The sequence below is a fragment of the Equus caballus genome, chromosome 6, assembly GCF_041296265.1.
Source record: "Equus caballus isolate H_3958 breed thoroughbred chromosome 6, TB-T2T, whole genome shotgun sequence".
NCBI lineage: Eukaryota > Metazoa > Chordata > Mammalia > Perissodactyla > Equidae > Equus > Equus caballus.
The window spans coordinates 18,559,349-18,846,380 of record NC_091689.1 but is presented as its reverse complement, the minus strand read 5'-3'; the positions used below and the strand labels follow the sequence as shown (position 1 = coordinate 18,846,380).

Sequence of the window (287,032 nt, the reverse complement as noted above, 5' to 3'; positions counted from 1 at the left end):
AGGCCCCTGCACCAGCACCAGGATGGGGGACCATGGGGCAGGAGGCCAGCTGCCCGGCAATGGGCAGCGGGGAGGGCTATGTGTGGCCCTCGCCCTTCATTCTGGGCCTGGGCATCCCAAGTGAATGGTAGGGGTGACACAGCAGAGGGAGTGACAGTCAGGGTGACAGAATGGCAGTGATATGGAGGAGGCCTCGGGTGTAGTGGGGTGTGTGACCCGCTGGAGGTGCCGGTGAGCAGACGACTGTGTCCAGGTTTCCCCGAGCCAACCTTGGAAGGCTTCTGCCCAACTGGGTCTGACCCTAAGGATGGTCTGAAGAAAGGGCTGGGCCAGAGACAAGTCACCTGAATTAAACAAGGAACTGCCTTTTAAAATGAAAAAAAGGTGTATCTCCATATACAATTATTGTAAGGAGAAACAAACGTTGACTGTTGAAAAAATTTTTTTAACTGAAAACAAAAAGAATTACATCCCCTCTTTCCCACTTGGTCTACCTCCCAGAGGTAACCACTGTGATCTTCAGATGCAGCTGCCCCTCCAGCAGGGCTGCTGGGACCGAGCCCGCCGAGCTTCACTCCCCAGCCTGGGGCTGCGCGTTGACCACGGGCTGGCCGCTGGACAACTCCAACCCGTTCTCTTCTCATCAGCTCCATGAGGTGGATATGTGTCCCCATTCTACAGACGAGGAAGCCAAGATCGGAGGAGAGAAGGGACTTCCCAAGGTCGCAGGGCCTGTCCAGGCCCGAGTCCTTCCTCTTGCTCCAGCTGCCCTCCCTCGCCACACAGGAGGCCGTGCCCCCTTCCTGCTCAGAAGTGACCTCTGCTCAGGGAAAGAGCCAGGCCTGGAGCAGGGTGGGAGGGCCGGGGTCCTCTTGGGTCCTTTGGGGCCCTGCGAGATTGGGATCCCGTCCTGCGGCAGGGGTTTGCCCTACCCAGAGCAGTCCTGCCCTAATAAAGGCCTGCTCAGAGCAGCCACTCAGCCTGTCCTTGTTTACGGTCTCTCCACACAAACACACTTGAGAGCTTTCTGGAACATGAGCGGCCAGAAGGCCGGATCCTAGCGGGACCATCCGAGGGAAAACAAGACCTGCCCGGCGCCGAAATATGGATGGGCGCTGGCATCTTCGCTCTTCAGTTTCTCACTCCACACCCGCCTCCTCCCAGGGCATAGAGAGAGAAACCTCTAGGCTATTTTCTCTTGCTGCCTTGAAGAAAAACGTTAACAATCACTATCCTTATGTTCCAAAAATGCACCAAGCTTCTGACACATGCACCTATTCTTGCTTATTAGAAAAATAGTTATCAAGGGCCGGCTGAGTGCTTTCTGGATTGTCTGCATCCCTTATTTCATGTAACCCTCAGAATAACCTTGTGAAATAGGTACTGTTGTCATCCTATTTTACAGATGAGGAAACTGAGGCATAAAATGTGTGAGCGACATGCACCCCAACAGCCAAAGGACGAGGATAATAAAACTTACGTCCTTGGAGTCTCATCTCACAGCCACTCTGAGCCACAACCGCACCAAGCTTTAACTAGGGAACCCTTGAATTTTTACCAAAAGTTCCAGAGCAAACTGGGTACCAGCACTGCTTCCTGGGGAAAGGCACTGGTGGGCTTGGCTTGTCCCCACAGAGTGGCTGCCCTTGGGCCAGAGGGTGCCAAGTGAGCCCATGGAAGGTGCCGCGCATGAGCAGTTCAGGGCCGTCAGGAAGAGCAGCCAGGCAGAGCAGAGAACTCAGGGCCCAGTGAGGGAAAGGCAACATGGGCTTTGGGAGAGCCAGGCCAGACATGTTTACAAAAATCCAGTCTCTAAGGGAGTAAATATGCATGTGGACTTTTTTTTTTAAGCCTAGACTCTCAATATTTGACCCTCTTTGGAAATGGAGAACCAGGGTCAGTTCTGTAGGGTAAAAGGGGGAAAGACAAACTTCGTTTCCAATCCCAGCTCCAGCAGATAGCAGCCGTGGGACCTGGGGCAAGTTACTTACCATCATGAGCTTGCCGCCTGCCTGTGTGTAAAGCCACTTTGTCCTAATCTCTGTCTCAAGGTGGCTGGGAGGAGTAACTGACATTCTCTACTTGAGAACAGGCTGCTTATAAGCACTCTTTTTTGAGTCCAAATGGACCAAGAAGGGTTTAAACATCCAGTTCCTGGAGGTGGTTCCCCTAACTGGAGTGTGAGTTGGGCCTTCCGAGTTTTAAAATCTGGAATCTCTCATCTTCCTCAAGGGTACGTGCTCTCTTAGGCATCTTTTCCAAAAAGGTTTTGTCAATCTTTCGAGCCTATTGGGACAAGGCACCGCTCCACCCGCCCTGCCGTGCTCTGCTGTGCCCACCTGAGCTGCCAGCCCCTCTCCTGGATGCTGATGCATTTGATGAGGCCCGGTAGGGACACGTGTGCTTTGTTCTGGCTGCTTGGCCGTCTGCCAGGGGCTGCAGATGACCCACATTCTCCACTCCAGAAGGCCTGAAGCGAGAGTGCCAGGGCAGGACCCAGCAGCCCGTGCCTCACTCACCCGAGGTAGGTGGCCCAGGCAAGTGCCTCGAAGAAGTCGGGGTGCGGTCCCAGGCTGGGGCCCCTGTCCAGGGGACACAGGGCCACACCACCAGCTCTTCTGATTGCAAGCATGGGCGGTCAGTGCAGCCACACAGCCTCTCCGGTCCTCCAGCTATCGGACGTTCTTCAGGAAATCCAGCCTTAATTAACCAAAGCCAGTCTTGATATTCGCAAACCAAGATCCTCAGCTGGCACGGGAGCCCACCATCGCTTACGACAAGAATTTCAGCGGTAGCGTCTCCTGGCACTCTGCCTTCAAGTCTCAGACTCCAGCCTTCTCTTACCCGGGCGCACACTGATGCCTGACCCTCCCTCACGAGCTCTCGGGCCCCCGTGTTCCATCCCTTTCCCCATGGCTGATGGTTGCTGGTTGATACGCCCAGCACTTTTTACTCACCTCGTGATCCAGTCCACATGCATGCACACTATTGTTTTCCTCCACTTTCAGATTGTGTAATTTTTCTCCAATTTCTTGTTATTTCCTTTGTAATCCTCAGCCTCTCTTTGCTGGCACTTTGAATGTTAACTGCTTTTGTATCTATTGGCTGTGGAAGCAGTCCGCCTTGGAATGGCAATAATTGGAAGAATTGTAAAACAGTAGTCAGACCAACTCAAAGTGACCTGCTTTCTATTATCACTATGTGCTGTGATTCTAAACAATGTCAGTGACAGGATGTTACTCCTGCCAGGCTCATGGCTCCCTCTGCATCCAGCCCTAGGTGTACCACTGCCTACTGGGAAGGTGGAATGGATACTCATGGAACACTTTGAAGCTAAGCCAGAACTGAAGTCTCTAGTATCAGAAGGTCATTATGTCTGCAACTGACTCACAAACAGTCCAGAAAAATTGCGCGCACGCACACACACACACAGAAAAGGATTCAACAAATGTAGTAGAATTTAAACATCTGGGGAATCAGGGCGAAGGGTGTATAGGAATTCTTTGTTCCATTCTTACAACTTTTCTGAGAGTCTGAAACTGTGCCAATATAAAGAGCTAAGACAAAAACGCTAAGGAGACCTGGCACACAGCCGTGGACTAAGTTCCAGAGTCCTCTGACAGCGGTTGCTGGCGGGACATCAGGGGCACGAGGTTTGCTTCTGAGCTAACCACGAGTATTCACAAGGGGGCAAGTCCCCAGAGGAACCTCTGATGCATCTGAGTGTGGTGTTAGCTGGGAAGGCGGTGTAGACAGGAGGGTGGCCTCTGTTGTCCTGGACAAGCAGGTGCCAGGAGCACCCTGTGGGCACTCAGTGGCAGCTGGCCCCACCCTGGGGCAGCATGAGGGACACACAGGCCCAGGACAAGAGAGACCCAGGCTTTTTCAGGCCCTCTCATTGTGTGACCCGAGCATGTCCTTCTTTTGGCCACAAGTGGAGGTCGGCGCCTGGAGCACCGGCAGGCCCCTGGGGAAGGAGGTGGCTGACTCTCTGTGTCCCAGGCCCTGCCTGAGAGTCTGGGATAGCTCAGACCTGGGGACAGAGAGTTAGTCCCAGGTGGTCCTCTCCATGGGCAGGAGAGGCAGGAGCGGGATCACTGGAGGTCTCCTCAGCTGCTGGTCCCCGACGCCCCACTGCCGGGCCAGGGCCTGTCTGACTGCGGCCAGGCTCTCCCCCAGTTTTCCTTCCTCCCACTGGGGCTCAGACCTGCCCTGGGTTGCTAGGGACCCGGCTCTTCCAAACCAGGCTGAGCAAATCTCTTCTGTCCTCCAGCTCCCACCCCAGCCCTGACATCTGCATCTTCCGGAGAATTCCAAGCAGAGTTATGGCCCCCATTTCTTGGTGTGTCAACCCTGAGCTAAGTATTTTAACTCACGGTATTTCGCTTAATCCCCACAGCATCCTGAGAGACAGGTGCTGTTCCTGCTGTCTCACAGACCAGGAAGCCGGGGTCTGGAGTGCAGTCACTTGCCTAAGGCCACACAGCCAGCTCGCTGGCAGTACGAGCAAGGATGCTCATCCACGCCTCGCTGTCTCCGAAGCCCATAACTGCCACGTCCCCTGTGTCCCCTGCCTTCTTTACCACCTCTCTTCCCGGGAGTGGGTCTGCTTCTGTGAGCAGAGCCAGGCCTGGGGGCTCGGGGAGCGCGGTTAGCCACACGCCTTACCAAGGTGTGATCCCAGCCTCCGCACTGGTGACCCACCACCCTGAGGGGCTCAGAGCTCTCCTCTCTTTCCTGGCCGTGGCCTGGCCCAGGCCCTGCCGAGCAGTGCCAGGTGGAGAAGTCTGCGACTTGGGGAAGTGCCCACGTAAGCAGGTGACTCTCCCCCTCTGGATGTTGCTGTTCTCAGTTCTTTGTGTGAAACTGATTACTGGTAGGTCCTGGGCTGTCCCCATTGCTCTGGCTGCAGAACAGCTCCTCCTTCCCATCCAATGCCTCGGTGTCCCCAAGGTCATCTCATCCTCCTTGTCTTGGCTCTGAAGGCAGTAGAGCAGGATGGGGGTGGGGGTTTCTGGGTGAATGGTGGTTGTACCAGGAGCTGCTGAGGAGGTTCTGGTGTAGACCTGCTTGGGGAGCTGCCCGTCTGTGGCTCTCAGGAGTTGGCCGGCTGAGGAGGGGTTATGGGGCCGGTCACACACCTCAGGCTGTGAGCCCTGCACAACCTCCAGAACCTGGGAGGCAACCCAACTGGCCCCCAGAGGTCCTGGAGGTCCTCCCTTGGCAGATTTGCTGTCCATCAGAGTTGGGCCCTGAGCGCCATGATCTGGGTGGAGGCCCACCAGCCAAGCTCAGGAGATTGAGGTATCCACCCAGAAATCCTGGGATGGACGTGGCCCTGGGGAAACCATCTCAGGACAGAGTAGGGGGGCAGCAGGACGCCATCAGGCCAGGATGTGCAGCCATGGTGGTCTCGAGCTCAGGCCCAGGGGCCAGGCCACCCAGGGCCTTCTGGACAGTGCTACAGCCATGATGACCATCAGGCCTCTCCTTTTGGGGGGCTACCCTTTCAGCCTGTTAATGCTGTGAAGGATGCAGCCCACCGTAGGAATTCCTGACTGGTGGTGGGAGCTGTTCTGCCCTGTAAGGCAGGGGTGGTCTTTCTCTATCTTTTCCCGTGCTCTGAGCATCTCCCAAAGGTCCACAGTTGGTTTCAGGCCGCTTAGAGTGTGTGCAAAGTAGTCAGAGTTGTGTGTGTGAGTGTGTGAGCATGTCCAGTGATGGTAACAGGGGTCCACAATGCTCATCACACGCTAAGTGCTATTTCCCAGCCATCCTGCCTGCCCTTCATTGCTCATCTGATACGATAGCAGCCTCGATCCTGAAGGCTCCACGGGGTCTTGCATCTGGGGCTGAGTGGTTAACTCTCTGGGACACCTGAGAATCCTTTCCCCCAAGGACTTAGGGACCTCTGCGCCTGTACTGCCTACAATCTCCCTGTGCCCAGGACTGTGTTTATGTGGGCAGCTCCTGGGGAGGTGGCCTGGTGGAGGCGGGGACCATCTGCCCCAGGCTACCTGCAACTTCCCTGTGCCTGGGGCTGTGTTTACGTGTGCAGTTCCTGGGAAGGTCGGACTGGTGGAGGCTCCCAGAGGGTCTGACTTCCAGTCCTCAAGGCCAGACTGTGACTCCTGGGGAGGGGTGGGGGCTGGGAAAGTCTGGGGGAAGAGGGTTGCGTCTCCAGTTGTCATTAAATGGAGACAGTCCCACCCGACTTTCTTGCTGCTGGCCTTGTGCCTCATGGCCCTCTTACAACAGCGGCAACAACGGTTAGCACATTCTACAGGAAGGGGAACCAAGGCACAGAGGGGCTGAGTCTCCCCACACAGCTCCACAGCAGGCTTCCTGGGTCCTGGGGCTCTTTGGAGGGCGTTTGTCAAAAACGAGGATTTCTGGACCTGGCTGAGACTAACTGAATCGACCCTGGGAGGAGGCCCAGGAGCCAGCAGTTTAGCCTGTGAGATCCCTGTTTCCAGGCTCCGTAGCAAGTTCCTGATGAAATAACTTCCCGAAGGAGCTGGGTGGAGGGGCGGGGTGGAGCAGGGCAGGCCTCCCTGCTGGGGTCTACGTGAGGACAGTTTGGGGAGCAGGAGGAGGCTGGGATCCCAGCATCCGGGGCTCTTTCCTCCCTCCCCGTGGACACCCTACAGGAGGGTGAGAGGGGCAGGGGGGCCATCTGAATGGGTGTGGGGGGGGGTATTTGGAAGTGAGAGAATACAGTGAGAGGGCACTAGGAAAGCAAGTGGTAGGTAGGGATGTCCACCCCGACACTAGACTTTGGGGTGTTCTTTTTCAGAAGGAAGCGGGGGTAGGGGGTGGGCCTTCAGAAGGTTTTCCAGCAGAGGAGCCATGGTGTTGGGGGCTCAGGAGATGACTGGGCTGTGGGAGGACGGACTGGAGGCTCCTGGGCAGTCCTGGGAGGGGAGGAGGACCTGGACTCAGGGGCTGGAGGATGGAAGCGGGGACAGATTTACTGCTGTCCTGGGGCTTGGGAGGAGGAAGGGGAAGTGTCCCCTTGTGAAGCCTAGGAGGGGCGATGAGACCCTTTGGGGCACGTTGACTCAGAGGGGCTGGCCGGCTGGCCTTTGGAGGTGTGTCTGAAATGTGGGGCAGGAGATGGGGGCTGGAGGGACACCGTGATAAGGAGTTATGCCAAAAGTCAGCACGCTGGAGGGCAGCATGTGAGACCCAGGACACTCAGACTCTCTCTGAAGCTCAGTTTGCTCATCTGTAAAATGGGTTGTTGGGAGGGTTCTGGGGGGTAAAGGCGCTCCTGGAAGCGCCCCGTGAAACGCGTGGAAACACAACCGCTCTGCTTTGGGTGGGTGAGGGGGCGCAGATGAGCGTGTCTGGGTCCCGCGGCCGCGCGGGCTGCGGGGGCGGCCCTGCCCCCTGGTGGCAGTCCGGGCCAGGGCGCCGGGGCCCCCGACAGGCGGGGCGACGGGGCTGCTCGGGCCGGACGTCCTCGGTCCGCCAGTCCGCTCGCTCCTGGCGCGCGTCTGTCAATCGGTCGGTCCAAGGACGCCTGCCCCGTGCTCGGCGCGTGGGCTGCCGGCTTCGGGGTGTCGCGGGCGGCGGACGGCATGGTAGGTGAGCCGAACGCCGGCCGGACGCGGCGCGGCAAGGCGGGAGGAGCGCGTGGCCAGGGGTTCCCCGGGGCGGCGGAGATCGGAGGGCCCCGCCGGGACGCCCCCTCCCCGGGGGGCTCGCAGCCTCCAGGGTTATTTGTCTTATTGTGGGCCACGCGCGCCACGGGGCTGGAGGCTCCGGGGCGGCGACCCTTCCTGGGGGCGTCCGGCGCCTCCCGAGCGGGCGCCCGCGCGGTCCCAGCTCATCCCCGCGGTTCCCCGCTGCGCCCCCGCCTTGGCGGGGTGGGGAGTGCGGGTGCGGCGGGGACCGGAGGGAAGTTTGAAGGGATGAAAGAGCGCCTGGATCCCAAGATGCGGGCATGAGGTGCGAGAGAGGCAGGGAGGCTGGGGGAGGCTTCTGCCAGAGGCGGAAGGTGAGGAGGAAGATGCTCGGGACTAAGAATACTTGGGGTCTGGGAGAGCGAAGGACCTGGAAGAGAAAGTTGAATGATACGTGGGCGACGCGAGGGCCCAAGCTCCGATCTGAGGAGAGGAAATGAAGCTGAAGGAACAGGGAGAGGGTCCAGGACCCGAGCCTGAAAATGCGCGGTCGCTCCGAGAGGAGGGTTGGTGGTGGGCTGGGGAACAAGCTCAGGAGGGCATCAGGGCTGCTGGCTTAGGGCAGCTCCTGGCCTGTCACGCCGACCCACATGCCCAGCCGAATCCCTTTCAGCCTCTGCCCCATCTCTCCTGGACTCGCCTCCCTTTCCCTGTGGGAAGTAGGATCGTGTCACCGTGCATTGAAATGGAGCACCTAAAATGAACCAGACACACTCCTGAGAACTTTATATGTATTTCCTCCTTTAATCCTCACAGAAACCACGAGGTTAGGCTCTATCGACATCCCCATTTGGGATCCTTCATCCTCCCAGATGAGGAGACTGTGGCACAGTGAGGGGAGGTCACAGAAGAGGGCGGCAGAGCTGGCATTTGACCCCAGGCTAGTCTGTTTAGCTCCATGGCCTGGTTTCTTGACCAATATGTTTGGTGGACTGACAAAGAGATGGGGAGCCCGAGAGAGGACAGGGAACCCCAGAACTGGCGGTGTCAAGGGTGTCAAATATTTCAGCTTTGACCAGTTCTAGTGATAGAAAGCAGAAACAAGAACCAACTTTTGCATCAGCATTATAGTTTTTGGCCATTTCATACGCTCACTGGATCCCCACCGTGACCCAGTCCTCACAGTGGGGTGACAGATAATCAGGCCCTTCTGTGTGTCAGGCAGGCCCTGTGTTAATACCTTTCGCGGATTAAATTCCTTCGATCCTTGTTATATGGAAATAGCCACAGAAAGGTTACCATGCAAATGGTCACACAGCCTGGAATCCAGGAGGCTGGATTTGAATCCAGGCAGTTGCTTCCAGAGCTCTTGCTCCTAAAGACCATGTGACACTGTGCATTGTGCCCATTTATGGATGCTCAAACTGAGCGCTTCTCCCAAAGTCCATGGCTTGAAAGGGAGAGACACAAGGGGAGACTACTGATGGCAAAACCCATGCTTGAGAGGGGTCCTCATTTATTCGAAGCCTTCAATAGCCCGTGAAATTTAAAACTGAAGTTCCACTTTTTATCATTTTTAAGATGTACATTTTTACATCTCTGAAGTTGTAACGCATCTTACAATGGATGACCGAGTTTTTTCTTTCTCAGAGGTACATAAAATAACGGTCCTCCTAATGTCAATGGCACTTTTGGTTTGATGAATGACAACGGAGCCAGGGTTCCCCGAGTGACTTTTCTGGGTGTCTCTCTCTCTCTGTTCCACAGGCTCCCCTCTGCCTCAATTGCTCCATCCTCCCTGGAGACATGTCCCCGGGGCGTTCAAGGATCCCCATGCTCTGCAACAGCAGTAGGGCCGGGAGGCTCTTTGACCCCAAAGATTTGAACCTGACTGATGAGGAGCTGAAACTCAAATACCTGGGACCCCAGCAGACGGAGCTGTTCACGCCCATCTGTGTCACGTACCTGCTGATCTTTGTGGTGGGCGCTGTGGGCAACGGGCTGACCTGCTTGGTCATCCTGCGCCACAAGGCCATGCACACGCCCACCAACTACTACCTCTTCAGCCTAGCCGTGTCGGACCTGCTGGTGCTGCTGCTGGGCTTGCCGCTGGAGCTCTATGAGATGTGGTCTAACTACCCCTTCCTGCTGGGCGCCAGCGGCTGCTACTTCCGCACGCTGCTCTTCGAGACAGTCTGCCTGGCCTCTGTGCTCAATGTCACGGCCCTGAGTGTGGAGCGCTATGTAGCTGTGGTGCACCCGCTGCGGGCCAGGTCCGTGGTGACTCGGACCCGTGCGCGCCGTGTGCTCGGGGTCATCTGGGGCCTCGCCGTGCTCTGCTCTCTGCCCAACACCAGCCTGCATGGCATCCAGCAGCTGGACGTGCCCTGCCGGGGCATAGTACCCGGCTCGGCCATGTGCACCCTGGTCCGCCCACGGGCCCTCTACAACCTGGTGGTGCAGACCACGACTCTGTTCTTCTTCTGCCTGCCCATGACCACCATCAGTGTGCTCTACCTGCTCATCGGGCTGCGGCTGCGGCGTGAGAGGCTGCTACTGCTCAGGCAGGAGGCCAGGGGCAGGGCCAGGGCCAGTGACACCTGCAGGCTCCAGCGACTGCAGGATAGGGGTCGGACGCAGGTGACGAAGATGCTGTGTAAGTGTTGCTGCTGGGAAGAGGGGCTGAGCCGGGCACTAGATATGAGACTGGGGTTTCCAGGACCTGCGGGAAGGGGCTGAGTGTCTGGGTTTACGATGGAGGCTGAGGGTGAGGTTTGGAGCAACCCTCTGCCCCTGTGTGTGTGTATATGTGTATATGTGTGTGCGTGCATGCGGGCAGACTTTTTTTAGATGACCCTGAGAGAAACTCACGCCAAAGATAAATGTTAACAGCTCGTGGCAGGATCTGCTACCCAATTTTTTTTTTAAAGATTTTATTTTTTTCTCCCCAAAGCCCCCCAGTACATAGTTGTATATTCTTCGTTGTGGGTCCTTCTAGTTGTGGCATGTGGGACGCTGCCTCAGCACGGTTTGAAGAGCAGTGCCATGTCCGCGCCCAGGATTTGAGCCAACGAAACACTGGGCTGCTTGCAGCGGAGCGCGCGAACTTAACCACTTGGCCATGGGGCCAGCCCCTCTGCTACCCAATTTGCGGAGCCCAGTACAAAAGGAAAATTCGGGGTCTCTTGTTCAAAAATTGCTAAGAATGTTGAGACATCAATAGTCGAGCTTTAAACCAAGCCCAGAGCCCTTCTAAGCTTGGGCCCCTGTGCAAACGCACAGGTGGCACACCCATGAGGCCAGCCCTGGTTCACGGAACCAAACCACAGATTGGTCAGGGGCATGTGGCTGGGCTCCAGGGTGACAGAGCTGTTCGTGGAAACTGGACCCTCCGGGTCTTCCATCTTTTCTCCTAAACCTGTCTTGGCTCTGTCCTTCCCTACAGCAGCCTGGAGGCATGGCCACAGAATTCCCTTCCTTTAGTGGCTACTGAGAAGTCTCAGGGCAGGATTTTGACTAATGGGTTTAGGGTATGGCCCGCCCCCGGGCCGGAGGGGCAGGAACCACATGGTGGAATCTGGGGAGAGCAAGGCTCCCGAAAGAAGAGGAAGCGGTGTTGGAGAGGCAAGATGGTGAATTTCTTCCATCCATGTCTGTGGTTCCCTGGGGACCACAGGAGTGACCGTGGTCTAAAGGAGGCTCAGCAGGAGGCGTGCTTGTGAGGGTCAGTGCGCAGAGCCCAGGAGAATCAGGGCAGGGGTGCAGACTGGGGCCACCCAGGGCATGCCCAGCTGGGTTGAGGCTCTGGATCCTACTGTGGCCTAGGCCTGGCTCTTTTCCAAAAACAGTGGCCCTGGGGAAGCAAAACAAACTGATACGAAGCCAGTCATTGACCTCCTCCCCATCCTGCCCCACCTCAGCAGGGCCTGAATCAGGCAGGTGGAGTGAGCCAGGGCAGGAAGCGCTGGGGCCTTGGTCAAAGCCATGGGCTTATAGCCGGCTATCTGGGCACTGGCCCATTCCCAGAGAGAAACGCACTTCTCTTGCCCCCCAGGAACAGTGCCCCAGAGTGTGGGGTGATTTGTGCAGCCCCCTAAGATGGGGCTGACCCCAGAGGTCTGGGCTTTCCTCCCAGCTCTGCACTGTGAAGCCTGCTCTACAGACCAAATGGCCATCCCCGCCCTGCCCCTGCCTCCTACTCCCCTGCCCCACAGGGCTGGGTCTGCTCAGCTGGGGCGGCTCTGCCCCGGGAAGGTGGGTGTTTCCTAAGCCTGCCTTGCTTGCTGGCCTGGGGCTCTGGCTTTCTTCTCTCCCTCCCACCGGCCCCATCTTCACCTTCTGAGGGCCGACTGTGCACCAGGCTCTGTGGTGGGGACATTGCAAGTGACATCCTGATTGAAATCCAGGATTATGAGGAAAACCACCCTGGGGTGTGACGAGGAAGACACTGCAGGGGAAAGATCATAAGTCAGAGAAGCAAACACGAGAAACAAGACACAAAGATCCAGGCAGGCCTGGTGGCCGAGACCCAAGAAGGGCGTGGCTGGGGGAAGCTCTGGGGAAAGAGTGAGGGCTTGGCCAGCCTGGCCTGCCTTTGGCTGAGGGGTGCAGGGGCTCAAGTAAAGCATCAGCGGGCATGAGCCCCGAGTGGGCTCCCAGAGCGGGCCTTAGCCCCACAGTCTGTCAGGCTGGGGCTCAGCATCCACAGCTCAGTCATCCAGTCCCAAGTTCCATGATGAGAGAACCGGACTGGGCCAGCTTGGCTCAGGCGTCTGCACCTGGTGCAGTCGGCTGTGGCTGGAGCAGGGCACACGCCCACTGCCGTGTCCATGACAGTGGTGAGAGCAGCCTCGGCAAACAGGCGCAGCCAGGGCAGACAAACTTCCAGAAACTTCCACATGGACAATGGGCATGGGTGGTCTGTGGGACAGGAGAGGAGGTGACAGTGAAGCCCCGGGAAGGCGGTTGAGAGGGCCCCGGTGGGAACCCAAGTCTCCCTCTCTGTCCCCGCAGTTGTGCTGGTCGTGGTGTTTGGGATCTGCTGGGCGCCGTTCCACATCGACCGCCTCATGTGGAGCTTCGTGTCCCACTGGACCGAGAGCCTGCACCTGGCCTTCCAGTACGTGCACGTCATCTCCGGCGTCTTCTTCTACCTTAGCTCCGCCGCCAACCCCGTGCTCTATAGCCTCATGTCCAGCCGCTTCCGGGACACCTTCCAGGAAGCCCTGTGCTTGGGGACTGGGTGCCACGGCCACAGATCCCACTGCAGCTCCCACAGCCTCAGCAGGGTGACCACGGGCAGCACCCTGTGTGACATGGGCTCCCTGGGCGGCAGGACCTACCCTCTGGCTGAGAACGGTGACCCAGAGGGACAGCAGGAGACTGGCCCCTCCTGAGTGGAGCCTCAAAGCAGTGTCCCCCAGGGGGGACCAGAGGGCCACTCGCAGCTTTGAGAGCCACACTCGTCCTCCTCTGCGGGGGTGTCTTCATGACCTGTCCCCCTTTGTGCCCCGTCCCACTTCAGCCTAGAAACTCTGACCAGCCCCTCAGTGACCCCTGCCCCCACCCACGCATTGGAAGGGATATAAAGTTGCTGTCTGCCCTCCAGAGCCCCAGGCCCTGGCTCCAGTCCTTCCCCGGCAGGAATAGCGCGGTTGGTTAATGGGCACAGCCGGCCTCCATCTGGGACTCCCCGACCCCACCCCCACTTTCTGAAACGTTTCCATGGGCCTCTACTCTTCCCTCCCATTTCTTGTTGAGCTTCTGCAGGGTCTGGCCCATTCTGTCCCTCTCTAGCTCTTGGCCTGCACCTGGGACCCTCCTCCCACCTGACCCCTCCCTGCCCCCCAGTCGGCTCATTCTGCTCTGGGGTCTCCTCCGTCTGGTGGCACTGCTGGGCGGCGGGGGTGCCAGGGATCCAGGGGACCTGGTTCCAGTCTCAGCCCGGCTGCCACCACCTTGCTGCGTGGCATCAAGCAAATGGCCTCACTTTGCAGGCCTTGGTCCCCTGTTTGCAAAATGAAAGGGACCCTCACCTTCTAAGCGTCACGCTTTGGCACTTTGGCTGTGGTTTGCTGTGCGTGCATAAGTCACTGCTTGTAACGAACACAGCTGATCCCCTCAGATTAACAAGGCGGAAATTACTCTCTACTTCCTCGTCACCCCCACCCCTACCTCTCCCCTGACCTCCACGTGCACCCCCAGCCCCAGCCACTCAGGACATGTGCTTTGCTCCTCCTAGAACAGCTGTGAGCAGGACCCCTGCCTGCCTCTGTCCCACGGCAAGGAGAGTCCCTGTGAGGACAGTTCTGCTTGGGGCTCAGGGAGGTGACAAGAGGGACAGGACAAGTAAGTCCAGAAGCGAAGTCCCATCCCGAATCTGCATGGGCCAACTTGGTGTTCATCGGGAGGCAGTCAGTGGCTGGAACTTGTCCCTGCACGCTGTCCTCCTGAGAGGAGACTGCAGTGGCAGGAACCCTGGCCTACCCGACGAGGAGCTGCAGTGCCCGGGCCGAAGCAGGCAGCATGCTACGGGGGCCACTGGTCCCACTTCTCCCTGAGACCCGCTACCCCAGACCCCAGCTTCCCTGCCTGGAAGGTGGAGGAGATTGTACAGGCTTGCACGTAGCGTCCTGGAGTTTTTGAAGTTCAGTTATAAAAATAACAAATGCTCATTGTAGATAATTTGGAAAGTGCAAATAGGCAAAAATGAAAACAATTTTAAGTAATGAAAAACCACCCTTGTCAGGGACCTGGGGGGAGGGGGAAATGGAGAGTTGTTTAACGGGGACAGAGTTTCAGTTTTGCAACATGAAAAAGTTTGGAGATTGGTTGCACAGCAGTGTGAATGTGGTTAAACAATATTGAACTGTACACTTAAATGGTTAAGATGGTGAAGTTTAAGTTATGTGTATTTTACCACAATATTTTTTAAAGAAAGGACTAAGTCTAAAGGAAAAGAAAAAAAAAGCCACGGGTAACTTTCTTCTCCAGAAGTAAGCATTATATATAAGATAGGAGGGGGGAATGGGATTCTTCGGAGAAAGGAACTTGCGAGAAAAGACTGTGCAGAGCTGTGATGCCCAATGTCGCCTCTGAAATGAGCTCCCAGGGGGCCTTGGGGTGGCGTGTGGGGAGCAGCCAGACCCCAAAGTTCAGGCTGGAGCCTGCAGTTGTTCCCAAAGACTAACTGTGGACTCCCAGGGGCCTCTCTTAAGTGACAGTCAGAGATGACTTATGCTTCTAAGGAACTTTGGTCAGCGTGTATTTATAAAGGGCCTACTATGTGCGCTGGGCAGACGGGGGAAGGTGGGGCTGTTCTGGGCTGCCCCTTGAGAAAAAGGGATGGAGGTGGAAAGGCCAGCCAGCAGGATCCCACCCTCTCTAGGAAGCAGCATCCCCTGCAGCTTGCTCTTCCACAGTGGTCGGGGTGGGGACAGAATTCTCCTGAGTGCCCAGTGCCACTCCCAGGCCAGGAGTCCTCAACTCATTTTAAGTGTCTGGCTCATCTGGGACACAAGTCACCCACATCCCTCCTCCTCCTGTGTTCAAGGGTGGGACCCTCTCCACTTCCCGTCTGCTCCACTCCTGCTGTTATCCCGGGCGACGTCAAAGTCCACGTGGATGGCCCACTGCTGCCCTGGTATCAGCTCCTGATCTTTCCTGCAGCTCTGAGACCTCTCCTCCATGCTGGCCTCTTGGCCCCTTGGTCACACCCTCACTCCCAGGACCTCCAGGAGTTTTTCCATCTCTGGGAGTGTGAACTCTTGATCATGACCGCCTCCTTCTTGCTCTCTTACTCTGTTGTCCCCATGATAGATTGAGTCTTCAACCTCATCCAGCCTTCCTGCTTCTCCACTGCTCTGCTTTCTCCCAGTCCATCAGCTTCCTCTGACCTTCACCTCCTTTCTGATGGGTCCTGGACCCCACGGTCACCACACACGACCCGCTCTGCCAGTATTTCCGAGGGCCAAGGTGAACGCACTGGCATCACCCTCTCCTTCTCAGAAAAAAGTTTATTTTCTTTTGGAATTCAAAGTCCAGGATTAGTCTCCTAACAAACAAAGCTGCATTTGCCCACCCTTCCATCTGCTCGGGCACTGTAGAGTACGCAGCTCTTCACAGCGGTTCTTACATAGTCAGATGGTATTTCCAAATCGATTCTGACTTCCGGGAGCCCATTTCATTTTGTACACTTTTCAGAGTCTCCTCCCTTCCCCATTCTTGTCTTCTAATGGATCCACCAAGTTTTCTTTGTCCCAAGTTTTCCTTGTAGAGGGGAGTTGCCTTTTGGGGGGCTCCCTAGCATTTGAACTCCTCTCCATTGGGTGTGTGTGAATCTTGGTGGGAGACCAAGCTGGGGCTCCCACTAAATAAGCTGAAAGTGCTCCCGACCCTCTCCACCACTGATGACACAGTGACAAGTGGCAAGTCACTGATGACATGACTTGCACTCAGCCAGCGGGATGACCTGACTTGGGACTCCTATAAGGAGCAAGTGATACTGAGACCCACGACAGCGGGGGCAGCCGTGTCCAGGGCAGCGGTGCTAACAGCAGCATCTTGTGCAGGCTGCTCTGGGGTTCCTGCTGCCCAGCCTCCCTTGGTTTCTTCCCATTTTCTCTGCCAGTTTTTCTAGCTTTCCTGTTAATGTTCTGAGCTACAGAGAGCCTTTCAATAAATTCCTTTTCTGCTTGAGTTGGTTTGCTGTTGTCTGCACCCAAGAACCTTAACAGATCTATCCATCGCTGGTTTGAAGGTTACACATTCTATTTGTTCTACTTGTGGTTATCTTTACACGTTTCTAACATAAGCAGATAGTATCACTGATGTTTTTAAAACCTAAACTACAGTCTGTAATACTTAATCATCACTCTCAGTCTCTCTCACTCTTTTTTTTTTTCTGTTTGAGGAAGATTAGCCCTGAGCTAACTGCTGCCAGTCCTCCTCTTTTTGCTGAGGAAGCCTGGCCCTGAGCTAACATCCGTGCCCATCCTCCTCTACTTTTTTAATATGTGGGACGCCTACCACAGCATGGTATGCCAAGCGGTGCCATGTCTGCACCCGGGATTCGAACTGGCGAACCACGGGCCGCCGAGAAGCGGAACGTGCGAACTTAACCGCTGCTCCACCAGGCTGGCCCCTCACTCTGTCTTTAAAACTATCTTTTTCTTTTTTAAGAGGTGAGACAAGGACAGATTTAAGGAATTTGAGTCTAGAAACATATTTACATTTTTCTAACAGTCTAAACCTCTTCAGCAAAAGAAAAGAACTTTAGTATGCTTCTACTGACAAAGCTGTCTCTGGAATCAGGCTGCCCTGGTTTGAATCCTGGCTCAGCTAGTAATTACCCTTAAAAGTCAGAATGGACTTAGGCCAAAGTCAGACTGGACTGAAAGGTATTGACATTTCTAAAGAAAGAATGCGCAACCTGCTTGCACACAAATAAGAGTCAGAGGCCAACGCTGACAGCAGCATCCATCTAAACAGTGTCTAGGTTCCTAAATCTACAAGGTTTGCTCTGAGGATAGTAGTTACTTTCCAAGGTAAACGTCCCTTTGTGTGGCCTCTATAAATGCAACACCCCAACCCCACCCTCTTTCAAGCTTCTGCACAGGGCAGGACAATTGAGAGTTTGTTTAGGAACAGAAGCCAAGTCCCAGGTGAGGGACAGGGGGATTCAGGGAAGGCTGTACCTGGCTGGGTAAGAGTGCCCTGGCTCAGAAGAGATGGCCACAGGCTGGGGCTAGACTGGAGGGCCTGGAAGCTGCTACCGCACGCTTTGGAACATCTACACGAGTACCTGGGATCTTTTAATCTAATATTCAAGTACCTTCATGAGCTCTAAGCAATGTGGGCATCATTCCCTCGGCTAAGAACTACTGAGCAGCACGTGCCAGGCACTGCACAAGGCTGGGAAGAGGGGCATACAAACATATTGGCATATAAGTGCTCTGACAGCTGGAACTCTGAGACACAGATGAGAGGCACCTGCCTCGGTGGAGGGAAGGCTTCCAGGAGGAGGTGATGCTGCTCAAGACTCAAAGTCCTGGGAGAAGGGCTCCAGTTGGCCTCTGAGCTTTGGGTGGGGGAGGGTGGAGCATCTTTAACAACAGTTCCACCAAAACTGAATCCAGGGGAGGAGGGGGGAGACCCTAAGGGAACACGGGCTGTCAGGAGGAGGAATGGACACTGGACAGGCCAAGTGCATTGCTCTCATTCCTCGGACTTCCCCGGGCTGCCCTTCCTGGAACTTGGATTTGGAACTGTCTCCCTGTCTGTCCGCCTCCATCAGACATGCATAGGCAGGATTTCTTTTATTTCTATATTAGTAAATCCAAAAAAAATGAAGTACACACAAGGAAAATAATTACTTCTATTCCCAACACCTACATTAACCACTGTTAACATTTTAGCAATTTGATTCCTATCATTTTCCCACACATACCCCCTCCCCCCATTAGTAAATAATAGATTGTTTTCAATCGTTTGCTTTATAAAACAACTGCCTGGAACCTCTGGTAGAAGGTCGATGGTTATAATGGATGGATGAAGCTGACAACACTCAAACTATCTGATCAATTTTAACATCGCTGAAAGTGGGACAACTAGACGTTAAGCGCCTCCTAGAGGAATTCAACAGAAGTACATGGCACCAACCATGAACCCTTTCTGCAAAAAAACGGGGCCTGAATCTCAGGGAGCCTCCAGACCAACTACCAGTTTACCCGCTGGCTGGTGGCACAGCAGTTAAGTGCGCACCTTCCACTTTGGTGGCCTGGGGTTCCTCGCCTGGATCCGAGGTGCGGACATACGTACTGCTTGTCAAGCCATGCTGTGGCAGGCGTCCCACATATAAAGTAGAGGAAGATGGGCATGGATGTTAGCGTAGCGCCAGTCTTCCTCAGTGAAAAAGAGGAGGATTGGCAGTGGATGTTAGCTTGGGGCCAGTCTTCCTCAGCAAAAAGAGGATTGGTGGCAGACGTTAGCTCAGGGCTAATCTTCCTCAAACAACAACAACAACAAAACCCAATTACCAGTTTATAAGAACCCCGAGGATGGAGGAATATGTTCAAGATACCCCAAAGGTATCAGCCAAATCCAGAATAAGGACAAATGACTTGGCTTTTTCAACAATAGTATTTAGGAGAGGTTCTCTATTATATCTTTAAAAAGATTTAAGACATGTCAACCAAATGTAATGTGGAAATTTTTGAATTCAAACAAACCAACAGTAGAAAGATATTTCTGAGACAGAAAACTGACCGCAGACTAGCTATGAGATGCTAATCAAGGCTCATATCCTATAGAGGTACATAACGAAGTGTTTACAGGTGCACTGATGGGGTGCCTAAGATTCACATTAAAATACTCAAGCAAAAAAAAAAAAAAAGGAAGAAAAAAAAGGAAGGGAAAAAGGGAAAAAAGTGGGGCAGGGAATAGTTGAAAAGAAAATGGCAAAAATATTGAAGTTTGAAAGCTGGGTGATGGGTAAAAGGGGATTCATTTTTTATTCTATTTGATGTATGTTTGAAAATGTCCACAATAAATTTATTTTTTAAGTATACAATAAAGATTCACATATTTATCTCTCCATCACTGTGACTGCTTCTCTAGGTTGGATACTTGTAAGTGGAATTCCTAAATGTAAGGAATGAGAATTTTAACTTTGGCAATTGCCAAATTTCTCTCCAGGTGTTTGTAATCAGCGAGTTCAGGACACACTACCCCAAAATATGGCATCTCGGCATACTGAATATTTTAAGCTAAAGGAATCTGAAAAACAGCAGGTGCAAGGACTTTCTGACCTTCAGAGACCCCCTCATGTGAGTGGTGCCCTTCCTACACCCGGCAGAAAGAAACATCCTTCTCTCTGAAGACAGGGACCCCGAGAGGGAATTTGAACGAACAGGCCTTGCTGTTTCCCCCAATTTACTACACTCAGCTCATACTCCTTTTCATCCTATCACATTTTTCCACAACTCTATACCATTCATCAAACCTAAGATAAAAACGCTCAGGTTTAACCACGTCTTTGGATCTTCATTTCCTTATGAAGGCTTCCATATCACATAAAATTTATATTAAATAAATTTGTACACTATTCTCATTTCTCCTTTGTTACAAGGCCCCCAACCCAGAACTTAAAGGGTAGAGGGAAGATACATACCCTCCCCCACAGTAACAATTTGCTTTTTCACCAATTTCCCCATAATCCCCAAACACTTGATTGATATTTTAATTTGTTAATGTGATGGAGAGAAAATGGTATCTTCTTGTTTTAAATTGTATTTCTCTGATGGTTGTATAGTCAAACATTTCTTCCTATCTTCATGTGCTACCTAAATGTCTTCTGAAAACTGCTTTTCACCTCCTTTGCCCATTTTTCTGTTTGTCTTTTTCTGATTTGTTATTCTCTCATATTCCGGTACTACATTTTTGTTATGTTACAAATATTTCTTCCCAATTTCTTCCTTATATGTAAAATTTGTTTACAGAGACTCTTGCATCCAGAAGTTTTTGTTTGTTTTTTTAAGATTTTATTTTTCCTTCTTCTCCCCAAAGCGCCCCCAGTACATAGCTATATATTTTTAGTTGTGGGTCCTTCTAGTTGGTGCATGTGGGACGCCGCCTCAGTTGGTGCCATGTCCGCGCCCAGGACCGGAACCAGCAAAACCCTGGGCCGCCGAAGCAGAGTGCACGAACTTAACCACTCGGCCACGGGGCCAGCCCCGCATTGAGAAGTTTTAAATTGTAATGTGGTCAATTCTATCTAAATTCCATTTATGAATTTTTCTCTTTGTGTCTCAAGAAGGACATTCATATCCCAAGTTCTTATCACTGATTTTAATAAGAATGCTTAATTTTTGTCGTCAAATGTTTACATTTTCACAGGTAAGTTTTATCTAAAACAGTTATGTTTTTCTTCCTTTAGTCTGTTAATTTGACCTGTTTCCTTATCTGGAAACATCTTTGCATTCCAAGAGATAAATTCTACTTGGTATTCTTTTACTATACTGCTTGATTCAATTCACTCAACTTGCTAACATTTTATTTGAACTTCGCATCTTTGTTCTTAAGTGAAATGGGCTTTCGTTTTCTTTTGAGTTGTCCTTGATTAGTTTTCTTAAAAACCTGTAGTCTTGCAAAGTAAGTTAGGTAAAAGTATTTAGTGATGGGCTGGCCTGGTCGCACAGCGGTTAAGTGAGCATGTTCCGCTTCGGCAGCCCGGGGTTCGCCGGTTCGGATCCCGGGTGCCGGGACATGGCACCGCTTGGCAAGCCATGCTGTGGCAGGCGTCCCACATATAAAGTAGAGGAAGATGGGCACGGATGTTAGCTCATGGCCAGTCTTCCTCAGCAAAAAGAGGAGGATTGGCAGCAGTTAGCTCAGGGCTAATCTTCCTCAAAAAAAAACAAAAAAAAAGTATCTGGTGAGGATGTACCAAATCTAAAACACGTAGGCAAATCGTCCTTCCTAATTCTCCTTCGTTCCTGGTTTGTGACTTTATTCTGAAGCTGGAATCAGTGCAGGACCCCTTACAACCCTTCTCTGCCCCCCAAACACACAAGTATTCCAAAGTGCCCTTTTTCAATTCTCAATGTGGGGATAATTCCCAGGATTTTGATCCTACCACAAGGCCTACAAGTGCTGACGGTCATTGAAAGAGCATGTTAGAGATGGTTTAACTCAAAGAAATTAGGAGACAGTTGTTGACACAAATAATCCATAACCAACCTATAAATCAAAATTGGGGTGAGTTTATTCTGAGCCAGAGTAAGGATTACAGCCCAGGAAGGCCTGAGAAGGTGTTCCAGAGAAGGGTGGGTTTCAGTACAATCTTCTATCTTTTTAGAACAAAGAGCATACATTAAACACACCCAGGGTACATTTTCAAAGAGGTATTCAGTTGCAAATTAGCAGGTCAACATGACCATGACCATCACCATGATGCCAGGAAAGGGACTAATCCTGGCGTTAGCAGTAGGGCACAAGAGGGGACGAACGCATTCTTTGTATCTTAAGAGAGTGCATTCCTTACTTTAATGGATAAGCAGATGTATAATGTATGTCTGACAGGCCATAAGTTAGGCTTTCTAGTCTAAGCCGAACCAGTTTTGAACTCAAATAGTTACCCCATATACCTCAATATGTAAAAATCTCCTGTCACCGTATTAGGGCTGCAAATCAATGGCCGGGGACCACTTCCCTAACCTCTGTGAGCCTCGATTTCCTTAAATCTAAGACGAAACTATTAATAACGTGGAAGTCACCAAGTTTGCTTTTAGAAGTCCATGATAAAAGGTACGAAAAACCACCCAGGACGACGCCTGGCACAAAGCAGGCATCCCCACGCCTCAGCTGTGACCATCACTACTGTCACTAGCTGCTCCCACGGCAGCTTCAGACGCGGTGGGCAGCGAGGGACGGCCCGGGGACAAGCGGCGGACCCCGGAGTCCCACCGCCGGCTTCCGGCCTCCGCCCGCCTCGCGTGGAAACGCCTGTGCCTTTCGGTGAAACGGCGAGAGGGCTGAGAGAGACCCCATCGATCGGGTGACGTTAACGGTTAACGGATGTGAGCGCCTGGGACCCACCGGGACTCGGGAGCCCTCAATGATGGCTGTTCTTACGAACGCTGTTGGCTTTTTACGGTCACCCCCACCCGCAGGGAAGCATCAGCCGTGTGACCACCCGCCAGTCCCCCGATATTTCAGGGTCCTGCGCCTCCTGCTCGGCCAACCTGGGGCGAACGCCGGGCTCCCCGCGCTGACCGGGTCAAGCAGACACACGTAGCACACTCCCGCACCAGCCGAGAACAAAATGTCCGCCGTGCGCGCAGGCGCAGTACACGGGGGCCAGGCTCGAGACCCCGCCTCCAGGCTCTCGCACCGCCTACCCCCTCCCAGGGTTCGCGGCTCGGGATTGGCCCAGAGGCGGCGCGGGCTCTGATTGGTCGAGGCGGGGTCACGAGGGCGTTGTCGCCTTCTGGGGTTTGTTCCGCCGGGGTCTCAGGTCTTGGGCTGTACCCGGGAGGGCGCTCCCTGCCTGTGGGCGCCCAGGGGCCGCTGCGGGCTCCTCTGGGGCGTCCAGCCGGGGCCTGCCGCGCGCGGTGGTCCGCAGGCTCTGGGTGGGCGGGGCCCCGCGCTCACCCCAGCCTTAAAGGAGAACCTATCAGAGACGAGACTGCGGGTTAACCTGGGATGTGGTGTCCTAGGTTCCGGCTTGAGACTCCTTATTTGTGTTGTAAATGCTGATGGAGATGGAAGCTGCTCCACTTAAGCGCTGAGTTCTCAGTCTGGATAGGTCAAGACACTTGAGTTGTAGCTCCTGATTTGGTTCCCGTGTGGGGGATTTATTTTGTCCCTGTGCTTCCATTTGAGCAGTCAGTAGTGGAGCTGATTTTTTAAAACATCACAGTTATTTGAAAACGCGTGGTGAAGGGAGCAGAATGAGAGGAAAAGGGAGGAATTCCTGGACGCTTGCCTTTTTTACCTTAAGGAATTTCCATTTCTAGATCGTGGCTAAAGAGAAGGTATGGGAGCCCTGACCTACCAGCACACGCTAAAAATTATCTTCTTTTTCTATCTATTTTGATATTCGCTGGTGTGAGCAAAAGACTCCAGGTGAAAATAAAAACACGAGTTTTTTACAGATGGAAACTTACTACTGCAAATCCTGGAGGCAAAGTGTGCACGACATGGAATGTCGAAGGCCCTGTGATGTGCCTATTGATCTTGTACATTTTAAGCGGGAAAACAAATCAAGGTGCACTGAAGAAAATGAGTCTTTCCTCAAAGGAGATAGAAGATGGGGAAGATGAGATGTCAGAAGATAAGGACAATGGCAGTAGAGATGAGGTAATTATATGTACAGCGTGGAGCAGAATAATTTATTAATGTCAACCATGAAAACCCAGCGTAAAGCAGTTAAACTGCATTGCTTAATCTCAAAAGTGGTATTGTGAACATTTTCCAAGTGGACTAGTTTCACAAGCCTGCCCTAAACTTGATACTAAAATCTGACAAGGTCCTTTTGAGAAAAGGAGATTACAGACCACTCTCGTGAGCATTGATGCGAAAATTCCAAACAAAATATCACCAAATTGAATATCAGTGTTCTGTAAAAAGAATAATACATCGTGGCTAAGTGAGGTTTATTTTTGGCAAGGCAAAGATGTTTTATGTTTGAAAAGTGATACTGGTTGTCTGGAAATACTGGTTTGAAAAGAAATCTCTTGATTCTTAAAATTGCTTCCTTAAAACCCATTAGTTTGTGTGCCTGCCAAACATAGGTTTCCATGTTTATTCTTTCAACAAATATTTAGGTCCCTCCTATGTTCTGCTTTTGGCTGGGAGCCTCTGCATTGGTGTTTGAATATAGATAGGTTTAAGTTGAGTCTTAAAAAGAATTGAGGTGAATAAGTGGGTACACAGCTGATGAATACTGAATGTTTCCTGTGTGTAGCCACTGTGCCTAGTAGGGTTTTATGCATTATCTCATTGGATCCTCACAGCCACCATGTCGCTAGGCACCACTTTGTAGACAGGAAAACAGATTTGACCATTAACTAACATGCTCATGGTTTCACAGTTAATAAGTGACGCCTGGAATTATACGTGGTTCTGCCGAATCTGAAGCTCTGACTTTTCCCCAGTTCGTTTCTCGATCTTCCCTCCAGGAACTCGTTTTGGGAGGCAGACAGCCTGTATTTGCCTACTTTGAGCAGCTAGTTGTATAGTAGAAACTTTCCTCAACCCTGTTCAATCTAGTCATTGTATCAATGGAAAGTAAAAGTGGGGAATCCTAAAAATATGCATACATAGCTTTTGATTTTAATTTAAAACGTGTTGAATATGTATTTATTTGCCATTCTTTTGATGTGGGACTAAGGCTTTGTCTTTGGGTTCATTGTTCGAGTAGCTTATGTTCTCTATATAAAGTGCCCCCATGGTGCATCTTCTGCTTTTTACAGTTTGTTTCTTTAAAGCAAAACAAAACTTCAAAAAACCGAGTAAAGCAATTTGAATACAGACTCCTACATTTTTAGAATGTTTTCCATTCTTTCGTGGTTGCTCACCCACACCTAATTTGACTGACGTTTTTTAAGCTTTATTAAGTATGTCCAAAGCATTCAACTTTGTTTGCATAGATTCAGTAACTTACTTTTTGCATGAATTTGATTGGTTTATGTGATGTTTATTATGTAATTGAAACTGCAAATACAAGGGTCATATACAGGTTTGCGAACAAACACTACTAGTGATTATTAAGGATACAGTTGAACTCATGGAACAGAAACGCCCAGGTGCCCTAGGAGTGCCACACAGCAGCCCACTAGCCACATATGATTGACGTTTCGTGGGCATCAAGTTAGTAAGTCCTATTTGAAATTGAGCCTGTCATTTAATCCAGCCACAGACATAGTTTAGTACAACATGGTTAAGTAGGCATAGTTAAGAGAACATCTACTGAGCTATGATAGTCACAATACACTGCATAAGCTGTCTATACTCGTCAGAGCCAGAACATTCTTGGTGAGTGCAGCTTTTGATTTGGAACCCAGACTGCGTTAGCTTGGAGGAAAATACGAATAGTCACATTATATTTTCCTTAGGCTGATAGGCATGTGATATGATTCTAGACTGTTCGCGCTGGTAACTCTCAGCCATTCCTCTTTAAAGATTTTATTTTTCCTTTTTCTCCCCAAAGCTCCCCGGTACATAGTTGTGTATATATATATATTTTTTAGTTGTGGGTCCTTCTAGTTGTGGCATGTTGGGCACTGCCTCAGCATGGCTTGATGAGCGGTGCCATGTCCACACCCTGGATCCAAACCAGCGAAACCCTGGGCCGCCAAAGCGGAGTGCGTGAACTTAACCACTCAGCCACGGGGCTGGCCCCAGCCATTCCTCTTTAAAATGTGGTTCCTACGATGGTTTATTCTGGTATATAGTGGTATTATCACAGTTAGATTAACTTTTAGGGTAACCACACCCTAATGTTGGCTTACTGAAATGATTTAATTCAAACTCTAGTCTCTCACATGCCTTGTTGCTCCCATGTCATTCCCATGCTAGATGAACTGGTCCCTCGTCCGTTTGCCTATAAATTTTGTTCACAATCAGTAACACTAATCACATCATATTATCGTTACTTATGTCTTCCTGTGATGTGAGTTGAGATATATATATATACACCAGTTGTGTTTATTTGCTAGGGTTGGCATAATAAAATATCACTCTGAGTGGCTGAAACAACAGAAATTTATTTTCTCCTAATTCTGGAGGCTAGAAGACAAAGATCAAATTGTTGGCAGGTCTGGATTCTTCTGAGGCCTTTCTCCCTGGCTTGATGATGTCTGCCTTCCTGCTGTGTCTTCCCACGGTCATTCATCATTTCTTCATTTTGTCCTTTTGTATGTGGTGAGACTTCATTCAATGTTCTGCTAAAATTGTCATCTTCAGTCGTTTAGTTTTATAATACCATGCCCAGTTATTAGTAGCTATAGGATGGTTCTAATTAGGAAGCATGTGGTCCAACCATTGGGCTTGGCTCTCATTCCTGTGTCTGCCCCAGTTGCCTGTCTCCTTTGGTGTGTTACTTGTATGCTGAGAGTTGGGACACTAAAGGCATGCAGAGCCACCTAAATAGTAGTTGACTTGGTGTATTTTCCTAGGGCGGTGGCTTTTATACTTTTATTTTTATTTATTTATTTATTTATTTTTCTGCTTTATCTTCCCAAACCCCCCGTACATAGTTGTATATCTTAGTTGCTGGTCCTTCTAGTTGTGGGATGTGGGATGCCACCTCAACGTGGCCTGATGAGGGGTGCCATGTCCACACCCAGGATCCGAACCCTGGGCCGCCACAGTGGAGCACGTGAACTTAACCACTCGGCCACGGAGCCAGCCCCCTATTTTTTTATTTATTTATTTTTTGTGAGGAAGATTGTTGCTGAGCTGACATCTATGCCCATCTTCCTCTATTTTATGTGGGATGCTGCCACAACATGGCTTGATGAGTGGTGCTAGGTCCTCGTTTGGGATCTGAACCTGCGAACCCCGGGCAGCTGAAGTGGAGCGTATGAACTTAACCACTATGCCACCGGGCCGGCCCCTTCCCTGTAAAGTTTGTGATTTGATAATTCCAGTGAAATCCAAGAATTTTATTTTTTTTCTTTAGACAAGCATGCCAGATAATTCTGGCGCTGGGACCTCTTTTACTCTAAAGTGAGGAATTTGTTCTAGAGAACTCAACATAGATGTTGACATATGTACCTGACCAAATCTTGCACTTGCTGACTGTACAATGTGATTGTAACCTCATGGGCGTAGGGGAGACGTCATTTCATTGTTGCCCTTTCTCCTCCAGGTTGTCATCCCTCAGAAGAACGGTAGGAAGGTTACCACTGCTCCAGGAAATAAAGTAGGGGGAAAAAGTCACTGGGTCCCATGTTTACTGAGGAATTAATATCACACTGCAGGAAGGGAGCCACATGGACCAAGCTGCCAAAAGATAGGAGGAGTGCCAAGCTAGACAACCGTGAAAAGAGAACTGAGAACTCTGAGGAGGATGAAGGTAAGACCAGTGGGTTGGACCAGTGAAGGTAAAGAATCCTCTCCTGGGGGTGTTCCTGGCTAGCGGCTGTAAGATCTCAAAGGCCAGCGCTGCATGCCATTCCACATGGCTCTTGGAGGGGTTTTAGAAAAGTGCCGCCCTTCTGAAAGTTGCCTTGGCAATCCCTGGCTGATTCTTCGGGCCTGGCTCCACTGGGTGAAGAGGCTCAGTGGACATTGGACCTTTGCTGTGCACATGGTGAGAATCAGAGTTTTCTCCTTGAATGTTACACATTGTTTCTATCTTTGTGCTTATGAGCCAAGCAGGTTCATTTCTCTCAAACTTTCATTCTCAGTGATTTTTTTTTTGTCTTGGTGGAATCTGTATAACATTTTAAATGATATTGCTTCCAAAGCAGTAATTCTTACTATTTTTATTAAAATACAATAGCAGTACATTTTAAATCATTTCAAAATAAAGTTAAAATAGCAGTGAAATTTTTTCTTAGATTTGTGTACATAGTCAGGTTTGTGAGCAGTTTATCTGAAAGAACGATTTGTCGTTCTTATTCTTAACAAGTCTGTGTGGCAGGACTTGATTAAGTGGCTTTTCATTTAGATTCTGAAAAAGAAGCCTTGTATTCTACGTGGGCCAAAGGGAGAAGAGCCCTTCCTGTAGGGGTGGAGGAAGATGAGCAGGACGATGACGATGACGATGACGAGGACAAAGGCTGTGAGGAAGAGGAGGAGGAAGGTCAGAACGACCTAAATCAGGTCGGGCAAGAGGTGGCCAGTGTCCAGGAGTGTGAGTTTTTCGGGAAGCCCTTGGGCAAGGACTGTTGCATTTCTTTGATGAACTTGAAGAACTTTCTAATTAATTTATAAATGCCTTTAAAAGTTCTCTGACCAGACCTCACCCATGTATCTCACGCAGAAGAGGCATAGTGTAGGTATGATATTTGTGGATAGAGTAGAAGCTTCCAGTTTACCCATTAGTGCTACAGACAGATCATTAAAAATAGAGTATTCTGGGGGCTGGCCCCATGGCCGAGTGGTTAAGTTCGCGCACTCCGCTGCAGGCGGCCCAGTGTTTCGTCAGTTCTAATCCTGGGCGCGGACATGGCACTGCTCATTGAACCACACTGAGGCAGCATCCCACGTGCCACAACTAGAAGGACCCACAACGGAGAATATACAACTATGTACTGGGGGGCTTTGGGGAGAAAAAGGAAAAAATAAAATCTTTAAAAAAAAAAATAGAGGATTCTGGCTTTTTCCCACAGAACCTATGAAAAAAAAACACCTGATAAATGGAAGATGGAAATGGCCAAGCAGAAGGCTCCCCCTGACACCACAAAACAGAAATTAGAAGGTAACTTCTTTGCTATGTTTTAAGGCGTAAGAGACACGCGGAGAATTTCAGATTGGCAGAAATTAAATCTCTCTTCACCCAAATGATGAACAAGGGGATATTTATTGCAGCTTGGGGTTATGGTATTCCAGAGTCTTTCATGGAATTTTCTTTTAGCATCATTCTTTCTGAACTATTTACATATATATATTTTTTTCTTTTTTTTTTTTACCTTTTTGTATGGCAGCTAAACCACCTGTAACTTTCAGACTGTTTGTGGGAAACCTGAATTTCAACAAAATGGCTACTGAGCTAAAAACTGGTCTCAGTGAATTTTTTGCTAAAAATGATCTCGCAGTTGTTGGTGTCAGAGTTGGCTTCTCCAGGTAAATGCCGATAAATTAAGAATGTTATTATGAGTTTATCAGCCCAGTGGTTGTTAGTCCTGGAGGATGTAGGAGTTCCGGTGGCTTCCTGTTTGATTGTGGGGTACTAGCCTGCTGTCTCGTCAGATCCTTTGGTACCTGCTCTTCACCTTTTGGTGGGATTTTAACTGTCTCATGCAGTTCAGAATCAGTATTTAAAATCCTTCAGTGGCTCAGGTTTAGTAAATCCATTATATTAAACTTTGCTACCCCATTTTTCCAACCAAATTAAAATAATCCCAAGATCTTCTAAGTCTTTACAGAAACCAATTTTCATGATTTTCCAACTGTGAGCAACATTATTTGCCTAGAATCATTTTAAACTAAGTCACAGATTTAATCACAAAACCCCTAGCTTTGGAGGCAAATATAGTTCTGTGTGAGTTCTGCTTTTTTGCTGATTTGAATTTCATCCTTTCTTTCTTCTTTCACATCAGAAGCATATGTCTTGGGTGTGAGCACGTCTATTTTTATAGTACTCAGAATTTCTTATGTAAAAACAAAAAGATAATCGTAAACATTCATTGATCACTCACCGTTCCAGGCATTGTTCTTAGTTCCATGTTTATATTAACTCATTGAATCCATAAGACAATCTTCGGTGGTAACTATTGTCATCATCCTCATTTTACAAAGGAGGAAACTGAGGCACAGAGAAGTTAAGTAGCATGCCCAGTATCACACAGTTAGAAAGTGAAAAAAAAGAAAGGAAATGGCAGACCCAGGATTTGGGCCCAGCACTCTGGCTCCAGAGCCTATGCCACAACTTTTGTTACCTTCCTCTTCTTAAAGTTTTTGTTAACTATATTTTGAAATATTGTTGCCTTTGCAGTAAATAAGGATTCCTTTTGCATTAAAAAGAATTCTTACAGTAATAGCCCTTGGGTTTGCTAACACATTCCGTAGTCTATACATTTTGTTCCAATTCACAAATGCAGATGGCTGTTTCTCTCTCTCTTTTTTTTTTTGAGGAAGATTAACCCTGAGCTAACTGCTGCCAATCCTCCTCTTTTTGCTGAGGAAGACTGGCCCTGAGTTAACATCCGTGCCCATCTTCCTCCATTTTATATGTGGGACGCCTACCACAGCATGGCTTGCCAAGCTATGCCATGTCCACACCCGGGATCCGAACCGGCGAACCCCGGGCCGCCAAAGTGGAACGTGAGCACTTAACCACTGTGCCACCGGGCTGGCCCCAGATGGCTGTTTCTTAAAACAAAAATTCAGAAACTTGTAGCTTCGTTTTCTGTAGCTTTTGGTTAAATTTTGTCAGTTGTTAAGCAGAAAAAAATGAAGACTTCAACAGGTGAATTTGCACTGATTCTCAGTCCTTGCTCTAGAACAGAGTTTCTTCACTTCAGCACTATTGACATTTTGGGCTGGATAATTCTTTGTTGTGGGGAGCTATACAGTTCATTGTAGGCCGTTTAGCACTCTCCCTGGGTTCTACCCACTGGATACTCCCCACGCACTGGACACTCCCCAGGTGTGACAGCCAAAAATGTCTCCAGACATCAAACTCCCCCCCAGGCCTGGACCCCTGCTCTCTGTTACTTCCTGGCACTGGTATTGGCGGTTGGTGGAGCCTTGATTTTGATGTAAATTTGGCAGGTGCCTTTGACTCATTGCTAATTTCCACTTACATCCAGTCTGATTAGCCAGCCAGCAGGCATGTGCCTCTTGATCGTACCAGTCCTTTTTCTCCTTTCTTCTACATCTGTAGATTTGGTTATGTGAATTTTAAATCTGCTGACGACCAGGAAAAAGCCTTGGAACTTAGAGATACAAAGGTCCTTGGGTATGAAATGAAATTGAAGAAACCAAAGGGAAAGGAAAGAAAGAAAGGTATGCAAACAAGGTAATTTGTTCGTAGATACCTCTGTATCTAGAAGGCTGTGGGTCAGGCGGGAATTCGTATCATATTGTTTTTTATCCAAAAGGGCAGATACTCCTCACTGACCAACAGGTCACCTGCTTCTACAGCACAGACTTTATCTGCCTGTCCTTCTCCGTCCCAGGGTTCTCTCCAGGACTCATTCCCTGGCTACTTGTGTCCCATCCATGGAGTCTCAGCTTACAGGTCACTTCCTCGGATCAGGAGAATCTTCCTTTACCCCCAGACTGGGGTAAGTCTTCTCTACGACGTGTTCTCATTTCCCCTTTTACTTTTCCTTCCTGGCATTTCCGCAGTTTGTAATTAGGTGACTGTTTACTCTCCTTTTCCCCCAACAACACCACCTTCCTGAGAGCAGGGGCCAGGTCTCTGTTTTCACAGCCAGCGTGTAGCACAGGCCCTCGCCCAGAGTATGTGTTCAAATATATGCTAAATGAAGGAATACGTATTGCTGTTTCAGTCTCCAGCTCTTTGAGAAGTATTTTTTCTCCCTTAGAAAACTTTGGATCCTTATGAGATCTAAACTCAGACTAACAATATTCTTTTGTGTTTATGCAGATCGAGATGCCAGAACGCTTCTGATCAAGAACCTGCCTGACAAAGTCACTCAGCATGAATTAAAAGAAGCGTTTGAGGATGCTTTTCAAATCAGATTGGTGAGCAAGGATGGCATGAGGGAAAGGTATGTTTTGTACCTTGTACTGAAAAAAAATACACGTCTACTGGATTTAAACATAACAGAATTCCATTACATTCTCCCAAATTACTTACACCTGGTTTTAGAGAAGGAAAGAGTGGTTAGTCAACCTTTCTACTAACAGGCATAAGAGCTGAAGGTGGCATCATAAATGGACAGCCAAAAGCTTCTAGAAAACCTGGTGTCATAGAGAAATGAAGATTTGTTCTGCAACTATAAGATTGAAGGTTGGAAGAATTCGGTCATAGGTTATCTTCATTCCTCTCAAGGGCTGACTGCCTCCAGTAAAATAACACACTTGGCAGCTTGCCCGGACAGGTACCAAAACAGGACATTGAATTCGTCTGTTAGAATTATGTTGTGACCAACTAATGACCATCACTGTGTCTCTGGGCTCTGGTAGCATAAAAGGATGAATATGGTGACATTAGGGTGGACTGGAATGTATTTTGAAGGGATTCTCACTGAGGTAAAAATTGAATATCGGGTAACAGATATATTTGAGCTAAATTTGTTGGTGTTGGTAAACTCTAAAATAATCCATACCAGTATATTCTTTTTTTTTTTTTTTTTTTTTTTTTTAGCTTAAGTATTTTATTTGTTTGCAACTAAGCTTGTTAACACTATATAATGAAAATGTACAAAGAATAATGTTGCAGTTTTTGGTTAGATTTAAGTCAAAGACATTCATTAATAAGGAATCTTCGAATGTGAATATTCCAGAAATTTCTCTAAGCCATCTGATCAGAACAACTGTCTCTGAATATTACCTTACTTTGGAAGGTATTGGCATACATTTGAATTAAACTCAGAATTTTCAAAATAAGCCCTAATTTAAAAAAACTATTCTATACTCAAACTAAAACAATTTTAATAGAACTTTCCTTTCCAGAAACAATAATAAAGGAAACAAGGCATTTTGTAAAATGTGGTCCTGAACAAGTCACAGTAAAAAATAAATGTATACTCAACTTCCACCTCCTCAAAACAGAGGCTACTTTCTGTTCCTCAGCCTTGGAAACAAGGTAAAGAACAGTCTGTAAGCAACTTCGGGCAGGGGGCTGCCAAAACAAAGCTCGAGCAGTTGCACATGGACACCTCTTAGAATTCGGGGGAACCTGACCAAAGGATCCAAATTCTCTTTTGAATAACTGATGCGAGAGTGAAGTGGCTCCTCCCAAACAGCAGTGCCGCCGGGGCCTGGCCCAGCCCGGTGCTCACCTGTGTAACGCTCCCAAGCAAACCTTGATCCTCCTGCTCCGGCGGAGACTTTTTCTTTTTAGAGGTCAGTGTCCAGGGAGCTCTTTGTGTGAATGAGGTGAGCACAGACTCCATGTGGGTATTTTAAGGCTTGGAGTCAAAGTATTTTTTAACACGGCTAGGCAGAGTCCATGTGTCAAATGGCCTGTCTCCAGTTTGTTCTAATTTGTCACCACACATTTGTTGACCTAGGACCACAGACCTTTGCTATGTTATCATAATCACATCTAATGTCCATCCTAACTTATGATTCATATTCTGTGCCTGGAAACAGTCCCTGTATTTAACAATAATACCTACACATAAAACAATCCACTGTTACAACTTATATGGTCACAAAACATTAATGATCTTCTTTAGACCAAGCAAATGTTTTTAACCATAATTGTCGTGCATCAAATTCACAGCCAGAATCCCCAAGATCAAAAAAATTTGCACAATACAAATAATAACTTAACATACACATACACACATATACACACACTCTCACACACACTTCTTACAGAACTGTGCTTGGGGAAACTCCATTTGTTGAGTGCCACTGAGGGCATATTTTGCTAAACTTCTGCTCCAGGTATTTTTGTTTGGAAAATCTATCACAGTAGGGCACAGCTGTTTATTGGATGAGCAGAAAAGAAAGATATGCTTGTGGCAACGAGAAAGTTTTAAGGTCTTTCAAGTTGTATAAAATGGACCTGCAGAAACGTTTAAGTGTTCTCAGGATGCAAAGTTGGAGCTGAAATGTGATATCAAACCAGTTGCAAAAAGTGTACAGCAGCCATCTCTTGAGGTCAAACCTGGTACCCAGATATGCAAGAAAGCTTCAGGACACGTAGCTTGTTGGCCTTGTCCCATATCGTCGCATAATCTGATCATGTGTGAATTTCACAAAAGATTCATATTGTTCTGCTAGTTTGGTATTGAGGATTTGCTCATACTCCTCCCGAATTTTATCTTCATAGTCTTTTAAGAGACGCTCACATATTATTCCAACTTGTCGGAGGGTAAAGGTGGGCTGGTCCTTCTTCATCCAGGAGGAACCTGGCGAACTAGGTGCTGCGAGTGCTGCGGAGTGAGGCTGACTTTCCGAAGTACAAGCTTCACTCTGATTAAGAACAACTTCTAAATGTCTCCACCTCTGATAACGACTATATTCTTGTTTTATGTTCTGAAAAATTTGCTCCGGAGTTGGAAGGCGCCGCTCGCTGCCGGGCGGGGCGGGCTGCTGCAGGGCCGGCGGCGGGGTCTGCGTCTGGAGCAGCGGCGGCGGCGGCTCGGCGTCGGGGGGCCTGAGGCCCGGAGTGGGGCCGGGCAGGGGGGCGCAGCGCCGCCGCTTCGGGGACCCGGGGTTCAGCAGCGCCGCCTCGAACTCCATGGGCCGCTTCAACGTCGCCCCGCACGCCATGCCGCCGAGGGGCCAGGGACCAGGAGCGGACGCGGCTGGAACGGCGGCCCGACCTCCGGCTCCTCAGCCGAGCTCCCGAGCCAAGCCCATACCAGTATATTCTGATGAATATAATCTCTAGAAAAGAGTCCTGCAGATTTAGAAAACAAGTCTGAGAGGATAAATCCCAAATCGTTAGCAGTGTTTACTGTGGGGAGAGATGGGGGAGCTCCGCCATGCTTGCAGTCAGCAACACTGGAAAACGACAAAACAAAAATTCCTGCCAAAGCTATATGATTTCTCAAACTTCACTCACTTGTTTTAATTAGACACACTTAACTCTTTAGAATCATCCCTTTAATGAAGAATTATTGCCAAGGGGAAATAGGAGAAGCCAAAGAATCCATGACCATATGAAATGGAGCATAGTACCTATGTCAGAAATGCACGCAGTACATTATCTTCGAGAATATTCTTACTCAGCTTCTTACTCCGTGTCATTCACCAAAGTTAATTACAGGTTCATGAATGATTACATGGAAACTATGAAACCATGAAGTACTAGGGGAAGACATGGAGAATGTTTTTGTTTGTTTTTAATAATCTGCAAGAGGGGAGGGCCTTTCTAAGTGTGACACGAACCCCAAAGGAAAAAGTAGATAAATTTGACTGCATAAATATACAATATTTCTACATGGGAAAAAAATATCTCCATTGGGCTGGCCGGTGGCCAAGTGGTTAAGTTTGCACGCTCTGCTTCGGTGGCCCAGGTTTCACTGGTTCGGATCCTGGGCGCAGACATGGCGCCACTCATCAGGCCATGCTGAGGTGGCATCCCACATGCCACAGCTAGAAGGACCCACAACTAAAATATACAACTATGTACTGGGGGGGTTGGGGGAGAAAAGGCAGGAAAAAAAGAAACATTGGCAACGGTAGTTCAGGTGCCAGTCTTAAAAAAAAAATCCCCATAAACAAAGTCAAAAGACAAGTGGCAAACCAGGAAAAAGTATTTGTAATTCGTATCAAGACCAAGGGCTAATTTTGCTGATGTATGAAGTGTGCCTGACAATCAGTAAGAAAAAGACCAATAACCCAGTAAAAATATAGGCAGATTACAGATAGGTCTCAGAAAAGAAATTTTCTTTTAAAGAAAGGAGAGGATGGTCACCCTCACTTATAATAAAAGAGTTATAAATTAAAACTACACCGAGATGTAACTTTTTACCTCTCAGATGTTCACAGATCAAGAAATTTATTGCCATGGTATTGGAGAGGGTGTGGAGAAACTGGCATGCTTGTATTTTGTTGGTAGAGGTGAAACTGGTGAAGTCAATATGAAGATTAGTTACCTAGTAGTATCTGTGAGAGTTCTAATTGTATATACCATTTTATCCTGCAGTTCCATTCCTAAGACTTTATCCTGCAGACAGGTGTGAAATAATGTATTACCAAGTTGTTTGATGCAGAATTAAAATTGACCTGAATATCTATCAATAGGAAACTGGTTAAAATCTTCCAGTAGATCCATAAGATATTATACTATGCAGTTGTAAAAAGAAATGAAACAGCATTTTGTGTACTGATGGGAAATAATCTGTAGTATACATTATTAAGGGAAAAAGGCAAAGTATAGAACAGTGTATATAGTATTCTACTTTTTATGTAAAAATATAATGGAGGACACACCATATAAAAAAAATGAACTCAAAATGAATCAAAGACCCAAACATAAGGGCTAAAACATAAAACTTAGAAGAAAACATAGGAGTAAATCTTTGTGATCTTGGGTTAGGGTGTTGCACAGCGATGAAAGAGAAGATGGAGAAGTTGGACTTCATCAAAATTAAAGATGTTTCTACCCTAAAGGACACTATCAAAAAAGTTAACGGAAACTACAGACTGGGAGAAAATATTGCAAATCATATATTTGATAAGGGACTTGTATTAAAAATACATGAAGAACTCTTAACAACTCAATAATAAAAAGTCAACACAATTAAAAAACGGGTAAAGGGGGCTGGCCCTGTAGCTGAGTGGTTAAGTTTGCGCGCTCCGCTGCAGGCGGCCCAGTGTTTTACTTGTTCGAATCCTGGGCGTGGACATGGCACTGCTCATCAAACCACGCTGAGTCAGCGTCCCACATGCCACAACTAGAAGGACCCACAACGAAGAATATACAACTATGTACTGGGGGGCTTTGGGGAGAAAAAGGAAAAAAAAAATCTTTAAAAAACGGGTAAAGGATTTTAATGGACCATTTTCCAAACAAGGTATACTAATGGTCAATAAACACATGAAAAGATTCTCAACATTAGTCATTAGGGAAATGCAAATCAAAAGCATGATGTGAAGGGTAGAAATTGGGCAAAAGGAAGACTTCACTATATCCTTTTCTACCTTTTGCATTTTGAATCATGTATGTGTATTACTAATTCAAAAGACAGATAAATAAAAGTACTAAGTGTCGACTGTTTTCCTTCTCTCCCCCACCCTCTCCCCACAATTGCAGGATCGCCTATATTGATTTCTACTCACAAGTGGGCTGCAGAGAGAGCCTTGGCAAAGAAGCAAGGAAGAGAGATCGGTGGGCTTGCCATAGTTCTGGACCGTGCTGGAGAGAAAAGCCAAGGCCAAGAAGATAGACAGTACAGCCCCTGGAGAGGTGAGGGATGCTAGCATCCTGTGGATGGAGACTCGCCAGGGTTGGCAGTGGCATTCCCTGGGGACGGGCTAGGATGAGGTTGGGGGCAGTTGGCACTTTTAAATACAACTTCTACCTGGATCAAAAATGTGTTATCTGCATACTTATATCAGACTAATGAGTATTGTCCTAGTTAACTGTAACCTTGATGTCTGTAAAAGAAATGGCACTTTGAGATACATCGGTTTAGTTCCCCGTTTTGGGTACCCTCTAGGATTCTGTTTGAACAACCTCTTAAACCTGTGGTTTCAGGATTAGATATCTAATTTGTTATCGAGTAGAGTTTTTGTCGGGTTTAAACCAGAGACCTCAAACCAGTGTCCCTAATCTGATGGGTAGATGTGGTGGCTTGTATAGTATTTACAGAAAAAAACTATAGCGGCCGGCCCAGTGGCGCAGCAGTTAAGGTCACATGTTCTACTTCAGTGGCCCCGGGTTCACTGGTTCGGATCCCGGGTGCAGGCCTGTGCACCGTTTGTCAAGCCATGCTGTGGCAGGCGTCCCACATATTAAAAAAGACAGGGGGGCCAACCTGGTGGCGCAGCAGTTAAGTTCACACTTTCCACTTGGGCAGCCCGAGGTTCGCCAGGTTGGATCCTGGGTGCGGACCTGCGCACTGCCTGTCAAGCCATGCTGTGGCAGGTGTCCCACATATAAAGTAGAGGAAGATGGGCATGGATGTTAGCTCAGGGCCAGTCTTCCTCAGCAGAAAGAGGAGGATTGGCAGCAGATGTTAGTTCAGGGCTGATCTTCCTCAAAAAAAAAAAAAAGAAAAATGAAAAAAAGATATATATATATAAATTAAAAAGTAGAGGAAGATCAGCATGGATGTTAACTCAGGGCCAGTCTTCCTCAGCAAAAAAAGAGGAGGATTGGCAGCAGATGTTAGCTCAGGGCTAATCTTCCTCCCCCCGCCCCAAAAAAAAATCACCTGGAAAGAAACTATAGAATTTCGTATGAATATTTTTAAAAATCAAGAAATTTCACATAAAAATGTGGATCTCCAGCCTTTTTGGCTACATCAGAGAATCTGGTGGCCCTGGGGCTGCTTTCCTACATGTCTGTAGTCCCCTGGAGAGGTGACTAAGCTAAGGGCTGCTTCCCCTTAGCTGTGGCATTTGCTCTGTTTCCTACAACCTCTGCCATTCCTGAAATTCTCCCCAGCTCTGAAGGAGTGAACATCACATCTACCCATTGAAAAAAATAGAATTAATAATATGTTTTACTTACGAAGTAGTCCTTTTTTTCTGTTAGTAAAGATAACATTTTAATATTTCTTATGCATTTGTCTCTTTCAAAAGTGGGGAAACGAAAGCTAGAACAGGAAAGCCACACGTTTCAAGAAAAATGGGAGCGAGCTTATTTCTTTGTGGAGGTAAAGAATGTTCCTACATGTGCAAACAAAGTCTGTCTGTGTCGAAAGAATATAACCTAAGAGGCCATTACGAAACAAACCATAGTAGCAACCATGATGTCTGTACACAAAAGATGCGTGATAAAAAGCTTAACGAACTGAAAAAAAGACTGAAATTTCAACATGATTTGCTTTTGAATGTGAATAAAGTAAGTGATGCTGCCATGAAATGTAGTTATGTATTAAGTGAGAAAATTGCCCGGGCATCCAAACCTTTGACAGATGGTGAGTTTATAAAGGAGTGTCTGTTGAGTGCAGCAGAAATTATGTACCCCGAACAGAGACCAGCATTTGCCAACATAAGACTAAGTGGGAACATTGTTGGGCAGCACGTTGACAATGTGACTGAGAATTTACAGGACAAGTTGCAAGAGAAAGCGAAATCATTGGTGGCTTTCTCTCTCGCAGCTCACGAAAGCGCCGATATAAATCATGCCCCTCAGTTAGCTGTATTTATTCGTGGTGTTGATGAAACTTTCGATGTGACTGAAGAACTTTTGGACGTGGTACCCATGACAAGCACAACATCAGGAAATGAGTTATTTTTATGTGTTGAGAAAAGTCTTAAAAAATTTAATGTAGACTGGTCAAAATTAGTAAGTCTTAGCACAGATGGTAACTCTGCGATGGTTGGTGTTAAACAACGTGTTACAAGACTTCAATCGAAAGTGTCAGGGCTTTGCAAAGACGCAGAACTGAAGTCTGTGCACGGCCTCGTTCCCCAGGAATCATTTTGTGCTAACAAGTTAAAAATGGATCATGTCTTGGGCATAGTCATTTCCACCATAACCTGGATATGTTCCCATGGCTCGAACCCCAGAAAGTTCAGTGCTTTGTTTAATGAGTTGGATGCACAATACGGAAGCCTGCTCTGCTCCATGGAAGCTAAGTGGCTGAGTTGTGGTGTGGTGCTCAGGCAGGTTTTTGAACTGTTGGAAGAAATTGACTTTTTCATGTCTTCCAAAGGAAAATCCGTGCCTCAGCTTACTAGCAAAGATTGGTCAAAGACTTGGCCTTTTTGGTTGACATTATGACTTATCTAAACACATTGGATATTTCTCTGCAAGGGCGTTCACAAGTAGTTACACAAACATATGATTCCATTTGCTCATTCCTAGCGGAATTGTGTCTTTGGGAAACTCATCTGGCAAGGAACAATCTGGCCCACTTCCCTACTCTGAAATTAGTTTCTGAAAATGAAAGTGATGGCCTGAACTATATTCCACAAATTAAAGAGTTGAAGACTGAATTCCAGAAAACCTTCTCTGATTTCAAGCTTTTGAAAATGAACTAATATTGTTCAGTTCACCTTTCTCAATTAACATTAATAATGTGAACGAAGGGGCTGGCCCCGTGGCCGAGTGGTTAAGTTCGCGCGCTCCACTGCAGGCAGCCCAGTGTTTTGTTGGTTCGAATCCTGGGCACAGACATGGCACTGCTCATCAAACCATGCTGAGGCAGCGTCTCACATGCCACAACTAGAGGGACCCACAACGAAGAATATACAACTATGTACCAGGGGGCTTTGGGGAGAAAGAGGAAAAAAATAAAATCTTTAAAAAAAAAAAAATAATGTGAATGAAGAGCAACAAATGGAAGTCATCGAATTGCAGTACAACACCATACTCAAAACTAAATATGATGATGTTGGAATCCCAGAATTCTACAAATATCTTGGGAACGGTTACCCAAAATATAAAAACTATTGTGCGAAGATTCTGTCCATGTTTGGAAGTACCTATATTTGTGAGCAGCTCTTTTTTGTTATGAAACTAAATAAAACTAAATATTGCTCCCAGTTAAAGGATTCAAAGATGAATTCTCTGCTGCATGTTGTCACACGGGATTCACGACCTGGTGTTGACTGACACCTTGGGGCGTGAGAAAGGATTGTCAGATTTCAAATCTGAGGAGTAATAAATTAGGAAACTTTGAATGTTTCTATTTCCAAATTATATTTTTTCAATGTCAAATTTAAAGTACAATCTCTGACATCATATGTTTGTACCTTAGAACATAAAAAATAAAGGTTGTTATCCCCTGGCAGTTTATTTTTCCCATGCTTTGCCTTGCTGGCCCTTAGAGTTATTCAAGTTTATAAACCTCTACCCTAAAAGCAGCCACGTTTTTCCTAAAGGCACTTGTGAACCAGGGATGGGAACCAGAGAGTCAGCTGGATGAATGGAATGTCCGGATGTTTAGTACAGCCCTGTCCCCAAGGATGACAGACCTGCCACAATGGTGGTGGGGCTCAGGCCAGAGTAGCCCCCTTGCCTGGTCCCCTGGACAGAGCTGGGGCGGCACAGCCAATACTGGCCTCTGGGCTGCTCTTTCGCTGCTTCCATTTCGGATTTACACATTTCTTTTGACATTTCAACATTGTTGGTCAGCTTATAGTTAGTCGTGGCTGGCCCCAGAGCCATTCTGCCTCTTACAGGCAAGGATGGGCATTCCCTTGGCATCTGGGCCAAGCCAAGGGGATGCAGAATGGGGTGTCGACGTGTGTAAGAGCTTATGAGCATTTTTCCAGGGAGAAGGCCCATGGCCGCCATCAGAATCTTAAAGAAGTCTGTGACCCGAAGGGGGTTTTTTTTTTTTTAAAGATTTTATTTTTTCCTTTTTCTCCCCAAAGCCCCCCGGTACATAGTTGTGTATTCTTCGTTGTGGGTTCTTCTAGTTGTGGCATGTGGGACGCTGCCTCAGCGTGGTCTGATGAGCAGTGCCATGTCCGCGCCCAGGATTCGAACTAACGAAACGCTGGGCCGCCTGCAGCGCAGCGCGCGAACTTAACCACTCGGCCACGGGGCCAGCCCCCCGAAGGGTGTTTTTGCTCTGTGACATTGGGACCTGACTGCTCACTGTCACAGAAACTGTAGTCTAAAAAATTAGTCTAATTATAAAAGTGATAGATACTTATTGTGGAACATTTGGAAACTATAAAGAAATAGAGGGAACAGCCTATAATGTCAACAACCAGAGATAACCCCCATAAATATGTAGGCATGTTTTCTTTCTGTCAGTTTTCTGTGCTCCTTGTATACTATTGAGTGCATTTTGTATGGACCATTTTGTATTCTGCTCCCCTCTCCCTCACTCCCCCATGTAACAGTAAATCCTAAACGTCTGTCAGTCTTCCCAGCTCAAGGTGGAGGCCATTTGGTACCGTCAGGTGTGCACTGATGGGCCTCTGCATCACATGAGCCAGAGGGTTGATCCCAGATGTGGGATGCCTCTTGTGTTCTTCCAGGCTCTGCGAAGGCCAGAGAAACACCCTGCTGCCCAGGGAGGGAGAGGCACATGGTATCTGTTGATCCTCAGCACAGCCTCCCAGCAGGGGGCCTGAGACCACCAGTGAGTGTGAAGACACTCAGCCTTGGAACAGCCTCTGCAGGGCACGGAGGGAGATGGGGCGAGCCTTAGGGCGGGGTCTGATTCTAAATTCATGGCTGCAGTCCTGAAAGGCTTCCATTCTCTTGTCCCCTTGTCCATGCGGTCTCCTCCCCACGAGTCAAATCAAATCTACCACTTAGTCTCACTCGGTACCATCACCTCCTAAATAAAAGCCATTTGAGAAGAACCTCTGCCCCACCTTCCTGCTGGCATTTACACACATGCCTGGGTCTGCACATCTCCAGCATCCTCCCTCCCTGTCCTCAGGGACCTTCTTCGTGCCCATGGCAGGTCCCACCCCCGTGCTCCAGTCTCCATCTCCTGCCTCTCCAGGGCTTTCCTCCATTCTCTATCTGTCTGTACCTTTGGGATTTTTATTTGTACTGGCCCCTTCACGAATATTTAAACATCCCCACATCTCTGACATACTCCTTTAATTTTGTAATTAGAACAAAAATTTTAAATCAGGACACATATTGACATGGTTCGAAATTCAACAGGTACAAATTGAAGGGTTTCCCACCCGTCCCCTAGCCACCCAGCTCCTTGTAGCCAATATTATTGGTTTCTTGCGTCCTTCCACTATTGTGCACAGACAAAGAATTATGTTTACATTCTTTTTCCCACCTAAATTTTACACAAAAAACTACCAGGTTATACACATTCTCCTGTACCTCTTTTTCCATTTAAAGTATCTTGGAGATCATTCCACATCAATAACAAAGAGATGCTTCGTTTGCTTTTGCAGCTGTAGTGTCGTATGGATGTACAAGGATTTATTTAACTGGTGTATTAGGTTAACTCTAGCTCCTGTAACGGGTGGACCCCAAATTCTTAGTAGCTCAATAGAGTAAACGTTTATTTCTCATTCGTGCCACAGTTCAGAGTGGGTGTTGTAGGTCAGATAGCCTTTCACGCCATCATTTAGGGACCCAGGCTCCCTCCATTTTGTGCCTCTATCCTGTTCTGGGTCATTGGAAAGCTCTTCATTTAGCAAACGGACAGAAAAGAACAAGGAGGATCCAATCTGGGGACTTTTCACCACTGCTTTTGGCTAGAACTTGGTCAAATGACCACACCTCTAGCCCCGGGGGGTGCTGGGAAACGGACTGCAGCTGTGCGTCCAGGAAGAGGGAGTGGGATGGATGAGCCTCTAGCCAGTCTCTGCTGCTGCTGGCCTTCTGTTGATGCTGCCATCTTGTCCAAAGAAGCCAAAACAGTCTCAGCCCACGTCTGCCTTCTCTCCTGCTCTCCTTCCTTTCACAGCCAAGTGTATCTTGGAATAGTCTCCCAGTTTCACATCTGCAGTTCACCTGCAATTCCTCTGCGCACCTGTGATGGAGGTGCCCCACCCCCACTGTCCTGCTGAAACTCTTCATGAGGACACCAAGGACCTCTGTGACAAAGGCTCCTAGACGCTTTTTAGATCTCATCTTAATCTCTGCAACATTTGACACCACTGACCTCATTCTTCTCTGTCCTCTCTGAGTGCTGCTTTTCAGCCTTTCCCACCCCTCTGTCCCTTAAATGTTGGTGTTCCTCCAATGACTTCTTCCCTCCATAACTTATCAGTGGCTTTTGATCTTTTTGAGGGAAGGGGAAAGGGGAGGGCAGTCAAAGATCTCTTGGAGCATCAGTAAGAGTTTTCATCCCTCTCCTAAGAATTGCATGTGTGCCCACGTGTGGATTATTATTACACTTTCAGGAGGTGCCCAGATCCCAGAAGCCCACCTTGATCTCCAGGTTAAGATCCTCTGTTCTGTATGTGTTCGCTGGGTGATTCCGTCTAGTCTCCTGGCTTCAGATATGTGCAGAGGCTTCCAGAGTGGAATCTCCAGCCCAGGACTTCCTTCTAAATGCCAGCCTGTAAGCTGCGGGACCCCCCATTAGGATATCCCACAGACCCTTTCCATGTATGGTGTTGATGGGATTCATCATTTCTCTCCCCAACACCTAAACCAATTCTCCCCTGGTTTTCTTTATTTTAGTGAATGGTACCACCATCCACCCGGCTTCTGGCTCAAGCAGAAACTTGGGCGTCATCTTGGACTCCTTCCACGTACTCATTTCCCATTTCTATCGAGTTGCTAAATCCTGTTGATTATACTACTTAGCTAAGCTTTTGAATCTTTCCACTTCTCTGCTCCTCCGTTAGCAGTGAACACTATACTGTGGTTGGGACCATCATCATCTCTTGCTTGAACTTCTGTGAAAGCTCCCTAACTGGTCTCCCTGTGTCCAGTCTCTCCGTGGATAATCCCTCTGCTGTCAAAACATTCTCCACCCAACAGTCAGAGTGACCAAAAAATAAACCCAACTCAGGTCAAATTACTCCCCCGCTTAACATTCCCCAGTGATTTCCTACATCATTTACAATAACACCCAGACTTCTCTAACTCGACAACAAATACCAAACAGCCAAATTAAAAAATAGGCAAAGGACTTGAATAGAGATTTCTCCAAAGAAGATGTACAAGTGACCAATAAGCACATGAAAAGATGCTCAACATCACTGATCATTAGGGAAATGCAAATCAAAACCACCACGAGATACCAGCTCACACTCATGAGGATGGCTGCTATAACAAAAACAACAGCAAAAAACAGAAAACAGCAAGTGTTGGAGAGGATGCGGAGAAATTAGAATCCTTGTGCACTGTGGTGGGAGTGTAAAATAGTACCACTGCTGTGGAAAGGAGTATGGTGATTCCGCAAAAAATTAAAAATAGAATTACCGTATGATCCAGCGATTCCACTTCTGGGTCTGTACCCAAAAGAATTGAAAGCAGGGTCTCAAAGAGATATTTGTGCACCCATATTCACAGTAGCTAAAACTGTGGAAGCAACCCAAAAGTGTATCAACGGATGAATGGATAAGCAAAATGTGGTATATAAATAAAATAGAATGTTATTCAGCCTTAAGAGGGAAGGAAATTCTGATGAATGCTACACCATGAATGAACCTTGAGCACATTATGCTAAGTGAAATAAGCCAGCAACAAAAAAACAAATACAGTATGATTCCACTTATATGAGATACTGAGAGTAATCAAAATCATAGAAACAGAAAGTAGAATGATGGTTGCCGGGTCTGCCGGGAGGGGGAATGGGGAGTTAGTTAATGGGTGTAGAGTTTCAGCTTTACGAGATGAAGAGAGTTCTGGAGACAGATGATGGTGATAGTTCACAATATTATGAATATTTCATACCATTGAACTGTACACTTAAAAATAATTAAGATGGGGGGCCGGCCTGCTGGCATAGTGGTTAAGTTTGCGTGTTCTGCTTTGGCAGCCCAGGGTTCGTGGGTTTGGATCCCGGGCATGGACCTACCACAGCTCATCAAGCCACACTGTGGCAGCATCCCACATGAAATAGGGGAAGATTGGCACAGATGTTAGCTCAGCGACAATCTTCCTCACAAAAAAAAAGCACTTTAAGATGGTAAATTCCATTATATGTATGCTACTACAATAAAAAAAATTGGGGAAAAAAATCCCCCCAAATCCTCAGCTACCATGACTACAAAGCTCTCTTAAGAGGGACTCTCCTGTCTTCCTTCTCTTTGCTCTTTCCACTTTGCTCCTCATTGCATGCCTGATCCTTGCCTTCTTTCTGTGCCTTGAGTTCTTTGACACAGCTGTGCCCGTTTCTGGAATGATCCTCTCCAGATCTTCCGACCACTCAGGTCAGAGCTTAAATGTTGCCACCTCACAGAACCTCTCCTGACCCGTCTTAGAGTGACCACCTATCCTACAGTCAACCTCTCTCACTCCTTGTTTTGTTTCCATTTGTGTGATATTCTTACCTCCAAAATGTTGTATCCTTCTCAGTGCATCGTATCAGGAGGCACGTGATGTCCGTTTGCCCCATTCCTGGGGATGTTAACTTTGATCATTTGGTTGAGATGATTTCTATCAGGTTTCTTCATTATAAAATCACTCGTATTTGTAATTATCTTATGGGGAGATATTTGAGACTCTCTAAATATCCTGTTTCTTATCCTACTTTTTCCCTACATTTTTTTTAGCATCTATTGCTGATTCTTGCCTGAAACAGTTATTACTGGCGTATTTACCAAATGGTGGTTCTCAATTTTCCTCATTCTTTTTTTTTTTTGGTGAAGAAGATTGCCCTTGAGCTAACATCTGTTGCCAATCCTCCTCTTTTTGCTTGAGGAAGATTGTTGCTGAGCTAACATCTATGCCAATCTTCCTCTATTTTGTATGTGGGGTGCCACCACAGCACGGCTTGATGAGTGGTGTGTAGGTCCATGCCCCAGATCTGAACCCACGAACCCTGAGCTGCTGAAGCAGAGCATGCAAACTTAACCACTATGCCACTGGGCTGGCCCCCTCCTCATTCTACGTTTATTCGGTTGAAATTCTGCCATGAGGAAGGCCCTTCCCTTCACCCTCATTTATTTATTTATTCATTCCTCCAAGTATTTATTATCAGTATGCACTCACAGATTCTTCTTTGATTCTACAGGTTCTTATTCTGTGGGTTCTAATCCATTACTGTCACTATTTGTTTTGGCTGTCCCATTGTCCCAGATTTGGCATGGGAGCCCATTCAAGTTGCCTCCTGTGTCCATTGACATGTCCTCGTATGTCCCCATTGTTATTTGAGCCCTTCCTTACCTTCTACCACAAGATGTTGGAGGATCATCTAGTACTTTCCTTGCTGTAGCCCTGGAAATAGCCATTTCTCCAAGGAATCTTGGTGCCTTTTATTGAAGAATGACATTAGACACCAAGACCCAGGCGCTGGGTGAGTTCATTGGTGTGGAGGTTACGACCTTCCGCCCTCTCAGTGGACAGAGTTAGGAAATGTACGTACCCACCCACACATATCTAAAGCTGTGTCTCTATCTGTATGAATTTTGAAGACCACGAGTTCACACGTGCCTCCCATTCCAGTCCAACACCAGTGTTTGTTCTAGCCTACCCCCTTTCCTTATTTTTAACTCATTTTTCTGACAGCGAGAAATCGGGCTCTCATTAGTCACAATATATTTACTTATTTGCTCGGTGCTAGAATACACATCAGCAGTTTCTGAATTTCTGACTCTCACCTCTGTGAGAAACAAACCTGCTCTTCAGGGTACAATACTGTGCAGCTTTTCCTCCAATCTTGGCGTCAGATACTCTGTTCTCAAGTTGCTTGGGTGAGGGCTCCCTGCGTCCTCAGGGGTGCCATGTTATTCGTTTCTAGTACAGTCAGCTTCACTTGTTCCTGTTGATAGTCCACTTCCGGTTGTCGCCAGCGTGATCAGGAGCCCTGGGAAGGCTGAGCAAAGGCCCAGCAAAGGGAAGGGTCCAGGATGCTTCCGGGAGATAGCAGTGTCCGGGGTCCTGAGGCAGTATGAGTCCTGCCACCCAGCACCACCATTCGGGGGCCTAGTGCGAAATGAAAATGCAGGGCTCCTGTGCAGCAATGATTAAGGTTTCAAGATGGCAACAGCAGAGCATTAAACCAATCCCAGGACCCTTCTACGAGTGGGTTGCATGCCCATGAAGCCGGCCTGCTGCCACCTGAGAGGCAGAGTTCCGGAGAAAGCGCAGACCCTGTAGGACCTGGCTGGAGAGGCCCAGCTGCCCTCACCCAGCTGGACCTCAGACTCCCGGGCTGTGCCTGAACCAGGATGCGCCTCGGCGCTGCCACCTGCTGGCCACCCCAGGCCCCTGCGCCTCCCTTCAGAGACCAGGACCTCGGGTAGAGGGGAAAAGGGGCTTGGTGATCGCCAGGTGACCTGGCCCTTCCTTTCACTGAAGAGGAAACAGCTCCAGGGGGGACATTCTGCCTGAGGTCACACCGGCCACGGCACCCCAGTGATGATGGCAGCACTTTACTGTCGTGCTTGAACCTCTCCATTCTTTACAACCCCACAAAGTAGAGAGGATACCCCGCATAGATGAGGAAATGAAATTAGCAATTGGCGCTTTCTGGCTCCTGTGGTTGCCTCCCCTGACCCTTCTCTGTTGTCTCGGCACTCCCCTGATCATTCTTGGGTACCCACTGGCCCAGGTGCTGACCCACTGGGCCTGGGGTAGGGCAGGTGGCCAGGCCCACACTGATCAGCATAATCCCACAAGGTGGGCCTATAATCCAACGACAGTGGAGGGGACTTCTTTTGGGCCGGGGCTGCTGGGAAAGATGTTTTCTAGCTCCCTCTGGACTCTAAGATGCGTAGACGTGAGGTTCATTCCTTGAACCACAGCAAAAGGCATTTTGCCACCATGATGAAAACTGGTCTGAGCATGAGGCTGACATGGAAAAGCAGGGAAAGAAAGACAAAAAAGCAAGTATAGGGTGACGTCTTTGAGCTGCTGGATCAAGCCAGCCCTGAAGAGCTGAGAGTCGGGGTGGCCAGCACTTTGCAGTGCTGAGAGCCAGTGAGGCGCCTTGAGTGTGTAAACAGTTTGAGCAGCTGCTTGCAATGAAAGGTGTCTAAAGCACAAGCCCCTCAAACCCCGAGCTGCCTCTCTAGCACCATCTGCTATGGCTGCTCCTCCTCTCCCCTTGATCACGAGTGTTCAAGCTCCTCAGTCTCCCTTGAGTCCTTGAAGGCACCAGCCCTCTCTCTCCAGGGCCTTTGCACATGCTGTTGTGCCTGCCCAGGGCACTCTCCCCTCCCCCATCTAGCTGACAGTTCCCATGGGTCCTTCTGGCCTCACCGTAAATGGGGTTTCCCCAACAAGGCTCTCCCTAACTCCGGGTCACTCTGGAAACATATGCTGAGCTCCTGCTCTGCCAGGACCACGCTAGGCACAGCACCCACAGGGAGCTCCGGAGATGCTGGTGACCTCAGAGGAGGCAGCGTGAATCAAATGGTCACACTCATGTCCTCAGATAAAGAGAAACAAGACCTGGACCCAGAAGTTAGAGTGTGGCTGTGTGAATCTGGGGACTTCAAAGAAAGCCAGTGAGGCTGGAGAGCAGAGTCCGGAGTTGGGACTGGATCTTTCTGTCGTGGGCGTGTGAGGTGGTGAGGAGAGTTAGATATATAGAGAGTGGATATATCGTGAAGTAGTCAACTGGCCTTCCGTGTTCTCCAAGCTACCTTCTGGTCAGCTTCCAGTGTAGGCCTGCAAATAATACAGTCCTGGTCCAGTGAGAGCTGTATTTCTCCTTGAAGGTTAATATATTTTATATGGAATTTGTTATTGTGATATGATTCATATATCATAATATTCATCCTTTTAAAATGTACAATTCAGTTTTCTTGGTATATTCACAGAGTTGTGTGACCATCACAACTATTTAATTCTAGGACATTTTCATGACCTCAAAAAGAGACTCCATACCCACTGGCAGTCACTCCCCATTCCCCGCTTCCCCTAGTCCCTGGAAACCACTAATCTCCTCTCTCTATAAAAGTTTGCTAATTTTGGATATTTCATATAAATGGCATCATAAACTATGTGGTATTTTGCATCTAGCTTTTGTCTCTTACCATAATGTTTTCAAAGTTCATCTGTGTTGTAGCATAGATAAGTACTTTGTTTCTTTTTATTGCTGAATAATATTCCATTGTATGAATATACCACGTTTTGTTTATTCATTCATTAGTTGATAGACATTTAGGTTGTTACACTTTTTGCCTATTATGAACAATGCTACTATGAACATTCACATACAAGTTTTTATATGGACATATGTTTTCATTTCTCTTCGCTATATACCTAGGAGTAAATTTGCTGGATTATGTAGTAACTCTATGTTTAATCATTTGAGGAACTGCCAGACTATTTTCCAAAGTAGCTGCACCTTTGTACATTCCCACCAGTAGTGTATGAGGGTTCCAATTTCCCTACATCCTCACCAACACTTGTTATTATCTGACTTTTTCATTATAGCCATCCCAGTGGGTGTGAAGATGTATCTCATTGTGGTTTTGATTTGCATTTCGCTGATGGCTAATGATGTTGAGCATCTGCTATTTGTAATCTTCTTTGGAGAAATGTCTATTCAAATCCTTTGCCCATTTTTTAACTGAGTATTTTGTTATTGTTGAGTTGTAGGAACTCTTTATATATTCTGGATATTAACCCTTACCGGATATATGATTAGCAAATATTTTCTCCCATTGTGTGGGTTATCTTTTCACTTTCTTTTTTTTATTAAGGTATAATTGATATATAACATTATATTAGTTTCAGGTGTACAACATAATGATTCAATATTTGTATACACTGGGAAATGATCAGCACAATAAGTCTAGTCATCGTACAAAGTTACAAAATTTTTTTTCTTATGTTGAGAACTTTTAAGATGTACTCCTTTGGCACCTTTCTTTCTTTTTTTGTGAAGAAGACGGGCCCTGAGCTAACATCTGTTGCCAGTCTTCCTCTTTTTGCTTGAGGAAGATTGTTGCTGAGCTAACATCCATGCCAATCTTCCTCTGTTTTATGTGGGATGCTGCCACAGCATGCCTTGACAAGCGGTACAAGATCCATGACCAGGATTCGAACCTGTGAACCTTGGGCTGCCGAAGCAGAGCACACAAATGTAACTGGGCCAGCCCCCAGCACTTTTCAAATATGCAATACAATATCATTGACTATAGTCACTATGCTTTACACTACATCCCTGTTTTACTTTCTTGATAGTGTTCTTTGCAACACAAAAGTTGTTTATTTTGCTGAAGTCTGATTATTTTTTCTTTTTTGCTTATGCTTTTGATGTGATGTCTAGGAAACCATTGCCTACCCCAAAATCAGGAAGATTTACACCTATGTTTTCTTCTAAGAGTTTTATAGTTTTAACTCTTACATTTAGGTCATTGATCCACTTTGAGTTAGTTTTTGTATATGATATGAGATAGGGGTCCATTTTCATTCTTTTGTTTGTGGTTTTCCAGTTGTCCCAGCACCATCTGTTGAAGTGACTGTTTCCCCATTGAATTCTCTTGGCACCTTTGTCAAAAACAGTTGACCATAAATGTATGGGTTTATTTTTGGACTTTCAAATCTATTCCATTGATCTTTCTGTCTATCCTTATGCCAGACCACACAGTCTTAATTACCATAGCTTTGCAGGAAGTTTTGAAATCAGAAAGTCCTACAACTTTGCTCTTTTCCAAGATTGTTTTGGCTCTTCTGGGTCTCTTGCATTTTTAATATGAATTTTAAGATCAGCTAGTCAATTTCTGCAGAAATAAGCAGCTGGGATTTGGATAGGGATTGTGTTGAATCTGTAGGTCAATTTGGGGATTATTGCCATATTAACACAATTAGGTCTTCCAATCCATGAACACAGGATTTCTTTCAATAATGTAGTTTTCAGTGTACAAGTCTTGCACTTCTTTTGTTAAACTTATTCCAAGTGTTTTATCCTTTTTGATGCTACTGTAAACAGAATTGTTTCCTTAATTCCATTTTTGATTGTTCATTGCTATTGTATAGAAATATAATTGGTTTTTGCACATTGATCTTATATCCTGCAAACTTGCTAAACTTTTCCTTGGCTCTAATAGTTTTTGGTGCACCCTGTGGGATACTCTGTATGAAAGATCGTGTCATCTGCAAGCAGAGACAGTTCTACTTCTTGCTTTGCAAACTGGATGCCTTCTGCTCAGTTACCCTGGATAGAGCCTCCAGTACGATGGTGACTAGAAGTGGGGAGAGCAGACATCTGTCTTGTTTCTGATCTTAAGGGGAGAAGCTTTCAGTCTTTGAGTGTGATGTTAGCTGTGGATGTTTTGTAGATGCCCTTTATCAGATTAAGGAATTTCCCTTCTATTTCTCTGTTGAGTGCTTTTATCATGAAAGGATGTTGGGTTTTCTGAAATGCTTTTTCTGCATCTATTGAAATGAGTATAAGGTTTTTGTCCTATTTATGGTTGACATATTTTTAAAAAGTTACCTGTGCAGGGTGGAGGAATAGGAACCAGGAAAATGGGAGACAGGAGTGCATGAGAGACTTTTTAATGTCTATCCTTGTATACTTTTTGGTTTCTTGAATGTATCTCTTACTCAAAAAAAATTATCTTTTTAAAAATTGTGGTAACATAAGCATAATGTAGAATTTACCATCTTGAACATTTTTAAATGTACGGTTCAGTAGCGCTAAGTACATTCACATTGTTGTGCAATCTCCAGAGCTTTTGCATCTTGCAAAACTGAAACTCTATACCCATTAAACAACAACTCCCCATTCCCCCTCCCCCGAGCCCCCTGCAACCACCTATTCTACTTTCTGTTTCTATGAGTTTGGCTACTCTAGAGACCTCACATAAGTGGGATCATAGAGTATTTGTCTTTTTGTGACTCGCTTATTTCGCTTAGCATAATGTCTCAAGGCTCATCCATGTTATAGCATGTGTTAGAATTTCCTCTCTTTTTTTAAGGCTGAATAATATGCATTGTATATATATACACACATTGTGTTTATCCGTTCACTCACTGATGGATATTTGGGACCTTTTGGCTATTGTAAATAACAGCCAGACATGGTTATTGAACATGGGTGTGCACCTGTCTTTGAGACCCTGCTTTCAATTCTTTTGGATACATACCCAGAAGTGGAATTGCAGGATCATGTGGTACTTCTATTTTTAATTTTGAGGAACCTCCATGCTGTTTTCCATAGCGGCTACACCATTTTACATTCCCACTAACAGTACACAAGGATTCCAATTTCTCCACATCCTCACCAACACTTGCTTTCTGGTTTTTTGATAGGAGTTGCCCTAAAAGGTGTGAGGTATAAATTATCTTTTAAAAGTTCAGGTTTCTGGATCTACAGAGCTGAAGTCCAGACCCTCAACTACTTTCAACCTCACCTTCTTTCAATCCTCTGCTCCCGGCAGGGCCCTAGACCCAGGAGGACAACTGGAGGACTGGACATGAACAGAGGCTGAGGCCCAGGTCAGGGACAGTGGGGATTCAGAAAAGACCGTACCTGGCTGGGCAGGCTGCCCTGGCTCAGGCAAGGTAGCTGTGGGCTGGGTTTAGGACCTGGAAGCAGCTGTCTTGTTCTCTGGAGTCTCTGGGATCTCCACAGTCCCTGGAATACCCATCGGGGTTCCTGGGATCTCCATGGCTAATCTTGAAGTTCCTTCAATAGCTCTAAGCCATGTGGGCATCATTCATGGAATCAGCATTTATTGAGAACCACCTGTTTGCTGACACTGGGCAGAGCCTAGGGTTAAAAAGATGAATTCCACATGACCCCAAGAAGCTCATTGCTGAGTGGGGAGGCGGACATGTAAGCAGACTCACCCATAAGCATTGTGACAGTTGGTGCTTTAGAAGGATAGAGGAGGACCCAACCCAGTCTGAGGATAACAGAGGACTCCAGGAAGAGGGAGGTGGCTGAGTCCTGAAGGTCGACCAGGAGGCCAGAGATGCGAGGAGGTCACCGCAGAAAGGGGAAGGAGCACAGGAAAAGATTCAGGTGGGAGAGAGCACAGAGAGCCCCCTGGGGTAAGGCCAGTAGTCCAGGTGGCTGAATCCTGGAGGTCACAGCAGGGCACAGGCCTAGGACTGTGGTGAGGCAAGGGAGGTGGTTGCCTTGGGTATAAAATTTAAGGCCCAAAACTCAGTAATCAGTATAATATTTTAATATGAGATTTAAAATTCAAATCAATGCAAGAAAATCCATGATGAACAAAATATCAAATTTTAAATAAAGACAGGATCAGTACCAGTGCCATTCCAGCCATAGTGAGCCTAAGGCAAAATAAATATCAGTAATACTGATGCTGGATTTTTTTTTTTAATTTTGATTTTGTGTTCTTCATGTATTTTCTGCATCAATGAAAAAATATTGTACTGAAATATTATTCATCCTGATCACTGAGTTCTTGGTGTCCCCTAAGTTTGTGCCTGAGACAGACATCTCCCTCGCCTCACTTTAGGCCCCCTCTGCAGGAGGAAGTGGGTTTTCGGTGGTGGGCTAAGGCGCTTGGATTTTATCCTGCCGGCTGTGAGAAGTCATTGACATCTTTTAATTAGAAGAATGTGTTTGTATCTGTTGCTTAAAAAAACTGATGTGGCCACAGTGGTAGATTACAATATGGGGGCAAGACTGGTTGAGGGAGGCCCATTCAGAATGGCTCTGTTCAGAACTGCAGGCAGGAAATGAAGGCTTGAAGGAAGAGAGAAGCAGCGGGAGGAGTAGTGGAAAGAGTCCAGACACCTGAAGGCCCGGCCTTCGGAAGCAAGCGCCTGCTGCGGGAGCTGGGGGACAGGGTGGGAATCAAAGGCAATGTCTGGCTCTTGGCTGGGGGCTGGTCACTGTGTCTCAGTTACTGAACTATGAAAGATGGCAGTTTGGGGAGAGGAGGAAGCTGAGTTCAGTTTGCAATGCTCTGAATTTGAAGATTTATAGCACACCAAAAGGGGATGTCTGCACACTGCTCGGTTAATCAGTCTGAAGGTTAGGAGGAAAGTTGCTCCTGGAGAGACCCTGCTGTGGGTGCCATCAGGGGGCAGGTGTCCACTGGGAGGTGGAGCACAGAGGACGAGCTGCAGCCGCCACCGGAGAAGGTGCCCCACACAGAGGAGCAGGAGGTGGGTATATTCAGAAAGGAGTTGAGGCCACAGGGCCAAGGAGGTTATCCAGGGAGAGAATGTTGAAGGAGGAGAAGGAGGGAAGGTAAGCGAAGAGGGAGGAGACAGGGAAGTCCCGAGGAAGATGAGGTCAAGACAAGGAAGTCACAGAGAGGTCAGAAAGATAAAGTCTAAAAGTGTCCTCTGGGCTAGCAAGAAGAGGCTGTTGGGGGTCCTGAGAGGGACTGGCAGCAACTTTTCTCCACTCCTCCCAGAAGCTTGCTGCTGTGAAGGACAACGGAAGGAAGGAGGGCGTTGAAATGAAAGGTGTGGCTGGGGAGATCACTGGAGTGGGCCCCCAGGAGGGGGCGGTGAAAGGGTGTTGTTTTAGAGGAAGATTCCAGCTTCCCTTGGGCCTTGAGGGGGAAGCTAAGGACTAGGGCTGTATGTAAATCAGAAGCTGGGAATGCCCCGGGGAGGTCTGTTTTTCTCTGTGAAGTAGAAGATAGGGTAACTGTTGAGAAGGAGGAAGGGAGGGGCCCCTGGGGAGAAGAGGCTTGGAATAGATGCTGGGGAGCTGGAAATGAGAGCTGATGATCCAACCGGGGGCTCCTGGAAGACCTTCTAGGCAGCGGCTGAGAGCCGGATGTTGGAGACCCCGATCTACGTCATCACAGGATTCCTCCCCAGGAGAGCCCGACCTCCGGAGTGTTAGAGAAGGGGGAGCTGAGCCTGGACTAGGAGGAGCAGCAGGGGAACAGGGACGGCGATGCTCTGGGGCCTCCCACCAGCCCTCCTCCAGCAGGCGCAGGGCCCCTGGGCACTGGTGCGGCTGGGGAGCGGGGAGCTGACGCCGGAGTCTCTGTGTTGGTGGAGGAAGCGTCTCAGGTTGCCCAGGGGAGACAAAGGCCAGGTCATTTGAGTCTGGCCCCTGAGCCCTGGAGGCACAGGTTGCCTTGGGCGTGGAAACACGGCCTCAAGGCCAAGCAGGGTGTGGCAAGGGAGGAAAAGCTTAGGATCCCCCTTCAGCTGGCCGAAGGTTCAGGACAGCATTTGCAGGCCCCACGGAACCAAAAAAGACAGAAGCAGGGTTTGGGTTGGTAGAGGAAACCGGGCTCGGTCCAGCCTCACAGCAGACACCCCAGGCCTCTGAGCTCGGGCGGGCTTGGAGTGCTGGGTTCAGGCTGTGAATTGCCCTCAAGGCCAAGTGGGGTGCCCACTGTTGCCACCTTGTATCCGTCCTCTCCCTCCCCCAACTTGTGCACCGACCCTCTGCTTTGGGCAGCTTCCCTAAGCAGCCCTGGTCCCTCTACTGTGGCTCCACCTTCAGTGGATGAACCTTCCAGGGGACCCCAGTCTGAGGGTGGCAGCAGCTTCCTGCCTGTGCCTTACGTCCCATTTGGCTTCTCGGCAATTCTCTCAGCCTTGTAACCAGTTCCCTGCATTGAACTCCTGTTGTAAGTACCTGATGTGATTTTTCTTTGCTTGCTGGAGCCTAACTGAGTGAGGCGTTTGGTTCCTGGAGGCCTGGATCTGGGAATGGCCGTTAACCCTGAAGATCTGCAGACTGCCTCCAGTGGGCTGGCCGAGCCCGCACTGACGTGAGGCCCACGGTGGCCACCCGGGTCTCAGGGTCCAGAAGTGCCCTCGGATGCCCAGAGTGGGCACCTTGGTGCAGACAGGTGCAGTGGGTAGTGGGAGCTGGCCAGGCCATGGCAATAGGGCTGTACCAGGCCGCAGTAGAAGAGGTGACCAGTGGCCGCTTAAGGCAGTCTCCCTGAGGCTCTGGGCTAGTGTCAGAAGTGTGCAAATTCGGAGAAAAGAATTAGAGCACCTCTTGTGGATGTGGTGGCTTCACACCTCTCCCCGACCAGGGCCCGCCTCCGCCAAAATGTACAGTGCTGTCTGTCAGCCTTGGAGCTCTGGGGGCTGCAGGTAACCCAGCTGGCCGGGGCAGGTGGGATAACCCTCGGCTGGAAGTGCCACCAAAAACCCCAACCAAAGGCAGCCCTGGGGAGAGCATCTCTCAAAATGTAAAAGGTCATGCCCTTTGACCCAGCTGGTCTACATGTAAGTATTCTCTAGATATAATTCTGTACATGTGCAAAATAAAGTATGTAGGAAGGTTATTTACCAGGGCAGCCTGTAAGAGCAAATCATAGGAGACACCCTAACTGTGCAGTCATGGGATCCTTCCATGTGAGGAACACTGCAGCTGTTAAAAAGGAGGCGACCAGGGGCGGCCCTGTGGCCGAGTGGTTAAGCTCGCGCGCTCGCTTTGGTGGCCCAGAGTTTCTCTGGTTCGGATCCTGGGCGCGGACATGGCACCGCTCATCAGGCCACGCTGAGGCAGCACGCCACATGCCACAACTAGAAGGACCCACAACTAAAAAATATATACAACTATATACTGGGGGACTTCGGGGAGAAAAAGGAAAAATAAAATCTTGAAAAAAAAAAAAAAGAGAGAGGCCACTCCACACTCGCTGATGCGGAATGAGTTAGGAGGTAAAGCTAGTTAATAAAGAGGGGAGTGTGCAGAGCAGTGCCTATGGTGTGACTGCATCTGTATTAAACATCATAAATCCACCTGTCTATTTGTAACTACATCCACTGACTCCATCCTGAGACCGGTGGCCAGAAGACAGGGAGGGAGAAAGCACTTTACAGTGTGTCTTTCTGAACTTTGTCCATGTGTGTGCTTTACAATTCAACAAATAATTTATTTTTAGAAAACTAAAAAAAAGAGGCAGCATGTGGAAACCAAGCTCCTATGCCCCTGCCAGTCTCCTCTGCATAGGTCCTGTGGTCCTGCTTACAGGTTGCAGACGGGGGAGAGCATTCGGACCTCAGAGGCAAGAGAATAAAGCTGGAGGTAGCCTTACTTAAGTTTCTGGGCATTTCAATAGCCCACCCATGGTTTCCTTTCCAGAATCTCAGATTTAGAACCCTTGAGGATGTGGACCTATCCATCTTTGCCTTATTCTTAGTACTTAGGGAAACCCCTGGAAAAGGGAACAGGAGTTCCCGCCTTCATTTAGTAGATGAGAAACACAGAAGGCCAAGGCCACACAGTGAAGAGGCAGTATTTCATGTTTGCCCACCCGTTACATGCCAGGGTGGGTTCAGATGTCACCAGTTCCATCATCCGAGGTCCAGTGCATTTGAACTTGCTAGGGAGGGCTACGCTGAAGGGCATCATCTCATTCAGAGAGTAACCTGTTCTCCCCTGTTCTGGCTGTAGGCGATTTACTTCGTTTGGTGTTTGTTTATCTTTCATTATTTTAGTTATTTTTAGATGCTCTGTTTTTCTTCCCCCAGTTTTGAGGTATAACTGACATATAAAATTATAAGATATTTAGGGCCTGGCCCAGTGGCACAGTGGTTAAGTGCACACATTCTGCTGCTTCGGCGGCCCAGGGTCTGCCGGTTTGGATCCCGGGCGTGGACATGGCACCACTTGGCACGCCATGCTGTGGTAGGCGTCCCACATATAAAGTAGAGGAAGTTGGGCATGGATGTAAGCTCAGGGCCAGTCTTCCTCAGCAAAAAGAGGAGGATTGGCGGCAGATGTTAGCTGAGGGCTAATCTTCCTCAAAAAAAGGCTAATATTGAGTGCTTATTATATGCCCTCAAAAAATACATGCAACATCTCACTTAGCATTCATAACAACCCAAGAGGCCGGTGCTGTTATTGTCCCCATTTTATAAATAAACTGAGATGATAGAGTGGGGTCTCAATTTAAATCCTAGCTCCTCCAATTCTTAGCTCTGTGACGCTGGACAAGTTAATTTACCTGTCCATGCCCCAGTTTCTGTAAAACAGTGATAACTTTTTTGTAAGAGTAAATGAATTAATATGTAAAGAACTGGCATAGCGCTCGGAACTTAGTAAGCATTATATAAGGATGAGGCGTTACTGTGGCTCTAGCCCAGACTGACTGCAAAGCAAGGCACGGGGACGTAAGCCAGGCTGGTTCTCCCCACTGCTGCTTCTACCTAAATACTTCATTCGTTCATTTAACAAATAATTGTCATCACTACTTGTGTCAGGCACAGCAGAGAACAAAGTCTGTGTTCTCCTGGCTGGGGAGGGAACAGACGGACAAGAAACAGCCCAGAAAAATGCCAGGTAGTCATAAGCACCTGCAGAGGACTCAGTTAGGGTCACGTGACAGGGCGTCTCGTTGGTACTTCTCCTTGGCGACTTGGGGCAGGCTTCTTAAGAGGTGATGCAAACTGAGATCTGAATGACAAGGAGCCAGCCATGCCATTATTTCTAGAATTCACCCCTGTCGTTTGACCGCACCCACTGCTCCTCTCTCCAGCCTCTCCCCATGAGTGCCCCAAGCTTGTTCTCTGACGAACTACTAGGAAGCACAGGGTTCTCATGCCACCATGCCTTGGCCCGCGCTGTTCTTTCTGTACCCCATGGCCCAGCAAGAGTCCCCTTGGCCCCCATCCTGGACTTCAAAATGTGAACCTCCTCAGGGGACTCTCCACAGATGGTGAGAAAGCAGGGGGCAGCCCACAGAACCGGCCCCAGCCTCCTCCCTGATGAGAGAGCCCCAGCGGGTACCTGTGGGTTTCCTATACACTCAGTCCCAGGAGTGTCCCAGTAAAAACTGCAAAATAACTTGATTGCTCACAAGAATCCCCATGGGCCCTTGTTAAAATACAAAATCCCGGGCCCCACCCAGACCTCTTCAATTAGAGTCTCCAGAGGTGATTCTGAACATCAGTTCAGTTGGGGAAATAGCGTCATAGCTGAAGGTACCCTGGTTTTGTAGGCACGATTAGGTACCAGATGCGCAGGACCATCCTGGGCAGGCTCGAAGCTCGAGGAAGTGCTCTGGGTTAAGGCTTGAACACCAACTAAGTTTTGCCCTCAGTGACCCATCTGAATAACTGGCAAAAGCACAATGCAAAGACAATCTTCTGTGCCTCCGCCAACGAGCAACCTTTCCTTTGACTATGTGACCGGCTCCTGGACCATCTGGCGACACCGACTTCGCAGCCACCACATTTTAATGGGTGCTTGAGTCCCAAATAAAGAGGGAACTTCTGCTTGGCCAAGGGCCTGGCTCTGTGGTCAGCCTGACCAAGTTCCTCTCTCACCCCACAGTTATACCACCCTGTGACCGACAGAAAGATCTCTCTCGGAGGCTCTTCCCTATCTGGAGAAAGACCTAGCGCGTGAGGTCAAACGGGATGTTTGTGCACTGCTCACAGCCACTCTCACAAATGTACGCAATTGTCTTTATTAACGGCTCTCAGGAGGCAGCTTTAGGCACGTGGCCCGGGAGGGAATCACCTGCCGACAGCAGGATCTTCTGGCCCTTTGTGTTGGCGGGCGCGGCTGAGGAGGGCCCCCAACATGAACCTTGTGGTCCCTCAATTTCCGGAGGTCTCAGGCTCATCAGCAAGGAAACGGGGGCGAACTCCTCTCTCCACGGCCGCCGGGAGGCTCAGCGTGGACTGCGGGCCGGGGCCGCGCGCGGGGCCTCCGAGCAACTTCAAGGCCGCCCGAGTCGACACGACCCGAACCGAACACATTCGGGAACGAGAGACCGCGCGTATTGCCCGCCCCCGGGATCGGGCACAAGCGGCGCCAAAAACGTTCGTCCCAGGGCGCAGGCGCCGCGAGCGCGGCCCGCCGAGGCACTGCGAGCACCGCGCACGCACGGACCAATGAGCGCCGGCCTTGCACAAAGCGAGTCCCGCCCCCAAGGCGCCGCCACCGAATCCCCTCCCCCTCCCTGCCTCCTCGGCCCGCCCATTCCCGCCGGCGCCCCGCCCCGCGCCGTTCTCGGGTAGAGGCTCGCGATTGGCTCAGGGGACGGGCGCGAACTCTGATTGGCTAAAACGGAGTCACGAGGGCGCCGTCGTCGCCTTTCCAGAGGCGATTACTGGGCAAACTCAGTCTTTTGCCCCAGTCTCGAGCTCTAGCTGGCAGCCAAACGTACGCGCTCCGGGATCTTCAGTACCTGCGGCCGCCATCGACGTCGCTTAGGTGCTTCTGGGCTCATCTGCGCCACACGCTACGCCGTCCTAAGCCGCCATCATGGTGAAGCTCGCAAAGGTAAGAAGCCTTGCCCGCGCAAGCACGGACGTTAGGCCTGCTTTCTGAGGAGCGCGCGCGCGCGGCGCCGCGAGGAGGAGGGCCTGTGCGCCGTCTGAGGCGCGTTCGATGGCGCCATGCTCCGGGAAGTCTCGCGCGATTAGCGGGGAGGTCTCGCGGCTTTTGGCTCCTCGGTGGCGAGGTGAAGGGCTTCGGCAGGTGCCCGGGATGGTGGACGCGGCCGGGAAGGATTCGGGGACTGAGCGCGGGGAGGGGGCGCTGGGCCTCGGGCGGAGGGATGAGGCCAAACTCCTGCGACGGGCGCGAGCGGGGCCCCGCCTCCTGACGCACGTGCCCCGGCGCGCAGCCCGCCACGTGGGCCGCGCCGCGTGGGTCCTGCCGGCTGTGCAGGGGACCGGGCTGTGGGGCGAGGAGCGGCGGGATGGCTGTGGTCGGAGGCCCGGTGTCCTCCGGCATCGTTGCGCCGGCCGGGCGGACCCGAGTGGGTTTTAGGGGAGGCCCCGCCGCGTGCTTCTGCGCGGGGCTGTGCGCACATGGTGGCTCGCGCGGTACCCCACGTGGCCCCGCCGGGCCTGGAAGGGGCGGGGTTGTTTCCCTGGGAAAGGAAACCTTCGGAACGCCGAAGGTCGTTGGGATAAGGCGCGATTTTAAAGATCCTCACCAGAATTTAATTCGGATGAGAGTGGTGGAAGGAGGTTCCAGAATTTAGCATTTTAAGGTTGATTTTCCCGCCGGGTGAAGGGCTCTTGATTATTGGCCGTTAGAATGGTTCAGTTGTAAGCTGCTAAGTATTAAATTGTGCATGTTGTAATGGTTGATTTTGGAAGTGTAGTTTTAAATATGTGTGTGCTTTATGAAGACAACGGGAAGAGGGAGGTAATTTCTTTGAAGCTGGCTTTTCCTCTTAGGGTTGATTTTTGTAAAACCCGACGGGAAAATGTGTGGGAGGTTGAGAATTCCCGTCCTAACGTGGATATCAGTCGTTTTAATGTTGATTTCGTTATTTAGCAGTATGAAAAGTGGATTCTAAGGGAGATGACCGCTTGTTAGTTTGAAGAATGACGACAAAATATTAGTGGCCTGCAGTGTTGGAGATGTGAAGTGCTAATAATTCCGTCTGTCTTAGGCTGGTAAAAATCAGGGTGACCCCAAGAAAATGGCTCCTCCCCCAAAGGAGGTAGAAGAAGAGAGTGAAGATGAGGAAATGTCAGAAGATGAAGATGATGAGAGCAGTGGAGAAGAGGTAATTATTTACAACTAAATGCAGAATTATGTTAGACTACAAAATGGGGAGTTAAACAGGTGGTATTGGATTTCTGAAAATACTGGCAAAAATAAGATGATATTCATTCATATGAGGCTTGTTGTAATGCTTCGGTGTTTCCCAGCCTCTTCGTTGACATGTGGAGATACCACAAGGGTAAGTATTTGAATGAGTTTGAGAGAAAACATCTGGAGTCTACTTTTTATTTTTATGTGCCCTCTGCGGGGCTTGATGTGTGATATGGTGTGTCAAATCATTACATTGTTTAGCCCTATATCCTAGATAAGGAAGCAGCGTGGGCAGTTTAAGTGGCAGCCCTGGGCGTTGTATTCAGGTCTGAAGTTAGCCTTACAGATTACTTTCCTTGCCTCGAAGCAGGAGTAGTTGGTCAGTACTCCTCTGCGTATGAACTTCGTAGCACTAGTCACTGTATTGTAGTTATTTCTTGGTGTGGATTGAGGGTTGCCACTTTCTCGTGTGTTAACATTGACGCTATCTAGCACTCCTGACTGTTTGCTTACTGTAAAGACAACTAATCACTGTATTTGGGCTTAGATTTTTTGTTTAGAATTTATTTAAGAAGGTTTTATTCAAGCACAATACCTGATAAAACTAGTAATAAAAAGTGGCTTTGAATGCGACTTAAGTGTAGCCAAATGTTTGCTTTTATGAAGCTAACATGCTCGCTCCTTGTATTAATTTTGCAGAGATTGCCTGTCCATCATATTTGATACTCATTTTATCTCTGGTCCTAAGAATGAGCTTTCAACGAGCTTTATACCACTGCTAGCTGGAGGAGTTATAAATGATTTAATAACACTTAACACAGAGCTTTCTACGTGCAAGGCTTGGCTTAAAGTTAGGTTTTAAAACTTTGCTTAAGGCCACACAGCAGCAGGTGGGATCCAGACAGTCTGTTTTCATAGTCCTTGTTAGGATATGCTGCTTTAAAGCTGATGCGATTGTATGAAGTATGGAGTGCAGGAATTCAGAGGTAGTTAAATGTTAAGGGTTCTTTATGCTCAATGTGTTTAACATAAAGGTCAAGACTGACTGCATAGGCGTAAAGAAGGGCGTGTGAGGGACCCCACAGTGTAATACGTTAGCACATCTGATGCATGCAGTTTTGAACCAGTGCCAGAATTTAGTGCTCATTCATGGGACCAAGGCTCTCTTTTGGGTTTGGAAACAGACTTTTGTTTGCTTTTATTCTTGAGGTTGTCATCCCTCAGAAAAAGGGCAAGAAGGCTACTACAACTCCAGCAAAGAAGGTGATGGTTTCCCCAACAAAAAAGGTTGCAGTTGCCACACCGGCCAAGAAAGCAGTTGTCACTCCTGGCAAAAAGGCAGCAGCTCCGCCGGCCAAGAAGACAGTTACACCAGCCAAAGCAGTAGCAACCCCTGGCAAGAAGGGAGCCACACCAGGCAAAGCATTGGTGGCAACCCCTGGTAAGAAAGGAGCAGCCACCCCAGCCAAGGGAGCAAAGAATGGCAAGAATGCCAAGAAAGAAGACAGTGATGAGGAAGATGACGACGACAGTGAAGAGGATGAGGAGGACGATGAAGATGAAGATGAGGATGAATTTGAGCCAGCAGTGATGAAAGCAGCAGCTGCTGCTGCCCCTGCCTCAGATGACGAGGATGATGAGGAGGAGGACGATGACGACGATGAAGACGATGAGGAGGAAGAGGAGGAGGAGGAGGAGGATGAAGATGGTAAGGAATTCTCTTGGTGGTTTACATTCCTTTTCCTTAAGATTTTCTTAGAACTATAGTGTTGGTTTTGGGAGAATTCTCTTGAGTTGACTAGGTGGCTTCTCTTTCAGACTCTGAAGAAGAAGCTATGGAGACCACACCAGCTAAAGGAAAGAAAACTGCGAAGGCTGTTCCTGTGAAGGCCAAGAGCACAGCTGAGGATGAAGACGACGACGAGGATGAAGACGACGAGGAGGATGAGGAGGAAGATGATGAGGATGAGGAAGATGACGAAGAGGAGGATGAGGACGACGAGGAGGAGGAAGAGGAAGGTAATCGGGCTAGGTTCTGAAGTACATTGGCAGTTGTGTTAAAAAAAGGAGGCACTTGAATATTTGTGGCTACTCATGGATGACACAGATTGTTTGAACTCTTGTTCAGAGCCTGTCAAAGAAGCACCTGGAAAACGAAAGAAGGAAATGGCCAAACAGAAAGCAGCTCCCGAAGCCAAGAAGCAGAAAGTGGAAGGTACCTTGCAGAATGGGGGGTGGGTGTGACGCCTCATAGCACAAGTGATGAACAGCAGAGGGACTTAATGCTGAAACGTGATGTCTCACTAGGACATGCTGATGTGCTGGGTGGAGGAATGTTCATGTTTGTGCCACTCTTTACAGATAGACTGGATTTGAATTCATTTTTTTGTACAGCCACAGAACCAACTACATCTTTCAATCTCTTTGTTGGAAACCTGAACTTCAGCAAATCTGCTCCTGAATTAAAAACGGGTATCAGTGACCTTTTTGCTAAAAATGATCTTGCTGTTGTGGACGTCAGAATTGGTGTGTCTAGGTAAGTGAGGGGAGTCATGCTGTAGGTATTCTGCACGTTGTTCCTGGGTCTGCTGATGCTTTTTCTCTCTTCTTAGAACCTTAGATTGCTGTGTTTAAACAGGAATATGTAAAAGTACTTTAAGATTAGACATTAACAGATTATCGTTAGGTTATCTAATTGGAAAGCCTCAAATTGGAATTTCCATAATCTCACTTACTTTTTGATAAAGCACAAAGTAACTTTTAGTAAGTTATGAGATTTGATGCTTATTCTTAGGAGTCTCTAAAACTGTTAGACTTAGGGAGCCATAGTAGTGAGTGCTTTCAGCCAGACAGGATTCTCTTAGTGCCTAAACGGGTTCTTCTGTCAGCTCCGACTGTCAATTGTTAATGAGCCATGCAGCTCATAGAGACCTCAGGGTGAACTTGAATCAGGTCTTGGTGCTTAGGCCTCGCTCTGTAGCCGCAGCTTATAGAGCCTTTCCGTTGGTGCTGAAGGTGCTCTTTTGCTTAGTCTTTGTTTGTACTATCACGTTAGTGTTGCCAGTTGCCCAGAATACCTGTTATGTGGCTCTCGGGGTTTTTCTCCACCTATAATTTTGCCTTTTTCACCTGGTCGCCTAAAGGAAGTTTGGCTATGTGGATTTCGAATCTGCTGAAGACCTGGAAAAAGCCTTGGAACTCACCGGTTTAAAAGTCTTTGGCAATGAAATTAAACTAGAAAAACCAAAGGGAAAAGACAGTAAGAAAGGTATGTAAGGCTTTAGGTAATTGTGATATTGATAGGTAACTTGTTAATGGATATGTATCTAGTCTAATGTATACTCAGGAGCTAGTTGGCCGGGGTAAATAGTTTAACGTTATCCCTTTTGTTTCCTCATAATGTTGTGAGGATTACGTGAATTAGAATGTTAAATGTGTACAGCGGTACCTGGTATTGCTTGCTGGTCTTAAAAGTTCCAGTGTCAGGTAAGCAAGAGTAGAACTGGTTAGAAGTACCTCAATTAACGGAGAGGTCTTTCCTCTCTTTGATCCCTAATTATTCTTTTTGTATCCTTTACCTTTTCTCTTATACTTCTCATGTTGTAGAGTATGTGATTTTTTTTTTTTTTAATTTAAAAATACTGAGGGCCAGCCTGGTGGCGCAACAGTTAAGCGTACGTGTTCCGCTTTGGAGGCCCGGGGTTGGCCGGTTCGGATCCCGGGTGCGGACATGGCACCGCTTGGCAAGCCATGCTGTGACAAGGATCCCACATAGAAAGTAGAGGAAGATGAGCCTGGATGTTAGCTCAGGGCTAATCTTCCTCAAAAAAAAAATTGAGCACCTACTGTAGGTTGAGCTCTTCCAAGTATGCAGCACATAGTTTTCTGTCATTGGGACATTAACTTGTGTTTTGCCACGGCTTTATCTCCATACTAGCAGAGTGCCTTATACATTATAGGATTTCAAATTATTTCTTGAATGGAACTTTTCCCTTGGTCAGTTTTTGTTGGTCTTTGGGAGAGGGATCTTTTAAACCATCCAGTTCATTTTGTGTGTTTTTTATGTAGATCGGGATGCCAGGACACTTTTGGCTAAAAATCTGCCTTACAAAGTTACTCAGGATGAATTAAAAGAAGTGTTTGAAGATGCTCTGGAGATCAGATTAGTCAGCAAGGATGGAAAGAGTAAAGGGTACGTTAATATGTCTACTGGAATATTAAGAGTTGCATTAAAATCAGTGCACTTTGATTTATAAAAGAAATGTTGATCCAGTTTTCCTAGGTATGTGGTTTTGGGCAAAGTAACCTTTAACCTATGCCTTAAATTTCCAAATCTGTCATGTGGGAATAGTGTATTTAATTCATGGAGTGGTTTTTAAAGTGAGCTGACAGAATCTGCCTAGCTTATGTAAATGCCTTATGAGTGATAGCTGTTACGCAGTGAGATGGGATTACCAGGAGCGGATTTCCTAGGTATTTGGCAGACTTTGTTTACAACAAAGTTTTAATTGAAAAGTGGAAGATGGCAGAAACTTAATCTTTCAGTTAGTATACACCAAAGGGTGTTTTTCTTATACTTAGACCTGAAACAAGGTCATGTTGAGAGTAAAACCTTGATGTTAAAGAATTAATATGGTTTTAAAAATCGTGTGAGTTCTTAACGTTTTTTTCTATTGCAGGATTGCTTATATTGAATTTAAAACAGAAGCTGATGCAGAGAAAACCTTGGAAGAAAAGCAGGGAACAGAGATAGATGGACGATCTATTTCCCTGTACTATACTGGAGAGAAAGGTCAAAGTCAAGACTACAGAGGTGGAAAGAATAGCACTTGGAGTGGTGAGAATTTACAGGCTCCCTTCAGGATTCTAGGATTGATAGAGAAAAATCCGTTGCATCTTTGTACTTCATAAGTTGATTAATTTGCTGTAGATCAAGCAGATTATACTTCTGTTTGTGATAGTAATTCAGTATCCTGAATAAGAGCTATATGAAATCCTTTAGCATTGGAACATAGGTAAATCTAGCTTCCTTTGTATGTACGTTTTATACTTTGAATGGCTTTAGATCATGTATGTTGCTAAATTAGAATATTGTTCTAGGAAGACATGGCTTGGTAGTCGGTTTACACATCTGAACAACAGGAAGGAAAGGAAGCTGGACATAATACATAAGTGCTCAATATGTTGAGTGACAGGTGCGATTTCACCTGCCTCAACATTGGCATATTAACTCTCCCAAGCACAGTAGTTCTTAGAAACAAGATACTGCTGTAACTGAGGTTGCAGTCAGTGTTTCACTGATCTCTTTATTTGCAGGTGAATCAAAAACTCTGGTTTTAAGCAACCTCTCCTATAATGCAACTGAAGAAACTCTTCAGGAAGTATTTGAGAAGGCAACTTTTATCAAAGTGCCCCAGAACCAAAACGGCAAATCTAAAGGGTAAAGATAGTTAGTCTCTATGTTGTCAGTCATGGGCTGTGAATGTCTTGCGTAGATCTAAAAAAAGGTAAAATTGTGTGTTCCTGGTTGTTAGAATCTGCATCATTTTAGCTACACCATTCAGTATAAATAAAGAGCATCATTTAAGTCTCTGCTTGAGGAAAAAAGTCTTGGTGGCAATCAAGTATGACAGGAGACCTGTGGTTGGTAACTTATTCTAAGAATTAACTCTTCATCCTCAGGTATGCATTTATAGAATTTGCTTCATTTGAAGATGCTAAAGAAGCTTTAAATTCCTGTAATAAAAGGGAAATTGAGGGCAGAGCAATCAGGCTGGAGTTGCAAGGACCGAGGGGATCACCTAATGCAAGAAGCCGTAAGTCACTGTTCACAGGGTGCTGTGTTTGGGGGTGAGCACTGAGTGCTGGGCTTAAACTTTTTATGTCGAACCTAGAGATGAACATTTGGTATTTGTTGCTGCTGAGTGAATGATACTGGACATGATGACTATGATTATCTGAGAAATTATTGATGAAATCTCAAGAAAATTCCTCTAGATAGTCAAGTTCTGATCCAGCTGTGTCGGCTCGAAGCAGCAAATTAGCCTGATATCACTGCCCTGTATGGTGGTCTTGGCTGCCTGCTTTAGTACTGTCCCGCTTGTTTCGGTTGCTGCTTTTGTTTTCCGTGAAGGATTTGAGACAGGATTTTAACTTCTCTGGCAATCAGTGCAAACTTGAGAGGGCAGTGCTCTAAGCCCTTTGCCTTAATTAAGCACTAGTTGGCTAAGTTGCTTTTACCTACTTTTTCCCACATAGGCATTTAAAGTGAAAGGCTAGCTTCTGCTAAGATGAGTATTCTTGACCAGTACTCATCCTGGATAGTAAAGAAATGCAGCATCTGGTCATTATGAATTGTGACTTTAAAGGTACAATTTTTATTTATCTTCTCCAGAGCCATCCAAAACTCTGTTTGTCAAAGGGCTGTCTGAGGATACCACAGAAGAGACATTGAAGGAGTCGTTTGACGGCTCTATTCGTGCAAGAATAGTCACTGACCGGGAGACCGGATCCTCCAAAGGGTAAGATGCAGGAAGTGTACAGTGCCCGCTCTGTGGCACCTCCCACCTAACTTGTCTTCTCATTGAGCTCCTTTCTGTCAATTGGTGGCAGTTTATGGATTCGCACGAGAAGAAGAGACAATTCACAGAACTAGCATTATTTTGCCTTCTGTCTTCGCGGAGGTATATTCTGCTGTTTTGTGAGACATTCTGGGATTCAAGCTGTCAGTAAAACCAGTTTCAGCTTTCCATGGGGGACTGCTCACTACTGGGGAATTTCTCAGTTAAGCAAGGCTACTTTCCGTGGGATCACTACCCAGCATTTGAGGTTAACTGTGGCACTTGTTCCGTGTGTGTGTGTGCTGTATGATGGGCCCTTTCATTTGGTGTTGTAGGTTTGGTTTTGTAGACTTCAACAGTGAAGAAGACGCCAAAGCCGCCAAGGAGGCTATGGAAGATGGTGAAATTGATGGAAACAAAGTTACTTTGGACTGGGCCAAGCCTAAGGGCGAAGGTGGATTTGGGGGCCGTGGTGGAGGCAGAGGCGGCTTTGGAGGCCGAGGTGGTGGCAGAGGAGGCCGAGGTGGATTCGGCGGCAGAGGCCGGGGAGGCTTTGGAGGTAAGGACAACGAGGGGGAAACCTCAGTGTCTGCGCTGGACACTGCATGGCACATGCACTTCATCCTGTGCAGGGCCAGGGTTCCCTGCATCAGTCCCCAAGTTGTCATTGATCACTGGGGAGGGGAGGAGGACTGGCAGCCTTGCACCCATTCTTTTTCATGAGGATTGGCCCTGAGCTAACATCTGTGCCCATCTTCCTCTATTTTGTATGTGGGACGCCTGCCACAGCATGGCTTGATGAGTGTTGTGTAGGTCCGTGCCTGGGATGTGAACTCACAAACTCTGGGCTGCCAAAGTGGAGCACACAAACTTAACCACTACACCACTGGGCTAATTCCCTTGCACCTCTCTTAATTGTTGCTTTTTGCAGGGCGAGGAGGCTTCCGAGGAGGCAGAGGAGGAGGAGGAGACCACAAGCCACAAGGAAAGAAGACGAAGTTTGAATAGTTTCTTCTGTCCCTATGTCTTTCCCTCTTCATTTGAAAGAAAGGACTCTGGGGTTTTTACTCTGTTACCTGATCACTGACAGAGCCTTCTGAGGACATTCCAAGACAGTATACAGTCCTGTGGTCTACTTGGAAAGCCGTATAGATAACATTTCAAGGGAGATACCCTGTTGGTTTTGACTGGATATTCGTATAAACTTTTTAAAGAGATGAGTGATAGAGCTAACCCTTATCTATAAGTTTTGAATTTATATTGTTTCTTCCCTTGTACAAAACCATTTTTTTCCTACGAATAGTTTTGTTTGTTTTTTTGCGTTGGGGGGGGGTTGTAAAGGAAAGCAGAATGTTTTATCATGATTTTTGCTTCAGCAACTTTGGGACAAATTAAAAGTCCTAAACTCTGGTGCCAGCCTTGTACTTCCTAGAGTGTTTCTCCTGGAATATCACTGAAGGTGGAGCATGGCAAAGCCAGCCCTGCCACTCCAGGTCCACCCCACCCCTGATGGAAATGCTTGATGCCTTGGTTTCAAATATCCCAGCCACAAGTTTTGGCGAAATGGCCAATGAGGCGACGAGCTGAATTTCTGCAGCCCTGTGTGTGTTGCAACACTTGAAAGCCTTGTTGGAAGTCTGCTGTGGCTTCTGCTTGGAAAGGGCCTGAAAAAGTGCTATGCAAAGAGGGGCAGGAGCACATTGATCAGACGTCCTTAGTCGTGCAGCCAAGAGCATGGACTCTGGAATTGGCAATGACTAACGAATAAAGTTCACGCTGGATGAATGGACACATGGGGGCTGGGGAGGAAATGACCAATACTATGGACAGAGTTGCTATTTTTTTTTTTTTTGTAAATCCTCCAGCAGCCTTGGGTTCAACTGACAGGCCTTTGATTTGCACTGTGGATGGTGCTCAGGCACTGTATCTGGTTTCTTAGACAATCCCTGCTTCCCCACCTCTTATAATAAAAGTTAAAGGCCACATGAGAGGTCTAGGTCAAGGGATTTTTAACATTGTGCTAGGGTTAGTTGAAAAACTGCCCCAGATGGTGCAGAGCTGAGGTTTTTGTACATTGGCAGTGAAGTCCACAAGCTTGTGGACTGTTAACTGCCTGTTCTAATTAAACTAGTCAAAGTACCAAATCAAAATAAAGTGCTGGTAGAATTCTGTAAACTGAGAAGGCGTGTGAAGGATGCAGTGGGTTGTGTAGTTTCTTTCTGGTTGTGAGTTTGACTAGTGGGGCGAGGATATTTAAGCTTTGTGCATATCACCCACCACTTCATCAGGCCCATTCCAAATACTGAGGATGGTCCGTGGGACAGTTTCTCTGCTTTGAGGGGAAGATGGCCAATGAATGGTGCCACTCTGAAGAAAAACCAAGCCAGCAGAGAGGTGGCCTCTGACCAGGCAAACCTAAAAAGTGAGCCCTTGACAGCCTGTTTTTCTAGATTTAAAAGTTTGAACTAGTTGGAGCCCGTCAAGGATATGAGTTGAGTCTGTTAGCTCTTAAATTATAGCAAGGCTAAGAAGAGTTAATGACGTATGCACATCAAAGTTTATCCTTGGTGACTTCAGTGTGTCCCAAACGGCTTTGAAGAAGGCCTATGAGCTTGGTCTTGGGCTCTCCTGAGACCTGTTGAAGGCTGACTCCAGGGCATTCTCCGCCACCCCACTGCCACCTCCCAAGCGGTACCCTGCCCCGGCTGGCTGTTTTGCTCAACTTTTGGCAGACGTGGGTTAAGTAATTGTGGACTGCTGGGAATCTGCAGTGTCATAAGCCACTTGGCCGTCTAGGAACATGAATTAGGATTGCTACTAGCTCAGGCCCAGCGCAGCGTGTTCTTATTCAATACTTGATGGCTTGAAAGCCTGTGGGAGCGGGGTTTTGCTGGGTTCCCTTGCTGGAGTGGGGGAAGGCTTGAACTGACCCTGCCAGCAGCCTGGTTTCAGGAGGGCTCTTCCTGGGGTAGGGCCTGCATCACGAGACTGGATACAAGTCAGGACCTGCCATGCTCTTACACATTCACTGAGACAGCTGTGCTGCTGATATGCCCACAGTGTGCCAGGCGTTCCCCTTGGTCCCGCTGTGAACTTGCTGTGCAGCAAGAGGAGGGCACGACTCTTCCTCCTTCCGGTTAAGGGAAAGTAACAACAGTCCAGCTGTTAGTACTGGTTCCAACTAGAGGTACTGTGCCGATTACCTGTGGAATGAAGATGAGGGTGGCGGTGGATACCCTGCAGGGCCAGAGAGGACCCACTAGGGCTTGCGTTTTCGGGACTGGCCTGCTGCAAAAGTGATCTTAACCCTAGGCGTGCCAGGTGCCTGTCTCTAGTGGTTTCTTTGGTGGGTCAGGTGAGAATTTTGCAGCCATTTTAGAAAAGCAAGCAGTTCCCTTCAGCAAATGGTTGTCGGTACTTACATCGTTCTTCCAGCAGGTGGCAGCACGTCCACAAGGATGTGGAAACCTGATACGGAGATAACAAGGGGGAGACCTGAAGATTACTTCAGGCCAATGGGTTTTATCTCCAAACTCACTCTCACCTTAAGGGATAGGGCCTGGGAGTCTCCAGGAAGTCCGCTCAGCAGACTTTGAGAGATGCTGCAGAATCGCCAGAGAAGCGGGACTGGAACAATTGGGTCCTATAACTGGAGTTTGTTGAGTGCTCATCTTGCGTCCACCCTGCGTTGTCTCGTTTATCCATGCTTGGCGCGCTAGTTATCTCCTTGTATCTCAGTCTCCTCTCAGCCTGAAAAAGTGCTTAGGCTTTTCTCCTCCAAAAAGATACTGTCCCCTGACGGTACCTCCCACCCAGCTGTTCCCTCTTACCTTCATTGCCAACTTTGAGAAGGACCACACCTCTGCCCCCCCCACTGCTTTACTCCTAGCACTGTGGCTTTGTCCCCTCACTGTTATCATGCTCCCTAAGGGTGCCCACGACCAAGGGCTGCAAACCCAGCGGTCATTTGCCAGAATGGTGCCTGACACAGGTGCTCAGTGTGACGCGTGAAGGAGCCCTGGAGAAGCTCCTTCCCCCAGCCGCAGGAGACCTGTGGTGGCGGGAGGGACTCTTCAGGCCAGGGGTTCTTCAGGACGTTTTTAAAGTTCTTAATGTTTTATGTTGCAGGTTCTTTTGGAAGTCTGGTAAAGCTTTTGAACTCTTGGGATGTTTTCAAAATCATGTTTTTAAAAAGATTACAAGGGAAACCAATTACATTGAAATGAAGGTGTTAAGATACTTAAGCACAACTTTAGCGGTAGAATTATGTATGCGTTCATTAGTGTATTAGATGTATTTACACTTAAAATACAATTCGGTTAGGGAGTTTGGTTTGGGTAATAATGGAGTGGCTTATAACAGAATAACCCTCCTGTTGATACCAATTATAAACTGGACAAAATGTAAAAATCAACTTTGGAAGGGGTCGGAGAACAGACAGACAATCCCCAATAGAGACGGGAGCAGCTACCGTCGCTGAGGAACGTAAGGCCATTGGGTGAGAGCCACGTTTAACTAGTTTTACCTGTAGAGACCCCAGTTCCTATGATTTCTCGGGCGTACAGGTTAAGCAGAAAGTGGGTCTTAGTGTACTGAGGAGTCAGGTTGGAGTCTGAGTCTGGAAATTTCCCTGAAAATGAGGGAGGCACAGAGGAGAAAGCCATAAAATTTGCATACTAAAGGCCTTCAAATTCTTGGCTGGGTCCTAAATGGTGTGCCTCTAATGGCCCAGGGGGGAGCAGCCGTGGAAGAGGGAGCTGGTTGCAGGTTCCAGCAGCTGCCTGGTGCTGGAGAGAGTTTGGAGTTCAAGTTCGGCCCAGTTAGAGGGGTTTGATGAACACTTCAAGCATTTCTCTGATGCTCTAGCAGCCACATTCCAGGCCTAAGGACTAAGCACCAGGGCTAAGAGCAACAGGCAAGAACCAAGAGACTCAACCAACATAGCGAAAGCCTGAAACGGCCCCCACATAAAGCAATCTGTCAGGAATTTGATCGCCTATGAGAACAAAATTCACCAGTGTTCAGAAGAGGACAACAGAATCCAGACTCTGCAGTGTAATATACAATGTCCAGTAAGCAACAAATGAAGTCTGAAAATGTCTACAAACAAAAAAACAACTTGAAATTTCTAGGCAAGGACTTTAATCATAAATATGTTAAAGAATCTGCAGGAAGAGATGAACATATTGAATGAAGAAATGGAGAATTTCTAGAAAGGTATGGAAACTCTAAGAAAAGAACCAAATGGAAATCCCTGTCACTGAAAAACAGCAACTAGGAGGGCTTAACAGCAGGAGAAAGGATCGGTAAACTAGATCAATAGAAACTATTGACAGAGTTCAGGACACGCTGCCCCCAAATATGACATCGTGGTCTATTGACTATTTCAAGCTGAAGGACTTCGAGCAATGGCAGGTGCAGGAAAAACTTTCCGAGCTTCCCCCGAAGCAAGTCAGAGACCCTGCGTGTGAGAGGTGCCCTCCCTGCACGCGGAGGAAAGGGACAGCCTCTCCGAAGACAGGGACCCCAAGAGGGCGTGTGAAGGAACATACCTTGCTGTTTTCCCTAGTTTACTACTCAGCTCATACCCTTTTTTGGATCCAGCACATTTTTCCACAACTCTCCACTAACATAAAGACACTCAGATTTAACTGAGTTCAGGTCTACATTTCCTTAGGAAGACTTCCCGTGTTACGTAAAACTTACATTAAATACATTTGTTTTTCTCTTGCTAGTCTGTCTTTTGTTACAGGGGCTCCAGCCAAGAACTTACAAGGGTGGAGGAAAAAGATTTTTTTCCTCCTTTATGTTATCCAAACTGAAGGTCAAAGAGAAAAACGTTTGGGGTAAAAATGACCAGATCCTCAGTGACAATAGCAAATTGTCTGATGTGTGTGTAATCGAGTCCAAGAGGGAGAAGAGAGAAGGCGTGGGGCAGAAAAAGCCTTTGAAAGATAATGGCTGAAAAATTTCTAAATTTGACATAAAATGACCCGCAGACCCAAGAAGAAAGCCACTCCTCAGCACGTCATAACTGAATTGTTGAAAAGATAAAAACGTTGAAACAGCCACACAAAAAAGACCCATTACATGCAAAGGAACGTCTATAAGAATGATGACTAAATTCTCATTAGGAAAAATAAGACAATGGATGACACCTTTAAAGTGCTAAAAGAAAAACATCAGTCTAGACTTCTATTTACAAAGTAGTCTTTAAAAATGAAGGAGAGGAGCCGGCCCCGTGGCACACTGGTTAAGTTCACGTGCTCTGCTTTGCGGCCCAGCGATTGCTGGTTCGGATCCCGGGTGTGGACCTACGCACTGCTTATCAAGCCATGCTGTGGCAGGCGTCCCACATATAAAGTAGAGGAAGATGGGCATGGATGTTAGCTCAGGGCCAGTCTTCCTCAAAAAAAAAAAAAAGATTAGTACAATAGATAACAAGACTGATAAGAAAAAAGTGAAAACACAAATAGCCAATATCAGGAATGAAAGAGGAAACATCACTACAGAATCTACATGTATTAAATGTAATGAGGGAATATTGTGAACAGCTCTATACCAGTAAGCTTAACAACTTAGACAAAATGAGCAGATTCTTTGAAAACACGACTTTCCAAAACTAAAACAAGAAGAAATGGAAAATCTGAATAACTAGCTTTATATCTACTGCAGATATCAAACTTATCATTTAAAACCTTCCCACAGAAAACTCCAGACCCAAATGGCTTTATGAGTGAATATTATCACGTATTTAAGGAAGAAATAACACCAATCTAACACAAACTATTTCAGAAAATAGAGGAAGAGGAAACACTTTCCAATCCATTTTATGTGTGCTGATACCAAAATAGGACAAGCACCTTATAAGGGAAAAAAAGACCAATAGTCTTCATGAACATAAGCATAAAAATTGTTTTAAAATATTAGCAAATGAAATATAGAAATATATAGAAATGACGATACATCATGACCAAGTGGGGTGTATTCTCAATTCAAAGTTGATTAAGCTTTGAAAATCAATGTAATTCACGTAATAGAATTAAGGAGAAAACACAACAGTCCAAACAGAAGCAGAAAAAGCATTTGTCACGATTCAGCAATCAACATTCCTAGTAAACAAAACTCAACAAACTTTTGCAAACTGATGGAGAATGTCTACAAAAAACCGACAGCTGACATCATCCTTCACGATGAAATGTCGTTTCCCCCTAAGACGATGAACAAGGCAAGGATGTCTGCTCTCACTATGTCTACTTAACATTGTGTTGCAAGTCCAGAGCAATAAGGCAAAGAAAACAAAGAAAAAAGCACAAAGGTTGGGAAGGAAAAACTAAAACTCTTTATTCGTGTATGATATTATTGTCTATGTAGCAAAGTCATAAGGAATTTACCAAAATAACCATCACTAATAAGCAAAATTATAAAGGTTAGAAGGATATGAGATCAATATATAAAAATCAATTGTCTTTATATACAGAGCAGCAAGTAATTGGAAAGTAAAGTTTTTTAAAATTAGTATTTATAATTGCATTAAAAAACCCAAAAATACTTAGAAATAAAATTTTTTTTTTTGAGGAAGATTAGCCCTGAGCTAACTACTGCCAATCCTCCTCTTTTTGCTGAGGAAGACTGGCCCTGAGCTAACATCCGTGCCCATCTTCCTCCACTTTATATGTGGGATGCCCACTACAGCATGGTGTTTGCCAAGTGGTGCCATGTCCACACCCGGGATCTGAACTGGCAAACCTGGGGCTGCTTAGAAGCGGAACATGTGAACTTAACCACTGAGCCACCAGGCTGGCCCCTAAAAGTAAATTTAATAGAAGATGAGCAAGACACTGTGGAAAAAAATTACCTGAATAACTGGAGAGAGACACCACATTTGTAGATTGGAAAACAATATTATTAAGATGTCAATTCTCTCCAAATTTATTTGTAGATTCAACCCAATCAATTTTAGCAAACTTTTTAATAGAAATTGACAAGATGATCTTAAAATTTATATGGAAATGCAGAGGACTACAATAGCCAAAACAATCTTGAAAAAGAAATAAAGCTAGAGAACTTATACTAAATGATTTCAAGATTTATCATAGAGCTACAGTAATCAAGGCAGTGTGTTATTATCGTAAGGATAAATATATAGATCGATGAAACAGACTAGAGAGTCCAGAAATATTTCATCATATATACAGTTAATTGATTTTTTTTTTAAGATTTTATTTTTCCTTTTTCGCCTAAAGTCCCCCGGTACATAGTTGTGTATTTTTAGTTGTGGGTGTTTCTAGTCATGGCATGTGGGACGCCACCTCAGCATGGCTTGACGAGCAGTGCCATGTCCACACTCAGGATCCAAACCGGCAAAATCCTGGGCTGCCAAAGCAGAGCATTTTTGATAAAGGTACCAAGGCATGCAATGGGGGAAAAGATAGTCTTCTCAACAAGTAGTGCTTAGAAAACTAGATATTCATATGAAAAAACAATGAACTTCAACTTTTTTTGTATGTGTGAGGAAGATTGGCCCTGAGCTAACATCTGTTGCCAATCTTCCTCTTTTTGCTTGAGGAAGATTGCCACTGAGTTAACATCTGTGTCAAGCTTCCTCCATTTTGTATGTGGGATGCAGCCACAGCATGGCTCGATGAGCACTGTGTAGGTCTGCGCCTGAGATCTGAACCCGAGAACCCTGGGCTGCCAGAGTGGAGCATGTGAACTCAACCACTACACCACCAGGCCAGCCCTGGAACCTCGATTTTTAATTCCCATTATGTACAAAAATTAATTCGAGATGGACCACAGACCTAAATACAGAACCTAAAACTATAAAGCTTCTGGAAGAAAAGAAAGGAGACTGGCTCCATGACTTAAGGTTAAGGGCAGGGAAAGATTTCTTAGGACATAAAAGGCGTTAACTATAAATGGAAAAAAATGATAAACTGGACTTCACCAAAATTAAAACGTCTGCTCATCAGAAGACATTGTTAAGAAGAAGACAAGGCAAGCCAAGGGTTGGGAAAAAATATTTACAATATGTAACATTTAAATATTTAAATCCTTTCTGATAAAAGGTTTGTGCCTATAATATATAAAGGATTACAATCCATAATAAAAAGACAACCCGATAAAAAGACTAAAATCTCGAACAGACGCTTTATAAAAGAAGGTATCTGGACAGGGAAAAGATGCTCAACATCACTGGTCGTCAGAGAAATACAATTTAAAACTACACTGAGGGGCCGGCCCTGTGGCCGAGTGGTTAAGTTCGTGCTCCGCTTCAGCAGCCCGGGGTTTCACTGGTTCAAATCCTGGGCGTGGACATAGCACTGCTCGTCAAGCCATGCTGAGGCGGCATCCCACATGCCACAGCTAGAAGGACCCACAACTTAGAATATACAACTATGTACCAGGGGGCTTTGGGAGAAAAAGGAAAAATAAAATCTTTAAAAAAACAAAAACAAAACTACACTGAGATACTACTATATACCCACAAGCATGGCTGAAATTAAAACCACTGACAACGCCAACGGCTGTCAAGGATATAGAGCAGCTGGAACTCATGTATTGCTGGTAGAATGTAAGAGTGATAGCAGCCATTTAAATCAGTGTTTGACCGTTTGTTATAAAGTTAAACATACATCTACTCTGACAGTTTATAATAGCGTAAAGGTAAACATGGACCTACCCTCTAACTTGTCAATTCCGCTCCTAAGTGTTTACTCAAGAGAAATTAAAACATAATATGTCCACAAAAAGATGTATATAAAAATGTTTATGGCAGCTTTTTTCGTAGTTGCCAAAACCTGGAAACAACTCCAATGTCCATGCAGAGGAGAACGGATGAAGAGGCTGTGGCCTATTAACGCGATGAAGCTACTCAGCAATAAGAAGGAACAAACCGCCTGTTTACGCAACAGCATGGACGACTGCAAAGTATTACATAGACTGACAGAAGGCAGAATTAGCAAGCAGCACTAATCCCTCATCACAGAAATCACAACAGGGGCTGACCTGGTGGGGCAGTGGTTAAGTTCGCACGTTCCGCTTCGGCGGCCCAGGGTTCGCTGGTTCGGATCCTGGGTGTGGACATGGCACCGCTTGGCACGCCATGCTGTGGCAGGCATCCCACATATAAAGTAGAGGAAGATGGGCACAGATGTTAGCTCAGGGCCAGTCTTCCTGAGCAAAAAGAGGAGGATTTGCGGCAGATGTTAGCTCAGGGCTAATCTTCCTCCAAAAAAAAAAGAAAAAAAAAGAAAATCACTTCAGTGGTTGCCTCTTGAGGGTGGAGTGGAACAGAATGGAAAGGTGCTCAAGGAAATTTCTGGGGGGATGGAAATAGTCTATATCTTAATTGGGGTGGTGATTACAGATGTATGCAATTGTCAAAACTCATAAAACTGTACATATGATTTGTGTTTTATTGAATGTAAATTGTACATTAATTTAAAAAATATGTAAGTCATTAACTTTATCAGAAGCAGGTCTCTCAATCATTGCATTTGAAAGTCACTGTTGTGACTTTTAGAAATGCTGACAAAACGTCTTTCAGAGATTTTGGAGAAATCCTTATTCCCCGTGCACATCTGTGTAAAAAGCATCGAGTGATGACGACATGGGAAGCTTTCTTTATCCCTAAGGTTGCAAAGTCAGCTTTGCAGGAGGTCCATCTGGGCAGAGAATGAAGCTTTTCTTTCCAGGCAAACTTTTATTTGGCAAAAAAACTTTTTACCACTTCCAAAATGTCGTAACACCCTTTGTAGTTTACAAAGGCGACTCACAAAGTAGGAATCCTTCTACAGCGCCGGCATGCCCATGGGTGCCTACGTGGAGAGGGGTCCACGCTCGAGGAGAATGCAAGGCTGCTGTTTCTTCAACCACCTGTTTCAAAATGTTAAAAGAAATGTCTTCTGTTCTAGAACACATCACCCCATTTGACAAAGGAACTGCTCCCAATGTTTTCTTCTGATCCAATCTGACAAGTAGCTCGGTAATTTCTGTGCACAGGCCTTGCGCTCTCTCCCGTCTCCCTGACAGCGTGAGAGGTTTTTCTTCGGCTCTCTGGTAAGCGGTTTTAGAGGATGCTTCCATAAAAGCTTATTGTGAAAAAGCAAAGCCAAAGGTTGGACGTGTTCCAGCCTTTTTGAGTTGAGCTTTCCTTACACAAACCCCTGCATCTTTAGTTGCATTTTCAGCAGGGACAGACGTGCCATGTCCTTTTAGTTTTGCTGGTTTCATTCTTCCATTCCCAAGAATTTTTCAGCACAAAAAACACTGCGGCTTTTGTGTCTGTCGTGTTCATTATTCAAAGTGAAACTGGATAACAGTCTTTATCATCCTTTCCTTCAATATTACAACTGTAACGGGATTTCTTTCGGTGACTGTGAAGGTCTTTTGATGTGTCAACGTGGTGAGGTGACAGGTGCTTCGGTAAAACACTGACCTACGTGTGGCTGAGAAGGTGTTTTGCAGATGTCGTGAAAGTCCATAGGGAGTTGATTTTAAGTAAAGGAGATTGTCCTAGACAATCTGGGTGGGTCTGATTCAAACAGTTGAAGGATATAAGAGCAGAGCAGAGGATTCCAGAAAGAAGAAGCTTTGCCTGTGTATTTCAGCTCCTGTCAGAGAGTTCCAGCCTGCGCTTCCTGGCTGTCTGCCCCACGCATTTTGGACTTGCCAGCCCCACAATCACGAAAGCCAACTTTTTACAATAAACCTCTTGATATATACAGCCGATCCTCATTATTCGTGGATTTTTGTATTTGCAAATTCAACTACTTGCTAAAATGTTTTTGTAACCCCCAAATCAGTCGTCGTGGTCATGGCTTTCATGGTCATTCAGGACACGGGCAGAGTGGCAAAGAATTTGAGTCATCCAACGTGTACATTCCTAGCTGGGGTCACACAAGGTGACACTCCGCTTCCTTGCTTCAGCTCACACTGTAAACAAGTAACCTTCTTTTGCAGTCTATTTAGTGCAATGGTCTTAGCATTTTTGTCCTCTTTGTTGGTGATTTCACTGTTCAAAATGGCCCCCAAGCATAATGCTGAAGTGCTGTCTAGTGCGCCCAAGTGCAAGGAGGCTGTGATGTGCCTTCCGGAGAAAATGCGTGAGTTAGGTAAGCTTCGTTCAGGCCTGAGTCACAGTGCTGTTAGGGAGAGTTCAGTGTTAATGAGTCAATATATATATTAAATCAGGAGTCTTTAAACAGAAACACACATAACACAAGCTTACATATATTGATTGGTGGATGAAATTGTGGCCAGAGTCTTGTGAGAACCCAGCCCTGTATTTCTCTGAGGAGCAATGCTTCGTAGGCACGATCCAGTGTTGGCGGCAATTTGAGGGACCATAATGACCTCAGATAAGGAGAATTGACTGTATCTCCTGCTGGTTGTGTTTCTCTGGCCAAAACTCTGGCTGACAGTGTGTCAAAGTCACAGAACGGCTAATATCACTGTGGTTTGTTGCCTACATTTACAGTCAGAGGAAACTTAAGGGTTGGTGAAAATGAAGATGTAGGTTTTATCCTACGACCCCCTGAATTCGTGGACCCCAGGTTAAGGCCGCATCTGAAGACTGGCAGAGGATCATGATGAAACACCGCTGCCACTGTGGCCGTCAGGCGGCGGCTGGAAGCAGCAAGGCTCCCACAGACTGAAAGAAGCCAGTGAGGCCCCAGTGCGGGAGGAGGCTGGAGCGGGGCTGTGTGCTCTGCTGCCAGCCGAGGGCACTAACGAGGGTGGTGGCCTGATACGTCCCCGAGGCTGCTCCATCCGGAAGAACAACGGTTGCTTACAGGTGTTGAGGAGGAGTGGCCGTCTGCAAGGAGAGGAGTTTGGCCCCCGTAGCTCCGAGGTCCCTCCTTGTGCTGAGCCCCAGAAGACACGGCTGGTGTCACCAAGGGTCAGACTCTCCTTCAGTTCTCCCCATCTATTGTTCTACCCGTGGTTTTAAACCTCCTCCTGTCTGGACAAACTCGCCTTTTGTCTTTTTGTTAAATTAACCAATGAGCCCTGGTTTACTGGATCTGGGAGGATCCTCTGGCTGTCCATTCACACACACAGACCCACTACACCATTCCAGAAAATGAGATTGGTCTGCCCGGCCAGGTTCATTACAAAGCTGGGCTGATAATCCCAATGACAGAATCACACCGTCCTGTCCCAGCCACCGTGCCAACTGCCCTTCAGCTTCAGGTCCTGGGGACATGAGGACTTGCTCCTGTCATCATCCTCAGGCCACGGGGCTGGGCCTTGGTCCTTCTTGACTGGGCTCACGTTTTACCTCCAGTCGTTGGCACTTCCTTAAGCACTGACGCCACAGTATCGCCCTCTGCTGGAGGTCTTATTGTTTCCATTTGGTCCATGAGAACTGAGCTCTGCAGGGTAACTTGACCAGCACAGTGTTTCTCCCAGGCTGACCTGACCCCATCTTACCTTACCCACTCTCACATTCCAGCTTGGCCAGACCCTTTGCCTCAACATCTCCACTGCGCTGGGTGAGGAGGTGGCCCTGCTTCTGGCCCCGGCTTTGTGGTGTTCCATCCCTGAGTGATCTGGCCCCAATCCCTGGGGTGAGGTGGGGGATTTGCACATTTTTTCCAGAACCCCTGATTCCCACCTCAGGCTCACGGCTGGGGAAATTCTGGGGACCAACCCGTCCTTCCCCACTGCATCAGAGCACATTTTCACACTCCCTTTCCAACACCACAAGGACGCATGTCCCATGACACGTGGCTTGGGAATTATTAGATGGAAACCTTTAGATATGACTCCCCCGTCCTGAAGTGGACCTATTTGTCTTCAGGGACCTCCTCCATGATCTGATCTCCTTTTTGGAGCCTTTTGGTGCCTTGTCAACATCTTGGCGTCTGCCGGTGAGTCTGGGGAAATCTCAGAAGGATCTGGGTGCGCTTCATGTCTTGGCAGCTACAGTGTTGCTTTGAGAGTGTGAGGACAACCAAGGACTCTCTCTAGAAAAATCCACAAATCCATATACATGGAACCTTGCAGGCAACTTCAAGGGGCTCATGGGCCTCCTAGCCTTTCTCTCAGTCGCGTCCTCTGTGTCAAGCATCACTGGGTGAGGCAAAGTAAAGACCAGACAGGGAGGATTCCAGCCCTCTTTTTAAGTGCTCCAAGGCCACGGCGCTTGTGAGTCTAGGGGCAGAGTCCTGGCCATGGAGAAGGTCATGGAGCATGTCGGGTCATAGCAGACCCCACCAGGGAATATACGAACAGAACTGGGGACGGGTTCTGTGCCTGCCTGGGAATCAGCCAAACTGTGAAGGTAGGGGGACGGCCCTCAGACTGCCAAGGTTCCCCAGACCCCTGACACCAGCTGCGGCGAATTTAGCCACCTGTACAGTTTGACGGACCGGTGCTCACAGGACTACCCTCGCTTCAGGCACCGGCTGCAAGTTCAGGGGTCCCCAGGACCCCCTTTACTTTAGACCAGCCGGTCACAAATTGGGGGGCCCTCGCGACCACCCTCAGGTTTGATGATTTGCTGGAGTGACTCACAGAACCCCCTGAAAACTATTCTACTCGCAGTCACATTGATTACAGGGAAAGGATGCAAATTCGAACCAGCCAAAGGAAGAGAGGCATCGTGTGGAGTCCGGGGTGTCCAAACGCGGAGCACTGCTCACCCTCTCCGCGTGCAGCCGTGGGTGGCGTTACCTCCTCCTGGCCACGATGTGCGACAGTGGCACAGAGTACTGACAACCAGGGAAGTTCACCGAGCTTTGGAGTCCGACTGGGTGTTGGGGTTTCATTGTGCGGCATGGCTGATTAATCATTGCCCGTGGGGTTGAACTCGGACTCCAGCCCACCCGCCTCCCTGGAGGTCAAGCCAGTATCTCATGGCCCGAGTGGCCCACCGTGAGTCACTCTGTTAGGACAAACTATCAGGAGTGGTCCAGGGCCCACCATGGATAACAAAGACACTCCTGTCACTCGGGAAATTCTAAGAGCTTGCAAGCTACCTCCCAGGAGCCAGGACAAAGGGACCAAGGCCAGATCTCTCACAGGGGGAGGCCAAATTCCTTAGTGCACAGCTCCTGACCTCAGCCCTGTGGCCCTCAGGCTGGGTGCTCACCCTGATTCTGACTGCACATTCCTCTTTGTAAGTGACCCCGCAAGCCTCCCCCAGCCTGGGAACAGGCAACAGGGGAAATGCTGAGGCTTTTTCTGGGCCCAGGGCCGGGGTCGTGGTTGGGAAGTCACATAGGCTGCTCTCCCATCAACCACCAAGCACCCCCTCTGCAGACCCCGCTGGTTCTCAGGCGCGTGGAGCAGACAGTGGCTTTCTCCAGCATCTACAGGTAGACCAGACTCCTGACTCATCACTCGCAGGAGGAGGAGGGGGGGCCACCTTCACAGCCTCCTGCCCTTTGGCTCCCCCTGCTGGCAACGGTGTGAAGCTCCTGAGCCCCATCCTGCCCAGCCTGCTCCGTGTTGACTGAGCCTGTGTGGTTCAGAATTGGAAGAGCAGACCAGAGGACCAAGAATGGCCCATTGCACTGAAGTGGGCATCTGGTGGGGGACCCCAGAAACCAAGGAAAGACGCCAGCAATGATTTTCCCTGCCTGCCCATTAGCTGCTGCTGGAGAGCAATGACTCCTACATCCTTCAGCCTTCTAAATCGGGGGAGGCTGTCTCTCAAGGGCAGAATTCAGCCTAGAACATATGAGAAAGGGATTCTGGAAATTCAGGGGAGACATAAAAGGGGGCGGGGGTGATGTTCCATCAACAACGATTGATGTGGCACGTCCATCAGCGGGGGCTGGTTGTGTACAACAGAGTTCGTGCCTGGAATAGAACATCGAGCAGCTTCAAATGGAATGTGGCAACTCCACACAGACCGACGTGGAACGATTTCTCAGGTTCACTTTTAAGTGAAAAAGCAACATGCGGCAAGCCTAGCGTGCTTCAATTTGTGTGAAAGATAAAAAGAGAGCGATAGCTCCACTTGTGCCTGCATACTCATAGATTATCTCAGAAAGCATCCGTGGGGACAGGTGGCAGTGGTGGCCTCCGCAGATGGGAACGTGGTGGCTGGTAGCAGGGGAGGAAGAGGGACTTTTCTTTACCATATTCTCTTTTGTAATTGTGTGCAACGTGCATGTACGTATTCAAAAAGTAAGTTAAACAGTTAAAAAGTAAATGACCAAAAAGAGAAACAAAACTTCCCACGGAGGCAGAGGAGGAGCCGGAGAGCTCCCAGGCCCAGCCGGAGCCCGGGGATTCACAGGCCACCCCTCTGCAGGGTGCTGTGGCCTTTCCTGCCCAGTGACTGTCAGCACCATTGATGGCCCAAGGGGAGGCCCGTGGAATCTGAGGAGGCCCAGAAGGGTCGTGAGGACAGAGCCTGGGCTCACGGACAAAGCAGACCCTGTCTGCCTGGGTGTCAGCGCTTGCCAGCCCAGCCCCTAGATGGGGGAGCAAGGCCAACAGACAGGAGATTCCAACACCACCAGGCACTCTGCAAGCTCCGTCTGAAGCACGCACAAGAGCCAGGCATGGGGCCTGGGGTCTCTGCAGGCCGCTGGTTTTCCTGCAGCTCCGGCGAGCTGCGCCTGGCCCTCTGCTGGCCGAGGAATGTGGGGAAGACAGGTGCTCTGTGCAAAAGCTGAGGCCCAGCCCTGTGCCCACCCCAGGACTTCAAACCAAATGTCCCTATATGAGTTCACACTCTTTGCTTGCTTCTTCTTGTTTTTTAATTTTAAAAAACATTCCTGGAAATGGTTTTGATGTCTTGACTTTAGACATACGTATATTGTTCTATCTAGCACACCTTATCATTCTGAGTTTTTTCTTTTAAGTTGGCTTTTCTTTTGCCAGCTATTCAATTACTTTATTCATTATTTCACTTTTTTTTTTTTTGGTGAGGAAAATTGGCCCTGTGCTAACATCTGTTGCTAGTCTTCCTCTTTTTGCTTGATGAAGATTATTGCTGAGCTAACATCTGTGCCCATCTTCCTCTATTTTGTATGTGGGATGCAGCCACAGCATGGCTTGATGAGCAGTGTGTAGGTCCGCTCCTGGGATCCGAACCCACGAATCTGGGCCACCAAAGTGGAGTGTGCAAACTTAACCACCACACCACCGGGCCAGCCCCTCATTTTTTCACTTTTACATGTTCCTCTTTCACTGAATCCTAGATGTCCTTTAATATTTTCAACTCTTGGGTATTTTAGCTGAGTTATAATCTATCCCTTTAATTTTTGAGTGTCTGATTTTCTCTGTGCTGAATTGCTTGCCTTGGCCAAGGATCATGGCGCTGCAGGGACAGGTGGCCCCTCCCTGACTCAGCTGGATGGGCTCGGGGTCTCCACCCTGACCTCACAGGCCTGGGGCGGGAGGGGGCACAGGCAGTTGCCCTGTCCACTCCACTCTTGACCTCTCTCACCTTGGATTCCTCAGATTTTCTGCCCCCTCCTCAGATGTCCCTGAGGCCACATGACTTCTCTGTCCAGCGCGCACAGGTGTTTGAAGCACAAAAAGTTGAAATGGGAATATGTTTACATCCAGTGCCTTTTTCTTTGTGACTTCCTCCATTGCTTTATGCAGAGAACCATGACATGTTCATCTACAGTTCCCACTGTTTTTGTGACATCATTATTATTTTTTACATTATGTCCTTCAGTTTTTCTGGATTTTATTATGTTATATGTTATTTTCCAAATAGTTATGTGTCCTAGAGCCATTTATTGAATGAACAGTGCCCTGCCCCCTAATTTGCAATTCTTGCTTTGTTGTATATGACAATCCTGTTTATCCCAGGGTCAATTTCGGAGCTATTAAGTATCATTAACCTGACCATGGGGGCCGGCCCTGTGCCCTAATGGTTAACTTTGGCACACTCCACTTCAGTGGCCCAAGTTCAGTTACTGGAGGTGGACCTACACCACGCGGCAGTGATGCCATGTTGGCGTCCCACGTAGAAAATAGAGGAATATTGGCACAGATATTAACAGATATTAGCTCAGGGCTAACCTTCCTCAGCAAAAAAAATCTGACCATGTGTGATTGTACCAGGCAATATTAATTTAACTACTGTAGTAGTTAATTTGTAATGGGTTTTTAATCTGGTAAAGCTAGTTTCTTTCCTTTTCAAGTGTTCTTAACCAGCCTTGATTGTTTATTCTGTCAGATGGCTTTTAAAAGAGCTTTGTTGGGGGGCCATCCCAGCGATGAGGTGGTTAAGTCTGCTCGCTCCGCTTTGGCGACCTGGGTTTGCCGGTTTGGATCCCAGGTGCAGACCCACATCACTCATCAAGCCATGCTGTGCTGGTGTCCCACATCCAAAAAAAGAAAGCAGAGGAAGATGGGCACAGATGTTAGCTCAGGGCCACTCCTCCTCAAGCAAAAAGAGGAAAATTGGCAACAGGTTTTAGCTCAGGCCCAATGTTCCTCACCAAAAAAAAAAAAGAAAGAGAAGGAGGCTTGTCAAATTCTCAGAAAAAGTGAAAAAGAATTTTGGATAGAATTGTGTTAAAAGTTAGACATTAATATTCAGACTTCCATCCTAAAACATATGCTGTTCAAATGTCTTATATCACCAAGAAAAGGTTTTTATTGCTATTGAGCAAGGACTTGCCTCCCAGTGCACACAAAGGCTGACATGGTGGCACACAGACTTTTGAGGGAAGAAAGGCTTTCTAGTGAGACCCATCTGCAAGGAGACAGGGCCATATGCTCTCACATCTGTCTCCCCAATCCAGGGCTTGGGGCACAATTTATGGGATGAAGAGCAGGTGGCCTGAAGGGTGGAGATAGATGATGGAAGGTGAGGAGAGGTGAGGCCATTGATGTTCTGCACAAGAGTAGTCAAGCTTCATGCCTCTTCTAGGACACATGATCACAAAATGGTGGCGTTACCCTGACAGAGGGGGTAGTTTTCAGCCCCTTGACATCGAAAGGGTCACTTATGGGACATTTGCGCAGGCCCAGTTGATGGGTTGGTGGTCTCAACCGGCCTGAACTGGACAAGGGGTCTCAGTTCCTGAGGAGCCACTCTGAATTGCTCTGTTGATACGATGGGGTCAGTTGAACTAGTCCTGGGGGGGGGCCGCAGTTACATTATGTTTCTTCATACATGTCTCATGTTTCTTAAGGTATTCCTAATAATTTTTATGGTCATATTTCCACATACTACCAACAAACAATCAAAAATCGAAACTTTAAAAGCTATACCCCCAAAACCCAAAAAACCAAAACCCACCCAATAACATTTACAACAGCATCAAAAAAATTTTAAATACTCAAGGATTAATTTGACGAAAGATTTGCAAGACCTGAACACTGAAAACTCAAAACATTGCTGAGAGGAATTAAAAGGATACGCACACACATATATGTATATCTTTATAGAGTATTTGTCAAGCTTAAAAATAAAACAGCCAGTTATTTTACCAGCACAATGGGTTTATTTGGGAATGGCAGAGGAATCGCGATGCTGGCACCCGAGCTGTGGTGAAACGGGCAAGTCCCAAGAGACAAAGAGACGGATCGGGTTTTATTAGGTTTTAGGAGGAAATTGGGGAGGGTTGTTTGATCTTCCTTCTTTGATGCGTGTTGGTTTGATAATTTCAAATCCACTTGTTTATGACTGAAGTCAAGTTGTTTTAACCCACTTGGTTATGACAAAGACAAGAACGTTGTGTTGATGGAGGAACAAAGTAAGTTGGGTCATCATCATTCCAGCTCATTGATAAGAGCTCAGTAGCTCAGCTGATGATGACACTGCTGCAGGCTGATCAGTCAGAACATGTGAGAAACAGCCCTGGGGGCTCTAAATGCCCAGAGTTGGTGAGGAATGTTCCAGAGCTACGGTCTGGGCAAGGTGACTCTTTGGTGACCTAAATAAACTCTCTGAAGACCTTGGGGGCTTTGGCTCCTACTCTGGAAGGGCGATTCTCTTATTGGTAGTGATGACAAACCGTGCAGTGGCCCATGAAGGAGCTCAGCCTGCCCGCCGACACTGGCACTGTGCTTCCCCAGCAACGAGAGACCTTATTCTGAGCTGGCAGCCAGAAGTCAACTCTTGGTTGGTTTAGTCATCTCCCCCAACTACCTACTCAAAGAAAAAGGTACACCTCGATTAAATTGGGACTGTGTTCCTTTTTTTATTGTTCAGGTAACATTGATTTAGAACGTTATATAAATTTCAGGTGTACATCATTATATTTTGATTTCTGTGTAGACTACATCATGTTCACCACCCCAAGACCAATGACCATCCGTCACCATACACACGTGTCTAATCGCGCCTTTCACCCTCCCCCTCCCTCTGGACTTTATTCGTTTTATCTCCCCTTGCCTGGAATGGTGTGATTAATCTATGGTTGGTCTGGATAATGCTATGTTATTTCTTTATTGGCTTATTAAGAGATATTATCCTGTATGCTATCGGCTTACGAAGCTATTATAAATCCCACAGTGAACCTGTGTTAAATGACCTTTTGGCATAGACAGTTTCAGTCTCCAAGCATAATTTCGCCCCCTAAAATAAAACATTCTTAAAAGCAGGAGATGAGGGCCCGGGCTGGTGGCGCAGCGCTTAAGTTCACACACTCCGCTTTGGCAGCCTGGGGGTTGCCGGTTCGGATCCCTGGTGCGGACACGGCACCGCTTGGCAAGCCATGCTGTGGCAGGCGTCCCACATATAAAGTAGAGGAACATGGGCACAGATGTGAGCTCAGGGCCAGTCTTCCTCACAAAAAGAGGAGGATTGGTGGCAGATGTTAGCTCAGGGCTGATCTTCCTGAAAAAAAGAAAAAGCAGGAGATGAAATTCCCATGTGGTGAATGTCCTCCTTTGTCAAAATAATTCTTATCTTCCTTCTACCTGCTGGTATGGCTGCGACAAGTGGTACATATGGGAGTTTCCCCTTCGAGGCTTCCTGACTCTATTATAAATGAGGTTTCTTTGATTTAGTTTCCCATATCTGTGGACGGACCAAATGACTCAGTATTATTAACATGTTAATTCTCCTCCAGATTAATCCATAGATGCAGTGTGATCCCACCCAAAATGCCAGTAGGCTTTTTTGTAGAAATTGACGAGCTGATTCTCATGTTTACGTGGAAATGCAAAAAACTTAGGACAACCAAAGCAATTCTGAAAAAAAGAATGAAGTTCAAAGACTTACATTACCTGACATTATAAAGCCACAGAAATCAAGACAATGTGTATTGGCATAAAGATACACAAATACATCCATGGAAAGGAATAAAGTCCCAAAATAGATTCACGCATATATGGTCAATTGATTTTCAACAAAGACGCAAAGGCCATTTGGTGGAGAAAGCATGCTCTTTCAACAAACGTACTGGGACAATTGATATCCACATGCAAACAACAAAAACCAAAAAACTGAAAGTTCAGTCTCGGTCAGTGGAGGTGGCATTGCTGATGGGGCAAAAATTGGCTCCAAGAGGGGGATGAAAAAGCTTATGTGTTGCAAGGATTTGTGACACTCTGTGGCTCCATCCTACTTGACAAAACCTTACTCCTTGGTATTTAATTTCTCTCATTAGGAGGAAATTATGTTCAAATTTAAATTAAACATTAAAATTTAAGTTAATTAAATTTTTTTTGGAGAGGCTATAATAATAATAATAATGGTAATGGTAATAATAATAATAATAAATTGAGAAACTGATTTCGATTTATACTTCAGATCATTAAACAAAAAAAAGAACTCAAAGTGGATCATAGACCTCAACTAAAACCTAGAACTGGGGGCCGGCCTGGTGGCGTGGCGGTTGGGTTTGCACGCTCCGTTTTGGCGGCCCAGGGTTCACCAGTTCAGATCCCAGGTGTGGACGTGTGTACCACTTGTCAAGCCATGCTGTGGTAGGCGTCCCACATATAAAATGGAGGAAGATGGGCCCAAATGTTAGCTCAGGGCCAATCTTCTTCAGCCAAAAAAACACAAAAAACACCTAGAACTAAAGCTTATAGAAGAAAACAGAAGACAGTTTTTGTGGCCTTGTGTTAGGCAAAGATTTCTTAAATATGATGAAGACACAATCCATAAGAGAAAAAATTTCTTGATAACTTAGATTCTGTCAACATTACAAACTTCTGCTCTTCAAAAGACTGGGAGAAATTTTACAACGCATATACCTCATAAAGGACCTGTATCCAGAATATATCAAGAACTCTCACAACTCAGTAATAAGAAAAAAAGTAACTGAACTTATAACGCAGGAAAACAATTTTAATAGAGGCTTCACCAAAGAAGACATGAACGTAGCTAATATCACATGAGAAGATGCCCAACATCAGTAGTCATTAACAAAATGAAATTAAAACCACAGTGAGATACCACTACATACCTATTAGAATGGCTGAAATTTAAACAATGACCATACTAAGTGTTGATGGGCATCTGGAGAAAGTGGAATCCTCCTATATTGTTGGTGGAATGTAAAATGACACAACTACTTTGGAAAAAAGTTTGCGAGTTTCTTAAAAAGTTGAACATACACCTACCATATGATCTATGCATTTGACTCCTTGGTATTTACCCAAGAGAGAAAGAAAATATAAGTCCAGGTGAAGACTTGTACATCTGTGTTCATAGCAACCTTACTTCGTTTTTGTTTTTTTTTTTGAGGAAGATTGGCCCTGAGCTAACTTCTGCCGCCAATACTCCTCTTTTTGTTGAGGAAGACTGGCCCTGAGCTAACATCTGTGCCCATCTTTCTCTACTTTCTTTGTGGGATGCCTGCCACAGCGTGGCCTGATGAGCAGTGCCATGTCCGCACCCAGGATCCGAACTGGTGAACCCTGGGCCGCCGAAGTGTGCATTTAACCGCTGTGCCACTGGGCTGGCCCCAAACCTTACTTCTAATATGCCCCGAGTAGAAACAATCAAATATCTATCAACAGACGAATGGGTGAAATAAACTGTGGTATATCCATACGATGAAACACCACTCAGCAGTGAAGAGGAACTACTGAGACCCACAACATGAATAACTCTCAAAATGATCATGCAGGGTGAACGCAGCCAGATGAAAACCAGTGTATACCATATGATTCCATTTATACAAAATTACAGAGGAAAGCAAACTGACTCACAATAACAGGAAGCAGATCAGTGGTTGCCTGAGGACCAGGACCAGGGGAGAGAGAGAACAAAAGAAGGGAGAGATTATATCGGGTCATTAGTTAGCCTCAATTGATGGTTACTGATATATAAGAAAGCATTTCTGTTCTTCCTATATGCGTTTCTATCTTGCATTTAGCCTCTTGGCTACACTGTCGTAAATTTGGAATATTTCAATTGATTTGGGGTGTTTTTGTAGGAACCAACCATATCGTCTGCAAATCGTATAACTTCCTTTTCGCTAATCATACTTCTTAGTCCGTTTTATTGTGTCATGTCTTCTTGCATGGTGACTTTCTAGACCTAGTTAGCTCATGATTGTGGGGTGACCTTGATGAGAACCACTCTAGTGCTTTACTATTCCATAGGATGTCAACTTTTGGGTTGAAATTGATGTTTTTAAAAGATCTTTTATTAGGGACATTGTCAAGCAAATATTAAAGTAGAAAGCCTAGGATAATGAACCCCCCAGCCCCCAGCCCCCAGTGTTGTCCAGTCTGTTTCACCCTCCCTCATGTTCTCCCCTCCCCACTCTGGACAATTTTGAAACATATTCCCAATATTATATTATTTTGTTCACAAATATTTCAACATGTATCTTTAAAAGTTAACAATCCTTTAAAAGAATAACTGTAATGCCATTATCACATCTTAAAAATTAAACATTGATGCCTTAATATCATCAAATATTCAGTCAACGTTCAGATTTCCTTGATCATCTCATCATTTTTTTTTACTTGGTTTATTCAAATCTGCATTCAGGCAAGAGCCACACATGGCCCTGAGGGCTCTTTCAAACTATGGGTGAAGGTGATCAAAAGGAACAAACTTCCAGTGATGAAATAGATGAGTCCTGGGGATGTAACGTACAGCCCGGTGACTATAGTTAACAGTACTGTATTGTATATTTGAAAGTTGCTAAGAGGGTAGATCTTAAAAGGTCTCATCACAAGAAAAAAATTTTTTAACTATACGAGGGGATGGATATTAACTACACTTATTGTGGTGATTATTTCACAATATATACATACATCAAATCATTCTGTTGTACACCTGAAACTAATATAATGTTATATGTCAATTATGTCTCAGAAAAAACCCTATTAGCTCTCTCTCCCTCTTTTAGTATTTTTCTTGCTATTTGTTCATTGAAGACACCAGATACTAACATCTTTTCACGTGCTTATTGGCTATTTGTTTATCTTCTTTGGAGAAATATCTATTCAAATCCTTTGCCCATTGAGCTACATTTCTAATGTGCTACTAAGTTGGATTCTCTAACATTTCCTTTAGTATTTTTGCATCTAGTGGGCCCACCTAATTTGTTCCCAAATTCCTGAGACATTTATTATTTTTTAAACTGTTAAGTTTCGGTATAATTTGTTACTCAGCGATAGATAACTAACACAGGTTTGGTTCTGGAAAGCAGGCCCCGGACTTGTGCAAAGAAAATGGAAATTCATCCTCCCTTTCTTCTGCCCTGGCTTCCTCCCTCCTTCACTCCAAACCTGGGGTTTGAGCCTCAACTCCAGATTCGCACAGACCGGAAAGCTCTGTGGGAAGCGATGTGACCTGTTTAAGGTGGGGTCACCACAAATGAACAAGCCCGATAGACTTCGGTGGACAGAGAACGGAAGCCAGACTGCAAGAAGGATGGAGGACACCCAGGAGAAAACCATCTTGTGAGGAGGGGTTTGATGGAGGGCACAAGCTCATCTGGGGGCTCAAGCGTGGGAGCATCAGCTTGTGTGCAGATCCACTTTAACCTATCCCAGCCCGGGGTTCTGGAGGCTAAGTCTGTAATTATGTCTCCTCATAACCCCTTCCTTTGGGGAATCCATCCTTCCTTCACTGACCTCTTCCACTGTAATCCTGCTCAGGCCACGTGGATCAAGTAGGACTAACCCTGCCCCTGGCCTCAACGATGTTCTGGTCGGAGGGCTCCCTTCTCCTTGCTTTGGACACTGGTTCCGGCTTGGACATTTGTTACAAGCCAGACTAATTAGTCTTCCTTTGAGTTTTTGCCAGAAATATCAGAAAAGACACTCGTTTTTTTGTCTTTCGGGAGTATAAGCTGCAAAGACCAGTTAAGGCTGAAGCCGCCTGGGACCGTCTTTCCCCGCATCTGGAGGAAGTCTGCTGGAGAATCAAGTCGACTCAGGGAAGTGAAGAGCTAACAAATGAAGAACTATCATTTAAGCACCAGGACACAGCCATGCCTGAAGCCCTAGAGATTTGTTACATCCACTTTTTTTCTTGAGCTAGTTCGGAGTTGGGTGTCTGTCAGTTACTAGTGACTGCGAGCTGAATAGGAGGAAGTTTTGTGGCAAAACTGAAAGAACCGTATTCTCTAAGGGACCCAAACAACGCTGCTGTGGGATCCACTCCCCCAGTAAGAGAACAAGATATGAGAAGGGGAGACGCGTCTCAGTTAGGGCAGATACAGAGGTGCTGGTGGGAAAGGGGGCGGGGAGCAGCTACAATCTCCAAGGATGCACTCTACCTCACCCACTCTCAGTCCCCAAGGCCTAGCAGAGTCAGCCTTAACATCCAAAGTGTCCCCAAAGGGGTCTTTTGGGCCACAGCTGGTCAGCAATGCCCATGGGCCACGCGGTGGTCCTAGAGGGTCAGAGGCACTCAGCAGTAGTGTGGACACGGGCTGGTGGGTGAGCAGGTTATCCACGTGGAAAGTCAACGACAGTGAGGAGGAAGACAGAGAGCAAAGCCCAGCTGTGCGGAGAATTTTCCAGAAGACAATCTCCTGGGGGTCCCAGAGATAATTCTGGAAAGAAAAGGCTGGCTTGCCCTTGACAAGGGGGACTACCAATCAATAGAATTTAGGGACAAACGGCAGCTGGGCTCTCTCTGCTGAGTTTGGGAGTGGGGTTACACGAACTTCATAAAATGAGTTGAGAGCTTGTCATTCTTTTCCACGTCAGAAATGGGTTACATAGGCTGGAATGAGTTTTTTCTTGGGAATCTGGAAGAATTTACTGCCCCAATGGTCTCCAAAGACTCTAGGAAGGTGATTCTTTGATTATGCTTTCAAATTGTTCCTCGCTCACGGGAGCACATGGGTGTTCTTTTCTTTTTGAGTCTATTCCTTTTGTTTATTAATTTGAATCCTACCTTTCAATAAGATTTTTAAAATCTATTTATATGAAATTATAATTATTATAATTTTACATTTTAATCTGCGTTAATGACATCAACTTGCTAATTATATTTGATTTTTCTCTCCTTTTATTAAATTTGGCATAGGTCTAGGTATTTCAACCTTTTTTTTTTTTAAGAATCAACTTTTCGATTTATTTATCAATTCTACTGCTTTCGAATTCATGAAATTCAACTTTCATCTTTTTTTGGTGAGGAAGATTGGCCCCAGGTAACATCTGTTGCTAATCTTCCCCTTTTTGCTTGAGGAAGATTGGCCCTGAGCTAACATCTGTGCCAATCTTCCTCTATTTTGTATGTGGGATGCTGCCACAGCATGGCTTGATGAGTGGTGTGTAGGTCCACACACGGGATCTGAACCTGCGCACCCAGGGCCCCCGAAGCCGAGCACACAAACTTAGCCACCAGACCACCAGGCCAGCCCCCTCATCTTTATTATGTCATCATGATTTCTTTTTTCAGTCCTTGCTTTAGTCTGTTTTAAACTTCTTTCCCTGGAATTTTGAGTTGAAATATTAGTTTAGTTATTTGTGTTATTTTTTTCCTTAAAATAATGAATGCATTTAAGGTTGTTAAGTTTCACAATGTTCCACAGCCACTGCTTTAGGGCCAAGGCCTAACGCATCACACCCTTGAAGTCAGAATGACGTAAATTGGCATTATCCCCATAAATATAATTATGTGGTATTCCTGATTGCAAAACAACCCGCCATTATAGTTTTTATTTTCTCTTCGACCCAACAGTTATTCAAGAAAGAGGTGAGGATTGTTGCCATTGTTCTTACTGTTTGGTTTACTTTTGTGGGAAATTTCTGGCTCACTGTCTCACAGAGATAGAGTTGGGCCCGTGCAATTTCCGCTTTGGGGAATACTTGACATTTTCTTTCTTCCCAACACACATGTGTAGCAAAAAGAAGGTACAAGCCGAGTGTAGCACAGACACGGATTTTTGATTCACTCTTCTTCAGGGTAGTGTGTCGGTTCTTTGACATTTTTAGTTTTTTGTCAGTTGTATCTATTCTAGCTTGATTAAATAGCGTGTTAAAGACTCACCACTTTTGTGGGTTTGGCAACATCTTGTATTTTTGTTTTTAAAGATTGGCACCTGAGCTAACATCTGTTGCCAATCTTCTTCCTTTTTTTTTTCTTCTTCTTCTCCCCAAAGCTCCCCCAGCACATAGTTGTATATTCTAGTTGCAGGTCCTTCTAGTTGTGGCATGTGCGACGCCGACTCAGAGTGGCCTGATGAGCGGTGCCATGTCCGCGTCCAGGATCCCAACTGGTGAAACCCTGGGCTGCCGAAGTGGAGCGCCCGGACTTAACCACTCGGCCAAAGGGTCAGCCCCAACATCTTGTATTCTTAACATTTTTTGCTGAGCGTTTAGGTTTTTTTAAACAATGTCCACGTATTACGCCACAGTTCCGTAGGTGAGAAGACCAGCACGTGTGGTGCAATCAAGGTGCTGGCCGGCTGTATTCTCATCTGGAACTCAGGCTCCTCTTCCAAGCTCACTTCTGTTACTGGCAGACTTCAGTTCCCTGTAGGTGTAGGACTGAGGTTCCCATGTCCTTGCTGAATGCCAGCCAGGGGCTGCTCTCAGCTTCCAGAAGCAACCCTTATTCCTGATCACTTGGTCCCTTCCATCTTTAAGTCAGCGAAGACATGTGGAATCCTTCTTCTTCTTTTTTTTTAAAGACGGGCCATGAGCTGACATCTGCTGCCAATCTTTTTTTTTTCCCTTCTTCTCCCCAAAGCCCCCTAGTACATAGTTGCATATTCTAGTTGTAGGTCCTTCCGGTTCTGCTGTGTGGGATGCCGCCTCAGCGTGGCTTGATGAGTGCTGCTAGGTCTCCACCCAGGATCTGAACCAGTGAAACCCTGGGCCACCGAAGCGGAGCGGGAACTTACCACTCAGCCATGGGGGCTGGCCCCTGGAATCCTTCTTCTGCTATGAGTCTTTCTGACTCCTTCTGCCGGTAGCCAGAGAAAGCTCTCTGTTTTTAAGGGCTCACAGGACTAGGGCAGGCCCACCTGGATAACTTCCCTATTTTAAGGTCAACTGTGCCATAAAATGCAACCGAATTATAGGAGTAATATCATATGCACAGGTTCTGGGGAGCAAGTGGGACATCTTGGAGGGATACTGGGTGTACTGGGATGCACGAGGGCTCATAAGTCTTCATTATAAAAGATACATTTTTCAGTAACTACTTTTTTAAAGTGCCAAACAGCATAGCTTCAAATTACATAAAACAAATCTAGCAATAAATGTTTAACTAGGTCCGGATGAGCTGGGCTACCTGACTTGAGCCTGGCCTTTCAACAGGCAACTGGTTTTAGCTAACTGCAGGAGCTATGGTGGATGGCCAGCTCTTTCCAGACCTGCCTCCGAGTCTTCCAGACCATATGCACATGTCCAGTGTGGTGGTCGATGTGCAGCTTTTGCAGCCCTGCTGCCTGAGCGCAGACCTCCACCCATCATTTTACAGCCAGCTGTCTTCGGCAAGTGGGACTGCCCTAGGTCTCTATCCTGGACGAGCAGCTGAATCACGCCAGCCCTGAAGGTGGCTGCCTTTGGCCTTTCTCTCATGTGAGCCAGCAAATCCTCTTCAAGATTTCAACCCGTCTGATCTGAAATTTATCACTTGCAGCCAAACATATCCTAACCAGTGTTGGCTATATACATCGCATATTAGCTTTTATAAAAAGTGGATTATTGTATTATTTGTCTATGAGAGCTCAGGTACTAAACAATTACAACACAGCAAACTATTTCCTGATGCCTAAGGCCCCCCATTCTGACCCCAGGAGGTTGGCGAGGGTGGGCTGGCCACGGTGATTTCTGTCAACCTTAAGGGGCTGCTCTTATCTCCTTGGTGGGTAAAACGAGAATCATTCCTCCCTGCCCTGAAAGAGTCCCCCTAAGGTGGCGCCGAGGGCCTCAAAATGTCTCCCTCCCTCCAAGGCCACCCTGTCTGTCCAGATCTTGGCACACTTCTATCCCCTAAACTTGACCCCTCAACTCAGTGATGCAGGCTGGTGATAGAAAGTCTTCCTTATACAGACACGCAGAAAGAAAAGGATAAAAACACCAGGAATCCCACTACCAGGAAACATTTCTTGTTCAACAGTTTGGTGCGGAGCTCTCCAGCATTTTTGAGGCACACATGCCCTCAGGTACCGGATCACTTCAGGCGCAAGTAATGCAAGTTACACATTTCACATAAGCAGCTCAAATCGTCCCTCCACTCCTACTGTCACGATGTCCTACGTGGTCGGCTGGGGGCGCTCCCTGCCCTTTCCTGGCACTGCACCGCACCGGGGGAACTCCTCCTCCTGCGCGCGGCGGCTCAGGAGCCAGCCCCGCGGGGTCTGCGCGTCCCCCGCGCTCCCCACGGCCGAGTGGCCCGTGCCCGCAGGTAGGGGCGGCTGGGCGATGCCGCGCTGGGGGAGCGGACCCTGCGGCGCCGCCATCCCCACCTCCTGCCCAGAACCCGAGTATCCAGCAGATTCCATCGCCACCCATCGCCGCCCCAGTCACCCCCAACGGCAAAGCACGATGGTCCCCACTAAAGTCCAAGGCGGTTCAGCGATGGCCTTTGGGGTCGCGGGCTGGGCCGATCGCCCTCGGACGCCCGTGCCCTTCAGCAACTCCTTTCCGCCGCGATTGCCAGCCCCCGGGGGCGCTGCCTAGCCTGCGAGTGGGGGCAAGAATTCCGGGCATTCCTGTTGGATTCGGCCACACCAGAGAAAAACAGGCGAGGAGATTCCTAAGAGGTCATCTGCTGGCCTCCAGGGTCCGGGCCACCTGGCACCTGGACTCGCGCGCACCCTGGAAGTTCGGATGCAACTCGCCTTGGTTGGGGCCTGGACGCAAGCATTTTTTCAACACTCATGGGTGCAGGGGGTGTTCAGACGCGGGGAACTTGAGCCCTTGGGGAAGGACTGAGCTCCATGCTTAGGCTCATCTGGAAGGTGTAAGATTTATTCCACGATGCAAGTTTTGCATTAGAAATACATGCAAAAATTGCATTCGACTCCCTAATGTGTGTTGGTTTTAACATAAAAGCAATTATTAAAAGGTAATTTTCAGAAAAAGTTAAATTCATAATTTGTACAGGTATAAAAATGAGTGCGAGGTGAAGATTTATTTTACTCATATGAGGGCAAGCAGACGTCAAAAACCACGGATTTATATGGCGTGAAGGAATTGAACTGCGAATGGACGCAAAACTGGTTTTTCCAGGGGCTGGCCCCGTGGCCGAGTGGTTAAGTTCGCGCGCTCCGCTGCAGGCGGCCCAGTGTTTCGTCGGTTCGAATCCTGGGCGCGGACATGGCACTGCTCGTCAGACCACGCTGAGGCAGTGTCCCACGTGCCACAACTAGAAGAACCCACAACGAAGAATACACAACTATGTACCGGGGGACTTTGGGGAGAAAAAGGAAAAAATAAAATCTTTAAAAAAAAAAAAACAAAAAACACTGGTTTTTCCACAGGGGGGAGAGAAGTCAATGGAAGCTCTGCCGTTGGGTAGCCATCAGTGCCTGCAATTTAAAAAGAGGTGCAAAATAGCTCAAAGACAAGGAACAGGGCCAGAATCGGTCAGCTGCGGGCCGCCCTTTAACCCATGCACAGAGTTTCATTGAGACAGTAAAGTTTTTCTTCACAATATTTTAAATAACTATCTGAAAAAATTTTTTTTCTTACTCTGTTCATACCGGCAGGGCTCCCCCAAACACTAAAATACCAAATTTCCGATCACTCATTGGACATTACATTTTTCTATTCTCTGGGTTTTCCAGCAAAAAACCACAAATACCTGTGGAAGTTACCACTAAGGAAAAAGAGAGAAGGTGAAGTCCTTGGGAGAGGGGAGCGTGAGGGGTTAGGAGCACAGACGACAGGTCAAGTTGTGTCCTGTCACACAATAGCTGTGGGACCCTTCTCTTGGGAGCCTCCGTTTCTTCTCTTGACTGTGGTGTATAATGGGGTTCCAGAAGCGTCCCTCCCTGCCTCTCACCTTAGGTGGGCAGACTTGCCCAGTCACCTTGGAGCAGGCTTTCCCAGTTAAGGGGAGGGCTCTTTGAGTGCTCTCCTTTAGTTATGCAAATAAGGCCCAGGGGGCACCGGGCACCGATCACCTGGCAGGAGAGCAAAATGGGACCTTCCGCTCCTGACAAGGCTACCCCTTCTCAAGGCCCCTGGGATCGCAGAGCTGGTGGCAGGGGAGGAGCGGAAGTATTTTGATCCAAAGCTCAGTGCCTTGGGGAGGAATGGGCTTGAGCCCCAACCCCCCTCAACCTGCTCCCCAATTTCAGGTTGAGGATTGACTAAAATTTACCATCACGAAAGGCATGGAAAGTTGTGTCACAGGGACAGAGAGAGCCTGAAGGAGTTTATGGGGTTCCCCAGACTGGGCAGCTGACTGGGAGCCACAGGACCCAGCACCCCTCGCTTGCTACTGCTCTTGGGGGAGGATGACTGTGCTCATGAAGGTGATTAAAAGACGGATGTGTGCTCCGCAGCATCCGGTGCAAGAGGATGGTGCCTAAGCATCCCAGGGCTGTGCCGGGGGCTGCGTTCCACAGCGCCACCGTGTGGACCGAGAGGCAAGGGCCAAAGAGGCCAGCTCAGACTTTCCGGAGAACACACTCTTGGGACCAAGGAAGCGCTGAGGTTCTGGACAGTTTGTGAGTGAGTGGGCTCCAAGAGGGAGAGGTAGGATTCTGTCGGGAGGAAAAATAATTTTCCCTCTGCTCTTCTGGGTTTTTATCTGAGACCTCCCCCTCTCCCCAGTAATAAAAAATTAACAAGAGAAAAACAAGTTGAATAACACGTATGTATACCTCCTGTATACATGGGAGTTAACCGGAAAAACTGAGTAAAACTCTCCGAAATGGCCCAAGCCACCACCTTAAATACCATCTTCAGTAAAAGACAAAAGAAAGATGTTGGGAGGGCAGGGGGAGGAGGCGGCTTGTGGGAGGTTACTACGAAAGCACAGTAAATAAGTTCCACAGGTTGTTATGCAAATGTAAGTCACTGCCTTCTCCGTTGGTGAGTTTCTTATGATTTAGAGCCAGCCTCCTCTTCCTGGTACAGAGAGGGAGAAACTTACAACTGGAGATTTCCTTTACATATGTAAATATCCCTTGCAAGAAGGTAACTGCTACTTGGGTTCCACAGCTGCTCTGTGTTTGCTGTTTCTTAAAAGTAACCAGCTCAAGATAATCCTTATGCCAAAGAGACATATTTTGGGGTGTCATATTCTGCTCCCCTTCAATTTTCTGCCAAAAAGGGTACATGAGGGACTCAGGACTTGCGCAATCAAGAGAAAAATGAAAATGTAACCATACTGGTATCCTGAGTTCATGGCATACCGATTATACATGTTAAGTGCTTATCATAGTGTTGGGCATATCAGATATGCTCTATAAAATGGCAAGTTGTTATCATTATTACCAGGAAGCAAGATGGTAAATACCTGAAGCTTCTGGAAACTTCCAGAATGGCCTTTGCATCTGTTTCCCAAAATGATCAGCAATAAACCTTGGAAAGGTCAGGCCTGTCTTTGGAGGCAGCCAGGTCACACTCTGAGGCAGACTGAGGAAACCAGGGTCAGCTGAGTGGAGGGACCAGAGCCAGGCCAGGAGCTGGCTGAGGGCTGCAGTCAGCTGGGGCGGTGTTGGGGCTGGGGCATTCTTCTGGACAGGCTGGCTCAGGAATTCTAGTCACTAGCCTCTCTCTCCTAGAGCCCCATTCCTCCTAAGGGGACAGAGGAGCTGGGGGACAGTGGTGGGGAGGCCTTGGGACCGGGTTCCATGTTCCCAGCCTGATGCTCCTGGGACCTGGGACTGGCTGCCTCCCCATGCCCCAGATGGAGGACTGGAGAGGAGGACATGTTTCTAGAGTCCCCATCTGAACTTGTTTCTTCCTAGCTTTGGAAGCTGCAATGGCTCCTCAATGCCTGCGGAAAGCACCCTAGGTCTTAGCAAGGCGTGCCTTTCTCACCAGCACACCCTCACGCCAGCTCTCCTGTTTCCGTCACTGTCCACACAAGGCAGCTGGCTGCTTCTCTGGAGGCCCGGCTTTTTTGCACTTCTGGGCTGTTGTGTGTGTCCCCAGCCTGGACAGTCCCTCCCACCTCTTTCCACCACGGGCAAATACCCACTCCTCCTTCAGGATGCAGGTGCACTGTCAGGCCCAGGCTGATGCCCTCTCCCCACCCTGTGCTGGGGGTCCTGTTACACTGGCCCCCCTCAGGTGGGCTCCCTCTCCCTTCTTCCCTTCTTTCTGCTGTGCTAATGCTGGTACCCCACTCCTCTCCCAGCCCACTTGGCCAGCCCAGACCTGGGCACCTGTGGTCTGAAAGGAGGTTGGGAGCAAAGAGGAAGCTCCACATAGAGCTCCCGGTCCACGGGGCCCAGCTGGAGACGGCCAGAGCCCAGAGGTAGGGGTGCACATCCAAGGCCCCTGTGCCTTGCTGCTTGCGCCTCTGCTCTCAGGATCATGTCTGAACATCCTCCTGTAACCCAGAAGGCTGCCTGCCTCCCAGCCCAGCCCAGCCCAGCCCCAGCCTCTCTGCTTCAGCATGCACCCACCTCCCCACCCTCCGGCCCTTTGCACAAGCCCTTCCCTTGGCCTGCCCGTTCATCCTTCAGGTGGCTGCTCAACACAGCGCTGCCCCTGGATCCTCTGGACCCCCACCTGGGCCTGGGCCTTCCATCTCCCAGTCTCCTCAGTGTCCCTCCACTGCTCTTGCCCTTGCTGGACTGAGCTCTGAGTGGACAGAGGCTGTAATGCCCTACTCTGCTTTCTGCAGCCCCTGGCTTCTGAGGGTGAGTGACAAACAGGGCTGGCTGTTGGCCTGCACAGTCACGAGGCCCTGCCTCAGAAGGGCCCTGTGCTTGGTTTAACTGCTGTGGCAATCTTGAAATTCTCTTTTTTATTATTTTTTAATTAATTAATTAATTAATTTTTAATTAATTAATTTTAATCAATTAATTAATTTTTTGAGGAAGATTAGCCCTGAGCTAACTACTGCCAGTCCTCCTCTTTTTGCTGAGGAAGACTGGCCCTGAGCTCACATCCATGCCCATCTTCCTCTACTTTATATGTGGGACGCCTACCACAGCATGGCTTTTTGCCAAGCGGTGCCATGTCAGCACCGAGGATCTGAACCAGCAAACCCCGGGCCGCTGAGAAGCAGAATGTGTGAACTTAACCACTGCGCCCCGAGGCCGGCCCCTTGAAATTCTTTTTTTTTTTTTTTTTTTTTTATTAGTGTTATGATAGATTACAACCTTGTGAGATTTCAGTTGTACATTTTTGTTAGTCATGTTGTGGGTACACCACGGCCCCTTGAAATTCTTAATTAATTTTTTAAGTGTCCCCTTTTTCCCCTCTCTGAGGGCTTGGATGTCCATTTCTTCTTGTGCCTCCCTTCTATGCTCTTAAGATGCTACGTTAGATTCAGACCCAGCCATTGCTATCTCACACCTGCAGGAGGGGCCGAGTGCAGACATTAATAAGTGAATGACTCTCTGGGGGCAGCTGATCTACTATGCGATGCCCCGAGCTGGACTTAGGCAGGGAGCTGCTGGCTTGCTCACTGTGGCCCCGTATCCTTCTCCTGGGGGTAGCTGCCCCCCATTCTCCACTCCCTGGAGGTAAGCAGCTCAGTTCAAGGTTCTGGGCACATTGTGGTCCCCTCGACCCCCAACCCTGGACCCCCCTGAGCCACTATCTTAATGCTTCTTGTCAACTTTATCAAGGCTTCCAGGTTGACTGGCCCAGCGAACCCCACCCACCAGAACCTCAGCCTTGGCATCAACTCTGGCCTTGCTCTCTACAGGAATGCATTGGCCCACACTTGGGGGGGGGGCCTGTTAGCTCCGAGGTCTCTCTCACACCCCCACGTCACTGCCCCCTCCAGGAGCATCTTTCTTGACTCTGGCCCCTGTACACCCACTAGCCGAGAGCAAGGAACAAGCTGTGTCTTCAGAAATCTCTGGCAACCCTGGTTCCAGACCGACCCTCTGATGGAAATGGCAACAGGAAGTTTCACACCAGAAAAACACCAGTCCCCTTTTATTGAGAAAATAGAAGTGATTCCTCAGTCTTTACCCAGGTGACTCCACCCTGAGATACCAGGTGGCATCCTTCTGCACCCACCCCCGAGGACCCCGGAACCTGGGTGGGGTGGCCCTCGAGGGTCACTCCATCCCTTCGCAGGAGCAAAGGCTAGTCTGCTCAGGCCTGGAGAAGGAGGCGTGCAGGGGGGCGGGGCTGTGACGGGCATGGGGGGCCCGGGGTGGGGGTGGGGGGTTGTGGTAAAAGGGGCCGAGGGAGGCGGTGTCTCACTGGGATGAGGGAAGGGAAGGGAAGAACACCACCATCTCCTGAGGCCTGGCGCCTTCCACCTCCAAATTATTCATAAATAAAACTTCACAGTAAGAGAGGAATGTCCACTTCCAGGGCCAAACCGGCTGGTTTCCGGCCAGGGAGCCAGGCCTTGGTGGGGCTGCAAGAGGGCCCTGGGCTTGGGCTGGTCGGGCAGCACCGGGACTGCGGGGGCTGGAGCGCTGCTCTCTGCCCTGCGTCGGGGGTGGGCTGGGGCTGCAGCCCATCCAGAGGTTGAGGATGGCTGAGGTAGTCAGAGAGGCCGGTCCTGCTTCCAGACAGGGGCCTGGAGGGAGCATTCTAGGACGCGGCCAGGAGCGAGGGCACCTGGCAGCAGACGGAGCAGCCGACTCCAGGCAGGTCTGGGGGTATGCTGAGGGCCTTCTGCGGCTCCATCCCCAGGAGACCCAGGGGTGTGGACTGTGGGGGAATGTGGACCATGGGGGACCTGTGAGCCTGCACAGGCTTCAGCTTCTTTCGAAAGGGCCACGCTTGGGCCTGTGGGGAGACTGAGGCAATTCACGGGAGAAGAATCTTCAAGAGGGCAGCCACAGACCCATCCAGGGCCAGGCCGAGCCCAGGTACCTGAGCACAGGGTTCCTTCGGAGGCCACCAGGACCTCCCACCAGGTCAGAGGGAGCCAGGCAACGGACCCAGGTTAGGAGGGCTGCCAGGGGCCAGCAGCCTCGCTCCCCAGATGACCTTCTCCAGTCCGGGCAGTTCCAAACATTCCTGGGCCTCAGCTCCACTTTCTGGAAAGCGTGCGCAGAGGGAGGGCCCCCTCCAGCTACCTGCACCCCACCACACCCAGAAGCACATAAGGCCCAAACCCTCCACCTCCCTGCAGGGGACCAGAGGCCAGGGTCAGAGCACCTGGAGCTTGCGGGAGCAGGTGAGGTTGCCGTGCACCAGCCTCCACATGGCCAGCAGCTCGGGGGGCAGCAGCTTGTGCACAACGAGCATGGAGCGGAAGAAGCAGGGCTCCTTGTTCATGCGGCTATTGCGGTTCCGCGAGATGCCGAAAGTCTTAAAGCCCTCGTGGGCGGTGGGCTGCACGCCCAGCACCTCCAGGCACATGCCCAGGAAGACGTCGTCGATGGGGTAGAGCTCCAGGGTGTCACAGGCGTGGTGCAGGCGGTGGGCCAGGCTGCCGGCCATGAGGAAGCCACCTCCGCCTGCATAGGGCGGGTAGCTGGGCTTGCTGTACAGGACGCCCGGGATGTAGTATTTGTTATCTTTCCTGCGGATGGGCCGAGCGTGCTGCAGGACGTCGCCCACAAAGAGGTCTTCCTGTGGCCGCCAGTAAGCCAGAAATTCGAGCAGATTCGTGGGGTTGACGAAGACGTCATCGTCACCTTTGAAGATGAAGCGGACGTTGGGGCAGTAAATGTCAAACCACTTGAGGAAGTGGATCTCCTTGAGGGTCAAGTTGAAGAAGCTGTCCAGAAAGTCCCACTGCAGGATGTCCCCGTAGAGACGGTCCTCGTAGGCCAGCAGCTGTTGGTAATGGACCCGCTCCTCCTGCTTGGCCGCTGTGCCCAGAAGGAAGAGCGTGCGCACGGCGCCGCGGCCCCTGCCCGCCGACTCCTGCTCCCGGCCCCAGGTCTGGCGGATGGCCTCGCGACGGTCGTGCTGCGTGATGACCGACTTCACCACCACCAGCAAGTAGACGTCGCCGCTGCACTTCTCCGGATGGTTCAGCAACATGGGGAAGTACCGGCAGTGCCGATAGAGCAGAAACTGCCGGAAGTGTGGCTCCAGGCTCTGGAACCAGGGCTGGTGGGTCAGGTTGACGTTGGCTGAGCAGTTAGTGGTGGTCACGTCCCAGGCCTGGGGCCCCCGGGAGACGGTGGGCATGGGGGTGACCACATCCTTCAGGTTCTTCCAGAAGCTGTTGGGGTTCACCAGGTGTCCGCTTGGTTTCTGGGCCTTTTGTGGCTCGAAGGTGGGTGGCGGGGACTCTTGCAGAAACTGGCTGGGGGTCAGACTGCGCTGGAATACTGTTATGGCCACAAGCAAGGCCAGGGAAAGGCACACAGTCTTGTAGACGGTTCTCTTCCTGGGGGGTGAGGAGAGGACAGTACAGACAAAGGATGAGTGCCCTGTGACTCTCCCAGCAGCCCCTATCCTGCAATCCCAGATGGGCAAGTGGACCCTGGGCACGGACTCAAGTCCTGGGCCCCCTGAGCCATCAGAGGAAGGTCCCCCTTTCTCTCCCACCCTGATGGCCCTCCTCCAGCACCAGGGAAGCCATGCAGCACAGAACTGAAGCACAGGCACTGTGGAGTCTGGCTGCCGGGGTTCAAATCCTGGCCCTGCCACTGACGAGCTGAGTGACTGTGAGTGGGTCTCCTTTAACCTCTCCAAACCGTGATTTCTTCTTCCCCGAAATGAGGGTAACAACATGGCACTGGAGCGCTATCTAAAGTGCCTGGCGGGCCGGGGGTATGCGGTCAGGATGCCGGGATTCCTTCGCTCAGGGGAGGCAGTGACCTCTGGCAGAGACCTCTGCCCTGTGCCTCGCCCCTGCAAGGCACCCCACTTGCCTTCACGTGCCTGTGCAAACCCAGTGAACCACTGGGAGGGGTAGAGACGGCGTGTGCTCTGCAGCCTGGGGGCGCAATGATGTGTGGGGGACATGGGGGCACAGGCTCTAACTTGGGACCTCCAAATGCCTTTCCTTCCCCCCTCCACCTCGTCCATCTGACCTGAAAAAAAGAACAGCCTTCACAGCTGACAGAGGCCTGAAAATGGAGTGGGCATCTCCTGGCATGTCCGCTGGCCCCTAACCTCCTACTCTGGGCCCCACTCCCTTAACGTCCCCTAGGAGAGATGAAGTTCTCCAGCTCTGCTGCCCTGGGAGGGGGACATATTCAGACCTCCACTCTCCAGGTAACCCCCACCGCACCCCTATCTGAAGGTGAACCAGGCCACCTGCCCTGGCCTCTCCTGAGGACACATAGGGGCTGAGGGCTCCAGAGAAAGGGCAGGTCAGAAAAGTGTGGCCTTACGGAGCCAGGCCAACAGGGAAATGACCCTAACCACCAATGGGCAGGTGCAGGGGGATGGGAGAGACCGGGACGCCGTCGAGCAGCCTGGGGTGGCTTCAGGACTGGCTGGTTGAAGGTCCAGGCACCTAGGGCCATCAAAGGCTGAGCCCGATTCAGCGACATTCTTCCATGGGGTTCCACAGCTTCCTGTGTACGGGGTTGGGAGACTGGGACTCCTCAGGTGCCGGAGTGGGGGGTGTGACCCAAGACCCGAGCCTAGCGGGGAGAGCAGAGTGCTCGGTCAGCTTCTCCTGCCCTGGGTGTTTCAGTGAAGCTCGCACACCCCAGTTTGGGAGGCCCCACTGGCGTTAGCCCGGGGAGCGTCACCCCAGCAGAGGGGGATGTGGCGAGGCCCCTGCGCCCCAGACCCTGTTCACCTGCACAGCCCCACTCCATTTGTAGGAAGAATGCTCCGCAGGGGAGCAGAGGAAGGGAGGAGAGGGGAGAGGCAGGCGGGCCGAGGCCGAGCTCCCGGGGAAGCGGGAGAGCCGGTCGGGGGATGGGGGTAGACGGAGGTCGCCTCGGACGCGGGAGGCCCTCGGAATGGGGGACGGGACCCAGCTGCCGGAGAGACCTTGAGTCCCTAACTCCCGGAGTCCAGGAGTGGGATCTGGGTGCCTCGGGGCCCGCGCGGAGGGCTGAGCGCACCGGCCCCGCGGTCCCCGGCCGCCGACCGGCCGGTCCAGGCGCCGCGCAGCGCTGGGCATCTCCGGCCCCGCCGCGCGAGCCCGTCTGTCCGCGGGAAACTGAGGCCAGCCCCCGGGCACCCAGCGCAGCACCTCTGATCCCCGAGAGCCGCCCGGCGTCCCGCTGTGCGCCCCCCGGCCTCCGAGGGAGGGGGAGCCCGAGGTCCCCGCGCCCCTAGCCCAGGGCCCCCAGCGCGACGGCCCAGCCGGCCCCCACTCACCACGGAGACATGGCGGCCCGGGCCGGTGGCGGCGGAGCGGAGCGCGCGGGTCGCAGCTCTGAGCGCCGCGGCTCCGGACGGCGGCAGGCAGGCGGGGACCAGGGCGGGGACCCGGGCGGGGGGCGGGCGGGGGAGGAGGTCGGGCCGCGCCCCCGCCGTGACTTTCCTTTTCCCGGAGACCGGAGGAGGGGCCTGGAGGGGCGGCGGCGGCCCAGGTGCGTTAACCCCTTCGGCGCCCCCGGCCCTCCATCCCCTCGGCCGCGCGCCCGGCCCTGCGCACCGCGGCCGGGAGGGAGTTGCCCATTGCTCGGAGGCGAAACCCGAGGTCCCCGAGCGCGTGCAGCCGCCCAAGGTCACCTGGCCCGAGCCGGAGTGGCCGAGCCGGGACTTCGGAGCCCACGAGGGTCACCCCCACCCCCGGGGACGCAGTTTTCCCCGCGGAGGTTCCCTTGGAGTCGCCCGTCCTTTCTGGATGGCTCCCGGACACCACCCACCTCCATCCTCCCCGGATGCCCCGAGGCCCCGCCATTTCCCTCGGACCCCGATGAGACTTTTCCTCGGTGGGGGAAGCAGAGGCAGACGGGTTCCCTTTCCCCCTCCACTTCCTTCTGCCCTCCCCCCTTTGCCCCTCCCCAGGCAGGCCCCCCCCCCCCCCATCTAGCTGTTGGGGTCCCTCGGGTCAGCTTCCTAGAGCCGGGTCTGCGGGGAAGAGGGACTGGGCTGGGAGAGCCAAACCCACAGCCGAGGAGGCCGGGAGGAGACTGGGCAGCCTATGTCGGGCCCCAGCTCTGGAAGTTTTCTCTGTGCCTCCCCCGCCTGGGCCCCGCCCCCCCCCATCTCTGGGGTCCCTCCTGCCCCTGAGAGCTCCCACCAAGGGAAGGCCTGTCTGCCCAGCCTAACTTCCTTTCTTTTCATCCATCAATAAGTATTTCACTCAAAACCTTTTTTGTCGCCAAACCTTTATTAATATGCTTGTGTGTGCCAGACCCAGCTACTCTTAGGGATGAGTGTAGACTTCAAACACAGAGGGGCATTCTTGGCCCAGTGGGGTCTGGGGTGATGGGTGTTCCCACCCAGATGACTTCCAGAATCCTCTAACAGGTAAACACCTCTGCTGGCGCTGCTGTCGCCCAGATGTCTGTTCTGGTTTTGTTCCCTGTTGAGGTCCCACCGCTGAGCATGCAGTAGGACCTCAGAATGCCCCTAGAATTGAAATGGAAACATTTCACGGTCCAATAAATAACAGGTAACATTCATCAATTGGTTACAAATATGCCAAGCACGATTCTAGGCCCTGTGCTCGAATGACTCACTTCATCCCAGAGGCACATACTATTATTCCCATGTCACAAAGGAGGAAATGGAGGTGCGGAGAGGAGAAAGCCCAGTGGGCCAGGTCCTGTAGTTAATAAGCAAACCCAGGAGGCCTGCCTGGCTCCGGAGGTGGGCTCTGAGCCCTTCTCCCAGAGACAGCAAGGAGAGGGAGCTGCTTTCCTGCCAGGAGGCCCCCAGGCGCTGTCCAAGACAGGTGGTAGGAGGACTAAGGAGGCTGTTCTTGCCAAGCTGGGCCCCAGGCCCCTGAGGCTGGGGTGAGGAGTCCTTTCAGCCCTTTCCTTAAGGCTCAACAGCCCCTTGAGGGGGAGGAAAGACCCAGGGTGCAAATATGTTGCAAGCTCCAATCAAGGAATGTGGAGGGCCTTCAGGCAAGAGTTCCAGAGGAGAACCCTGGGGCCAGTGCTCTGTGTGATGGCCCTTCCCAAGGACCAGAGCAGGAGGAAGGTCTGACCTACAGCCCTAAAGGCCCCTTGGCCTGGCTGCCTGCCACCGAGGGCCACCCACAGCTCCACTGGCCACCCGTCCCCCAGCACACCAGGCTCTTCACTCCATTGCGCAGGCTTCTGGGTTCTTCTGCTTTTGCCCTGCAAATGTGGCCCTGGGGGAGGGCCAGCATCTGCCTGGCTGAGAACAGGCCGCTCGGCCTCAGCACTGACCTCTCACCCGGAATCTGTGCGCCTCTTCAGGTGCCTGGTGAGGGAGTACACAGCTTCTCCCTGGGAAGGGGTTTTGAGCCCAGGTTTGGGGACTATAGGGATGGGGTTGAGTAAGGGCCCTGCACTTCCTGGCTGTTACTAGGGGCAGGTGGATTATCCCCCTGAGAACTCAATTTCCTGCCAGCATGGGGTTATGGGCCATGAGGCATGAGAAACATGCAGATCAGTGTCTCCTACGTGGTGGCATTGTGATAGGCTGGCTGCTGTTACAGTATCATTATTATTAATATTTGACCCAACCCACAAGGCTTTAGAGAGAGCTCAGTGAGGTGGTAATGGGGGAGCCGCCCAAGGCCAACAGAGTGTTTGTGGTAGAATCTGGTCCACCGAGAGCAACAGTTTGTCATCAAGGATTCATTTGCTCTGTGCCCAGGTAGAACTCAGACTGGGGACATGGATGACAGATACTCAGTCCCTGACAGTGGGGTGGGGTGGGGTGGGGGGGTGTGGGAGCTGGGCCAGGCCCGGGTCAGCTTTCACTATCAGCCTCACAGGCTCCCTTGGCCCGTCCCTGTCAGGAAGCACTCGGGCTCACCCAGGCTGGCCCGCTCCACCTCTCTAGGCCCCTGCGGGCAGAGCCCCGGCAGATTCCTGAGGCTTGTCTCAAGCCACAGATGGGGTGGTTGAGCGCGGGCCCAGAGGAGAGGCAGGTCCGCCTGCAGGTGGAATCTGCCCCCTGCCCGGAAAGCAGATGGAAGCTGCAGACCCCAAGACCCTGTGGGGGGTGGAGGTGTCTGTCCGCAGCCCTGGAGGGAGGCTGGGGAATGGGAGGAGCTGGTTGAGTAGAGGCTGGAGTCCCAAGCAGTGGTGGAGGGGGTCAGGTGTCCCTGTCACAGGGTCAGTCTCTGCTCCCCTCAGGTTGACGCTCTGCCCTGGAAGAGGGGGTTTTCAGTGAGCCCGGACTGGGAGAACCCCAGGAAGCTCCCCTCCTCCCCTCTCCCTTTCCCCATATCTCTCCTCTCTCCCCTTCCCCTTAACACTGTGAACGTCCTCCCCTTCTCTCCCTCTCCCTGCCTCCTCCCCGTCTCCATTCCCACTTGGCATTTACATCAGCCCCCATCAACCCTCCAGAATCAGTTGGCATCCAGACCCTGCTGAAGTCTATGCTCCAGGAGCAGCCATGGCCAGCACTTCAAGTGTGGCCGTCTATACCTGCACCAGACGGTCTGTTAATTAGCGCTGGAGGGTCAGAAGTCATTGCTCTTTAGTGAAAAGAGTGTCGCTGAAGATATGTGCTTGGCAAGAAATACCACACAGGTGTCTCTGCCGGTGCCTAAAGGAGGCCCGCACCCCAGCAGAGCGGAGCCCTGGGTCCATACCTGCCTCTAATCGGCCCTGGGCGTCCCCACGCAATGATCTGACTGGAAGGTTGGCCAGTCCTTGGTCAACATGCCCTTGAATTGACCCAGAGAGAGCTTTCCTGCGAAGGATGGAGAATGGGGCACCCCGGGGCACCTGGGCAGTGGTGGGAGGTCTTTTTTTGTGCTTCTTTGGAAGAGATGCTGTAAGTGGGGTAGCATTGATTTCAATGGTAACATGCCAGCTGGCGAGGAGGTATGGGGTGAGCCTACTGTCCTCACCTACCTCTGGGCCTCGGAGGCCACCATATCCACGGCAGAGAACCTGACCTGCCCTGTCGGGCACCCTGGGAGGGGCTGCCCAGTCAAGGGAGCAGCTGTGCAAACTGGCAGTGGAGGAGCCCCTACAGGCAGACTCTGCCCCCCCAGTTCCAGGGGAAGACATTTCCTGGGGGTGGGCCCTCCCTTTAATAGGTGAGAGGAAAAGAAGGAGGCCAAGAAGGAGAGAGCAGAGAGGCGGCGGGAACGGGGAAGGGAGGGGAAGTTCAGGAGGGCAGAGGGTACAGGGTTTCCGAAGCGTGGGTGGTCTGGTTTGGAGTCTGGGGTGTTCCCTTGCCCAGGTTAAGACTGGACCAGGGAGAAGCCCTGATTGCAAGGGGTTTGGAGAAGACGGGAGGAAGTTAAAAGGGGCTCCTTGCAGGGTCCCCATACGAGCAACATAATGGACAACATCCTGTTTCTGGGACCTGAGATCCCCTTCTCTGGCTAAATCCTAACTGAGCCAAGACCAACCCAACAACCAAGAAAGTATCATTGCCATAACCAGTGAAGATGTTTTACAATCATAATTCCAGATCCTGCCTGCAGAGAAGCTGAAGGAACCTGGGAGATTGTATTTTTCCAGTTTCTCAGATGATTCTGATGTCCAGGCAGGTTTGGGACCCACTGGCGTTGGCCCTCCATTTCCAGCTCTCTTGGTCAGCTTGAGCAAGGGCCAGCAGAGGGACACTTCCTCCTGTGAGCCGAGGAGAGGGAAGACAGAAGGGAGAGGCAGGTATGGGGGAAACTTGGGCAGAGAGGGGGAGAGTAGAGGAATTCACTTTTCCTAGCTAACAGGTGGCAGTTGAGGAAGCAGAGGTGGGTTTAGGAGCTTGAGAAGAGGGAGAAAGTGTGGCCACAGCCTCTGCGTGGGATCTGAGAAAGCCTGGGGGGCAGGAGGGACAGCCAGGAGTCTTAAGGGCCAGGCAAAGGTGTTCCTGTGCACCCTGGAGACCTAAGCCTGTGGCTGAGGCAAGGACTGTCTATGGCTCCTCTGGCTGCAAGTGACAGAAACCCACCTCAGAGTAGCTCAAGCAAAAGGAATTTATTTGCTCGTATGACAGGAAACCCCTCTCTCTTGTTCTCTTCCTACGAGCCACCCCCCACACAGTCGCCCATCTCTTGACTCTCTCCTCATCCGTCCCCAGGTTTCTACTATGAAGAGCAGGAGGCTGGCCTGAGCACCTCCTATCTGGAGGACCCCAGAGGAAAGAGGGTTTTTTCCCTCCCAACCTCCATATATAAAATTCCAGGGAAGGACTCTCATTGGTCTCCCTTTAGTCAGGGGCCCAAACCTGGGCCAGTGATCATGTTTAAGGGGACTGGGGTGCCAGCCTGCGTTGTGTGTCCCCTGCCGTGGTTGAAGCAGGGCCCTGGGGTTAGCAGTTCCACAGGAACGACCCGGAGGGGCAGATGCCTCAAAGGAAGCTGCTCTTATCCAGAAAGCAGGGGAAGAGATGCCCAGGCCAGTCCTCCTGCCCTGGCCCTGGACTCCCAAATCACCCTCCACAACAAACCCCTAAGATGGAGATCCCAGGAGGAAGGAGAAAGGGGCGGGGGCCGTGTGGGAAACGGCTCCACATGTTTTCCTGACAAGTCCTTCTCTCCTGGGTGGGAGGAGCCCCGGGCTGGCCAGTGGAGGGTGGACACAGCTCCTTTGGAGGCTGGCCGCTCCCTGGCCCCTTTCCTGCGCCTGGGGCTCCGCTGGCTGGTCTGGGGGCAGCCAAGGCCACCTATGGCTTTGTGGGTGTGGGAGCCAGTCAGGTGGGCGTTGAGCTGGGCGGCTGGAGAGAGAGGTCAGAGTTCAAAGAGGCCCAGGAACCAGGGTCTGGGGGCCCTGTGGAGAAGCTGGGCGGGGAGGGCTGGCAGGAATGGAAGGAGCGCTCCCCAGATGCTGCCCTGGATGCAGGCCAGCTGGGCCGCACCCCAGGCTCCTGTCACAGGGCGTGGTGGGCACACTCACAAAGACACACACTGTCTCTCAGACACACGCAGAGAGAAACAAATACACATTCACACCAGATACACACATAGCCACACAGGCCTACGAGGAACACAGACCCAGACACGTAGACACACGCCCAGGGACACACATACACACACAGACATAGGCACCTTCAGAGACACACATACACACACAGACATAGGCACCTTCAGAGACACATACAACACGCATAGACACATAGGTCAGACACACACACAGACACATTCACACAGAAGCATGCACGTTTGGAGAGAGACACGTAACACTCATTCATACACACTCATACACACATGAGATACATGCACACCCTGTAAGAAATACACGCAGACACACACATACACACATACACTCACAGAGGTACATATTGTCAGAGAGAGATGGACATACACACACCTAGATATACTCACAGACACACATACCCAAATACTCATCACACACAAAGACACACCTAGAGAGACATACACACACGCACACAAGCTCATGGCCTTTCCCAGGTGGGAGGGGCCTCCCTCAACCAGCTCATCTGCTACCCATGAAACCCCACTCGGCAGGCCCTTGGGAACGGGCTCAGGACCAGGCAGGTCCCTGTTTCCTCCATGCACGGCCTCTTTGGATCTGTCCCCAGGTCCTCAAGTCTGTGCCCACCCCTACCTCCAGGAGCCTCCAGGCACTGCCCACAGGCTCTTAACCCCACTGGAGTCTAGCCCCAGCTCCTGCTCCAGCTTCCCTGGCCTTCTTCCCCCATTCACCAAGACCCCGGCTTCCTGCTGCTCAGATGTGCTCCCCACTTCTGCATCCAGCTCCTGCTCATCTTTCAAATGTCCCCTCAAATGTCGCCTCCCTTGGAGAAGGTGCTCCCTCCCTCGGCTGGCATCACGTCTGTCTGTCCCTTATCCACCTGTCCCACCATACTGGGCCCCGCGGAGAGCAGGGACAGGCCTTTCTGTTTCCCTGGCAGCCCAGGGGCGGGGAGGCACCGACACCATTGGCTAAACAGTCCAGGGAATGAATTGCCAGGCTTGGCCGCCCAGAGGAGACCCTGGCAGGGAGCAGGGCAGACTCGCCTTGGCCGTGTGCAGAGGACGGCTGGGTGTGTCCATCCCAGGGAGCCCAGGGCGGCCCAGACACATTTGCAGAGCCCCAGCCCCACCCCCGGCACACCCGTCCAAACTCACAGTGACATGCATTCACACACGGGTGGGCATTGTGCCCCCTCACCCTGGACAGCTGGGCTGCCCCCTCCCCCCAGGCCACCAGTGACTCACATCCCCGCCCGCCAGGCGGCCGGCTTGGGCACACACAGCCTCCTTTCAGCCCCTCGGCCTCAAACACTAGCTTAGTCTTCCTGCCCGGCGCCTCCCCCTCCCCGGTGAGCCGGCCTGTCCCCCTGCCTGGCAGCTCAGCCCCACCGGGAGGCCACGCGGAGGCCTCCTTCCTCTCCAGAGCACAGGGCTCCCTGTCTCTCGTCACCCGGCTCCTGTCCAAGCTGGCCCTGAATGGCTGCCTTTTCATGGCCCAGAGCCTGGCCAGGTGCATGCTGGGCAGGCCTGCTCCCACCAGTGTCTGCCGGAGAGCTGTCGGCCCCTGGCGCTGCCACAGAGGGACTAGAGCCACAGAAGTCCCTCCAGGTCTGGTCAAAGGCCCCTCACGTCTACAAGGACTCTTCTTCACACACACCCTCCGGTCTGCTTCCCCAGCAACCCTCAATAGCCCGGCCAGGCACGGATTATTATTCTATTCCCATTTTACCGAGGGAACAACTGAGGCCCAGTGAGAGGTCAGCCCACTGGTGAGTGGTGGAGTGAGGACTGGGTCTCGGTAAAGAGGGATTAATAACGCGCTAGGCCTCTCAGGATTGCAGTGAGCTCGACCAGGTGGCCGAGAGGGGTGACCACATATGATGATGGTCACCAAGTCATTCTGGATGCCCAGCACCCCTCCCTTCTTTGCTAACAGGCCTCTCCCCTCTAGTCTCAGAGTGGGCTCTGGGATAGGCTGGACCGACATTCCTTATCCCCGACCCCCACCCAACCCCCCAGCGTGCCCGGTCCAAGATCCGTGGGATGGACCTGTGACCTGCACTGGACCAGTCAGGACTCTGCCCTGGGGAGTTTAAAAGTGGAACTGGGAGAGGACACCCCCACCCCTGTCCTCTCTGATCACAGGGCTTTTGAGGGTGTGACTCAGAACATATTGGGGAGATGTCATGCCCTCCTCATTCTGCAGTGGAAGAGAACAAAACAACACACAGAACAAAACGGGAGAAATAGGAGTCTGAACAGGGCCAGAATCCTAGTTCTGGAGGCCCTGTGGTCAGCAAAATAGTGCCCCTCCCTCAAAAATGTCCATCCCTGTGGGGCCGGCCTGGTGGAGTTGTGGTTGAATTCTGCAAGGATTTGGATCCTGGGTGTGGACCTACACACTGCTCATCAAGCCATGCTGTGGCAGCATCCCACATACCAAGTGGAGGAAGACTGGCAACAGATGTTTGCTCAGGGCCAGTCTTCCTCACTGAAAAAAAAAAAGATGTCTACACCCTAATGCCCAGAATCTATAACTATGTTAGGTCACCTGCAAAAGAGATGCAGATGTAATGAAGGTTATAGACCTTCAAACAGGGTGGTTAGCCTGGATTGTCTGGTGGGCCCAATCTAAACACAGAGCCCTAAGAAGTAGAGGGCCTTCTCTGGCTGGAAACAGAAGAGATGCAGCAGAAGAAAAAGTCAGAGAGATTTCAGGCATGAGAGGATTTGACATGCCTTTACTGGTTCTGAAATATAGGGACCCATTTGCAGCTCAGAGACCACAGAGAGGCCTCTGGGAGCTAAGGGGGGCCCCAGCTGACAGCTAGTAAGGACATGGGGACCTCAGTCCTACAGCTCGAACGAACGGCATTCTGCCCACAGTCTGAATGGGCTTAGATTCTTTCAGAGCCTCCCAAGAGGGATGCAGCTGGCTGGCACCTTGATTTTGCCCTTGAAAGTTCTGAGCAGAGCCAACCTGGACTCCTGACCTACCCAAGTGGGAGAGAGCAAATCTGAGTTGTTTCAAGCCGTTAACTTCATGGTAATTTGTGACAGCAGCATTAGGAAGATGATATGGCCCCAAGAACTAGAGCCGCCCTGCCACCCCTGATTTGTTTACAGGAGCCAATAATTTTTCATTTTTGTCAGTCACTGCCAAAGACTCCTGACTGAGGCTGTTACTGTCACCTGTTTCCCAAACCGCCCACCCTCACAGGCGGGTAGGAGATGCGTCACCCAGAATTGGGGCAGCCACCACCACACAGGCTTGGGGACAGCAAAGGGTTAGGGAGGGACAGGCCCTCTTGGAGCTCAGAGCCTTTGAAGATTTGAGGCAGTTCTTCCAGAAGGTTCAGGTGGTCCAGCTCTGCCCCTTCCTCAATAAACTGGGTCCCTCCCTTCCACCCAGTAGGGCCGAGGTCACCAGAGAGAGAGAGCCATCTCCCGAGAGCCAGGGAGAAGTGACTTGTCTGAGAACGTTCTAGGCTGGCATGGTCAAAGCTTGTAAGAGTTGCCAGGGTCAAAAGACATGGGAGTTTCAGTCCAAGATGGCGGCATAGGAGGCTCCTGAACTCACCTCCTCTGATGGACACACCAAATCTACAGCTACACATGGAGCAGTTCCCTCTGAAAGAAGTCTAGAAACTAGATGAGCAACAAGTACACATGAGGAGAACAAGAAAACACCCAAACTGAAAAGAGTAGGAGAGACTGAGGCACTCTTGCCATATACCTACCAGCACAGCGACATGTGGTCAGGAGGGGACTCCCAACTCCCAGCTTCTCCCTGAGGAGCTAAGGGTTTGGACCCAACATCTAGCACCCTAACTTTTAAGACTTCCACCCAAGAGATGGGCCCCCAAAACACCTAGCTCTGAAAGCCTGCAGGGCTTGAGTCCATGAGACCCATCAGACTACAGCAAACAAACAAACAGTTCTTAACTGGAGAACTCCCCAGCGTTCACTAGCAAAATCCTAATGGCATTTTTCACAGAAATAGACAAAACAACCCTAAAATTTGTATGGAACCACAAAAGACCCCAAAAAGCCAAAGCAATCTTGAGAAAGATGAACAAAGCTGGAGGTATTACACTTCCTGATTTCAAACCATATTTCAAAGTTATAGTAATCAGAACAATATGGTATTGGCATAAAATAGACATATAGATCAATGGAACAGACTAGAGAGCCCAGAATATACCATTATATATAAGGTTAACTAATTTATGACAAAGGAACCAAGAACATACAATGGGGAACGGATAATTTCTTCAATTAATGGTGTCGGGAAAACTGGACAGTCACATGCACAAGAATGAAACTGGACCCCTATCTTACACCATAGCCCACGTCAACTCAAAATGGATTAAAGACAAAATGGATTAAAGACTTAATGGATTGCGACCTGACCATAAGATTTCCAGAGGAAAACATAGGAGGCAAGTTCCTCGACATTAGTCTTGGCAACTTTTTGGATTTGACACCAAAGGAAAGGCAACAGAAGCAAAAATAAACCAATGGGACTACATCAAACTAAAAAGTTTCTGCACAGCAAAAGAAATCATCAACAAAATGAAAAGGCAAACTATGGAATGGGAGAAAATATTTGCAAATCATACATCTGATAAGGGGTTAGTATCCAAAATATATAAAGAACACATACAACTCAATAGCAAAAAAACAAACAATCCAATTAAAAAATGGGCAGAGGAACTGAATAGACATTTTCCCAAAGAAGACATCCAAATGGCTAATGGGTACATGAAAAGGTACTCAACACCACTAATCATCAGGGAAATGCAAATCAGATCCACAAGGAGATGTCACCTCACACCTGTTAGAATGACTATCATCCAAAAGACAAGAAATAAGCGTTGGTGAGGATGTGCAGAAAAGCAAGCCTTTGCACACACTGAGTGGGAATGTAAATGGTGCAGGTGCTATGGAAAACAGTATGGATGTTCCATAAAACACTAAAAATAGAACTACCATAGGATCCAGCAATCCCATTTCTGGGTTTATATCCAAAGGAAATGAAGACAGGATCTCAAAGAGACATCTGTACTCCCATCTTCATCACAACATTATTCACAACAGCCAAGATATGGAAATGACCTAAGTGTCCGTCAACGGATGAGTGGATAAAAAAGATGTGGTTTATATACACAGTGAAATATAATTCAACCAGGAGAAAGAAGGAAGTCCTGCCATTTGCAACAACATGGATGGACCTGGAGGGCATTATGCGAACTGAGATAAACCAGAGCGAGAAAGACAAACGCTGCAGGCCATCACTCACATGTGGATCTTACAAAGAAAAAAGTTAAACCGATAGAAACAAAGAGTAGAAAAGTGGTTGCCAGGAGTTGAAGGTGGGGAAACAGGAAGTGTTTGGTAAAAGATACAACTTTCAGCTTTAAGATGAACAAGGTCTGAACATCTAATATAAAACATGGTGATTACAATTGACAATACTGTATTGTATAATTGAAATTTGCTAAGAGAGTAGAACTTCAATGTTCTTACCAAAAAAAAAAAAAAAAGATAAATATGTGAGGTGATGGATGTGTTAATGAACTAGACTGGGGGATCCTTTCACAATGTATACGTATTTCACATCACCACGAGGTACTCTTTAAATATCGTACAATTTTACATTGTCAATTATACCTCAATAAAACTGAGGGGAAAAAAGACAGAAAATCATGAATCAGAGGAAGATTTGCAGCCACAGGATAGAAAAGGCTGATGTTTCACTACACATAGAGATCACCTAGATAGCAAAAACAGGAAGACCTCAGGAAAGAAATGGAGCGAAGGACATGAGCAAACAGGTCACAAGGGAGGTGTCAGGCTGGCTCATAAAGGAGGAGAAAGGAATAAGGAGGAGGTAGAAGGAGGGAAGCAAGGAGAAGTGAGAAGGAGGGAGGAAGGGAGGGAGGAAGGAAGGAGAGAAATGCCACTTTTCACCAATGGTAGGAGACAATAGGCATCTGAACCCCAAATTTGCCCCCCTCCCCACCCCAGGATGCCCTCCTGCAGCTGCAGTCTGCTCCCCTTTTCTTCCTTCTGGGAAACCTCAAGGCATTATCAGCTTCGCCACCCCCGCCCCGTGACTCCGTCAGCAGCTCTCTGGAGCCATGTAAGCTTTGTTTTATTTTTAAATTTTATTTTTTTACTTTTTAAACTTTTTTGTTAAAAACAAAGACACACACATGCATTAGCCCAGGCCTACGCAGGCTCAGGATCATCAGTATCACTGTCTTCCACTCCACATCTCGTCCCACTGGAAGGTCTTCAGGAGCAATGACACGCATGGAGCTGTCGCCTCCTATGATGACAAGGCCTTCTTCTGGAACACCTCCTGAAGGACCTGCCTGAGGCTATTCATGAGGAAGTGTCACTCTTTTCAGAAATATGTCCATGGTGGTTTGCTTGGTTGTTTCTTTTTTTCATCACAGAGTTGCTTATAAGCAGATAATGCACCATGAACATTCCTCTCTATTAGCGAAAACCTTTTGGGGTTGGGGTCCATGTTTTCAAGCTTTGTAAGGAGCTCAGTGAGGTCTGCAGAAGCTTCTGCTAAACGCTTCACTGTGAATGTCCTTGGAGGTTCTTTTTCTTCTCTGGTCGTTTCTTTTTCTCTTGCCTCTTCTTCAGCTGTGCGTTCCTCTTTCAGTTCCAGCAAGTCCTCGTCAGTCAGTGCCTCAGGAACCCCCCTAGGAGTTCCTCGACGTTGTCCACTTTCACATCTAGGTAAAAGTTGTTTCCCATCTCAGCCTCAGCCTTGTTGATTTTTTCAACCTCCTCACCCTTGGCAGATCCTTGGAAGTCATGGACTTCTTCCAGATGCCATCCATACACTCTTTGGTGACATCACCCCAAGCCCAAGCAAAATTCTTGATGCAGTCACAGATTTTGTAATCCTCCAAGAATTGCATCAGTGTCTTCCTTATTTGTGGCAATAGTCTGGGCAAAGGTCCTCCTCGGGTGGTAGTAGTCCTTAAAAGTTTTTATAACACCTCGATCCATTGGTTGGATCAAAGAAGTGGTGTTTAGAGGGAGAAACACTACTTTGATATTGGGATGAAGATCATCAATAAAAGCAAGACGTCTGGGAGAGTTATCAACAATAAGCAAAATCTTGGAAAGTATGTTATTCTCCAAATAGTACTTCTCCATTTTGCTGGCATAGCAATTCAGGAGGGCATCTTGGAAGAGGAGCTGAGTCATCCATGACTTCTTATTGCCCCTTTAATACACTGGCATTGTGTGCTTCTTGCTATGCTTGAAGGCCCTGGGGTTCTCACTGTGCCAGATCACAAAGGGTGTCAATTTGTCGCCTGCAACATTACCCCCAAGCGAGACAGTTATCCTGTCCTCAAAAGCCTTGAAACCCACATTGACTTGGCCTCCTGATGGATGAAAGTCCTTTCAGGCATCCATTTTCAGAATAGGGAGGTTCCATCCATATTGAATATTTGCTCTGACAGTAATTTTCCTCCACCATCAGCTTATCTAGAGTTTCCAACAATTCTTCAGCTGCCTCCACATCAGCGCTCACAGACTCACCCCTCACTTTCACATGATGTGATGAATAGTGACTCTGGAGTCACATAAACCACCCAGAGCTGGCGGTAAACTCAACATCGTAGGCGGGGGCAGCCTTTTCTTTCAACATCACAAATCAACTTTTTGCTGTGGCCGTGATCCTCATGGTGCTGAGAGGGACACGCTTCTGTGTCTGGTCTTCAGTCTCGGTCATTAGAAGTTTCTCCACATCTGCCACAGGCCCTTTTCCACTTTTTGCTAGTCTTGTTGCCTTCAATGAAGCAGACCCTTTAACAGCTTCCATCCTTTTGTTCTTGTTCTTCAAGATCGTAGCTAGGGTGGAATGGGGCACGCCTGACTGGCGAGCAACAACCACCACTGCTTTTCCACCTTCACCGTTCTCAATCACATTTTTTTTTCCTAAAGATTTTATTTTATTCCTTTTTCTCCCCAAAGCCCCCGGTACCTAGTTGTATATTCTTAGTTGTGGGTCCTTCTAGTTGTGGCATGTGGGACGCCACCCCAGCATGGCCTGACGAGCAGTGCCATGTCCGTGCCCAGGATCTGAACCAGTGAAACCCTGGGCCGCCGCAGCGGAGCACATGAACTCAACCCCTTGGCCATGGGGCCAGCCCCCTCAATCACTTTTAATTTCATTTCCGGGTCAGTCACTCAATGTGGCCTCTTAGTGGCAAGGTGGATTTTGTAAACTTAGGCGCCATGATGAAAAAAAAACAACACGAGATTAAATCAAGCACAAGAGAAAACGATGCAATCAAGAGACGCGGTAAACATGAGATGTGGGAGGCTGCTGCCGGCGTTGCATGGCATCCTGTTTTACAGTAAACTTTTTTTATAAGTACAAAGAGTACACTCTAAAATAATGATAAAAAGTATAGTATGGCAAATTCATAAACCAGTAACATAGTCATTATCATCATTATCAAGCATTATGTACTGTGCATAATTGTGTGTGCTGGACTTTTATACAACCGGAAGAGCAGGTTTGTTTACACCAGCATCACCACAAACACATGAGTAATGGGTTGCGCTGTGACATCATGACAGGTATGATGTCATAGTCAACGGGAATTTTTCGGCTCTGCTATAATCTTATGGAACCACCATCGTACACGCAGTCCTCCATTGACTGTGCAGGCTGTGCATGTGACAGTTTTCCACTTCCAGATGATATTGTCAAAATTAATCTGTAAGGAGCTCTATTTAATTGGCTCAAAGACAAACAAGTGCTATATAAAGTAAGTATACTCTCAGAAATATAAAAACTAACCCAAATGTTTTTCAGGTTCACGTGATCCAGGATAATTTTCAGTAAACAGAAGTTAGTTTAAGTTTGTTGGTTTAATTAATACAGGGATGTCTTTAGAGTTATCAGCATTAAGTAGAATACTTTTATTTTACCTAGGCTTACTAAAAGTCAAATAAACTCAGTTTTCTCTGTTACAAAATTTGTCAGCAAGAAAAATAGCTTAAAATGGTGACTAGCTGCTTTAACATCTCATGAAATTTTCATGAGTAACCTAAGTATGATTGTTAAGAAAAAGTGAATTAAATACATGTACGTGTGATAAAAAAATTTTTAAGTGAACTTTTCAACAATAATTATATTTTATAATATGTCTCCTTAAATAGTTCCCCAAATCTCTTTGGTAACTTATGCCCTTAGAGTTTTGAGAAGTTAAATTAAATTATGGAAATTCACTGAATATCTAGGTCATTTCTAAATAAGATAAAATATAGAAACATTAATTATTGAACTGAGGTTTATGCACTAGGCTTCTTACTACAGAGAAACTAAAGATATTTGGGTCTTTTAGCAAACATGTCTTGTGCCACATTGAAAACTTGTACCGTAAGGAAGCATATGCTTCTGGAGGTTATGAAATGTATTCATAAATTTTTAAATCTCAAGAATTCTGGCGTAACAGTTCAAAATTGCTTACTTAGTTTTCACTAGAAATTAAGGTTTCTAAGGGTCAGGAATTCTAACTCATATATTTAATTAAAGCTACTAGAAATAATAAGGGAAACAACTCTGTATATGAAGAAAGTAGGATGCGTTTTTGGCTAAGAAGAGGCACGAGGTATGGTGATGCGTTTTTGTGAAAGAAAAAGAAAGCAAATTCTGTCCTAAAGTAAAACTGGTTGTTTCCGAATGAGAAAAAGGGAATGAAAAACAAACTAAATGAAAACAGAAAGTTGGAAAGGAAGAGAGAAAGACAGAGAATTTTACCTTGTATAATCAAATTGGCTAAAATTGCGCTGTAATACAGGGGTCTTAAAAATAAGCTTTAATATCAATAGTGTACAACTAAAGTTTACAATAGTGTAAAACTAAAACTTAATTTTCTTTCATCTGATAGAAGGACAAAGTTTTCTTGGGCTATTGGTCTGCTTTTGATAATAAGAGATTATGAAAGGTTTTTCTTTACAAGTAATCCGCTTAGAAAGCAAAGATTTTCTGTCTTACCAAAATAATTTCCTGTTCTTCATGTTGTCTTAATCAGTCTTTGATTACTTAAGAAAACTGAGTCTTTTCCATATTAAAAGAGCTAAGTTTTGCTCACAATTATGTAACCTCCTATATTTGCCTTTAAAATCTTTTATTGTCACTTTGATTAAATAGATAAATATTAAGTTTCATAAGGATCTGTCATCCTATTTAGTCGTGTCCAAAACTTTTTGATATTTTTGGACAAGTTTCCCAAAATCAACTTCTAAATGAGGTCTTTTTGACCTCAAACTAAGCTTGAGATTTTCCAGAGGGCCCCTGGAACCTCCCAAAAGATTTGTTCTCTCTTTTTATAAGAAGGGAGATGTTAAACTAATTAACAGGTATATTTGATATGTTAAATCACATGGGAAGGATTGTCAAATAAGAAGTAATACTGTGGGCAGGCCCAGTGGTGTAGTGGTTAAGTTTGGCATGCTCCACATTGGTAGCCCAAGTTTGTGGGTTCGGATCCCAGGTATGGACCTACACCACTTGTCAAGCCACGCTGTGGTGGCGACCTATATACAAAATAGGGGAAGATTGGCACAGATGTTAGCTCAGGGCCAATCTTCCTCAAGCAAAAAGAAGAAGACTGGCAATATATGTTAGCTCAGGGCCAATCTTCCTCACCAAAAAAAAAGAAGTAATACTAAGCCAAATTCCTAAAATTTGGATATTTCCTCATATAATGTTATCACTTGTGATTTTAGTTATCTTAAAATGTGTCACAGAAACAACCAAATTTTCTTGTCAATAACACTGTAATGAGCTCTCATCAAATTTTTTTTTTTAAGATTTTATTTTTCCTTTTTTTCCCCAAAGCCCCTGGTACGTAGTTGTGTATTTTCAGTTGTGGCTCCTTCTAGTTGTGGCATGTGGGATGCCATCTCAGCATGGCTTGATGAGCGGTGCCATGTCCACGCCCAGTGAAGCCCTGGGCCGCCAAAGCAGAGTGTGCGAACTTAACCACTCGGCCACCGGCCGGCCCCTCATCAAATCTTTAATCATGGGCATTTTTAAGTCTTTTGTCATTTACAGAAGCTATTGTTTTACTCTGATGCTTTTGCAAAAGTGTTTCATCGTCAGAGAGATTCACGGAAAGGTTTCTGAAAAGTACTCTAGAATACAGTTTTCTGATAGTTTTCAGATCATCCCACCGAACTGGGTAAGAATTTACAGAACTCTAAGAACTGGATTCATAAAACTCCTTGATCAAAGATCAAGATCAACAAGAATTAATTACATTAAACTGAATGAACTGATGAGGACGATTATAATTTTTATGATTCTTTTGTTTGAAACCTTGCTGGTTCTTCAATGTTTTGCTCTTTTAGATTTAAGAAAAGCTTTCCCTTTTTTCTTAAGCTAACTGTGACTTACAGCAATTTGGTAAATTATACCTTTGTAAGCAGAACTGAAACATTTATCTTTTTCTCCCTACCTGATCCTTCCAGTATTCAGAAACTCTTAGTGAGTACTCTTATTTTATGGCAATATAGTTATTTGCATAAGTTCACTAAGAATCTATTTTTGTAACAGGACACAGATGGAAACATTGGTTTGGGGGCAGGCCTGGTGGCACAGTGGTTAAGATGTGTGTTCTGCTTTGGGTGTGGACCTACACACCACTCATCAAGCCATGCTGTGGCAGATGTCCCACATATAAAGTAGAGGAAGATGGGCATGGATGTTAGCTCAGGGCCAGTCTTCCTCAGCAAAAAGAGGAGGATTGGTGGCAGATGTTAGCTCAGGGCTAATCTTCCTCAAAAAAGGAGAAACATTGGTTTTATTACCAAGGCTTTGACTGGAATGCCAAATTTGAGAGTGATATGCACAGACTCAGATACGACCAAATAGCTTCAAGGAAATAAGGTTGAGTTTATGGAGCCAATAAAGCACCTTGGAAAAGGGGCTGGGTACCTTGATTACAGGGTTTCATACAGCCTGGCCAGGTGAGTAAGGAAGGTCACTTCCTGGCAGGCTCAGGAAGCTCAAAATATTTTTGGGATCTGGCAAAGAAAGGAATTAATGCAAATTTAGAGGTATTGCAGGTGAACTCTGATGGCAAATATGATGGCAAGTCCTTGCCTTGGCTTCTTGGCCTCAAGAGGCTTTTAAGAGTTCAATTTGAGGGTCCAGCCCAGTGGTGCAGTGGTTGAGCTCGCATACTCTGCTTTGGCGGCCCAGGGTTCACCAATTTGGATCCCAGGTGTGGACCTACACACTGCTTGTCAAGCCATGTGGTGGCAGGTGTCCCACATATAAAAAGCAGAGGAAGATGGGCATGGATATTAGCTCAGGACCAGTCTTCCTCAGCAAAAAGATGAGAATTGGCAGCAGATATTAGCTCAGGGCTAATCTTTCTCAAAAAAAAAAAATAAATAAAATAAGAGTTCAATCTGAGATTCCTTAGGAAAAGTCCCAGCATTCTTGCTGCACTTATGTAAATAACTGGGCCAACTTTATTGAGATGATTTACTTTGCAAACAAATTTGTCTTACTTTCATTATCTCTGATGAAAATATGAGTAACTGTAGACAGAAAAAATATGTTTCAACAAAAATCTATAATACATCCTTATGGATATCAGATTCTAGTCCTGTTCATTGTCTTTTAGGTTTTATTTTCTACCTGTAAACCAGACTGGATTCTAATTTCTTCTAGTTTCCTCCAACATGTGGCTACAACTCTCCAAACTAATGTTTTCCATTTGTCTTCCACCATTCTGACTAGGACCACTGAGGACCAAGACTGCCCTTTTCCTAAAGGCACACAAGCCAAAGCCGGACAACTTGATATAAACTTCAGAGAAATCACAACAACAGCTCCTATGTGGATAATCTTTATGCCTGTTGCTGTCTGACCACTCCGAAAGATCACCAGACACACTCAAATTGCAAGCCAGGAAAATTAGTCTATCATTGCCTGCTCTCGCTCCATCTGAAGATGCTTTGAGCCCGCCATCTAGAAATCTTCTTGACTGGCTGCCTTCAGAACTCAGAGACTGAGCTTATAGTCTGCTCCGATCATTAACTATTGTTTTTCTTCTGTTTCCATAGCAATGTCTCTTATTACGTACATGATGCAGACACTCGCACATATAGGCTTATCTTTGGGAGCCCACCTGCAGCCCCACCGCCTGAAATGAGACACAGCTGTTTAACTAAACTGACCTACTTTCAAGACAGAGAGACTAATTCAATGAAATAATGAAGCAATCTACCAGCTCAGCGTCTGGATTATGAAACGGCTTGAAGTTTCAAAGGCGGGACTGCAGGGGAGCAGAATAGGCCACCCCAAAATATGCCACTTTGGCATATTGATTATGTGGAATTAAAGTTATTTAAGCAACAGCCGATGCAAGAAGGACACTCTGTCTTCCCTTTGTCCCCATGAAAGCAGGAAATAAATCTCCCTGTGAGAGCTGCTGTCCCTGTACTAGGAGGACAGAAGGATCCTTGTCACCAGAGATAGTGAATTCAGCCCTGAGAACGTCGTATAAACAAAATTTGCTACTTCCTCATTAATTTACTATCGCAAGCCCAAACTTCTTTATTGTTTCTTTGCCTAAGAGGTATAAAAACTGCCTGCTTTGATCGCTTCTTTAAGTTTCATATTTTATGGGCTCCTGTATGTATGAAAGTAAATTTGTTTTGCTCCTGTTAAGGTTTGATGTCAATTTAATTATTAGACCAGGCAAAGGATCTAGAAGGGAGGAAGGGAAACATTTTCCTTTCCTACACAGGGAACCCCCGATTCTGGAGAGTAGGACCCAGGATCTTTCCTTAACACAGGAGGGTCATTGCAGGTGTGCGGCAGCCATGGACTGTAGATGTTGGAGAAGCAACAAAGAAAAGAAAACCCAAGAAAAGGATTTGATACTGTGACAGCAGAAGCAGACCAACCAGGGTGTAAGTGAGGGTGGGAGAGCTGGCCCGGTGCCCAGTGCTGAGGGGCCTGCTCCAGGGCACAGAGGAGACAAGCCCAGAGGCATTCCAGGTGGGGCACAAATGGCAGTCAAGGCATTTCAGGGCCTCCCTCTCCCCACCCTAGGCAGCAGTCTGCGAGCCTTACATTCCAGCAGTAAACTTTTTATTAACCGCACCCCAGGGAAGGAAAAAGATAGTGGTATATTTCATCTCCAGGCTAGACTGAGTTTCTGAAAAGTTGTATCTCACCACAACTATGACCTTGAACTTTTTGATCCTGTTTGTTTGGCCTGCTGCTCCTCCTGCCTGGTAGCGACCTTAGGATCCTTGCAGGAGCACTGACCCCCACGACCGAGGCTGTGGAGGGAGTCCAGGCCCCTAGCAGACCTTGAGCTCAGCACTGCAGCACCTCTGTCAGTCCCACCTTTACCCTCTTTGCTGACTCCTCAGCCTCCCGGCCTCTTGGTCACCTCTGTTGTTACTTCCTAGTCTTGCATTTACAAAGGTCACAGAAGGGACCCTCGGCATTGTGAAATAACAATGAAGGTGGAAAGTTGTTCTCATAAGAATGAAGAACGTTGTCGTCTGGGACTTCTTGAGAGAGGTGTTGGCTGCTAAAGGATCAGAAGGGACCCAGCTAAATAACAGTTCCCTGTAAGGACCAGAGGCCGACGGGCAGAGCCGCTGGTGTTGTGCAGATGGGCACACTTCCAGCTGGTCAGGGTAAGGAGGATGTGTGTGGGTGGGTGGGGTGATTGCATGCTGAAAAATGTCAGAACTGGGGTTACAGACACTTTTCCCAGCCACTAATGTAAGGTGGGTTTTGAAGGAGGTTGTGGCACCTAACACCCAGAGAGCAACACCAAGTCTAAGTGATGACGGCGACTGCTGCAGTTTCAAATCTTTAGGTTTTTAGTAAGAGACACCCAACTTGAAGAATCATTTAAAAAAGAAAAAGAGAAAGGCAGGGGTTTGCTGGACAGGATCAGCAGAAAAGGTCAGGGTGTTCCTGGGGACAACTGCAACCAGGGACTCTGTCCCACGATCCTTTGCCTCATTCTCTCCTCCTGCAGGTGGGGAAGTGGCAGCTAGCATTTCAGCTTCGCCATCGAGAGGGAAGGGGCTCCCAGCTCTGATGGGCGTGGCTTAAGTCCACCTCTCACCCTGCAGGACAGGGTCAAAGGAGAGAGGGGGAGCTCCTGTTTGGACCACATGGTGAGACGGAGGGAGGGGAGAGGGGAGAAATGCCTCCCACTTGGAGGGAGGTCAACTCAGGGATCCCATGGCAGCACCCCAATTTCTGATTGCCATGGAGTCCCAGGCACAGTCAGACGGCCCCACAGATGGGGCTGGCGGAGTGCCGTGATGCCCTAGAGCCCATCTCCAGGCGTTGTGGGATGCCGCCTCCATCCTTGCCTCTGCGTCAGCCTCTGGGTCGCAGCCCTCCCTGCCCAGCAGCCGCTCTGCACTTTTCTTCATAGTTGATTCTCCTTGAAGTCATTGTGTTGAAAATGCCACTCCTGCCTTACTTCCCCCTCTTCACAGCCACCAGAACAACAAGCTTCCAGTTGCCTGGGCCGCAGTCTCACTCGGCTGCTCAGAGGAGGTCGGGCCCAGCCTGCCTGGCCTCCTTTCCTGTGATGGGGGAGTTGGTCTCCTTGGGGTTCTCAGGTGCTCCAGTGAGAGCCAGGTCCCCACCTCACTCGCTATTACCATGAGTTCCTCTGGGGGTTCCCACAAGAGTTCAGAAATCCTTCTCTCCTCTTTCGCCTGATTTGTGTGTTTGCCCACTTGCCCACTGCTCCATGCCCTTGGCACAGGGAGGGTCCTGGTCACAGCTGGGGGTCTCTGAGATGATGCTGATTCCCTGCACAGTGTCTGCTCCCCACTATCCCCTGAGCCTGAACCCACTCCCCCAGCCTCTGGCCCCTCTGCCCTGAGCCACCTGTGCCCTGTGTGTGGTGCTCTGGGCACAGAAACCAGCTCCCCCCGCAGATGGCCCAGTAGGAGGTTCCCAAAGCTGCCGGCTCTGGCTGGGATCCCCCCAACAGCCTAGTAACCAAACCACAAGCCCCAGGGCTAGGGGGACTCCCTCAAGGCCCTGCAAGCCCTTTTAATCACATTGCTTCCCAGGTGGGGCCCTTGAAGACTGGCCTGTGGCCTGTGAATGGTGTTAGTGTCTCTACTTCATGCCCCAGCTACTTCTGTCCTCACCCTTCTTGCCTTTGGCCAAGGCACATTATCCGGGCTCTAGGCCCCGCCTGCCACCAGTAAACCCAGGGCCCTCAGGAAACCCAGGCCCTGGCCCTCTGCTCCTGCAAGACACTGGAACCCTCCGCCTGGCTTCTCCCTCCAAGATGCTGCTGCCCGAGTTCAAGCCTGGCCAGGGCGCTGCCCTGGGACCTGCTAGTGTGAGGAGGGCATCCCACACTAAGATCCCTTTCAGGCACGAGTCCTAGGAGGATAGTGAGCGAACTCTCCTCGCTCCCGGGAGCAGTGACCCGCCACAGGTGACTGGCAGAAAGGAGCCGCGCCATGCCCTTAAGCATGTGGGATGGGTGTGTTTCTGGGCGGCACAGACAGAAAGTGGAATTGTGAACAACAGCAGTGTGCCAAGTGGCAAAGTGTCAAAGGGACACCCAGGTAACCAGACGTAATCCTCAGTTATCACATAACCCAGGGAGAAAGGCTTCAGGCTGGCTCCTGTGAGGAGGAGGCCTGGAGTGAAACGATGCTGGCACATGGGGCCAACCCCAGAGACGTGAGCGTATGTAGAAACAGATGTGGGCAGAGGCTTCCGGAGTAGCCACCACCTGTCCACCGCACATGGCGCCTTTTGGGCTTGCCATTCTAGGGGTTACACATGGCTCTGCTCCTCCCAGCTTGTCCCCCACGGTCCACGTAACATTCTGCTTCAGGCTGCACCTCCTTGCACACTCCTTCTGCCAGTGGTGTGCTGGCAAATGTTCAACAATCAGCTCTCTGGGTGCGCACAAGCCCTGGTTTGTAGAGTGTGCCAGTTTCTGTGGTGCAAATATTCCCACCACGGCCAATTTCAGGCTACCAAAATGAAGTCACTGAACACAGAGTCAGGAGGAGATGCATGTAGCCATCATCATATCATGTTTACCCCGTGCAGAAGTATCAGATGTAAATAACCTCCGGGACAGAGACAACAGTAAATGTAGTAAAAATATTAGGAAGGAAGCGGTTTGAGTATTTACTACCTTTGTTTTTAATAAAATTTATTTAATTGTAAGTTTATATAATTTAAGTTTTGGCAATGGCTGCGTTTAGCACCAGCTCATAGAATTCCTGAAAATTTAGCGAGGAGGCACAAGCTGGCCCCAGCACCCCACTGCTTTACTTCCCCAGATGCGAGAGGAGGGCCTGTGGCCCCCTGCTCCCTGGCGCTTCTCAGGATCCCTCTGCGTGGCCTGCGCTCCAGCCTCCCCTCTTAGAGCTCACAGCCCCCGCCCTCCCCACCCTTCCTTCTCCAGGACATCCCCCACTGACCTCAAAGCCTTCAACACCCAGCTCCTCACCTCCACTTTTCCCCACGCCAGGCTGACCCCTGGCCCAAACTCCGGGGCACTGCACTCTGGAAGGTGCCTCGGGCAGCCATCTCTCCTCTGTCTCCTCCAGCTCTGACAGTGGCGACCGCCCTCCGTGCATGTCTTCCCTCCCCACCTTCTGAGCTGCGTCCCCTGGGCCTCCTCCTCCCTGGAGGGCGTCTCCTGTCCCAGTCCTTCTTCTGTCTCTCATCTCCAGTTCTGCCCTCGGTTTCTTATTTCTCTCGGCTTCCAGTGACACCTTCAAGAGACAAGTCTGTGTGGGTCTCTCTAGGCCCAGCTTTCTCCCAATTCCACGGCCTCTTCTCGGAAATCTGCCCATCACTGCCGTCTGGCGCAGGTGCCCTGTCCTAAACAGCGGCCATCTGCAAAGCCGGGACTTCTCCCTAGGAGACCTGTAGCAACTCAAGTGCTAGCGGAACTGCGTCTCCCGTTGAGAGTTTCCTAAACCCTCCACAGTGTGGCTGCCGTGTATTCATCTTGTGTGGCTAAGCGGCCTGCAGGGCCTTGACGGGACGCTTAGTCGCAGAGTCAGAGGTAAGCTCCTGAGAGGATGTCCTCGAGACTCCTGGTGGCAGTCTTTCCTGCCTCCCAGCTCCTGCCCCTCGTGCACCCCTTAGGTAAGACCCCTGCGGAGCTTATCAAAACCCCCCTTTTTGGTTTGAATTGACCAATCTGGCCTTAGCCTGGAAACCCCAGAACCACTCCACCTGTGGATCCTAAGGAAGGTAGACTCCCCTGGTCCTGCTGCTCGCGCTGGGCTGGCACCCCGCCTTGACTGCCCCGCGTGGTCCTCGAGGTGAGCTGTGTCTGTCGTCCAGGCCCTGTGAGTAATAAACTTCTCTACTTCACTTCCCCGCGGTCTTTCACCCGGGGCTCCCCTCATCAAATGTGAATTTAACAAAATCACAACCCCCCACATGCCAACACAGAGCAGCTGCACAGGTTATGTTTGCTGAACTGAATTAAAATCGGGTGGTTATGCCATAGTGGGAAAAACCCTGAACCGCATCTACGTGGCAGATTGTTGTGGTCATGTCCCCAGTTTGGTCAGTGTTCCTGTATCCTTGTCCCTTCATAGAGACTTTCGCCTTGGCCATGTGACCTGCTTTGGCCAATGGGAAAACGGTAAGCACGATGCAAATAGACACTTGAATAGCACTTACTGCCCCCAAACCCTGCGGCCACCATGGGAATGAGCCAAGTTAGCTGCTGGAGGATGAGGGGTCTCATGGAGGAGCACCAAGGATCTGGCCAACAGCCAACTGCCGACACGAGGGAGGCCATTCACTGCCCTCTGACTGTAGGTGCACACCTGGTCCAGCCAAGCCCAACAGAACTCTCGGAACCCCTCTGAGCCCAGCCCCTATTGCCGATCCACACAATTCTAAAGCTAGAAAATGGTCGTTTTTGGCCACTAAGTTTTGAGGGTAGCTTGTTATGTGCAAAAGCAGACGGATTCCCTTCTTATCACAACTCACCAGTGTCTGGAGAAATGAAGATGCTCAGGCAGGCAGGCCCAGCCATCCAGCCACGAGGCTGAGCTGGGAATGCCAGGAGGATCCCCCAGTTCCTGGGCGGGGACAAGGGTGAGGTGAGTGAGGCATCTCCTCGCACAGAAAGTGTAAGGGGTGCCCCGAAACTTGGTAATCAAGATAAATAATGTTTTAATGCCATTAAAAAAAAATTCAAACCAGCAAACTATGGCCCGTGGGCTGGCCGCTCATTTTTGTAAATCAAGTTTCATTGGAATCGGGTCTCCGATTAGGGTTTGGCAAGCAAGTTACCATCATAATGGGTCAGATCTTGTTTTATTAAAAAGTTTGATATTTTGTTTTGTCATGGATTTTCTTGCATTAATCTTATTTATTTGTGCGTTTGCTTGTTAGTTACTTAGCTCTTTCAATTTGGGCAAATCCTTCTGAATCTACTCAGTGACCCCTGGTATCTGACTGGATCTCGAACTCCCACCAAGGGTCATAATTTAAGCTGTTGCCAGACATTTACACCTTGCTGTGAAGGAAGCAAATGAGATCAAGTCCTACTCAGGAGAAATTAGGGGGCCAGGTAACCAGAGAGCTGGGGTCAGCTTCCAGGGGCAGAAGGAATCTTCCTGAAGGCCCACCATTTCTCAAAAGTCCCACAGGCTCCTCTTCATGGCTCCCCTGCGTAGGTTTCATGGGCAAATCCTAGATTAGGTTTCCAGGTGACCCGTGAAATGTTTCGGTTTATTCATGAATTTGATTCTCTCTCCCTCAGATCATGTTCATATCCAACCACAGTGGGGCCGGCAGATAGCTGGCATATTTATGCCTAGGTTGTTGGCATTTTACAGTCTCTTGCCAGCCATCAGCCTTGGGATGTAGCCGCGTGCCCGCGAGAGGACTCTCCCAGGGTGTGGTGCGGAGGCTGGTGGTATTTACTTTCTCCGGACCACACCTAGTGACCTCAGTGCAGTTTGACCCTGAGTTGGAGTCTCCCCTCATCTCTAAAAAAGACTGTCTTGTCTTTTCCCGAGATGGCCAGACATTCACAAATCAGACGGTAGCTCATCCGGAGGCTCGAGGCGGGGACAGCTGTTGTCTTCCCACCAGGGAGACCCAGGGTGGAAATGGACGATGCTCCACCCACTCTAGACCTCCGCATGGGGCTGCTCCTACGCCAAGGCCGGGGGAAGCCGTGCCCGTCAGCGGCATCTGAGGAATCTGGAGGGAGTGGACGTACTGGGGAGAACAGGAGAGATTTTTCCATCATGCTCTTCCGCTGTTCATCTGCAACCTCTCCACGCCTTTGACAGTTTCATCATGAGGGGTTTCATCTCGGGGACTCGGGCTCTGCTCGTCGCGTCTGTCCATGTCAACAGTCCTGGACACAGGTGTTTGCACTTTCTCTTTACACCTCCTTGGGTGAAGTCAGGCGTCCAGAGCGCCAGGAGGTTGACATTCCCGAGAAGGTAGGGCCGTGTTCTCCACAGCCTTCTTCTCCAGGAACACAGCGGGGCTCCCACGCTGCCAGAGACTCGAGATGTGGCCTCCGGGCCAGCTGCACAAGCACAGAGTTCTAACAGTGCCCAGCCTTGCGTCACTGCCAAGAGCTCACAAGAGTCACCCAGGAGCCAAGTTTCTGGTCATCTCCTGGGTGACCTGGCCTCGTGCCCGCCCCGTTTCTCCTCTGCCCGCTCTCCTGAGGATCAGAAGATCACTGAAAAGTGCACTGCTTGTCCTTTATTTACACCCAGTGGGACCACAATAGTTCTCCAGTGACGGGCATGGCCAGGGCAGACGGAGCGCCGAGGAATAACACGTGACTGTGCACACGCACAGACATGAACACACACACACAAGTACCCTCTAAATACTGATTAATTTTATTTCAACATTTCTATCTTAGGAGAGGTCAGACTTTGCTACCAGCTTTGGTAACACTGATGGCTCTGCGGGCGAAGTTCCTTCCTCTGTCCTAAGACGTGGCCCTGACGTCACCCTCGAGGAGCGAGTCGGGCTCCCCCAGCAGGGACCAGTCTTTTTGCCAGGGGAATCGTTTGCATGTATGGCCTTAATGGAGGGAGGGAAGTAGCATTGACTGGTCAACCCTGTGAGCCTGTGAGACACACAGTGGCTCTGGAACGGCCACAGTCCAAGTCATTGATGGGAACAGACCATATTCTCACCAGATCTGAAAAGAGGAGGAAAACACCAAACCTGCTGCTCGGGCATATGGCTTGAGAACGGGTTTCCTGTATTCTGTCTCCTCTGAGGGAGGAGAGCCGGTTTCCAGTGAGGCCGAGGCCCCATCTCTGGCTGAGCTCCCCGGCCCCTGGCTCCCCCTGCATGAGCTCCCCAGATGGCCCGGCTGGTGGGTTCAGTGGCACAGTCCCCCGAGCTGGGTGTTGTGAGGACCCCTCTCCTCCTGTGTGTGAAGGGCGACCAGGAAGGGCAGTAACGGGACCTGGGTGGTGGGCGCTGCGATGGGCCTGCTCCTGGACGGCCTGGAGAGCCGTCCTTTCCACAGCTCCCCACGCCACCCGGCGGCTGGCAGACAACCGTCTCTTCACATCTGTCACCTGCAGCTGCTGGCTGGCCAAGAACGGGAAGCTGACTGGTCCTCAGGCAACAGGACAGTGACACCGGGGAAGAAACCATCCTCACTTCCTGTAAGATTGGCTGCCTGGGGAAGAAAAGCCAGAGCAAGCTGCCAGCACCAAGACGGCCTGCACAGAGCCCCTCTGTCCGGCACAATCCCTTCTTTCAACGGGCTCTGTGCAAACAGAAGAAGAGACCCTTCCCTCCGCGGGTCACCTGCTCTGCGGCCAGGCCGTGACTCGTGTGGCTCTGCTCTTTCCTCACAGGAAGCAGGCTGCTGGGTGTGGGGTGCTCAGTGAGTTTTGCTGGCAACAGCCCATGTGTTTGTTGAGGCCACAGGCCAGAAACCCGTGCGCGCCAAGCCTTCCATGCCGCCCAGGGCCGCGCTGTGTCATGGGCTGTGGGGCCGGCCAGTCCATCAGTGCTGGTGTGATGACCACGATTATTCTTAGCTCGGGTCCCAGCCTGGTGCGGCCTGGAGGCCCGGCAGGGTTCGAGGGCCCGTCTGCCTCTCTCCTGGCCAAGCTCTCCCTGCACTGCGGGTGCTTCTTCTGGGCCTCGGTGAGGAAGCACCTTGACCTGCTCTGCTGGGGGGAGATGCGGCCGGGCCTGCGCGGTGTGTTTCCCAGCAGATAGGAGCTGGGAGGAGGGGACAGCCCATCACGCTTCCCAGCCGTGGCCCAGGAGCCACACTCCCAGCCCTCAGGGCCCCAGCTGGCCGGAGCGCCCAGGGCCTGTCCGGAAGGGAGCGGGACAGCAGCCACAGAAATGCGTACATCCTGAGTGTGACTGAGGCTGCGCTGCTTGACACTCTTTTGTTCTGTTTCTCTTTTGTTTTCCCTTATTTTTAGTAAAGCCCTTTAGAAAGGGCCAGGCTCAGTTGGGCAGTGGAGGGAGGTGGTCAACTGGCCGAGGCTGGGAGAGGACAGAGAGAGAGGAAGAGGTGGTCTTTACAGGGACCACCAAAGGGTGGGAGGGAGACCTCAGGGACACAGCAGGGACCCCTTGAGCCCGCCCCATCCTCGGCCCCTCTGGCGGGCCTGCAAGGTGGCAGGTGCTTCTGTTTGAGTCTGAGGCCGCCCGAGCAGCTGCGGGCTACCTCCCACCAGAAGGCAGGTTTCAGGGCCGACCACACAAGCCCCACAGAGGGGGTCTTATCTGCAAGTGGGACTGCCCGGAGGGTCTCACTCTGCCAGCTTGTGTGTGGGCCGCTGAGGCCAAGGGCAATTTCATAAACAGAAAGATTCATGACGAACTGGTCCCCAGGGCAAAGGAAGCAGCCGGCTAGGGCCCTGGTCCTGCAGGAGGGGAAGCAGCCTTTCCCAACAGCCAGCTGGGCACAGAGGGAGCAGGGCTCCGGGTGGGAAACACACTGCCCTTCCCCCACAGAGAGACTTACTCTGCAGGCCCCTCGTGGAGGATGCTGTGGAGCCAGGGCGGCTAGCCTGCTGGGGGCCACACGAGGAGAACTGAGGGGCCAGAGCCGACGCCTTGGCCTTGGGTGGGGTCAGGTCCAGGATCTCTGGGGTGCAGGGCGTCCGGGGCTTGCAGGTGACGGCTGATGTAAATTCCCTGGAACAAAATGTGCAATCCGGAGTCACAGCAGCTACTGCATGGTTAGGAGTCACAGGAGGAAGGAAGACTCCTTCTCCAAGCACTGATGGATGCCGGGCAGGCACCGTCCTGGGCACGGGCTGGGCGTGGGGTGGAGCATAAACCCCTGCCCCCATGGAGCTCACATTCGAGGGGAGGAAGGAGATAATAAAAAAGAAACAAACGCCAAGGAGGAGATGAAGCAGGGAAAGGAAGGGGAGATGGGAGAGTCTTGACACGTTAGACTGGACGCCAGGGAAGGTGCAGCTGGCAGAGTAACAGTCCCCAGTTACGTCCACTTCCCACTCCTTGGAACCTCATGTGACAAAGGGGAATTAAGGCTGCTGATGGAAGTGGGGTTGCGAACCTGCTGACTTTCAGATTGGGAGACTATCCTAGATGACCAGGGTGCGCCACGGTAATCACGAAGGTCCTTACTGGTGGGAGAGAGAGGCAGAAGAAGAGACTCAGAGAAATCGGTGTGACTGTGGGGGAAAGGCACAGAGATGCAAGGCTTCCAAGGTGGAGGAAGGGGCCACGAGCTAAAGAGGGCAGGTGGCCGCTAGAAGCCAGACAAGACAGAAAGGAGACTCCCCCTAGAACTCCAGAAAGCAACATGTCTGTGGACATCTTGATTCCAGCGCAGTGAAGTCTGCGTTGGCTTCTAACCTACAGAACTGTAAGATGATAGATTTGTGTTCCGGTCACTCAATTTGTGGCACTTTCTTACAGCAAGAATAGGAAACAAATTTTCAATGGGGTGGCCAGGGAAGGCCTTGCTGAGAGGGTGACATTAAACTCCCAAACAATCCTTTGAGAGACAGGCATTACTACCCCATTTTTCAGATGTAGAAACTGAGGCTCCGAGTCCATGACCTTTCCCAAGGTCATACACACAACAAGCAGTAGCGAGGCCAAGATTTGAGCCCAGTGGCATCTTACAGCCAACCCTCTCCCAGACATGCTCAGGATCCCAGCCCTATGGACCAGCATGACAGAGACGTGCTGGCCATGTCTTGGGGCCAGCTCCCTCCTTTCCTCCAGGGCCTGCAGCCACTGCAGCTTCATGCTGTTAGACAAGAAGTCTTGGGAGTGGGATCCTGACTCTGTGACCTCCCATGCTGCGCGGCTGCGGTTGGGGATGTCATTCCCCCGCTCAGCCCTTTCTCTCTGGCTGTCAGTGAGCTGCTGGCAGGCACAACTCTGGCTCCCACCTCGACTTCTGGGACCCTTGCTATCTATGTGCCCATTTTCCTGACTACAACTCTGAAGACCGGAGTCCCAGGCAGTAGCCCTTACTGTCAGCAGTGAATGACCTAATGGAAGCATCAGCCCAGCTCCCAGCGTGCAGCGGATGCTCTGCAAACGGCAGGTCTGGCTTCCCTTCCCTAAGTGGGCGCCTCAGTCTGTGGGCTTCACACAGTCAGCCCACAGCAAGCAGACAGACATCGTGCTAGGCAAGTGAGGGTCCCCCGGCCAGGCCACGGAGCTACTGACAGGCTGCAAGGCTTCCCAGTGCACAGGTATGAGTGAGTGAGTGTGTGTGTGTGTGTGTGTGTGTGGCACAGGATCCAGTGAGGAGGGCGGTGGGGGAGGTGGGGTGCGCCCAGGGGCTGCATTCTTTGGTAGGGCCCAGACCCTCAGTCTTGCTCTGCTGCTCTCTAGCTGGTGACAGAATGCGGGAAAGTCTGCTGACATTTTGGGAGCCTCAGTTTCCCTACCTGTAAAACATCTATAGGACAGCTCTGAAGATTCAGTGAGGTCGTGCCTGGGGCCCAGCCGTGGTAAGCGCCCTACAAATAGGGGTTTCAGCTCTGGGGAGTGCGACTTGGGAAGAAACTGTGGCATTTATTTGATTCATTTCTCTATTTCCATATGCCTCCCTGCCTTTTTTACACTGAGAATATATTATCTGAATAATTAGAAAAATAAAACTTAAACATGTAAAACGTTTCCAAATTCAGATTCGGGAAAAGACTGGCATAAACACTGCCCATCTTAGGCAGGAAAGTCCTTCACACCAGGAGAGCCTTAGGCCTAGGGCATTTTTTTTTTAACTTTAAAATAATTTTCTCTCTAAAAAGAAATTTTATTTTTTTACATCACTCACAAATATTTTCCCCCTGAACGTTTTCCATGTCACGCCTTGTGCACGCATGCACGTTTTGATGTGGCTGCAGTCATACATTCTCTTCTGTGTTGCCCTGTCTTTATGAGCCTTCTCTGTTCTCTCTCCACGTGTCTGAGTGGCCTCCGTCATTACTGTTTATATTGCTTGGGGACAATTCTAGCTGACTGATATACGGTCATCTCTTACATCTTTCCCTAATGTTTTGTTTTTCCATCATTCAGTGATAACGCACACGTGGGCTAAGAACTATGCCAGGAACCAGGGGTCAGAGGTCAACTAGACCAAATTCCTGTGCTTGCGGAGCTCACAGATAAGGGGCCTGTCAGACCAGGGGACCGAGATCGTCAAAGAATGAGATGAATCTCATTGCGATGCTTTTCTTACAGATATAAAGGAGCTTTCTATCGGGTCTAGGGAGCGGGTTTTCTTTTAACTCCATTTAGGTCAAACGACTTCTTTTTCCTATCTTGCTATTCTTATTTTCATATTTTTATCGTTATAGAAGTTCATTATTTTTAAGTGGCGGTAAAATGCACACAACATAAAAGTTACCATCTTGACCGTTTTTAAACGTAGCCCTACTACATTTTAAGAAGGAGCAACTGAGAGAAACTAGTGAAAACAACTCAGGCGAACACTGGCAGCTCTTCCTGGCAGGGGCAATGGCAGAGGGCAGGCCTTGGGTCCCCTGGGGGTGTCCCATCACACAGCCGTGGGAAGGGGGGCCTGATTTGGAGGGGCTAGTTGTGCAGGTCCAGGACGGTCAGCTGGTTTCACCATACGGGGCCTCAAAGCCAACAGGCAGCAAGGTCAAGCTGCAGGGTCAGGGGGCAGCTGAGGCGAGTCGGCAAGAAGCGAAGAGAGAGAAAGTTCTGGACAGCAGGGCTAGGAATCCATAATATCCAACCCCAGGGCAACCAGAAAAGGGCCCCACTCTTGGGAGAGCAATTTGACAATGTGTATGAAAACCCTTACGGGTGGGTTAATTTTATGTGTCAACTTTGCTGGGCCATGGTGCCCAGGTATTTGGTCAAACATTGTTCTGGATATTTCTGTGCAGGTGTTTTCTGGATGAGATTTACACTTAAATAGTTGGACTCTGAGTAAAGCAGATTGCCCTCCATAATGTGGGTGGGCCTCATCCAATCAGTTGAAGGCCCGAATAGTAAAGACTGACCTTCTCCTGAGCCGGAAGGAATTGTGCCCACAGAATACCTTTGGATTCGAATGGCAACTCTTCCCTGAGTCTCCAGCCTGCTGGGCCACCTGCAGATTTTGGACTTGCCAAGCCTCTACAATTATGTGAGTTAATTCCTTAAAATAAATCTCTCTCTATATATACACATCCTGTTGCTTCTGTTTCTCTGGAGAACCCTGACTAATACACCTTAAGAGCCAGCCTCCTTTCTGCCCCAGGACATGCCCTTTGTTTGGCCAGGGTAGTGTTGTGGCGGAAGACCATTCTCAGACGGGCCCGCTCTGGCTGGCTCCTCCCTCTGGCATTGGAGAAAGTGGCCCTTGGCAGAGCACCAGGGAGCCACCCCTTGGCTTGGCAGAGCCTACCCCCAGGAAGTTCTCCAAACTGCCTTGGGGGCTGCTGCAGGAGGCGGCTGTGTTGACTGAGGATGCTGGTCACCGTCCTTGAACTCCACAGGGATGACGACATCAGGACCTTCTGGGAAGGACAACATGGGAGGCAGGCTGGACGGCTGTCAGTAAGGGTCAGCTTGGCCCCTGAGTGGCCTCAGGGCCGCCATTTCCCCAGAATGGCGAGCTCAGCAGCATGGGCAGCCAGGAACCAGAGCTGGGAAATGGGGATGCTCTGGCAGGAGAAGAGGCAAGACTGGGGCAGAGGAGTAAAAGACACCGACGGGAAGTTCAGGATGGCGGTCACCTTTGACTCAGAAAAAAGTATTGCTGCAGGAACACATGGTGACGGTCCAGGCAGATAGCAAACTTCAGCATATGCGTAAACTGCAGGAGGGGCCCTGCGAGATAGGCCATTTTTGATCTGAGAGGCCCGGCCTGCTTATATTATCTCCGCTCATCAATAGGAACATTGTGTGGGAAGCGAACAGCAATAAAAGGCTTTTGGAGATATTTAATCTCGACTTGCGTTTGGAATGCTGCTGAGTCATAATCCCGCAGTGGAGCCTTCTCCACCTTCTCCTGTGTCCTCTCAGGTCCTGGGAGCCATCGTGAGCATTACCGTGCAAGTGAAAGTGCTCAGGGGTCCCCTAAGTGGACTCTGCTCGTCACATTCCCAACTGGCTCTCGGTCATTGCTGCGGACAGTGTGTCTGGGCTACAACAAAACCCAGACAGGCTGGGACCGGGGAGACCACACACCAGATGAAGGCAGGCATGGAGACCTCATCAACAGTTCACACATGTGTGTGTTCGTGCGCACACGCGGGTGTAACCACACAGCTATGCCGTCCTAATTTCCCCAGCTTCCTTGCTGTTAGTTTGTCGTTTCTTTTAGCTGATGCGCCGTATCTGTCGTCGTGAGCTGCCACGTGGTGTCTTTTTGGGACAAATGTGAAGGGGAGAAAGCGCATGTGCAGACATCTGTAAAATCTCTTTCTTCCTTATTGTTTGAAAGTCACAATACTCGCAAAAGAGTCATTTCCTGTCTGTGGCAGGACAGGAACTTTGACAATGTTTGCTTCTAATCCCAGCCCGGGACCAGGTCGGCGTCTGTGCCAGAGTGACAGCTCCAACCCCAGGAGCCCATTTCCTCGCCTGTCCCTGGGGCCACACGGAGGGAACGTGAGCAAGCTCCCTCCCGGTCCACCTGGACTCATCTCCGCGTGGACCACGCGCCAGTGCCCACAGACGGCAGGCAGGCAAGGCCACGTGACAGTCTGGGCAGTGAGACCCACCACCCTCCGGGAGGTGACAGCTGGAAACCAAGGCCTGCACGTTCCGGGGTGCAAGTCAGCCCTCGCGGTCCGGACCGACGGATTCACGGCAGAACACCCCGGCTCTTCCCGGGATAAATACTTTTTTCTTTTTTTTTAAACAAATGGCATTTTTAAAGCCTGGTTACTAGCGTTGTTTCTCTGCTATTTAGTGCTAAGGAGTCTAAGAAGCAGATAGAAAAAAGCAAAGCTTGGCCCTGGGGGGTGGGGGGTGGGGGGGGTCACAGGCGCTGAACCTGTTGCTCCTTGGCTTCTGGGGAGGCAATTTCACAGCACGACCAGTGGCTGGAAGCACCGGCGTGAGCCAGAGCTGCAATGAGCTTTCAACCCCCTCCAAGTTGGGGCTAAGAAGGAACGCTATCGTTCAAGCTACCGTTTGTGTCAACTCTCAGCTCCAGGGGCCTTCCACGGGCTGTGAGCGGTCAAGCAGCACCCACCTGGCCGACTGTCTGTCTTCACCCTAAAGACTGAGAGAGGAGCTGGGGGAAGCTGAGGGACAAACGGCCCGCATGCAGGCCATGCCTTTCCCTTTCTCCTCCTCATAAACATCTGGAGAGGCTGCTCTGGGCCAGGTGTGGGAACGCAGGGACAAACACCCTTCACATGGCCCCTGTCTTTGAGGACAGCGGGAGAGTCCCGGACCTCATGACCACACAGTGGGCTCTGGGCCCCCGTGCGTGGGGACGCGGCTGTGTGACTGGACTTTGGGCTCAGGCGGGAGGAAGGGGTACTTAGCTGAGACCGGGAGCAGCCTGGTTAAGAGAAGGCTAAGGTGGGAAAAGAATATTCCAGGCAGGGGTCAGCCAGCCAGTGGGGTAAGAAGGGGAATGGGGCCACCGCACGCTCCCCCTTCCCATCCTCCTCTTCCTCACACAGAGCCCCGGACTTAAAATAAGAGTTGAGTTCAAGTGATCGACATTAGGGCGAGAGCACCCATGGGTTTAACCCCGAGGGGGCATTTGTGCCCAACAGAAGTTTGGAGGCCAAGTGGGTAACCCCATTTGGGGTAACAAATGGAAATGTTTCTAAGAAGAGAGCTTTTGGGGTGCCCTGCCTACTCTGAAAACAGTTATTTCTGGGGAGAGAGGACCATCCCCAGGGTGAGCCTCAGAAATGAATTGGGCATTGACAGGAAGGAAAAAGAAGTGGCTCGAGCACCAGAAGGGCAGGTGTGGCCTGGCTGCGCCAAAGGACTAGATCCTGGTCCTGTCCTGGGAGCGATGAGGCCAGGGCAGCAGGGCCCAGCCTAGGCTCTGGCCCACCCACTCGTTTTGAGCCCCCACTTCAGGAGGGTGCCGAGAGCTGGAGAACCCCTGAGCCGGCTGACTGCCTGTGGGCCTCGGGCATTTCCACTGCCAGAGCTCACCTTCAGCCACTCTGAGGGCGGAGGAGGCCCAGGCAGGGGAGGCCCGTCCCCAGGTCCACAGCTGGTCGGGGGTTGGGCTGAAGGAGACCAGATTCTGGGCCCCCGGGCTCCCCACCCCAGCCCGCCCCAGCCTCTGGCTCACCCAGCCATCTTTTATACCCTCTGCCGGGTAGAGATTTGCCAGGTCCCAGGCCAGGTCCCAAAGTGCTGCTGGCTCAACCGCACACAGCGCTGCGGCCCCAGGTAGCTCTGACCCCGCCCTTGACCCCATGCCCAGCTCCAGGCTCTGCCAACAGCAGTGGTGGCAAAGGAAGATGCAGGGGTGCTGCCCGCTGCTAAGGGGAATGGGCTTCAGCACTCTTCCCCCTCCTGTCTCCCCTCCCCCTTATCTCCGACTTTCTCCCTCCAGGGGGGGCCGGGTCTGCCAGGCCTTCTGCCTGTTCTCAGTGGCTGTGGCAGCTCCAGGTGTTCCTGTGTCCTCTAGACTCGGCAGGAATTCCTGTTTCTGTGGGGTTTCCATCAGGGGGAGCCTGCAGGAAGGGCAGTAGGGCAGCGCCATCGGGCTGGTTTCTCCGACCCCTAGATCCTGTGAGGGGGAAACATCTGCTGGGGGTGGGGGGGCTTCAGGCCTCGGGGGCCTGGAACGCGGCCCTCCCACCGTCTTACTCAGCCGCCTAAGGCCCTGCGGCTGAAGGACAGCGGTCAGTGGGCCTGCTCGCTGCAGATGCGTTAACGGAACTACTTCCCTGTTCTACAGAAAAGTGGCGCACAGGAGGCCTGACCAGTCACCATGGCAAAACTCCTCCAATCCAGAGACGGCAGGGGTGCAGGCTGGTCAAAATGGCTCCGCCCAACGCCTCAGTGCAGGAGGAAGTGGGGGCGCAGCTGGGGTGCCTGGCGGCCAGGAGACAGCTGGAGACCAGGGCCAGGCCCTCTCCCTGAGCAGCTTTCCCCAGATCTGAAAGAAGGGGCCTGTGAGATCATCGGAAGGCCCTTTCTAGGTTCTAAAGAACCCTGAGTGACCCATCAAGGGCCAGTCGCTCTCATTTGGTGCAGAGGAAGAGAAAACACCTTTTCTTCTCCTTGGGGGTCCCGTTTCTGTTTTAGAAAGCTGGAATCTGAACCAGAACGTTTTACTAAACTTGTTCTCCATCTTTCTCCCCTCCATCCCACCTTCTCCGCAAGCAAATTGCTAAGATAGGACACTGACCTCAAGTTACCCCGAATCACACATCCCCCTCAAACATGTCCACCTAGCAGCTCTTAAAACTAGTCCCTTGGGCATATTTATGAGTTTCCTCTTCTTCCAGTGTGACAACTGGTAATTCCCAAGTAGCAGGTCCCTCCCCTCGGGCTCTGTGGTCATCAGCAGCGGTGGCCACCCTCTCCTGGGTATCTTGGCATCGTGCTTCAGACCCCAACAAAATGCGCCTTTGCCTCCATCATCAGAGGCTGGGCCTCAGAGCAGCATTCCCAGGACACCTCCCGTTCCTACCTGGTGGTCTCTCCACTGCCCAGGGCCCGGGGCACCTCCCTTGGCTGGCTGGGGGCCCCCGAGGCGGGCAGGCGAGGCTCTCCGTGACGTCCTGCTGGCAACCACGCTCCTGGCTTGGCGTCCACAGCGGCTGGGGAGGAGGAGAGAGAGCTCAGTCAACTTCTGCTCTGGAACCTCGTTGAAGATGCTCTTACTGGGCTGGGCCGCAAAGCCAAGAAAAGCACGCACCCCCGGCCAGTCCCTGACAGCTCCCCAGAGCCCACGGAGGAGGACTTGTTTCCCTGTGCAGCCTGAGAACTTTCCCGGCAGCCACTAGATGGATTTACAACCGGGGGGCGCAGTGGGCACGCTCTGGCTGGAAAACACACAGCACAGGGAGGTGCAGACCATCGGCCCTGTTGACTCCCTTGGCCCCCCTCTGCCTCTCAGGGAAAAGCCAACAAAGCTTGGAACTGTCTCTCTAGACCGCCGCTTGGCACCTCTGCAGAGGATCACAGAGGCACATGGAAAAATTATTTGTTGTTTATCTGAAATTCAAATTCAAACTGGGCGTCTTGTATTTTTATTTGCCAAATCCAGCAAACCAGACGTGGGGCTCTCTTCACCCTGGGCTGCTCCTTCAGGCCTGAATCCCTCAGTCCACCCAGGGGGTAGGATCTGCCCTAATCCCCAGCTAGCAGCGCTGCAGCTGATGGCACGGCCGAGGACCGGGCCGCCTGGGTCATCCCGCAGACCTCCACAGGGAAGCGACGGGAGGCACTGCCGAGGAGCTCTCCCGAGGGCCTGGGAACGGGCCTGTTCTGTATTTCAAGCGACACGGACCCCTTCTACTCCAGCCCCACTCCGTTTCTCTTCTCCTTCTACAGCCAAAGGGGCGCATGTCACTGTCGGAGCAATACTGTGACCGAGTCTCGACTCGCTGCTTCCTTAATCCAAGCTCCTTTCTGCCCTTTCATTCAAAAAATCTCTCCAGTGCCTTTGCAACGTGGCCTCTGCTTTATCTTAAACATGAAGCATCTTCCCTGTGGGATTCCTCAAACCTACAGCAAGGGGCACAGCTTTGACTTGCAGATAACTCTCCTTGGACCCAAATGAGGAACCTGTCTCTGGTATGGAACCCGATGGGTAGCTTTATTTACAGCCCACGCTGGACAGTCTCTTCTCAGAACTGGAAGGGGAAGTAGGATTTTGGCCTTCTCTGATCCTTTCTTCAATGGACAACTGGCCAGCTTGCCTGTGTTCTCTGCTCAGTGGGCTTATGAGGTGGCTCAGGAGACCAAACTTAGGTGTGTGAAATAACAACTGAGTGGAACCGCACCCAAGTGCCAGGCTACACACAGAGGAAATCCTGTTACAGTTAACGGGGCTACAGAGATGGCGCCCAGCGGGAGGCAGGCAGTCCTCCAGGACCAGGAGCTTCCCTGGGCAGGTGGGGGTGGGGTGATGGGGGCGGAAAGCCCCCTGGCAGGAGGCAGGAGGAACCAAGCTGAGCTCTCCTGAGACCCTGTGAGGTCATCTCGGTTTGGTCTCCATAGAACAGATATGCCTCCCCCCTCTCCCTCCCCCTCCACACCGCAGGCGTTCAGAGGTCCCCCCACAGAAAAACAGACTCCCTGGAAGAGCTGGGGCTGGGGGCAGAAGGGCAGCTTTGCGGATGCACCTGAGGCTGCTTGGGACAAAGCAGTTTTCCCCCCGGTTAATCCATTTCAGACAGGGCTGGGCATTTTAACTCTAGAATCTACGACAAGGCATGTAATTTTGATATCCAAGATAGTCTTGGTTGATGGGGAAATGAGAATAACTTTCCTCAGGCCAATGTCTTGCAAAATTCTAGGTCACATTCCTGGCTTTTTCCCTTGGGAGCTATTTCCTCTTGGTTCTGCGGGGCTGAGTCCTTCGCCTAAAAAGAATGCACTTTGTGGCCCTGCGTTCAACCGATCAAGCAGTTTGAGGATCGCACAGGTTCCTCATCATGAGTTCTACCTTCAGTGTTAACTGAATGCATGGGTGTGAAGGAGCTTGCGTTTTTTTTTTGAGGAAGATTAGCCCTGAGCTAACATCTGCCACCAATGCTCCTCTTTTTTGCCGAGGAAGACTGGCCCTGAGGTAACATCCGTGCCTATCTTCCTCTACTTTCTATGTGGGACGCCTGCCACAGCATGGCTTGATAAGTGATGCATAGGTCCATGCCCGGGATCCGAACCGGCGAACCCTGGGCTGCTGAAGCAGAACGTGTGAACTTAACTGCTGTGCCACCGGGCCAGGCCCCGTGAAGGAGGTTTCTGAACGAAGCTAATGTGTAGGCTGTGCTGGGGGGTTCCCACTGGGTCTCGAGGTGGGGCATTAATTCCCAGCATAAGTGAAGGCCAGGAGGCCAGACTCAGCAGCAAGTCATGTGTGAGGGGACCTGTGGGGAGTAGCTAGGCGAGGCCACATGGGGATGGGGGAAGAGCACAGAAGTGGGAGAAAGAGCTGGAGAAATAGGGCTGTATGATGGGGGTTCTCGACAGGGAAGGAATGAAACAGAAGACAATGAGGATGGCCGCCTCTCCTTGCTCATTGACCGTGGCTGAGCCCAGTTGCAGCCTCAGAACCAGTCTCCACACAGCATTCCAAGGACGTAAGCTGAAGCCCGTTTGCCACCCATCCTCACGTGGAGGCTGGGTGAGAGGAAGAAGAGATGGCGGCGGCGAGACCAGCTGGGGGAGCTGACATTGGTCCAGGGACATTGGTCCTGGGGTGGCTGCAGCATGGCTAGCCTGAAAGAGGGTAGAAGGAAGAACAGAATCCAGACCAGAAATGGAATCCACGCTCACCAGATGACCTCGGGAAAGCCGTGAACCCGGAGACTTGGCTTCTCCAAGGGGAGAATTTCTGTCCAGTGAAAGGATTTTAAAGGAGAACCAAAGGTGCTGACCTGAGGCTCAGAGCATGCCTGGCAGGGCAGGGAGGAGAGGTGAATATGCCTGGTCGCTGGTGGGCGGGGGGGGGGTGAAGACCGGTGGCTAATGGAATCTTCGGTGGCGGGAGGGGAGTGGATGGGCAGGGTGGGAGGCCTGGGTCCCAGCTAGGCCTGAGCAAGCAGGAGCAAGCAGGAGGGTGGGACACGCAGAATGTGGTCTCAGTGTTCAGAGCAGGCCAACGGGGCCAGGAGGATGCTACTGCCCCCCAGGAGAGGCCCTGGGAGCTGCTGGTGACCGCCGGGGCTGAGTCTCCTGGGGGGCGCCCGCTGTTTTCACGCAAGGATCCAGAATTTGCCAGCACCTGACTTTGTCAGGGATCAACTGTCCTCGAAAACAGCAATAACGTCAACATCTTCAGCAACACCAGCAGCTGCCACTCAGCCACCTCTACACACGACCACCTCAAATGTCACCACCCCACAGATAAAAGCACGATAAATCCTTCCAAGAGACAGGACCATATTTGCAACCAGTGCAGGAGAGAGGGCCACCCTGGTGGCCATTTTGGTAAATAAGGATGTTCCTGATAAATAAGCCACGAAATCCAACTGTGGGGCCTCTATGGAAGTTCAGGCCGACAGAACCCCAAATCCTTTTTAACTCGATGGCATTAGGTCAAATCGGTAAAAATTGTTAGTCCGCCTAAAATCTCCTTTCTGGCAACAGAAATCTCTGGATAAATTATGGAGGTAATCACCTTTTAGGAAAGGCATAGAAAAGTTTACAGCTCTAATGAAACACATGTAAAAGAACAGATGATCAAAGCTGGCAAAACCTCTAAACCTGCACATCGAGAGACCCTCCCCCAGAGTCCCAAACGACCCGGTTTTCTCTGTAACTGGCTACCGCTCCCAACGGGGGGGCCTGGGAGCGTCTGAACCCAATTGTGAGCAGATTGTGAAACGTTCTCAGATGTTTCTCATACTGGAATCTGACCTGTTCCTCTGTTGTTTTTCCTATTTGAATGGAGATTCCAGTTTTATCTGGCCTGCTCATATCCTTTTAATTTCCTCTTGAAAATTAAAAAAAAAAAAAAAAACTTTGTACATTTCTGATTCAAAGCATATATATTTTTTCTGGCAGATAAAAAATAGTTTTATCCCCTATCAGCCTCTGGCGAACTCAACTAGATGCTTCCAAACGAGTTTGGATCCCAGGGTGGTTTTTGCTCCCAGTGGCACATTTCTGATTCCACCCAGCCTTCTAACGTGTGGCTGGATCGCCTCGGCACAAGAGTTTGAGGTAAGAAAAGTCTTGGTCACAGACCTACATCGTTCTGAGATTCCTACTCTGAAATTTCACATTAACTATGGCTTTCCCCAATTCAGAAATCTTGCCCAAACAGCTTGCAGACATGAGCAGTGGACCCAGTGTGCTGAGAAGGAAAAGCCCATGGTCAGGTCTGGCTGTGTGACCTCAGGCCCGGGGGCCTCTCTGTCGCGGGGCTGTGGCTGAGATGGGGACTTCCCAGGAACAAGTATGAGGCCCAGGCCATCCTGGATCTGTAACTGCTGCTGCTTCATTAGATTCTAGACACCCCAGTCCCAGAGCTGACCCCACATGCCACCAGTGTCCTCAGGTGAAGAGAAAGCACGAGGCTCAGATGCGCCAGGCTCACCCCCCTCGTCGACTGGGAGGTAGGCGTCCAGCAGGGATGGAAGGCAGCCGTTTCTGGTGTGCCGGGCCATCTGGGGAGAAATGGGATGGTCTTCCAGGCTGGAGGAAAAATTAAAAAACAGCAATAAATACAGATAGCCAGGAGGTATTTCACTGCTGTGTAGCATCCCAAACAAATACAGGAAGTACCTGAAATTCTTTTTTAAACCAATATTAGCAGATATTAAGGGTATGATATTAAGGGTAATACCCTTTTTTAAGGATATTCGCAGAAACCACGAAGCACCCTCACCTCGCTCCTGTCAGGTCTTGTAAATTTACGGGGATACATGGCTCACTTCTATCTTTTGGTATTGGGTGACATGGGAGCATATCTCAACCAAACAATTTAAGGCACTCATCTTCTGGTTTTTCCTCCAAGGGTGAAGCAGATTAGAGAAGGGATGAAGCCACTCAGAGAAGACATGGCATGTCATGCCAGCTCTGCCAACAAGAGTTAGGCGGGAAGAGGACTGGGAAAGAGCGCGGGCTCTGTGACTCTGCCAAAATGGTGCATGCCCTGCCTCACGTCGGCGCCCGGCTCAGCGGAGACGGCCAGCAGAGGCCTTGGCCCAGTTGTGAGAGACAGGGGCTGGGCGAGCACATCAGGGAGAGACAGATGGATGCGGGAAGGCTCCTCAGTCAGTTTCTAGGACAGATCCTGAGGAAAGCTCTCCAGTTGTGTGCACGGCAGCACAGCAGTCATGCCCCTTCAACAAGGGGACACTAGCCACCTGCTCCAGCGAGGGCTTGGTGGGGGACACACCATGGCAAGCATGTGTCTGCCCTTCCTAGGGTTGGGATCTACAAAATGCTTGTTCTTGAATGTCAGTTCCAGCAGCAAAGACAAGCAGACACTTACCCCCCTTGAGGGGGCAGGAAAGGCTGTTTGTGTGTGGCACTCAGTCAGTCCAGAACTCTGAGCTGAGGCTTGCCTGGGGCCAAAAGAGGGAAAGTGTTCCCGCAGAGGTAACATCATGAGCAAGTGAAGAGGCAAAAAATGTCGATACTTATGTTGCGTTGTTACAGAAAGATTTAAGGCACAACACAAAGTGCAGGCTGGCGGGCACAGGGTGTCCTGGAAGCTTCAAGGGCTGAAGTTGGAGGGTGAGTGTCAACTGAGACGGACCCTGTCTCCCAGGGTTTGCTTTGATCCCTAAGGGAACAGGTGTCACAGAAATGACATTCTATGAAGATGTGCTAGAAAGCTCCTTCTGTCTGCGGTCCTGGAGGGTGGACGGGGGCAGGCAGAACTGGCAGGAGGCTCTCCTGGGGCTGGGGGAGAAAGACGGCTTAGGAAGGCAGAGAGGAGGGCCCGAGCTAGGAGGGCAGGTGGGAGAGAGAGGGCTGGCGGCCCACGGGATGGGATTCTGGCTCGGGGGGTGGGGGTATTAACCATTCCCTGAAGCAAGGGCTCAGAAGACGGTGGCGCTGAATTGGGGGTGCTGTGGGGACACGTGCAGCGCTTGGGGTCAAATCTGGGCTGGAGTTAGAGATTTGGCTGTCAGCAGTGTGTGATGGAAACCAGAGAACAAGCAGGATGGCTCAGGGACCTTAAAGGGGACCTGCAGAGCATGGCATTTTAGGAAGAGTCGGGGTGAGCGCTGGGGGACCAGCCCATAGTGGCGGCAGGACGTGGAGGTGGGAGAGCTACCAGGGGGAGGATGCTCGGTAGCGGCAACCGTGGGAGATGTTGAGTGTCCTCCAGGGTGGGAAGCTGGGAGGTCACCTGTGGCAGTGGTAGCAAGAACTTGCTGAAGTCGCCACCAGGCCACTTGGGCTGTGGAGGGAGAGGAGGATGGGGCAGGGAAGCAGCCAGAGAGGGCCGGAGGGTGAGGGAGGCCGGGAGACATGGGAGCCTGTTCAAAGGCTCCAGGAAACAAGGCAGTAGGGGGGAAGGTTGAAGGTGGAGGAAAAGAGGCCTTAAATGATGGAGCAAAGTTTGGATGGGAGGAGCGGATCTAGAACCACAGCAGGGTGAGGCTGGGGTAGAGGGGAGCTGGGAGAGGAGGCAGGGGTCTGATGCTGGGGTGAGGGAGGGTCCTGCATTGCACAGGGGGCACTGCATTAGCTTTTGTTTTCAATCTTTCTTCATTTTTTGGTGAGGAAGATTGCCCCTGAGCTAACATCTGTTGCCAATCTTCCTCTTTTTGCTTGAGGAAGATTATTGCTGAGCTAATATCTGTGCCAGTCTTCCTCCATTTTATGTGTCACCGCCACAGCGTGACTTGACCAGCGGTGCCAGGTCTGCACCTGGGATCTGAACCTGTGAACCCCGGGCCGCAGAAGCAGAGCACATGAACTTTAACTACCATGCCACCGGGCTGGCCCCATTAATCTTTCTTCTCATTACAAAACCGGTAAGTGTTTATCATGAAAAATTAGGAAAATATATAGAATATATAGGATGTTCTGCCCTTCCAGTACCTAGGCACACCCACTGTTAACAGTTGATATTGTTTCACTCTTTTTTTAAATGCAAATATGTACTTTAAAAAACCTCCACACTGGGGATCACTGTAAGAGGTCAGTGGGTGAGATCCACACAATTTTATAATTTGCTCTTTCACTTACAATATATTGTGAAGCTCTTCCTATGCGTGAAATATTCTTCTAAAACATCATTTTCAATATTGTTTTGTGTGGATATATAATTTATGTAACCAGTCTCCTACTTTGGGCATTTAGATTGTTTCTCATTTTATAAATAATACTGCAATAAATACCCCTGTATATATATCTGCGAATATCTGATTACTTCTCAGTATAAAATCCTAGAAGTGGGATTACTGACTCTAAAAGAACTGCTGTCTCGAATGTGTGTAATACATATTGTCCGAGTCCCCAAGATCACTGGGACCCTTGATTTATCTATACTCCCGGCAACCCTTGGTTACCAGAGGGGCAGGTTGTGCATGGAGAGTCATATAAACTTTGCAAAGATCCTGACCGTTAACCTTCCGCCGCCCAGGTGGAGTACCGCTGTCCTCCGCCACCACCCACAGTGCCACAGCACATCGACTGCCTCTCTCCTCTACTAGGTGGCTTGCTCTGTAGCTTCTGGGGGCAGGAATCACATCTCATTTATTTTTGCATCCCTTGCACTTAGCACACCGTCTGGTACACAGAAGTGATATAAACGTTTGTTGAATTGGCTCAACGGAGGGAGCTGGTGGTGGCGCCACTGCTTTATTACAGTGGGAGGGCCGGCAGTTTCAGGAAAATGGGGTGCTCTCGTTCTCTGCAGTGACCACTTCCACAAATCAGGGGACAGCACATGTGCTCCCCAGGCTTGGAAAAATGTCCTCTTCCTTCTAGAACATCTGACTCAAGAATTAACTGTGCCCATAGGTTAGATCTTGTATTTATTAGATTCCTTTTATCTATTTTTCTGATTAAAATATCCTTATGTCATTGTTGCCTCTCTCTGAAGCCAGGGTTTTAATAACTTTAAAAGATAATTTTAAAATAATTTTTTAAAATGATGATTCGGTGTCTTCTTTCCCATGTCAAGCAAGATGAATTTTATTAGTTACTATTTCCATTCACAAAGGTATTACATAAACTGAATTTACTAGTAGTTGACACTTGGCTATATTCTGGATCAAAAAACAAACACAAAACCCCTCAGATATAAAAGACATTTCAGAGATAATCAGGGGACAGTGATATACTATATAATATTATTAAATCACTGCTAACTTTCTTAGGTGTAATAACGTGGTTAAGTACAGGATGCTCTTAGCCTTAGATGTGTGCTAGAAGTCTGCAACCTTCTTTCAAAGCAAAAAAACATCTATGTGTTATAAATGATACGCATACAGAAGAGAGAGAGCGAGGGCATGAAGGTGGCAAAACGTTAACAGAAGCCCTACATTGTAACATTCTTCCAACTCTTCCGTAGGAAGAAAATACTGGTTGTAGGTTGTAGAGAAAAAGGCATGATATTAGTTTGTATACCAGTAATTAAAAACCTAGAAACATGAAGCATGTGATGACTAATCTCGAAATAAAATCAAACAGCTCTCAGAGCACTGATCCGTGGCATGGGCCTTGAAATATCACAGGTCAAGTCTCAGACGGGCAACAGACCTCGGCCAGATCCGGGCGTGGGGCTTCGGCGTCCCTACCTCGGCGCACAGAGCTCCAGGAGGGCAGGCATTGCTGGGTTTTGTTTGTTGCTGCATCTCTGGCGCCTGGTTGTTCATTACAAACTACTATTGAGTAAAACTGGAAACCGCCACACTGCCCAGCGATAGAGGGTAACTCAGTAAAATATGGCATGTTCATCTGAACTATGCTATGGTCAATATTTGTTGAATGAATAAATATAGGTTTTTTGCCCGTTCTCTATAACCCCTTGTTCATACCTGTTTCTCTCCAGCATTCTCTAGACAGGAAAAGTGAGGCCACTCAGGCCACAGAAGCAGCTTCTCTGCTGCCCAGGCTGGGCCGCCCGGCCTGGGGCTCCCCCAGAGCCCATAGGGGTCAGGCCCCCAGATCCTCAGGGAGACCAGAGGCTCTGGGTACGAGACTAAAGTTTTGTTTATGTAAATGAGGCAGGAGCAAGGCTATGAAGAATGAATAAGACTTGGCAGCTAAAAATGCATATTGTTGCTTTAAAAAGTCATCTAAAAATAAGTTGATCTGGTGTCTTACACTGTGACACGCCAGTCCCCACAAAGGGCCTGCAGCTTCGCTGAGAGGCTGCAGAAAGAAACAACAGGAGTCCTTTCTGGGCAGACCCACTATTCCTTCTGGTCCTTTCCTTTCAAAGGACATTGGCCAACACTTGGCTTCTCCTGGACAAAGGCCGGAAGTGGCCCTGAAGATCCTGTGATCCAACCACTTCACCACGTGGAGGAAGAACCCTGGGGGAAGAGGGAGACTCGAGCTCTCTCCCTCTAAAAATCGCCACAAGATCAACAGTGAAGAGAGAAATGCTTTTCGATGTGAACGTTTTATTTTGAACTTTTACATACACACATCTTACACTGCAGTTAATCAAAAGGAAGCTTACGAAAGTCACTCCCTGCCTCCTCAGCCCGGACTTACACTGGGTACCCGTTCCTGTGGCCGCCAGGGGTGACGGGCCGGCGCAGGGGCTCATCCCCGCTCCACTGCACGCCGGTCAGCCCCTTCCGCCTCGTCCTCCCCGTGTTGGTCATGATCTGGTGGAAGGAAAGAGCAAACAGGCCTGGAGAAATCATCTACTTGAGAGCTGACCTGGAGGCAGAACTGACTATATGCAATAGATTAATGTACAGTAACAAGAAGCTTTGCAAATAAACGAGGAAGGACGATGACAGATTATTCAGAGAAACAGAAACTTGGGGGGAAAATCTCTTTAGGTTTGCATATTATCCATGTAGCAGTATAAATTAAAAAATAACAAAAAACAAATCCGGGGAAAAAAGGAGAAGAAAACAGGTGAATACAGTAACATCACATTTTTGGAGAGGACAGACTTTTGAAAGTGAGAAGGTGGAAAAGATGGGCAGATTTGGTTTCATAAAAAACTAACATTTCCATATATACAGTATATTAAAGATAAGACAGATTAACAGGTAAACAGCAGACTGGGAAGAAACATGGCAGCAAATTTAACAGGTTAAAGGTTACAATTTTCATTAGATAAAGAGCTATCACAAATCAATAAAACACTAAATAGATAATGGGACAAAGAATTCAAACAGCCAAGTCACAAAATAGCAAGTATCACCAGTAAATAAAAGGTGATCAATTTTACAAGTCATTAGAAACTACAACTTTACAAAAAAGGTGTCATTTCAATTATTATTCAAAGGCATCATTCAATTAGCAAATGAGTAACAATTAAGAAATGAGCCCATCCACAGCTGGCACCAGTGTATGATGTTAGGGCGTGGACAGGTGAGAGCGCTCTTTTGGAAAGTAACCTGGCATTTTTATCAAGAGTCGTAAAAAAGTTCATATCCTTGGAAAGAAGCCAAAATATGGAAAATGTTAAATAAACAAAGTTGTTCGTCATAAAATTATTATAGAGTAAGACTGGAACAATCTAATTGCCCAGTAATAGTGGAATCATTAAGTGAAATATGGCATTTTCATTTGAAATATTATATGGCCATTTATGAGGATAAAGATGAAGTTAGGAAAAAAGATTTTATTCAAAACATTAAATAAAAGTCAGGTTATATAACTGTACATAAATGATGCTTTCACTTATGCTAAAGATATACAAAAAGACTGGAAGGAAATTAAAATTAAAATGATTACAGCGGCTATATAGGATAGTAGAATTAAGAATAATTTTTCTCCTCTCTGTTTGCCAAGTTTTCTGTAATGTAGTTATATTAATAATTAAGAAAATTGCTTAAAAAAGAAATCACTGTAAAACTGGTGAAATCAGAATAAAGTCTGTGGATTGTATCAAGACCAGTTTTCTGGTTTGATACTGTGCTACTTAAGACGTAAGTTGCATGAGACGGTACCGCTGGGCAAACTGGGTGAAGGGTGCCTGGGACCTCTCAGTACTGTTTTTTCAACTTCCTGTGAATCTATAATTATTTCCAAATAAAAGGTTAAAAAAATTTTTTTAATTGGAATTACATCTTTGATTTCTTGATTTTTGCTGAAAAGTTATTTGGGTTTATCTAGTCTAGTATTTGAGGTAGGAAGAAGATAAAAAGGACGAATATGTCTCCTGTGAAATTTTCAAAAAAAGCCTATTTTAACTGCAATCAACACTGCTGTCTGCTTCTACTCCCACTTCCCTTCTGTCACACTGTCCCCATCTAGTATCTAGGGTCAAATTTACTTGCCTGCCCTCAACACCGGAGCAGGCCCCTTAAGTCCAATTTTCAGCGGTCCTTAGAACGTGGGTCTTTACACAGATGGCTAAGAAGGCTAAGTCTTAAGCTACTGGAAAAGGGGAGACAGTGAATACACGGGTTTCCCCGAGTCTGTTGCTAGCCCTCTGCCTCCTTCTCCTCCACTCCACTGTCCTTCTCAGCTCATCCCTCCCAATTCCTTCCTAGAGGAGAGAGAACACATCACTTATATTTGCAAGTGTTTCAGCCTTTGGAAAACCCACACCAACTCCTTAAAGCTTCTAGGCCTAAGAAATGATTTAAGGTGGGAGGTATTTGTCCTCTCTGATGCATGAGGAAACTGAAGCTGGCCTGTCTGGTCTGTTGTCAGAGTGGCGGAGGAAAGGTCCTGGATGAAGAGGGTTCAGTGCCAGGCCCAGCACTGCACTTGGCACGCCCAGTGCCTCAGAGCAGCTGCTCTCCAGAGGGCCTGTTCCCTTTATGGCCTGCTGTGCCTGCAGGGTGAGCCATGGAGCGGCCCAAGGCCTCCAGGCCCCTCCGTGGGCCCTCAGTTGCAAAGGAGCCTCTGAGGCTGGAAAAGGGTATCCAGTCCAACAACCTGCTGCCCATGCTGAGTTCTGCAGCAATGCTTCTGGGCTTGTTGGCAGAGGGAACGGAAGGGGTCCAGGCAACCACCTGACTCACCCAGAGCGACTCAGCTTCCATCTGCGTGACAGATGGAGACTTTGCTTGAAAGAAGGTTCTACTACTAAAAAAGAGCAACATGTTTAACCACAGTAAAAAGAAAGGCAGCATATGATTGAGCTGAATGTAATTTATTCAGTAGTAAAAAATGGTCAACACATCAATTTAGGTAAAAAATATATTTCTCATTTACTAGGTTTTGAGTATTGGTGAATCACCTAAAGATATTATGACACATTATAAAGCAGTGTGAATTTTTATAAGAAAATACAGGTAGATTATCTATCTATCTGTCTACCCAACTATCTATCTATACACATAGAAAATAACCTGGAAGCTAAAGCAGACACTGTTAGCTGTCTACTCAATATCCATTCTCTCTTTCTTGACTAACAGCACCCTGACTTTGTTGGCACAGACATGTGTCTACTTAGAAATACCCAACTTCCCAGACTCCCTTGCAGCTAGGGGCCATGCGACCCAGTTCTGATCAGTAAGAAGTAAGTGGACGTTGCCAGATGGAGCACTGGGAAAAGCACTGTAGAGGGGGTGGATCTGGCTGGTCTGCATGTTTGGCCTTCTTCCTGACTTTACCACAGATTTGTGCCAGGTGCTGCATCCGTCATCTTAGGACCAGCAGGCAACAAGTATGTGAACGAAGGGCTGACACACCAAGCTCAGAACTGCCATGGAGCTGATGAAACTGAAGCTTCAAGGCTCTGGAAGAGGCCCCGGCAATGTGCTCACATGGTCATGTGTTCTTGTAAAATTTGCAAAAGTAGGATATTTTGAATGCAATCACTTAATACTGCTACTTCTACTCTTACTTCCCTTCTGCTGTTTTCTCTACTCCGACTTCCCTCATCCCACTTTCCTCATGTTGGTGGCACGGAGCTGGAATGGCCAAAGGCAATCTGGGATTTAGCTAAGGGGATGCTGAGTCCAGGTGACATTTAATTTGGGTTTAGTGGGATATATTTACATGATTCCTAGTCACTTCTCTGCATAGCCAAACAATCGCTGGCTGTCCTGGTGCAGGAATGGCTTCTGGGAATTCCCCGTGTACGCAAGAAAATGTGAAATGTCCCCGAATCTCAGTTTCCTTATAGAAGAAACTTGAGGAAGATTTCCTCAAATTTAACGACAATCCTAAAAATTTACACAGCATTACCAAAAACTGAATGTGAGGCTGAAAGAAAATTTTCTAGTTTATCAATAATAAGGAACAAAATTCAATCAAATATGTCACAGGAAGGACCAATGAATTTTCTTTTCTCTCTCTCTGTAGAAAACCTTACAGACTCGTTGTATATGTAACATGTAGAGGCAATCAAAGGACATAAAACAAAAAATATATGAAAAAAATCCCTGAGGTGTGCCAAGCAGCTAGTTAATAAAAACATTATTTTTCTGTCTGTGGTATCTGTCAGTTCTTAAAATTTGAATTTGACTGTGATTTATTTTCTCATTCTCACTCTTGATTAAGTATTCACCTTTATACCTCACTTTGTATTCCTTTATTTTAAAGAAGGCCTCCCAAACCCTGTAAGCTGGAGGTCCCACGAAAGCTGGATCTTCCCTTCTTCCCCACAGGCAGGTGAGGGAAGGCACGAGAGAGCCTGGGGTCCGATGCCCCAGTGCTGTCAGCGGGGCTGATAAGCCAGGATTCTCTGCTATTTGCAGCTGGGCCCAGGCCCAGCTGATCCAGGAGAGATAGGGACAGAGATAAAGGAGGCCAAGAGGGGGCAGTGTCCCCTCTGGGGGGGGTAGGACTATGATAGTTGTTGCTTATGCTCTGCTTACTTTTGACCTTTCAGTAATAAGCATATATTTCTTTTGTAATTAGAAAAAAGAGGGTGAGAAATAAACTGAAAAAGAAAAGGATTTGGGATTTTTCCTCTGCTTATTTGGTGGTGTTTTCACGCACAAAAATATGGACTTTTCTTCAGTTCTAACTAACCCCCTAATATGTAGGGGCACTGACTCTTCAACCATTAGAGTCAGTCAGAGCAGGAATGACTGAAAAGTGACTAGAAAAAGCCCCAAAGTGGAGACAAATTTAAAAAATTTCCAAAAACATCTAAAAGCAAAAATTAGAAACTGAGGCCCTTCCTTCTCTGATTTCGGCTTTTGCTGCGAACAAAACGGGGCCAGCTGCAAGCAGCTCATGCTCCTGCCCGACACGGGCACCAGGACAGCAGGGCCCCTGGGCCCTCCCCCATCTCCGAGGGGCTCAGCCTGTGCCCGGTCAGCTGCGCCCACTCCTCCTGCAGAGGCCCCCTTAGCCCCGAGTTCTGCCCAAGTGGCAACGTTTCCGTGACCCAGACTCTGGCTTCAGCACCCCTGAGGGGGCCTAATAAGGACGCAGATTCCTGGGCATCGCCACACTCAGATCCTCTGGGGGCGGCCAGGACCCTGCACTTCAATCAGCCCTTTGGGCGACCTCTAGAAGCCTAAGTGCATTTGGGTCTTCATTTGACAGAAGGGTAAAGCAAGGGTGGAAAGGGAGCGATCGGCATTTCCATTAGCCATTCCCCCGCAACTGAGTCTGTGTAAAAATTATGAATATTTCACAGCATTGGAGTTCTCTAAACTTTCAAATACAGAATTCAATTCCCTGGAAAATCGACAGCTCTTCCAGAAGGTGGCATAGCTCAGTGGTAAAGGGCAAGCCGACTCGAGTAACACTCCATTACTCAACCCTTCTCAGCCTCAGCTTGCTCATCTATAAAATGAGACGCGAGCAGAATCTACCCCAGAGTGAGCTGGGAGGATTAAACGAAAGGGACTCAGATGTGAGGAGCAGCCAGCATGTGCTGAACTAATTCAAGACACGCCTATTATTGTTGTTGAAGGTAGCGAACAGTAAGTTTAAACTTCAAACTAGAAACAAAACACTGAAATTCTATCATAAATATCTACACCCCTTTAAGCACGGCGACGAAGATACTGAAATCAGGGCTTTATTTTCAGGGAGAATTAAATGATAATTCAGCATAGTATGGATGATACTAAGAAAATTCGGAAATAATGAAGCAAGAAGAAGCTGGCAGACCATCGGTTTTGACCTGCTGATGATCACAGCCTGAAGGAGAGGCAGGGCATGCTGCTTTCCACCAGAATGATGAGCAGGCAACGCATTTGACGTGATCACCCCCACTCTCATGCCAGCGTAGGAACAGTCACTTGTTCTCCTGTCGCAAGCTTTCTGAGCTCTCCGGGGTCTTTAGCATTTCGGTGGCCTGGGCTCTGTAGTGCACAGGAACTGTGTGCTTGCACGTGGGAGGGCGAGGACTGTGTTGCCTTACGGGGACAGAGGTGGCTGCAAATGCCCTGCAGGGGATCAACTGCTGATTCCAGGAATCCTGGGAATGGCTTCTTCCCATCCCTGAGCACCTGGTGGGCCCGCCCCCCCGTTGCACCTCCACCCTCACCGAAGCTAGTAGTTTTTAAATCATTGGTGTGAACAATAAGCAATTCCTGAGATCATGGTAAGGAGGTCTGGCGTGGGGCCTAGACTGTTTTTGACTCACATTCGGTGGTCTGGGACTTTGAGAAACCCTGAGCTAGCTCTGACATTGCAGGACCATACTTGCTAACCCACTGACCACTCCCGCTGCTATCTCCATCCCTCATCAGCAGTACAGTTTTATCTGTTCCGTGTCTGCTTTTGTAAACTTCTTGAAGGTAATAGCTATGTCTCAAACTGTCTCAGCATTCTGCTGTGAGTTAGGCAAATAGTACAGGTTCAACAAAAACTTTTTGGATACAATTTACTGACACGATGTTTTAAAAAGTCAACATCTTCTGACTGATCTTGAAAAATCTACAATCTCCCATCAGAATGGGAGGCATGAATCATGATTTTGGGGCATGTATTCCCCAGTGAAATGCCTTCCATCTTTTGCAGGTTCCCTTGTTTGGCACAAGCAGTTATGAAGACATGAGCTTACAGCCCTGGCATGCGCCACTAGAACGAAAGGTATGGCAAGTAAGGCCCTTCTTTTGAAATCACTGGCCCAGCACACAGAGATGGCAGCCTGTTGATTTCAAATCAAAACTGGGTGAGGGGCCAGCCCCGTGGCTGAGTGGTTAAGTTCGGGTGCTCTGCTTCGGTGGCCCAGGGTTTCCCCAGTTCCGATCTTGGGCACGGACATGGCACTGCTCATCAAGCCATGGTGAAGTGGCGTCCCACATAGCACAACCAGAAGGACCTGCAACTCGAATATACAACTATGTACTGGGGGTCTTTGGGGAGAAGAAGAAGAAAAAAGACTGGCAACAGATGTTAGCTGAGGTGCCAATCTTTAAAAAAAAAGACTGGGTGACAGAGAGCAGTTTAGGATAACTAATAAACAAAGACAGCAAAACTGGGGGTGTACCTATAAACTCAGTGATTACTGCTTGACATAAGTTTTCTAATAAAATTTAAAAACATTTCTACTATGAGATCCTGTGTATAGTGGGTTGTTGTGGGCCCCCAAACAGAAATGTCCATGTGCTAACCCCTAGAACCTAGGACTGTGACCTTATTAGGAAAAAGTCTTTGCAGACGTAATTAAGTTAAGGATCTTGAGATGAAGAGATTATCCTAGAGAATCCTAAATCCAATGACAAGTGTCCTTATAAGAGACAAAAGAGAACAGAGAGAAAAGAGAAGGCCATGTGGAGATGGAGGCGGAGTTTGGAGTGGCGCAGCCTCAAGTCAAGGAGCCCCTGGAGTCACGAGAAGCTGGAAGAGCAAGAAAGATGCCCCCCTAGAGCCTCTGGAGGGAGCGTGGCCGTGCTGACAGCTTGGTTTTGGACGTCCCGCCTTCAGAACTAGGAGAGAATAAGTTTCTGTTGTTTCAAGCCATCCAGTTTATGGCTCTGTGTTACTGCAGCCCTAGGACACCAACACACTTGGTCTTCACATGTATACAGTGAATTCTTTCTGTACTTCATTCTCACTACTCATAACTCCACCAAAAAGGAGCTGACACCAACGAGAAAAGCAAGCGTGCACGGAGCTTTTCTGCTGGACTCAAAACGTTTCCTCTGGTGAAAGGACAAGACATACACCTTAAGGAGATTTAGAGCTGCACGCTGTGGTAAATGACACCATTTCCAGACACCATTAAACCGGGTTATTGATTGACTGATTTGAAAGCTCTGTCCCTCTGAGCCTCACTGGTCTGCGTGATCAGACTGGTCGTCTCAGCATGGTCTGCATCTTGGCTTCTTGTTATTGTGGTTACAAATCTTCACCATATCAACATAAGGCCTCAGCCCCAGCATTTCACTGTGTAGACATGCTCTAAGTTATTTGGCTGAGGGGCTGTATTCAGGTTTCTCTTGGACAAAGCTACATGAACATCCTTGCTGACGCTCACGGGCTTGTGTGGCTGTGTCTGTGGGAAAGTCCCAACGGCGCAGGGCCGTGTTCTCGACAGCTATCACCACCACCCTCCAAAGAAGCCCCACCAATTGGCTTCCTCTGTTCTCCTCAAAACCTGCCCACAAAAGCAGGAGAGTCTTGCTTTTACAAATGCTCTGTCCTCCAAATGGAGCTCAGTCCTTCCTGACAAACCAGTGTTCTTCCCAAGAGAGACAACGGCCTAGTCAGGGCTCAAGACGTCCATCAACAACTTGGAACTTGGATTGCCTCACTTCCAACCTTTCTCGAGCACTCCCCACTTGACCCAGCATAAACAGAGCCTCCGGCATCAATCAGATTCCTCAGATCCCTGGAGACATTCTGAAAACAGTGAGGGCTGCAGCCCAGCAGACCCTGCCCCACCCCCAGCCTCCTCCCGTCATCTTCCCCTTTCACTCTTGCCCCTCCAGTCTGTCCTCCAGAAAGCAGCCAGAGAGAAACTAGAAGTTGACACATTAAAACATAAGGCACACTGAGTCACCCCTCTGCTCTCCGCCCTCCAACAATTTCCTAGCTCCTGGAGAGTAAAATCCACCACCGTTGCCTACAGAGCCCCCATGACCAGGCCTCTGGATGTCCTCCAACCTCAAGTTCCATCAGCATGGACTGCACTCCAGCCTGGGGCTCCCAGAAATTCCTCAAACGATGGAAGACCAGGGCCAGGCGACAGGGAGACCAGCACCCAGGGTAGGTGATGAGGGCCTGGCCTGGGGGCAGCACTGGGGGACAGGCGCTTTCAGCTTCTACCTGCTCCTATAAAGCCTCACACCACCTTCACCCCCCATCTTTTTCCTTCCCGAGTCACTGTCTTTGCCAGCCAATTGTTGAGAGACTGCCTCCAAGCCTTCTGCTCTAACACCAACCTGCCTAATTCGAGGAGATTTCAAGGTCCATGTCACTGACCCAGTCAATCACCAGCTTTAAAACCACCAGTGGCCTTCACCCCTAGGCGCTCAGCCATTTGTCACAGGGCTTCAGTGGACTGGCCCTCATCCCTTGCAATTGCTCTTCCCTGCAGAAACCTTACACTCCAGCATCTCACCTGCTCACCCTATGTGCTCTCTGATCAAGGTCTCATGAGGCACCTGCAGGACCCTGACACTGTCATCCTCTTCTGGCCCAATGGCAACTCCTCCTGACTCACATCCTTCCCTATTTAGCTGGTGGGTGGTAACCAGTGGCTCCTGGAGCTGGCTGAGCATGAGAGTCATTGGGGAGTTCTCAGAGTTTAGAGGATGGCCCCGTCACAGCCATGTGACTCCGCAGGCCTCTTGGATGCCTGGATTGATCACTCAGTCCATCCTGCAATATCCCTTCCTTCTGTTTCTGGGGCACCGCATTCTCCTGGTTCTTCTCAAGCCTCTCTGACTGCTCACCTTCTGTCCTTCTTGGGGGCCCCTCTTTTTCTCTCACTCCTGACACGCTGGTATGTCACTCTGTCCTCAGCCCCTCACTCTCTGCCTCTCCACCCTCCACTTCAGTGGGCAACCTCACCTGCCCTGAGGGTTTCAGCCACCGCCTGTGTGCTGATGGCCTCCAACAGGCTACAGTCTTCCCTTCTAATAGATAAGGCGCCCGAAAATTAAGACGCTGGAAGAGTAGACGATTACTCCTAAGGATGGGCATACCTTCAGATATTACAAAGGCTCCTGGCGTGTGCCTTTTAGTGATATTCTAATCCCTCTTCTGTTTACCAGCAGGTCTATCTGTGACAGGTAGAAAGGGCCACATTGGACTTCAGGGCCACTGCAAGCAAACTGGCGAATGCGGAACTTCTTACAAACACAGTATGGTAACAGACCAAACCAAACCCTTACATGTTATTGCAAATGCTAAGTCCATCAATGGTCCATCTCTCCTTCCTACTTCAGGACCACCGCCCCCTTCACATGGTACTTACTCCCAAGTACTCCGTGGTCAGAAGCTTCTCGCCTGAGAGTTCTCCAAGCTGGGGCTGGATCAGCTCGTCTTTGTCCAGATCAGCTTCCATAGTGTCATGGTCCTCCTGTTTCAAAGGAAACATGGGGTGAATGCTCTGGACCCCCTGCTGCAAGTTCCCAGAGGGGTGGCTCCCCCAGGGGGGCACCTGCCATGAATTGAGAAGCCCTTAGCCCAACCACAGCAACTCATGGGTTTGCATTTCAAGGGTCTCAGGGGCAGTCTGCTCTCTGCTCATAACCTCTCCATGAAGATGAAAGGGAAAATGCCAACCCACCTCTTTAGGAAGCTGGGTGCCTGATGGACGCTTCCACAGCCATAGGTGTGAAGAGGTTCAATGAGACACCTACCAGTCTCTCCTAGTCACAGTTCTCAGAACTTTTCCCTCTGTGAGGTTAAGGTACCATGTGAACAGCCAAATCAGTCAGTCTATAGACAACTATTAAGCACATTCATACACACAGGCCTTACAGGGGATACAAAACTGCACATTCTAGGCTTGCTCCTCCCAAGTAGTTTACATCAATAAGTAAGAAGACTCAGCAAAAAGAGAAGAGTTGTTTGCTTTTGGGAAGATGGAGTGGACATACTTTTCCCTATTCCTCGCACTAAGTACAACCAAAAACACTGGACATTACATACAAAATAAACATAAGAGACCCGGAAAGATGGGGAGACGGAGGCAGACTGGCTAGGTGCCTTGGGACACAAGGAATGAAAGGTGGTGAGTTCCTGGGGCTTTTTCTTTTGCCTGATAGATTCCAGATTTGGAGCTGAAGAAACATCAGCCCAGAAATACCAATGGTGAAGACAAAAAGTTCCCCAAAAGCTTGCTTCCTCTAGCCAAAGGACCAGGAAAGGGGGAGCCCAGCATGACAGAACTTTTAGAAAAGAACCAAACACCAGAGAAAACACTGTGGCCCCACCCCAACCATACCAGCAAGGGCCTGAGGGAGTCTAGACTTCTACCATCAGCAGGCTGTAATGAGGTACCCCAGCACCCTCAGCTGGGGGACAGCAGAGAAGACCAAGAAGGGAGGGAGAATTCCACCCTGGCTGGGTAGCAATGAGGCCCCCCACGCTGAGGTGAGAGTGGAGACCATGTGGAGAGCCTGGATTTCCACCCTCACTTGGCAGTAATGAGATGTCTCTCCTCTCTTCATGCTGGGATGGTGTCAGAGGAGGCCTGGTGGAGACTCGGGACTTTTAGCACTGCCCACCGTGTTCCCATGGTGTGAGGGGAGGCCATCTGGGGAGCAGGAAAGAGACATTTCTACCCCTTCTAGTCAGGGAGGTATCAGTGGAGGCCTGGTAGGGATCCAGAACTGCCTCCCTGCCCTGTAGTAATGAGGAAACTTCTCTTACCCCCACCACCAATGGGTGTCAACAGAGGCCAAGGGTAGAACCTGGACTTCTATCCACACCCGGCAGTAATGAGGAGAAGCCCCTGCTTTCCCTGCCAGAGCAGTAACAGAAGAAGCCAGCTAAAACAGAAAGTTTAAATGAGGTCAAAAGTCTCATAACACCCAAAATATCTGGGTTTAAATAAAACATCACTCATCATACTAGGATCCAGGCAGCTCTCAAACTGAACAAAGAGAGACAATCAATAGATGCCAACATCAAGATAACAGAGAGCCTAGAATGATCTGGCACAGATTTTAAAGCAGCCATCACAAAAATGCTTCAACAAGCAATTACAAACATTCTTGAAACAAATAAAAAACAGCAAGTCTCAAGAACATAGAAAAAGAACAAAATAAACCCAAAGCAAGCAAAAGGAAAGAAATAATGACAAGAGCAGAAATCAATGAAAAGGAAAACAGAAGAACAATAGAGAAAACTGGTAAGACAAAAAGCTGGTTCTCTGAAAAGATTAATAAAATTGTCAAGCCTCTAGCAAGACTGACAAAGAAAAAAGACACAAGACATAAATCACCAACACCAGGAATGAAATAGGAGCTGCCCCTACAGACCCTGTAGACATCAGAAGGCCAAGAAGGGATTACTGCAAACAACTCCACACACACAAGTTTGACAACTTAGATGAAAAACATAAATGATCACAAGCCTCTCAATATGAGATAGATAACTAGAATAGTCCTACAACTATTAAGGAAACTGAATTCATAGTTTAAAAATTCCCCCCAAAAAAGAAATCTCCAGGCCCACATGGTTTCACTAGAGAATTCCACCAAACTTTTAAAGAAGTAACACCAATTCTATACAATGTCTTCCAGAACACAGAAGAGGAAGGGATATTTCCTAATATTACCCCAGTACCAAAACCAAAGACAGTACCATAAAAAGAAAAATACAGACAAATATCCTTCATGAATAAAGACACAAAAATCCTTAATTATCAAGTTAGAGGAAAAGGAAAAAAACATCCTTAACAAAATGTTAGCAAATAAAACAGAGCAACAGATCAATATGTTAAAAGAATTATATACCATGACCAAGTGGGGCTTGTTCCCGTGATGCAAATCTGGTTCAATACTTAAAATTGATTAGGTGTAATCCATAAGATTGACAGGCTTATGAAGAAAAAAAGTCACATGATCATACTAATGGATGAAGAAAAAGCATGACAAAATTCATCACCCATTCATGACAAAAACTCTCAGAAAAATAGGAATAGAAGATATTTGATAAAGAACACCTAAAAAAACCTTATAGCTAACACTAAACTTAACTTTCTTCCTAAGATTGGGAACAAGGCAAGGATTTCTAGTTTTGCCATTCTTATACAACATAACGCTAGAAGTGCTAGCCAGAGCAAGAAAGCAAAAAAAAGGAAATAAAAAAGAGGAAATAAAAAGCATACAGATCAGAAAGGAAGAAACAGAACTGTCTTTATGTGTAGATGACATGATTGTCTATATAGAAAATCCCAAGGAATTGACCCAAAAAACTCCCAGAACTAGTAAGTGGGTTCAGCAAGGTCAAAGGATACACGATAAACTTAACAAAAATCAATTTCTATATACTGGCAATGAACTTAAATTAAGACACTGAGATTAAAAAAATAATACTATTGGGGCTGGCCCCATGGCTGAGTGGTTAAGTTCACGTGCTCTGCTCTGAAGGCCCAGGGTTTCGCCAGTTTGAATCCTGGGTGTGGACATGGCACCACTTATCAAGCCACGCTGAGGCAGCATCCCACATGCCACAACTAGAAGGACCCACAACTAAAAACAGACAACTATCTACCAGGGGGCTTTGGGAGAAAAAGGAAAAATAAAATCTTTAAAAAAAAAAAAGCTAGCTGTGATGAGGAAGTTTAAAAAAAATAATACTATACTATTTATTGCTTACAAAAAAATTAATAAAAGAAATACTTAGGTGTAAATCTAACACAACATGTATAGAACTTGTAGGCCGAGAACTACAAAATACTAAGAAATCAAAGACGATCTAAATAAATGGAAAGACATACTGTGTTCATAAATCGGAAGACAACACAGTTAAGATGACGATTCTCCCCAAACTGATACAGGAGTTTAATGTAATTTCTATCAAAATCTCAGCAAGATTTTTCTGAGAGATACACAAGATAATCTAAAACGTGTACGGAAAGGGCGAAGGAACCAGAACAGCTGAGACAATTTCGAAAGAGAATAAGGTGGGAGGAGTCAGTCTACCTCATGTCAAGACTCTACGTAGCTACAGGAATCAAGACTGCGTCGTCCTGGCAGAGGGACAGACATGTAGGTCAATGGAACAGAAGAGAGGACCTCGAAGCAGACCTACACAAGTGTGCCCCACCAACTTCTGACAAAGGCGCAAATGCCATTCAGTGGAGGAAGGATTGCCTTTTCAACAAACGGCTTGAGCAACGGGACACGCATAGGAAAAAAAAAGAAACCTCAATCTAATTGTCATGCCTTATACAAATATTAACTGGAAATGGATCACAGACTTACATGTAAAAGTATCACATTGTTAGAAAAAACAGGAGAAAGTCTTCAAGATCCATGGCTAGGCAACAAGCTCTTACACTTGACGTCAAAAGTACAATTTATAAAAGTAAAAACTTGATAAATTAGGTCTTGCCAACATTTTAAAAACTTTTACCTGTGAAAGACCCTGTTAAGAAGATAAAGAGAAAACTACAGACCGGGAAAAAATATTTGGAAACCACATTTCTGACAAAGTATCTAAATATATAAAACATATAGAGAACTCTCAAAACTCAACAGTAAAAACCTCAAACAATCCAATTAGAAAATGGGAAAAAGACATAAAGAGAATTTCACCAAAGAGGAAATACAGATGGCAAAGAAGCAAATGAAAATGGTCAACATTATTAGCCATTTGGGAAATGCAAATTAAAGCCACACTGAGATATCACTACACAGCTCTCAGAATGGCCAAACGCCAAAACCTGGGGAGGATGCGGAGAAACTGGATCGCTCACACAATGCTGGGGGCACGCAATACAGGTATAGCCGCTCTGGGAAATGGTTTGGCAGTTTCTGAAAAAGCTAAGCATGCAACTACATACCACTAATTACACTCATGGGCATTTATCCCAGAGAAATGAAACTTATTATCACACAAAAATCTGTACATGAATGTTTACAGCAGCTGTGTTCGTAATAACCCCAAACTGGAAACAAATGTCCTTCCACAGGAGACTGGTTAAAACTGTGGGACATCCATGCCGTGAACTCCGGACACACACAAACCTGGAGGAATCTCCAGTGAGCTATGCTGTGTGATAAAAGCCAATCCCCAAGGTTACATACTGTATGACTCCACTTACATAACATTCTTGAAGTGACAAAATTATGGAAATGGAGAACAGATCGGCGCCTGCCAGGAGTGAAGGAGGAAATGGGGGTGGGAGGGAAGTGAGTATGGCTATAAAAGGGATCCTGTGTAGCAGAAATCTTCTGGATTTTGAACATAATATTAATATCCAGTTGTGATAATCTATCGTAGTTTTGCAAGATATTATCACTGGATAGAACTGGGTAAAGGGTATATAGGATTTTTCTGTATTATTTCTAATGACTGCATGTGAATCTACAATTACCTCAAAACAAAAGGTTTTCAAATATAAAAAATGGGAGAAGAGTTAAAGGTAAAGCAACAGCAAACATGAGACATCACGAGCCTGTGTCTGACCAGATGCCAGCTGAGCAGCACGCGTGAGAACGGGGACGCTGCGGCCTGCGTCCCCACCTCGGCCAGGCCTGTGGAGAGCAACCGTCCTCCGCAGGTTAGCTTACAAGATCAATACCACACAGACCAGATGCAACTGATGGAATAACTAAAGAAAGAACGTGTCCGCATGAAGGAAGCTGGCCTGCTCCGAGTGAGAAAGCGGGAGGGAGGGCCCTGGAGGAAGCTGGCAGTCCAACTGCCGGTCCAGTCTGGGTGGAGGGGTACCCCAGGCTGCCATGCCTTGGTGACAATGGTCCCTGAGTTCATCTAACCAATCCTTCCCCTCCCAACAATCTGTAATTTGGCTCCTTAAACTTGTCAACAGGAAGAGAAAGCTTTATTCTAGCAAACCTGAGTACCCTGTCCCCATTTTCAAATTAATTTCCAGTCATTCTGGATGCCCCAGTCTCTTGTGAATTTGATTTACCTGAGTCAGTTTCCAAGGGCTCTGAAAGCTCAAATTCCCCGGAGGACTGCCTCTGGGCAGGCAGCTGCAGGGGAGCAGCCCTGTCTCCCCGGCTCTCTTCGGCACATGGTCAGCGCCATCTACCATCACAGACACTGTCACCCAGGATGGGCTGTCTCAAGGAAACGGGATTTGACTTATTCTAGGTGGTCCCCAAAGGCAGACCAAAACCTGCAGCCTATGAGGCAGGTCGAGATCAAGCCAGAGCTCTTCTAACGATGAGCGCTGTCTTACTCGCAGCACAGGCTGCTGAGATGTCATCCGCCTCAGCCTACATCTGGGAGCGTTTCTTTGATGCCTTCTCATCAAAGAAGTCTTGAGGAGCCCACCTTGCATTTCCATAGCACTTTACCTCTAAACTCTCACAATGACTCCTCGTAGATTCCTTTTTTTATAGCTATTTTGTCTGGTGTGGACACCTAGCCCCAGAGAAGTGACAAGTCCACAGTGATAGCCTGGCTTTGACGCAGGAGTCTGGACTCTAAGCACAGGGCAGCCCCTTTCTGCCCAGATCTTTCTGGCCACTTCGGGCCCTGCAGAGAAGCCTGTTTCTGAGGAGCCACGGGCTGGACTGACCGAGTCTTCTGAGGGCCCAGGGTCCCTGGTGCCTGGCCAAGACTGAGCTCCAGGGTAGACAGAGTGAAGGGCAGGGCTGCAGCAGCACCGCGGAGCCCACGGCCTTATCCATCCTCTTCCCGTCCCGTCTAATCACAAATGGAGAATCCACGCTTGTCAAACCCGGAACACCAGGTTCACGGTCAATCTAAGCCCTAGCCCTGACTCATTGTCCACAGCAAGGGCAGCTACCTTCTCCTCCTGCTGCTTCCCCTGCGCCAGCAGCTCTGCCAAGTGCCAGCCTACTCACCATCCTGAAATTTCACTCGGGGTTCCTTAAGGGTAATGCTACCTATAAGGCCCTCCCCGAGGTCAGCTCTGGGACAGCCAGGTAAGATGTATACTGCTGCCTTGGCTTAGAGGTTAGTTTACTAAAATACCAATATCTTAGTGATCAAATAGTATGCATATTATATGATGGGTCTAGGAAAATGTCTGCTCCTTGTGAACAAAAGCAGCAGGCTCTGTGCTCATAGTGAGGGGCGGGGAGCCCTGGAGAGGGGGCAAGTATTTCATCTCTTCCAGGGAACGACGCCCTGGAGGCACCAGCTGGAAATGGGCACATGAATCACAGTTTCATGATGGTATTGGTGATACACCACTCCCCCGCCAGGGTGGAATATGAAACGTTAAGGACAAAGCAAATGTCCACATTCCATTTTCAATGAAAAATAGTCAATGGCCAACCTCAGTCCATAACAGCAACAGCATTTCTTCCCTGGACAACAGTACACAGGCGAGACATCCACTTGCAAATCAGCTCATACGTATCCAAACCAGCAAACCCCTCCTCGATCCCGAGTTAAAGCTTGATTTATTAACTTTTCAAAAACAAGTCAGTAAGAGATTCATTGAAATATTTAGTCAATTTGGTATTTTTAGTCAAAACAAGTTGAAGCTGTTTTTTATTAAAGGTACTAATACTTTCTAGGATCTACCACTGGTAAGTGATAGGCCTTCCCTAACCTCCAAAAACACAGGGCAGTTTCTGCATTCGGTTCCTGATATGTACAATCCTTTAATAAAAGTTAACTCGAATTGCAGTTTACGACCTGAGTGTGGGGCCAGAGGAAGAACCCGGCCACACAGCTGATCTGCTCACAACCTGGGGCATCTGCTTCCTCTGCCACAGTCTCTCTAGTGGCAACATGCAGGTAAATACTACTGGTGCCTGCAAAAATATTACGTTAATGTAAAATGCATAAATGTAAGAAAATGGATGTGAAAATCATTATTAAATTGATAGTTTTGTACCGAGGCTCTAATTCAGAAAGATGCGAATGTTGCCAGTGCCTCAGTTTCTCTACCCACCATATAAAATCATCTTGCTGCCTCCTTTAAAATGATGACTTGCTGACTGAGGAAACTTCTTAAGTTCTCTGATTTTGCAAAGTGATATACTGTATAGATATAAACAAGTTGCCGTCATAGTTTTTCTAAGAAAGACTAACTTCTGCGAAAAGGAATTGGAGGCATGGTTAGGACCGCTGGAATGTAAAGGGCAACAGTAAAATGAGCTGGACCAGTTGTGTTGGAAAGTGCAATTTAACAAAGAGAAGCAAGAGCTGAATTCAATACTATTCAATCCGTTTCCAGCAACACTTGGGAAACTATGCGCAGAGGGAGATTCCCGAAGGCAGAGGAAACCACTAGATGCGGTGGGAAATGTAAGCAGAGAGCCGACCAAAAATGATGCTTGCTGATAGCAGGGCACTTGTTCCACTTTTTCAGTTGGTGCCAAGTAGATTAACAGCTGAGGATGTATAAGAACTTTTCGAAATGGGCGAACCTAGGAGACACTGAACGATAATTACAGCTTAAGCATTCTCTCTGGGAGAGAGGGAACTACTTTCCATTAGTTTCCTCCAATTTGAGTCGGAAGAATTTTACTTGCTTCATTCAAGTGCGAGCAGCCGAGTGTGGCAATCAATGCCCCAGTGCCAGAACACACCGTGTGAAAACACAGCACCAGCCACACCCACCAACTTTTCTGAGCCGCTCGTGAATTCCAAGTGAAACATATTTTGAAATCTCCTATGTGAGGGAAGGAGGAGGTGGTTAAGGAAATGCTTCAGGAATAAATGCCTGCTTAGGGTAGGCTTTAAATACCATTGTTGGGAGGAATTTTACTAAAATTACTGGTCTTTATGTACTTCAGTAGAATGCATCAGATTACCAAAGGCAGAGTTAGTGATAACTGATTACTTCAAGAAATTAAGAATGCCTCATAAAAAAGGCACTTGAGCTGAGATGGATTTAGATGTTCTACTACGAAGCTTCCCCACGGCAGCTCGGTGACCTTATGACACTACAAGATTCTTAACTGGAGGCTTTAGATACATAATACTCCAGACAAACCAGATTCGAAGCAATAGGCCTGAAAACAAAACTAAGGTTGACCACTAAATGCATTTGAAAACTTAGATTCTTAACCGATATAATGCAGAGAGCAGAATGCATTCAAGCGGTTTTACATATGACAAGTGAAAGTATTAAGTGTGTTTTCCACTTGAAATCCTTCTAAGACTTCTACCAGCAGTTTAAACTTGAGACACCACTCAGAGCACTGAATTGTAAATCTCACTCTTTGTAAAACATACGGGGAAAGCAGTCCACGTGGGAGAGAAAGGGTGGACCGAGGTGACCAGGCAGGCTGTGTATTCAGCATATTTCCTCGAGTGGAATGGACCTTTCCCATTTTTGAGCTTTCTTCTCAAGCGTGTGCCCAGGACTGCAGAGGGAAGCAGCTTCTGAATCCTGGAGGGCTCATCACGTCGCTGAGAAGTTGTCCTAAACTTCCCCATTCGCAAAATGCATCCTAGGATAATGACGGCTTGTCTACCAACCTGCCCAGTTCACTGATGAATCACATGATAGAAACCAGAGACAGCCCAACACCCTTTACTTCCCCGCTTCTTCGAATCCATTGCCTTAGCTGCTCAATTTGCTTGCTTAAACTTTCCCTGAAGTCTAAGTGAAAATAGCAAGATATATGGAGATGATGGCAAAGTCACTCTGTGAGAGGCAGAGCTTATTAAAATATGTAACACACAGAATCGGGGGAGACGTGGAGGCTCGAGGCTCGACAGGACGGGAAGTAGAGACAGTGGAAAGCTTTTGTGCAACAGAGGGAGAGGAAGCCAACATCAGAGCGGCGTCGAGACACTACACCTCACACAGACAGGAGGGCGAGGGCAACCTCAGTCATGGCTCATATGAGCGTGCTCAGGAGATGGGGGCTCAGGGGCGCAACAGATCTGTGACCAAGTCGGGGTGTGCCCCCCAACTCAGTAAGAGAGTAGGGGCGGGGCTAGCTAACAAGAAACCACCCCCTCAGAACTGGAAACACACTCCTGACACAACGAAAGTATTGTCTTACATGTCAGCAAGAATGGCTTAAGGAAAAACCATTTTTCAATCAACGGCATATGTCTGAAATAACGCTCAGATGAACCTCAAACCCCTCATAGAATCTAGATGACGGAGATGTGAACAGTAAGAATTGGTCAGTGTTTCTCAAGCTCCCCGGGGGTGGGGAAAATCTGAATGTGGTTTTTCAGGAACTTCTCCCTGCTCTGCCCCTCAGCTCTATCCTGACTACCCACAGGCCTTGCGCTAGCTCTGGCCAGGCAACACATGCGGAACATCGACTCCAGTGGACTTTGGTTTGCATGAAGCCAGTCTGCCTCCAAATCACGATGATAATGTTAACCCAGCTAACATGCACTGAGCCTGTGCCAGCACTTTACAGGGGTTATTTCATTTGATCCTCACAACCAGCTGATGAAATGGGTGTTAACATTCTTCCTTTACAGATGAGGACACCGAGGCCTACAGAGGCTAACCAACTTTCCCAAGGCCACACAACTGCTAAGTGGTGGGGCAAGACTCGAACCCAGGCAGTCTGCTGACTGAACCACTTTTTCAGTATTCAGTTCCAGCCTCTCACTGTGTCCACATTCAGCAAGTATTTGTAATTTCCTAGGGTCTCTGGGGAGGGGGTTCCAGAGAAGCTTCTGTGCTTGGCCCCGTCTGTTCTCTGTCACTATGGACTTGGAATGAGGTCATGGACAGCACACATGCTCCAATGCACACATGACACAAGACAAGAATTGATCCAAGACCCCAGCGAGCTGCAGCAATAAGCCGACCTGCCAAGGAGGCATCCATCAGGGATCAAGACAGTCTCCCAGCCTTGGCTTTAACATGCCTCCCCCTCTGCAGCTTTTCTGGAGTAGACGTCTTCTGCATAGCTCCAGAAGCAGCAGCCAGTGGATACTTCATGGACAGAAAGGAAGGAAAAGAAACTGTCATTTTTTGTGTGTGTCCATTATGTGCCACAGATTAACTCAGTGATCTTGCAACAATTCTGTAATGATTATTTATCCTTATTTTTACGGATGGAGAAACAAAGCTAGTAATGTGGAAGAAACATAAAGGCAGATGGGGTCTCAGTGAGTGCAGCTCGAACATTATTGTTAGCAACTCCAGTTTATTCGGTGATGGGCAGCACAGAAATGTTTTTAAAAGGGATCTGTGAAAGTGTAAGTGGGTTCGGCCACTTTGGAGAGCAATTTGGCAGTATCTGGTAAAGATGAGACCCTCACACCCATGACTTGGCAATTCAAGGTCTAGATGTGTGCTTCAGAGAAGAGCTCAAACGCGTGTACAAGGAAACACTGACTAGGAAGCCCTTTGCTGCACTGTGGAAAACACAGGAACAACCTGCTGCCCCTTGGAAAGGAATGGATACCATACAGCAGGTTAATGGATGAACTCGGGCGGCATGTACTGGTATGAATAAATCTCTTACTCATAATGTTGAATGAAAAAAGCAAGTTGGTAAATGATTTATACACTATTATACCAATTTACGTAAAGTTAAAACCTTAAAACAAGATTGTATATTGTTTATGGAAACATAAAGATATTATAAAAGCACAAAATCCTCTGTGGAATTTTTTTTATATAGTTAGTCTTATCTTTTTTTTTATGCTTTTTTTTGGTGAGGAAGATTGACCCTGAGCTAACATCTGTTGCCAATCTTCCTCTTTTTTTTTTTTCCTCCCCAAAGCCCTGGTATATCATTATATATCATAGTTGTAAGTCCTTCTAGTTCTTTTATGTGAGATGCCACCACAGCATGGCTTGATGAGTAGTGTGTAGGTCCATGCCCAGGATCCGAACTGGTGAAGTGGGGCGTGCAAACTCAACCACTATGCCACTGGGCCTGCCCCCTTCTCTGTGGAATTTTATACACTAGCTTCAGGGTAGTGGTTAATTCTGGGGAGCGGGGAGGGGAGAGGGATGAAGGACAGATCCACAGCTATCTGTTACATTATTTTCTGTACTTTCCGGAACATTTAAAATGTTCCCCAATTTAAAAATTAAATGACCGTGCCCCTGCATGCCCCAAGCCCTGCTTTAAGGAAGATGGTCTGGTGGCGACATGCAGGACAGGCAGGGAAGGGAAGAGACTGAGGCTGGGCAGTCAGTAGGGAGGGGAGACAAGGCTTAAGCCAGGATGCGGAGCCAAAAAGGAAATGAAGGGGAGGAGGAAAGCGACTTTCAAAATGATGAGCCACAGTGTCTGGAAGATGATGACAAAGTGTGAGGGAGAAGGAACAATTACGGGTCACTTAGCAGTTAAAAGAGTACCCGTCCTGGGACGAGCAGGCAACTTACTAACCTCACAGTTTTTGTTCATGCCAAGAGAACATCCATTTTGCTTACTGCTCCATCCCTACGGCCTAGAACAGTGCCTGACGACTTCAGGTAATAGGAACGTGAGCAGATCAGGCAATTCCCCTCCACAGAAATCAAGTGCGACGTGACGAATCATGATTAAAATCACGTTATTAAAACATGACAAATTATTAAAATCAATCCTTTCAGGACACTGGGAAATGATCAATGGCAGGCAACAACTTGAGAAGAGTTTGCTCATCGGGAAACTGCCACTGCAACTGGGTAAGAATGGTGCATTTATGGCCTGCTTGCCTGCGGGAGCTCTCGTCTGCTTCAGGCAGTGAAAACCTGCAGTTTGACCTGGCTGAAGGCGTGGATTTGGCAGAGGGCAAGTAGCAGAGCACTAGGAGTTGAAGGAGGCTATCTGGAAGCAAGGGAACCATAGAAGGACTGAGATGATAACATCTCATGCATCCTCAATTGATTGCTAAACTACAGATGCATGCAGAAAACCCCAGGGGCCAGAAAAAATTAAAAGCTTGGGGGAACTTGCAAATTTTCTGTGCTTTTAAATGCATTCCTCAACCTACACACAGCTCAAGTGGCATAAGGTGGAAACTTTACTGACTGGAGGCATGCAAACATAATCTCTGCCCACATCTCTGACTGACAGTTAAGCTATGCAGGGAGACATCTGGGGCAAGGGAAATACTAAGCAGAGAGACCACTGTGCATACCACAGCGGAGAGAGATCTCACAGTCAGTGACCGGGCCAGTTAACTGCTTAGTAAAACAAAGCAACAATACTTAGGAGAACAAAATATCATTCAGCACCACTATAACGTATTATCTAAAGCGCCTGCTTTCAACCAAAGGCATTACTTGACACAGCAAAGAAGCAGAAAAATGTGACCAATACTCAGGAAAAATAAAGCAGCCAACAGAACGAACTTTAAGCAGCCCAGATGATGGATTTAGCAAAGACTTCAAAAAGCAGCTATTATAAAAATGTTTAAAGAATTAAAGAAAAATGTGCTCAAGAGTTAACAAAAAATATACTAAAAATGAGTGAAAAACAGGAAATTTTGACAAGGAAAAGGACACGACAAAAAGGAACCAAATGAGAATTCTAGAGCTCAAAAGTACAACAACTGAAAGGAAAAATTCAGTGGAAGGACTCAACAGTAGATGTGACATTACAGATGAGTCAGTTAACGGGAAGACGGATCAATAGAAAGTATCTGGCTCAAAGAACAGAGAGATAAAACACTGAAGAAAAAGAAAGCAAGCCTCAGAGATCCGCTAGACAATATCAAGTATTGTAATATACAGTCATTCATTGCTTAACGACAGGAGTACGTTCTAAGAAACGCATTGTTAGGTGATTTCATTGTTGTGCAAACATAAAGTATACTTAGACAAACGTAGATAGCATAGCTACTACGTACCTATAATTCTATGGGACTACTGTCATATGTGTGGTCCATCATTGACCAAAACGTCGTTATGTGGTGCATGACCATATATGTAAATGGATTTCTAGGGGGAGAGGAGAGAGAGAAAGGGGCAGAAAAAATACTTAAATAAATATCAGCTGAACACTTCTCCAATTGGTGAAAAGCTGTGACTTATAAACCAAGAAACTCAATGAACCCTAAAAAGGATAGCTACAAAGAAAACCACACCTAGGCACATCATAAGCAAATTGCTGGGAGCCAAAGATAAAGAGAAAATCTTCAGTAACAAGGGAAAAACAACTTGTCATCTACAGGGAAACAACGATAAATGATATAATTAATAGCTGGCTTCTCATGAGAAACAATGGAAGTCAGAAGATAATAGAATCGCATATTCAAAGTGTTACAGAAAACCCATTGACCAAGAGGTCTATATCCAGTGAAACTATCTTTCAAAAACGAAGGTAAAATAAAGACAATTCCAGATTTTAAAAACTGAGATAATGTATACCAGCATAAACATAGACATATAGACCAAGTGAACAGAAATAAGTCCAGAAATAAACGCTTAAATTTATGGTCAATTTTTTTTACAGAGGTGCAATTTGACAAAGTAATTCAATGGGTCAAAGCATAGTCTTTTCAACAAATGGTACTGGGGCAACTGGATATTCACATGCAAAAAGATATATTTAGATCTGTACCTCACACCACATACAAATATGAACTAAAAATGGTCCTAGATCTCAATGTAAGAGCTAAAGCTATAAAACTCGTAGAGGGAAACATAGGAGAAAATCTTTGCAACATTGGTTTAGGCCAATGGTTTTCAACTGGGGGTGACCTTGCTTCTCAGGGGACATTGAGCAATGTCTGGAAACATTTTTCGTTGTCACAACTTTGGAGTAGGGTGGATAGTATTGGAATCTAATGGGCAGAGGCCAGAGACGTTGTTAAACATCCTACAACACACAGGAGAGCCCCCACAACAAAGAATAATCTGGCCCAAAATGTCAATAGTGCCAAAGTTGATAAACTCTGGGTTGGGCAAAGAGTTCTTAGACAGAACAACAGAAGCACAAACCAGAAAAAAAAACAAAAGATAAATTAGACTTCATTAAAATAAAAAACTTCTGTGCTCCAAAAGATGCTGTTAAGAAAATGAAAAGACAAGCCACACCTTGGGAGAAAATATTTGCAAGTCACATATCAGAAAAAAAACTTGTATCTAGAATATATAAGGAACTCTCACAACTCAATAAGAAGACAAACAACCCAACTTAAAAAATGGGCAAAAGATTTGAATAGATATTTCCCAAGAAGATATCTAAGGGGCTAGCGTTAGAGGTTGAATTGTGTATCCCCCAAAGATACGTTGAAGTCCTAACCCCCAGTACCTGAGACTGTGACTTTAATTGGAAATAGGGTTGTTGCAGATGTAATTAGCTAAGATGAGGTCATACTGGAGTAGGGTGGGCCCTTAATCCAATATGACTGGTGTCCTTAGAAGAAGATGACGCAAAGACTCACTAGGTAAGAATGCCATGTGACAAGGGAGGCAGAGATTGGAGTTATGTAGCTAAAAGCCAAGGAATGCCAAGGACTTCCAGCAACACTGGGAGCTAAGAGAAAGGCATACAACAGATTCTCAGGGCCGGCCCCGTGGCCGAGCGGTTGAGTTCACGAGCTCCGATTCGGCAGCCCGGGGTTTCAGTGGTTTGGATCCGGGGCGTGGACATGGCACCGCTCGTCAGGCTATGCTGAGGTGGCGTCCCCACATAGCACAACCGGAGGCACTCACAACTAGAATATACAACTATGTACTTGGGGGCTTTGCGGAGAAGAAAATTAAAAAATTAAAAAAATTTTTTTTAAAAAGAACAGATTCTCTCCTAGAGCCTTGAGAGAGCATGGTCCTGCGGACACCTTAATTTTGGACTTCAAGCTTCCAGAACTGTGAGACAATAAATCTCTGTTGTTTAAGCGCCCCAGTTTGTAGCACTTTGTTACAGCAGCCCTAGAAACTAACAGCTAACCAGCACATGGAAAGATGCTCAGTATCCTTAGTTATTAGGGAAATGCAAATAAAAAACAGAATGTAGTATCACTTCACACCCAGGAGGATGGCTAGAATTAAAACAACAGACAATGACAAACACTGGCAAGGATATGGAGAAATTGGAACCCTCACACTGGTGGGAGTGTAAAAATGGGTATGGCCAATTTGGAACACAGTTTGTCCATTCCTTTAAATGTCAAACACAAATTTGCCATACGACCCAGGAATTCCACTCTTGGGTAACTACTCAAGAGAAATGAAAACATATGACCACACAAAGACTTGTACACAAATGTTTATAGCAGCCTTAAGTTATAATAGCCAAAAACAGTAGAAACAACGCAAATGTCTATCAACCAGCAAACGGATAAACAAAAAGTGGTATATCCATATAATGGAATACTATTCAGCAATACAAAGAAACGAACCACTGTTACTTTCTATAATATGGTTACACTTCGAAAACATCATACTCAGTGAAAGCCAGCAGATGCAAAAGGCTACCTACTGTGTGAAATGTCGGGGAAAGGCAAACCCACAGAGACGGAAAGCAGATTGGTGGCTGCCTGGGGAGAAGGGGAGGGTGGACAGGGATGGACCATAAACGGGCATAAGTGACCCTTTTAGGCTGATGGAAATGTTCTAAAATTGAATTGTGGGGATGATAGGGCAACTCTGGAAATTTACTAAAAATCACTGAATTGTACACTTAAAACAGATGAATTTTATGGCGTATCTCAATAAAACTTTAAAAAAGGAATGCAGTAAACACTCCAATTAATGGCAGAGATTGGATAAAAAAGCACAATCCAGCTATAGCCCGTCTACCTGAGAAGCACTTTAAATTCAAAGACACATAACGCTGAAAGTAAAAGAAAAGAAAAAAATACACCATGTAAACGTAAGCGTAAGAGAGCTGGAGCGGCTACATTAATATCAGACAGACACAGTACACTAGGAACGTCACTAGAGACAAAGAGGATATGTCACAATGACAAAGGGCTCAGCGCTGTGGGATGACAGAACAAGTACAAATATATATGCTTAAAACAAACGAACTCCAAAATAGATGAAGCAAAACTGATAGGATTGAAAGGAAAAATAGGCAAATCTAGTTATAATCGGAGATTTCTATATTCCTCCCTCAGTCACCGGTAGAATAAGTAGACGGGAAAATCAGTAAGGATACAGAACAGTCCTTGGCATGTAAGAGGTGCTGGAGAGATATCTGTTAAATAGATGAATTCTTGCCAAGCCAGTTTTTCTAAGATTCCTGGAGCTTAATCACTTGTGTGAAGCAGAAAGAAGCAGAAGAGCTGCCAGTGACAGCACACGGATTGTCTACACCCGCACTCTGCTCAGACTTCACGCAGACCTTTCACTTACTCCTTACAACACTACTGTCTGGTTGTTAGAAAAAAATTAAGTTCCTGAAATTAAGAGCTGAGGGGATGGGGCTGGCCCTGTGGCCGAGTGGTTAAGTGCGCGCTCCCCTTTGGCAGCCTGGGGTTTCACCGGTTCGGATCCTGGGTGCAGACACGGTGCCGCTCATCAGGCCATGCTGAGGCGGCGTCCCACATGCCACAACTAGAAGGAGCCACAACGAAAATATGCAACTATGTACTGGGGGGCTTTGGAGAGAAGAAGGAAAAATAAAACGTAAAAAAAAAAAATTTAAAAAGAGCTGAGGGTAAACCCTAGTAAGGCTAGTATACTATGAGATTCAGGCTGAAACAGGAGTTGGCTTTTCCCATTTGGTAAGGTTTCGAAGATAAGAAAAGTCAATTTAGATTGCTAAAACTCTAACTTTGGTGGGAGCTCCTTTCTTAGTTTATCGTCAATTTTGGAGGTGTGTCTGGGAAACCATAAAGTGTTATTTTGTTTTGTACACGAAGGCTATCTTGAAATGGTCTAAGATGAACCTCACTGTGGTGGGTTGTTTAACAGACACCAACTCCTCCCACCCCAGCAAGTACACCCTTTGCAACGTGCTTTGCCAGCCGCTCATGCCGAGGGGGAGTCTATTCCCCTGACCCCTCTGGTCTGAGCTGGCCATGACCTTGACCAGTAGGATGTAGGAGAAGGGAGGCTCTGAGGGTTCCAGAGCGTTGGCCTCAAGAGGCCTGGCAGCTTCTGCCTCGCCCTCCTGGAAATGGGCGACAACCATGCCGTGAAGATGCCCAGCAAACTCCATGGAAAAGAGAGGTCACGTGGAGGGGGACAGGCCCTGCAGCCAGCGGTGCCAACCGCCAGCCTGTAAGGGAGACCACCTTCGTTCGACCCGCCTGCCCAGCTGACTTCCAGCCAAATGCAGCCGCAGGGGTGGGTCCAGGTGCAAGCAGCCGAGGGCCTGCCCAGCTAACACAGAATGGGGAGGAAAACTGCTGTTTTAATCCACAAGATTTGGGGTGGTCTGTAGACTCACAAGCATGACACTGAGCAAACGAGCCCCCCTCAGAGTGCGTCATACTGTATGAGTCCACTGACAAACTTCAAAAGCAGAGTGAGATCTCGAGGGGGCTTCCGAGATGTCGGCCCTAATGACGTGGGGTGGGGGGTGGTTACACAGCTGTGTGCACTTTGTGACGATTCTCTGAGGCCTGGATCAGGGAATCTGCCTGATTACATTCCTCTGGAGGAGTTCTCTGCAGAGAGAAACTATCAGAGCTCCTGCGCAACAGTCTGCTGTGAGCATTCACTCACTCAGTGAACGCCTATCCAATAGCCAGTGTGCCACATGCTGTGCGAGGCAGTGGGGGTGCCCTGGAGAACAAAGCTGACACTGTCCCTGCCCCGGTGGTACTTACAGTTCACTAGTGGAGAATAAAAGGCAGTGTGAATAAACAGCAGCTAAAAAAAGATGAATCAATCATGAAAGATAGTATCAAAATAAATGCCAAAAAGCACACAATCGGCTGCTAAATGAGTTGCATAACTAATTCTCTTTAGCAACGTTAACTTTCACTTTGCTTCTGGCTTCTTCTATTTCAAGTGAACTCACTCTGCTTTTGCCTTTAAAGATCTGACCTACATATATTTGAGTACTCTCGGCAGCAGATTATAGCTTAAGTTTAATACACCACGCCTAACAACTGCTTAAAGAAGGTCTGTCAATTTTGCAGTTCTTGTCATTCTACAACATTGAGTGTGGTGCACTGCTCATTTTGCTCACTATAAACCAAAAATTGCTTCTATTTCTATGCTTTATATAGCAGGCATATTCCATGTTTTATATAAGATATGCAGCATACAGAATTTAGATACAATTTGACTCAAACAGACCCTGAGCCCTTACAACCAAGTCACAGTGATGCAAGCACAGGTTTTGGGTACCACCTGGCGCACGGATGTCTTGAATTCTAAAATTGGGAAGGATGGCAGGTCACACACAATTTTTTCTCTAGTCACATTCCCAGACCTAAGACACTAAGTATTTCATCTTTGAATGCCACAGTGATTTGATTTGATTGGGTAAGTAGAAACAAGTTTATTTATTAAATAAAAATTGTAAAATGAAATAATGTAGAATGCATTTAAGTATAAGGATTTATCAAATAGGTCAAAATTAGAAAAATACATGCCTCACTATGTAAAATGTACCATTATTCCAAAAATCTGTGATAACAGGAAAAAGGCACACAGTGCTTTGATATCTGTAAAAAAAATTGATAAGAGAAAAAAAAGTTTACTGTAGAGCACTGGTTAACCTTTTCTGCATCTGTTTCTATGGAAACAGATGTTGGACAAATAGGGTTTGTAAATGCCTCAAAATCATGAGGTGTCTCTGAGCCCTCACCTTGTTTTGAGCCATCTGATGTCTATTTCCATAGAAACCAGAGTGGAAATGAGGGCAGAAGCCATGAGTCAGCCTGTTGGTTGGTTCATGCCAGCCAAGGTTTGAGAGCACAGGAGCCGTGTTACAGAAATAAGTGAATTTAGAACCATAAAAAAGCAAAAACCTTAATTGGGAAACACTGGCTCCTTTATTGACTTGGTTGAATAACGGAAAGGCCCGACAACTATTACAGACATAATACAGATGTTTGTTTGCTAATTAGGTAACAGGGAATTAGACGGGTATCTGATCACGCCAACCAAGCTGACCACAGGGCTGACCCATCGCAGGCGACTCATGGAGAGCCGCCTGCTGTTGGCTCTTCGGACTGGTACTCTGAAGCAGCTTCAGGTGGGTCCACTATCTCACAGGCTATGTATGAAGGTGGTCAAAGAGAGAGGAGGTCGTGGCCCAGGCACTCAACAATGCCTTTGTCTGTAGAATGCAAGGTCACGTGAAGGAAGCCTGGTTAGAAGCTAGTTCTAGGCCCCATCATTTTCCGTTCTAGCCAGATAACGGCATGTGCCTCCCCGTACGAAACCAAGTTTCACCCTATATATGCTATGCCCCCCACCCCTAAGCCTGGATTCCCCATTTTTGTTAAAGGCATCACCATCCTCCCAGCTATTTAGGGTTCAAAGTTCCAGGCTCTGGTTCCTCATGACACGCCCTGTTAGTCAGCCAACTCCTGCCGGCTCTTCCTCCAGGAGCGCTCCCTGCAGGATAAGCCCCTGCCATCAGCCAAGTTTAGCATCACTCCCCACTGAAGCAGGCGGCAGAAAGGAGGTCAGGCACACAGGCTCTCACACCAGCCCGGGTTTAAACCTCAGTTCCATCAATTACTGTCTGTGTAACTTTGAGCAAGTTTCTGAGCCTCTCTAAACTCTGGTTTTCCCATCCAATAAACAGGGCTAATAATAGAACCTACTTGACAGAGGGGGTATGAAGAATCAATGGCAGAAAGCTTGTAAAGCTCTTGACCCACAGTAAAAACACAGTAAACACTCAGAAGATACAGGCCGTTATGTAACTCTAAGCTTTCTGGATCTCCAGTTAACTTGAACACTGACGCCGGAACAATCTTTCTAAGGCACAGCTCTGTTCACGCCCCTCTTGGGCCCACAAATATTCAGTGGTTCTCCATTTTCTGCAGCCTGGCTCCAAATCACCTTCCAGCTCTGTTTCCCATCCTCCCCCTTCGCACACCCCAGGCTGAAGCCAAAGTGAACCATCCCTGGTTGGTGTCAGGGCTGTGCTCTTGGCTCACGCCAGTCCTCAGCATGGGGGGCCACCCTCTTGGCACCTGAGACATGGAACCTAACAGCTCTAATCTATTTGCTAAGTTTCTTCCTCTAGTTTTAAAAGTTCCTTTTAAAAGACTTTGGCTTTTATCAGTTGGGGTGAATACAAAGGGAATCAATGTGAATCTTATGACCAGATGACAGCTATGATGATGACAGTAGTCATCCCAGCCCTGGAACCCAGGCAGCAACAACGGTGGGATGAAGGAAGTGGGAAAAATAGCAGGGAAGGTTTAAGATTATGCAAGGTCCCTGGAGCTCCTTCATGCTTGGAGAGTCCATTTCCAGAAGAAGAGAGAGATGAGGCCAGTGGGGCCAGGCTGTAGAAGCCTCGTGTATTAACCACGTCTTTTATTTTTTCTATTTGGATGCTTTGACATCTGGGGCCTTGGTGACCCTGGACTGCCTCTCCAGGGCAAGTCAATTCCTAGAGATAGTAAACAATTCACCTGTGAGCACACCTTTCAAATGCAAGCCAACCAATCCAGAGCCCACACCCCAGCCACCTCCCAGATCAGGCCTTCACACTCTAGGCCATTAGCCACTTGCCCTAATCACCCCAGGGCCAGGTGCCAGACAACCAGGGACAGTCCCTATGCCCTAGAGCACAGTGAAATTATTTAAACTAGCTTATTATTGAATTATTCAAACTGCTTACTCTGCCTCGCTCATTCCTTCCTGCAGAAACCACGATAAAGGCTCTTGGCCACATATCCTTTCTCTCCCTCTGCCTCCTGACTGACCCTGGTGCTTCCCCTTGTGGCCCCCCAGAACATGGCATGCCCTCATCTCTTGGGAACTGTAACAAACTATCTTTTCAAAGACTTGTCTTCTGATCTGTTAGCCTTATTGAACTTCAACTTTTTTTTATTAATACACGCTATTTTAAGACACCCGAGGCCATATCCTTATCTAAGGCTCCTCTGTGGCACCCATGCTTTCATCAGAGTCAGAGATGGGACGCCAAGTACAGAAACACCAGTACTTAATGTGGTTTTCTACAGATAGCCATGGTGGGCCTGACGTTGACAAGAGTGGGGATATGGACGATCATCCTCATAATAATGGGAGCCAGGAGCTGTGCCAAGTCTGTGACGTTAATTATCCCTCAGTGATGCCAGAACATACTGAGATGTTATCAAAGCCACTGATTCAGTTCTACTGCCTGAGCCCAGCCTTTCTTTGGATACTAATACTTCTGCCCAGGGCCTTGTCTTGGTAAAAGACGTCTAAAAAAAGTATCATATTGAGTTCTACCTTGAAAATTAGTGATATGAATTTTTTTCCCCAAAAGAACAAGACCCAGCCTCCTCATTTCTATATTGATGCTTTAGGAAATATGGGTAAAAAAAAAAAAAAAAGCAAAGCAAAGGTCTAGCCTTCCTGTGTCACAGTCAACCACACAAGATGATCACTGGGTCTGTGTTCACTGCAGCTACCTGGGGGGGTCAACTGCAGACCCACCCACCAGCCATCCCTCCTTCCTGTACCTGACAAGCTTCATTTCCTCAGGAGGATAAGTGCATATTCTACTGGGCCAGGTGGAATGGGTTGGGGCAGAAGAACTGATAAGACAAAATAAAACAAAACAAAACTAATTCCAGCCCCTAGAAAAAGATGAAAACCCCCCTTAATCTATTTTAAGAAGTCAGAGTAAGTTTTAATACCCAAATTCATAAAGATTGTACAAAACAAGACTTTAAACTAATGGTTCTTAAAATGTGGTCTGGGGAATCTTTGGAGGCCTTGAGACATTTTCAAGGGGTCTATGCCGTCTAAACTATGTTCACAATAATATATTATTATTACATATCACATGTATTTATGTATTTATTATAATTTATAAAATATAAAATAATACATAATTATTTTACTAGTAATATTTGCCTTTTTCACTCTCATCCTCTTATGATAGAGTGAAGTTTTCTAGAGGCTACATGATATGTGATAACACTCTGATAGCTAATAGAATGTATACTTGAGTGTTCTTGTGTCTTCTAGAAATTTCTAAGGGTACAATTATGTGTATTTTCATAACTAAGTTTGTTCTCAGTACTTCTACTCTGGTTTTACCAGCTATCTTTGGTTATATCTACTATAACTGATACAACTTCATTATCACCCAATAAATCGTTATTTTGAAATCTTGAAGTTTTCTTGCTCCTATGCAGAAACAGGTTAGAAGCACACTTATGGTTTTATTTTGCAATAGTGTTTTTATAATTTTTCAAATTCTTTTCTAATTTTAAAAATTTTCTCTAAAACTGTAATTATTTTAGAATTTAAGAATCATTTGATTGACAATAAAAGAAAATTTGCTTATAATTATCTTTCTCTTGTTTTTTTAAGGATGGAGCATTGGCTTAAAAAGGGGAGATCAGAGGACCTACTTTCTCAACCTACAGCTGCACCATTTACCTGAAAAGATGCTGAAAAAAATGAAACTGACTGATCAGAACGTTCTCTGACTCATGGAAGGGAGGAATCTATTCCAAACAAGCTGAGGGAAACTGCAAATAAAAAATGGAACTATGACAGAAGCTATCTTCCCCTCAGTTTTACAGATGTCAACAATTTACTTTACTGTGTCTTATATAACCAAACATATTTCAATAGTATTAAAACGCCGGTTAAGTTGAGATGTAATTTTGAGACCAATCATTCATAGTTTAAAGAAAAAGGATTTGAATACAGTTATACGCTTCATAACAACACTTTGGTCAACAACTAACTGTGTGTACGACAGCGGTCCCAGGAGGTAAGTACCGCACTGGGTGTGTTGTAGGCTGTACCACCTAGATTTGTGTAAGTACACTCCATGCTGCTTGCAGAACGATGAAATTGCCTAATGATGCATTTCTCAGGTGTCCTCGTCATGCATGAGTGTATTTTAAACACAGATGTGATGAGTCCTTTAAAAGTTAAAAATTCATTTCTTATAACTTTTCAAACTAGAAATTAAAAAGTCACTGATGCTGCATGATGGGTATACAGGAACTCTGTACTATTCTTTTCTGTAAATCTAAAATTATTCCCCCTCACAAAATTATTTAAAAAACAAAGCCACTGAAGAACCTTGAACGGTAAATTATGATGTTGCCTTGATTGAAGAAACATACACCACAGCCTTGTAGAGTTGACACTGCTCAACGCCTGCTGGATGGAAAGCTAGCAGAAGCAATTACAGAGGCTTGTTGAATTAAAGGTTAAGCTGCAAACATGAATGCTGAGTTAACACCTCATCTCCAAAGGTATGACTGGACTTGCTATCTGGCTTACTGTATTCATCCCGTATCAACAGCAACTAGGCATGAAAGATCTTTCATGTAAATGCTTAGCAACAAAACACAAATGATGCTGGCTGAAATATTTAACGTTTGAATACCTTTATTGACTTTCATGGTGTATCCTGGAACAACTGTACAGACATCTGCACTCATGGTGCAAAAGCAATAGAATGTAAAACCACAGGGCGGTGCTGCCAAATTCTAGTAGTTGTCACTGTATTCTCCACCACAGAGAGACAGATACACAGACAGACAGACAGACAGATGGCTAGTCAGAAAAAGGATAGGTACATGATAGAAGGATAGATAAATAGATGATAGAGTTTCATTTTAAAACGTCCTTGATGAAGCAGCAGGAATTCATTTTATTAAATCTCAACTCTTGAGGCCTGTCCTTTTAACACTCTGCGTAACAAAATGGCATGTACGTGACGGTCTTGAGGAAAAGCCTTTGTGAGGTTGAGCTGCAAGCTGAACTAGGCATTTTTTTCAAGGAATACCACTTTTACTTGAAAGAATGACAAACTATGGTTATTCAGACTTGGGTACTGGGCAGACATTTTCTCAAAAACTAATGAGGTGAGCCTGTCACTTCATGGAAAATAACTGAGAGTATCTGTTATCAATTACAAAATTTGAACTCTCAAGAGAAAATAAGAATTTGAAAAAACTTGTGCCTGCCACTGTGAGCTTGATAGCTTCCCACACCGAAAGACTTTTCTGATGAGATCAGTGATGATATTAACTAACGCAATTTTGGGGGGTTGTTTTATAATGAAATACGGCAACATTTAGAAGAACTGAAAAACTGCAAAACCATTATTTTCCAAATGATCAATGCATGAAAATGCAAAATGATGCATGGGTAAAAGAGCTATGGAAAGTGCACAACAAGCAGGATGCCCTGCTTGTGAAGCCAGAACTTCTGAAAATCCATGCCTCCATAAAAGCAAGGAGAAGCAAAAATTGTCAAAATCAGGTTTTTTTAGAACTCTGGAAATTAACCAAAGGCTTGCAACAATCTGAGGAGTGTTTATTCAAGAAAAAACCCAGCTCACTCTCAGTAAAAACAGCCAATGTTGTGGCATTTAAACTTGCCCTATTCCTGTCACTCTCTCTCCAGTTCCTTGAAAATGGCCATCCCTGCAATCAAAGTGAAAATGAACAGCCAAGCAGTCACTGGAGGGAGCACCCTGCCACCATTAGACTGACAAAAATAAGAGTAACAGTGCCTGTCCCTAGGAGATGAGGGGAAAGTGTCCTCTCCTGCTCTGCTCGTCAAATTTGAGTTGGTATGGCCTTTTTGAAAAGCAATCTGGAAAAATCGATTACAATTAAAAACAAGACGCACTTCAACTCAGCGACAAAAGCCCAAGTAAATAAAAGCACCAGTAAATAAGGACATGTTTACAAAAGTCTTTACTGCAGCATTGTTTGAAGTAGCAAAAATCTGGAAAACTGTACATCCATGGCATTAAAAAGAATCAATTTGCTGTGCTGGCTCACTTAGAGGGATTTCCAGAAAATATTAACAAGAGAACAAGGGAATATAGTGTGTGTATGTGTTTGTATCTATATCTATTATCTCATTTTGTGAAACAAATAGTGACAAAACATACATGGATGTGTGTCCACATATATGTGCACTCTGAGTGTGTCTAAGAAAAGTACGACAGCATACACACACACCAGGTTGCTAATGTGGGTTCACTGAGGGCGGGGTGGATGTGCATCGGGGAGAGGAAAGGATAAGGCTTGTGTTGCTTCCCCTAGAAGATGCCTCTCCTGCTTTCCTGACGGCTTCCTTCTCTTCATCCATCCATTCCACTCACCTTTCACCCTAGGCTAGGCAAAGTCCTGTGGAGACAGCTATCTTCCAGTATTCTCTGAGTACTTGGAATTTCTGCAGCACTTCCTGTTTCCATCACATTCATGAACCTATGATCTCATATTTTTTTCTATTATTTGCTGTGTATACATATGTCTCACGAGTAGTGGTTAGCAGTGTGGACTATTGAGTCAGACCACCTGGGTTTGAGTCCCAGCTCCATCACTTACTTATTGGCTGCGTGAACACAGTAAGGGACATAGTTTATGTTTTCCCAACTGTGAAATTGGAATAATAACAGTTCCTACCACAGGGTTGTTGGGAGGAGTAGATGAGTGGATACAGCAAGGTGCCCAGAACAGTCCCTGGCGCTGGGTGACCTACACGAGCGTGAGCCGCTATTATCAGGGTCATTATTGTCTCGCCTAACTAGATTTTAAACTCTTGGAGGTATTTTAAAGATTTTATGTTTTTCCTTTTTTTCCCCAAAGCCCCCCGGTACATAGTTGTATATTCTTCGTTGTGGGTCCTCCTAGCTGTGGCATATGGGACGCTGCCTCAGCGTGGTTTGATGAGCAGTGCCATGTCTGCGCCCAGGATTCGAACCAATGAAACACTGGGCCGCCTGCAGCGGAGTGCGCAAACTTAACCACTCGGCCACGGGGCCAGCCCCTCGGAGGTATTTTAAACCACAGATAATCTTTTAGATTTCTTTTGCATCCCTTCCCCATTATTTCCCAGAATAATGTTATTTCAAGGCCTTCAACTATTTGTTGAATAAATTAAATGAATGACTCTTTGATTTGAGAAGTCTGTAGAGAAGGAAATTGCTGAGCATGTGACTGTCACTTACATGGCAACCAGTAAGTAAACGTCCGTGGCTGATCTCACCTGGCACTTAAAGCTATTTTGTTAAGAGGGGAGAATAGTTGTCTTAAAATCAGTCTTCCAGAATAGCATAGAAAAGCCTTTCATCTCCATTTACAAAGCCACTTACGAGCTAGACACAAGGAAGCTCACCTAAAACCGTAACAAGGAAACGTGAGCCATTTGTGGTAAGAACATTGGAATCACTGGCCCTTTGGGAACATATTATGTATGTTTAATATAAAACTAAATTGTATTAGATAATGCATTTCTTCAAAGCACTGGATGAGATGCGTTTGAACCCTTAAGTTGTAGTTGTCACCTGTCCTTTCTCTTGTGTGTACTGTCCAACCTTATCTAATGATGGTTTTATTTCTCTAGAGGTTTAAATGGGTCTGGGGTCTTGTGGGCCAAGAGAGTAGAAGAAGCCATTTAGAAAATAATGAAAACACTCGTCCTTCTGACGCCACCCTCTCTCTCCCCCTGCCTTGAATGTTCAACCTCTCGCTTTCAACGGGACCCTTCCCATCAGCATTTTAACATGCTTAGGTCTCTCTCAGATTAAAACGAACAAAACAGAAAGGCCCACTTAGCCACCGTCTAGCTCTTCTCTTGCTCACAGCCGATCTGTGGGGAGAGCTGTACGTACGTCTCAGCTTCATTCTCTCACTTCCCACCTGTTCCTCAACTGCTCACTTCAGCTTCTGCCCCATCAGTCTTCAAAACTGCTCAGCAACTGACCTCGGCCCACTAAACCCAGGGTGCCCTTTTCATTGTCACCTCACATGGCGAATCTGCAGCTCTCGGTCCCATCGATCAAGGCCTCTCTTCACCTCTCACTCACACTTCCTCATCCCCAGCTGTCCCCTACCCCTGTCATTTCCAGTGTCAACAAAGAGGGTGTAACTTTCCACACCTTTCTGCTACACGCATATATAAGCACATATATAATTCTTAAGGATGTGCATCTATGTTTTTTTCTGAAAATGAATCATAGTGTTCACATTACTTTGCGATTTCCTTTTTCTATTTGACATTATACCCTAGGCAATCTACAAGTCAGAAAAAAACATTTCTAACTCTACCTTTAAAATTTTTTTATTTTGGCATATAAATGTATGTATATTCAGACATAACTAAGTAAACGTCGGGACAAATCATTACGTTTTTAGAAATTAGAGAAAAAAATTAGATTTTGCATCGGGGGTCCTCTTGAGAGTTTCCAGCAGAGCAGGACCAGGGGCCGAAGTTGCCAGTGGACAGATTTCAGCTCAATGGAAGGCAAAGCAAGCATACTGTACCCTGGCTGCGCCCCACCCCAATGGAGCTGTTTTATCTTCAGAGCACTAAGCAGCTAACTGAAAACAGTGGCTCCACTATCTGTGTTTTGGGTTTAAATATTAAATTAAAAAAATATTTTACATTGCTAAGCAAGATGATGTATGACTCTTAGGCCCTCAAAATAATTTTGCTCTCTCCTTCAAAGTTGTGACCTTGGGAGCAACAGCCACATTCCAACAAGAGTACGACCTGTTCAAATGATTTTTGGAAATTTTCCTTTAGTCTAAGCATCTTTCACTTTCTTTTTTCTTTTCCATTTTAAAAGGCAATTTTAAAAGTAACACCTGCCCTTGGGGAAAGCTTAATAAAATACAGACATGCTCCATCTCCCCCAGGCAGCCCTTGCTAATACTCAGCAGTGTACTGTCAGCATCACGAAGGAGGGCAAGTCCAGGATCTGCTCATCTGAGTTCATCACAAAGAGCCAAGTTCTGGTCCCAAATCACAGGTCCTTTCCTTATAATTCCCCAACTAAACCCCTTCTAGGAATCTTCTGAAAATTCTAGTTATCACAACAAATAATTTCAAACACTACTCTCTTAAAAGAAAAATCTACATAGAGTAGCAAAAAGTCCAGAAAATGAAAATATTTCAATATTTCTTCATTTATTGAGTCTATAATTGCTTCCATAGGGAGATTTCCAAAGTGGAATTCCCATTATTAACAGAACAGCTGAACCAAATAGATTTTCCCTCGCAATACAGAAACAAATGGGTTAATAGCAGCAAAACAAAACAAAACACTCCAAGCAAATAAAACACCCCAAGGAGTAACACAGGAAGGGGAAAAACAGATCTTGAGGAGAACTTTTGGACACAATGACAAAAAGTTATTGTAGTTCAATAATTAAGATATTAATTAATTAATAATCAAATTATTAATCAAAATATAATTTAAAACAGTCTTGAAGGGCCAGGCACCAAGGTGCTGCCTTATCACAGCCCCAGGAAGATGGACTGAGTCAGGGAGTGGGTGCTCTCCCAGGGCTGGCACAGGCTCCACAGGCCTAGATGCCTGTTTTTCTAAAGCTGGCAAGCTTCAAATGATTTTCACATTTTTAAATATTTGAAAAAAAAATTTAGTGACACATGAAAATCACATAAAATTCAAGTTTTGGTGTCCATAAGTAAAGTTTCATGGAAACGCAGCCACGTTCACCCACTTATGTATTGTCCATGGCTACTTTCCGTTACAGAGGCAGATTTGAGTGGCTGAAATAGACTGTGTGGCCAGCAAAGCCTTAAATATTTACTAACTTCCTCTTTACAGAAAAAGTCTGCTGATCCTTGTTCTAAACCATATTTTACTGCCGTCAACTCTCTGTGTGACCTTAGCCTGGTCTCCCCACCTCTGGATCCACCTTTGCAGAGGCAGGGGCCTGGGAAAGGCGCTGGCCAGGGTCCCTGTCTGAGGTCCAGAACTGCGCCTGTTGGACAAGGCTGAGCGAGCAGGAGAACCCACTGGTGCCACCTACAGCCCAGGAGGAAAACGGCAGGCAGGAGGCAGTCCGTGGGGGACAGTCACGGCCAGATCTTTGGTGGACGGCTCTTAAATGAACTCTCTTCCCCAAGAGGTGCCATCAGTGAACAAAATCTGGCTTTTACACATCTTTTAAACTGGTAGGCCACAACCCCAAAGAAAAATACAGCTTCCAGCATTCACTTCAGGAATAACTGCTCCTCCCAAAATGGAGGGAATGCAAATCATTTATTACCACAGAGAACTAGAGAGGACAATGTGTATGTTTTTTCTAGGTTTGAAGGAAAAACAATGAAAAAGCTTGTTATCTGAAAATTCATCTACAGCCCATGAGTCACCATTCTCCAAACCACTCCATGAGACTCACCCACTAGAACCTTCATGCTCTAAAAAACCAGGTAAGCAGATTTTTCACAGCTGAGGAAACCCATGTCAAAGGAATGCAAATAACAGAGTAACATGGTCAGTGCTGCCAGCTCAGAACAAGCCCAGGACTCACCCTAGGGATTCTCACCGTGAGCCTCCGTGCCCAACATTCCCAGCTGTGAGGAAGATCGGGGAGGCTGACGCCCCTTCAAAGCAAAGAGCTCACGTCAAGGACTGTTATCTTTCACCCTCGCATAAAAGCCGAGTGCTGCAGAGTGCAGTACCTCTGTGCTGGCTGCAGCGAACCCTCCCACGGTGGGGCAGTCTTCAGACATGGCCACTCACAAGCCCTCCCCACCTCAACCCTCCTGCCAGTGGAGTCTCACTGCCATCCCCAGTCTGGGCTGGTCCTGTGACGTACCCTGAGCAGAATGCAGCAGAAGTGATGTTCTGAGATTGCTGAGCCCAGAAGAAGATGGGACGCTTTCACTTCTTCCCTCTTGGAGCCCAGCTGCCGACCGATAAGGGCATCCAGGCTAGACACTGAGTGACTAAAGGCCACATGGAGAGAGGCCGTGGAGGACGCAAGGCCAGCTTGGACATGGAAAATAGCCACATGACGCACAAGCGAGACCAGCAGAAAACCACCCAGCTGAGCTCCAGCCAACCCAGAGAATTGTGAGGAATAATGAAGCAGGGATCAAAATCTCCATTTCTGGACTAGCTTCTCAAGGCGAGGAAGAGACTCAGAATAGTCTGGCACAAGTTTTTTATGTGGTGTCAAGAGCCTCCAACTTACTTCATCGTCTTCATCTTCATCATCATCAGATTCAAGAACACCATCCAGCAGCTCTTCTATAAAGAGAAAAATCAGTGAACAAGTGCAAACACAGCTGGAAGCCTCGGTCGACAAAATCCTCCTCTGCGTGCGCCCTAAGGAGAACTAACTTACATCAAAAAGAGCATGTTCCTGGCACCACTTGAGCCAGAGTTTGATATCACCCTAAGCAATTTTAAACATATCTCCCCATTTTTATCAGAACACAGTAGTAGTAGCATGAGCAAAGTTAAAAGCCAACATATAATTTGAGAGAAATTTAGGGAAAGTCAACTAATATTATTGCCAGTCACTGTGCTAGATGCTACCACACGTGTTAGTTCACTCAGTCCTTACGAAGACTCTGTTGACTCTTATCCTTGTTTTATAGCAAATAGCAAATGGAGGCACAGAGAGGATAAGGAACTTATTTGTGGTCACACTTCCAGTAAATGACAGAGTTGAGATTCAAATCAAGTCTATTTCTAAATCCCATGATTTTCCCACAGAGGCCAGGGGTGGTGGTCACAGCAGGTAGGGCTCCTGAAGGCTCCCGTGGTTCATTGCTGGGTCTTAAGAGAGTTTATGGAGGACGAATGAATTAGTAGCACAACGGAATCAGAGAAAGAATGATTCTCTGTTCCTTCATCTGCAAAATGGGTATCAGATCACCTACTTCCCAGGGTTGTTGGGAAGATCTTACAACACACCAGAACTAAACCACCCGGCCTAGGGCCAGGGACACAGCAGGCATTACAAAGAGCTGGTTACTTTCTCCTCCACGAAGCCTTCCTGATCCCTCACTGAGCGGTCAGCTCTCTCTCCCTGAACACTCTTGGCATTGTATCCAGAACGCTGATAGACTCACCACTTTCGAACAATCAATGTATACTAATGAATGGATGGCTGGGTAGCTTTCTCACCCACTGTCCTGGATTGTGAGTCCCTGTGGTCACAGCACCTGACTTACTCATCCCTATATCCTTCTACATCTTCCTTATTATCACTTGTTTCTTGTACAGATGACACGAAAGTAAAGAAAGCCTGAGAGAAGAGGAAAGGAAGTCAAACAGGAAGTAGGAGGAGAGAAGGAACCAAAGGCCATTCTTTTCTTTTCATTTTTTTTAAATTTCTATTTTTGTTTTTACAGCAGTAACATTGGATTATAACATTATATAACTTTCAGATGTACATCATAATATATTTCGAATTCTGTGTAGGTTACATCATGCTCACCACCCAAAGACTAACTATAATCCATCACCACACGTGTGCCTAACCCTTTCACCCTCCTTGCTTCCCCCTTCCTCTCTGGTAACCATCAATCCAATCTCTGTTGCTATGTGTGTGTCTATCACTGTTTTTATCTTCTACTTATGAGTGAGATCATATGGTATTTGACTTTCTCCCCTGACTTATTTTACTTCGCATAATACCCTCAAGGACCATCCTTGTTGTCACAAATGGCCAGATTTCCTCCTTTCTTATGGCTGAGTAACATTCCATTGTGTATATATACCACATCTTCTTTATCCATTCGTCCCTTGATGGGCACCTAGGTTGTTTCCAAGTCTTGGCTATTGTGAATAAAGCTGCAGTGAACATAGGGGTGCAAGTATCCTTATGCATTTGTGTTTTCAAGTTCTTTGGATAAATACCCAGCAGTGGAATAACTGGATCATATGTTAGATCTATTTTTAATTTTCTGAGGAATCTCCATACTGCTTTCCATAGTGGCTGCAGCAGTCTGCACTCCCACCAGCAGTGTATGAGGGTTCCCTTCTCCCCACATCCTCTCCAACATTTGTTGTTTCCTGTCTTGTTAATTACAGCTATTCTGACCGGAGTGAGGTGATACCTCATTGTAGTTTTGATTTGCATTTCCCTGATAGCTAATGATGTTGAGCATCTTTTCATGTGCCTGTTGGCCATCCGTATATCTTCTTTGGAGAAATCTCTGTTCAGATCTTTTGCCCATTTTTTAATTGGGTTGTTGGTTTTTTTGTTGTTGAGCTGTATGAGTTCTTCGTATATTTTGGATATTAACCCCTTATCTGATATGTGGTTTGCAAATATCTTCTCCCAATTGTTAGGTTGTCTTTTCATTTTGTTGATGGTTTCCTTTGCTGTGCAGAAGCTTTTTAGTTTGATGTAGTCCCATTTGTTTATTTTTCTTTAGTTTCCCTTGCCCGGTCAGACATGGTACTTGAAAATATGCTGCTAAGACCGATGTCAAAGAGCGTTCTCAGGCCATTCTTGAAGAGATTGCCCAGCACACTTAGGAAGGCAGCAGCTTCACCTAAACTTAATCAAACCCCAAAACCATTTTCTAGAAGGGAATAGCTAGAAACTCCAGGACACCTGTCATTCTCAACGCAGCCCTCATTCTAAAGGGAAGGACTCCACTGACTCGGCTGGACCCAGGCCGTTGGGATACCAACTTCCGGCTCCACCTCACGGGGGCTCACACACCTCCACGCCTATCATGGGCTGTGCTGTTGTCATGGAATGCTATTTAGTCAAAAAAGCTACTTTGCAGATAGGAGGATGCTGTGTCATTCTGCGTTTGGGCTGAAGCTTGACTACCTAACTTCTTTTGCCTACTGGTCCATGAACAGCACTACTCCATTCCACCTTTAGTAAGTGGCTTTCAAAATAGGTGTTGCTATATTCATCACTTATAAACCTTTCTTTTCAAATGTGGAAATGCCTTTTTTTTTTTTGGATCTTCAACACGTCGTGAGTCCCCAGGCTAGTCCAGCCATGTTCCCCTCCCTGAGCCTGTTGGCCAAGACTCCTCCCAGCCCCGGAACAATCCCATCCTGTGAAGTGAAGTACCTAATAAACCTCAGCTCTTCCTCTCTGGGATGTCAGGGACATCAGCCCTGTTCCCTACACTGTTCCCTGGGTTGTGTCCCCCAACAAGGTGCCCTCACTCCAATAACTACAGGGCGTGGCACTGCAGTTGCCCGTACCCTTCCTTTCCTGAGGGCCGGCTGCACACTGGAATCACCTGGGAGCATTTAACACTATTCGCCGCTTGGGTTCTCCTAGAGACCCTGATTTAACTGGCATGGGGCACTGCCTTGGGATTTTCAGATCTCCCCAGGTGACCGCCCTGTGCAGTCCAGGCTGTGAATCATGAGCTCGAAGAGCCACCTGAGGGCTTGCTCAAGCTGCTGACTTGATTAGAGATCAGCAGATTCACTTTTTATCTTGGCTCATGTGCTGAACAGGATCTGTGCTCTTGGACTTTCAGTGACAGGGACTGCTGGGTGTTGGGGAAGGGCATGTACAAAGATGTAAGTGACATACTTGGCCCTGGATGCTGGCAGTGTGTGAGTCAGGATCAAGGTGTCAGGAGTCCACAGAAAGAGCTAAGAGCTTCCCCACCACCTCGGTCCCATCCAAAGCTTCCTTTGCCCTCCTTTCCTGCTTATTATGGGATGCGCATTGTCATGGTAATGGAGGAAGCCAGATAGAAAGGCTGCCAGTTGGCAACATAAATTTTTTAGGAGTGAATGAATGAATGTGGGAGGATGACGACATTTTCTACAGTGGTGCTAGAAAGACTGGCATCTGTTTTCATTATCTGACCCTGGGACCCCAGGTCCCCCCTTATGAGGTGTGGAAAGAATTAGGAAGGGAAACCCCACATAAAGAGAACTTACAGTTAGAGCAGTTTCTGTAATTGCTTTTGAATTCTTTTTGTTGATTATAAGCCTAAAGTGTGATGAGATATTGATCCTGGGATGATCTGACTTTGACTACCTGGTTGAACTTTTGTTTGTGGGTTCACTTGGGTCTCCCCACACCTCTTAAGGCCTCTTGAATGAATTCCAAGATATGACAAGCCCCTCTAGGAAAACCCATGTATCTTTCTGGCATACATGAAAGATTCAAAAGGTAGATCAGAGATTCTTGCAATAAACAGACCTGAATTTAGCTGCTTGATGATAAATTCAATCTGGCGGATCATTTCAGCATTGCCTTCTTTGATGAAGCAGCGAAGGATGTCTTCCATTCCCTGGAAGCATTGGAGAGAGTAAGAGGTAACATTTCAGGTTTTGGGGGGAAAACTACTTTTCAATGGGGTAGTTTCACCTAATTAAAAAAAACCCTTTTTTTCAGGGGGAAGGGATATGCACAATAAAAATTCCTCTGCTCAGTACTAAATATTCTTTTTCTTCTTTTCATAATTCACAGTACAATTGTTTTCTTCTTGGTTGACTGACCTAATTCTAACACATTTAGCAAGAAAAGAATATATTGCTTAATTTCACTGCATAAGTATTCCCTTCAGTTTGGGCATTATATTGTTTCAGGAGGTGGTTTCTTTTCTGTGTTTTCCTTATATTTATACACTGGCTTCTGGACTGTAGGGCCAAATAAAGTCTTTGAAAAGTGAAAGCTTATGCTCAGAGAAGTAAATGAACAAATAGCACCTCTTTTTAAAGAGCTGTCATTCTTTTTGTATCAAAAATTATAAAGTCACTACATGATGCATTATTTACTTTATTACAAAAGAGTGACATCAGAATTCCAGGGAAACGTAGAGATAAGATGCTGACTTAAGCACACGTGTCTATTTCCCCTCCTTTCTCTTTCCTTGCGGGATCTGAATGAGTATGTATGGCTGGAGCTGATGAGGCCTTCTTGCCACCACAAGGTGAAAGTGTATCTAATAATGAATCCAAAACAGAGGAAGCAGAGTCGAGAGGTGCCAGCAGAGAAAGAAATCTAGTGATATGTGACCCTGATCAAGCTGTGCCTGAAGCTTACACTTGGACTTTTCAGTTACATGAGCCAGTAAGTTCCCTTTTTATGGAAGTCAGTTTGGAGTCAATAGCTCTAACTGAATCAAAGAAGAAGTGTCAAGTGCAGTTTGAACGTGCTGAGTTCCCATCATCTAAAGCAAAGTATTGCCTTCTAGAAAGGTTCAATCTAGATTATAATCCTAGCTCCCACATAAATTAACTGTGTGACCTTGGTCAAATTACTTAGTTCCTCCCAGCCTGTTTTCTCAACTATAAAATAAGGGTGGCAACTTGAGTTAATACGAGATTTTTAAAAGATAAAGTATAAAATTGGGCGTTGGTTATGTAGATGTATATATCTGTTAAAATGCATTAAACTGCATACGTAAGCCTTGTGCATTTCACTGTTTATAAATTATATCTAAAAAAACAGCATCTGGTCCCACAGCTGGCACACAGCCGATACTCAACAAATGGCTGAGACTGTGCTTGCTGTGTCTGGTAGGGGTTTGCAGCTCAGAAGAGCGATCTGGTAACTGAAGCCAAGGGAATAAGTGAGGTTCCTGGTGATGGCAGAGTAAAGAAAAGAGGGTTAGAACAGAGCCTTAGAGAACAGTGACATTTAACTGGGAGGCAGACATCGATGAGCCCACAGAGGAGAACCTGAAGGAGTGGTCTGGAAGGAAGCACAACTCTGGATAGTCCTTAAGTCCAGGGAAGAGCTTTGCAAAGAGGGCATGGTCAGCAGCGCCAAGGGCCCCTGGGGGACCAGTAAGACACACCTGGGCTTGTCTGACCAGAGGCAGGCCCATAGCTGTCAGGAGAGCTGAATTTTTTGTCCCTCCATCTCAAAAACTGATCTTTTCTCCATTCTCCATCCCCACCCAATGTCAGGGCCAGAGGAAGGAGAACAGTATCATGAAAGCAGTGTGATAAACTGGAGAACACCAAAGATCAGGATCACTGCCCACCAGCTCGTGAGGTCAACGTCTTTAACGTCCTCACCAGCTGAGCGAGACACATCCACACAGGCTCCCCTCTATTGTTCTTCCCAGAGGCTGCTTACAACGGAAGAGCTTTTCATTCTCATTTGCTCTCTTTCCTTTTTTTTTTTTTGAGGAAGATTAGCCCTGAGCTAACTGCTGCCAATCCTCCTTTTTTTTGCTGAGGAAGACCGGCCCTGAGCTAACATCCATGCCCATCTTCCTCTCCTTTATACATGGAACGCCTACCACAGCATGGCTTGCCAAGCTGCGCCATGTCCGCACCCAGGATCCGAACCAGTGAACCCTGGGCTGCTGAAGCGGAATGTGCGCACTTAACCGCTGTGCCACCGGGCCAGCCCCTCATTTGCTTGATCTCTAGTTCAGTTGTTACTTGGGGAAAAAATCACAAACTCCTTCTCTGTAATTAGGAGGATTACTTGGGGAAGATTTCTTAATAGAAAATTCCCCAGTGAGAACTTTCACTTATTTTTTTAAACCATATATGTTAGGTAAGGTTTAATCTAAAATGTAAATTATAATAATAATAAATCACAAAAATACTATTTTATCATGGAAGTACTAATTTGTCATTTCAGATAATCCAGGCCAAATAAAAATGCCTGGAATCTTAAAGGGAAAGTATACCATTTCACGGACGGAGGGGGAGGAGGAGGAAGAAGGAAGTAGAAAATGAAGATTTTAATAAAATAAAAGCCATGGGCTCTTTTACTGAAAAAAAAATAAAGATGCCAGGGTAGAGGGAAAGGATAAGAACAGGTACTTGTGTATTAGCTAGATGTGTGTAAACGGGAACGCGAACAAGGTACAAAAAGTAAAACAGTAAGGAACTCATGGCCCTACCAGTGACCTATGATTAAAGATCACCACACAGCAGACCGTATTTGTGTTATGTGACTGATCATGTCCGGATTTCTCATCAGGTAAAACTCTGGGGGTGTATCCAGTCCCGAGTCTGGAGCGACACTGCAGCACAGGCCTGGAGAGCTCTGGAGCCAAACCGCCCGGGCTGGCCACTCCCTGGCTGTGTGACCTTGAACAAGAGATGTAACCTCCAAACCTCATTTCATCAGCAGCAAAATGGGCACGAATACAGTAACTCCCTCAGGGGACCTTCGGGAGGATTAAATGAGACAAAGCCCTCTCACAGGGCCTATGACACGCCAGAACACTGTACCATCTCACTAACTTAAAACCCGCCTCTCTCACGCTCAGCAATTCAGCTCTCCGCCATATTGTTTTGTTCCAGCCCAAAAAGACTAGACTTACATCACTAAAGGTCTCCAAGAGAAATTTGCCCCCTAGAAATACAAATATCTATTTCAGGTGGACAGAAATACTTTCCTTTAGTTATGAAAGTTATACAGGTTCTCTGTAGGAAACTTGTAAACTATACAAAAGAAAAGAATAAAAATTACTCACAAGCCTCTACACCCAGAGATAATAACTGAACATTTTAAGATATTTCCTGCCTTTTATGGGCACTGTTTCACCTAACTGAGACCATATTGATAACATAATGTTTATTCTTTTTCAATTTAACTTTATGATCATTTTCATGGATCAATAAAACTTTATAAACAATTTTAATGGCTGTAACAATAATAGTAACAGCTAACATTTTTCAGTACTTGCCATGTGCCAGGTACTGTTCTAAACATCTCATGCGTATCAGCACTTTTAATTCTCAACACAGTCTTAAGAGTCTGGTACTACAATAATCCCCATTTTACAGATGAACAAAACAGCTCCAATAAGAGATGCAGTCATTAGCCCAATGATATATAATACACCAGGAGGTCACAGGGGCAAGATTCAAACACAGCCCCAGGCTTGGGAGCTCCCACTCCTCACCACCTCACCCTCCATCTCTGTTCTGCCTGATTCATTCCCCTAATGCTGGGCATTCCGGTTGCTTCCTGTTTTCCAGTGTGATCAGCAATGCAGTAATGGACACTGTGATACAAGAATCTTTGTTCATGTCTTCTACAGAGCTCCAGAAGTAGAATTACTGGGCAAAGAACATGAATATTTTTACAAAAAATTTTGTATCAATTTATAATCCTCTCGGTAAGATTTCCACACTTATTTTGAAAAGCCCACACATAATGGATGCCATGGAATATAGTGAACAGCCTGACCAACTGTAATGGACAATTGCTAGATCTGTGGCTGATGAACACTTTTTATTTTTTTAAGTTTTTTTTTTGCTGGCTAGTATTTTAACAAAATCAATTGTTTTCAAAAATTTTAAAAATTAATTATTTTCAACACCAATAGTCTAGTTCTTATCTGTCACATGTGCCCCTTTATCCCTTTTGCCCTCCTCCCACCCCCTTTTCCTCTGGTAACCATTAATCTATTCTCCTTATCTATGTGTTTGTCTTGAGGAACACTTTTTAAACAGCTTCTGTACAACATGTTAATTTCCCACAGTAGCAGCCAGAATATTAGCATTCCCAGCCTCCCTTGCAGCTAGGGTGCAGGCAGGTGACCTAGATCCTGCTGATCAAATGCACCCATGTGAGACTGACTTGAAAGTGGGCAATGGGAAGAATCAGACACATGAGGAATACACATCTTTTCGACAGTTGGGGACAATGGCATCCAGGCCTTTGGTGACAGCAGAGGTAGAGTTTCTAGTGTGAGTGGTGGGCCCCAGGGTCATGGTGTAAGCTGCAGGGGTGGTATCACTCCTCTTGGCTGTGTGCCTCCTCTGCCCAGCTCCCTGGCTCTCCCAGAGACTCTGGGAGCCTTCACAAACAGCAGAGCATCTGGTCTGCCCCAGCCCTGGGCGGATGGCTGGGCTGGGCTTTAGCTTCCAGGGAGGAGCACCATGGCCGACAGTTAGCCTCGCCCTGGAAGCAGGCGGCTTTGGAATGGGCATGAGGGCAGCCCTATCCATCTGAACTGCTCTCCAGCCCCAGACCTTGGTGAACTCTTAAAGTTCAAATGAGCCTCAGGGTACTCATTTATCTTTTTCTCCTTTTTTTTTTTTTTTTGGTATTATTTTAAGACCATCATAATAGCCTTTGGTACTAATATAATTTTTATGTATTCTTCGTCATTTTCCACAAGCACACAAGTGCTTTACATGATTGCAAAAACAGAATTTTTATAATCTCATATTCTGCTTTTATCCCTCATTATACAATAAAATTTTTCCATAGTCTTATTGCTTTTCCTAATTATCATCTTCAATAGCTATTAATATTTTGAGCAAAAGAATTATAATTCCATTAGCAATTCCTCTATGTTCCGGTTTTTCACTAATGTAAAAATGTTGAAATGAGCATCTCTATGCATAGAGCTCTTCTCTGCACCAATAACCAAAGGAAAAGGAATTAATCCAAAATACGGAGGTTCTCCTGGTTTTTCCTATATAATACCAAATTTCTTTCCAAAAGGACTGTGCCAGTGCACAGTGCAAACGCCAGCATGGTCTGAGAACGTCGGCTCTGCCACCACTTTCCGGCACTGTGTATGAGCTGATGTGAGGGTGGTGAGATTATCGACAATGTTCTCCTCATTGTCTGGTTTCCTTTATTATTGTTATTTGCAAAAAGAATACACTACCTTTTATCAATCTAAAAACTTCCTCAAGGATAAGAGTGGAATGAGGGAAATTTCAGGGTTTTAGAAAAACTCTGTTGTGGCCATAACCTCCCTTAGGGCCTCTCTTACGAATAGTTAATAGGCAACTGCTTAGGTGATATGTCCAAAGGCTTCCTCAGCTCAGGCAACAAGGGCGCTCCTCCATTAGCTTATGACTTTGATCCCTGTTAAAACGCAAGTGGGAAGCTTAAGCTACTTATACCTTTTCCTAAGTGTTCCAAGTTTTCTTTCTAAAGTCAACTATTTCAGAGGCTGTCTAGAAACTTACGTCAGAAACTATAAAGGAAAATATTAACAGACTTGACTATAATTAAAGCTGTCATATGACCCAAAACACCATAATTAAAAGACAAGTAAAAAATTGGAGAAATAATTGTAATATATGTCAAAAGATTAATAGCCCCTAATTTCCCTTGTGATTTCTTCTTTGCTCCACAGGTGACTTACAAGTGTGTGGGAGCCAGCTTCCAAGATGGCCCCCAGTGATCCCTACCTCCTGGCATTCATGCTTCTCAGCAGTCCCCTCCCACACTGTACCAGGGTTGGTCTGCGTAACCAAGAGAATAAAAGGCATGGTAGTCACCCCTGAGATTAGGCTATAAAGGATACTGTGCCTTCCACCTTGCTCACTCTGCCTCTCTGGGCTCACTCACTCAAGGGGAAGTCAGCTACCGTGTAGAGAGAAGCCCTATGGAGAGGCCCATGTGGCAAGGAAATGAGGTCCCCAGCCAACAGCCAGCCACGTGAGTGAGCCTGGAGGCGGATTGTCCAGCCCTATCAAGTCTTGGCTGCCTGGGCTGAAGACGTGACTAAAATCTAATGAGAGATTCTTAGCCAGCACCATCCCGCTAATCTGCTCTCAAACTTCTGTCCTACACAACACTGTGAGAGAATAGTTTGTTTTTTTTGAGCCCTTAAGCTTTGGGGTAATTTATTACACAGCAATAGATAACAAACACAATAGTGCTGCTTAATTTCCAAACATTTTGGGATTTCCTAAATACCTTCTTATTACATTTCTGTTTTTCACCAACTTCCATCATTATTTATTCAACCTTTTCTCTGCCCCACTGCCTCTGTCTCCCCTCCTCCTGGGACTCCAGTTACACGTGTGCGAGCCCTCTGGCTCTGACTGCACAAGTCTCTGAGGCTCTGTCCCTTCTTCAGCTTTTTTCTCTTGGGCTTGGATGATCTCTAAGGTCGTCCTCCCTCATGTCCTACACCTACGGGTCTCTCCTGCCCACGTGGGCCCTGCCACTTTAATGCCTTCTCCACCCCGTCGCCCTGGATGTCTCTCTTCCGTGCTGCCTTTCACGCTCTGGGATTCCATGTCACCTCCTTTCTCTCTCTCTCCTCAGCCCATGTGTTTTCTTCCTTGTTCTCTGCCTTGGTTGACAATTCCTCTTTCACCTGATTGACCATAAGGCAGAAATTAATCAAGTTTATTTTCCCCTGTTCTATATGGAAAAAGCAGATTTTTGATTTAAAAGCAGTAGGCAATTAAGTTCCACTGTTTACTGTGACCACACAGAATGGTTCTTAAGTTTTTATCTCTGGCATAACTGTTCATGTAATTTTAGATGAACAATTAGAAGATTAAGCAATTCTTCTAAGTAAGCGAAACTTAAGCGGAAGAATATGTTTCATTGGTCTCAAACTGAATTTAGCCTGTGGCTTGACTGTGGAAATATATCTAATCCCTTCATCGTAGCACTTAATACGCACTCTGTTAACCTGATTTCACGTCGTAAGGAAAAAGGACAAAACTCCAATGGTTTCACTGTTTAGATCTACGAACATCTGTCATCTCAAAGCAAGATGCTAATCACCTGAGGCTTGTTTTATTCTTCCAATATAAGCTAATGTAAATGTAATGGAACAAATTGTAATTAGTAATGTAAATACATTATGGAAACACATTAAATGTGTTTTGTACTAACGTAAACACGTTAAATATTGAATTCACTATGTACCAACCAAACCAAGTACCAGACAGTTTCATCACCTTTATCAGCTTTTCTCTTCCATTTGGTTGCTATCAGAATATCTGCAGATTAAAAGAGTGTTTTGATTGTGCCAGTTCTCAGTTCTGCCACAATTCCTCCAGGAATCCGGGAGGTGAATTTGAGTGATGATTTTTTTCCATTTCATCATTTTCCTGCTAAGTTTCTCCTACTACGAAATCCATAAGCATTCCCTAAGCCCCAAATTAAAATGGGTCATTTAAATTAAAAAAAAAAACAATGTCTTCAGCTTTCCAAAAATAAATCCTTCTGGGAACTTTCTAACACTGTGGTTGTTAATCATTTAGGAGCTAGGAATCCCTTGAGAATCTGATAAAAGCTACAGACTCTCTCCCCAGAAAACTGCAAATAAGTAAACGGCATACAACTTCAGGGAGTTCATAAACTATCTGCAGCCGTCGCACGGAGCCCAGCCCAGGAACTCCTTGCTCTCCAGCTTCTGAACTGTGGCACTGATAGAAGCTTACACATTTACTTTCTTACCATTGCTCTTGCTTCCTCACGAATGGATGGAATAGAAAGAATGCTGTACAAAGCTCCATTCACATATGGCTGTATCTTTAAGGGGAGAAAAAACAGTCATTTGCAAGTTCTCAAATATTATGCAACTCAATGATCAAACACTACACTTGAGAACAATCTGGCTAACAGGAGAGTGAGCATTACCCTCTTCACAGCTCTCCTGAGCTCTAGGATGCATAACAGACATCTCCATTTGCATGTTCCAGTGACAGCTACAACTAAAAGTTCAAAACCAAGTTCATCATTCCCTCCCAAAGCTTAGTTTCATTGCCTAATTAATGTCATCCTGATCACTCAGCCTAGAACCTCTGGAGTTATCACTGATTCCTCTTTTTACTCTCCAATGTCAAGTCTCCAAGCTATCTTCAACAGGGACCCTTCTTTTCCATATGCACTGCTACTGTCCTTGTTCAGGTATCATCGTCCATGACCTAGGCCACATCACATCTCCAAATGAGTCTCTCTGCCTTCGATGATCACCCTTTAATCCAACTATCGTATCACTGCCCAAATTCTACAACATGGGCCAAATCATCCTTCTCCCTACCTCAGAAACTTTCCACAGGGCCTAGCTGGAAAGTCCTAACTCTTTAGTATAATACTCAGGAACATTCAACGTTTGGCCTCTAAATCATCTCCCTCTGCTCCTCCTTTCCTGCCACCGTGAAGTTCACACTGCACAGATTCCACCCTACTTAAGGGACTTCTCCCTCAACACACACACCCCCCCACACACCTTGACCTGGTTCTAGCACTTCACCTTACTGGGAATGCTCTTCCCACGTGTGTCTAACTGGAAAGCTATGATTCATCCTTTAAAACTCAGCTCAGACATCTCATAGGGAGCCTTTTCCTAACCCCCTACACAGGGTCCACTCTGCTTCCTGCATCCCTGCACGAACGCACTGGATTCAGTGAATTTTTAAATTTATACTTATGTCTCACCTATTATGAGCACTTCAAGGACAGGACCCATGTTTTACTCACACAGGCAACCCCGACGTTAAGCCTGAACAGGATGTGGTACACAGCAGGCGCTGAATAAATGAGAGCTCTCTTTGAGCAGAGGTGTGCTGCATCCTCTCCCCAGCAATGGAGGAGGGCTCCTCTCCCACCACCCTTTCCAGCAATGGACTTTATTATCATTTTTAATTTTTGCTAATCTAATGGGTTAAAAAAAATCCTATAGTTGTTTTTATTTTCATTTCCCTGACTCTAGAAAAATTAAACATCTTTTCATGTTTATAGGCCATCGAGATTTACTATTCTATAAATATCCTTTCCTCTTTGTTTCCTGGTGGCTTTTTTTCTGTTTGACTTTTACTTATCAATTTATAGGAGCTCTTCATATATTAGGGATATTAAACTTTTGTCAGAGGTGACGCACATTTTTTTTTCAGGGTATTGTTTGTTTTTTGACTTTGATTACAGCATCTTTTTCCATACAAATAATTTACTGTTCACATAGTCAAATACATGCATCTTTTTCTTTATAGCTTCTGGGTCTTGTCTGTCAAGACCATGACTATCTCATACAGTATACATGCATACAGTATACATGATATAAATGATACATAGGTATCATTTATTTGTGCAGCAAACACATTTCTAGGCTCTAAAATACATATTGGTAGATTTTCCAGCTCATTTTCAAAGCAAATGCATTGGAAACAGTTAATGCCAAGATTTGAATCCTTTGGTCTATTCAGTTTTCAGAGCGGACACACTGGTTCCAACACTTGAAACCAACCTAATTAGACGCCAGAACATACTTCCCATTGGGCTCAAGTGCCTGAGTTGAATACAATGGACAGCAGAGCTCACTCAGGTGTAGAAGAAGTTAAGAGCTCGCTGACTTTAAAACACAAAAGGCACAGCACACGCTGTAACAGGCACCACTCGCTAACGCAGCCCACGCCGCCCGGCTGACGGGCCGGGGACGGAGGACGCGGGAGAAATGCACGGAACCCAACGCAGGGGCCCAGCCGTGCTCAGGCCCGTCCTGCTAACAGACCCCTGCACCTGATGGGGTGAAAGAGGCCAGACTTCTGCCGAGGTTTTGGCTTCAGGTGCAAAGTGATGCCATGGTTTCCGCAAAGGCATTTGCAGAAAGCAGGTGAGAGAATTATCACATCGTTTATTAGTTTTTGTTAATTAGTTTGCTAGACCTCTATTTTATTTAAAAAGGGCTTGCAAACCATGGGCTAGACAATGGAGAAGATCGCACCAGTGTTGGGGACAATACCAGTATAAGAAGAAGGTAGAACAGCCATTTTGCAGGACAGTTGGGCACTACTCTGCCCTGAGGCTGACGCACAGGTGAGCCGGCAGAGACAACTGTCTCTGCTGCCCAGGAAAGCTCTGCGCAGGCCCTCGTGGGGCAAGTTCGCGACATCCACTGAGGACCGCTGTGGCAGCACAGAGCTGGAACCAACTGAAGTGGCCACGCCCGGGGACTGGATATTAAATGGGAGGGCTGCAAACAAGGGTCACTTTGCAGTAGTGACAGTTAAGGAGCTAGATGTATATAAAGCAACAGAAAGATCCGAAAAACACAGAGAAAAAAGTAAGAAGGAATGCTACAATGCAATCCTATTTCTACAAATTAAATATATCCACACACACCCACACGCAATATCAGATAAATTTGCAGGCTACATGCACATCCACAGACACATATTAAACATAACAGAAGAGTGCCAACCTGGGGGGAAGAATGAAGCAGAGAGAGATGATAAGGAGAGAAAAATAATGCATGAGAGGGAGCTAGCACAGGTCAGTGAGGGCAGGGCGCTAGTAAATGGGGAGTGGAGGAACAGCTTCCTGCTTCTGAGCCCCAGAATTTAAAACTTAGAAAAGCTTTGAAGTAGCTTACACAAACACTTGGAGGTGGCAGAGTGCAGTAACCATCTTGGGCCAGCCCTCCCCCAAGCCCAGGACTAGCAGCGAAGACTGAGTACCTCGTGGTTTTCGTGGCCGAGCAGATCTGAAAGAACTTTCAGCACGAGGCCTGCCACCTTGGCACACATGTTCTTCCCTTCAGGAAAACAACAAAACAAAACATAACCTGACTAAACTCAGAAGCACCGTTGCAAGTCAAGCAGACTTGAACACAAATCTTGGCTCCTCTGCTTATGAGCTGTGTGACCTTGGGTGAGTCACTAAACCAATCTGGGCCTCAGTTTCTTCCTCTGGGATTCCTTAGGGATTATTAATATTGACCTCACAGGCTAGTGTAGAATTCAGTAACTCAGTATAGGCTGGCATACTCCGAGTGCTCAGTAAATGGCGGTGGTTATTATTATGCACGCAGAGCACAGAGCTACTCATTGGAGTGAGAGCACCACATACTATAAGCAGAGTTCTACCTCCCAAGTGCACATGCCATCATCATGCTAATCACACAGGTACTTTAGTAATTCTGAACATCATCATAACAATCATTGCAAATAAACAGATGATCATAAGAAAAGCTGACAATAATCTGATAAATGTTTTAAAGCTAGGACATTTGCATATGCTATTTTTTAAAAGAGGGAGATTGAAATAACAGTCATTCATTCGACAACACACAGTTAGGCAGTTCAGATGACAAGGCACCCAAGGGTGAGGAAGCTTCTAACAAACACCCTGGAGCTATGTATCCAGGGGCCCCTCTTCTCCCTGTACTGGGCTGCTCAGATGGAGGTCAGCCAGAGGCTGGATGTGGCACTTCTTCTAAAGAGGCTTCTTGCATCCCAGGTAACAGATCATTTAAATGGGATGGCACCTGTACAAAGCTAAAATCACTACTTTTATTGATCAAGGACATAAATGACTTTAGATGTTCCCCAGAGAAGCTCCACTTCCAGGGGGTGGAGTGAGACATGACTGTGATTAACAGCAGGGAGCAGGTTATCTTTGCTCGGCCACCAACTGAGTCCTGTAGAACCTTGGGAACATACTTCTCTGTCTTCAGATAAAACGGATCGTAATTCTTAACTTCCGATCTTTGAGTAATGCAATGAAGATGAGGAAAAATGTAAACTAATTTAATTTCCTCTTAATGTGGGCACTGCATATATATAAAATACTCTTTCCAAAGCCAGAACGGTATTTTGGCTTCCGGGATGCAACAGCTTTATACCTAGTTGGAAATGCTTTACACTCTGTTTTCAGTTTTCTATGAGGGAAACTAAAGGCAAACCACATCAGGCTCATTGGTACTCCAGATTCAAGGGTCAGGATCTCTTCCCCTCCCCACATGGGAGCCAAGGGGCGGGCGCTGAGGCTGGGAGACCTGCGCTCCGGAGGCAGAGGTTCATGAGCAGAGCCACCGAATACTCCAGCGTGTAGTCAGACAGGCAGTCGGGGTCCTTCAGAATATCAATGAGCCAGAAGATGAGGCCATCTCGAATCATCGCTGTCTGCAGCGGGCGCCTGGGAAGAAAACACCTACAGGTAAATCACAGCTGGCAGGAAACTTTTCACCCAAGAGTATGGAGTAATGCGACTGCATTCAGAAGTGACAGAGTCCCCGGAAGACAGACTCTGCGGAATATCTTATTGTCAGACCCACACAACTGAAACAACAACAATAAACTCTACACCCACCTCAGGGACATTAATGGTTTAAAGAAAGATACGGCAGGAAGGAGACCTTCTACTTTGAAAGTTTCCTTTTCAATATTTAGAATTAGCAGGATATTATTTCAAATATTTAATAACTATTTATTGATAGCTTTTGTTTACTTAACCCAGGAAACAGAGTCATAGAAATAATTCATTGACAAACAATTTTTACCTAAATTCTAGCCTATATAATCCAGCATAGGCACTTTGAGCTGCGTAAAAACAAAAAAAAAAGAAAAGGAAAAAACTAGCTCAATACCATTTTGATTCAGATCTCTGTAGAGCAAGGGTAATTTAATAACCTGAGTAATATAATTTATATCGAATTTATTTTCCACCCAAGGTCTAGGTGTAAAATCTTACAAAATCCAATGGCTCATCAAAGTGTGTTATAGTAAATGTCATCACGTCAGTCTTAAGAATTGACGAGACTAAGCATGGTATCACCATGAGAAGTCATCTGAATTCTTTGAAAATCAAACAGCATGGTGGAACCACCACTGTGCATCTCCTAATGAACAGGTTATGGTAAACCTATCACCAAGGACAGTAACTGTTCATGCTATTCTTAAACACAACACCCACCTGATCAATGTAATTTATTAGAATACAACAAAGACTACGCTCTTTTGGTAAGCCTTGCTACTTTCTACATTCATCGTAGAGACTCTGGAAAACTGCAAAAACATCAAGCACATTTCTAGAACAGAAAAGCTTAAATTACTGTTTGAAGGAAAATAAAAAATTGGCAGTACGGTAAATATCTGCATTACCAGGCAGAAGTATTTCTTCACCATATCTTAACTCTGTTACTATAGTTATTGAATTTCTAAAAGTTTTCCAAATACATTCAACATCAAGCTTAATTATCTTTATAAACAAACAGAAAGGAAGTGTTCATATGATCTGAGGAAGTAAAATCTGTGGAGATTACTTAGTTCTTTTCAGTTCATATTGTTAAATAAGAAATTTTCATCAGCAGGGACCTGGCAAATAGGAACTACACACCTACAGCTTTCCCTCACTAAACATTTACCCACTTAGAACACATCACTTTACAGGCTTCAGGTCATCAGTAAGAGTCAGTCAAATGTCAACCACATCTGATGGGAAGAAAGTGTGTTCAGAGGAGGACTGGCAGAAAAAGCTGAGGACTCAAGGTACTAAAATTCTTAATAAAGTCAAAGAGAAAGTGAGGTGGTCATAAGGGAACATGGATGCTGGAAGAATTAGCATATGACCCAGCAATTCCACTCCTAGATACCTACCCAGGAGAAAGGAAAATATACATCCACACAAACACTTGTATGCAAACGTTCATAGTGGCACTGTGCACAGTAGTCAAAAAGTAGAAACGACCCTCATATCCAAAGTACTGATATGTGCTACCACATGGGTGAACCTCAAAAGCATCATACCAAGTGAAAGAAGCCCGTCACAAAAGAACACATGTCATATGATTCCATATGAAATGTCCAGTACGGGTAAATCCACAGAAAGCAGAGTGGTGGCTACTTGGGGCGAGGGGTAGGAATGAGGAATGACTGTAAATAGGCAAGAAGTTCCCTTTTGGGATGATGGAAATGTTCTAAAATTAGATTGTGGGAATGGTCACACAACTCTGTAAATATAGGACAAATCACTGAATTGTAGACTTCAAATGGGTGAACTTTTTGGTATGTAAAGTACATCTCAACAAAGCCGTCAATTAAAAAACAAAGCTCTCGGAAGACATCAGATCTGGTTCAAGGAGAGGTGTCTGATTTTCAAATTTCTGAAGTGGAGCAGTTCCAAGGCATGACAGGGTCCAGGCTGAGGCTACAGGGAGGCTCGCTGGGATGTATGGAGGCTCCAACTCTGCCTTCTGCAGAAGTCACACCTACTCTCCTTGTGCATCTATGTGCACATCCCCCACAACGGACTGTGAGCAACTTGAGGGCTGAGGCTCTCAGGTTTCATTCATGTGTATAGCTCCAAACCTTGCACATGGCCTCAGACACAACCTAGCACCTGGTCAGCACTGCATGATGTTCATTAGGAGAATATAACAGTGCTTTAAAAATGTCTTCCTCCTGGGCTAGCCTGGTGGCCGAGTGGTTAAGTTCACGTGCTCTGCTTCCATGGCCCAGTGACAACCCAAGAGACAGACCTGGGCATGGACCCAGCACTGCTCACCAAGCCATGCTGAGGTGGCCTCCCACATAGCAGAACTAGAAGGACTTACAACTACAATATACAACTATGCACTGGTGGGCTTTGAGGAGAAGAAGGAAAAAAAAAGATTGGCAACAAATGTTAGCTCAGGGCCAATCTTCAAAAAAAAGCAAAAGTCTTCCTCCATCCACAGCAGCCTTGAGCAGGATGGTTTAGAGGATTAGAGATACGCTTTCTAGCTCTATCTTGGAAAGTCACCCAACCTCTCCTAAGCGCTGGCTGAAAAAATACCATTTGCCTCTTGGGTTGTCTCTGGGACTGAATAAGCACAAACCAGTGTTTAAAAAAAAAAAAATTTGATTTCACAGGAGCTGCCATAACGTATTGCACGGTTAGCACCTGAGGCTGAACTTCTGCAAGGCCCCAAGAACATTCTCCCGGGTGATGATGTCCTTGTCTTCCTCCTTCAGCCTCTCCTCCAGCATCCGCAGCACCTTTGTGCTCTGGGCTAGGTAGAGGCGACCTATTAATAAATCAGAGATGAACAAGTGAGAAAGGGAAAGAATTCATCTTGTGTTAAGTTCATGCTCCAAAACCACTTTCTATGAAAACTTTGCATACGACACATGTAGAGTTTGTATAATTTTATCTTCTAAAGAACTTATTAAAACATATTTCTCCTGCGAAGTTGGTTTTAATGAACAGAAAACCACTCTTCGTGTACTCTAAACGTAGTTCATCACTATGTTCTTATGCGTAGCAGTGTCCTTTATTTACCTGAAATGTTGAACCCAAAAGTCAGGTCCATGAGGAGAAAGGGTGTGGGGAATCTGGGTGAGATGAGCCCCTTAGTCGCTACAATAGAGGCAGCCAAGTAGTGCTTTCTGGCCACGCTCCTTGATCCTTCTAGATATGCCCATGGCCTGGAGAAGAAGTTGGGCACTATATCTGGGACCCTATTTATAAGCCTAGAATTGTCACTAGCCTGTTGTGGACTTCTTGACACTGACAATGTTAATTCCATATGTAAATTTCAACAGTCTTATATGAATGGTCCCTGGCACATACCTGGCTTGTGATAAATATGTGCTAAATGGACGGAAGAACGGACAAGTGAATGAATGAACAAACTTTTGGAGTATAGTATATTCATAATTTGAAAATTCCCCTTATCCAGGTTAAAAAGAGATTAAACATATTAGAACTTAAGAAATATGATGGCACTTTGTAAAATCATTTCGAATTCAGTTATGGTGACGTGTTATTTTTGGAATTTTCGAATCCTCTAGATTTAAGAGGTAATAGTCCTTCGAAGGAAACGGTACAGTGCTTATTTGGATCAGCTTTAATTGTTTCACCAAAATAAAACCAGAAGGCTTACAAAACAAGCTCCAAAATCATCAAAATTTGGTCTGACATAAACTACAGCAACATGACAACTAATTTTCACAAAAGACCTTAGAGGCATTAAACTGTAATAAACTGAGGGAACATATGTCATCTCTAATAAATTTGGGGAAGAACATCCATTCTCAAAGGAAAAAACACATCAGTAAGACCTGGCTCTTCTTGAAGAAAGATGACATCTTACCTTCTGCCAGGGAGGCAAAGGCGTTGATGAGCCTGGCCATGTACTGCCGCACCACCTCACTCCTGGAGTGCAGCAGCTGCAGCACGCCCCTCTGTGGGGAAGAACGGCCAAGTTACAGAAAAGTGAGACATAAACATACGTCTCCTCTATGGGTCTGGTCTTCTCTTCCTCTGGGTGAATTTATTAGAGGTGAAATAAACAGAATAAAGCCAAAAATTTCATCTGGAAATCTTGATTTCCAACTGATTATTTCTGAGGGTTTATAAAAATAAGTTATTCAGACTCCTAAATTAAAAGAATTAATTATAGAAAGCACTTAGAACAGGGACTGACACAAGGAGGCAACACTGTTGCTATTATTGTTGCTTATGTTTTTCCGGGTTAGAACGACAGATCCAACGCATACATCTAGTTCTGCTCCCTCCAAACAACAGTAGAACTACAGTAAATGGATTTTTAAAAGAGACACAAATTCTCAAGGACAGAGAGAACCGCACAAGAAACTATAACAACACAATTCTGGAATCAGGAATGCAGGATCGCAACAGACCTAGCAGACACACGAATGCCAAACAGGCAACAAGAGATTGCCCAATTTACATCACTTAGTCCTCAAAAGGCTCAAGAACTGGGCAAAATAAAGATGAACGAACGAAAGCTGTTAAAGAAGCAGCTGTATCCCAGTCCAGTGGCTCCTGCACGCCTCCCACCCAGGTCTGGGTGCGCTCTCTTTGGAGGGTAACACAAAGGGTCTCTGCATGGGGGACACCAGGCACAGGTGAGCAAGGCTTCCACTCCACAATGGAGAGGGGCAGCGCCTAAATGCAGAGTGAACGCTGAACAGAGAGCCACCCCCATGCCTCTTCCCCTTCCTGGCTCCCAGAACACTGGCAACCAGACCCTTACCGTCTAAGCAGGAGACCAGAAGACACTTCTTGGAGGAAAATGACCAGCCCAAGGGAAAGAACTAGAGATCCTGAAACAAAGGTTCCTAACAGATGGCCACCCGGATCCCCCTCAGTGGAGCTCATGTCTAGAGGCCCTACTCTCATCCTCAGAACTTCCACTCGGCTTTTCAGTCCCCCATCTAAACATTAGGAGATAACCAAGGTCTACCAGAACCCTAAGGAAAGTTTCTAACCTGGAAAATAAAGCCAAAACAAATGGGCGGGGAGGCAACTTGCAGGAGGTGAGACTGTGCGGGGAGAAGAAAACTAAAAATAAACAAAAATTTGTCACTAATATCCTGAGAGACATAAGAAGCTATATTGTATCCCTGAAACAACAGAATGCTGTCAAAAATAAATGAGCTCTTGGGCCAGCCTGGTGGCACAGTGGTTAAGTTTGCACGCTCTGCTTCAGCGGCCTGGAGTTCGCCAATTTGGATCCTGGGCATGGACCTAGCAGAGCTTATCAAGGCATGCTGTGCAGGCATCCCACATATAAAGTAGAGGAAGATGGGCACAATGTTAGCTCAGGGCCAGTCTTCCTCAGCGAAAAGAGGAGGATTGGTGGTAGTTGTTAGCTCAGGGCTAATCTTCCTCAAAAAAAAAAAAAGGAGTTCTCCAAGTGCTAAGGCTGCACACTAAAGTTTGAGAAACACTTGGCTGGACAAACTAACTAACCAACCACTTCATTTCCTGACTGAAAGGGTCAATTTATTTTGGTGTCATGGTGACACGGCATGCATGTTACATAAGGAGGTTTCCTGTTCTGTAGATTCTCTGACATCTTAAGATAACTCCAGCAGGCCCCCAGATTATTATTATTATTATTTTTAAACTTTTTTTTGGTGAGGAAGATTCACCCTGAGCTAATATCCATTGCCAATCTTCCTCTTTTTTTTGGTGAGGAAGATTGGCCCTAAGCTAACATCTGTGCCAGTCTTCCTCTATTTTGTATGTGGGATGCCTCTACAGCATAGCTGATGAGTGGAGTAGGGCTGTACCTGGATCTGAACCCACAAACCCAGGCTGCTGAAGCAGAGTTCATGGAACTTTAACCACCTGGCCACAGGGCTGGCCCCACGTTATTGTTTTTTTTAAAGGAAAAAGCACTGGGGCCAGCCCGGTGGCATAGTGGTTAAGTTTGCATGCTCCAATTCGACGGCCCAGAGCTCACTGGTTCAGATCCCTAGCACAGACCTACACACCACTCATCAAGCCATGCTGTGGCAGCATCCCACAGACAAAACAGAGGAAGACTAGCACAGATTTAGCTCAGCAACAATCTTCCTCATCCAAAAAAAAGAAAAGAAAAGAAAAAAGCACTACCAATAAACTATAACAGGCCATCAACTATTAGATACACTCCAATTTCAGAGATGCCAAAGTGGGGAGGAAAAGCACATCTTAGATTCAATGGAATATGACAGCTCAGAAAGAATCAGTATTGAATTTGCTCTTTGAACCTGAGTTTCTAAGTCATAACCACATACTATTCAACTGCTTCCTACCTTATAGGCTGGTTTCAACGTCACTACAAATACAAACAGAAAGAAAAGGAAAAGAAGTCAAGAATTTGAGAGACTATTTCTCAAAATTAACTCTCCTATGGGAGCAATAAGACCACATTCAAAGAATAAACTGGCACTCAAAACTCCGGCCTGTCATCGCCTGTGCACCCAACAGATTAACGCGCCACTCAGCTTTCACAGGGCGCTGTTTCATCAGTGACCCTGAGACGTATTGATACTCCACTCAGCGCACACACACTGTGAAGCTTAACAACAGGGAGACAAAGAAGGTAGAGCATTCTGCATGAACATGCAACTCAAATAAGTGAAATGCAGTGTCTTCTCGATACATGCCATGTTCAAGATCTCGATCCTCCTCCCGTCCAGTGAAGTCTGGCGCCAGTAACAGGTAAGGGGGTGAGGAGTGAGGAGAATGACCATGTGTTGACTACTCTGTGCTGGGCCCTGGCTGAAGCACTTCCCACATGCGACCACATGCAGTCAGTCATCCCGACAACCTCATGAGGCAGGTGATGGCTCCTTCTCAGGGATGGGGAAGCTCCCTGAGACTGAGTGCCTTGCGTCATTGCCCACTGCATCATTGGACCTATCTGGTCCAAAGCTATCTACAAATAGTGTTAAAGACACACTTTAATTCAGGCAGACCCAGATGCAAAACACTGGAATTTGCTTACCTACCTTGCCCATCATAAGTCCTGCTGAGCTTGCAGACTCATGGTAGCAGTGGGAAAGAGGGGGCAATTTGAGAAAAGGAAAAACGGCAGAGAAGAGCTCCCGAGTTGACTCAAGCAGTTCTAACTTGTTCAGGACTCTTCATAGAGGTGAAAAGTGGGCCAGCGTCCAGAGTGAACAGCAGATCTCACTAGCTACAGGAGCTGCAGGCTAACATATGGTCACTGTGCTCAAAATACGCATAGAAATGGAAGCTTCCCCTTCTGAGATCGTCCCCTAGAGTGGAAGGCTCTGGCTGGGCTCTGGCCCACCTCTCACCCACCTGGCTGTGGCTATGACAGTCCAAGAGGTCGTTGCTGATGTACGCCTGCAGGACAGTCTCCCTCTGCTCTCCAGGATGGGACGTGGTCAAGCGCTAGAAGGAAGAAAAACGAAAGTAACAAGACCTAAGTCTGAACATGGAGAGAAATGTTAATATAGCAGGTATGTTTTAAATAGCAGTACCAGTAACTACACATTTTACCAAGCAAAATGAAAAACATCCAGCTGCGGGGCTACATATCCAGTCAACAAATCAAATAGCAAGAAATTACAATGTCAAACTTCCTAACAGGTGATATAGTAGTCAACTTATCCACAGGAGACCTCCAGGGAAGAGAGGCGGCAGATGCCTGGCTTGTTAAGTGTGCAGATAAGGGAGAGCTCACCAACACCTAGAGAGGGGTTTTTATAGGAAGGGGCTCAAGAGTTGAGTAGAAGGATAAGCAGATTATTAGCCGGCACAGGAGAGTGTGCCTTGTGAGGGATGGGGAAGTGTGGTCCAGCTCAGGGAGGTGCAAAAATACAGGGTGCATTTGAGTGGAGCTCCGTGGGGGAGGCACAAGGTAGGTTGTAGAGGGTTTTGAATGAACGCATTGCCAACAAATGAGACTTTATCCTATAGGGACGGATATAGCCGTACTGTGAATTCTGTGTGTGTACGTGTGTGTGTGCGTGCATGTGTAGGGGGTAAGCCAGGTAGAATTCTGTAGATTTTGAAAAGCTGTAAGTCTGTTCTATTGTGTTAAGTAAAAATTTACTTAATGTCTGTAGTGTTAATTAAAAGAAAAATGTTGTGTGGGGAGCATGTGAAATGTGTGTGTGCTTGTGCACGTGGGTGTGTACAGGTATGAGTTAGGATATAAGAAAGCCATGTAACTAACGTGAGCAAATGTCCTTGCTTTTCCAGGAAAATCTTACTAGATAAATGTCCCTGAGACCACAGGCCCTGCTCCGGCCAACGAGAAGCTGGATGTGTACAGAACAACGTGGTGGGGGGACAAGAAGAGCAACAGACCCCACAGAACTGAAAGGTGGAGGTCCCCAGAGGCAGGTGTTGCTGACAGATCAGATCCACAGCAGCCAAGAAGGGTGGCCTGAGGGAAGGGAGGACTATCTTAAAGGAGGGTGGTGCCAGGAGCGTCACATCTGGGCGCTGCCACCCTTCTCTTGAGTTCACTGAGGCTATTGCTGGGCTGGGGTGGAGGGGCGAGGGGCTGGAGCAGGGGCGCTGGCGGGGTCACAGACAAAGTGATAAGAAATATGTTTATTTTTCCTGGTTATTCTGTGACAGTGCCACTCACTCAGCAAAGGAATACCCTGTTTCCCCACGAGACTCGGCAGCATGGCCTGATAGGAAGTGCCAGCTGGACAGACTAAGAGCCCAAGAAAAGAAGGCTTTGGTAACTTGAGCAGAGAGAGGCTAATGTCAAGGGCAGGAATGGCCACTGGAGATTTCTCATGCTGCCCCACCCACTCTAGTCAACTGACACAAACAAAACCAGAGCAGATGTCACTGACTGACCACAGGACTCTTTCTGCTGATCCTGGACGCGTCCTCAGAGTACTCCTCAAGACCATATTCCAGGAAGCACTACCAACCATCAGAAGCGCAAGTGAGGAGACCTTTTCCTATCCAAAGATAGAGAAAGGCATTTTGATGCCAAGATACCCTGAAATTCGGGGATTCATGAAGGGGTTTGACACTATTAGAGGGTGAGTTAGAATGGATTGTTCAGGGAGAGAGCCAACCAGTGCTGGCTTAGGCCAGCAGTTCTCAAGGTATAGTCTGGGAAACCTGAAGGGCCCCCAAAACCCTTTCAGAGGGTCTACAAGGTCACAATTGTTTTCATAATAATACTAAGGTATGATTTGTCTTTTTTATGGTCAACCTCTCAGAGGCTCTATGAAGTATGTCACTGTGACAAATCAAATGCAGAAGCAGATATATGAGAATCCACCTGTCTTCCACTAAGCCAGACATTAAAGAAACTTGCAAAAATGTAAAACAATGCCACCCTTCTCACTAATTTTTTTTGGTTTGGAAAATAGTTATTTTTTATTAAAAATATGTTATTTATGTTATGTACTGGGTTTACTATTGTTCATCTTAAATGAATTAATAAATACATATTTCATGTTTCCTCATGTTGAAAAACATATTTCAAGTTTTAATTTCCAGTACTGTAAATGTTGGTACATAAAAGTCACATAAACAAAAGCTCTTTGGGCTCTTCTAATTTTTCAGAGTGTAAAGGGGTCTGAGACCAAAAAGTTTGAGAACCACTGAATTGTGATCAATCTGAAGACTGGGGAGAAAAGTAACAATTTAGACCAGGCTTTATTTCCCTTAAAGACTCGTTAATAAGTTTTCACCCTGGACGTCTGCTCCTGCGCCTGCATGGTACCACCTGAATACAGGGCTCTCTGTGGGCTTACACTGTGAGCATGACTCCGTGCTCTAACCCGTCGACCCCCACCAGCTGTGAGTGTGGCTCATGACCAGGAAAGGCTAGACGACATGGGCTATTTCCTGGGCCTTGAAACTGCACACAGCAAATTATCAAGTGAAGTCAACGGCAACTGTGATATCAATACAGGGGTTTTAAAAAAGAGGCCAAAGCTATGTTCAGAAGCTGCTTCTACTGTAGGCTCTTGGTGTCAGCAGGCAGCAGGAAGAAAGATTTTTAGTAGATGTATTAAAAGATACAAGAAGGCGGCCAGCCAAGAAAACAGGCATGGTCTTTTTTTTTTTCAACTTCAAGGGAAAGGTACGTACCCAGCGCAGAGCCTGCAACAAGAAGGCTTTCAAGCGGTCACTCCCCAAAGTCAAATCCTTCTTCAGTTTTTCATAATCCAAGGAGGGCAGTAATGGGACATCCTTCAATTTCCTACTCAGCAACACAAGTTCAAAGAGAAAGAAGAGGGCAAAAGGGCATGTTCATTATACCTCCGGAGCATCATGACGTCCAATCTAGAGCTGCTCTGATGGAACGGACCAGCAGTGGCCCACTTGTTTTCTCCGTGCTGCTGGAATTAACTCCAGGCTTCCACAGAGGGGGCTGGGTCCCAGGCTCCCCACCCCAGCTTCACGTAGCTCAGCTCTGCCTTTTCTGTTGTACGTACTATGGCTTTGAATAACACTTTTCCTAAAATGAGGAGCCTCTGCCTAAACGGTTTAGAAACTAGTGCATTCACCTTAGGCTGGGGCTCCATATGATGGGGAGGAATGCAGGCATGAATGAAAGGGGGATGCCTCCTTGGAAGGCTGCCCAAGTTCTATTTAGAATCCTGACAAAGCCAAAGACTATCAGCATCGGCAGGTCCCAAGAGTGCTCCCTAAAAACCTGAAGACACTGGTCCTCTCAAGTCTGAGGGACCAGAAAGGGGGAATGTGAAGGACAGACCAGAGGCCAGGAAACAACTGTGAAGAGTACGTGCACAGCTGACCATCCAGGGAGGCAGAAGGGCGTGGTCAGGAAGTGGCATGGGGGACACACCTGTGAGACAGGTGGTAAGAGGGACAATTTGCAAACCCTCCTCAAGAGGACTCCAGGTCAAAGACCTCGGGGAAGCCAGGTTTCAATTATGAGACTTCTCATCAGAGATCTACACAGCGCAGAAAGACCCAACACCTGCCTTTGGTTGGCCAGAAACAAAAGAAGCCACCTCAGATTCCCCGTCACTAAAACAAGTGTCTTCCTATTCAACTTCCTGTGACTCTATCACTATCTCAAAATTAAAAAACTAAAAAACAGAAACTAAAATATGATTCTTCTAATATTATGACGGTAGCATTATTACTCCCAGCACAATGTTAAATGCAGATTCAAGAAGAGTTGGGTGAAAAGACTAAAGATGTAGGGTCTTGTTTATTTTTAAGGGTGGAGGAGAAACTGAGATAATACCGTTGAGGGTTAGGATTTGGGGTACTTTAAAATTTTCTTTTTCTTATGTTTCGATAGCATTCAAATGTTCGATAATGAGCATGTATTACATAATAAGGAAAAATTTCATGCTGTTTTTTTGATATTAGTTTTTAAAGACAAAGTGAGATCCTTTTATAGCGCCCAGAAGAAAAGGCCAGAAAAGAGGGCAACAAAAGAGATCTCAATAAACCCTCCTGGGAAAGAGAGTCTTCTCTTTTATACATCAAACAATAAACCCATATATGTGGCATACTGACTATTTTGACACTTTTTTTCCGTGAGGCAGATAGCATTGTGAGTTTCATAATTAATACAGATCCTTCTAAAATTCCAATTCTAAATAACTGGTCAGTATTCTTCAAAAGTGTCAAGGTCATTAAAGACAAAGACTGAACAACAACTTCAAATTAAAGGAAACGATGACATGACAACTAACTCAATGTGTGATTCTGGACTGAATCCTGGACCAGAGAAAGGACACAACTGAACAACTGGTCAAATGGGAACAAGGTAACATTCTGATTTTGATAACTGTACTGGGCTTGTGTAAAATATTAACACTAGGCAATCTGAGTGAAGGGTATATGGGAATCCTTTGTACTGTTTTTGCAACTCTGAAATTATTTCAAGATAAAAATGCTTTTTACTTTAAAATTTAAACAGGCTCTTATTTTAGACAAAAAAAGTTCCAATTGTAAAGCCAAGTTTGATAATGTTCTATAGCTGGGGTGCTTCTATTGGACGGAAGAAAAACTGTCATATTTGGGCCATAACTACTTGCTAGTAATGGCAATATTGCCAAATAAATTAATTACCAACTAAGTTTCTCAACAACCCCACATTTCTGCAGTCCAGCCACTCTCCCACTGTCCAAGAAGACTGTGCCATACCCTCCCCTCTGTCCTCTTAACCCCTCCACCAACTACCCCCCTTTACTTTCTGCAGGTGGTCTTGCTCTTCAGCACTGGAACAGCATGAGCAGACACCCGGAATGCTTATTAAGTCCCTGGCACTGTACAAAGTGTTTATATACATTAACTCATTTTTATCCTCACAACAATCCTATAATAGACTTACTATTACTATTCTCATTTTGAGGAAACTGAGGCACACAGAAGTCACATACGTGGCCCAAGGTCACAGAGCTGGTGGCAGATGTGGGATTGTAACTCCAGCAGTCTGTGCTCGTAAGCACTACATTATACAGCCTCCAGCCGAAGAGAATGAAGTACAGGGTCAACGTCAGACTCAGGCGGCACTGAAGGAGGAGGACGCTGTGCCTACCCCACATGTCTGAGTAATCTCTCAGTAACCCCCCATATCCCCCAAAAAAGCAGGCTCACAGGGTCACCAGAACCCACCCTAGTCCTCAGGTCCATGCCAAAGGTTCCCCACTTCCTCGTTACTGCAACACACATGCCTGATGAAGTTCTCGTGCAGCAGGCACCCCATGGGTGACAACCTAACTGATGTTGATAGGAACGCTCAGGTATACACAAAGCTATCCTGTGGCCCTGGTCACAGTGTGAACCAGGAGAGAACATAAATTTAGACACTGCAATGCTCTGTTGACTGCCCTGTGACAGTAGATTAAATTGGTTCCTATGGAATATCATAGGGACAGTTCAACTATTTTTTTCATTGGATGCTACCTCACCAACATAAATAGACTTAATATTAAAAGATACTTCCAGTTTAACAATATTATTTATAATTACTGGTCTTTCCTTTGATATCTACACAGCCCCAGGTAATCAAACGCATTCTCTAAGCCAGGCTGTTAAGACGAGCATTTATTACAGCTATTGTGAATTCCAGTTTTACCCCCACTTATTCTCCTTAATGACAGTTCCTAAGGGCAATTACTTACGCGGGTGCCAAGGAGGCTCTTAACATGGTTGAAGCCTGAGAGGGAGGAGGACAGAAGAAAACAGATGGTGTTAAACATTGATGGCAATGCATTAATCCTAAATCACTATAACACAGAATCAACAGATTTGCAAAGTTTTTGATTCACCAGGATTCTCCAACCATAATCATATACGATTTAAAAATTAGCCCAAGCCAGAGTTAAACAGTACACCACGGCTGCATTTCCCAGGCCACCCACCCTTGCTTTGTAGCTGCTCCACTCCAAGGACTACGCTATAAAAAGACGGGTGGGTTCTCCCCGGCCAAATTCCCAGTTACTCAAAGCTGCCCAGTCAAGGACACCATAAAGAACAAAAGCTATGAAAATCATTTTATTATCCTGTTCTTTCTGTATTAAGATTTTCTCTTTGGGGGCTGGCCCCATGGCCGAGTGGTTAAGTTCGTGCCCTCCATTGCAGGCGGCCCAGTGTTTCGTTGGTTCAAATCCTGGGTGCAGACATGGCACTGCTCATCAAACCACGCTGAGGCAGCGTCCCACATGCCACAACTAGAAGGACCCACAACGAAGAATATACAACTATGTACTGGGGGGGGGGGCTTTGGGAGAAAAAGGAAAAAAATAAAATCTTTAAAAAAAAAAAAAGATTTTCTCTTTGGGTACAAAAATGACAAAGGCACTCAGTAGCAAGTCAAACACTATAGAGGTGTTTATAGAAAAATTATCAGTCCCCCTCCCACCCCACTCCCCTCTCTGCCTGTCTCTAGGCCAAATCGTTGCCTACTTTACAGACAGTCACACTGTCCCATTGACTGTGGTGGTTGTTATTTTTTGCCGCTACAGGAAATACTGTACTAAACATGTATTAAAATTGACTTGAGAAACAAATAACCAAGTGCTGCATGTGGCGCTCGTTTAGACGACTCAAACCAACTGTAAAAAGGTATTTTGAGAAAATAAGGGAAATCTGAATATGGACTGCACTGATATTATATGACACTAAGGAATTAGTGATAATTGTATTTGGCATTGTGGTTATGTTTTGTTTTTTAAAGCCCTTCCCTGTTAGAGATATATATTGAATATTTATAGGTAAAATGGTATAATGTGTGGAGTCAGTTCAAAAACAGAATAAGTGGATAAGAAGAGAGGACATCTCAGCCCTTGGTGGAGGCCTTTCTGAAGGGGCAGGCAGTGGTTCTCGGTCCACTCTATGTCACCACAGCCCTCGAACAGTCGTTATCCATGCTCATCATATTGAACTGTGATTATTTTGAAATTATTTCTGTGCCTTTCTCCTTTAGCAGACATTGAACTCCATACGGACCAGAGATATATCACCCTCGTGGCCCCAGCACCTAGGACAGTGCCTGGACACACAGAGGCATCGTCCAACACTCACTGAGTGCATGAGTGAAGACTGACTTCCAAAAGCGGGCACTCCAGAATCCTTGACTGATTAACCCACCAGCCCTGGCCGATGGCCCTGCTCTCCACTGCTTCCCTCTGCAGTGTTTACAGACCACACAGATTCCCGCCTTGGAAACAGCAAACCCTGCTTTTAAATGGCTCATGACCATGTATGTTTTTATATTTTTAAACCTTTGATTTTTTTTTTTTAATTAAAGGAATTACCTATTCCTCTTATTGGTTTAAATAGCAAGGAGCTCAGAAAATAAGTTTGAACTGTCATCTAAATTACTCATCTAACACATTAAGGAGACCAAGAAGCCAAGATCTTGAGTCAAATAAGGAAATGGCCATACTAAAATATTAGCATAATATATAGACAAAAGAAAAATATTTTAAAATTAGTGACATTGGCTAATTCATATTTCTATTAAAAAAACTCATCAACGAACCCCTTTTTTCATAGTTAAGAAAATGTTTCTATCTTCTAAAACACTGATTCTCTTTTGCTAAACTCTATATCGTTCTATTTGCCCTGCAAAGAAATTAACTGAAAAGCAGTAATAACTGACTCTTTCGAGCGAAGAGCCAGTATGTTAAATATTATTGAGACTATATTATCCAATCAAATGAAAATGAAAAAAAAAGCAGGCGATGAGCTGTAGGAAGAATGGCCCAACATGCGGTTAATGAGAGAGAAGGAGGTAGTGGTACTTCACTCATCCAGTAAGTCCTTACTGATTGCCTACTGTCTGCCAGGTCTCTGCTAGGCACGGGTGACACTCGGTGAACAAAGCAGAGCCCTGTTCTCAGCGTGCAATCCAATGATCGAACAACTCTCCATGCCTCATCTGCAAAATGGTGGCAATAACAGTCCCAGCAGGTGTGGACCCCAATGACAGCACACAGAGTCAGCAGAGCTTCCCCTTCTTTTTGGCCTGTCCATGCTGAGCTCCCTCCTCTGCCGGGGTTGGCAGAGCTGAGAAGTACTGAGCTCCCGCTTAAGTTATGAAGTTGAAGTTGACTTTAACATTGACACCTGGGTATAAACCTGCCCAAGGAATGGAGAACTCACAGCAGGCTATTGCTACCACTTCCTCCCCACTGTGTGGAGGTGTTAATAACAACATTCCAACGCTAAGGGGCTGCTCTGACCTCTTGACCAATCTTTACTTTGGACTAGACTTCTAAGTCATCGCCTCCATCTGTGGGCACTGCTCTGTGTACGGGTGGTGTGGACACAGCTACAACAGGCTGGCAAAGAATAACTCCAGGAAGAGAAAGATGAGAGAGTCCCCAAAATAGTCAGTCAGAGTAATTTCCCTCACGAGCTAACAATGGATTTTGAGCATGGATGGACATGCCCCAGAAAGGATCCCCTTGCTAAGGAGATGCTAAGGAGGCCCTGAGTGCAGCCCAAGTGGCTGCTGTGTGATTTCTAGGACTCTACGCTGGGAGCTCAGGGAAAGGCCCCCACGGCCTGGGGGCACTGGAAGGAAGCGGGTGCTCCCAACCACAGTGGATGTGAGTGAGTAGGTGGTGGTTTCCCATCTGAGGACGCACACTAGGAACGTGGGGCAACCTTCACAGGGCACAGACAGAGGACAGCGGAACAACGAACGTACGAGGCCATCACTACTCACTGAGCACCCACAGTGTGCCAGGCGCAGGGCAAGGCTGTCTGGACCCCTCAGGCGTGGGAGAGGGAAACGGCAGCATTATGCCTCCACCCCTTCTCAGCTGCAGGGAAGGCGCCTGAGCCTGGCCCTCCCAGCAGTCATTGCTCCCTGGAGCTGGTGGCCACGGCATGGGGAAGGAGGGGTTACTGGGGCCACACAAGCCAAGGACTGCTCTCGGGGACAACAGCAGGACGAGGGGCTTTGCTAATGATACACGAGGGCAGGAAGTGTGTTCAGAGAAGTGAGTATTAGATGTGGTAACATGACGAAAACTGCCCCTCAGTCAAAAGCAACTGGAGGTTTCCTGGGCTCAAGAGGGGCGAGCAGTCCTTGACGGGGGGACGCTCAGGAGTCTTCAGAGCGCCGCTGAGTGCCGTGAGTCTCAGCACAACACACAGCGCGTCCCAAAAGCACTGCATCAACGCTTTGTTCCGGAACAGGAGAATCCTGGGGGATTAGTGTTTCCAGGCCCCCACTTTGGAAAATGCTGCTCTGCAGGATGGCAGCAAGTGTGTGCAGCCCAGGGAGGGTCAGGAAGAAAGAGCTGTGAATGGACAAGGTGACAGGATGGCACCATTTGGGGCTGGAAACCTCCTCAGACCAGGCCCGCACACTGCCAGCCCTTCTTCCCCAGCCCTGCTCATGTGGGACTAAAGCTGACTGCTGTGGCCGCTTGTGCTGTGCAGGGAAGCAGGGGAAGAGTGAAGGCAGGGCCCCCTGGCCAGCGACCTCAAGGGGAATGAGTACCTAGGAGAGGTTAAATAACCACAGTGGGACACCTGAGGAAACGTGCCTTAGCCACGGGACTAAAGAGGCCACGGAGGCTGGAGGCCCAGAGGAGCACCCCGCCATATGCAGAAGGGAGGTTGCTATGACAACTCTGTACCAGGAAGGGTACTGCATGACACGAAAATGCAGGGTTGTAAACGCAGGAGGGGAGGGCTAGAAGGGAAAACTGCAAATGAGATTTGGAAATGGAGCTAATTATGTGGAGTGGGAGTGCTCATGTGTCCAAATGTGCTGCTAAGTTCTCCAGAAGCTTCTCGGGCAGGAGCCTCTCTGGCTCACCAGGTCACCGAGGGTGGTGACCTTGGCCCTGCTTCGCTACCCTGTAGCCTGCAGTCGTCTGAGAGCCTGGGGTTGGGCACAGCGTGCAGCGACACACACACTCGGGAAGTACCAGGGGCTGGGGTGCTGGAGCTTCTTGGGGTTTCCATAACCAGAGCTGAGCCTAGAGAGACAGACCAGCATCAGATCACGGAGGGCCGTGAGCTCCAGGCTGAGCACTCTGGAGCTGAAGCAATGGCGGGTATTAGGCAAGGGAGTAACATGATCGGATGCCTGTATGTACCTAAATCCTTCCTGAAACATGAGGTCATAAATAAATAAATACCACACAACTGGAAAGGTCACTCCAACTCCCGCATGAACGAGCCACCAGAAAGGCGAGAGCTTTGAGGCTGACACAGTTAGGAAATGGTGCTTTAAGCCAGGACAAAAACAGGGAGAGCCTGACCAAACACAGAGCAACAGAGAACAGGGCGGGATGGAGGAAGCCCGCTCAGATCCCGAGGGCTGGCTGAACGTGGGGCAACGGAAAGGACAGTGTTCCCTGGGGTCCCATTCACCGAGTCAGGAAATACAGGAGGGGAGACCGCCTGTTTGGAGGAAAAGGTGAGCGCGGATTTGGAAATGTGATATGCCTGTCAGACATTCATGGGGAGGCCAGTAAGTCTGAGATTGCAGGTCAGGGGACAGGTCTGAGCCAACGGCACAGTCACTCTGTGCCAATTGCTGTTCTACCAGCTGGTTGAGATCAAAGGTGTTCAATCCTCACAGTGCCAGGTCAGTTCACACGTGACAGGCGTCGGTGTGTGAGGTGGAGCAGGGAGAGGGGAGCGAGGCACGCAACTCCCCTCAAATACACAGCACTGGGCCCAGAAAGGCTGCCTCGACACGCAGGGGGAATGTGGGCAAGCCGCAGGCTTCTTGTCAAGACTTAAGAAAACCACACATGGGACAAGGCAAGAGCTGAAGATGTTGAACTTCATGCCAGAGCCACGGTCCACACAACAGGAAGTTTCAGGAAGAATCCTCCTCAGCAGAACAACCCCACAAGCTTTCCTGAACAACTGCACACGGCCATCCCGGAAGAGGGTCACTGCTGCCATCACTCCCACTCCTGGCCCCTGCAGGACGTTACTACTAACAAAGATGGTTGATTCGGAAGTAGACGCCTTCTAAGAGTCGCATGTTCTGGGCCTTTAATATATTTAACACTATCACACCTGCAAGTATTTTAACTTATATTTCCAATGGGGTCTACTTGGCGTTGGTGAAGAAAGGGAGGGTTAATTCCCATACGTGCCATTTTTCCAATAAGGATCATTTAAATGGAAACTACCCCACCCAACAAATCCACAAACCCACAGGTGCCACAGGGTGGGACTTGGGACTCACCCAGGGAGCTGAGTTTGGATTTCTACCTTCAGAGTCGGCACAGACTCTGTGTCAGGGTCAGCCCTCCCCCTACGCACTCCTGCCTTAGGACAGACACTCCGCATGGGGTAAACATGGCCATTCCCCTCCTCAGTCACAGCACAGCTTTCCTGCAGTGTCTCTGCATTCACGCTTGCCCAGTACAGAGAGGGCTAAGGGGAGAAAGACAGACCAAGGTGCTTTCAAATGCTTCACCTCTGTATGCTGCATCATTAGAAACAGCAAAAAACTGAAAAGCCATCTGAACGTCGGCTAGAGGAATGGCTAAATTTACCATATTGTTCTCAGATTCAAACTCTAAAAGACGAGGGAAATGTAACTGTGCTAAAAGGACAGGGAGAGCAGCTCCTTTTTCCTTTATTCTTTCGTCCGATCTTTCAGTCAGTTCAGAATCAAGGGGGATGAGGGTGCTGTTTACTGCGCCCTCCTGAACTTTCAACAGTGAGCGAGGCTGCAGAAGGCCAGGCTTTTAACAGCCAGATTTAAAAGCCAGCATCACATGTGTTAAACTTTATAGATGAGGCAGTTTTCCGAGGGGCCCCAGCCAAGCCCCTTTGCAGAGGACAGTGAACTGCAACACTCAAGTTCAAGCGAGCACCCCAGGGGCTGGCGATCAAGGTCACAACAAAAAGGAGGCTGGTCTGTGCCCACCTCTTTATCTTGAAATTGATGGTGTTGTGTTTGGACCTGGCGTAGAATTTATTCCCTCAAAAAATAAAAAAGCAACGTTCTTCCCCCTCCAAATCTTAAATTCTCTCAGTTCAGGCACTAGACATGCCATGTAAACTGGATCCTATTTCCTCTTCACTTGTTATAAACCTGATATCACACACTGACGTTAGCTGAGCCTAATCAACCACAGTATTCTTTTACACATTTATAACGAGCCCTCATCCACCTTTTATCATCTTGTAGAGAGTTCTAATAGGAACAGTAAAAGACTGTTTGCAGCTCTTATTGCCTGTTCCTAAGTCAACGACTCGGTAGAAAGAAAATGGTTAGGAACTGAGAGAAACAGCCCGTCCCCTGTCCCCTGGTTTCTGAGGCCTGACAGGGAAGGACGGCAGGACTGGTCTCTCGACAAACGAAGCTAACTTCCAACGGGATACAATATCAGATATGCTGTGCCCCTCCCTTTTAAGCTGCTCCTAATTAACATGACGTCAGTGTTAAATAAGCCGGATGCATCATTCCACCAACAGAAAATGGAAATACGAGGATTCTTGTGTATGTGAGATAGGATGGGATTTTACAACACAAACCTGGAAAACACTAAGTAACTGCTGAATTAATAAATAAATGGAAGGGATGGAAAAAAGGAGTGGTCCTATTAGACACAGATCCTGCTATGCTAATTACTGCCAGCAAGCCAACATTTTTGGTAAACACGCTCTGCTCCTTCACTGACTTACAGCTGACTGTACAGCGTTCACACAGTGTGAACTCAGCCAGTTCTCAGGGATGTGGCTTGAAATCCTTCATACTGGAGGGCCCATGAGGAAGTTACTTTTCTGAAATTCAGATGTCTGCATGTACTTTACTGACATTTTAAAAACAGCCAATTCTTAGCCCCGTGGCACAGCAGTTAAGTTCGCATGTTCTGCTTTGCTGGCCTGGGATTTGCCGGTTTGGATCCCGGGTGCGGACTTACGCACTGCTTGTCAAGCCATGCCATGGCAGGCGTCCCACACATAAAGTAGAGGAAGATGGGCATGGATGTTAGCTCAGGGACAGTGTTCCTCAGCAAAAAGAGGAGGATTAGTGGCAGATGTTAGCTCAGGGATAATCTTCCTCAAAAAAAAAAAAAGGCTAATTCTCTAAGATTTCTGCATCCTAAAATCACCGTGGCCATATCCTGAAGCACGGACTCTACAGATTCTGTCATCCATGGGTCTATGTGTGGTACAGTGACACAACCAACAGCTCTAAGATACTTCTGCATGCACCATGAGGATGTGGTCAAGGCTATTTGCTCTTCACCACGTTATTGTGTCCCTTCTAGGAAGACACAGAAGAGAAACTATCCTCAGGTCTTAGCACCAGAATAGCCATGTGAAACAGTTGTTTGACCAGTCTTCAAAAAAGATGTGTTTAACCTTATTTTTAAATTACAAGAGTAGTACCTACTTGCAAAACGTTCACGGTCTAAAGGGCAAACAGGGAACGCCAGTGGCACTGAACCGGTCTATTCTGGGGTGTGTGCGGCACTCAGGGGTGCTCATTTTACTCTTGTGTTTCCTGGGTCACAAGTGGAGCACAAATGCTGTTTTTGATGCAGCAAATACTACATAACAAAAACAATACAACCACCCTCCCTTCCCTTATGAGTAAACTGTGTGACTGCTCAGGTGAACCTTTCTGCACAGGCTGCTAGAAAGCTCAGAGCCAAATCTGTGCCTGTCTCTCCAGGTGGACAGCACCTTAGGACATGCACGTTTTGCACTAGCCTTAGCCCTGGCTGACTGTTATTTTTCTACCCTCATTTTCCTTTAACCACAATTTCTTTTCTTTCTCTCCAGCGTTACTGAGACACATTTGACGTATACCACTGTGTAAGCTGAAAGTGCAAACAGGATGATTTCAGATATGTATGTATTGTAAAATGATGACCACAATAAGGTTTAGTGAACACATCCATCCTCACCTTTGTGCGTGTGTGTGTGGTGAGAATATTTAAGATCTACTCTCTTGACAACTTTCAAGTCTAAATATAGTACTGTTAACCATAGTCAGCATGCTGTACACTACATGCCCAGAACTTACTTATCTCATAACCAGAAGTTTGTACCCTCTGACCAACATCTCACCACTTCCCCCACCACCCAGTCCCTGGAAACCACCAAGCTACTTTCTGTTTCCACGAGTTCTAACCACAATTTTTTCCTTTATTTTTTTTTCTATTTTTTCATTTCTTATATTTGTGTTTTCTCATATTAATAAGCTGCTTCAAACCTACTTAAGAATGAGGAAGGCTTAAAATATTTTTTAATACTAAAAAGGCCTCTGTTTATTGAAAGCCCAGAAATAAAACCACACATCTATGGACAGCTAATCTTTGACAAAGGAGCTGAGGGCATACGATGGAGAAAAGAAAGTCTCTTCAACAAATGGTGCTGGGAAAACTGGAAAGCCACATGTAAAAGAATGAAAATTGACCATTCTTTTCCACCATTCACAAAAATAAACTCAAAATGGATCAAAGACCTAAAGATAAGACCTGAAACTATAAGGCTTCTAGAAGAAAATGTAGGCAGTACACTCTTTGACATGAGTATTAAAAGGATCTTTTCGGACACCATAACTCCTCAGACGAGGGAAACAATAGTAAGAATAAACAAATGGGACTTCATCAGACTAAAGAGCTTCTTCAAGGCAAGAGAAAACAGGATTGAAACAAAAAAACAACCCACTAGTTGGGAAAAAATATTTACAAGTTATATATCCAACAAAGGGTTAATCTCCATAATATATAAAGAACTCACAGAGCTCAACAAGAAAAAATCAAACAACCTGATCAAAAAATGGGCAGGGGACATGAACAGACATTTCTCCAAAGAAGATATACGGATAGCTAATAGACACATGAAAAGATGCTCATCATCACTAAACATCAGGGAAACGCAAATCAAAACTACACTAAGATATCACCTTACACCTATTAGAATGGCAAAAATAACCAAAACAAAAAGTGACAAATGTTGGAGAGGTTGTGGAGAAAAAGGAACCCTCATACACTGCTGGTGGGAATGCAAACTGGTGCAGTCACTATGGAAAACAGTACGGAGATTTCTCAAAAAGTTAAAAATAGAAATACCATATGACCCAGCCATCCCACTACTGGGTATCTATCCAAAGAACTTGAAATCAGCAATTCCAAAAGTCCCATGCACCCCTATGTTCATCGCAGCATTATTTATAATAGCCAAGATGTGGAAGCAACCTAAGTGCCCATCAACTGATGACTGGATAAAGAAGATATAATACACACACACACACACACACACACACACACACACACACACACACACAATGGAATACTACTCAGCCAGAAAAAAGGATTAAATCGTCCTATTCATAACAACATGGATGGACCTTGAGGGTATTATGTTAAGTCAAATAAGCCAGATAGAGAAAGATGAACTCTGTATGACTCCACTCATAGGTGGAAGTTAAATATATAGACAAAGAGAACTGACTGGTGGTTACCAGGGGATGGGGGGGGGGGGGTGGGAGGAGGGCAGAAAGGGTGAAGTGGTGCACCTAAAACATGACTAACAATAATGTACAACTGAAATTTCACAAGGTTGTAAACTATCACAATCTTAACAAAAAGTTAAAAAAAAAAAAGGCCTCTGTTTAAGAAGACCCTAATATTAACACACAAACCCTTAATTAAAAGTCATGGCTTTGACCCATGGCGGTGCCCCAGGATCACCCAGCACGTCCTTCCTAATTGAAAGTGCCTGTTTCCACCCACTCGGCCTCTGGACCAGGCCGCTGTGAGCTGTAAGGACAGGGGTTCATGAACTCTGAAACTTCCTCAGGAGACACGGAGCTACTCACTCCCTGATTAAGAACCCCCACTCAACACCATATGCCTCCAGAGCAGCTACCCCAAGAAAGACACATCACCTGCGTGATATTTTGGCCTGGGATGCAAACCTGAATCTAATCACGAGGAAACATCAAACACAAAAGGAGAAATGTTCTATTTTTAACTATATTCTTCTAAACTACCAACGTCATGAAAGTCCAAGAAAAACTCGGGGAATGTTTAAAATTAAAGGCGGCTAAAGAGACATGACAATTCCCCGCAGCACGTGACCCCAGACGACCGCCGAGGAGTAAGCTTAAAGGACATCGACGGCTCAGCACAACCTGGAGAACGCACGGCAGATGAGCATGCTGTACCGATACTAAATTTACTGGAGTTGACAACTGGACAGTTATATAAGAGAATATTCTGTTAATAAATACACTGCACTCGTATAGGAGTAAAGGGCCATGACATATGTAATTCATCTTCAGATGGTTCAGAAAACTCTGTGTGTGTGTGTGTAGAGCAAGTAAACAAACAGGTAAAATGCCAACAGTTGATGAACATGGGTAAAGGGTATGTAAGTGTCCTTTGTGCTACTTTTTCAACTTTTCTGTAAGTTCGCAATAATTCCAAGTAAAAAGTTAACGAAAAATAAGAAAGCCCCTGCCATAGGCAGTACAACTTCCAGTACGGCAGTTATTTCTGAAAGAGAATACAGGTCCCTTTGTTTCCTGTTGACTTGCTTCTGTCGCCAGGCCCACACCCCATCGCGAAGCTCCATTGGGAAGGACAGAGCACACCTCTCTCCCACCACCCCCAGGAGGCTGGCTTCCAGCTGCTCACTCTTCAAACACAGCCTTCTTCTCTCTCTGGGAATTTCGAGACCTCCAAGCCCAGCTGAAATACAGACTCCTGAATATCATTTCTCCTGCTCTTTCTTTTTTTTCATTTCCGTTATATTAAACTTGGGGGGCAGACCATGGGCACAGAGCCTCACCGTCCCGGGCCTCGTGAAGTCCACGCTGTGTGCCAGGCTCTGCCGCATCTGGTTGCTGAAGAGGCGGACGCAGACGCTCTGCAGGTACTCCGGGGTGATCTGCAAAGAGGACACGAGGACTTCTGGTGAAAGGCGCAAAGTTCATGCAGAGGACCTGAGGCGGCCTAGCAATCATCAGAGCTGTCTCTCAACAGTTCCTCCATAAGGGACAGAGGCAAAATTTTGCTTTAACATAGGAGGCCTTGGGGGTTAAAGCATTAAGCCTGACAGAAAAAACGGCTAACGTACCACAGGCCTGAGCACGGGATATCACACTTTGTGTAATTCCACGACGTACTCCCACTGTCATGTAAAATTAACTGATTTTAAACCACTTTTTGTTAATTCAAGCAATAAAGTCATTGAGTGGCCACAATGTAGTGGAACGATGCTGGGTTTAAAATGTGAAGATGTGGGCTCAAGTTGTGGACTCCTGCGGAAACCAAGAGCTCTGCCTCCTGTTTTTGTGACCTGTCAAATGAAATGAATAATTTCTACCCCTCTGGGTCACTGTGAGATGGGTAAACGAGATTATGGATACGCCCAGCATATGACAGGCGGCTTGGTAAACGCTGAATGAACATTTAATGATGGAGACATCTTCATACACTATCCGGTGCCTGACAACGAGAGGCTGAATTACTGCTCCCCTCAATGCTACTATACTGTAGCGTTTGTCTTGAGCATCTCTCATACCTCATTAGCTACTATAATTCAGGATTGATACACATCTAAGGTGGTAATCTCTGAAACTTTTTCTTTTTTAAAAAATAATACATGCTCATTTAAAACGTATGAGTGCCACAACCTATCCCCAATCTCACTCCTCCCCCACAAACCACTCCCTGGAGGTAACTGCTGGGAACAATTCTGCATTCTTCCAGACTTTCCTCTTGGCTTGACTGTTAGACAGGACTCTCCCTCCCCCAGCCTCATGATTCCATGTGGTGAACTTCCACATGGTAATGTCACTGGCCTTTCTCCCTACTCGTCACCCACTTGTCTCCATGAGAGGAGGACTACTCAACCAACTGGTGAGTTGGAAAGAGTTGGGAATACTGGGCTGGACCCTTTCTCTCCCTATAGGACTCCCATCTACCCACTGGAAGCTTTTCGTCTGCTTCAACCACATAAAAGGCTCTGTCCATCCATGGCAGATGTCTCTGGTCACCTCTCAACACTCAGCCCTAAGTGACTCAGACAAAGAAGGACCTATCTCAAGCCTGCAGCTCCTACATTATCCTGAGTCCATTTCCTCTGAATTCGTATGGTATCAAAATTTAAACATTCCTTTCTCCTTCTGTATTAACCTTTCCTTTTACACCTGCTCATTCCCTACAACTTAAAACCACGTCCATGTATATTTCATATTAAAAACATATCTTTCCTTCTCTCCACCCCAGGTCTCCATCTACCAACCGCCCTCTCAATACTCCTCCTTCACAGCCGAGGGCCTTGAGAGAGCAGCTACCTTTGCTCTCACCTCCCCTGTACCTTCCAACAACTGTAAGCAAGCTTCCACCTGCATCGCTCCAGGGAAACTCATGTGGCAAAGGTCACCGCCAATGACCTTCTAAATGTCAAAAGCATTGAACGCTTTCCAGTTCCAGTCTTCTGGAGTTTTCTGTGGCTTTTGAGACTTTGGATCAACCCTTTACTCCTGAAACTGTTTCCTCTTCTGACTTCTGGAACTTCTACCAGAACTATTTCTCCAACAAGGAAATCTGATTATGTCACTTTCTTGCTTAAAACAGGTGAATGAGGAAAGGACATGAATAAACAGCTGACTAAAAAACAGAATATAAACGGCCAAAGAACACATGAAAATATATTCAGCCTCACAAAAAATTAAAGAAATGTAAATCGAGACATTCAGAATACCAAGTTTTACTTACCAAACTGGCAAAGATTTCAAAGTATAATCATGTCTAGTGTTGGCAAGTGTGTGGAGAAATAGACACTCTGATACACTACTGGGCGTAGGAGGTGGGTAGACACTGTTGAAATCTTAGGAGACATAATTTGGTAACATCTATCAAAATTTTCACACCCATAACCCCCCGAGCTTTGGCTGCTCCAGCCATACCAAGTAACTTCCGGCAGTTTTGTGAATGTCTATGTGCTGTGCTTTCACATGAGCAAGAGGTTACAGCGCAGGAGACTAGCAATTCCACTCTTGGGATCTAATCTTACCTAAATTCAAAGGTATACAGTATGCACAAGAATGCTTCCTGCAACATTTTTGTTACAGTAAACAAAAAATCTAAATGTTTATCATTAGAGAGCTGACGAATTATGGTTCACCCTTACAATGGAATAATGTACAAGCGTTAAAAAGAATGAGGCAGGTGTGGTCATGTGAAAAGATCTCCAAGATAACTGAAAGTGAAATAGCAAGTTTCAGAAGAGTAATGGACCATATGATCCCAAGCAAGTATGTGTATGCTGCATATACATATGGGTGTGTGTGTGCACACACACAGAGACATATGCATAGAAATGTTCTGAAACAATACACAAGAAAATGTTAATCTTGAATATCCATAAGGAAATGAGACTAAGGAATTGCATGTGGGAAGGGGGCTCTTGCTCCTTACTATACACTCCTCTGAATTGTTTCAAATTTCTACCATGAGCATGTATTTCTTTATATTAAAAACAAGCTAGTTAAGATTCCAGTCTCTGTGCCCCCCCATCCCTCCCCATCTTGATATTTGAGGCTGCTTCAGCCTCTGCCTGGTGGTCTGTGGGCATCTGCTTGCCACTGCAACAATAAGAGCTCATGTGCCCATCCCTAGTCAGCATGCCACACCCGGTGTCACATCAACCCTGGCTGTAAGAGGCACACCAGGATGATGGCAGTTATTTATTTATTTATTTAATTTGTTCATTTTTTTAAAGATTGGCACCTGGGAGCTAACAACTGTTGCCAATCTTCTTCTTCTTTTTTTTTTTTTTCCTGCCTTTTTCTCCCCCAATCCCCCCAGTACATAGTTGTATATTTTTTAGTTGTGGGTCCTTCTAGTTGTGGCATATGGGACGCTGCCTCAACATGGCCTAATGAGCGGTGCCTTGTCCACGCCCAGGATGCAAACCCTGGGTCGCTGAAGCAGAGCGTGAGAACTTAACCACTCGGCCAGGGGGCTGGCCCCGATGGTGGTTATTTTTTAACAGGAGAAAAAGCAAAAGGAAAACATATGTTTTTCTTTTTATTTATTTTTGTACTGCTTAAATTTTCTAACTATGTGCATGTCTTTTTTTTGTCAAACAAAACAATCAATAGAAGAAAATTAAGGTGAATATTTATTCTAGCCCCTTCAGTGGGAAAAGCTTCTTTAATAACATTATGAAAAGGCAGAATGGATAAAGGGAAATTGATAGATATTGATAGATTTGACTACATAAAAACGTAAACTTTACTAAATTAAGGAACATTAAATTAAAAAGCAACAAACAGGAAAATACTTACAAAGATGAACTTACAAAAGATGAACTGTGAATGGCCCATGTCTGATAGCCACGTCCCAAGCTGAAATTCTGATTTCCCCAAAGCTGCCCCACCCAAGGCCTTCCCTGTCCCAGCTGGGGCAATGCTACCTTTCCAGTAGCTTAGGCCAGAAACTCGGAGTCATCCTTTAAGCCCCTCTGTCTCTCTGTCTCCCCAGGTCCAATCCTGTTGGCTCTACCTCACCCCACACCCAGCGAGCACTTCTCCCACCTCACCTGCCACCTCCACCACCACCGGGTCTCCCTTCCATGACTGCAAGACCCTTCCTGCTGGTCTCCCGACTTTCCCCTAACCCCACTATGGACTAATCTAAAAGACAGCCAGGTGATCCTTTCACAACATGCCAGACCAGACCACTCCACTGTGCTGCTCCGCAGTTTACTTGTAGTAAAGGCCCAAATCCTCACCATGGCCCCCGCAGGCCCCTCACGACCTACTGTGTCTCACTTTCCACTTCTCCCTCGCTCTCCCCCTCACTCACTCCAGCCACACCGACTCTTGGCATCACTCGAACACACGAGACACGCTCCCTCTTTTGTTCCATTGCATCGGCTGTTCCTCCGGGCTAGAGTTCTGGGAGAATCCCAGAGAAGCACATAACTAATTCTCTCACCTCTCTTCAGTGTTTACTCAAACGTCCACCATCAATGAAGCTTCCTCTGACTGCCTATTTAAAATTGCCCCCTGCCCATATACACATATCCCCACAAACTCTGACCCTCTTTACCCCACTTCACTTTTCTTCTCATAGCACTTGCCATTTTCTAGCACACTACATAATTTCCTTATCTATTGTCTTTATGTTGACCGTTTATTATCTTTCTCCTGCTACTGAGTGTGCCCTCCGTGAGGGCAGGGATCTTTGTTTTGTTGCCTGATGTAGCCCAGTCGCCTAGAACAGGGCCTGGCACACGGTAAGTATTCAACAAATCTTTGTTAAATGAATGAGAGACGCACATAAAAAATGTTCGATTGCACATGTAATGAACGTACTGTATATTTAAATCCTGAGATACTATTTCTCACCTGTCAAATTTGCAAAACACAAAAATTTTAATGATAATACTCAAGATTGGCCAGGGCATAAGAAAATGAACTATCAGTGGAATCAGATTAGCAAAACCCTCCTGGGGGGCCTTAGCATAGATTTCAACCTAGAAAATCAACTTTAAAAAATGTAACACGGCCCATCTCCAGGGATGTCTCCCTCTATGTTTATAATTCAGGAAAGTGAAAACCTGGAAAACAACCTAAATGTCCAAGAAGAGGAAGCTGACACTAAAGTAAGACACTGCCGTGTGGCGGAAAACTCTCCAGCCACTAAAGGTGAGGCATCGTGGAACATTTAACGACTTCAAGAACGCAGGACTCAGCACCAAGGAAGAAAGCAGATTAGGAAGCTGTGTGAACTAGAGCCCATTTTTATAAAACGTGTATCTAAGTATTGAAAGAAGTCTGGAATGTTACCAAGTGTTATTACTAAGTGAGACAATTACAGGTAATTTTAATTTTACTTTTCCACAGTTCTATATTTCTGAAATTTTCTATAATATAGATCATAGAAAAATGTTACAACTGGAGGAAACTGGGCAAGGTGTACAAGAGCCCTCTCTGCGCTATTTCTTAAATTACATATGAACCTACAATTACTTCCATTTTTAAAAAAATTATATTTCCACAAAGAGATTGTATTACACTTTCTAATTTTTTATTAAGTAAAACATTAGTCATTCCCATTAAAGTCAGGAATAAGACAAAGATGCCCATGATCACATTACTGACCAATGTCCCATAGTCTTAGCCAATGTCCCAGAGTCTTAGCTAAGAAAAAGAAAGTTATAATATATAATGAGAAAAGCGAAACAAAAATATCATTATTTGAAGATGATATGACTGCCAATCTAGAATATGGAAAATCAATCAAAAGAATCTTTCAGATTAATAGAGTTCAGAAAGGTAGCTGGATACAAAATATACTGCTTTCCTATTTACCAGCAGGGTATTTCCTCCTCATTTTTATGCCAATACATAATATTTTTTTCTATTGCCAATTTGTTCTTTGCTAACATTAAGAATAAGTTAGAGAAATAAAGACATGGTGGATAATGTGTCAGGAAAAATGGATGAAATACTGCAAGCAGCATGACAAACAGCATGGCACGTCAGCTTGGTCTCCTCTGCCCATTGGCTTTGTGAAGTAGAAGGGCGGGTGTCATTGGCTGGGAGTGGCCAGGAATCGCGCATCAACACAGTCCATGCCCATAATGCATCTTTATCTCGAAAAAGACACATGAACTATTGGGGAATCTTCCTTACCATCTTGCCACTGACTGTGGCCTCCAGAGAATCCACCAGCTCTGCTGTGACTCCAATGAGATTGTGGTAGTCCGCCTGGATCTTATTGTACCGTTTCAGGTATGTCATTGACCTTCGCTCAGCTTCTACCAGCTGCTGGTGGAGCTGCTGCAACATTTCTAGGAAAATAAATTATATTTACATTAAAACAAAACAAAAAAACAATTATTTTTAAAAATCCCACAAAATAAAAAATAATTATATTCTTTTCAACGGAATATCATACCTACTGTCAGAATATTTTGTTGTAACAATAAACTCATGTTTTATACTTTACTTTGTGTTTAGCACTTTACTCCCATTTCATGCCACATTTAATTGCAAAGTGCTTCATAAACACTGACTTTCGATATGTTGTCTTTAGTAGCCCAATCGACTCATACCGGTTTTCCTAACAAAATCTATTTTCCTGACTGAACCCCATGCAATTTCTTTTAGTTCTTCTATGTGCAAGAAACTAACTCAAGATTTCTTTCTGTAATCAGCTCACAAAATGGCTGAACCAAACCTATGTCTTCTTCTCTGTTTTTGCCCTGGGAGGTCGTCTGGGGCACAATTCATAACCACAGGACAGTTCCTTGTTTTAAGTAAAGGTTAGGGGCTGCCTGACTGATGCTGGAGAAAACTAGAATCTAGAATGAGGTAAGATTCCAAGTGCTCACTCGGCCAGTTTGATTAAAGCATAAATCACCCCACCGGCCCTTGAGCAGGCAGCCTTGGAAGGTTCTAGAATTCTCTTCGTAGAATCCAACACCCCCACTATCCCTCGGGCAGCACCTGATGACCAAGCCACCCTGGGCACAGTTGGGTCAGGTGAATCTTCTTCCGTGTCAGCACTCCTTTGCCCCATCCTACTTCTCCCTTCCCTGGAGGGCCACGTTTGAATAGAAGGAAATGATGCTGCCCCCAGACTACTGTCCCAATTCAGGCACTGGGTAACACTGAAAGTCTTCATTTTAGAACACATTTCATGTATACAGAGAAAGACTCTTAAATTATAAGGACCTGGGCTCAAATCCCTACTCTACCACTTTCTTGCTGGGTAGCCTGGGGCACAACATTCAACTTCTCTGATTCTCACTTTTCAACCTATAAGAAAATGGGGAAAATAATAATGACCTTGAAGAGTTATTGTGAGGAGTAAAAGAAGAAATATGCTCACAGTGTCTAGCACAATGTTGGCCCATAGCAGATGATCAGTAAGTGGCAGCCATTGTTATTATTTCCTTTCATGGGAAGGGGTCAAAGATTTTTCTAAATGTATCTCTGTGCAAGTAGATCACTTGAAAAAGTGGCAGAAGAGTTACATGCTCAAGCAGTGGTGTGCAAATTTTGAAATATATCAGAATTACCCAAAATAAAGATGATCAAGCCTCACCTTCAGAGACTCTGATTTTGTGGTTATTGGGTAGGGACTAAGTATCTATATTGTTAAAAAAAAAAAAAAACTCCCCAAATGGTTCTGGCACATACCAGAAGTTTGAGAGCCACTGTCCTGAACTACTATTCCTCCTAATTTGTGCCCTAAACATCTATGAGGAGCACCCACATTCAAATCGTATCTCAAAAACTTTCATGTTTCATGATCGTTGATGTGCAGAAGTAAAATATTTTAACTATTAAAATCCAAAATATCACATAATAATGAACTGTTACTATTATTTAGCACCCATCAAATCTCAGTATTAAAAGATAACTTGAAAAAGTCATCTGGCACAAATTTACACCCAGTATTTGAACCTCTGGAGAACATCCCTGGAAATCATTTATCAAGCTTCTCCTTACATGTTCTTAGGGACAGGGAGTCATTACCTTCTTCCTACACCAAGTATTATTAGAGCTTTTTCATATGTAAAAAATTCAAAATTACATAAACTAGAACTTCCAACAATGAAAATTCTACAGAATACTCATAATCCCATTTTGTGGTAGTAAATATTAGAGAGTATCTGTGTGAACTTTCTCAACAGGTACCAAGTAGTAGATAATGAAGGAAGTACCAAAACCCATTAGCTGGGTCACGTGACCTCCCAAATCATCAATGTTAATGCCATCAAAGTAGTCCCTCTCTAAAAGAGACTGCACAAAGGAATTCTTCCCCTCAGAAACTCATTGTACAATTAAGGGACTACTTATGGAACGTTGCCTTAGGAGCCCACAAGTGGAATTTATGGCAATTTCAAAGTATGGCACACCTGCGGGAATAGAGACTGAACTGCCAGCAGCCTATAGGAAGGAGAGAAGCCAGCAGTTGGGCAGAAACATTTGTGACCACTTCAAAGACACCACTTACCCAAAGAGCCCGCTATCCCGACCCCACCTTGCAGACACCTTAGCTGGCTACAAACAGGACCTGATCATCACTGTAAGCTATTTGGGCCACAGCTCAAAACATCAACTTTATTTCTGAGCATTAAACAGAACTTTGACTCTTTTTTCCCTGTCAAAAGTTTTATGAGACAAGGACAACTAAGCCAAGACGCCTTGCCATGCAGGATCTCAGCTTTTAATGAGATGTCTTATTCCATGTTATTTTAACGAAACTGTCTTAGTCATGCTAGCAAAATTTATTAAGATTCTTCACATTTCAAAACTTGTGACATAATTTGTGCAAAAGTCCAAAGAATTGCATTCCAAGGTTTAAACAAGAGATATATACAACTAAAAGAATACCAGTTAAGGTCACAGAAAGTTCTCTAATTCCAGCATGCGATGAAGCAATAACAAAGTGATGGAGACCTTCCTACAGTCAAGCAGTTAAGTTTTCTCGTACTAACATTCCTACTTTACTTAGGTGTATTCCTTTTTTTTCTCTTTTCTTTTTTTGGAGGAAGATTAGCTCTGAGCTAACTGCTGCCAATCCTCCTCTTTTCGCTGAGGAAGACTGGCCCTGAGCTAACCTCCGTGCCCATCTTCAGGTACTTTATATGTGGGACGCCTACCGCAGCATGGCTTGCCAAGCGACGCCATGTCCGCACCCGGGATCTGAACCGGCGAACCCCGGGCCAGCGAAGTGGGACGTGTGCACTTAACCACTGCGCCACCGGGCCAGCCCCCTCCCTTTCTTTTCTTTTCAGAGCAGACGAGATTTAATTTTAGAGACTCCTTGGCTGCTCAAGACAAAATGAGACATTTTAAAATACGGACTTGTTTTTTAACCTAATATAAAAACCTAAAACCACTCACTCTATCTTTACGATATACTCTTTCTTCTTGTACTCAGATCTAAATCAGCTCTTTGCTATTTTGCTAATCCATAAATACTGGATGAAGAAAGTTGTGACTTACAACTACGAATACAGGTTACAATTTTTAAAAATACTACTTAGGGCTCTGAACTCCAGAAAAATGATCAGTTGCTCATTTTCTGAAGGAGCCAAATCAATTAATGACAGATATGCTATAAGATACTATTTCTACATCCTTTTTAGGTGGCTAGGTGAAAATAATCAATATGCTATATTGTCAACCTAAGTCTTTGTTCTAAACACTATTTTTTAACGTAATTCCTTTTGAGAGAATTTTCCATTCTAAGCCCTTTTCTTGCCTTCTTCAAAAGCTTATGGAAATCTCACTTTATCCATGAAACCTGTCAAGACACATAGAATAATGATATTACCTAACCATCCAATTAAAAAAAGAACCACCACCTAAGTCTAGAAGTGAGGGCATGTCTGTGCCTTGCGGCCATTGCAGCCTGCGCTGGTGACAAACTAGCTGTCGTGACACTCGGCCTGGTTCAAGTGCCCTGCAGTGCTAATCTCTGATCTCCATGGCAATACTGCCTTTCAGGGTTTATTCAGCTATAGACACACACTGTGCCTGCCAGACTCAATTCCACAGACATTCTGCTTGGCTATCCCCAGAAAATTCAATTAAAATCAAACTCAAAGAAGGCTCGGAAACCCCAGGCTCCTTGCGGAAATTCCAAATCAAAGATCTGTAGAAAAACACAGGCTTTTCTTTGCATTTCCCCTTTCATGTTTATTTTGTCTGCAAAATTGGGCCACTTATCAGAGACATAACTGGTTCCCAGCAAAAGGCTGCCCTCAAAAACTGCAGGGTATGCTGGGGTGACAGGAGCTGGCAGAAACTCAGGAATCGGGGAGAAGTTGCTTATCACCTTCCCTCCCCCATTGCCTAGGAGTCCAAAGACCAAATCTGAACAGGGACTGAGCAGAGTCAGTTAAGAACCAAGGCAGCTCTGTGGGGCCCAAAGGATGCAGGTAGGGTGGCGGTTTTAAAATCTAACTGCAGGTCTTCGACGCTCCTTCCCATCAACGGGTGGAATGCCATTCTCCTTCCTTTGAACCTACGCTGGCCTTAGGAATTCGCTTCTAATGAAGAGAAGCCAGCAGAAATGACACTGAGTTACTTCAGAGGCTGCGTTAGAAAAGGTGACACAGCTTCCAACTGGCTCTCTCTGGGGACATTCACCCTTGCAACCCAGCCACCGTGCGTGCCCTGAGGAAGCCCAGGTCACATGGAAAGTCCATGTAGTTGTTCCAGTCAAAGGCTTCTGCTGAGATCCAGCTGAAAGTCAGCATCAGCCACCTTGTGCACACGGGTGAGGAAGCCTTGGAGATGGCTCCACCCAGCCCTGTCTGCACCCATGAGACACCCGAGGGAGAAGTGCCTAACTGAGCCCACAACTCCCAGACCACGCAAGATGATGATAATAATAATGAATGGACTTGGTCGTTTTATGCCACTGAGTCTGAGGTGGTTTGCTAAGCACTCATAGAACTAGAACTAGTGGACAGAGGAGCAGTGCCAGGAGTTGCAGTAGGAGAGCCAAGTGCGCAGCCCCGTGTAAGAATTCCAGTTGTGCTGGATGCGAGAAAACCGGCACAGGACCCACTCTAGCCAAGGCCTGGGAACTGCCCCAACACTGCAGGGAGCAGGCCTGAGGAGCTGAAGAGACCACTAGGACTTATCCTCAGGCATCACTGTGCGGGGGCAGAGCAACCTCAGGGAGCTCCAAGGCTGCAGCCTGGTGACTCGGAGCATTCCATGTTGACCCCAGGAGGCCGTGTCTGTACCCCTGCTCCTCCTCTGTGTTCAGGTCTGGGACCGAGAGAAATAATTCCTGAGACTGGCTGCTCCTCCATGAAGGGCCAGTGGGGCCTGTCCCCTCTCAGATACAGGAGGAGCGGCACAGCTGGCAGAACCAGCTGCACACTTAGAACTGCTGGGCTGGAGATATGCGAGGCTGCACAGGGCGAAAACATTCTAACTCTCCTCCTCGGAAGCTACTAAAGCTGCCCTGTGTCGAGTCTGAAGCACTGCTCATTTGTCCACTCCCCGGAAAGCAAAGAGCTAAATAATTTACTAACGCGTCCTCTTCTTAGCAAATTTTAACCTTCTAAAAAAACCACTGAACAACAATGGCAGGAAGTGTTGACATCCTCTCTAACATTACTCTGCTGAGAAGAGGGCACACGTGCTATTTCGTGTAGTAAAACTCCACCTGCTGGCAACTGAGGAGTATGCCACACATCAGATACCCCTCCCGCGGGTATCATACACCTGTAAGAACACAAGCAGCTTTCACGATGCAGTATCAAAGACAAAACTCAGGCGAAGAACCCCAACTGTGGCCACCAATTCTGTTAACTAAAGTTTTCCTCACCTTTCTGAAAAATGAACAGTTCTGGTAAAAAATTACTGACCATGGAAAACCATCATTTTATGCTAAAAGCTTAAGACTGGAATTCCTACTTTGAATGTAAAAAATGGAAATGCTTTAAAAGAACGAGAACTCCACATTGCTTCTGAGATAAGACACCATTAATCTAGTTCAAGGTCAATGGGAAAGATACTAACAAAATTCTCTCCCCACTCATGCTAGTCTGTGCCTTCTAACCGTGTGGCTACAGTGACGTCCCTTTGGCACACTGCTCGGATTCTCTTCACTTCTCCAGGTCTTAGTTATCTGACACGCAAGATGAAGCTAACAATACCAGCCATCCTGAAAAGTGGGGCTCAAGGAATTGCAGGTAAAAATGATTGCAAAGCACTTCACAAATATTTAGACTTTTAAAGTCCTCCTTTGCCAAGCCCTGGGTATTCTCTCCATCCTGTTACTGAAAGCTTGAGTTGGTAAAGCTGTTACTAAAAAAATTTCAGTCTAGATGATTTACCTTTGTTACTTTGTCCATTCTCCTTCTGGGATGAGGAAGAAGTTTAGGAAAACAGGCATTCAGGATACAGTACTCAGGGCATCTCACATTGTGGTGCCAATCTGCGAAGGAGCCTCGGCATGGTAAAGAAAGAATTCCCAGGACAGTGAAGGCCACGTCTTCACGTTGCTATAAATGACTGAGACAGTTAGCCGACTTCTCAACACTTCATGACTCCCTCTCAGATAAAGCCTCTTCTCTCCGTCTCAGTCACTGCTGTGTGCACCCAAGTCTTGCCCTACTTCAATAGCTCCTAACTGGCCTCCTTACCCTCTTCAAAAGACCTTTCCCACCGCTACCAAAACATTCTACTAAAAATGCAAATCTGAATTCATACCCTTAACACTGTGGCTTCAGTGCTAAAGCTTTATCCTGAGGAAATGGAAATGAGGATGAAAACAGCATAGCACAGTAACTATGATCGAACTGGACTGCCTGGGTTTCAATCAGCTCCCACCCGTGCGGCTGCAGGGCTGAGGGCAAGGTCTTTAACTTGTTTTGTTTGGGTTTTCTTAATTTTTTTGGTAACAGTTTTATTGAGAGGTAATTCATATATTGTATCATTCACCCATTTCAATGGTTTTGGGCATATTCACAGTTGTGTAACCATCACAACAACTAATTGTAGACGATTTTCATCACCCAACAAAAGAAACCCTGCATCCGTCAGCAGTCACCCCATTTTCCCCACCCTCGCAGCCCTAGGCAACCACTAACCTACTGTCTCTACAGATTTGCCTCTTCTAGACCTTTCACAAATGCAGTCATACGAGACGCAGCCTTTTGGGTCTGGCTTCCTTCACTTAGCTTAATGCTTTCAAGGTTCACCCACGCTGTAGCATGTATGAGTAATTCATGCATTCTTATTGCCAAATAATATTCCATTGTATGGACAGGCCACAGTGGATTTATCCACTCATTAGTTAATGGATATCTGGGTTGTGTGCACTTTTTGGTGATTTTGAATAACATTGCTATGAACATTCATGCACAAGCTATTGTGTAGACACTTGTTTTTATTTCTCTTGGCTACGCAGCTGGAGTGGAACTGCTGGGTCATATGGTTAACCCTATGTTTAAACTTTTGAGGAAACAACCTGCTTTTGAAGAATATTTAATAATATGGGAAATGCTCTCTTCGTTTGATTAAAATATTAAAAAATATACACATACATATAGGTATCTATCTTTGTTTGTTGTAAACATTACATATTTTTGGGTGTATGTACGTATACAAATGCATTTCTGTGCTTTCCAAATTTTCTATAAGGTATGATCAATTTTATCATCAGGAATAAAAAAGAAACATGACCATGTTACGCTGCTGTTTTGAGTGCTTCAAAGGCAGGACCGCACACAAACCTTCATGCCCGGGGCCCTGCCTGGTCTCTGACTTTCTCACCATCCTTCTGCTCCAGCAACACTGAATTCTTTGTAGTTCCCCAAAGACACTGGCTCAGTGCTTTTGCACGAGCCGTTCCCTCTCGCTGGAATTCCCATCCCTCATCTGTCGGCCTCACAGACTCCCATTTTATTGTTCAAAACTCCAACTTGGCTAAGAGAACTATGTCTTGGCCTTTTCTTTGTATCTCTAATTCCTAGCACAATATTCAACTTAATAAATGTGTTGAACTGAACTGCAAATATTTCCATGTAACAAGGAAAAGAAAGGAATAATGTTTATAGTTACCTACTATATTTCAGCCTATCTGCTTCAAAGCCTGTTGAACAGGGTGAAAGGTGACAAGTATTTGCAAACCAGAATACGAACGGCTAACAGTTATCAAGCACTTACTACGTGCTGGATGGTCTTAAGCAAGTTTCATGTATTAACTCAATCCTCATGTTATTCCTATGAAGTGGGTGCTATTATTACTACAACTAATGTAATTCATTATGTAAATAATTTCGTTTAGAATCTTAACATACTGGCACCCATTCAGTTTAAGCTGAGAAATGTTTTTTAAAAGAGTATTAAACTAATCATAAGCCAAGTTGGAAAAGTCCTAATTTCAATGAAAACTGTCTTTTTTTCCCCTTTTTTCCTAAGGAAGATTGACTCTGAGCTAACATCTGTTGCTAATCTCCCTCCTTTTGCTTGAGGAAGATTGTCGCTTAGCTAACATCTGCGCCGATGCTCCTGTATTTCGTACGTGGGATGCTGCCACAGCATGGCTTGATGTGTAGATCCACATCAGGGATCTGAATCTGTGAACCTCGGGCTGCTGAAGCAGAGCATCCGAACTTAATCACTATACCACCAGACTGGCCCTGAAAACTGGCATTTTATATAGAACTCTAAGAGGAAAAAGGATTGCATATGCAAACACATGGTATGTAGGTAGAGGGAAGTTCTTGAACAAAAACTTAAGGATATAAAAGCAGAGAGAAGAGCTGCGGTTCAGTCCAACTGTGGACAGTCTCAAGGTGAGGCTAAGGAATTCAATCCAGGCAACAGGGAGCCACTGAAGGCTTAGGAAGCTGAAGTAGAAGAAACACATCATGGAATCCCAAGGACAAAAGAGTTCAACTAGGAAAAGAGAGGGCAAGGCTTTGGAGTTAGAAAGGAAACAGATGGTATTATGCAGCAAAGTGGGCTAAATTTTCATTAAATTAAATAAAACAAACACTAGCTTTACAATTCAAAAGGTTACATTCTTGTTATGAAATAACTTTTGATACATTCTTGTTCAGAATAAAAGGAGACAAGCATCCTTCAAGACTAACAAGCTTTGGGAAACCAGCCTCCCGTGGGCGGGTGACATCCGTGGGCGGGTGACATCGTCCCACTCTTCCTCGGTCGGGCTCCATTTACACCTGCCGCCCTGCACTCTGTCCAGTTAGTGTCCCCTTTTTACTCTTGGGGTGTCCCAATTTGAAATGGATTGTGGTGATGGCTGCACAACTCTAGACATCTGCTAAAAATCATTAAATTCTACACTTACGATGGGTGAATTTTATGGTGTATAAATTATACCTCAATAAAGTTGTTTTTTTAAAATGTCCTAATTCAAATAATAAGCTATATATCACGTTATCCATATGCCATGACCTCAAGGTGGTTGCCAAGGCCTTAAAAGTAGTTGACTGATCTTCTGCAAAGGGACAATTATTCCAAGGAGTTCTTTTCCAAGAGATAGATACTTTTTTTCCTTCTAGGCACATGACTTAAAAATAACACGAGGGGCCGGCCCCGAGGCCTAGTGGCTAAGTTCAGTGCACTCCACTTCAGTGGCCCAGGTTCGGTTTCTGGGTGCAGACCTGCACCACTCGCTGACAGCCATGCTGTGGCTGTGACCCACACACAAAATAGAGGAAGACTGGCACAGATGTTAGCTCAGGGCAAATTTTCCTCAGCAAAAAAAAATAAAAAATAAAAAAAATAAGACCCCAGCCAGGTCTCAGAGACCCAACACCACAGACGTCAACCCTCTACAGGCCTGCGCACATCCTCCCACTAATGCTTCATTCACCTCGTAACTATGGAAGCAATGCTGTCACTCATCCTTATTTCTGAGGCAATCTAAGCCAGCATGCTACTCGAACACCATAGGTGGGCTCCACTTGCTTCAAAAGGATACATACAACGTTAAAAGCTTTGGCGTGTTACTCGCTTTAAAAATTAAAGCCAGAAACTTTTCCAACTTCAACTTCAATTCTGGAGTCCAAGAATCCTGAAGAAAAAAAACAAAAAGAATAAAAGCACTAGATCACTAAATGCCAACAGCATCGTCAAGCCGCGGCCTCCTGGGTTAAACAACACCGCCAGTTACTGAAAGCAAAAGCAAGACGTCTTGCCAGCGCCGTGATGCTGTAAAGAGCAGCTTTGAGGACATCTGACCAATTCAATTATAGAAGCTTCAAGTACTCACAGCAGGGGGAAAGAACAGAGTCTTTTCATAAACAGGGAAAAAATAACCCTGTACATGATTTGAATATTTCATGTGATTTAAACAGAAGTATGACAAGTAACCTTATTAGGTTGAATAGCAAACATAACTGAGTCCAGTTCAGGCATACGTGGCGCTGGCAGGCTTACACAATTATCACTAAGTTACTGAAGGTCTCTCAAAGAAAAGGACTCATTTCCATAAACCTCATCTAGATAAGAAAAAAGACAGCAGCCATTATCTGCCCCAAATACCCCATGTCAAGAACTATGATTCACTTTTAGTTTGATTCATCCCTTAAAAATAAGTTCTTTATCTCAAATAATGCTCACTGAGAAGGAAAAAATAACGACTTAAGTAGGAAAAGAAAAAGTGTGACAAGCAACAGTCCTTCTCAGGATGATTTTCCTTATAATCTTCATAGAAACATACCCACCACTCAAAGCAAGCAGTTCCACAAAAAAGAAAAAAAGAAGCTCTATCACTAAAAATTCATACCCACTGACCTCTCAGACCCTGCCCGTCTCCCTCAGACCCGCCCGACCGTCCCCACCTCCTCCTCTCCAGTCTGTGTCCCCAGCCACGCCTCCCGCCCCACCCAGTCTATCCAGCGCGTTACCTGACTTTTCGAAGAAATACTGCAAGATAAGCAGAAAAGTCTTACATTTTAAAAAGCTTTTGTAATTCTCTGGCACAGCATGATAACTTTATTTATAATGTGTGTTATGGGTTGAACTGTGTCCGCTGAAAAGGTATGCTGAAGTGCTAATCTCCTCAGAACTTGAGGTCATTGAGGACGGTCACTGTGGATGGAATTAGTTAAGGTGAGGTTGTACTGGAGGAGGGTGGGCCCTTAATCCAATAGGACTGGGGTCCTTATAAGAAAAAGGAAATTAGACACAGACACAGAGAGAGGATGGCCATATACAGACAGAGCAGAGACTGGAATTACACTGCCACAAGCTGAGGACACCTGAGGCCACCAGAAGCTGGAAGAGGCCAGGAAGCACCTCCCCAGAGACTCAGACGGGAGCATGGCCCTGCCAACACCTTCATGTCAGGCTTTCGGCCTCCTAAACTGCGAGGCAATAAATTTCCGTTGTGGGGCCGGCCCCGGGGCCAAGTAGTTAAATTCGCGCACTCCGCTTCGGTGGCCCAGGGTTTCACCAGTTCGAATCCTAGGCAGGGACATGGCACCGCTCATCAGGCCTTGCTGAGGCGGTGTCCCATATGCCACAACTAGAAGGACCCACAACTAAAAATACACAACTATGCACCAGGGGGGCTTTGGGGAGAAAAAGGAAAAATAAAATCTTTAAAAAAATAAATCAATAAATTTCTGCTGCTTTAAGCCTCCAGTCTGTGGACCTTGGCTAGGGCAGCTGCAGGACGCTAACACAGTGGGCACAGTGCACGGCTCTCTGTGCTCAACCACACCGAAAAGAATTTAAGGAAAGGACTGCTATGTTGGGCAACATAAATTAAGACATGTTAAAAAACAAAACAAAACAAAACATTTGGGTATCCTTAGATGCACTGTAGTGAAATTACACAACCTTAAAGGCCAGGGAAAAAAGACAGATGACCTTCCAAGAAACAGGAATTAGACTGACGGCCAAGTTCAAAACAGCAACAACGGGAGCTGGGAAACAAGCAATGCCCCCTCCACAGTCCCACAGGGAATAACCGTAAGCCCAGCAGCCTCAACCCCATCTGAGAAGGCAGTGAGACGTTTTCAGACAAACAAGAGCTGAAAGAAGAGATCCTCAACTAAAGGAGATTTTAAAGGAATGCACTTAAGGTAGAGGAGAAAACTATCCCAGATGGAAGGTCCTCAAAGCAAGACAGAATAGTGAGCAAAAATAAGGGTAAATCTATACACACACTGATTGCATAAAACAGCAAAAATGTCTAATGTGTGGGGTTAATGTATACAACTAAAATATTTGGAAATAATAGCACATAAATTGGGAAGGGGAAATGAAGAAATGAAGTCAAGGCATTCTAAGGTCCTTGTAATGGTCAGGAAGAGAATAAAGATACCAACTTTAGATTTTATTAAGTATACCTACGAAAGTATCTATAATGACCATTAAAAGAACATACGTAGAAAGGAGCAAAAGAGGGGAAAAAAACGGAATAAATGACTCTCCATGAATACTGATGGTCTCTAAATTCCTAAACTCTGAGGAAGAACCTGAACTCTGCCTGGAATCCCGAACTAGAGTGGGCCAGCGCCCGCAGCAGCGTCGACAAACCCTTCCCTGACGCTGCCAGCTCCACCCCACCTTGATCCCAGCTGGAGCCACTCTGCTCTGTCCTCATTTTCATAAACAGAAGTCTTCACTGTGAGAAAATCTAAAGTCCTTTTTCAAATTTCACCACCTTCTTAACCATTTTATATTTTCAACCTTCTAGAAGAAGGTAGTGAAGCTGAATTTGGACTGGCCGAGAAAACAAGCACAGATTCAACTTAGGCTTCTCTACAATAAGCCTGCTTTGATGAAATCAGGCAACTGCCTGGCCTTCAGCTTAGCAGCTACCACTCAGAAGTGACAAAAGTTGTTTTGCTGAACTATAACAGAATAGGAAACGGAAATGTATTGGGTCTGGAAGAATAATTGCATCTATTGTTCAACAGCAAGAGAGTAAGCTCCATATAGATTCTTTGAAATCTGTGTGAGATCTTTAGAAAAAGCAATCTAATTAGTTCAAAATATTTCAGTCTCTAAATACACTTCAATAAACCTTCCTAGTGGAACACTAATTTTAGTAAGTCAACAAAAATTACTATAGTAAGTAAATATTGTTAATAAATAATGTGCTGAAATGTTAACTAAAATGAAGGATAATAATTAAGAGAGCTACAGGCAAATAGTCTGATGGAAATAACAGTACATAATCAGGAAATCAAATATACACTAAGTGAGAATTTTAATACAAATTAAAATATACATGGCCAGCAATTGTGTAAAGTAACCCAGTTCTTTTTCAGGCTACTAATTTTCAACATAATTGAATAAATTATCCTTTCAATACTGAAAAATTATACATGGAATGATTTAAGAGGTTAGTATATTTAAAAATACTCATGTCAGTCTAGATGAACAAGTTTTGGCACAACCAAAAAATCGCATTTTATGGCACAAGTTTGTTAATGCGAATTATCTTCATGAACATTCTTTTAAAATATAACATGCAAATTTTAGTTTTGTTACAGCATCATTCAGAAACCACCAGCTTATAGAAGGAGAACCCACAATGTTGCGCAGGATCTGATACAAGATTCAGAGGCTGGGGCTGGCCCCGTGGCCGAGTGGTTAAGTTCGTGCGCTCCACTGCAGGCGGCCCAGTGTTTCGTTGGTTCGAATCCTGGGCTCGGACTTGGCACTGCTCATCAAACCACGCTGAGGCAGCGTTCCACATGCCACAACTAGAAGGACCCACAATGAAGAATATACAACTATGTACCAGGGGGCTTTGGGGAGAAAAAGGAAAAAAACAAAATCTTAAAAAAAAGATTTCGAGGCCGTCACTTACCTGGAAGAGTTCTTTAAATGAGGGGTGGACCATAGGGTTGGGAACAAAAGGCAGGGCATAGAAAGGGAGAAACTCTGTGGTCTGGCTCAGGGCTGCCCCTTTGGTTTCCAGGTAGGTTTTGAAATAAGAAATCCTTTCATCCAGTTCTTCTTTGTCCTACAAGGAAGGGAAGACATTCATTTGAAGTCTCCTGCTTGACGCCCAGTCCGCTGGTTTACCCCATCCTCTCTCTGAGGCGCCTTTACTTCCAGCCGCGGCACTGGCATCCTCTCCATCTGGCCTAGCAAGCGTGCCATCTCCAGTCATTCTAACATCAGCCCAGTTTCGTCCCTTCATGAAACTGTCAGGAGTATCACAGAACCAGACACTTAGTTCAACACGCTTTTTGCTTTATTATTACCATTTTCTCATATCCTTAAAATTCTTTATAAACATTTTTAATGGCAGGATATAAACTCATCTTGTGAGTCTATCATAATTTATTTAACCAATCCTCCCCTTATAATGTACATTGTTTCCATATTTCAGATAACCATAAATAAATATTTGTCTGCATTCCCATGACTCACTTGGGAGAAGTTTCTAAAGATGAATAGTGTTTTGAAACAGAAGTTTCCATATCATGATTCCTTTTCTTTATTGAGCTAACTAAGAACTCATCTTGCCTGCTTCACTAACTCCATGCATAAGCCGAGGGAGCTCAAGTCCCTCTCAGGGTTTCAATTTCCTCCCAGGCCTCAGTGAGGTAACACGAGCTGAGCTGCTCAACCTCCCCGGCCCGCCCTGGCCTCTCCCGTTCCATCCCTCACAGCCTCCCACGCAGGCGAAGCCGGTTCTAATCAATGCATCTCACTTCTCCCACACCGTGACGCCCTCTTCTGAACCCCAGACTTAAAAATACATATGCCATCTGTTGATTTTTTTTATCTTACATCAAAATGGAAAAATCAGAAAACAGACATAAACACAAACAAAACGAAAGTTTCCTATGATCACACCCAAGAGTTCTAACTTGAGGGAATAACCTTCCAAGAATGGCGACTACTGTGTACTGGAAACTGCTCCCTCCATCACTGACCCTTCCTTTGGCCACCTAGACATTTTAATAAGTTAACACAGGTCCTTGGGGCAGTAGCTAATGCAAGGAGAAGCCACCAAACAAACGCACGTGGTCAAAGTCACTTGGCCCTGCTCCCCTTTTGTCATTTCCTCTGTACTCAAAGGTTCACCTATGTAAATTAGAAAATAAACTGCTGCAATGTGATAGAACAGCATTCAGCAGGACCCAAGATGCCTACTCCTTAGAAGGAACATACAAATGGCCGCTAAACTAAATTAATGCTCATTTGCAAAACATAACAGCTAACACACTCCTTTAACACACCATTCTGACCAACCCACACCACAAGGCAAACCTACAGGTCTCCCCATGGAGTGTTTCAGAAGATAGATGGCAAAATGGATGTGAAGATAGAATTCCAACTTCTGGGCGAGGGAGTCACCAGCTCGGATGGAACTGGGAATGTGCTCTTCCCACAAATCGAAGAACACCTTCTGGTCTCCGCTGTCAAACGCAGCAACGAGGTCCCTCTGTGGAGAAGACATCAGATGAACCCCAGTCATAAAGGATGCCAGTTCTCCCAACACCCAAAATTCTCACAGCCCTTCCAAACTCTTGGATACCCCACACACTTCATGGTTTCAATGTGAGGAAAAGTAAGTCTCCTTTTCAGAGGTAAGGGATAGAAAAACAGAGACCCAGAGGGCTTCAAACTTCTGAGGCAGAAATAACTACAGACCGACCCTGGTTTTCCACCCCTTTGCAATATCACATCTGGACATTATAAAGAATGGATGAAATATTTAGGGTCTCTGAAATGGAAGGAATCGGGCATAGGCCAAAGACTTGAGGCCAGAGAACTCATGGGCACATAAGTACCCTGAAGCTGCCCTTTGGACTTACTGACCCACAGTATGCAACTAACAAGAACAGGCCAGACCAAGAGCCCAGCCAGAGGTCAGCCGAACAAACCTCATACACACAGAAACTTGCTGACAGCTCACTGCCAGGTCCCTGAGCGGCTGGGAGCTCATACACACTGACCCAGTCACTCCCAGGCGTGGGGTGGGCACTGTCACTTGCCCCCTGTTGCTAGAAGCATGTCCGGTTGAGAGAGTGCTGTGGGAACACACCCATACAGTGCCTGTCTGGGTCCTGCAGTTACAGAAACAGGGAAGCACAGGCTGGAGATGCAGGAGGAAGCACAGGCCCGGCGCCATGCCAACCTCGGAGCTGGTGAGTCTGACTGTGTGGGGCAGAGACGGTTTCCTGACTTACCGTGCAGTGGTTGAAACAGAGAATTCTGGAGGAAGGAGGTGACAATTATCACATCACCTGCCTCCCAAGAAGAACAATAACTGGCCCATCACAAACACTTGCTGCATAATTTTGTGGATTTAGGTATAAGGCAGAATCGAAAGAACTTTCTAATAGTCCGAAACGATGTGACTTGTATTGTCTTCCATTTTTGTTTCAAATGCCCAAGGTACTCAGATCTACACTTTGTGCTCAATTGCAAAAGCTTTTTTTAGACTGGATTTTCTGTAAAACCACCAGTTCCCCCACCCAACACCACCATTATTCACTACCATTATTTGGTCATTGTTGTTATATACTTTTTTTTAAATGGTTTTACAGTTTTCCTGTATAAGTGTCTTTTTTTTAGGTTATGTATTCTATTTGTTTATAATCAAGCTTTTTAACATTATAAAGTGGAAATGTACAGAGAACAACGTTGCAGTGTTTGGTTATACTTAAGTCAAAGACATTCATTGAAAAGGAATCTTCCAATGTGAATATTACAAAAATGTTCTCAGGGCCAGCCTAGTGTCGTAGGGGTCAAGTTTACACGCTCCTCTTCAGCAGTCCAGGGTTTGTGGGTTTGGATCCCAGGTGTGGACCTACACACTGCTCATCAAGCCATGCTGTGGCAGCATCCCACATACAAAATAGAGGAAGATGGGCACAGATGTTAGCTCAGTGACAGTCTTCCTCAAGCAAAAAGAGGAAGATGGGCAACAGATGTTAGCTCAGGGCCAATCTTCTTCAACAACAACAAAAAGTTCTCTGTGTCATGTGATCAAGAACAACTCTCTCTGAATATTACCTTACTCTGGAAAGTGTTAGCAAACATTTGAACAAAACTCAGAATTTTTCAAAACAAGCCCTACAGTGACCTTCTATCTCCTCGAAACCAGCCTCTTTCTGTTCCTCAGCCTTAGAAACAGCGAAGGACAGCCTGTCCGCAACTGTGTGCAGAGAGGTGCCAACACAAACTAGAAGCACCTGAGCGCTGCCACCTCTGCAAGAGTCTGGGGGAAGCCAGCCAGAGGGCCCCTGTTCTTGTTACTGACTGACACAAAGGTGAAGGGGGCCCACCCAAGCGGCAGGGCTACTGGGCCTGGCCCCGTCCAGGCTCGCCTCTGCTCAGCTCCAAGCAGAACCGCGAGCAGCTCTCGGGAGGCGTTCTCCCATGAGAGGCGCAGTGACTGACAGCTCTCTGACTGTGTGAAGGAGGTGAGCAGATTGTAAGGGTCTTCTAAGGCTTGGGGCCGAGGTATTTTCCGAATGTGGCTTGGCAAGGTGGACACGTCAAATGGCCCCTCTATAGTTTGTTCTCTACATTTGCAGACTTGGGACCAGAAACCTTTGCTATGTCATTATAATCACATCTATCATCCATCCCAACTTATGAATCATATTCTGTACCTGGAAATGGTCCCTGCGTTTGAAATAATGTCTAAACATAAAGCAATCCACTGTTACAATTCACAGGGTCAGGAAATATTAACGCTCTTCTCTAATGTAAACCAGGAGCACAGCCAGAGTCACCAAGATCAGAAAACTTACACACCGCCAATAAGAACCTATAAACACACACATTCTTACAGAACCGTGCTTAGCGAAACTCTCCTTTTGTTGAGTGCCACTGGCACTCAGAATATTGTGCTAAGCTGAGGTATTTTTGTTTGGGAAATCTATCACGATGGGACACAGCTGCTTCTTAGAGGAGCAGAAAAATACGCCTGTGGCAATCAGAAAGTTTCAGGGTCTTTCAAGTTATATAAAAATGGACCTGAAGACATCAGAGAAAAGCAAATCAAAACTACAGTGAGACATCACCTCACATGCTTTAGGATGGCCACTATCAAAACAAAACAAACAAAAACCAGAAAATAACAAGCGTTGGTGAGGATGTGGAGAAATGGTAACCCTGTCCCCTATAGGAACGTAAAATTTTACAATTTCTATGGAAAACAGTATGGAGAGTTACCATATAAATAAGAATGGATAAACAATAATAAAAACAGGAACTAGAACTACCATACGATCCAGCAATCCCACTTCTGGGTAGATATCCAAAAGAAATGAAAGCAGGTCTCAAAGAGGTATTTGCACACCCACGTTCAGAGCAGCACTGTTCACAACAGCCAAGAGGTGGAAGCAACCCATGTGTCCACCGACAGATGAATGGATAAACAAAATGTAGCACATACTTGTAGTAGAATACCCTTCAGCCTTAAAAAGGAAGGAAATTCTGTCACATGCTACAACACGTATGCACTTTCAGGACATTATGTTAAGTGAGATAAGCCAGTCACAAAAAGACAAATACTGTAAGATTCCATTTATATGGGGTATCTTAAGTAGTCAAACACACAGACTCAGACAGTGGGATGGTGTTTACCAGGGGCTAGGGGGAGGGGGGAAGAGGCGAGTTGTTTAACGAGTATAGTTTCAGATTCGCAAGATGAAAAAGTTCTGGAGATCTGTTTCATAACGATGTAAATACACTTAACACTACCAAACCGTGACTTACAAATAGTTAAGATGGTAAATTTTATGTTATGTGCTTTTTAAATCACAATTAAAAAGAAAAAAGGACCCAAAGAGACATCAAGTATTCTCAGATGCAGCTAGAGCTGAAATGTGACGTCAAACCAGTTGCAAAAAGTATACAGCAGTCACCTCTGGAGGTCCTGGATATGCACAGAAACTTCCAGACGCAGAGCTTGCTGGTCTTATCCTATAAGATCACAGAATCCGGCTAGGTGTGAGCTTCACAAAAGACTCTGACTGTTCCGCTAGTTAGGTATTGAGGATTTGCTATATTCCTCCCAATGTCACCTTCAATTAAGAGATGCTCACATATTCTTCCAACTTATAGGGTAAAGGTGGTCCTTCTTCATCCTGAAGGAAGCAGGGAAGCTAGGTGCTGTGAGGACCCGGGAGTGAGGCTGATTTTCCAAAGAAGAAGGTTCACTCTGAATAAGAGCCTCAGTTTCCACGTCTAATAATGACTATACTCTTGTTTCCTGTTCTGAAAGGTTTGCTCCAGGGTTGGGAGGTGCCCTGTTAGGCCGCCCAATGCGGCATCAACCGAGGAGTCTGTGTCTGAAGTGGCGGCAGCTCAGTGTCCAGGTGCCTGAGGCCCGAAGGGGTCCTGGGCGCAGCCCCGCCTTGAGCTCCAGGGACCACTTCGATGATGCCACCACTCAACGGTGCCCTAGGCCCGTCCACTGGGGAGTCAGGGGCCAGGAGCTGACAGGCGGTGGCTATGGCCTGAACTCCGGCTACTCAGTGGGACTGTCAAATCAAGTCTCAAATTTTTCTTGGAAGTAGGTATATTGAAACAAATGAACTCAATAAAATAACAAAATCATGCAAAGCTAAAATATATTGCCTCGGGAAATGGAATATTCTCTTGTCACTGGATGTCTTCAAGGTCAACCAATCATTTACCAAGAATATTACAAATGGGGTGGAGGCATCAAACAATGGCTGAAATGAGGAGTTTTAAGGTCCTTTCTAACCCTGTCGAGGACCAGATAATGTCTGCCGTCTGCAGCCCACTGGTATTCAGAGCTGCTCAGGTCTTCCTTTGACAGGACGCTGCCTTGTCCGTGTGACTCTTGCTCCCTGTTCCCTCCAGCCTCCCCAAACTAGAATGTCAGCATCAGGAGGGCAGAGATTCTGTTTTGTTTTGCTCCCCACTGTGTCCCCAGCACCCAGAATTAATAAGCGAAACTCCTCAAGATGGGGATCACATTTGGCTCAGTTTCTAAGCATCGCGTGGTTCCCTCTTTTTCTTCTTCCCAAGAAATGTATGTGATCTTATGTCACCACCCATCTCCTAGGTAGGGTACAGAGATCTGAAGATAACATTACTAATTCATCCATAAATCCAAAAGTCACTCTGACCAGGTCCCCAGAAACGATTCCAACATTCTCTACCGGCAGCAAGTTGGGAGCACCTTGCTTATCTACAGAGACCAAAGAAAAGTAAAATGTTACCTGGATTATCAATGATTTGGAGTCCCTTAAAGAGCCACCTGCTGTTTTAGATAATGGTTTTCCTTTTATTTTGCATTCTTTTGAAAATGTTTTCAAGGTGTCTTCAAATTCAGCAAAATCTAAATACTATTAAAAAAAAAATAAATGTATATATATTTCTGTTTTAACATCAATAAAATAACTGTTTTTGATGTAACTGTACCACCTCAATATTATCACCAATTTATAATGGGATTAATGAACTGTCATCTTGGGGAGAAGTAATTTGGGAAACAGCTTAGAATTTACTTATCAATATACATACTAAAAGCCTAGAAAGACAGTATCATAGAAAATAAATTTATTTTCAGAAGGAAAATGTGAGCTGCATGATTCACTATAATTATTAACAGAAAATAAAACAATGTACGAAGCAGCCTGAAAAAGGCAAAAGTGACTGGCAGAGGCCTGCTGGCTTTGCGTCTAGTAGGTCTCCGGGACTTCGTTACTCGAAACAGAGGGATCAGAAACAATGCCTGTCCCTAGGAACTGAAGATAGGTCATTGAAAGACGGGCAACGTCACCAGGGATCTTCAGCACAGCACTAATGGTCACCGTCGTCTGAAACGCCCCTCTCCCCACGTCCCATCACATGCTCTCTACTGTCCTTCTTCAACTTCTCTGCCCTCCTTCTCAGTGTGCGTCAGTCACACGTTTCTGCTTCCGCCTCCTCTAATTGTGGCTGTGTCCCCAGGCCCTGCCCACACCCCTCGGCTTTAGGAGTTTATTCATGATCACATTAATAAATTCCAAAGCTGCATTTCCGGGGCGGATGCCTCAGCCTGGCCCCGCTGCCATGTCTCTCAATGCCTAACAGACGGTTTCGTCACACAGTAAAACAGCAGTGACCAGTTTTTTAGCACCAACAATGTGCCAGCCCCATGCTAAAAGCAGTAGGGATACCAAAAAGCACATGGCATGGGTCCTATCCTTCAAATGTCCCCAAATGTCCATTGATAGGCAAGGAGTTAAATAAATTATGGTGCAGCCCCTCAATGAAACACTCTACAGCATTAAAAAGTATGAGGCAGATCACAGGCAGGTGTTCATACTGTATTACTGCTGACGGATAAAAGGCAAGCCACAGAACAATGTATATGGCATCACCTCATTTTGTAAAACAAACTGTAGACATGAATATATTTTGAATATTCATAGGAAAAAAGTCTGGACAGATAATACTCTGAACTGTTAACAGTGGTCACTGCTGGAGCAGAAGAGGGAAATTCACCGTTTATACTTCCGTACTGTTCGAATCTTTTACTAGGATCTCGTGTTGCTTTTATAATTTTCTTTAAAGGAATTCTAAAAAAACAGCTTTAAGATTTCAGTTTAGTGATGGAAACAAAATACAAACACATGGAACATTACAAAATGGAAAACAGATAACTGTAATGCAATGACAGAAGGAATCTTACACGGCACTAGAGAATTTGGGGCATTATACAATACAAACGTGACATTTTCAAGATCTCTTGTTCTGTAACCTACGTTTTATAGAACATACCTCTTTCACTAGTCCAAGTAACTCTGATTCGTGAGCCAGAATATCCTCCATATTGAACTGTTACTGTTAATTCTCACAGCAAAAAGCTCTACAAGACAAAAATATAAAACAAAGGCTTTCATTTCAACCATCCGTGAAATCACAAAAAGGTGGCTGTGGTGGGCAGAGTAACAGCACCCAAAGATGTCCCTGTCCTAACCCCAGCACCTGTGAATCTGTCAGGTCATGTGGCAAAGGGGAATTAAGGGTGCTAATCAGCTGACCGTAACATAGGGAGATTAGCCTGGATTATTCGGTGGGCGCAGTGTAATCACAGGGGTCCTTATAAGGGAAAGAGGGAGGCAGGAGGGTCAGCGTAGAGCGATGCAGTGTGAGAAAGACTCGGCCAACCACTGCCGGCCTTGAAGATGGAGGAAGAGCCAGCAGCCAGGGAACGCAGACGGCTTCAAGCAGCTGGAGTAGGCCAGGAACAGATTCTCCTCCGGAGCATCCAAAAAGGAACCAGCCCTGCCGACACCTTGACTGTAGTCCAGCGAGACCCATTTCGGACTTCTGACCTCCAGAACTGCAGGATAATAAATCTGTGTTGCTTTAAGCCACGAAGTTTATGGTAGTTTACTGCAGCAGCACAGTGACTAAAGTCAAAAGTAATTCCTTCTTCTATGACAACTGCTTAAAATGAACGTGGACAAGGACCAGAGGGTTGCAGCAGAGAAAGTCAAGGATGCTGGTGAGAGTGTGGAGGGTTCTTTTTCTTACTCAGAGTTTTCTAATGTGCTATAATGTGGTATGCGTAATTCAAACAGTCAAGACTACAAAGTGTATTTAGAACAAAAGAGTTTAACAATAAGATCAATTCATTTACTTTAAGGAAGGGTACACATTAAAATTAACCTGATGTAAATGAACACAGAGTCACCAATCTCTCACTCTGCCTCCAAGTAGAAAACATTAAACATTCACAAAACGATATCAGCTACTACTCACTTAAAAGAAATCTTTCATGTTACCCAAAGACTATAATCATTCAGCCTTATGGCAATGGAAGAGGAGGTGGTGGGCCCTGACACAAGGGTTAATACAAGCTTCTCACCCCAGAGAATTTATTAGGTCAGTTTTTTAAAAAATTTCGTTCAAGGATGCCCAACATCTTTTTATATTTCAAAAATGCTTAAATAAATAAAACGCTGGAACTTTTTCTTTTAAGTAATTCTTTCTACTCTTCTTGCCACCCCTCCCCCAGGTGGACCCAAAGCAGCCATTCCCTGTGCCCCATTCCCAGGCTCTCACCGGCATTGGTCACCCACAACCCCAGAGGAATTAAAAAGTCTGGGCTCTAAGACTAACTATGCCATTCACTGGCACCTGACCTGGGGCAAATCAATGAAACTTGGAGGCTTTTCTCATCTTTAAAATAAAATGGAGAATTTATCAGATCTCTTCTAGTTCTAAGAATGCATGAATCTGTAACTTTACATTTTTCTGCCCCTATCAGTGCATTTTATTTGAATTATTTGAACACAGGAAGATTAAATTTAGTAATTTCTTCTTTCCATTCTCCTCTCTGTCTCACTGTCATTGTCCTGTGCTTCAACTCTCCCAAGGTCCTTCAACACGATTTCCTGTCACCTCTCTCTCTACTTCCACCCAATTTCTATGCTATTAACAAGTGATCTTTCCCATCCTGCTTAGGACCCTGCTGTGGTCCCAGCACCCTCCAGATGAAGGCCAGCCTCCCTCGGCCAGGCTCTCAAAGCCTACACAGCTCAGCTCCTCCACTCTCCCTTGTTCTCTGGGCTGAGGCCACACGGTTAGCACGCGGTTCCAGTGGACGCCCACAGCACACACCTGCTGGAGGACTTGGCACTTACTGCTCCCTCCGCCTCGCCGCCCTTCCTCCAGCCATCCACATCTCACTCAGCTCTCTGCTTAAATGTCACCTCCTCCGAGACTTGCCCTGACCACCCTTTCTGAGAGGTCAGCCCCAATACGTCCTAGCCTTCTGTCCTGCTTTATTTTTCTCTACAGCACTAACCAACACCTGACTTGAACATCCCTCATTAACGTACCTGCTCACTGTCGTTCCCCACCCAGGATAGGGGTTCCATGAGGACACGTGTTCCCCTGGCATCCCCAGTGCCTAGGCCAGTGTCTGGCACACTGCAGGTGCTCAAAAATAGAATGGAAATAGTTTCAGATATGAAGAAAATAAAGCAAGGAAGGAGACAGAGCCTGGAGAAGAGGGGTCTGGGGTTCCTTCGATAGGGTGGTCAGAGAAGGCCTCCCTGGGAACATGACGTTTGAGCAGTGATGTGAGGAAGCGAGCGCTTCCCAGATCTGGGGAAGAGGGGCTTGGAGTGCTGAGGTACGGGGGTGTAGCGAGAGGAGAGCAGGGCAGACGGCGGAGGCAACGAGGTGCTGACCTGGGGGAAATTGGGAGGGACAGCGTGAGAGTTGAATCTCGAGTTCTGTTTTGGCCATACATCTGCCTATTAGACATGCAAGTGGGGGTGCTGAGAACGTTGGTGGATATATGAGTCTGAGTAAAGGGAGAAGCAGGAGCTGGGGATAAGTATTTGGAAGTCATCAGCATAAAGATGGCGTTTCAGTAGCTGAGTATCCTAAACAGATGTGACCCGCCCCCAGGGAGAAAGTGTAGTGAGAAGAGAAAGGCACACCTCTGAACGTGGAGCACTCAGGCACTGAGGGGTCAGGGGGAGCAGAGCAGCCAGCAAGAGACTAAGCAAGAAGAGAGAACTTGTCAGTGAGACACAACCAGGAGACCGTGACACCGTGGAGGCCAAGTGAAGGCGTTTCCCATGTCGACTGCAACTGACTGGTCAAGTGGAAAGGAGGACAGAAGAATTAATCACTGGATTTGGTAAAATGGAGCCAGATGGTGACTTTGCTAAGAGCAATGAGGACATGTGCCTGACTGGAAAGGTTGAAGAGAGAAAGGGAAGTAAGAATGGAGAAACAGGGAGATCTGTCACAAAAAGGAGAGGAGAGACAACACAGTGGCTGGAAAGAAACGGGAGGTTTCTTTAAGAAGGAAAACATTGAAAGCAGCATGTTTGTGGGTTGATGGGAATGACCCAGTTAGAGAAGGAAAAATAGATGGGGAAGAAGAGAGAGGAGATGGCTAAGGAAACAATGTCCTTGACGCACCCAGCGTCCAATGGAGGGCCAGGCCTTAGACAGGGGCAGAGACAGTACATCCCCCGGCATGGAGGGAGGTGGAGGCTATGGGTACTGACCACAGAAATGGACAGATTTAGCGATGAAAAGTAAAACAAGAAACAAGATCGGCTGAGAGTAAAAAGCATGTTGACCATTTGACAAGAAGGGCAGTGGGAACTAAACGGATTTTGGAAACACAGCAGGATTTCTAGTATCGAGAGTCTGCCTAAGACTTATGGACTCAAATCCAAAATGGAACCAGTCTGCACGATTCTGCAGTTTTCTCAGCCACTTTCAGCTGTCTGAGTTGGATTAACGAAGGTGAGGTTTTTCCAGAAGAGAGGGGAAAGAGAAACAAGTTTAACAGCGGTGGAGCATGAAGCTAAGCTACGTTAAGCATACGGGGAGGGGAGGTGCATAAGGGGCTTGTAAGGTAGTGAGAAAGTAATGGGGCCAAAGACCTGCTTCTGAGGCACATTAAAGAGAGCTTGAAAGACAGAAGGTGGTGGACAGAGAGTGGGATGGGTGCTAGAAATCAAGATTTTGGAGGTGTTGTAGTAATAAAAACTTTATAACCACAGAAGTGGGTGGATGAGGAGGATGCAGAGAAAAGATGCCTAGAAGCATGGAGGATGAAGAAATGGAGTAGACAGGATGCTGAAATCTCCCAAATGAAATGGAGGAGCTGGAGAGGTAGACAGTGAGCCAGGCGCCACAGTCTTCAAGGGAAACAGCTGTGCCCCCTGACAGGTGATCGCCTCAAGGAAGGGAGGCAAGTGGTAAAGCCCACGGCATGTCCTTCAAAGGAAGGGGGGCGGTGATCTGGAAGTAGCAATGGGGAACAGGGAGGACATCTACCCTGCCCATCACCTCCAGGCCTGCCAGACAAGGTGCAGGAGAAAGACAGCTGCTGTCAGAGGACCACTCACCTCTCCAACCTTTCTCGGGACCAGCTCTCTCTCTTCTACCCTGCTCTCTTCTACCACTTCCCCATGTTAGGCCCCACCAATAGTGAACTCCTGGCCATTCCCATACAACATGCTCTTTCACGACTCCAAGCCCTCTGTCTGATGCACTCGCCCCACCTCAGAGGCAAACTTGACTCATCATACACACCAACTTAGTCCAGACTTGATCTCCCTCAGGAAGTCTTCCATGAACCCCTCCCCTTCCTCATCAAGGCAATTTTCTCTCCTCTGAGGTACCTCTGCACCCTACATTTACTTCTACTGTTATCCTCACTACCCTGTTTGCAAAGGCAGGGAGGTGTATGTAAGTTTTGCATCTCCAGAATCCAGTAGAGTGCCTGGTAGTCATGATAGGCACCCAAGACATCTGATAAATAAATGAAGCCCAAGCAGAGGGAACAGCATTTTTGAAGCCCCTGGAACAAGTAAACTGTGTTGTTCTTGAGAACTCAAGCTCCTTCCTACCTCAGGGCCTTTGCACATTTTGTTCTTTCTGCCTGGACCACTTTTCCCCTCTCTTTCTTCACCTGGCTAACTCCTGTGCTTAATAAACATCACTTTCTCAGAGAAGTTCTTCATGATCATCATTTGAATAAGAATGAGCCACTGTTGGGTATTCTACTAGTGTGACATCCTTAGAACTTACAGAATTCTCTCTAAACCTTTATATCATAATAGGTTCATTTATAGAGGGTTTATTGTATGTCAAGTAAGGTGAAAAATGCTTCGCATCTAATTTTCACAATAAACCTGACAGATGAATATGATTTATATTCTCCTTTTACAGACGACCCAATGGTGGCTCAGGGAGGTTAAGGTGCTCCCAATAACTCAATAAGTGACAAAGTGTGAACTTAAATCCAGACCAATATTAACCACTACACAGTATTACCCCAAAGTTTGAGCCACCTGAATCAGAATCACCCGGGATGCTTGTGCAATTGGAAATTCCTAGCACCACCCTGATCTTACTGAACACCACGGCAGGCACGATGCCCAGAAATTATTTTAAATAAGCTTCCTGGGTGACTTTAATGCACACTCAAGCTTGAGGACTACTGCTCTACTTTATGCAGAAACGAGAGGAAATTTCTTCAGTCGCTCTTGAGGGTTGCAGTGGTAGCTTCTGAATTTCTATATAAGTGGGATTTAGGGCCTACAAGCTGGTTGAATAAGGGGGAGGCTACGCGATTTGTCTGGACGACGAATCTGCATAACAAGCATCCTGATTTTGCTTACACTGGATGAAGTTTGGACTTAACCTGGGTGCCTGGGGAGAGGGGTTAGCTGATGGAGATAACGGAGGACGGATCTAAAAGCCCCAGGCCACCCGCTCGCGCCGCCACTACCCAGCTGGCCGACTTACGGCCCCCTCCAAGTCTAGCCCACTGCAGCAAAGATCAGGGACTACTTGCGGGAAGCAGCTGGGCCTGTCCTTGGGATGTCCACGCGGCCGCCTCGGGCCCAAGCCTGAGTAAGAGTTCAGGACCGCAGGCGACAAGTGGGGGCTCCGGCAGCGGCTGCCTCGCTGTCGCGTCAGGGTTTTCCTCCGGGGCGACAGCTCAGCACAGCCTCGGCCCTCGGACCCCACCACTGCTCCTCCCCGCTCGGGGACGGTGGGGACACGCTTACCTGCTGCTCGGCCGCCACCGCTCCAGCCGTCGCCTCGGCAACCGCCGCCGCCAACCAGAGTCACGTGGGGCAGCGCAGCCAATCACGGGGCGCGGCCGGCGCGGAGCATCCTGGGAGCAAAGGCCGGAGCGTAGCGAGCGGGGGCCGGAAGCTTCCCGGCGGAGAAGTGAAAGGGTTCGTGGTCCAGAGTCAGCTGGCGGTGACAGCGTCTCCCGTCCTCCTCGCCACAAGTTCACATTCGTTCCTTTCTACAAACGTCCCGCCTGGCGCTGTGCCCGGCTCTGGGGATGAGCCGGACCAGGCTCAACCCCCAGCCTCAAGGAGCTCGTCGTATCACAGGGAAAACAGAACCAGCGACGAGAAGATGACAGTACAGTGTGGTGGTTGTGGAAGAAGATGGGCATCATTATTCCCATTTTACAGGAGCGACCCAGAGCCACCCTAAAACCAAAAATGTCGCCCAGGATCGCCCTTAAAGCTCCAGGCACCAGGCTTCCACCCCATTGCAGCAGTTTCCGGGGATTTTAGAGAAACTCTTTTGTCCCCACGTGAAATTTGGGTTTTAAAAAATAAAACAAGCGCAGATCCTCCCTCCCCTTGCACGTGGTGCTTTTGAACTGAATTTCATCGGCGCTCAAGGAGCACCTGCGTGTTGCCCAGCTCTGGGCTGGAGGCTGGGGAGGTGGCTGGAGATGGAGAAAATCTCTCCCCTCCAGACATTGAGGCTCTGTGATGGGAGTCTCCGTGTTTCCATCTCCATGCTTTCGAGAAGGTGGAGACCACCAAGGCCAGAGACAGGGAAGAGGGCATGGCGAAGGAAGGTAAGCCTGCCTTTGAAGAAGCCCTGAGATGGTCTGTGGCCGCCGTCTCCCCAGCCCCCAGCCCCACCAGTGCTCTTTTGAGATCTGAGACTGTATTTAAAGAAAAATATTTCGTAGGAAGAGACATCCTGTCCAGGTAATATGTATTGAAAACAAATCTCCCCGTTCATAATAATAAAAGTTAGCATTTATGGTCAACTCACTATGCGCCAGGGGTTGCCAGAGGAAATACAGGACACCCGGTTACATTTTAATTCCAGATAAGTTTTTGGTAAAAGTGTATCCCAAATACTGCCTTATTTTATTGTGCATACAGGACATGATATTGTCCCATATTTTTACTTGCTAAATATGGCAACCCTATGTGTGCCCAGCATTGTGCTAAATGAATTACATAGATTATTTTATTTAATCTTCACACCACAACTATGAGATGGATAATATTTTCAAGATTTTACAGATTAACGATGTTGTACTTTACCTGAGCCCTGTGTTCCTGGAAAACAGTGATGGTTCAGAAATCCCCCTACCCTTTTGTGTTCTGGGAAGCGGCTTGCCAAAAAGAACTACCCTTCCCATGTGACTAAGACTTCTGTCCACTCTTTCTTGTGACTCTCATAAGACTACGGATGACTCCCTCGTTTCTCTGTGACAGGCCACAGACCTTTCCCCTTTTGCCTGAACCTGCTGACAAGGCCAGACATAGACCTTTCAAATTCCTGTTCTTCATCTCATGGTTGATTAGCTAAGAATTGTTTGTGCCGTGCCCCCCCCACCACCCTGAAACTGGTTAGACACAGAGATAAACATTTCCCGTTCAGCTAATTGACTGAGACTTCCTTTGATTGCAAAACCGTCCCAACTGTAAATTGTAAACCTGTCAACTTTTTCCCCTCCATATGCAAGTCTAAGGTAAAACCACCCTGTGTTTTTAGACACTGATGTCTGATCTGGGGTACTCTCCTTATTGCAATAGGCTGAATAAAATCAGTGTCCTGACTTGTCCCTGTTTTGTCTTTGACAAGATGAATAACATGGCGAGGTTAAGAAACTCCTCAAACATCACACAGCTGGGGAGTGGTAAAACAAGGACTGAACCCAAGTTCATGTGCCTTTGAACCCTGGGCTCTTAGCTACTGTAAAAACCACTGCTGCTTTGCTTCTGTTCCAAGTGTATTTGCCTAATTGCCAGGATTGTGTTCACTGTGGTGGCTCTTATCTTTGCCCAGCACCCCTCTCCCTTCTGGTAACACACCCCACTTCTCCCTCCCCTCGCCACAGGGATGGGCACATGGGCCAGACAGGACCACTTATCCCTTTGGCCACAGTGGTTGGTTCAGGATGGGCACGTGATACAAGCTGAGCCAATGAGAGTCTTTCCTTGAGATTTTTCTGTTGAAGTGTGGTCAGGTCATTATAAAATGAGACCCCAGGACAGAACACAGCCATGTCCTTCACCACATGGAAAAGCCAGAGAAAATGAAGCTGTCACCCAGAGAGATGCAAAGAGAACGTTGAGGGCATCGAATCTCTGGTCCCAGACTCTGAATTCCCCTGGAGCTGCCCTCATTCTCGAAGCTCCTCTGTCCATTCTGTGGGCCACACACCCCTCCCCCAGCATCCTTCCAATCGACCATCCTTTTAATTTAAACTGGTTCAAATTGGGTTTCTGTTGACTGCAACAAAAAGAGGCCTGACTGTTACAGACATAATTTCTACATATGTCATATCAATTAAAAGTGGCTTCAACAAAGGAGTTTATTATTAATTAAACAATATAAGTTTGTTTTCTTATAATAAATGCAGAGATAGCTTCTTACCAGCAGCTCAAGTTGTCAAGGATCTGGGTTGACTTCTGAATTATAACATCTCCGTGACTGTGGATGATACTGAAACAAGCAGATATGGCTTGACACAGTTAATAAATATTTAAACTGCTATAATTCCTTAGTCATAATTTATGTGAAGACTTCCTTCAAATCCGGGAACACTCGTGTGATGCTTAATACAGGTATTAAATTGGAAAAATCTCTAAATCAAACTCACTATATTTAACCTGTTTGATATGTCCTGGTGTGAGTACAAAGAATACTTTTGTCACAAAGGCAAAACTGATTAGTTCTGAAGCTTCATCTGGGCAGTACCCAAGTTGGCTCTGCTCTGTATGTTCCATGAGTTCAGAGCAGGGCACTGAACCAGCTGCCTTACCTTCCCGAGTCTTAGGACTTACCGAAGCATCCCATTGGCCCTAAATGGGAGGTTCTTATCTGATCACCCCTGTTTTCCCAAAGTGGGACACATACTGCCAATGGCCGCAAGATGACTTTCTAAAATGTTTAATTGTGAAAATTTCAAACATATGCCAAAGTAGAGAGAATCATTTAATGAATCAGCATAAACCCATCACTCAGATTCTAGGATTGTCAAGATATTGCTGCTGGGAAAAACTCGACCCCAAATTCAGTTCTCGGAATGTGCAGAACACTTCAGGAGAGCGAACCAGCCTTGCACTGGACGTCAAAGGCACATCAAAGAGGTCTGCATCCAGGGGGGGACCAATCTGAGTCTTCTGCAGCTGATAGCCCTCTGTGGGCCCCAGCTCTTGCGTACCTTAGGGGTGAGAAGCCGTGCATCTCTGTACCCTTGAATGAATTCGTCTTTGCAGCTGGCTGGATGCTGTCTCTGTTGAAGAGTAAAGAGCCAAGACCACAAGCAGACGAAGAGGGTGCAACCCTCCAAAGAGAGGGAGCTGGTAAACGGCACCCCCTGAGTTACAGAGGGTGAAGCCACCTAAATTAAGCCGTCTAAGGCTGACCCACTCAGACAAATCTGGGAGCCAACTGCACTGAGCTCTGCTTGCCTGGTCTGGAGGCCCTGGAGGGGGAGTTCAGACCAGGAGCGTGTCTCTGAGCAAGTGCAGGGCCTGGATCTAATCGGAGGGTTGAACCAGGAACATACTGAAATACCAGGCACAAATCAAAAGACAAACTACTGCAAGATGTTGCTCAGGCAATAAATATTTCCTTCCAGGAAAGTTGGATTTTGGTCACGGCCCAAAACTCATAATGTATTGGGGCTTCATATCCGTCGGTCTTCTCAGCCTGGAGTCCACATAGAGAGAGAGGACGTGGGTCTTGGTGTCTCCAAGGGCTCTTTGGTTTCTTGGAAGGAGAGCATACCCAGGTGGGTATAGACATCTCCTAAGAGAGCTGTCTGTGAGCAGGAAAGCAGAGGAGGCCTGAAAGTAGGGGGGAGACTAGAGTATCTGTCCTGGCCTTCGGTGCTGTCCTTCCTTGCCCTGTCTGGGGATGTGAGTGACATCACAGCCCCCAGTAGTTCTGTGACCTGGATGAGGCTGGTAAAAAGACCCAGCCCTTAAAATGGACTTCCCAAAGAGCAAACCTGTAGCCAAGATCTTTTCAAAGCAAGTACACTTCTGCAAAAGATCAGTGGGGCTCTCATCAGTCGTGTTCCTAGATACAGACACAAGATTTTTAGTGTGGAATATCACGAATTTCTAAGCAAGTTTAAAAACGCCTATGGCAGGCATGTGATGTGAGCACAGAGGGTGGTATGTTGGTCTGAACTGGAAGAGTAGATGCCAAAGTGACTGCATTTGGGTGGTTTCCTGGCTGGTCAACACACCTTGAGGACCAGCAGGACATGGCACACACAGAACATCTTTAGTGCTGTGGCTGTCCCTGTCTTGGATGTTTGGAACGCTGCAGAAGGGATTCCTGTGAGCCACGAAGCATGTCCTGAGCTCACTGTTGTCTTAGCCTAACCACCAGTCCTACTTGTCCTAAAGCAACATGACGTTATGATTCTTGCTTTCACAGTGAGACCTCCATATGGACTAGACGGAGGCGTGGCTAAGACAAAGTCATCACTGGGTTACTCAATAAATTATTGATTAATCTTACAATAAAAAGAATAATTCGTGATGATAGAAGGTGCACACAGTAATATTAAATCTTCCTTTTTACCCTTCTCCCCACCAATACTGAATGACCCATGAACTCAGCTGAACCTGAGGTCAAGGATAAGATGTAGAACGCCTTTCTGCCCCTGGGATGAAGCCTTTTACTGACAGACCTATAAAGCCAAAAGTGAAATTATGGGCAGTGAGGAGAGACTTGGTAAGCACTGGCCACTGGCTTTCCAAGTGGGGTCCCCGGAGCGGGCAGCACTGGGAACTTGTTAGAAATGCAAGTTCTGGGGCTGGCCAGGTGGCACAGCGGTTAAGTTCCCACGTTCTGTTTCTGGGTGGCCCCGGGTTCACCCCGGGTTCGCTGGTTCACATCCCGGGTGCAGACATTGGCACAGCTTGACAAGCCATGCTGTGGCAGGCATCCCACATATAAAGTAGAGGAAGATGGGCACGGATGTTAGCTCAGGGCCAGTCTTCCTCCGCAAAAAGAGGAGGATTGGCGGCAGATGTTAGCTCAGGGCTAATCTTCCTCAAAAAAGAAAGAAAGAAAGAAAGAAATGCAAGTTCTCAGGCGCCGCCCGGACCTGCCGAATCAGAAGCTCTGGGGGTGGGGCCCAGAACTCTGGGAGATTCGGATGGGCACGTCAAGTGTGGGAACCGCTGGACCGAAGGGTCTCGGGTGGAGCTCCGGGTGCCTCTCAAGTCCCAAGGCCGGACCGCGGAACAGAGCGAGCGCGGCAGCGAGCATCCCCCGGGGCCTGGCGCGCGGATCGGGGCTCTGCGAGGGGAGACCCGCGCCCGCCGAGCCGCCGGGGATAAATCTCTCCGCGGGAGGAGCCGGCCGCGCCGCCGGAGGAAGCCGCCCCGAAGCCGCCCGGCCCCGCGGGGACCAGGTGGAGCGGCGGCCGCACCCGGGGCGCCTCAGCGCTGATGGTCATCGGCGCCGCCGCTCCGCCCCAAGGAGCGAGCAACACGCCGCAGCAGGAGTCTTCACCCAGGGACCCGAATCTTGGGTCGGGGCTCACTGCAGTGACCTCTGGCCTGGGAAGGACGGGGTCAGCCGGGGTCTTCGGTAGAGTCTTAAGGCAGAAGCCCCACCCCACCCCCAGCCCGACCTGAGCCCCGGCCCTGGCGGAAAATCTGCCCCTGCCTGGCCGCCCGCGCACCCCCGCCTTCCCCAGGCGGTCACTTCCAGGAACCCGGCCTCTGGCTGTGCCAGCCCGGCGGTCAGAGCGCGCGGAGAGGTTCCCAGAAATCACACGCGCCCTGGAGCGGAGACAGTCCCCACCCGGGCGGCCTGGGCATCACTGTTTTCGTCTCATCACCGGCCCCAGGCCACCCTCTCCTGACGCTGCCCCCTGGCCCCCAGCCCCTGACCCTGGGAAGAAAGTCAGCGCAGACACATTGGAGCTGCCTCGGGTACAGCAGCCAAGGCCGACCTCGCCTTCCCTCATTGCAAGCTCCCTCCTCCTTGCAAGCTGTCTGCTCAACTGTTAAGCTCTCTCTCTTTTGTGGAGGCCTCTGCCCTTTCTCTCTGGCCTCATTTCCTTACAAAGTCAGACCAGGACTCCTCCATGCGCAGTGACAGAAACCTGTCTGAAAACAGCTTAAGCCAAAAGAGATTTTGTTGGTTTGCATCACAAGGAAGTCAGAGGTGGAGCGGGCCTCACTGGGAGCTGGAAGGAAGACTCCAGCAGTGTGTGCTGTCTCTCTTCTCCTCTGGGATCTGCGTGGGACTCTGTGTGGGCCTGGGACTGACAGTCCGCTCCCTATGTGGCTAGGCCTGTAACGGGAACCCGGCAGCAGTGGGTGGTGGCCTGCACTGGGCTAAGCCAGGTGGCAGGGTTCTCCCTGGAGTCTGGGGCCCTTAGCGTCTGATCCAGTCCTTCCTGCGGCGGCTGCACCGTGCCCTCCACTTTCTACAACACCCCTGCAAGCATAGGGTAAAGGCTCCTTTGCTGAGTGTGATTCAAGCTGATTACTTTACTTGCAACGAAGAGTCTGGACTCACACAGGTCTCTGGGCAGAGCCGGCTCCATCCCAGGCCTCTCTGCTTGTCCAAGAGACAGTGCTCGGGGAGCAAGGAGGAGAAGAGGAGGGACCCAGACACGCCCGGCCTCCAGCTCTGCAAACCTCTCCTCCCCACCGCTGTGAGACAGGGGAGTGGCTTAGCTCTCCTCTGACTCCAGGCCTGGACCAGGTCCCAGGAGGGCCTGTCAAGATTCTGGGGGGAGGTGCTGAAGTAGGCAGAGATGTTTGAGTAGCTGTCAGTGTAGCAGCATCTTGCCCAGGCTCAGAAGTTTCTGGTAAATAGAGTTAAATCACCCTCTCCCCTGAGTATTTGCAGCCCCTGCTTTGAGTAGGGGCTGAGAAGCTGTCCAGGAAAAGTGAGATGAACTCTGTGCATCCCTTGGGTTCAGGCAAATATGGCCCAGCTGGGGGCCCAGGGCAGAGATGACAGAGGTCAGTCTGCAGGGTCAAGGTCAGCCTGCTGAGGTCTGGGTACATCCAGGAAGCTGATACCAGAATGCTGGGTGCCAACACAAGGGGCAGATTCATCAAATACTCAACCACCCGAGGCTCGGACATCTGCCCTCTGCGCCTCGGCGTCCCAGCAGTGGGACTAACATGTCAAAATCGTGCCCCCCTCCCCCTTTGCAGGTGACCACCCAGCAGCCGCCTTCCAGCTCCACCAGCTGCAGGGTACAGCTGGTCCCGGCTCGGAGCAGGCGCTGCCAGCAGCAAAGTCCCATCTTGGAGCTGCACATCTGTGCGACTGCTGACCAGAAGCTCTAGAGTCAACGGGACCACATGAGAAAACAGGTGGAGGGTGAGAGAAGTCCGTGGGAGGGGGACCTCGTGCTGTCCAGGGACCCTTCATTCCACCCCTTTTGAACTCCTGGGCTGGAGAAGCATGAGCTACTGGGACACGGCAGCACCCTTTCTCTGGGCCTATTGGCTGGTTAGGGCGGAGGAGGAGATGCTCTGAGTTTGAAGGTTTTCAGGCTGGGCCATGAGGGGTAAAGTCCAACCAACCAAAGCCGGGCTGGAAAGATGACAGGGTCTCATTTGTATGGCAGTGAAAGAAATTTCTTTCTCCGGATTGTCTCGTAGGCCGAGCACTGGATTCATTTGGAAGAAATACTTGGATAAGTTGGTTAGGGTGAGGGTGGGGCAAGGAGCTGCTGAGAACCCAAGGTCTCAGAGCTCTGCCTTCCCAGGAGGCTGGGTGCTGCTCCCCACAGCCTTTTGCCTCTGAGCACTGTGGTGGGTGTGGGGAATGTGGTTTAAGGTGGGAGCTGGGGCTGACCTGAAGTGCCCCGTAACAGAAGGGAATTTGGAGCTAGGGAGGAAGGCAGCCAGCAAGGTGGGGTGCTGCTCAGGGAAAGGATGGCGATGCTGGCTCCATCAGAGGGGACCTGGGGACCAGAAACATCTAGTAGAGGCAGGTTGGTTGTTCTGGAACGTGCAATATTGTGCCCCAATTTCCCTTCTCCTCTTTTTCCATAGTAATAAATCCTACCATGTTTAGCTGGGCACATATCACTGGGTGATTCAACTCTGGTCAAGGGAACGAGAGTGGAGACGACGTGTACAACATCTTAGAAGTGTCCATCAGGGGAGGGTTGTGGCTTCTTCCTTTCTTCTTCCTTTCTCCTTCCTGGTGGCTGGCATGCAGATGTGTTATTTGAAGCATAGGTGCCACATGGGATCATAAGGTGACCTTGGGACCTATGGTGACTAGTTTGTTGGGGCCATGGTAACAAAGTATCACCAACTGGGCAGCTTAAAACAACAGAAATGTGGGCCCCACCTGGTGGCAGAGTTAAGTTCGTGCACTAGGCTTGGGCAGCCTGGGGTTCACAGGCTCGGATCTGGAGCGCAGACCTGGCACCACTCATCAAGCCGGGCTGTGGTAGCGTCCCACATAAAATAGGTGAAGATTGGCACAGATGTTAGCTCAGGGCCAATCTTCCTCACCAAAACAAAACAAAACAGAACAAAACCAGAAATGTATTCTGTCTCTCAGAAATATATCCTCTCACAGTTCAGGAGGCCAGAAATCCAAAATCGAGGTGTCGACAGGGTTGGTTCCTTCTGATGGCTCCGAGGGAGAACCCATTCTGTGCCTCTCTCTTAGCTTCTGGTGGTTGCCAGCCATCCTTGGCTTGTGTTCCTTGGCTTGTAGCTATATCACTCACTCCATCTCTGCCTCCATCATCCCGTGGCCTTTGCTCTGTGTCTGTGTCTGTGTGTCTTCTCCTCTTCTTGTAAGAACACCACTGGGTTTAAGGCCTCTCTACTCCAGTATGACTTCATCTTAAATAGTAACATCTGCAAGGACCCTATTTCCAAATAAGGTCACATTCTGAGGTTCTGGGTGGACGTGAATTTGGGGGGACACTATTCAGCTCAGTACACAGCACAGGAGAGGGAGCACGGGTCCCTGACGCTGAGGAGCACCGGGGCGCCCGGCACTGATACTGCAGATTTGGTGAGTAGAGGGAAACCAACGTCTGGCTTATTTGAGCTACTGTCACTTTGGTTGTTCAGAGACCCTGTGGTCAAATCTAATTCACACTAACACAGCCCCTCAGAGCCTCTCATGCCATCTACACGTTTCTCTCTGGGGAGATTGTTGGGAGCAGATACTTGAAGAGGAGCTGATTCTCTTTAGAGATGGGCACGGGGTGAAAAACCAAGAGAGCTCCTGGCTGCCAGAGCCCGAGGAGGAGGGGCAGCTGCCATCCACCTGGCTGACACAGCTGCTGAGCGGCACTGCCTGTGCTGAGCACTCTGGTTCGGGGCCACTGGTGAAGGAGTCATGCATCCAGTAGGTGGGTCCAAGGGGTGGCGCCTAGGGAGGGGTCCTGGCAGCTGGGAGCGTCAGGAGGCTGGTGCTCCTCAAGGACCTGGCTGCCCTGGAGGCAGTGGAGATCCGGGCTCTCTTAGCTCTGTCTCTGCCACCCGCCCTGGCCCACGAGGCCCCACAATGTTCTCTGACCTTCTCCATGCAGGTCCTGGGGGAGACATTGATGTAAGGCCCCGATCCTTGCCCCAGGCTCTCAGGGAGCCAGTGGGTAGTGGGGTGTGCTCTGCCCATCTAGTCGCGGAGACCAGCTTACTTAGATGTGGCCCACACAGTCTGTGCACTGCGCTCTACCTGCAGCAGGTGCCAGACCATCATCCTGGGGCTGCCCCACACCTGAGCTGGAAGGACGGAACTGGCAGCCTGAGCCTGCCTGTCATGTCTGTCCTGTCTTGACCCAAGATTGAAGCAAGTGGTCCCAGAGGTGGCCCAGCAAAGACCCACAGATCGCTATTTCTCTGGTGGCCACATGGGTAGGTTCAGGGCAGCATCTTTATGGGGAGCTGAGCAAAGGGAGGGGGTGGTCCAGCTGATGCTGGAACCCAGGTCACTTTGACATGATCTGGACCTGGGCTTCCACACACGGGGGGCTGGCCAGGGAGGCACAGCATGACCTGGGATGAATCGCCACCCTGTCCTATGCCTCCATTTCCCTTCAGCCTACCTGTGAAGGTCCCTCCCTGGAGAAACTACCCAAAGGCTGGGAAATAAACATTTTTGGCTCCAAGAACAGCTATATAAGGTGGGGCAGGGCCAGCTCCTTCTCAGCCTTCTCCCTGGAGCCAGCCCACAAGTGCTGGAGGAGGGCTGGGGTCTGGGGAGTGGCCCTGGCTCTCCGGGAAGGTGGGGGTGCTGGGTGACCCACCGCTGCATCCAGGGGTCCTCCTGGGTGGTGGTCCACCATGGTGGCCCTGCCCACGCAGTGTCTGGGGCTTGGTCTGGACCCCAAGCCTCTCGGGTCTAAGCTGTCCAGGCCTTTGGAAGGCCAGGTCTGCAGCCAGGCCAGCTGTGGCCACACAACCACCCAGGCAGGCCTTTCGCTATCTCCACCACTGGCACCAAACCCAGAACACAGGTCTGGGGAAGGAGCCAAGACAAGGGACAGATTTCCCTCCCCAGGCACCCCATCCTGGCCCCACGAGCCCTCAGTGCTCAGATCTGTCCTGACTCACATTTTCTAGAACTACGTGTCCCATGGAAACGTGTGTACACCTGTCTGGAGGTAAGTAACAGGGCCTGTGGACAGGCAGTTTTCCTTACTTGCACTTGAAAGTCTGGGCTCACTCCAGATCCTCTAATCGGGGGCTCCCAGTGGCAGGGGGCACAGTAGAGCCCGAGCTCTGGGAGGAGGCCCTCTCCTGGGAGGCTGCTTGCTCCCGCCCTCTGCCGCCCCCACCCACTCCCCTCTGGGAAGCTGTGAGAGCTGCAGGCGCCAGCCAGGGGAGCCCATTCATTTTCTCTGCCTGCTCAGCCCTCACATGTCCTTATAGGGTAGAGGCTGCAAAGGGTGCAGCGGAGGCCACGCCTGCCGGGAGGAACAGGCAGGGAGGCCTCCGAGGGGCTCCCCGCTGGAGCCGCCTGGCTGCCCCGGGTGGTGAGTCTCCACCTTCCCAGACTCCCCTTTAATAACACATTTTGCAATATCCTCTTTCTTATCCTAAAATGAAATTCCCAGATAAGAGAACCTACTTACCCACATGATTTTAAAATAATCATTATAATGCCCTAACGGTAATAGAAAGAAGAAACAAAAGACAGCAATTTTATAAAAAAAAATATGTATTTCCATATGTAAGTGCTTGGGCAGACTACACCAGGAGACATTAAAAGAAGTCTGATGCACGTGGCCTTGGGCAGTCACTGCCATGTGACAGGCACAGGTGTGTGGTGGTGCATGGTGACTCAGTAGGGCAGGTAGGGTGGGGTGGGGTGGCCATCTTTGGCATGAGTTTTCAAAATGATGAACAGCTCTTGGTAAAGTTCTGAACTAGACCAAGACCAGTCTTACCCCAGCCACACACTGCAGGAAGTCGAGCCTGGTGGGCTCCCACCAGGAGCACCAGTTGGGTTCCCCAGTCATTGTGAAAACCAAAAACACCCCCACCAATGTGCGAAATGCCTCCCTCCCGGTTGGTCGTGCCCCCACCCTGAGAACCACTGCTGCAGGCCATGGGTGTGGAGGGGATATCAATGTGAATGGACCAAGTCCAGCCCCAGGAGCTAACAGCCCAGTGTGGGAAGAGCATGGCTCCCCTTGAAGTACTGTTTTGGCATCGAATGCCAGAAATTCAACTCCTAGTGACTTGTGTTTTGCTTAAGCAAAGAGAGCTTGTTGCTCATGGAACTTCACAGTCTGGAGGTAGAGGCATAGCTGGTGTTGAGGCTCACATGATGCCATTTGGAACCACCTCTCAGCCAGCTTCCTCTGGGTTGGCGTCATATTCAGGCCACATCAGAAGCAGAAGAGTGGTTTCCAGTAGCTGGAACAGATGCCCCAGAACTGGGTCTTGTTGGCTGGGATTGGCCTGACTCGGGTCGCTTGTTCCTCCCTGACCCAGTCACCATGGCCTGTGGATGGAACGTGCTGACTGGTGTGTGGGCTGAGCTAGGAGATGGCCCATTCCTCAAGGAGAAGTGAAAGTACAGACAGCAATTACCAGAAGGAATGCAAATGGTGGCTGGGCTGCAAATGTTACAGAGGCTCACTAGAGAATGGGTGAATAAATGAGAGAATGAGCTTCTTAGGTCTTCTCTAACGTGGTACAGAAGTATGAGCTCAATCTGGTCATCGACAGATTTAATTTCCACAGCTTGTTTTGGCCACACTGGCTTTCCCTCAGACGCAATGCTTTTCCACATTCCTTATTAGTATCAGCTCCACTGCCAGAGCATGACTTTGTCTTGAACCAGCTGCTTAAGAATGTTGAGGGACTGAGCACAGATTACGTGTCCCTGTTTGGGGCAGACCTTTAAAGGAGGACCTTTAAAGGATTAGGACCTTTAAAGACTCTAAGCACTAAAACGATTAGAGTGCCTCTACTCAACACCCTCCTTGCCCCCATTAAAAAGAAAAAACATTTCTAAGCCACCAAATAAATGTAAGGAAGTCTAACAACTTGTTCACTTTTCCCATAAAGACTATTTCAATTACAAATATATGCTGATCAAATTATTTTTAGAAAAATAAAATTGTTTTTTTCCTGGGCTTCTGCTATGCTGAACTAATGGGAACTCTGGCCCTTCTGTCCTCGCTTGACCCTGGAGTGTGGCCCTCTTGCCTTTGCCCTGCTGCTGGCTGAGGTGTCACTAGGCTGACTGGACATAATTCCTCTTCGGGCACCAAAGAGGGGAGAGGCTGAGGCACCTGTGTTCAGGCCGCTGTGGGGCCAGCCTAAGGCCTGGAGACTCCAGGGCAAGGACTGACTGGATGGCATCCACTTACAGACACTGTCTGCTCGGGAAATGCGATGTTCTGGATCTCCCTGGGTCACTGCAAGCCACAGAGTCTCAGGTTGGGGGCCACGGTGGGGTACTTCCATGTGTACGTGGTGCATCGTGGCTGCTCCTGCTGGCTCTCTTGCCCTCTCGGCTCCTCAGTTTGCCCAACACAATGCTCTGGGGAAGCGAGCAAGAAGCATCTCATAAAATGGGCTGCTGCCACAGTTAGACAAATCCAAAGACCTTTCCGATGGTGAACAGCAACTGCATGGTGAGTGTAGGAGAGCCTGGGCACAGGGAAGCCGCAGGGCTGGAGCCGCATAGCCTGTGCACCACAAAGAGACCTGTCCAAGGGGTGCAGCAGCACAGGGCTCCCACTTCCTGCCACTTGGCCATCAATTTGGTTTCTGGGGTCCTCTCTTTTGGGAAGGAAATACATGGTCTCCAGGTATGTTCACACTCTATCGGGTGTGCCTTACCCCTGGAGACATCCGTCTTCTAAGGAGGGCTTTGTGGACGGCTATGCTGTTGGAGGGGTTCTGGGGTCCTCACTATCCCCTTGTCCACACTCTATAAATGGCAAGGTGACAGGTCTTCTGGAGGCGACTTTGTGTAGGACAGTGTGTCTCAGAAGCCTCTGAGCGCTGCCGACACTTGCTGGGTGCCTGGGAGGGACTCCAGATCTGCTGAGTCACGGCCACAGTGGCTAAAATAGAAGCAAAAGCGAAAACAAAACCAAAAGAAACATTTTGTAGTCAGACGAACCTGGATTTGAATTCCAGTCCCACAACTCACTAAGTACCCTAAACTTCTCGAAGCCTCATTTTCTGTAAAATGGGGATAGTAATATTTACCTCGCAACAGAATTGTGAGGATGAAAGATGGTAACGTGAGTAAACAGCTGCACATAGTACCCAGCACGCAGGAGCTGAATATGTTTGTCACCATCATCTGTCCATCCGTCCCTCCGTCCATCTGTCTGTCCACCTGTCCATCGAATAAATACTGAGCGCCTATAATGACCCATGAACCTCTTTAGGTATTAGGAGTACAGCAGTCAGAAAAAACAAACTCCTTGTCCTCATGAAGGTTCTATGCTAATCAGGGGAAAGAGACAATAAACAAACATGATTTGCTGGGTGGTTATAAGTGCCATGGAGAAAAACAAATCAGGATCAAGGGCATCACCAGACTCCCCAGGCTGAAGCGACGATTTAATCTGAAACCAATACGCGTTATTTATCAAATACTGTGACAAGGACTTTGGGGGAGCTTATTTATAGACTGGCTGGAAAACAAAAATCCTATACACACAGGAAACCAGGGGAGAACAATGAACTGCCTTGCCAACCATGTGTCATACAGGCCTGAGAGGCGCTGGGAGGAGAGCGATTACTGGGGCTGGCAGTGAGGTGTAAGTGAATACCCCCACTCAGCTTTAACCCAGCAACAAGGGAAGGAGTTTGCTTAGGGACCCATCCCCCGCCCTTATTTTGGAGAGGCTAGTTCATACCCAGCATAAGCAGAAAGCCTAGGATGCTTGTAAACTGCCTAAATCTTTAGAACATGAATCAGGGCTTCCGAGAGAAGACCATGGCAGAACAGTCAGAGGCCGCTCACACCAGGTCATGGGAATGACTAGATGGGGAACTCTTTATCTCTGTCCAGCTCTTTGCCAAGTCCCAGCTCTGGGTAATGCCCAAGATCTTTGAAGGTAATTATCTCCCGGATGCAATTTTATTATAAATAAATAACTCACTGATTTGGAAAATATTGAGTGCACGCACCGAAGGAACGGCCTGGTTCCTAGCAAAGAGATGGGAACTGCCCATCAACAGTGGGCTGTGTTGTAGAGGCCATGGGTATTTGGAAATACTGCGTTTGTTGACAAGCCCTTTCTGAAAAGGCTACTAGCTTAGGAGTATGCAGGAAGACACAAACTTGGAGCAGAATCTGGATATAGCACAGCTATATGGCTATTTGGAGGTCTGCTGCCCCTTTGGATCAAACAAGCCCGGAAAATTAATAGGCCAGCAACCAGTGTAATGGAAAGATGAACTTGAAACACAACTGTAAAAATGACTTTTGATGTTGAACTGGTCACTTCACTCTTATGAGTGTCCTCATGTGTAAAATGAGAGGTTAGGCCATGCCATTCTGATTCAACTAAAATTTAGTGAATGCCTACTTAAGGGCTAGGTTTTTTAACATAGATTATCTTAAGATAACAGCATCTGCCTCATAGGGTGGTTGTGAGGAATGAGTATGTCAATATATGTGATTCTTAGCAGTGTCTAGCACATAGCAAACATGTAATAATTAGCCATTATCATTTATTCTCTTAAGGACCTTGAGGTGAACATTATTTCCTCTGTACAAATGAGGAAACCACTAAGTGACAAGATCAGGATCTGAACCGAAGTCTGAGGCCAGAGTCCACGATCTTCCCATCATGCAGTTTGGCTTGGAAGGGCACTTACAGCTTTTAATTGTAAACAATGAGTAGAAAAGGAACTTGAGCTCTAGAAACAATCAAGCCAAGCACCTTCTGAGAGATTCTCTGGAAAGTGGAGGGTTGTCTCATTTATCATGAAGATAAGGAGGTTGGGGAGGGGTTTGGGACAAAGCCATAGAAGTTTTTTTGCCCAAGCTCATTTCTTCTCATCTCATACCAGAAACACAATCTTGCCTACACAAAGAAGAGCTAGGGTTCTCAAAGAGTAAAACCAATTGAGAAACAGTCCTTAGCAGGAGCGCTCAGTCACTGCAGTGGAGAAATGAGAAGAGACATTTCGACCCCCGGGGAAGGTGGCTCCAACACTCATGAATTAGTCATGCCTTCTGCACTCATGGACTCTGTCCCATTTGTTCTGTTAGTGCTCAGTTGTGGCTCTCACCACTGTCAACAATACAGGTATCAATGAATATATGCACATACATTATGTACTAGGGTTATAACGGTGAGCAAGACAAATGTAGAGAAGATAGGCAAGTCAATGAGGCAATGAGTGGTAATATTACGTGACAAGGACAACAGGGGGCGATACTGGGTGCTGGGGGAGCACAGAGAAGGACCTAGTCCAGCTCTGGCGGGGAAATTGGGGTTTCTTGCAGGAAGTCTCTATAAATCAAGACCTAAAGAACTAACTAGTAGATTCACCAGACCTAGAGGGAGAGGGTGGGAATGAAGAGAGGAGGGTATCTCAGGCAGAGGGGATGGTATGTGCAAAGGCCAGGTGACAGAAAGCCTGGCTCTTTGGAGGAAGTGAAAGTGGTTCTGAGTGTGAGGTAGGAGAAGAGTGAAGAGATGGGAGGCTGGAGAGATGAGCAGCAGCTAAAGCCTTACAGAGCTTTGTACACATATTAAAGAATTCGGGCATTACTCAACAAACAACTACTGAGAGATTTTAAGGAGACTATCATGATCTGCATTTTAGGAAGATCAATTTGCAGAATGGATTGGAATGGACCGAGTCTAGAGGCAGATAGACATTTAAGTGCTTGAATTAGAGGCAGTGAACAGTGGGGAAGAAGGGTAGATGAACTGGAGAGATATTTGAGAGGCTAAACACTGAGGCAAGGATGACGTGTGGGTTTTGGTGCGGACCACCAGATGAAGGGGTTGTCATTTGTACCAAAGAGGAGAAGCCGAGGAGGCTGGATGTGCTTTGGATAGACTGTTTTCAATGTCTGTGAGACGGCCCAAATGGGGATGCCCAGTAAATGCCTGGATGTGAATGCAGGAGCTCAGGTGAAAGGGAAGGGAAGGATGTAGACTGGCTATCGGCAGCAGAGAGCGTGACGGAAGGTATGGGATGGATGAGGCTGCTTACAGAGTGGGTTGACTGAGAAGACCCAAGACCAAATTCTGAGGAAGACTAGAGTTATAAAGCAGTCAGAGGGAGTGGGACCTGCCAAAGAACCCAAGAATCCCAGCAAAAAGAAATGCTCAGCTAAAGATAAATATTTTTTCAATTGTTCAATTAAGGGGAAGTCAGAGACAGGAGGAAAAGACGGGCCATTGACACCAAGGAAAGAGTACTTTTGAAATGAAGAGTCAGTGGAGTCATTTATCTGCAGATGGGTGGGAGAGACTGGATTCTAGGATTAAGTGCAGTCTAAGAAATCAAATAATTTCCTTCCATCTGGTTTCATTGTTGTGGATGCCACTTGCCTTCAACTCTGAAACCGTGGCACGATGACATCATCTGGGAGTAATTGCTGCCATTCTCCCTTCTGTTTCTTCTACTGAATCTATCAATTCCAGCTTCTATCCTGTCTTCACACATGACTTTATTTCACCCTGTTCTATTTCACTCTAGATTTCTTTGCTCCTTGGTGATTCCTCAGTGCTATGCATATCCTAGCAAATCTTCTAGGAAAAAAAACCACTGGGGAAAACAGTCTCATCATAATCTGATCCAAGTGGCCATTTTACTTTATAGCTTGCATTTTTTAAAGATATAACCTCAAGATTTAAGACCAAGATACAAATTCTAAATTGCACTGCCTACTAGGAACTAGTGCTGACTGCTCTCTGAATTTAGTCTATTAATTTTGGAAGGAATTTAATAACTTTGGCCAGAGGCCAGTGAATGTACCACCTCTCCCAGATTACTCAATTTTGGACAGTGACATCATTGGGAGACTTCTGTTTTTTAAACATTTCATATATTAAGGGAAATGTTAGAGATAACTGTCTGAAATGCAAGCAATGCTAGGAGCTTGAACAGGAAGGACATAGCTAATGAGAGGCTAGGAAATGAGATAATCTCTTTTATAGAATCATCTGATATTGAGGAAACAAGGAATTTACAAAGGAGGGGATACAATGAAATTAACCAATGAGTGGAGCCATCCTTTGGGATCAGTAACCTTTAGACCTGGACCCAACAACAAAGCTGCGGCAGATGAGAGGATGAGGGCTGATACATCCAGCAGTTTGTTTCCTCTAAGAAGAGCTTTTTTTCCAGACTCCAAAGACTATATCCTAAATTAAGAAGTCTAAGAATCAAGGTTGGAGCAAAGAACCACTCATGTATAATGCGCAAACTACCTCTTCTTATTTTACATGATTGAAGACCAAAACATGGAAACCCCATAAACCCCCAAATCCAGCTCAGACTGCTGTCCCAGTAATTTAGAGATCCATTTCATATGTCAAGAACACCAGGAGGGGCAGTTGTCACAATAACGACCCTGCCTGCTTATTTCAAAAGCCCAGCACCCAAGAAAGGCCTGATAATATAGAAATCAAAATTGTACTTGTCAAAATTCATCAAATTGTATAACTTCAAATTTCTGCATTTTATTGCATTTAAATTATACCTCAACTAAAAAAAAACATGAAAAAAAGGTACAAAAGGAGAAAGGAAAAAAAGGCACATTATCAGGTCCTGTGGCTAAAAGGAACTAAATAATTTATATCTATTGTCTGTAACAGGGTCAA

The 287,032-nt window shown here is 47.1% G+C and overlaps 5 protein-coding genes, 2 long non-coding RNA genes and 4 other non-coding genes across 44 annotated transcripts; 6 read left to right on the top strand and 5 right to left on the bottom strand.

The window, feature by feature from the left end:
* The first annotated feature begins 6,302 nt into the window (after positions 1-6,302).
* Positions 6,303-16,325, top strand: NMUR1 (neuromedin U receptor 1). 3 transcript variants are annotated; one of them, XM_005610709.4, is made up of 3 exons: positions 6,303-6,457; positions 9,396-10,284; positions 12,642-16,325. In XM_005610709.4, exons 2-3 carry the CDS (start codon positions 9,435-9,437, stop codon positions 13,022-13,024), a joined length of 1,233 nt encoding a protein of 410 aa, XP_005610766.1. In that variant the 5' UTR covers positions 6,303-6,457; positions 9,396-9,434; the 3' UTR covers positions 13,025-16,325. The 3 variants fall into 3 exon arrangements, with proteins under 3 accessions (XP_005610766.1, XP_070126758.1, XP_005610765.1); XM_070270657.1 differs by having other exon boundaries at positions 6,303-6,654; XM_005610708.4 differs by lacking the exon at positions 6,303-6,457 and adding an exon at positions 7,351-7,586.
* Positions 16,326-22,606: 6,281 nt separating this feature from the next.
* LOC102149015 (uncharacterized) lies at positions 22,607-40,118 on the top strand. 11 transcript variants are annotated; one of them, XR_011439867.1, is made up of 11 exons: positions 22,607-23,161; positions 23,282-23,486; positions 27,113-27,207; positions 27,805-27,939; positions 28,469-28,557; positions 28,784-28,922; positions 30,685-30,806; positions 30,980-31,087; positions 31,414-31,537; positions 36,709-36,861; positions 38,202-40,118. It is a non-coding gene; the product is annotated as an uncharacterized protein (transcript). The 11 variants fall into 11 exon arrangements; XR_011439866.1 differs by having other exon boundaries at positions 27,805-27,959; XR_011439865.1 differs by having other exon boundaries at positions 27,805-27,990.
* Positions 33,409-35,892, bottom strand: LOC100057095 (akirin-1). The gene has a single exon (XM_070270658.1). The coding sequence runs from the start codon at positions 34,215-34,217 to the stop codon at positions 33,636-33,638; it is 582 nt and encodes a 193-aa protein (XP_070126759.1). The 5' UTR covers positions 34,218-35,892; the 3' UTR covers positions 33,409-33,635.
* Positions 40,119-59,749: 19,631 nt separating the features above from the next.
* Positions 59,750-69,528, top strand: NCL (nucleolin). Of its 2 annotated transcripts, none has more exons than XM_023642552.2 (14): positions 59,750-60,286; positions 61,413-61,529; positions 62,768-63,266; positions 63,377-63,577; positions 63,687-63,773; positions 63,953-64,094; positions 64,702-64,826; positions 65,627-65,750; positions 66,238-66,395; positions 66,875-66,998; positions 67,241-67,374; positions 67,953-68,079; positions 68,454-68,677; positions 69,050-69,528. In XM_023642552.2, the coding sequence occupies exons 1-14, from the start codon at positions 60,269-60,271 to the stop codon at positions 69,124-69,126; spliced, it is 2,157 nt and encodes a 718-aa protein (XP_023498320.1). In that variant the 5' UTR covers positions 59,750-60,268; the 3' UTR covers positions 69,127-69,528. The 2 variants fall into 2 exon arrangements, with proteins under 2 accessions (XP_023498320.1, XP_070126757.1); XM_070270656.1 differs by lacking the exon at positions 59,750-60,286 and adding an exon at positions 60,830-61,004 and having other exon boundaries at positions 61,295-61,529.
* Positions 63,811-63,880, top strand: LOC111774074 (small nucleolar RNA SNORD82). The gene has a single exon (XR_002808918.1). It is a non-coding gene; the product is annotated as a small nucleolar RNA SNORD82 (small nucleolar RNA).
* LOC111774077 (small nucleolar RNA SNORD20) lies at positions 67,494-67,575 on the top strand. The gene has a single exon (XR_002808920.1). It is a non-coding gene; the product is annotated as a small nucleolar RNA SNORD20 (small nucleolar RNA).
* LOC111774073 (small nucleolar RNA SNORA75) lies at positions 68,133-68,269 on the top strand. The gene has a single exon (XR_002808917.2). It is a non-coding gene; the product is annotated as a small nucleolar RNA SNORA75 (small nucleolar RNA).
* An 18,006-nt stretch (positions 69,529-87,534) lies between the features above and the next one.
* B3GNT7 (UDP-GlcNAc:betaGal beta-1,3-N-acetylglucosaminyltransferase 7) lies at positions 87,535-108,374 on the bottom strand. Of its 2 annotated transcripts, XM_070269459.1 has the most exons (3): positions 107,782-108,056; positions 104,698-105,883; positions 87,535-88,891 (listed from the first exon to the last, which is right to left on the bottom strand). In XM_070269459.1, exons 1-3 carry the CDS (start codon positions 107,790-107,792, stop codon positions 88,877-88,879), a joined length of 1,212 nt encoding a protein of 403 aa, XP_070125560.1. In that variant the 5' UTR covers positions 107,793-108,056; the 3' UTR covers positions 87,535-88,876. The 2 variants fall into 2 exon arrangements, with proteins under 2 accessions (XP_070125560.1, XP_023498319.1); XM_023642551.2 differs by lacking the exon at positions 87,535-88,891 and having other exon boundaries at positions 103,484-105,883; positions 107,782-108,374.
* A 323-nt stretch (positions 108,375-108,697) lies between these two features.
* LOC138924576 (uncharacterized) lies at positions 108,698-119,455 on the bottom strand. Its single transcript, XR_011439532.1, has 3 exons — positions 112,013-119,455; positions 109,773-110,704; positions 108,698-108,984 (listed from the first exon to the last, which is right to left on the bottom strand). It is a non-coding gene; the product is annotated as an uncharacterized lncRNA (long non-coding RNA).
* A 14,911-nt stretch (positions 119,456-134,366) lies between these two features.
* Positions 134,367-268,634, bottom strand: ARMC9 (armadillo repeat containing 9). 20 transcript variants are annotated; one of them, XR_011439531.1, is made up of 27 exons: positions 268,524-268,634; positions 262,744-262,831; positions 261,198-261,323; positions 256,262-256,432; positions 254,843-254,998; positions 250,994-251,086; positions 247,374-247,398; positions 241,192-241,349; positions 235,329-235,427; positions 224,204-224,238; positions 221,184-221,295; positions 218,409-218,501; positions 214,939-215,029; positions 213,747-213,870; positions 210,862-211,001; positions 209,543-209,619; positions 206,544-206,618; positions 198,597-198,687; positions 194,643-194,698; positions 164,044-164,148; positions 154,287-154,402; positions 149,194-149,291; positions 144,613-144,742; positions 140,392-143,703; positions 137,065-137,134; positions 136,504-136,676; positions 134,367-135,189 (listed from the first exon to the last, which is right to left on the bottom strand). XR_011439531.1 is itself a non-coding variant. In XM_070269444.1 (25 exons), the coding sequence occupies exons 2-25, from the start codon at positions 262,792-262,794 to the stop codon at positions 135,167-135,169; spliced, it is 2,418 nt and encodes an 805-aa protein (XP_070125545.1). In that variant the 5' UTR covers positions 262,795-262,831; positions 268,524-268,634; the 3' UTR covers positions 134,367-135,166. The 20 variants fall into 20 exon arrangements, 19 of the variants coding, with proteins under 19 accessions (XP_070125545.1, XP_070125542.1, XP_070125543.1 ...); XM_070269444.1 differs by lacking the exons at positions 137,065-137,134; positions 140,392-143,703; XM_070269441.1 differs by lacking the exons at positions 137,065-137,134; positions 140,392-143,703 and adding an exon at positions 263,007-263,308 and having other exon boundaries at positions 134,367-136,676; positions 268,524-268,572.
* Positions 268,635-279,906: 11,272 nt separating this feature from the next.
* On the bottom strand, positions 279,907-282,676 carry LOC138924746 (uncharacterized). The gene is made up of 2 exons (XR_011439864.1): positions 282,438-282,676; positions 279,907-282,289 (listed from the first exon to the last, which is right to left on the bottom strand). It is a non-coding gene; the product is annotated as an uncharacterized lncRNA (long non-coding RNA).
* Between the last annotated feature and the right edge of the window lie 4,356 nt (positions 282,677-287,032).

Excerpts from the sequence above, each read along its gene's own strand:
- NMUR1 (XM_005610708.4), top strand. Across the intron at positions 10,285-12,641 it reads GCAGGTGACGAAGATGCTGT|TTGTGCTGGTCGTGGTGTTT; the intron begins GTAAGTGTTGCT and ends CTGTCCCCGCAG.
- ARMC9 (XM_023642541.2), bottom strand. The coding sequence starts at position 262,794 with ATGGAGGATATTCTGGCTCACGAATCAGAGTTACTTGGACTAGTGAAA. Across the intron at positions 213,871-214,938 it reads CTTTGCCTCCCTGGCAGAAG|GTCGCCTCTACCTAGCCCAG; the intron begins GTAAGATGTCAT and ends ATTTATTAATAG. Across the intron at positions 154,403-164,043 it reads TGACCACGGAGTACTTGGGA|ATCATGACCAACACGGGGAG; the intron begins GTAAGTACCATG and ends TCCTTCCACCAG.
- NCL (XM_023642552.2), top strand. Across the intron at positions 61,530-62,767 it reads ATGAGAGCAGTGGAGAAGAG|GTTGTCATCCCTCAGAAAAA; the intron begins GTAATTATTTAC and ends TTTATTCTTGAG. Across the intron at positions 63,578-63,686 it reads CGAGGAGGAGGAAGAGGAAG|AGCCTGTCAAAGAAGCACCT; the intron begins GTAATCGGGCTA and ends ACTCTTGTTCAG.
- LOC100057095 (XM_070270658.1), bottom strand. The coding sequence starts at position 34,217 with ATGGCGTGCGGGGCGACGTTGAAGCGGCCCATGGAGTTCGAGGCGGCG.